The sequence below is a fragment of the Pezoporus occidentalis genome, unplaced genomic scaffold (genome assembly GCF_034315485.1).
Source record: "Pezoporus occidentalis ecotype Australia unplaced genomic scaffold, CSIRO_AGI_Poc_V1 ctg270, whole genome shotgun sequence".
Lineage (NCBI taxonomy): Eukaryota > Metazoa > Chordata > Aves > Psittaciformes > Psittacidae > Pezoporus > Pezoporus occidentalis.
This window is the reverse complement of record NW_026914612.1, coordinates 238-288,595: the sequence shown is the minus strand read 5'-3', so window position 1 is coordinate 288,595 and position 288,358 is coordinate 238. Positions and strand designations below refer to the sequence as shown.

Sequence of the window (288,358 nt, the reverse complement as noted above, 5' to 3'; positions counted from 1 at the left end):
AGCTGGTGGAAGTGAGAGCTGAGGTATTTCAGAACAAGGACAGTGTGATGCAAAAGAAAATGAAGGTACCATAGGATAGGCAAGAGGCTTTTGCTAAGTGAGCCTTATAGAAGATTGGACAAAAAGCTGGACTGACTGTGGATGAAGAAACTGCTAGAAAATACTTCATTAACCAGAACAATCACCCCTGAACAGATCCTGATTGATGCTCGATATATCTCGTACTTGACTAGTAATTCAGGAACAAAGAACCATGGGACACTTTTCTCATCATATTTTCTTGAGCTGGGGATAGCTTAGCACTGCTGTGCATACCCAGCAAAATAATCTTCTCAAGTTCCTCCTTTCTTGATATATGAGACAATTGCCACGTGGTGGTGTCAAAATATTGCCCTGTGTGTCTTTGGGGTATATACATACACATATATATGTCTTGGGTGGTCTCACTGGCTGTGGCAGACCAGCTGCGCCAGTCAGAAGGTTGGGACAGGGTGTCTATAACTCAGGAACTCAGTGTGTGACAACCCATCCTGCTGCAGCACTGGCCAAGCCAACTGTGTCTGGCCACAAGACCAGAGAAAACCTGGAGCAGAGATTAGGCCTGGCCAAGGCTGGAAAAGAGCAGTTAGAAGGCCCATCACACTAGCTCTGTCTTCAGCAAGTGAGAGATGGCAACATGGCAAATGTGCATGGCAGCCTGTTGAAAGGGACATCAACCAACTGAGTTTGGTAGCCTTCAGCCCACTGCTACTAGATGAGGTTCCCAGCCCAAATTCCCAGGGCTCAATATCCCCACAGACAGGAATGGTTGGAAAAGGAGCACTGGAGGGGACAACCACAGCTGAGGCAGAGCATTAGCTGGGGATGTTATTCAAGAAGCTGTTGCAAAGGAGAAGGAGACAGGCTGTGACAATGAGGCTCAGCAAACTCCATGGAGAGGGACAGATACTATAGAAAAATGATTTGAAGCACTTTTGGGAGGTTGTAAGCATCCTTTTGGCCATTGAGTGAGCTACAGGTGGCTGTACTTAAATGTTAACTGTCATGGTTATCTGACAAGTTAGATAGGAGTAGCATTTCTAGTTGAAAACTGGGTAGTGTAACCTTCCTTCTCTCAAAAAGAATTGCCACAACTGTTGGCACAAGCTGTTTAGTTACTGCGGTAAGGCTGCTGCTTCTATTCCTGGACTATGGCCCTTCTCCTGTTCAAGTGGAAAGATCCAAAGTTCATGCCTGTCAAGCAGTGGCTAAGCAATATTAACACAGCATCTGCCAGGCTGTTTTGAATAGCTGCTAATATCTATGCTGCTTTAAGCTAAAAGAAAAGGCTTTTCAAATGTTGCATACATTACCAGGAGCAGTAGGGAAGGATGTTAATAATTCATTCATGCTCTCACACTCTGAAGTGTGTTAGATCTTTCAACTCATAACAATAGACATCACCCTGCAGGCTGTCATGTCCTGCTTTGAACAACGGAAAAGAAAAGAGAGAGGGTGAAAAGGAGGAAGATTCCCTGGGTGGAAAATCTGAAGCTTGATGAAGAATTAAAGCCTGTTAAATGTCTACTTGAGCCAGCCATTGAGCAATAAAACCTATTTGCAATTGGTCGTTAGAAGAAAGAGTTGTGTGTGTAGGAAAAAGCATTCGTTGAGAAGATGCTGGCATTGCTTTCCACTGCTTGTGGAACATATCACTCCCCAAGGACTCCTCTTCAGTAAGTTTCTCTTATTCAGACATAGAACAGGAAGGAGTTACCCTGAGAAAACCTATGTGTATTGCCTTCATGTGACTGACACATCTATTGAGTATCTGAATAGCCTTCGGCTATAGCCTACCGCCATAAGATGTTTCCAGTGGATGTGATGGACTCCCACACACCTATTTCCAGCTCTATCAGAAAGAAAGGGAACCAGAAGTGACAAGTGTTGAGACGATTCCTTTGGGACATAGGGCAAAGCATGCAGGAAAGCAGCCACTGCTGAAGGCACAACCAGGATCTTTGTGCTGGTGACCATTGCTGAAGTGTGGCTGCCCCCAGCAGTAATCATTGTGCCTATCATACAGGGTCAGGGAGAGAAGCCACACAGTTCTTCAGGACTCATCCTAGGTCTGTATCACTTGCTGTCTTTCCATTCTCCTTTTGCTTCCAAGAATGGAACAACCAGGCCTATGCTTGTTCTATCACTCTCAAGGGGGTGAAATCCTACCTGTCATCTCGAAAACCCTTCACCAAGAGTCAAGGGGTGTCCTTGTCTTGCTGGAAAGACATTTATAAATAGAAAAAATCAGGTTCTTTTTATGGTGGGTACTAAACTACACCAAAAAATAATAAGGTCCCTCCAGCAAAGAATGGACCATCTGAATGAGCAAAAGAGGGAGGCAGAACTGAAATGTTTCCTTCCTGGGTAAGCAAGAGGTAAAGAAATAAAATTTAACCCCTCTGACACCCAACCAACCCCTATTTCTGTAGCCACATCAATAGTTTTGAGCCATTAAAAAAATTCCTCATGTGACTCCCCTCATTCTCCTTCAGAATTATCCCAAATTGCTTGACAAATGGAGAAGAGGACTTAAGCCCTTTCACCACTTCTAATGTCTTGATGAAAACCCTGGCTTTCATTGCATGTGCTGGCCCATTGGATACAGTATTTCAGTCCATGAAGTTCCCTTGTTGCTGTTTTCCAAGGAAGATTCCCCATGGACATTTTTCTGTACTTGAGAGAGGAGAAGAAAAACAAACTTTAATTGTTCCCTTGCACAAGGCTGCACATCAACCACAGAACAGTTTTCCTTTGGAAGGACAAGTTCCCATGTAGTAGAGTTGCAATTTGAGCACTGCTGCACACAAAGGTCAGTTGGAGATTTCAGGTGTGCATCACTGTTGTATTTCAAATTCAATACAGGCAGGTTCTGCTGAAAAGATCTTTACAGCTGTGTGCAAAGCCGCTGGGATCCTCTGAACAGGAGAGGGAATACTGATGCCTTGAAGAGAGAGCCAAGGGGAAAGCACTTCACAAGGCAGGGAGTGAGCATGGTGAGTCGTGTTATGTAAACAGCTTAGGGCAGAGGGGAGAAATGTCCAACAGAATTCTTCTGGTGCATTTCTTTTTTACAGACATGAGTGGAAAACCCACCCAGACAGCTAGCACCAAGCATGGTTGTAATCTGAGTTCTCCCTATGGTTGGGATTGAGTTAAGCTTTTGCTGTTCCCACTACTCTCAATGCTTTTTTATGTTTCCTGCTCAGACTGACACCCCTTTTAAGAGGGGCTGAAGCTGTTTTTCACCCAATATTTCATATCCATGGGAGACCTACCCTTCTACTCTGTCAGCTAATGAAGAGACCTCAGAAGGTAGGGGTAAAGGCTGCCAGGGTAAAGCAGCCTGCCAAAGATCACCCAAAAAGGGAATGGTAGGGTCAAGCTCACATCCATATGTCTGTATATGTACTAATGCTGTGAGGGGATGATCAGAGGAACTGTGCACCCTGTCTCCATCCCAGTTTTCCCCCATTTTCATGCCATTGTGCAGTAATGACATACAAGATATAGTGAGATACAAGTAACCACAGTTAGGAATTCAGATAAAGGGTTGTGATATAGCAGTTTGTGCATGACTGTGACCATAAGATAGCAGCTCAAAGGTGTCCTATATTTGCCCTGTCCCCTCTCCATCTTCTTCATGCTTCCAAAACCAGTTTTTTGCAACATGTCAACCTGCAGACATCCCTAAATTCAAAATCAAATGAGCCTTCTAAAAGCACAAGGCTTCTCAATGGGCACTGTTCTGCCGACTTCCATGGAAAAGGATTAATTTACACTGCTTGTGTGCCTGTGGTACAATCATTTTTGTTCGTGCTGCAAACAAAAGCTCTGTGAGAACAACACTACCAGCTGAGTTTATCCTGTAGTGAAGGCAGTCCATCAGCTGGCAGTTGCTACTGAGATCTTTCCAAGAGACACTGCTCACAGGGTTGGTTTACAGCCAGCGGTGAACTGTATCAGGAGTCCTCTATGAATCAGAGTGATTAATGTTTTGCTCAGTCTTCTCTGATAAGATGAAGGAAGGGGATTTTTACATGGGCAGGGTTGTACAACATACAAATAAGGTCTAATTTAAGGACATTGGAACATCTGAACTAAGACTAGCGCATGGCGAACTGTGACAAGCATAACTTTGAAATCTGAAAGGTGAGTTGTTAGTGATTCATACAATCATAGGATCCCAGACTGGTTTGGCTTGGAAGGGACCTTAAGCTCATCCAGTTCCAACCCCTGCCACAGGCAGGGACACCTTCCACTAGAGCAGCTTGCTCCAAGCCCCTGGCCTTGAACACTGCCAGGGATGGGGCAGCCACAGCTTCTCTGGGCACCCTGTGCCAGTGCCTCAGCACCCTCACAGGGAAGAGCTTCTGCCTTATACCTAACTGGAATCTCCCCTATTTAAGTTGTATGTCAGTTGTGCTGGGACCTCAGTTTGGCTGGAGTCATCAGCCTTATAAATATGTATTGAACACGGACTTCTGAGGGAGCTTTAAATCATTAAAATGGTTTGTGTTTAAATGGACCTAAAAGATTATCTAATTCCACACCTCTTCAGTACTTTTTTGACCCCTGTTGAGCAGTCCCCCAAACCCCTAAAACCTCTTCCATGGGGCAGAGGTCTTCTGAGGGAGAGGCAATCCTTGGGCCATTTTGAGCTCAATGAGGTGTCACTTTGTCTTCTGAGGACATGCTAGGGACCAAGTGATGGAGACAGCCTGAGGAGCTGGCCTGCCCTTTCACTCCCACAAGGAGTGGGCACACTTCAGGCTTTCCACAGCTCATCATCACCCCTCCCAGCATGGACATGGAGATCTCAGAGAAGGAGATAGATAGGCACTGCCATGCCTTCCCTGTCACCCTTTGGTGTCTCCTTGGCAGAGGTGCCAGTACGATGTGACAAGATTGCAAATAGCCTTGGCAACAAGAGTCCTGCTTTCTTTTTTCCTTCCCTCTGCAGGGACGTGCAGCCAAGAAAGTGTCAACTGCATAACTCTGCCCTGCAGACTCCCCCAGCCAAAGCAGCTGAATAGGAAATGTGATGGAGCTGGAAACTTGTCCTTGTCAGCTGGGTTCTCCATCCAAGAACTCATAAAAACCTGATGTGAAAGCAGCCAGAACCATTATAGCTTAGTCCTATCTGAGAAATGGCATTCAATTCCCTGGCTGTTTATTTAACTCTACACAACAGTTGTGTAATGTCGTGCTGCTCTGTCCTGATCTAATTCCACAGAGCAGCTTTTAAGCTAAGGAAATTCATGGGTCAAACCGCCAGACATTGGTGTTTTGCAGAGCAGTGATTTTAAAAGGAAAGCTCTCTAAACCAGGGCTTTGGAGACCTGAAAGAAATAAAAGCAGCTTCAGTTTGATCTTCATTTTAGATGCATTTTGATTAAACACTTACATTGAGCTTAACCACATAGAAACAAGCAGATGTAGTGCATTTTTTTACCAGTCCTCTTTGTTAAGGTCATTTTGGGACTGTTGAATCCTTGGACTGGGCTGTTCTCTTCCCCTCATCACACCTGTGTGGCTTGATTTCCTATTGAAATCACTCAGTTGAAGACAAGGAGGACAGCACAGCTGAGAACAAGCTGTGGTCTCCCACTGTTTAAACAGGACCTGGAGAACCAACGCTTCAAAACCTGGTCATCTCCAAAGCTGAAATCATGAAGAAGGGAGATGACTTGAATAAATTCCCCACCTGGTCAGTAAACAAAAAGGAGAAGTTTCATTGTCTACAAAGGGTGAAGAGATTTGTTTAGCATATTGTACTGGAACATATCGTGTGTGTGTGTGTGCATTTATCCTTATTTTCCAGTTTTGTCAAAATGTGAACATGGAAAATTTAGACCTAGGAAAACTCATAGAATCACAGAATGTTTTGGGCTAAAAAGGACCTTAAGATCATCCCGTTCCAACCCCCTGCCATGGGCAGGGACTCCTCACACTAGATGTCACCCAAGGCTCTGTCCAACCTGGCCTTGAACACTGCCAGGGATGGAGCATTTACCACTTCTCTGGGCACCCTGTGCCAGGGCCTCAGCACCCTCACAGTAAACAACTTCTTCCTTATATCTAACCTGAACTTCCCCTGTTTAAGTTTGACCCCATCAGCCCTTGTGTTATTACCACAAATTGTTTATATTGAGTTGCAAATACGTCAATGCAGAAATATCTGCTTATTACCTGGAAATTTACACTGTTGTGTTCCAATATCTTTTGTTTCAATTGTTTATTTTGTAGTCAGATGCTAACTTTTAGCAATAAACGCAAGAAGCACAGATGTAGGTTTGATAAAGCAGCTCTCATAGCCAGTGGGAATGATATTTGAATGTAATAATGTGATGAAGAAATGCAGAAAGTAAACGCATAGCATAGATTAAATAAGGTCTAAAGGCATATGTGAGGTTTCGTTTGGCATTTTCCCTGGTATAATGGGTTTGGAATTCATATAATTTTCTTACTGCCAAGCAGTACTTAGAAGAATATACCATATGATCACTGTCCAGACACTAACCCTACACCTTGATTTGTGCTTAGCTAAGCATGTAACTTTGTGCAGTAACTCTCACAGCCAGAAATGAACACACAAAACATTCAGGGGTTATCTATTTGTGTTGCAAACGAAATCATAAACTGATCTCAAGGAACAAGGATGACGGTCAGTGATTCTCTATCTGCTGCCCAAAGGAGAGACCAATACTTCCCTGGGCAGATGATTTCTTTGCTTTATCAGTCTTCTGATGGAAATTGCTACCCATTTCCCCAGTATTATGTGCAGGGAGTGAGCCACAACACACACTGTCTGGCCAACTCGGAGGCTGGCTCCAAACAGATCTGTCTTGTGGCTGCTCTCGCAGAGTGCGCTCAAAGAACAGCCTTCCACCCGCAGCCCTTTTCCCCACTGCACACATGGAGCAACAAATGGTACCTAAATATATGACAAGTGATGGATACAACAAGCAGATGGTGGGAGAACAAGGGCTCAGATCCATTAGCAGAAACCTGGATCAGCTCGCAGATGATTCACCAACCCAAATCAGGGGGTAAATACATAACAGGCGCTCCACGCCAGCCATTCCCCCAGGAGATGAAAGTCTTAAGAGACAGATCCAGGGCTCTCGCATCCTTGCATGTGTCTTTTTGCAGTTGTACACAGGAGGGCAGCAAACATTTACTCAGCGTTTGGCAACCCGTCTCTTGCAAACCCCCGACATAAATACATGCTGTTGGGATAGCGTAAACTGCCCGTCTGCACGGAGTGGCTGCCTGCTAAATAGCCCCATAAAAAAAAAAAAAAGCAACAACAAAATGACTGTAATTAGACAGAGTGCACATTTCCCTGTTACGACTAAGACAAAGGTTGTCTTGGTTTTTTACCTGCTGTTGGGCTAAATTCACCCCTCACCAGATTATCTCTGGGTATTCTTTTCTTCTCTCTGGTTCAGTTTTATACAGTGTTTGCTATCACTTTATCACTTGGGTAATTTTTTTTTGCAGTGATTTCCATTCCCCAGGGAAATTACACTTTCGTTCTTCCCATCGAGGTGCTGACACAGGCATTTCAGACATGCCTACTCCCCTTGTTTCCTGATAGGCAATATGCTGGGGATGGGGGAAGAGGAGAGTGTGTTAGGTATGTTCTCTAATTCCAGATAATGAGGCTTGCCAACGAATATGAAAATCATCGTTTAGGTTTTTTAAAGTAAAGGCCTGCAAGAGAGTGTTTCTCAGCAACAATTCTAAATGTTTTTAAGTGGGTATAATTAAAGCAATTGTCTTCAGCCTGCAAAAATACCCACTGCCTCCTTCCTGCTCTCAGCATCACTCCGCTCATTGCTTTGACTTCGGCTTCTTGGTAGCTTTGTCCATTCCAGCACATTTATGTTCATGCTGATTCACATTGAAGCCTTTTGGGTGGAGGAGTGTATTTTGCTTATGAATTTGCTCTGGCTGATCCCAAATTATTTTAGTGTGTCTGGATTCTCTTTCCTGCCTAAAAGGAGTTCTAAGATGGGATGAGATGAGCTACCCTCCACAGTCTCACTGACTACAAGGGGAGGCGATGGTCACTGCCCATCTCAAAAATACTGTTTCAGACATCTAAATTTAGGTAATATGAATTCGATCACAAAGACCCATTGTCTTTCCATTTAACTTTATGTACCAGGCTGAGGGTGCGTGTCTGGGATACAAAACACCTCTGCATATCAAAGAGACAAAAAGCTCTTGGGTAGTTTGCATGTCCTCTGAAAACAGCTGTTTTCTTCAGCAGTAGAGAGGGAACTTTGGAAATCACACCCTCAGGTAAATTTTACATTATTTTTGAACACTGAAATTAGTGGGATTTAGGAACCCAAGTGCTTAAAATAACCCTGGAGTTGATTCATCTGCCCACAGTCATGTCAGTAAATAATGTCAGTAATAGGAATTGAATATAGATCTGTGTCCTGGTCTAATCCACTAAGATTCAACAGCCTCACAGACACTGAGCAAGCCCATCACAAACAACATGCATGAAAAATCATTGGAGGGAAAAGACTGAAAAGTGTATGAAATACTAATGCTGCCTGTTGCTGTAGTCTTCAATACAGTAATGTCACTGGGGACTGGGATTATGAGCGATGCTGTATGGAATGAGCCTGTGTTTTATCACAGGGATCCACTAATACAAAATGTACAATAAGAAAAAGCCTGAACAAGCAAATCCCAGACATCACCCAGCTGTGATTTCATGGCAACAAATGTGATTGGGGATTTTGCTTACCTTAAAATTTTATCCTACTTTTGGCCATAGAAATACAGCCTAAACCATGAATGCTAATTTGGGGAGTTCACCTCCTGAAACAGAAATACGGAGTCTGGGGGTGCCAGGAATACAGGAACTGCCTCAGCACGTTAAAATGAAATCCCTGGCATGGTTTACTCTAGCGATTGTATTGGGAATATAATGTTAATTGCAGGACTAGGCTTTGGGCAGCTAATGAGTAAAGAATCCTCAATGGATTGGGGTCTTAATTACCTGATTTCCTTTAACCTGATTTCTTCTAACCCACCAGGTCAGTGGGACTAATCCCAGAACACGACACTATGCTGTGTGACATCTTCAAACAGGTCCGAGGATTTCCATAGATGAAAAAGAAAGTGGGAAAAGGTGCTAATCTCAGTGGAAATTAGGTACTTGAACCTAATATAATGATCTAGAAATAATCATTTGCTAACCACTTACCAGCCTGAAAACCCAAAGACACATCAGATATTTTCCCCCTACCCAATATACTTGGGTGCCTAGACTTCTGCTTTTACCCCCAGTCAAGCTAAAGAAGTGCTATGGGAGGCATTTTACCTGACTCCAGAGGCCTTCAGTGTCAGCACAACTCACATCCCCTTCCCAAAACTTATTTCTGTGATGTATAGCAAGTCCTATGATTTCCTGTTTCTCTCAGCTGAAAACAAAACAGGTTGTAAGTTAATAACTCTCCATCAGCATATAGAGCAAAGGCCTGTGTCTGGATAGACAAGTCAAGGCTTGGTAAAACCAGTGCTTGAGTTGACTGTGTGAGCTCTGAAGTTCTATCACTTCTTCTACCTGATGCTTGCCATTCTTTACACCTTAGGGGGCATAAAAATGACTTTTGCCCTGTGTGCAACTACTTTGAAGTGATTTGCCTAATTCTGCTGGGTTTTTTTTCTCACTCTAAGCCTCACTAGGTTATGCTCTGTGCCATGTCTATCCAGGCATGTATCTGGTCTTACTCTTCACTTATTCTTTAAGAAGTAGCATTGAATACCATTCAGTAGTGAAAATCAGGTTAGAATGAGGTGTCTGAACCAGTGAACAAAGTCCTTGTTGAGCTCTGTGATAAGGATGATAAACTTTGCCACCATCTAGAGAGGACACCCTTCCTCACCCTGTGTTATCACAGCAGCAGGTTGGTTAAAGGAATTTCCACTTGTCACTTAATATCAGAACCTGCAAGTATATACTGGCAGCTTCAATTAAATGAAATATTAATCTAAATTAGCACTGGTTTTGAGTTAAGGGGTTTTTATAGTTCTTTTTGTTTGGGCTTTAGCTTGTATTCTGTATTCCTCGTTTCCTGTCTTCAGCTCTTGTTTCAATTAAAAGGTAAGAGAAAAAGGACAGTAAGTGACAGAGGAGCAGCAGATTATCCATGAAAACTCTGAAGTAAAAATGAGTTGCAAATACTCTTCACTAAAATTCAGATCCATCTTACTTTCTTTAATGGTCTAAGAGTCAGGTTTTTAGTCTAGACTACCTCTATTGTTAGTAGACACAGACACAGGAAAGACACAGACTTCTTCAGAGGCTGCTATCAGAGATTTATCATTAATTGAATGGTCTCACTGGGCCATAAACTGACCGTGTGCTTGAAGTGACACATTTGCCTAAATGACTGTTCAGGAACTACAGTTCTTAGCAGTAGTTGGTATTCCTTGTCTTATGATACCACACAAAGCCTTTTCATGCTAGGGAATCTGAGTCAAGCTTCACTGCAGAAATCTGTGCCCACACATCTATAATAGAAAAAAGGTCTCTTCTAAAACTGGTCTTGAAAGCTGTTTACCTTACCAGTAGTGTAGAATCCATCACACATGGGGGTGACTTACTGTCATGCCTATGACAATTCTTTAGAAGGCTACTATTCTGAGCAGAGTACGTCAGAATCTTCCTCTTTCAGCAGAATATCTTACTTTTTTAACTGATGAAGACAATTACTTCCCATCTTTAAAGCCTAGAATAAACATTCTCATCAATTTGTTTGATCTCCTGCCAATAGCTGTCTATACCTCCCTATTCCTGAATTTAGCAGTCCAACGTAACGCATGCATTTCATAAGGACAACCAGCCTTGGATAACGTTGAAGAACTGAAACCCAACCAAGCTGCTGATTTATATGCTGGCTGTTTTATTTTTATTCTACAAATACAGACAATTTGAAAAGTGAATTTAAAATTGAGAAGTGCAGCCTTTCCACCCCTCCGGAATAGTGTAAACAAGATTGTTCCACTCTGTTGCTTCCCAGCTACTGATCTGCTGCTCTGACCTTGTAATCAGAGAGGACTGTGAACCCTGCGTTTGTCTTTGAAGACTGCTAATAATTAAATCCTATTGTTTCAATGAAACAGAACATGACTCTCACAATTTGTAACCAGAAGCAGCAGAGCTGCAAAGAACAATGCTGGATAAACATGCCCTTCAAAGATCAAAGGATGGAGGGATTTGTCAATTAAAAGAAAAATCAGCATAGCTAAACTGCTGCTCCTCAGCAACTTAGTGAGGGCACAGATCTGAGGCTGTACCAAAGCCTAAATTCCTTCGCTTTCATTTCACAGTCTCAAGGGCATCCTTATTCCCCAAAGTGCATGGGGAAGCTGGCACACCCACATGTGAGTTGTGAGTCTGTGGGCAGAGGGAGAGAGTACCCCCTTCATCACTAATTAAACATTTAAAGGTTTCATGATCTCTCCAAGCAGCCCGTCTTTTGACATTAAATCAGACTTGGCCTCAAAGAGAAAACATACACACGCGGTATGTTCAACATGGCAATGGGCAAGAGGATAATAGGAAGATGCAGCTTTGTAGTGACACTGTTTGCTTTAATATCTTCCCTGTGAGAGATCTTCTCTTCTCCAAGGATTTCCATCAGGGAGTTTGTCCTCCTTACGAGTCACAAGCTCACATTTGATGTCACTTAGGCCATGCAACTCCAAGAGGAGACAGTAGAAGCCACAGCTGCTTAAGGAGTTTAACTCTTCCTATGGATGGCCATATAACTTAGGACCATCAAAGCCTTCTTAAATTAATGTGACTCTCACTAGCTCTTTCCTGGTGGCCCAGGAAGGGGGCAAATTTATAGCAAAAGAATCACAGTTAAACCTTGGCATGTCTGTTCTGTATTTCACAGCTTTTCTTTTCTTTGTTTTCTCTGTTCTGGTTTGGGCTGGAATAGAGTTAATTATTGTCCTAACGAATGGAATTCATTCATTTTCTGTTTCATGGCCCTTCTGGAGGGAGCTGTGGGGTATAGGCTATTCATATACCCATCTTATAAACTTCTCAGGTGCCTCTTGTCCCAGTGCATCTGTGTGAGGACATGGGAGTAAAGACATACAGGTCTTTGGCTAAGGGGCTGAGACAACCCCTCTGGCAGCAGTGTAGAACTAGAACCATTCCCTTGTCTATGCGGAGGTCGAGGTGGATCATCTAGCTGTGGTTACGATTCACAAGAGAGAGCTTTCCTTGCAGAGAGAGAGGCTTGTTGAAGGTCAGAATGAGGTAGGAGCAGGTTGTATGAGATACAGAGGTGAAACTGAGCAGATCACAGTGAGGGCCTCGTCCACTCAATCTTATATCAGCACGTTCTAGAAGAGAATGAGAATATGGAGGACACTTAACACTACTTTCTCCCATCCATCCAAAGAGTGGTCAGACAGAAGCAGCCTTTTTGAAGAGGCTCAGCATGATGCAGGGTGAAATCTGCTTTCATGGGGTTTTCACACCCATAATCCATATATGTCCCTTCTGATTTCACTTCTCTTTGAGGAATCGGCTACCATGGATATCAGTCATGGTCCTTCACAGTCTCTCTCCCAGCATTAAGCTGAATTTCTGAAGCTGCCAGAGAGGGAAAAGATGAGAAAAGACCCATTAAGTCTTTAATGTATTAAGGCCCATCAAGACCATCTTATCCAGGGCAGAATCTTTCTCTGCTGTATTGTTCTCTGAACTCCCTGAGTAGTCTTGGTCTTTCTTGGCTAATAAGGTTAATGATATATCTTAATGCAAAAATTAATTTGACCTGTTTTCATTTTAGAGGAGGGGGAATTGAGGAAGATGTAAAACAGATTGGACAAAATCAAGCTGAAATCTCGCAGCAGAGCTTTCTGCTGTGGATCATGTCAACTCGGCTTCAGAGGGAATGAATAAGCTTCAGCTCTTTTTTTTTTAAATAGAGGAATTGGAGTTTATTAGTGGTTACTGCAATACAAAAGAAAAAAAATGACTGATTTTTCCAGTGACCAGGAAAAAAAGGAAATCATAACAACTCAAACACTTTCCTTTTCCCTATCATTAAGTTCTGGGGTGGAGATTCAGCTCACATCAAACTGTGGTGCTTCACTTTTCGTGACATTGGGTTAGCATCGAACATGCGACCAGATGTACAGAGGGCTACATGAGTGAGCTACTTCTTCAAATGTTCCCTTTCCATTGCAGCTGGGGAGCAAACGTCTGGTGGAAAGTGGAAATGGTCTCTTTTGAACTTAGATATGTCCATAAGGTTTTCATCTGAAGTAAGGGAGAAAAAAGCATTTTTATTCTGAGAATGAGGGTAATATTTGTTCCCCATACCTCTTGTCCTTCTGGACTCCAATACTTCTATTATGTGTGCCTGCACTTAGATTTATGAACACAATGAAAGGAATGTAAAGCATGAAATGCTGAACCTGTGTGGAAGAGAGCTATCTAACCCAGGATTCTGCTAAAGAATCATAGCTATTTGATATCTGTTTGCTATGTTTGTTGATAAAGCAGAGCTAGTCTGTTCTGTTTCTTGCTTTTACTGCATGTTTGTTCCCCAGTATTACCATTCTACTGTGGAGAATGTTTTACAGTTTCCTTGAAATAAATCTCTGTTTCCACCTTCCTGTCTATTAAAGACAAAATCTTATTTTTAGTGAGTTAAATTCTAATTCAGTTAAACTGAGGAAAGAACCTGGCCCATAAAGTTTGACAAATGAGGATCATTTTAGAAAAAAAGATGTACACTTTGTGTCTAAACACAATTGACCTCATTCCCCTTGGCTGTTCCCATGTTCAGCTGCTTGGAAAGTTTCCTCCAGGGGAAACCTTTATTAAATGATCTGTGCTTCTTTTACATTTTTTTCCAAGTTATCTTATCCTTCTTTCAATTTTTTTCTTTGGGCTGGCTGCTTGCTACAGCTAATTTGGTTGTCCTTGCTGGGACTACCATAAATACTCCTCCCCAGTAGTACTTTGTAAGCTGAATTAGTCAAGTGATCTTGGCTATAACATTGAAGAAAACAGTCAGTAAGATTAAAGACTGGGAAGAACTTTATGTTTGGAGACAAAGTTTTAAAGTCAGTCCATAAAGGTGCATGAGCAAAAAGCGCTGACAAAGACAAAACATTTCATAGATGCTAAAATTGTGCCCTTCAGCATTGTATTAAAAGGGATAATTGCTCACTCACTTGTCTCCCTACAATGACTGTATTAAAGCATGACACTCTCTTTGGAACTCTTTACAAGGACCATTCAACAAAAATAGATGAGATATTAAAAGCAAGGAGATAAAGCCTGACTACAAATTGAAAGACAGAGCACTGAAGCCTACATAAGCCTCCAGGTTTATTTGGTCCCCATCCTCCTCCTACTGAAGTAGAGGCTGACATCTTACCTGGGGTAAGTGGTACCACAGTCACCCATACAACAGAAAAGTTTTTCATCTCGACTTTTGCTCTCTGGGCTATAATTTCTCTTGACAGTTTCTAGAGCCTAAACCTGTGGCTATTGGATGGAAGTCATAGAGAAGTCTGTTGTTGACTTCAGGGTGGCACAGATTTACCACTACCCCCAGAATTAGGGGTGATCAGTATGGCACATGGTCTTGCACTGCTCCAGGCAGACTGGATCCATAGTTTCCCTCGCAATGGTCTCATGTCTTTCTCTCGCAAGGTCAAAGCTCTTGCTTTTATTTTAAAGCTGTATGAACACTTCATTCACTGACATCTAAACCTGGGGTAGCAGGGGTGACAACAGGGCTGGAATTATTAGCGACTGGGTGGAAATGATGAAGAAGTTTCTGTCAAAAATTCCCTTCTTGCATTTTTCCAGCCAAGCACCAGCTGGAACATTATATTTAAGCATTTTCAGAAGCAAATGTTCTTCTTTTTCAGACGTAAAATAATTGTTTTCAAGTCTGAAATTGCCAATACTTAATTTGAAATGGCTAAGAAAATAATTTAAAATGCTCCATCAGCCACAAAAAAATGTTTTTATTTGAAATATCTCTCTTTAATTAATTTAAAAAGAATACTACCTTCGGTTTTTCACCTTAAGTTGACCAATATACTTCTCCTCCCTTCATCCCCCCCAAAAAAGAGTTTGCAATAGCAATGCTTCTCACAGTTTGCTGAAACCTTTTGAGATGTAATGGTCAAAGCCACTTTCAAGTCAAGGCTGACTTTAGATAAAGAAGTTTTCTAATACTAAATTGAAAAGGCTCAGACTTTATTCTAACAATAAAGGTGAACTATTTTCAGTTTTATCCCTGAGTTACAATGAGAAAAGTATTAAAATATCAGTATTTCTTGTAGAATCAAAATCCCATTATTGCTTAACTCTCCTCTACACAGGAGTTAGGTAGGTCTATCTCCTATCTAGGATAGATAGGTCTTTATATTTACAAGAGCTTTCTTGCAGCTAAAAGCTAAGTCTAGTCATGTTGTAATAAACCTGGGAAATTCGAGGGTGCAAAAACACATAGCACAGTGTTAACATGATCTGGGACATTCTGGGTACAAGCAGCAATATCACTTCACTTGTAACAGATGACACGGTTTGAGGTTTGAACAAGACGTACCTGTTGCCTGCGCTGTAACATCGCCTGCAAATAGCTTCTTATTTGTGGCACTGATATAAAGGCTGTGCTTTATGGAGCTTACCCAGCCGGCTTTTCTATGTCAGGTTATCATAGATACATTTTTCTAATTCATTTTGAGACCAACTGCTGTTAAGAGGCTGTAACAAGGGAAGTAACTTGCTCCTTTCACTTCCATTCAGACAGTTTGAATAAACCCACATTTCAGCCTCTTATGGCTCCTTTAGTCATTATATGTATTTTATTTTTCTCCATGGGGATTGAGACACTTTATTTAGGTCACTTTCTGCAATATCATTTTAACCCACTAAAATGTCAGGCAGTTTATTGTCCCTACAGTCCACCCGCCTGTCCTTTTCCACTAAAAAGCACAGTCATTGCTGTAAGCTCTCCAGTCCCCCGCATGTTCAAAGGGGCTCATGGATCTCCTCACCTTCTCATTAAATCTCACTGAAGAACAGTTGCCTTGGAAACCAAGGAGCTGATCCAGAAAAGGAGCTGAGCATCTTCACCTTGCCTTCACTTTGGTGGAAGGTGAAGCCATCCAGCCCTTCCAAAAGGCCAGTTAGCACGAGGACAGAGGAGAAACAGTGAGGCACTGTTTTACTTGAGTTTCAGGATAATGGGATGCTGGTTCCTACATGCCCTCCTATTCTCCACATGAAGAACAGGAGCTAGAAAGAGGTTGAAACAGCTGATGCTTTTCTGGCATCTGTGAACTCTTTTGTAATTGCAGAGACTTTGGAAATGTAAATATATTCTAAATGTCATTCAAAAGAACAATCCTTTCCTTAATGTCTAAGATCCAGCTTTCTTTCCAGGTTATTTATAAGGTGTCAGTGCATTTGCAAGGGAACTATAAGGGTTGCTGATGTGGAGTAGGAAAGGAGTTTGGATTAAAAAGCAAAGAAAATCAAATAAACAGCACATCATAGATGTTCTTTGAGATAAGCAGCAGCATCCTTCCAAGGACTCAGCTAATGTAAGCACCAAATCTTAGCATTCCCAAGAAAAACACCCCAGGCTTTGGAAAATTACCAGTGAGGAAATGAAGTCTAGATTGTAGAGATAATCACAGCAGGAGATAACTTAAGTAGATAAACTGCACCCTAAGAACAGAGCTGGCTGTGCTCAGGCCAACTTGATCTGTCAGGTTGATTACTTCATGGCAGAGAGGCAGAGCCATGCAAACGCAGCAAGTTTGCTTCCAGTCCCAGCTCAGCAGAGGATCAGGTTATCTGCTTTCATGAGGCCTTCAGACCTCCCTCCCCACAAGTTATTCCTAGGCTCCTCTGGCTCCATACAGAGCCATTTCTTGGATCTGCACCTTGGTGTAAGTACCAGGAGCGTTGTTCCTCGTGCAGCTGAAGCAGCACTGGACAAGCTCTACAAAGGGACTTCAACCCAAAGCAGCTACATGCATTTCTGTGGGGTGGGAGTTAAGCAACTGTTCTCAAGTGGGGAGTCCTGACAACGAGCATGGTTACTGATATATTTCCATTCTTAGGCTATCTGAGTCCACTCTGGACCATGGAGAGCTGCAGGTCATAATGCTGCCTGGTCAAATCCAGGCATTATCCCTGAGAAAACTGCAGCTACCTATAGGACTCTCTTTGGCTATGTGACCATACTCATAATGAGTACATTAAACCTCCTCACTGCTCTCTTTATTGGCTTTCTATGGGCAATTTTAAGGTATTAGCACCTGGTTAATAAACTAAAGTGTGCATCCCTTTCCCATTCAGTCACAGTTTAAAAGTGGGAGGGAGCTGTGACTGTGCTTTACAGACAGCTCACCCCTGTTTTAGGTGGCCCTGACAACGTCTGTTGACTTTAGAGCAATTTCAAGGGCATGTAGAAGCAAAACATCTTGAACATCAGGAGCAGAGCATCTCTCAAGCTTAAGTAATCCTAGTGGAAAACAGAGCTTTGCAGGATCACAATTAATAAATCCTGTTCTGTCTCATTCCTAGCTGGGAGTCTCAAATGCTTCATTGGAGCTTGCTCCTGTTCCTTTATGTGCTGGCAGGAAGAGGACCATGTGGAAGGATGCTACCCTTCTCACTAAGGTCATAATGGGCTTTTCTCCTCTTCAAATGTAATGGAGCTTTTTAGCTCCAAAATAAGGTGTGCTCCTATGGGTTACAAAACTTTCTCTGGGCTGTCCCCACAAGAATATCACCACCTTCTCACCCAAACACAACATACAATGCTTGACTCGCATTCCTCGACGGCAACCTGGAGTGGTAAATGCTCAGATAACTTCTGCTGATCCCAAGTTGCTTCAGATATCAAGTTTGGTTAAGGTACATCTCCAGAGAACATCTCCAGGAATACTTTTTCAGCTCCTTATCTTGATGTTTTTGGTGTTCTTTCTTCAATAAGTTTCTATTTCTTTGTTTGTTCATTGTATGAAAGCAGAAAATAAATTCCTTAAGGTCAAAAGGATTTATTTGTGTTTTAGATGGAAAGGAATTTTTAAGCTTAAGGAGAAGCACCGGAGGCAAGTCTGAACTCAAAATCCATTTGAGAATTAGATCCTTCTATTACAAAAGTCCATCTGAAAGCTTTTCTATCTAAAAGCAGTTTCTTACAAAATATTGCACTACAAACAGACAGATCCTCCTACAGAAAGACACAAGGACAAAAAAGAAACATATTTTGGTCTAGAGGCACTAAATGACATTAAAGACCATTTCCAATGGGGACACAAGTTAGCAAAAAGGATTCAATATCTTGGTTTCCCCAAGTTCACCCAAAGCACAAGAAGTGACTCTCCCAGCATCACCTAGAAGCATCTGAGATAGAAAAGTATATTTGAATGACACAATGTGGGATGAACAAGAGCTTGTAGAATGGTTATTATAAAGTTGTTGATGTGCAACAACTGGTTCCTGTACAAGGAAACCTATGGGGATCTGAACATCTCTGAGAGCACAGAGTGGGATGGGAATTGGGCATGGGTAGGACAGTACTGATGGGCAGGAGAGCATGGCACTGTAGTCTTGATTTGGGGAAATGAGCTATGTTGAGCTACCTACCTTGAAACTGTCTTTTTTTCTGAAAATACATCCAGGACCATCAGAAAAAACAGACTTTTTAAGCTAAAATACACTATTCCCTACCTTACAGCATAAGTTGGTGCTAGATGTCTCTCTTCTCTGCCCTTTTCCCCATCATTTACATTGCAAGTTTTCTTTTGGAGACTGTTCCTTGGAAGAAAGCAGAGAGACATCTGTGAGGGTTGAAAGGATAAATAGTGGAGAGTAGCTTTCTAACACAACAAGGAGAGAATACAGTTGGGGCAGTCTCATCCAGAAAGAAGAAGTTGCTGTTACTGTCCAGCAGTGCAGCATCATACCTGGTGTTGACTTCATGCAATAACAGAGGACTTTCAGAATCATCCTAGCCCTTAAGGGTCATGGATCTGAATTCCTTCCTCTGTTGTACACTGGTTTTCTCCCCTATCTTGGGCAAGCTCATATTCATCCAAGTGCCTTGTCTCACCTTGAAACTAAGGGTAAATGCATTTCTGAAGTCCAAAGTGTTCGGAGAGCAGTCTGTTGCTTACTGTAGATGTCCTTGGGGAAGAGGCAGGTGAGAATCTCTATGTTGCAGGGATTTACACCTCCAAAAGGATCTTTTTGTACTGACAAATAATATGCTTCTAATTAAGGCTGCTGCTGTAAAATCTGTAATCTGATAACACATTGTGAAGGAAGCAAGGAGACATTTGTTCATGGGAACACATCAATATTAAGGTGGATTCTGAATGCAAAATTCTCCCTATGCTGTTTAATAATGCCACTGGCAGGAGAGATCTCCTGCATTAATATCTGGCAGCAAATGTTTCGCAATAGGAGTATGTATTCCATGGAGGATTTTGTGAACGTAAGATCTAATTTTCTGTGGCAAAGCATCCATCATGTGTGTGAACTTTTCATGGAAGATAATAATACCTTCCCATCAATCAAATCAAGTTGGTGGTTGAAATAAGACAAGCAGAGGCACAAAGAGCTTGGCCTCCACAATTACCATCTGTGGCCTCTGTTTGGGACCTACTAAATGGAAAGCATTAGAAGCTGGGTGAGACCATCAAAATAGCATCCTTTTTGTGCTTGTATCCCATCATACAGAGGCCTCGGAGTGTTCCCCAAGTGCTGTTAGCCTCATGCCATCGTTAACTGATGAGGGAGGATCAGAAGTGGGGGCTGAGATGCTGATAGCCAGAAGAATTACCCTGGACCTTGGAGAAGGGGAGAATATGGAATCAAATCAGGCAAAGGGATGTATCCATAACACAAGATAAAGGCAGAAACAGTCACTTTGGGAGGCACTTATAATAATTTACTGGGAAGGCAGAGAAATGCTTCTGCTGCTGAAGGAGAGTTTTTGTATGGAGGCAATCTGTGTGTTGGGGACAAGGTCCTAGTGCAATTGTAACGAGAGATGCCAATATGTGGCCCCATCAATTGGCCTGATGCACACACTTGTTCACACACTTGCACAAGGGTGTGCATCCTAACTCCCTTGATCAGGAGTGAGAGGAAGAGCGTACCTTGGGTAAGATGTTGGTCCCTTCAGCACACAGGTATGTTTTGGCCCTGTGGCCCTTTTATAGCATTTGAGGATCTCAATGTTATTTCTAAGGGAAATAGGATAATGCAAACATAACTTTTCCAGAACAGCATTTTCCAAACACTGACTTGGCAGTGTGTCTCCACCCCTAGTCAAGCATAAATCCTTGCAGTATTTCAGAGATATATATGCCTTCCCAAGTACTCTTTTATCCTCCAACAACTTGCTTCAATATTACAAGCCAGAATTAGTGTCTTTATATTTAACTGCCCTCAATGCCTTTTTCTTCCCTTTTTCCTGTTGCTTCTTTGAAGCCCATGTAAAGTTATGGCAACCACATTCTCCTGCAACAAAGTCCTGCACAACTTAGGTACAAATTGGGAAGAGTTACTCATTTCTGTCTCCAAGACTAGCATCTGCTAGTTCCATTTGCTGAAAGCTTGAGCCTTGCAGAGGTTTGCTGAAAGCCAGTGACACTGGCAATGCTCAGTAGCACCAGTGGATGGCAATCTCTTACTGACACCAGCCCTGTGCAACAGGCAGGTTCTTTTTGGATGTCATTTTGGGTTTGCTCCAAGTGCATTGCTAAGGGTACAGGGAGTCATTGGCTTTCTGTTAACTGCATTTTTCTATTAATTTGGTTTTCTTCTATTCAAATAGGAAAGCAGTTTCTGGTTTTAACACACACGTGTGTCGGTGACAGTGCCCAACCCCTAGAAATAGCTTTGTTGTTCACATCCCACCCCAGACCTGCTGGTTTTACCAGGAAAGGAAGAGGAAGTTTGACTAACCACACGTAAGAGGATAGAAATAACCCCCAGCTCACACTGAAGCAGAGGAGCCCTCAACAATCCAAGGCCATGCTGCTGACCCTGCACATTGATTGATGGCTTGGTTTGTGAACAAAGATTTGGAAAGGGCTTTACCCACACTTACTGCAAGTGCGATGATGACTAAAAAGGCAATGTGGGATAGGCAAATCCAGTTGGAAGAAAAGGCTGCTTGGTCATTCAGGATGTTGCTGAACAAGACTGTCATCTCCTGGGTCAATCTCGAGTTACGAATGTCCTGAACTGCCTGCATGCAGGGTTGGGTCTGTGGCTTCCAGTGCACCTTATCACCTGCCGTTTCATCCCTCTCCTGTCGCTACTTTGCAAGTGTGAATAAACCCTTTGTGTCTGTGCAGTGGATTTTTTAGGTGAGGCACAGGGTGTGCGGAACTGGCCCCATGAAGAAACAGGAACAGTGACTGATGTAGAAGACTTTTTACTTCTCCAGTGTATCTGCTCTAAAACAAAGATTGGACTAAACCAGAGTGAGAGACACAAAGAAATGCAGAGGGAGAGATTTTGTGGAGATGGTTCTTAGTGTAAGGCTGAATGACAAGAAGAGAGCTAGCAGCAGAAGAGATGAGTGTGCAGTAGTGCAGTAACACAGACTGAAGCAGCAGGATGTGTTTTCAGAGCAAGAAAACCCCATCTCTGAGGCTGTTTTAGAGCAGGAAAATCCATGTCAGAATTAAATATTTGCACTTTTCAGCCATCAGTTACACCAGGGGCAAGTTGCTGGATAAATCATGCAAATAAGGATCAAAACACACATCTTCAATCTTGTTTCCTCAGCCTTCTGAAATAGTAACCATAAGTGTATATATTGCCACTGAGATACCCAAAGGATTTCATGCATCTAGTTCCCAAACCACACTCCTATGTCAAGCATGGGACTAACAAGGAGCAGGGTGCTTCACAGCTGTTAAAGAAAGAACACATCTAATAAAACTCCTCTTTGTTCACTTGAGGCTCCAAACCAAGGGTTTGGATCCATGTAGGGCTCAGCATGGCTTAGAGAGCATCCCACACTGGCTAATCTGTGGTTACAGCCTGTGAAAAACAAGTAGTGACTTGATCTGGGATGTACTGATGCCATTAGGCAAAAAAGAAGTGGTATTAGCTCATGGGTTGGGGTCTTTAAGAAAGAATTCACGACAGAGGGGTTGGAACTGGATGTTCTTAAGGTCCTTTCCAACCCTAACTGTTCTATGGTTCTGTGATTCTATGGGCAATTTTCATGGCTAAGCTGCTCCGTAGCAACTTGTTAAACTGGTAGCTTGCTTGCAGCTCTGATGACAATGTGGTAGAGCAAGAAATGAGCTGAATGCAGTCAGGAGAGACATGGAAATAGAAGAGAGGAATTAAACCCTTAGGACTCGGTTCAAGAAACAACTGTGAATGACTTTACTCACTTGTCACTTCAGAATACCAGCAGAGCAGCTCAACGGGAGCAAGGACAGCTGGGCTTCAAATTCCCTCCAGCCCCATCTGATATCTATGGCTTGCATGAGTTTAAGAGTACTGTAAAAGCATTTTATTTTGGGACTGAAACAGGGTATTTTGGGACTGAAACAGGGTATTTTGGGACTGAAAGAGTGGATTTAGATTAGATATTAGGAAGAAATTCTATAAGGGTGGTGAGACATTGGCACAGGGTGCCCAGAGAAGCTGTGGCTGCCCCATCCCTGGCAGTGTTCAAGGCCAGGTTGGACACAGGGGCTTGGAGCAAGCTGCTCTAGTGGAAGGGGTCCCTGCCTGTGGCAGGGGTTGGACTGGATGAGATTTCAACCCGAACCATGCTACGATTCTATTGATTCTGTGACTGAGGGAGCTTTATGGCTGGTAATCGTGCAGCATTACATCATAGAGTGGGTACAGGCAGTACAGAATAGGGCGCAGCACACCACCAGGTGTGTTAGACAGCACTGGTTTCATCTGAAGTTTCCTTATTTCCATGTTTGGAGCAGAAGCCCAACTAAGATGCTCCAAATCATCCCCAGGAGATTCCTGCAGAATCTGTATGGATCCTATAGAGAAAATCTTTCCAGCAGAGGCACCCAAGCTGAATCGATAAAGCAAAATCTTCTTTTTTTTAAGGTTTCAAGCACACTTGTGGTAGGTTTGAAATCATCCTTGGAGCAATGCACACTTCCAGAATTTTTGATTCTGTTGAACCAGGATTTACTGCTCCAGAACCATACTGCAGAAAAAATCTTAGCTGGCTTTTTCCAGGGATCATGACCAGGCTCTTAAGCAATGACCAGCTTTAGGTTTTTAATTTATTTGGGATTTCCTAGCTTTTTCCATTCCCCTGCCTTTTAAAAGGAAACAAAAGGAGAAGCTCAACTGTAGGTTTCAAACTTAGCTGTTTTGTTATCAATGCCAGTGCTTGTTGGACCAAAACAGCCAACTCAAACCAAGTGCAGAGTCAGGCTAATAAAAATCAGGAGACTGATAAAACAATGGCATGGGTTTAAAGAGGAGGGAGAGGTTTCAGACTGCTTTTATTTGTCTTCTGGTTTCACCCAGGCCACCTTTTACATCTTTGCTTTGCAACTCTGGCACCAGATGTATCTTTTTCACCTGCTTGAGACCCTCAGTAATCTCAGGGGTACTTGAAAATCACCCCAGACGACTAGACTCCTAACACCCCAATGAAATTTAGCTGTGTCAAGGCAGAGTAGAGCTGTGTGTATTAATCAGTTAAAGAAAATCATCAGAAACTGGTTTTTGAAACAAAGAATTAGCTTTTTCCCTCATTAGCAAAACCTCATCACTGTTGCCTGTGGATTGCTCCCCTCATTTTCCTCTTGAATTGTTTGCATCGACTTTTTGGTACAAGAGTATGCCTTAATACTGATACAGTGCTAACAGCAATTAGTAGAACTGTAACAAATACTTCTTAGGGTCTGTGATATTGTATTATAGTTTTATATTATACAAATTGAAAAATGAATCTGTTGAAGGTGCATTTATATTGTCAGTTAAACTGAGGTCTAAGCTTGCTCTGAAGACCACACCTGCCCATTGCCCCTATTGTAAAGCCTTTGCTTTTGCTTGTAATTCAGTTTCTGGCCATGTCCTGTAGCTCTCTGGAAGGACAAAGAGCACCTTCTTGCCCATGTTGCCTGTAGAGGCTGAGTCAATGTGCTACAGCCTTTCCACCCATCTGCCAGTCTCCCTGTGTTTGAGACAAAGCTATGGGAGGGCAAATGGGTTTGGCCCGTTCTTAAACCTGTCTGCACCTTGCATTAAATATAATCATAGACCTGGACTGTCACATCCATCGACATAAGGCAGCGGATGCACAACTCGCTGAGATCAGCAGGAGTCTTTGCATTAACACCACTGAGATTTGCAGGGCTCAACCCCAGCAAAAAGAGCAGAACTAGCTCTGGTCTTTCCCAAAGAAATAGGGAAAGACCAGAGCTTTTTATTTTGTATAGCCAGAAATAGCCAGAAACCTTTCCTTCTACCTTTGCCCAGCTTTCTTGTTTCATGGCTTTTTATTATCCCCAAATGAGGCAAAAGTGGATGGTTTTTTATTAGCAAAAAGTTTCCGTGGAAAACAAGCTGCCCACTGTCACACCAAGAGCCCACGTGAGCGCAGCTGGGATCTCTAGCTGGTCACATCACATGTAAAATTCATGTGGCTTTATCTACATGTGAGGCACCTGCGTGACCCAGGCAGGGCTGGGAAGGGCACATACACACACACACACCTCGCAGAGCAGCTCTCCTGCAGCTTGCAAAAGGTTTCCTTCACTCCAAAGCCAGGCGAGACAGACAAAATCCCTGCTCCCCCAAATGCCTATCGCAACGAAGAGATTCGCTCCTCGGAGCCAAGAACACTGAACTCCTTTACTTTTCATTTTGATCGTTTCCATGGAAACCACAAAATTAAGCTATGCAGTTACTTCCTGCAATGTTACATAATCCACCAAGCGCTCGGGTGCTTTTCAACAAACGTGTTTGTCCTGGGCTGCTTTTGTTTTGTTCCTTTTCAACACTCTGATCAGCCTGATCTGTGCTGATCTGATTAAACAAGGAGCAGTGCTGTAAAATCAGATATTAAAATGCAACTTCTGTCAGGTCCAGGCTGCCTGCTTCTATGGCCAGTTTATAGCTGCAGTTAAGGTATTACAGCATTGCTTATCACCTGATCATATAGATGAGGTTACATTGATGATGCTCTGATCCCAAATCTGATCACAGGGACAACAAATATGTTCCAGTTCCACACTGCTTCAGGTAATTTGCATCCATGCAATTAGTATGCAAAAACTGTGGTCATACATAACAACCTATTGTTTAATTAAGGCAACAAAGCAGGGTAGAATGGACTGACTTGAGCTCAGTTTCCTACCTCAACCTCAGAGATCAGATCTCACCCAAATTATATCAGGCCAGCACTGTGCAATGTCATGCAATTTTTATTATGAAAGAAAAATCTCATTATAAAGCAATGCTAATATACATTTTTCCATGTTCCTGGCCCTCAGCCATTCCTGTTGGAGCTGGACCAGAGACAGTAACGATGTTTGGAATGAAGGAAGGTGCCGTACAATCACTCTTTTTTGATCACAACTTTTTTGGCCAAGCTCATTATTTTAAATAGAGCTCAACAAAGGCAGATAGGTCTTCTTTGTATTGCCCAGGACATACAGTCCTGCTACTCTAAAGAATAATGTCAAAATCTTCTCACCATTGGTGAGAATCAACTGTTCCTTTTGTAGCTGCAGAGGGCAAATGAAAGACCTCAGGTGGACCAGACACAGCTGGACCAGCAGATCTCAGGCTTGCACAGCAAATGCAAGGGGAAAAGGGAGGCCACAATACGTAAGGATATGTAGGCAGTGTCTTAGGAGGAGGGTATGAAAAGTATTACAAGTTGTGGCTCAGCACCTATTACCTTTCCAGTGCCAGACTAAGTGATTACTGGGATGCTCTAGTACAGTCTTGTTTCTGTGTTGAGTCTCCCATGATGCTGAAGGATATGCAGACATATCACAGAAGAGGCTAACCTATCTAGGGTACAGAAGAAGAGAGATAAGTGCCATGCTATTTTCCTAAGGGCCAGAATGGGCCCTAGCCCATTTTATTTGCTGGTAAGATGAGGTAGTAGTCTCAAAGATATTATCCGCTTGAGCATGGGCAGTGGAAATCAAAGCTCACACACAGATGCAGTCGCTTCTCTTCACAGCATCCTTTCATATCTCTCCAGTCAATTTATCCCTTTGGCAAAAAGCAAGTCTTCCTCAAGCACTGCTAAGCTTTGGCGCAGCACCTAAAAAGTCACCTTTCTGGGGTGACACCCTTTGGTTTTGAAATGTTGCTGAGAAACCCAAAACTAGCCAGGATTCCTCATCACACCACTGCTGTGTTTGCCATCAGATGACACCGCTAAACCACCACCCATATCCCTGAAAAATCTGCCTTTTCATGGGGTAATCTCACCCTGATCCAGCCACTTAGCCCTCACTGGGTTTGCCTTACATGTGAGGCAGTGATCTTAGCATGATATAAAGTTATAAAACTCCAAGTAACTGAAGCAGCTGCTGTGTATCATTTAAAGAGCACACATATCCAATAAAACAGGCAGTTAAAACGTCTATAAATAGCTGGAAATAGCAGATAACTAATTATTTGAGTGCCAAAAAAACCCTCAGACTAACTCAGTAGATGTAGATACATGTCATGGCTAATAACCTCCAGTCTGAGATGAGCTGAGGACAAAATCTGAAGGAACAGAAGGTTTCCTTGATTAGCCAAAATGGTCAGTCTATTTTTCCCATTTCAGTGCTAAATATTGGAGATATTTCTCTCATTGAATACTTCTATATTCTATTTTGAAGTCAAGAAGTTCAGCCAGAATAAATTGGCATCCCTAAAAAGAAACTGTTTAATGCCAACGGAAAGGGTGGTTCAGGAAGACAAGATAAGTGTTTCTTGTACCTTTTAAATTGTAAGAAAAGCTATATTAAAAGCTGTATTAAAAGCTATATATATATGTGCATCTACAGGGTCTAGTCTTTTGCATTTCCTAGTTTGCAGTTTCTATATATTGCTTAATGCAAAGAGTTTTCTGAATTTTAGATATTCATTTTCTACTACACCACAAGTAGCAATGCTAGATGAATAAACCATAGGATAGGAAAAGATTCACCATAATAAAGAATCACCATGAAGCACGAAGAAAATATCTAATGATGTACCTATTGGTGGTTTTCTACTGAAAACCCTAAACTGAGTTTTATTGAGCCTGCAGACAGACCTTCCTGTTAGCTTCCCTGTCCATGAAGTTGCAGCATCTGGACAAAAAACCTACAGGCTTATTTGTCTTCCAGATCTCTGTTATGTAGTTTAACTCATTTAATAAGCTGCTCAAGATTACTGCCTCCAAAGATCAAATGCAGTTGTTATCCCCTTGATTTTGTTTCTTTGTTTAGTTCTACAGATGACTGTTCAGAGACATTTCTCTGCTGCATCGATGTAGTTACTGTAGTTACTCCAGTTACTACCCCTGTTTCCTACCTGATGGATTATTCAAACCACAAGAACATGGAAAAAGGCTGGACATATGACACAACATGTTCAGAAACAGCATGAAGACATCTCCATTCTAGTATCTAATGGCAATTTGAAAGAAATAATCAACAAGCCATTAGCAGAACATGTTCTCCTAGTGTTTTAGGAAGGGTGAGACAAAAATAGATAAATAAATCAATAGGTGAGAGTAGTGAGGTACTGAAACTTCTGAGTGGAAATGAATGAAGTGGCACACAGCAGCCAGAAAGTCATCAAAAGAGTGAAAAATACTAGTTTTAAAACATCCATGACTATTAGTCCTGGAGCACTGAAGTGGCTTCTAGAAGCCCAAGTAGAGTTATACTAATATCTAGTAGAAGCCATGGTAGGTGGCTCTCAAAATGGAGGGAATAGAGCAAGGACAAGAAACCACTGCCTTAGTTATGACAAGGCAATGCACTATGAAAAATGGTCTGCCAGCGAGTACTGGAACAAACTAGGAGGGAGTAGGATTTGTCACTACAGATTCTAGCTTAGACAAACATATCGGGAATAGGTTTTGGTTTAGCTCATCCCTGAGACACTCTGCTCAGTATTGCAAAGAATGTCTGGGCTAAATCGAGGCCCCTGCTATGTTCTGATGCGTGTTCTAGCATCTTTTTCATAAATTACCCATTTACTATGAAAATGGGGACATGATGCAAGTCCTGTAAGTGTGAGAAGGGAGTTGTTGTAATCTGCTAGCATGGGCAACAACATCAAAAAAGTCCTGGAGACACAGCGGTCATCCAGCCTACCCGGGGTCATATGCAGGCATGTAACCACTGACCTTAGTGCTTCTGCCATAGCGGTTTCATTGTGATTAATACTTGAAATGTCTGGGTTAAGGCCTGTGTGGATATACCTCCTCACCTTGCAAGCAAAACACCAGACTGGCACATCCACCTCTACAGTCTGGTGCACCTGGAGACCTTGCATAGCTTCAGGCTCTGCCAGAGGTTAAGCTGAAGCCCAGTGCCTTCAGTTCATCCAGTAAAACCTCTAATATGGTCCCCCATGTTTGTGCAGACAAGTGATGTGTCAATTAGCTGCAGCTGCAAAGCAGTACAAATTCACTGCCTCTGCCTTCAGGACAACTAACATTCTACTTTCTCTGACCACACTGTGTCCTTAAAATACAATGAATCAATGGAGCGTGCCAAATTCCAGGATGTGGCTGAGCAAGCATCTTCTGATCATGCTGAGATTAACAGATAGCAATACTAATCTCACCCTGAATGGATCCTTTGAAAGAGGATAATGAAAAGCTTTGCAGCTTGAGGTCAAATCCAAGTTATCCACTTGGCCCATTTCTTTTGAGTTCCCATCTCAATGTTTCTTAGTGTGTGCTTGGTAAGTGGCTTGGGTAAAAACACGGCGGCATGTAAGGTCAAATTTGTAGGGAAAAAAAAGCCATCCTCCTTTTACTTTTGATGGATTTAAATCACTGGGTGACTTGGGCTGGACCCAGAGTTTTATCTAGGTAACATAAAGGATTTACCTGTTGTTAAAGCCCACATAACGTCCTAAGGCTTCTGAGGCAGCCACTGCCTTCTCCTTGAAGCAGCCATTCTCTTTACCTCTGGCAGGAGAAGCTCAAAGCTTCAGAGCAAGTGTTTCTGTGTTAGATCTGTGTTAATTAACCCAGCTGGAGGGATATGACAGGCACATGCTCAGTCTTAGTATTAGTATTAGTGGCTCCGTCACAAGGTGTGAAGATGTGTTACTGCTCTTACCTCTTGGGCAGTGTGGCAGGTGGGTGAGAAGGGTAATATTGATTATGAGACTGATTATCATTAAGTTGGGAGGGGAAAAAAACAACATTTAAGCTGTTATTTAAGGCTGATGTAGCAGCTGAAGATCTCCTGCTAAGGCCAGGTGGCTTAATTTCAGTTGGCTTTGCTTGGCTATGCAAATTAATGGCAACCTGGAAGGAAAAAAATCTCTTTAATAGTTAATTTCCATTGCCATGCTCTGCTGAGTGGGGCATTCTCCTGGTGTCTGCTTCTCTGGACTTTGAAACAACACATAGAAGAGACATAAGCACCACAAACCCCTCTTGTAAGTACAGGATGTAATCACAGCCACAATAATGTCCTCTCTCTATGTTCTCTGTAGATATTTACATTTCCATGAGTTTCTCTGTATCAATAGATGGATATAAAAGTCTTAAAAATGTGCCTATTTCTTGGCTGGTTGCTGTGGGTCTGAGGTGAAATCTCAAGTGTAGCTCTTTGGCACTGTTTTTGGATGATACTATGAGGAAAATGCTCCTCAAGGACTTGGGCAGTGTGCATATGCTCCAGAGAAGGTCCTGTAAATTCATCTCATCAGAGGCATATTAAATGCTTAAATTCAGCTAACATCCTTTGCCACTACTGTAATCTCTGTTTGCCTTAGTGGAAGTCAGTTCCATTTACTTCACTGTGCTGTGGATCACAGATACTTATGGTCATTAAAATTTACTTCTTTCATTTTTGCACATGACTACAAATTGGAATTTTTATGAAGTGATCAGAAATGAGTAGGTTTGATATCGCTGAACTTGGAGAAAACTCACCTGGGTCTATTGCCTAATTTGCAGAGATTTTCTTGGGTTTTTTGATTTACAGACTCCTGAAAATTTTCTTATTGAAAAAGCCCTGTCTAAACGAAATTCTTGCCATCTCACTATAGACTGATTGTCCTAATCACCTTTCAGAGGCTTTTTTCTATTGCAGACACACCAGAATAAGCCCATGGACCAGAGTACAATTCACTGGTTAAAAGGATAGCGCACAGACAATTGTTTTTACACATAAAACCCCAAGTGCCCAAGGGTAATGAAATTATCACAGATTTGGGTAATTGTTTCTTGGGAGATATTGGTTAAAAAAAAAAATCAAGAAAATTGATTGCTGTCACAGTAATGGTGTAGTTCTGCTGCCTGTGTATCCAATTCCCTGGTTTTAAATGGCTTTAACTTTAGAAGTATATGAAAAGGGTGAAGTTTCATCTGTCTAAGCCAAAGTGAATTTTTCATGGTGACTAATGACCTGGCAAAAGCAGGTGGTGAAGCTGTGCTTTTGGATATGTGTTTTAGAAGAGTTCTGGACCTTAGTGCCCTTATGATGCAGCTACCAAGGGCTGCATCTTGGAAGAGACTCTGAGAAAGAATCATAGAATGGTTTGGGCTGGAAAGGACCTTAAGCTCATCAGTTCCAACCCCCTGCCATGTCCAGGGACACCACACACTAAACCATGGCACCCAAGACTTTGTCCAACCTGGCCTTGACCACTGCCAGGGATGGAGCATTCACAACTTCTTTGGACAACCTGTTCCAGGGCCTCACTACCCTCATAATAAATAACTTCTTCCTTCTATCTAACCTGAACTTCCCCTGTTTCAGTTTTAAGCCATCACCCCTTGTCCTATCACTACAGTCCCTAATGAAGAGTCCTTCTCCAGCATCCTTGTAGGCCCCTTCAGGTACTAGAAGGCTGCTTGGAAGAAGCTTGCGTCAACAGAAGTTTTCAGCCAGAAAGAAACTCTTTGGTGTGTTTTCTGACGCAGTGATACCAGGTGGATATGCCACATCTATAGTTAAGCTTGCAGAACCTTGTGGTGTCAGCCTCAGCTTGGGGAGCACTAGAAACCTGGGAACTATTCTTCTTTATAGAAACTTTCTAAAGGAAACAAATCTTATTAGCTATTCTTTTAGAAAAGTCTTTGTACTGTGCAGGTTTAGGAGGAAAGAATTGCAATGGGAGAGTTTATCTTTCTCTATTCAACCTCAGAGATGTTTCTCTATAGGCATCAACTCAATACAAGTAATTTCTGCTAACAAGATCTTTTAATTGGGCTAAGTCAGAAATGTATTAAACCAAGACCCAGTTAAATCTCCCTTGGTATCAAAATCCATTGGTTTTGCACCCAGTGATCGAGAGTTTCTACCTCTTGGTGGTCCCAGTGGGAAGCTGGCTGGGCTGTCAAACTTTCCTAATCCATCAAAATATAAGGCTAAAATCTGAGGAACTGCTAAAAGGGCTTGAATCTTTCCTCCACCTCCCCCATGTAAAAAACCTCAGAGAAAATCAAATTGGGAAGCAGAAGAATCAAGCCCTAATTTCTACAAGGTTGCCTACATGTCATATGTATATGTAAGTATAGAAAGAGATGTATCTATATTATATAGAGATATGCTACTATAGATATATTGCTAGAGGTCTGAAATATAGGTGGTCTACATCATACATAGATATGTTGCTAGAGGTCTAAAATACAGGTGATTTAATACCCTGTGTGACACACACATTCATACATATATTGCATATATCTATTCAATTAGATAAACATATAACTAAATACACATATAAACAATTTTAAGGTGTGTGTCTGCATGGTTATGTATAATTTAAAGGTATAGAAACATTAGGCATTGATTTCTCCTGAGCTAATAGGATTTGTGATTGGATCCCCGCATCTCAGCAGGATGATTTAGAGAAAGGGATGGACTACTGTGCATGCCAATTTCCCCCCTGTTGGGAGGCATTAGCTCTCAGTTTGTTATGCCTTTTAAAATCACTGATGTCAAATGCATCATTCTGGGTAATGCTTGCTGTAGGTCATACAAAAAATGAGTCCTTTGCTATTGCACATTGTGAACACTCACTATACAAAGAAGTAACAAGTAGGGTGAATTAAAGATCCTGATTCAGCGTGAACCAAGCACTGCTCACTGGGAAGGATTTCACACTCACGCTGCTAGCTGTGCATAGAGTTTGACCACATCCATGACCAATACTACTCAATATAAGGTCATCTGTAGATGGTAGGCCACCCCTGGGCACTCTGAAGAATCATCACTGGGGAAATTTCACTGCTTTCCAACCCCTTTTTACTACATCTCCAATATAAACATGGCACTGAACCCTAAATCTGAATTACACTGCCAAGTGGCCAAAAATGATGTCAGCGCTTTTTGGTACCTAGAGTTGAATTGTTCTCCAAGGGAATCTCTTTATCTCTGCAGGATAGAGAGGGAGCGAAAGAAGTTTGGTACCATCAGGAAGCTTGATGAAGTAAAGGTGGTATGAAAAAAAGACTCCCTGGCAAAATACGTTATAGAATGCGTCCAGCTCTACCAGTCTTGTGATCTTTTGAGGGCTCACCTGAAGCTAAAAGCCCAAGTGATGTAAACATCCCAGTTGCCATCAGACCTCAGAGTAAATCAGCTGGCAAAGTCACCTAAGCCATCACTCAAAAAAGGCCTTTTCTTATGGTGTGTCCTGATTTACTAGGCTGGGACAAGGTAGCAGCCCCTAAATGCAAACTGCATTTATTACTTCTTGATGATTATTTCCAACAGCATTGCATAAGGAAAGTTTAAATAAAAAATCGTCAGAACAACCTCAATGAAGACAATTTCAAGAATTCATAAGTTAGAAGCTCACACCTGGCTCCCTGCTTTGCTCAGGAAGCAGCACTGCTCTTTGCCCTCTACAAGCAACACCGCTTACCAAAGAGAGATGTTTTCAGTGTTATTTTTATGCTTCTCAGCTTCTGTATCTGTCTGAAAAGCAGATGAGACTCTGTGCCTCTCCTCCCATGCAGGCTCTTCAGTTATGTATCAGAGACTCTTGTGTCTGGGATCTAACAACATTAAGGCTGACTTTCAAGCCTTGCTTCCTTACAGGTTTATTGTCCTCCTGGCTGCCACTCCAGGTACTCAGTGCCAGGTGCTCACGTAAATGATGCTTTCATGTTTTGAATGAAACCTTTGATAGATAGTTGTGTCTCCGACAGCAGAACAGCATAAAATGCTTGGTTTTCTTTCCCTCTGTCTACATCCATCTCTCTTTTCCGCCTGAACAACCTGGAGAAGAAAACATGGACAACTACTCAATGGACACCATAGATGTAATTGCATGAGGTTTCCATTACTCAGCCTGGTTGTAAGTGATAATAAAGGATTGATATTTACTACAACTTTGGTAACTCTCATCAAGATGTAGGTAATATCTAGAGAAATGGCACCTTCCAACACCCAGTACATCATGGCAAATAGTTTAAAGTGAACAAAATCACTTAACTTCTAAACAGCAATCAGGAGTAACTCCATTACATTTCAAGTTGTTACCTTGGCACAGAATGGCCGTGAAGGAGGATTTATGTAGAGTATCCGTCTGTATTTCAAAACTTTTTAATGAGATATAGAACATCTGAAGGAAGTCTGATTTTTCAACCAAACTGTCTTTACTTAGACCAAAGTTGTGGACTTCACGCAATGGGAGTCTGAGAAGTTACCAGCTCGAGTCTTTCTCTTCTGGAATATTTGCAAGTTTCATCTATTAACTAAGATAAAGACAATCTATGGTCTTCATCAAATACTAAAGATTTCCCTTATGTGTCTATCATTATCACTGTTACAGAACAGCCAGAGCCTGCTGCCTCTAAGTGGGCTACCAAAGAAAACACTTGACTTCTCATGGGTTAAGAGAGGATCACAGTAATTTACCTCAAGGAAAAAATCCTCATGTAACACAAGGCTTATGGACCTGGCCTGATTCATGACAGCTGTTTTTAGGCTCTCAGGCTCATTCAGGCCCTGAAGATGACTCTGAAGGCTTTATAGCACTTATCTCCCATTCAAATTGCTTTTTTTGTTACTGCCCCATGGAAATGCCATTCCTGATCCAGAACTTGCTCTACTGTCATCACCTCAGCATTCTAGTCCTGTTTCCCTAGCTGGGCATATCAAAAGGCCTTTCCCTTGCAACATACTAGCTCCTAGGGCTGGGACCCTGAGTGTTGTATGGGGCTACATTCCACCTTACAGACCCAAACCTTCGAGGTTCTTGGCCATGGACAAAGATGGAAATAACTCCTGTTTTTCATCTCTCAGAAGAGCACGCCTTCAGTATCTTTTACCCTAAACTTTCCCTAAATTTGCAGTCTTCACTGGCTTCCATGCTGTCTCACCTGGAATGCATTACTAGGAGCAGCTGATACAACATCCTTCCACTAACTTGCTTAGTTTGATTTGGTTGCTCACATTAGGCGTCTTTCATACACTGACCTAAAAGAAAACCACGGAACTGCTGGCCCTTGTTAGGTTTGGGACATTTGAAATCTGTAATGTGGCTGCTTCTTTGTCCCTCTTGGCCTCATGCAGAAACCGACAGTTTCTGTGCAATACCAAAAGGACCTGGCAACCATTACTGTACTCTACATAGTTTCCCTTTCACTTAGGCAAGATTTCTAACACTGTGAGTGTGAGTGACCTTTAAATCATGGGGATATTTCTGGTTTAAACCATCTCTGTTTAAATGAGTATTTCCCTCTCAGCAACAGAATTAAATTTGTCTCCATCTCCAAAAGAAGTTCAAAGCTGCTTCACTTACTAAGCTCTTGGAAAAACTGAAGTTCTGCTGAGAAACCACTAATATTTAGTGGTTTTTATTATAATGTAATATTTACAGCTTTCTTTCACAAGACATGTGGCATCTTGATTTCCTAGTGTTTTATGCAGTGGGTCTTTGCTGTTCCCATTACCTGGCCTAGGATTGCATTTCACAGCCCAGAGGACCCTGATTTCATGCAGTGGGAAGGTCACCTAACAGATCCTTTTTATATCCTCCTTCTGTAATTACTTGAGTTTACATGCAAAATGAAAGACCAGCTCCTTCTTTTGTGCTGCAATTTGCACTCTGCCACCAGCTTTTTTTCTGCATCAGGTCTAAAACAGCAAATAAAATCATCTCAGAATCAGTAAATGTGGGGAGGCAGCACAGAGCAGTTCATGTCCAGTAGACTAAACTCTCTTTTTCCCTAACACAGGTCTCATCCAGTTTGTGTCCCAAGAGTTTATGGCTCTGGGCATCTTCCCTGAAAGAAGCTGAAATCATGTGAAATATGCTGACAAACAGAAAGCACAGATTGTCAGAAGACAGATTCCATTTTACTTGCCAGTATAGATCTAACCTCTGTGTTTACAGGAACAGAAGTATCCACATAAGAGAGGGACAGGACAAGGAATGGGAAGGCTTTAGTATTACTCTTCGCTTGCAATCAACCTACTATAGTGAGATAACGCTGCTACCAGCCTAACCTAGTCTATGCTACAGCACATGGATTGTCAATGACCTCTACTTACCAAATTGTGGGTTTAAACAAGTCTGATAATATTGCCCTGAGCATCCCAGCCTGAGCCATCAAGGTCTTTTCAAAGAGTTAGGTTTCCTATTTCTGGCAAGGAAGAAGACAACCCATTTTAGAGTATAGTAATCTGAATGGAAAACTGCAATGGATCCATGTGTTATATTTTACTGGCAATTAAAGGGTGTTTCCTACCTATGGAAATAGTGACTTTTCAGAGCAGTCTGCAGTTGGTTTAAAGAGAGAATTGGATACTTTAAAGGAAAAGTTTAAATATCTGAGATGTATTTCCCTGCTATATTTTCCTACTACTATTTCTAAGGCCCAATGTGTCTTAGTCAGCCTTATGTTCTGCTGTAGAACCAGGCATCACTGCAAAGAGATGTCTCAGTCTTCCCATTGCTCATGGAGGCTAGCCTGTTCATGTGCAGAGCTCACAGATGGCTTGGGGCTAAATAAGTTCTGATGTTAATTTTGCATGTAAACTCAAAGAAGTAATTACAGAAGGAGGATATAGAAAGGATCTGTTGAGTGACCTTCCCACTGCATGAAATCAGGTTCAGTGCGAAGATCTTTGGGACACCATGCGAAAGTCATTTCGTCTCTGCCTTGCTGTTTGTGCAGAGCTGCCTGTTACAACTACATCCTGCTTGCCACAGGTACTCAGCTGGGTTAGGCATCGCTGTCTAAATCTCTCTCATATCTAGGACCAGCTGCCAGGTACATGATAAAGATGATTTTGATGAGGTAGCAAAAGGGCAGATGAAGCCCAAGTATGTGATTTCCCTACCAGACAGCTGTGTTTCTGAGAAAGCAAACTGAGAGGATGTATGGTATGGAGAGGAGGTAGAAAAAAACCCCACCTTGTTTACAAGAGCTTAGTGAGTCACATCATCTCAATAACTCAGAGATAGACATACCCAAGCACTTATGCAAATGCCAAACATCATGTTTGAACAAAAGGTTACTCAGAAACATAACCTGAAGCTTTTACTGCTAATGAAGCATTAACTTCCATCTCAATATGGAACTGTGAGTAGTTTAGGAGTTTTTATAGCTCAACTCACAATTGATTGAGTGATATAAAAATAACAATATCCTGTATCTTCTTTATCTGAGACAGGGGATTTAGTTTCTTGATTTAATTTCACCTGGAATTTCTAATTGACAGGAAAACCTAAAATCTTGATTTTTTTTCTTTTTTGTTTTTTTTTTCTTTTCATTGTGGGATGAGGCAGCTAGAGAGCAGTGACAGTATGAGATGCAGGTTGTACTGTGCAAAACCAGTACTAGCCTGTCTTACACCAGTGAAGAAGTTGGGACATTGGCAATTTTAGCCCTGCTTTTTCACAGATATGAATATTGTTTTCTAAATGACACACTGGAAAATGTAGAATAGGATAGAGTTGAAAATAACATAATATAGCATTTCAGTTGGAAGGGACCTACAACAATCAATTCGTCCAGCTGAGTTGTGGCCATCCACAACTGACCAAAAGTTAAAGCATCTTGTTAAGGCCATTGTCTAAATGCCTTTTAAACACTGACAAGCTTGGGGCACCAACCATCTTTCTAGGAGGACCCACTCTCTAGAGTGAGTACACTAGTCCAGGAGTAAATCTCATGTCACAAAAAAAGTATCTGGCTTTTTTTGGACCATGAGATTATACCTGGTATCAATCCATGTATTTGGACCACTGCTGCCATTACCTTCAACAGGGTTTGTCCTAAATTCATTTAAGTATTTGTCTTGGAGGTGAGCAGTAACCTGGGGATATTGGTTTTGGTTTAAAATAAATCTGGAAGGTAAGGTTTTTGGTATGCAACTGGCATTTAAAACAAGAGGAATTCAGTGAGTTTCACTGTCTCTAGGAAGCACCAGAGGGACTGGAGTGGAAATGAATCTTCCCTATTAACAAACCACCTCAAAATTAAGGATCAGCAGGTATGTCTTTCTCGCTCCAGGACCTTCCATTATTTAATTTTCTATTAAGGCTTTTTGGTCCCTGTTCATTGTCTTGATTTCAAACCCCAGGGAAATGTCATTTGACAGGGAAACTTTGGAACAGACAAATGTAGCTCTGCTTAGACTGTTATTTGGTTGGTTGTTTTCTGCTGCCTTTGCTCCTCATAGAAAATTTGCCCAATGGAGGGAAGATCATTCCACACAGAGGGGAAAAACCCATATATTTGGCGCTTGAAAACTTGAAAACTGCTGCTTTCTGCAAATGATGTTCCAAACAAGTGTTTGGGAACTACAGAAAAGGCTTTCACTGACTCTAATATTGTGTTACAAGTTACAACAGTGTTTTCTCTCATGTCCCTGCTCCAGAGCATGATCATTTTCTGTCTTTCACATGCCTTACAACATCCTGCACATTGAAAAGAGAATGAATTGGTTTCAGGCACATCCTCCATGAACCTTCATTCCTTGTGGAGTTTTTGTGGTCCTTGAATATAATGATCACTATAAAGCAGCAGTCACCCTAAATCCTCTCCGATGTTGCCTAAGTAACTACATAACATTACCTCTGTGCACACTGAGCTGTCTTTGCTCCCATGGCAGTTCTACCTACAGGAGGTTGCACAATGATACCCAGGTACACAAAGTGAGACCATGCAAGTGAGCAAACCCTCATCCCACTGGAAGAAAGTCTTTGGGGCTGGGTACTTGCAGTCACCTTTTGAGGACTAGGTGGATTTGCAACATGGAAGGTGTATTGACACAAGGGGTTCAGGCAGGGATGTATGCACAGGCAGCCACCAGCCTGGTAGGATGAACTGGGAGTCTCCTATAAGGTGTAGAATGTATTCAGACAGACTTTTTCAGCTGAACTAAAAAGCTTCAAGGCACAAGATATGTTCTTCAAGACTGCCAGCCCTGTCTCTCTGTGTAGTCGATAGGTCAGGTATTTCCAATGGGACATAACCACATCTCTGTCTGGTCCAAGAGGTGTTCTTCCTAGAAAAAGGTCACTGGGTGCAGATTTTAATAAGCTATTAAACAGTAATCATCCCTACATAGAAAACAAGTTTATGCGTTTATTTCTGCCTGCTAGCAAGCATTCCCTGTCATCTCCTGGAAAACAGGCAGGGATCTAGTTCAGGCATCCTATTAAAATGCTGTCAGCTGTGAGCTTTTTAACATTTTCTCTTCAGGGATTCATAAATATTCAGTGTTCTTGTCCTGAAGGGCAGTTATTTTAGACTTAATGATGTCTTGGCATCCTTAAAAGCTGAAGTCCACCAAAAGTACTGGTAAACTTGGTTGCTTGCAGATCCATATGGAGAACGGCAGGTCTTAAAAGCACAGGGTCCCCATTGCAGCAAACTGTTTTTCAGACTTAGCTGTGTAAGCAACAAGTAAAATCAGGAACAAAGAACTGCGTTTCATGGTCACATTTGGGGTGTGATTACAGGAATATCTGAGCTGCAGTGAAAAGGCAGGATCTTTCACACACTTTCTTCACATTTTCTCTTTCCTGCTGCCAGTTCTTCTGTCCTCTCCTCTTGCTCTACCTCTCCTTTGTATTGGTGCTGTTGCTTATCAGACTGCTCTCATCCTGCTTAGATTGAAGATTCAAAGGAAAATAGTCGTTATCTCTTATTTGGAACGAAAGATGAAAGGGAAGGATCATTTTCTTACAGGTTAGGGAGTTGTGCTGGCTCTCAGCATCATCCGATGAGTTGGTAAGTTACATACAACAATATATCATATAGTATCACATCATATCGTAGATGGGAAAAGAGAAAAACCTTGGTGTGTGAAATGGGAGTTCCCTTTCTGACAGCAGTGAGCCTTTAGATCATTTTATTTTGTCCCGTGCAACTTTATCTTTTGATATTGGGAACTTCTTCCCTTGGAAGTGTATTTACCATTATGTGGTTTCCTTGATTTGCACACAAGGGAGCCTTGAAGAGAAGGCAAGATCTTTGCTTTTGTTATCTACAAGATCCATTAAGAAAAGGCAGTTACCCTTAGAGCTGTAACTGGAACACATCTCCATGGAGAAGGTAACAGAGCCCACAGTAGGAGGACATTAATAAGTCTCCAATCTTCCTTTGCTTTAGGTCACTAACAAGCACCGATGAAGATATGGAGAATACCATCTTTCTGTGGAAAAAAAGAAGTGTCTTGGCTTGATGTTTCACACCAACCCAAAAAGATGCACCCATTTTATTTCTCTTTTTTTTTGATTGGATTGGTTTTGTCAATGCATCATCAGTTGTTTCAGAGTTTGGACTTTGGGTCCTGTCTGCAAGAAGGAGGTGGTGTTTGGATCTGAAAGGAAGCTAGAACCCATACAGTTCCTCTCAAGGGGCTGACCCAGACACCTCCCATATCTCTAAACACCACCCTTTTCAAAGCAAGCTGTAAAAGCTGATTCCTCCCACTCTCTAACCTTACATTTTTCTGTTTCCTTGTACGACACTGAGGACCTTGTCCTTCAATGCTTCATGGAGTTACACACAGGATACCCATCCTGGTAAACCAGGGAGACAAAGTCTTTACTCACCAAAGTTCATATGAAAGGAGAACTGGCTGGTTTCTCTGCAGAATCAGTCTGGTTTAAAGCTTTATTTTGATTTACATGTGCTGTGCCCAGACAATCCTTCCTGCAGAATGGGAAGTAAATTCAGGCCAGCCTGATACACCCTTCTTCCTCTTAGATTGGATACTCAGCCTAATGGGGAGAAAAGAACTGGCTTTAAAATTCAGCAGGTTGTTTCTCCTTTTAAATTGGTGATTTGGATTCTGGTTTGGAGCATAAGGAAGCATAAATTATAACACAAATGAGAATGTGGGAGACAGTGTAGGAAAATTCTGTATAAAATAGCAGAGAGGGAACAACATTTGGGGAATAAAAAGTAGGGCAGATTTTGAAATATTCTCAAAACCATTTAACACCATCTGTCAGGGGCTCGTGTTGCTAGGGATTTATCATCTCCTATCTACAAAATCCTCTGGCTAGTGAAAACAAATTTGGCAAAAGATGATTAAACTTCTCCTACCCTTCAACTCCTACGCCCACACTCCCACCAACTGACTCATCTTCCCACCTATGCTGAGAGGAGGAATCAGATGAATCCATGTGCAACTCTATGGAATGGCCAGAAATGAAAGAAAACCTTAATTAATAATTGTAATATAATTTCTTTTAGCTTGCCACAGTGTAGCCTTGATTTTGTAGTGCTTATACAACAAACCCTGAAACACAGATTGACAGCCCAAGGGCCAGCCAGGCTCTAAATGATAATGTCCCTGAGGCAGAAGATTGTCTTGCAGAAGGGAAACAAATGCAGAAACCCAAAAGCAGTGGATTCAGAAATCTCCCAGACAGTTCCTAGGGATTTGTTACTTCATGTCCTGGAAGCCTTTTATTCAACATATACCTTGCATGGTTTTAAATCCTATTGATCACACTTGGTCTAGAGGCTACCTTTACAAAAGGCTAATTAATAGTCTGTAGTGCTGTTCTCATTGTGTAACAACGATGTTATGAGAGTTGGAGATGAGTGTAAAGTGCTGAAATAAACTTCTTGGCTGGAGATGCTTAAACATTTGTATGAATATTTCAATACCATTTTTATTTCAAATAAGCAATCGAGTCAGTTCCTAATTGCTGCAACACTGCCAACACTGGGGGTGAACGAGAAAAACACAATTTTCTCCCATGCAGTAAGCTTCCTTGCTTTCCTATATGCCTCAGGATACAAGATGAGGTCTCCAGAAGAGCAGAGAGAGAACAACAGTTGGGGAATAAAAAGTATTCACCAGAGTCCTGGCCATAACAAGCTGCAGGAGATGTAACCCCCCCCCAGGTCTTCTTTATCCACAGAGAAGAATGTAAGAGACAGTTACACTAAATATCCCATAGGGCATTTCTACAGAATAATAATAAAAACAAATGCTGTGTATTTTTGCACATTGGTGTGCAATGGATGCTAATTATAAAAGTTAACTGGAGGTTACCTTTGTAAAAAGCTTATTTAAATAATCCATTTTTTAGAGAAAAGTATTTAAATGATTTTTTACAGTTTCCACCATTTAAGTTGTTCTAATAAAACAGCTATTTCATCTCCTGTTAAGTACCTAGTAGACTGCTATAGATGTCTTAGAAACATGCCTTTAGGTTGAATGTTGCTCTTGATGTTCTTCTTCCTTTCTGAAAGCAAGTTACAGAATGAAATCAAACAATCTGGGAAAATTTATAGTAAAAGTGTATTTGCTGAGACAATTGTGATTTTTTTTAGCAAGTGAGATTCTGAATGACAACTGAATGCTGGAAAGTACAATGAAGAGCAACCCTGACATGAATTATTCCACACAATGGGGAGATGGACCACAGATCGCCAAAGGATGTAAGTTGGTCTGATTTGTGTGACGAAACAAAGTCTGTGCGAGTAATAAACCCCACTCAAAGCAAGGAGCAGCAGACATTGAGGTGAGGGCAAGCTTTGCTAAGTTATCAAGGGTGGCCGTCGTTTGTTTCATTTCCTTTGGCTGAGGTTTGTTTGCAATCCAGCAATTTGATGTTTAGTCCCGCAGGTCTTCAAAGAGAGGGTAGGAGAAAGAGCGGAGTATCCCAGATCTCTAAAATAGCTCCTAATTCAGGTGTAGTTAAGCTGCTGTCACTGTTTGAGTGCCTGCAGGACTGGACACACCTTCAGAGAAGATGAATAGGAGGGTCCTGTTGCTACAGCTTGTATGTGCATGTCATTGTAGGTGCGCACACCCGCGCTGTCATGCTGGAACAGTTGCATGCTGGAGGATACGAGGAAATATCCCATGCACTTGAGTCCTTCATCCCTTCACCATGGGCCAGCTGCTCTGCTGTAAATGCCCATGTGATGCTGCTCTTACACATTGGCATTTGTGAAGGATCTGTGCCTTTCATGGCCATGAAGGAAGGATTAGTGCATGAGCAGTTCCCATGAAGCATCTCACATGTAAGAGGTGCTTGTGCAAAGTGGGAAGCTCCATGCTTTGCTCTGTGGTGACACCAGTCCCACCAGGACTTTTTTTTTAGGGTAAATAAGAATAAATGGTTAGGATGAGGAGAGCTCGTAGGTCAAATGGATCCTGATTTGAGGAAGCAGTGAGGATGGAAGTAGGAGACCACAGAAAGTAGGAGCAGCACGTGGTAGTGGAGGGCTGATTTAGGAAGAGGTGGATGTGGAGGTGGGTTTCCATTTCCACATAAATTAAGCACTCTGGCTCTAAACTTTGTTGGAGTTCTTCTCACTTAACTTGGACAAGACCTGTCTTCAGGACGTGTGGACGCATGAGTACACATGGGTATTTTTGGACATCCTGAGACCTTGGCATCCTATCTTGCAGCATGACCGATAGTGGTTTTCTCATACTTGGAATATGAATATATCATTCTTGGCCCAGCTGAGGTGCCATTTGGACACCAATCCAAAGGATGAAGTGGTGTGTGTTTGCTCGCCACAAGGCAGACACTCAGTGACTCATCTTCATTCATTCCATCATCAAAATAAAGCTGTGTGTGTATCTGCCAGACCTTCTCACTTGGATATTACTGACAAAGGACAGCTTCAATGCAGAAAGCTATTTGGTCTTTGGGTGTAGACAGATCCACAGGTATTGCATATCTTCCCATGATACTATTCTGGAGTCATATTATGGAATATAGAACTCCAGCCCTGGACTGGAAGAAGATTCATCATCTGTGTGGAGAAGAAATGTAACTGAAGCTTATCTGAAGTCCAAAAGTGAAGGTGTTTTTTTTTATTGATTTCAATGGCCTCACAACAAAATCATTATTTGTTATATATACATATACATACATACATATATATATATATCCTATGGCAGGGAGGTTGGAAGGAGATAATCCTTAAGGTCCCTTTCCAACCCAAACCATTCTATGATTCTATTCTTTCTTGGGTTAAATGTCAACCAAAGAAGCCAAACATTCCCTGGTGTTTTCAAGTTGCAGAGTCAACAGTGGGCAGCATTCACCTGGATTGCTGCAACCACCCCAAGTACACCCATCTCTTTCTGTATCCTGCAAAATGATCGGAGTGACATGGCAAAGAAAGATTTCTCATGTAGGTTACACTGGGACTGCATGTTCTGCATTGATTGGCCTGAAAAATCAACACAAGCCACTTCTACATGTGTCCGAGCAGAATTTGTCCAAAAAGTGAAGGCAGATGGAACAGCTTGTCCATTCTACTGTTTATGACTTGGGATGTTAATTCACAGAATCTAGGAATCTGATGAGCTCTAGGAAGCTGTGTAAACTCACAAGAAAATCACTAGGGATGTCATTCCAATCCTACTGATGCTGATGGCTCAATCATATTATCTCTAGTGGGGTTAGAATTTAGCCTTGAGTTCAAAAACCTGGAAGAGTACTAAGCAGATGGATAATGAACTGTTAGAGAGATCAGTGCCAAAATGGATATAAGTTGTTCTTGCAGTTCAAAACAGGCTTTATGATGAACATCCATGTTAGCAACCCTTCGCTCCCAGAAAGGGAAGATTTTGAACGCTGGCTTTTAATAATTCATGCAGTGACTCTTGCTGGATGCCATGTGGATGTGAATTTGTGTTTCTTCCTTATAAAGCTTACATTCAATTGGGAGAAAAGAGCTAATATTTACATGTGTGAAGATTAACTGATGATGGCATTTGTGAGGCGAGAAATCTTATTATTACCATAGAATGCATTTATGACATGGGCTTGACTGAGGATTTGAAGTTTCCCACAGCTAAGGGAACACTACAGTAGTCAGATGAATGTTATTCTCTGTGTATGCAAAGTAAGTCTGACTCATATTTAGAGCCCATAACCGCTTGGAATATGAATGCTTAGTGTGAGGTGTCCCTGCCCATGGCAGGGGGGTTGGAACTAGATGACCTTAAGGTCCTTTCCAACCCTACTATTCTATGATATTATATGTTTATTAAATGGGTCTTTCAAATCACTCTGCTCACCTTACTGAGATCCTCACTGAAGATGGACACACTTCAGTGTTCCTCTAACCCAGATGTGGCAGTGACAAATCAGTTTTCACAGTCAGTTAATGCCAGCTCTTGGTATTGGGCCACTTGAAGATAGACCAGCTGTGATATCTGTCATTCAGAGTTAATAACGTTTGTCCACTGAAAACCAGATCAATATCTTAAATTCCTTTCACTAAACATCATGAAATTTCAGTTACTATCAAGCTAGCAGGAGCTGCTGACTCCAATAGCAATCACTAAACACAGAGAAGAAAAAAGCCCTCCATAATTCAGTGGCTTACCCTATACATGAGGTCTGCCTTCAGACTCGGGTAAAATAAAATCATGAACAGAAAAAGACTCATTGCAATGAAAAAACTTCTGAAGTTTCCTTCTCATATGAAACCCACCTTTTGTTTTTCTCTCTCTGCAGAAGGAATATCAACAATTACATATATGAGAGGGACTCTTTATTAGGGACTGTAGGGATTGTACAAGGGGCAATGGGTTTAAACTGGAAGAGGGGAAGTTCAGGTTAGATATAAGGAAGAAGCTCTTGGACCAACCTGCAAATTAACACATTTGCCCTGAAAACCTTGAACTTTGCCTCTGCTAATGCAAATTTAACTTGAAAATAGCACAGAAGCCAAGCCCAGCTGGTGACTCAGTTTGCAGTGGGGACCTTTTGAATCTTTCCTCCCTACACTTTTAATGCCTGCATACCAAGAAAGAACTCAGAAGCCTGACTTCTTTCTGCCAACAGGAATAGTTTCAGTCTGAACTGAGGCATTTGATGCTAAGAGAGTTTTGAGAGGATCTAAGAGCTTCTGTGTCTACATATTCCTTAACCACCAAATTCTCACCCCAGGGCTGTGTGCACAAAAGTCAATGAAGACAAAAGACACATATATATCAGTAGCCTCCTGAGACCTTGAAGCATCTTCAGTCATTGGGTCAGACGCACACAATCATGGGTGCATTGCGTGCTACATGTCAGATGGAGCTTTCATGGCAGCAATCTTTTCTCTTGCTAATGCATACATATTTCCTCCTGGAAATAACTCTTCCCAGAAAGTCCACCTGGGTGGGAATTCTCACAGCTTGAACACTGATATTTTTTGTATCATCAGACACAGCATCATGTCTCTTGCTGCTAATCCACTTGTGCTTCTTGTCTATGGAGTTGGTGAGCTGATATAAACCAAAATGCGCACCTACACAACCAGCATAAGAGACTGATGCTAGCTGCGAGCAGTAGGTAATCATGAGACAACCTGTAGAAGCATAGAATAGTTAGAGTTGGAAAGTACCTTAAGATCATCCAGTTCCAACCCCCCTGCCATGGGCATGTACTTAATGAGAATGTATTTGTGTACTCAGTTACTTTCAGAAGTTTTTGTGAGATCAAGGCTTAGTATTGTACCCATGGCCTTTATATTCACTGCATGGTAGTGACAAAAAGACAATACTCTTTGTCCAAGTTGCAAGGTTTCTGCCAATATTTGTCATCTGGGATGCATTCTCTATCTTTCCCCTCGCCTTTCTGTCTGAAGTAGCATCATCTGAATAGCAAGACACATTGCAGTCACACATGCTTAGTGTTTGTTACTTGGCTTTTATTCAGACTCCATGAAGCAACACTCATAAAAAGTGTCCTGATCAAAGGACAATAGCAGCAAAACTTTGCAGATGTGTTAACACGATGTCTGGGGCTGGATGAACAGTTAAAATCGTGCCATTTGAAGGCAGAGTCTTTAATGGATCCAGCCTGCGTGGATGCTAGCTGAGATGAATCTGTCTCCAACAATACCACTTTAAGAGTTCAAATGATTAATCTTCCCCTTAGTGAAGCACTGTGAGATTATGTCTGCACACTTGTGTCAAACCTCATAAGAGATTTTCTTATGTTGAAGCTCTCTCCTTGGCACCAACTGCTCTGCAGTTCCTGACAATGCTCCTACAGCTTCATGGGGACCAGGAATTTAATCTAAGACAGTCTGAAAAATATTTTGATCTTAGATGTCAACATCTCTATCTATGTGAAAATTCAGCTGATTTCTTTTCCTGTTTTCTACCTATCTAGTGAGGTCCTTCTTCTTAGAGAAGAGGAACAAGTACAAAGAGAACACATACATTATAGCCCATTGCTATTTCCAGCACTGATGTTGCACTGCCATCCTGCATAAGTGCAAAGAGGTGCACCAGGGACATGATCAAGAAGCAGCAGGTTCTTCTGGTCCAGGATATCAGCACAGCAGGTGCCACTTAAAATCTGCATTGAACCCTCAGCAGTGAAAGGAATCAATGTGATTTGGAGCCAACCTGTACTGTGTAGAAGCTTCCCATAGCAAATCACAGCTGAAGTAATATTAAAATCGAATTATAAGAATTAATTTCAGTAACACTGAAATATCTAATTCCAACTGCAATTGTTTTGAATTTTATAGCACAGTTACCTCAAAATTATTATTTTAGGCAAATATTAGGTTAAAAAGAGGAAAAAAGTCTTTTTTTTTTGTTTAAAGACCTCATCAGACATCTGTTTCTTTTGGGTTCCTCCCTGTCAAATGGGGTTCTGTGGAAGCTGGCAGCTCCCTCTGGTTCATGTACATGCTGTTTCTTCAAGACAAAGAAGTGCCTTTAAAACCTTTCACCTAGGGATATGAAGTGTCCAACCAAGTAGCTGCATGTCCCATACAGAAGCAGCGTTGTCCACTGAAGTGCCCTTCACAGTTGTTACAGCAGTCAAACAGACTTACAGAGACAGACAGATACCATAGAATAGTTAGGGTTGGAAATGGCCTTAAGATCATCCAGTTCCAATCCCCCTGCCATGGGCAGGGACCATGTCTGTCCTCTAAGCCTTCTTACTTTTCTCTTCTATGTTAAAGACTCCTTTCCAGCTTCCAAGTCCTTCCTGACTACTGCTTCTGAATCCTACACTCATAAATTAAGTGGAAAACACCATAAACCCCTTAAAAGGTTCACTGATTGAATTTGGATGTTATTTGGGGGAGTGTAGAGGCTGAGTGTGGAAAGGGCTGATCCCTATGCAGTCACCATTATTTCTACCCTTTATGTGGGGAGAAGAGAAGGTAGAAAATGGCATCTCCAGTTGCCAGACCCTGTTCATGCCAGGTACACTGCATCTTTTCAAAAGCCATCTCATAGCAATTGATGGTCTTCTTGATGGCCTCGAGCAGCATTTCAGGAGCGATTCAAATGCTTGGGGATCTGTCTGAGGGAGAAGATATTCCTCTGGCCTCTGTTTAAATGAAGCCACTATTCATTCACTAACATTTCTAATTACCAGCACTGTAATTGAAATAGTGGAGTAATCTATCTGAAGAAGGGGAGCAGGGGGCAAAGTCATTTTATTAAAACATGGGTTGCAAGCTTGGTGCTAATGTCAGCTGAGCAAATGTAATTCATCTCGGAGGGATGCAAGCAGAGATGAAGAGAAGATAAAGAGATGGTGCAGCCATAGAATGGATGGAGATTTAACACAGTGCTTTTTATTCTCTCCCTTTCCAGCACGGAAGTCATTGCTGGTCCAGGCAAAAAATGATGTTTGTTCCCATGTCTTTCTATTAACTGGAGGATTCAAGACATGTCACTTCATGAACAAGGTACACGGCATTGCAAATGATATCAAGCACACCTGTATGGGCAATTTGAAACTTTACCATCTGCCAGGATGAGAGCCTAAATGTGTCTCATTGTTCACATACATTATTCCACGCTGCTTCTCTTACCTGGCTCTTAACCTTGAGAGAAGTTCAGTCATCTACATTCACTGAGGCTGAACCATGTGGCTGGAAAGATTTAGTTCTCAGAAAGACTTTGGGTGACTGTTGCCTATGCCAACTGCAGTAGGTGTTGTTAAAACAGACTGACATATGCTTTCTCAAAAAGCTTAGATGCAAACATATCAGGACAAGGGGCTACAGGCTGAGAAAAGAGTGCTATGAATGACAGACCTGTTGAAATGTCTTACAGGAATGCATTTTGACAGCTGATCCTGCTTATCCTTCCCCTGAGATGTGTCAAGCTGGTTCAATGAGAGGTTCTCAGGTGCATAGTTTATGTGGCACGGGTGAGACAGGAGTCACTTCACAGCAGCATGCTCCGAGGCCATGTCCTGACTGTGTACACTGGCAGGTTCTTCCCTAAACAGCCAGAAACACCTTCCATATCATCAGTGATACCTAAATAACTGTGTCCAAGTCCTAATCTTGACAACAGTCAACATGTCTGTGTGTCCATCCCCACAGCCTACCTCCAGGCCTGTACATGATCAAACTCATACTCGTGTCCAGCTCTAGAATTTAATAGTGCTTTAATGGTAAATGGCCACGAAAACAGCCAGGCCCCTCCTTTAGATAAGAGCCAGATGTGATGTCTGGATGCTGCTCCAAATTTCCCTGTAGTTTGGGGCTGTGCCAAAGCAGGGATGTGTTATGAGCTAATCACTCACAGAGGCTGCTCCGAAACGCAAGTGGTAGTTGTGCTGAATGCACAATATTAAGATCTTATCTTGCTTTACAAGCAGAATAAATCCAGAATGAATCAATTATGGGATTAGAATTAATCCAATAATCCTCTGTTCTGTGCCTAGAATCAGATGGTGCATCTGTGAAGACAGTGTTAGTTATGGCAAATGAGATCACCGCTTGTCCCATTTTATTAAAAGCCTTCCCCAAGTGTTAACAGCTCGGGTGAGAGGTTGAAATGAAATTAAATTGAAATCTCCTCTCTCTGACTGATTGCCATTGTGCACACAGCCTTGGACTCAGCTGCCCAGAGGGGACAGCCAACACAGGAAAGATGTAGATGTCCCTGTAACAATGGGGTCTGAAGTTCTGCTGAGGGATTTCCACCCCTGGATGTGGCACAGAGGAAGACAGAAAGCATTACTGACCTCCTTAAATTCCTCCTGCAAGCTCCTCTTCCAATGCTGCAGCCTGGTCTGAGGACAAAGAGTTGAAATGTGCCTCCCTGCCCATCAGCTGTGCCTCTCACCAACCAGGTCTTGCAGTACTTGTCCTGTCTCTCCTCTTCTACCTGATTTTTATGGTCCCATTTGTCCTGACCTAAATCTGGATAGTTGTTCTTTTCTGTATGAGACCAATTCTGTCATTTGCCTGGTTTTGTTAACATTTGTGCCTCAAACATGGTGCTTCAAATGCAGACTTTTACTTAATATTCCTTCTGCTTCAAATGCAGACTTTTACTTAATATTCCTGCTTCTTTATCCCTTTCTTTAAAGAGAAGGAATATCTAACAAAACACAACCTACATGCAGCTATAGCCACTTCTTATTTGGACCATCAGGGCTTCAAACTGAGAATTTCAGTGCTCATATAGCTCTGCCACCAGGTCCTAGACATGGGAACAGTTGAGCAGCACCCTTATCTCTACGTACACTCTCAAGGGAGTACAATCTGCGTACAACACGGATGCTGTTCACCTCAGAGCTCTTTGGGAAGCTCAGCCATGCCACAGAGCTGGAGAAAGGTGGGAATCAGACATCCAGAGGTGGTCTTGGCTATGGAGAAGGAACAGGTCCTAATGGCTAGGGCAGAAAGCTGAGCAGATTACTGAGCGTTAACAGAAACTGAAGATCACAGCTCCAGCTAATGTACATTTTAAGATGCACCCTTGCTCTAAAGCCCTTCTTTAACACAGTGGCTGGAAAAACAAATCACAGTCCCCCACAGCAAGGTATAAGCAACATCCGCATGAATATGTAAAGACCTTTCAGCTGGTATTTTAAAACAGCGTTCAGTAACCATTATGCCACGCTTAACTGACTTCACCAGGCTTGAAATCAGGAGTCTTTAATTACAGTTGTTTATATTTCCAAAGATAGACTATAACATATTTATAAACAATCTGTGCACTTGGTGAGTAAATGACACACGGCATGAATCATTAGCTAACAGTTCTTATATAACATTCAAAGTGGGCATGAATGTTTCATGAAGGTGCTTCCACTGCTGAACTTGGTAGGGAGCTGAGCTTTCTTCCTTTCCCATGCACGCTTTCTAGGCATCTACTTCCATCCATTTTCCTTCTGTGAAAGCTCTGAAAGACTCATAATTCCTAGCAGGAAGAAACACCTCTGGATTTGCCAGATTATGTCCAGTGTGGGACCAGTGCAACTAAGGTTTGGAGCACCTGTGGTAGGAATGAAGAGGGATATTCATGGTCCGAGGAATTACCTCTGGAGTAGAAAACCTCTCACGTCTCATGGATGTGGCACCAGTCCCTCACATGCCACAAGGAGACAGTGCCTTGCACATCTGAAATGTTCAACATCGTGTCTCAGATGTAAGAAAGGCAAAGGATAAGAGGTTGGGGTTTCTGCCACTTAAAGAGTTTAGAGGTTTGTCCTGTCCAGGGAAACACTGAGGTCATGTCTTTGAGATTTAACAGTCCCTTCAGTGCTGAGAAAGGACTGGACCTTGATCAGTCAATTCTAGACATGAACAAGCCTCCATGCAAATCCTAGCTCAGTGCTAACCATGGAGCTCTGGCCGTGAGGACTGATTGCCCAAGGGCATGGTGATAGCCTAAGATCTGAGTTCATTGGAGTGAAAATGGAGTTGTTCACACACAAGCAGAAACCCTTGGTCTTCTGTCAGACATTATTATCCTTCTCTTCATAAATCCTAGCCCAGCTGACTGGGTGGGCTTTGAGAGGTTTCCTGAGGTTAGCCCCAGGCTCTGCACTGGCATGTGGTACAGCACTGTGCACATCTGGGCACCTCTTTTTCTGTCCCTCTCTTGGAATATGTGTTGTGTTTGGTTAAAGGTGTTTCCATAGCACCACACACAATCATAGACTCATAGAATGGTTTGGGTTGGAAAGGGCCTTAAGATCATCCAGTTCCGACCCCCTGCCATGCCCAGGGACACACGACAGGGGTCCCTAGTGGTGCTTATCTTTCTGCTTTCTACAACTACCTGAAAAGAGGATGGAGCCAGGAAGTGGATGGTCTCTTCTCCCAAGTAACAAGTGATAGGACAAGAGGTAACAGCCTCAAGCTGCACCAGGGGAGGTTTATACTGGAGATTAGGAACAATTTCTTCACCAAAAGGATTGTCAGGCACTGGAACAGGTTGCCCAGGGCAGTGGTGGAGTCACCATTCTGGGTTGTATTTAAAAGACATGTAGATGTGATGCTTTCAAACACAGTTTAAGTGGTGGACTTGACAGTGTTAGGTTAAAGGTTGGACGCAATGATCTTAAAGGTCTTTACGAACCCAAATGATTCTGTCATTCTATAAGTAATCGTAAAAACAGCTTAGATGCTTTCTTCAGCTCAAGGCATCCCTAAACTGCTAGTGTGCCAGAAGCTGGGTCACTGTATCAGGTAAAATGGATGTTTTATTAAATGGGTATTTCCAATTGCATTACTTGTGTCTTGCTGATGGGCCAATGTCAGAGCAGAGGTGAATGTTTGGATTGACTCATATAGATGCTTTTATCTTGCAGCCCTTGGCCTCGTTAAACCCAAAGCAACGAGTCACCATATTAAAGGACTGCAGAAGAGGAGAAACCCAAGCTAGCCGCTGCCAAGTGCAAGTGGGGAGTTGGGGGTATAAACCTCCTGAGCTTTGGCAGGACATCATCAGGCATCTAGTGGTACAGCAGGGTGTATGTGAGTTTCTGCATGCATATGTGTGTGCCAGAAGGAAAAAGGGAACCCTTTTAGCTACCCCGTGTAATGGTGCTGCAGTTCTGAGCCTGTGCACACTGTGGTGCCAGGAGAGCATCTCACCTTTGGAAGAGGCAAGCAATAAAAGGCTTTATTATTGTTGCAGCTCATTGCTATCCTCGCTCAGCTCTTACAAGGCTTATCCAAACCTCGATGGTCTCAGTGACTGTTTCATTTATTTTATTATTCCTTGCTCCATTTGTGCAATTTCTATTTCCATTTATTGGAAAGGTCTTCAGCGAAAGGATGGAGGGCAAGTTTATACTCACATGCATTGCTCAAATCCATCTCTCGTGTTAAATCAGTTGTTGGCACACCTGCACAAAGCCGTCTTCTTGGCATAAGCAGGGATTTATGACCCTTTTCTGAGCTTCGTTAGCTCATACAGCAGTATGCAAGGTATGCAGTGCTTTCCAACCTGCATTTTGGCAATCTGCCTACAAAAGTTAAGGTGTTTTCTTCTGTTCTTGGTAGGTAAAATGAACAGAGTTTGCTGGTTTTCAGGCAACTCTTGTCATTTGTGTGTGAAACACAGAGGTATCTGGAGGCTCTGACTACCCTGCACCTCGGTGATCCTCATGCCAGATTAAGGCAGAAACAGGACTTGTAGTAGAATATGAAAAGTAAAAACTGAAATAAACCTCCTAATAAGAAATCCAGGAGTCCATTCTGAGATGGTTCCACCTTCTTTCTAGCTGTTACTAGAGATTTAAATGATCATGTTCTACATCCTCCCTCTTATTGTCCACCCAGTGTCATCAATACCTCTCCTTTCCTACCAGACATTTCTGACCACATTTGATAAAGGGGTACTTGAATCCATGCATTTAAGGTTTTTCTAATGTAAAAGTCAGCAGAGTGAAAACTAACCATGTAAGAGTTGTAGCTGTGGACTACTACAGGGCTGATGATTTTACTTGTCTGAAACGACCCCTCTGGAATGAACTGTAGGGCAAAACATCTGGGGAATAAAACAATAGTGAAGTTAAGCCTGGTAAGAAGGGAAGGGTGAGGGGAAGGTGTTTTAAGGTGCAGTTTTATTTCTTATTACTCTACTCTGATTTGATAGGCAACAAAATAAATTCATTTCCCCAAGTTGAGTCTGTTTTGCTCGTGGCAGTGATTGGTGTCCTTATCTTGAACCACAAATCTTTCATTACATTTTCTCTCTCCTGTCCAGTGAGGAGGGGAGTGATAGAGCAGCTTTAGTGGGACCTAGTGTCCACCACAGGTGAAGAGGAGTGAGGACATAGGACATGGCAAATTAGGCTCCATCATTTCCACACGTTATAGAAGAATCTAATTCACCTTCACCAAAGAAATTACATTTTCTTATAAAAAGTAGTAACTTGGGTTAAACGAAACACACAGCAAAATGAGCTCATGCTTTTAGTGACATTCCTAGAGAAAAAGTGATGAAACACCCCAGGGAAGCATCACGGAAAAGACTCCTCCAATTCATTTTGAAAGAAAGGAACACTTTGTTTGAAAAGGTGGGGGAAATAAAGAGCACCTATGCTGGTACTGAGTGAAGAGCTTGGTGGAGGGGACACACAGCAGTGTGCCTCCCAGTGGGACTGACGGTCTTGAGTTATGCAAGCTGCATGGAGCCCTTATCTGACAGCTCAGCACCTCCCAAAAACTTCTGTGAAGAAGAAAAAGGCAGTTACAGCAGCTTCATCATAGGTCTGAGGCAAGTACTATCTGTACTCTTTCTGTACAACACCTTGCACATGGGGAGCCCAGCTGCAGTGAGGGCTCAACTTTCTTCTTTTGTGTATTAAACTTCAAATTCCTTAGACCCCGATGGATGCTCACCTCACTGAACTACCCAGGCAGGATAATGTTTCTTTGTGTGGACAGCAGTGAGTATTTGTGTGAACAATCCTTTGTTAGGTGAGTGGCTTTACTGGTATATGACAGCTTGGGCAGCAGGAGTTATTTGAGCCTTCCTGTTCTGCTTTTGCCATTTTAATTTCCCTACAAGCCCCATGGGCCAAATGAAAATGGGAATGAATAAGTAAGAGAATGCCCATTTGCGATATGTCCACAATTGTCTTCCTCAGAGCCTTCCATATCTATAGCCAAGTGTACCAAAATTACACCAGACAAATACCACAGCCATCTATTCTTTCATCCCTTCCATTAAAACATGCTGTTTGTAGCAGCAATAAAGCATATCGGTTTTAAATGGACCTAGATTTGTATTTTATATAGGCTGCTCGGTAGTTGTTGTTGTAATAATAAATGACATGGAGACAATTTCAGATTGTTCTGACAAAAATCAGGACTCCTAAGGGGGAGTCTGCCTCATGCACATGAAGTTGTAGCTCTGGGCAACCAGCTAGGAAGATGCAATTAATTTCCCCCTCCTGAGTAAAGCCATTATATAAAATACCACAGTTGCCTTGAGGGCCAAATTGGAGGCACTGAATTATGCATTATCAAAACTGACTTTACAATGATGTCTTCATGGGCACTTCTGCAGCTTGTGAATGGGAAGGGAATGGCAGTTAGCTGCAAGGGTCTTATTTGCCTCTCACTCCCTGTAAACAATACACTGCTAATGTGAAGACCTTAATAAGGTGGAGTGACATTGCTCCTTCCCTTGAGGCAGTGGCACAGAAAGGAGAGGAAATCCTGGGAACTGCTTAATTGTATAGTGTATATTAATAGGTCATCCCAAGTCCACTGTCTTTGCTCAGGACCCAGAGACTTAGAGGTTTTCTAGCTTGTTTCTCTCCTGTTTGAACATGACTTCTACAAGACCTAAGCTGAGCTGCTACTTCCAAACTACTGGAGCCACTTTATGTCTGGGATGAAGGTCTGAAGCCTCAGCCTCCACTTTGGGTACCTTCTGCTCTGCACTATGGACAGAGAGCCTCCCCAGTAAAAACTGTGGAATTTCATGAAATAAGCATCTCCCTTCCATAGCTTCTGCACTGGCAAGTAATGTTGAGGTTTTCCTTGCGTCCCATGAGGAAAGGGAGGGAGGAACAGGGGATTAAGATCTTATTAATTCACTTCTGAGCCAGCAAAGAGCATATGTGATGAGCCAGATAGCAGGCATGAAGTCCAGCAGGTTAAACCAGATCAAAAGGGAGTTATTAAGGAGTATTTTCAGTTGGGCATTCACAAAATACATTTGTACATGGGAAAAATCTTTTACATCTCACAATTTCAAGCCAGTGAACCAACACCCTGTATGTGCTATTTATACTTAGCAAGCAGACACGAGGTAAGAGACAAAAAATTACAATGCCTGGAGCAAAACTGGATGTTTGCTCAGTGATAAGGGGGAAGTGGGTTTCATATTTTATGAGTGTTTTTCCCTTTTTGATAGCTTCTGATCTCAGGCATCACACTGATACTATGAGGCAGGTATTTACACAAAAGCAGCAACTGCTTAATTAAACTTTAGGTACTCTGAACTATTCAAACACATATGAAAAAGGGGTAAAATTACATAGTATTTTTGGTAAATGATTGTCACGCACTCTCTTGTGGTCCAGGGTTCATCAGTACCCCAGTGAGACAGGAGACATTTTGCTTATCCTATAAAAGATGAAAACTAAATCACAATTGCTTCTTTCCCTTCAGTCTCACATTGTGGCAAACTAAAAGCCCCCAGATGGCAGGAAAAGGAATCAATGTCCACTCCAGGAGAGGGAGCATCCCACAGGACAGACCTCTTCAAATGGGATAACTGAAGCTTTCCTGTCTGACTATGAACAACCATAAGACCTTTCCAAGCTGGAATTCGCCCTGAGAATCTCCCTTTAGATTATTTAAACCACATAGAACTCCTTGCTAAAAGCAGTAATTAGTCCTTAACAGTGGAAAAAAATTAAACCTTTCAGGCAAATATTTTCTGACTATGGAGATGAAGGATGCTGAGGACCAACCAAAAGGTTCACAGAGGCTGATCCCACCCCAGCCTTGCCCCTGTTCCATATGGAGCAGTGCAAATATAGGAAAAAATCTGAATATTCAACTCTCCCTGAGGGATTCCCATTTTATTTCCTTATTCAGATTGCCTGGGCCATTTGCCAACTCTCCTCTGTGCTGCAAAGGCAAACCCAGAGCTTATAGGCCCTTCTTCTGGTCTTGAGATGTTCCTGGAGCTGATGAAATCCCAGGCAGCAAAGCAGCCTACAGAGAGCAGGATGAGTGTGTATGTTGTGTACATGTGTGATAAGGAGGGTATGACCCAGTGGGTTTCCTGACACCTTCACATGGAGAACAAGAGCATGTCTTTTGGGTTAGAAAGAAATGTTCTGCCCTCTCCTTCATTAACCAGGCTGGGAAAATATAGTCCCTTACCATAAAACTGTTACATTCACCAGAACATCTGATGAGCAATGCAAAGCAATAAGCACTTTAAATGGTTTTATCTAAGTCTTTTGGATAAAATGTGTTTTATTTAGGACCAAAAGGATTTATTAGAGTCACAGAGATGGATTTCCCTGGCTGTTACTGAACTAAAACAGATGCCACTGTTCTCCAAAACAGTTTCCTGTGCTCAGCCCCGTGCTTAGTGTCCATTGTGATCTGCTCACACAACAGTTGGGCCACTTTTTATCCTTTGCCTAGTGAAATAGCACAAATTTGGTTTTACTCTTTAAATAAGAGGTTTTGTTCTAATCTTGGGCAAATGATTGATTGGTTGGAAGGAAGAAATGTTGGTTGGAAGGAGGCTCAGGATGTCTCTGGTCCCATCTCCTTCCTGAAGCAGGACTATCACCCACATTAGCTGTCTTGGTCTAGCCAACAAAAATCCAAAGTGAGTGTTTACTTACATAGTTATGTTGGAAGATTCAAACTTAGCAATAACTTGGGGAATGTGAAAATGAGCTTATTGCTGTCCTTAAATCTTATGTACACACTTATGAGTCCTGCTAAAACCAGAGTAAGTTCTTGGGAGAGCGACAGCCTCTGTGTTATGTCTGCACAGTGCCTTACCCTGCAGCATTTCAGGTCCTTTAGGCAGCTATATTAAAAGCGTTCTGTGTCATGACAGTTTTTTCTCAACCCAGAATCCATTCACAGGCAGTTCAGTTCCTCTTTTGGGAAGAAGAAAAGTAAAAAAGCAAACATCCTTCAGTTTGGATGACAAGGCAAAAGGCAAACATGTAATACACGTGCCTGTGAAGCGGATGCCTATTTACCAAACCAAAGAACTAGAAAGGGTAACCAGCAATTTCTTTATGTTCTAGGAGTGTCCTGTAGCCAGAATGGAGGATTTTATTAAATTCTTTGAGTTAGTGGGATTTTTTTCGTATGCAGTAGCCGTAATTCCCTTTTGAACAGTGGAGAATAAAAGCACAGTATGAATTAAACCCTAGTTCTCCTTACTATCAGATGGCTTTTGCTCCTAACACAAGAATGAGGTGGTTTGAAACACAGGAATGTCCTCTTCACTTTTCTGAAAATACAGAGTAATTTAAAACCTGAGTAGAACTTTGAGGCATTTCTATGATCCACAAACTAGATAGGGAAGTTTCATAACACAGAGAAGTTTCAGTGGGATCACAGCCTTATGTTTGAGCACATCCATCTCCAGCAGTTCATGACTCGATTCTGGAGGATGCTGTTCATGACTGAGAAGATGGCTGGTACCCCATGGGGTTGGTTTAGTGTGCAGATTGTCACTGGGCAGCTGCTGAGCTAGAATTGATGGAAAGGTATCAGATCCCAAGATTTACAACTGCTTTCTTGACAAATTCTGCAGGCTTACAGAAACTCTGCAGTCCTTAAACCCTGTCTTGCTGCCATATAAAGGCAGCAGCAGCATGAAACCAGGCCCTTGGGAAGAAAAAAAGTACCTATGTTTTTGAACCCTAGGTGTGAGCTTCATCTCATCTAATGGTGACTGTCTAAAAGCTAGATATTGCTACCCACGCGACTCATGACTCCCTTTGTAGTCATCTACACGGTGTGAGTCATCTCATCCTAATGTAGATGTTTAGATAGATTGCATGAATCACATTTATAGAAATATTTTCCTCTCTCTGATCACAATGTAGCTTAGACAACTAGCTCAGATGGGGCTGTCAGCACTGTGACTGCCTAAGGATATGGAAGGTAAATCTCACACTTTTGCTCCTTCTTTCAGCTCATAAGATGCAGGAGTGTGATCTGCAGGTAGGATTTGGATGCCGAAAAGCAACTTTGATTGACTTCACTGAAATGTCACTGTAACAGCCTCTGAAACTTTAGCTCTACTAGTTTGAAAGATCTGTACCAGTCATCTTAAACTGTTGGGCTCATTAAAACATGTAAAAGGTCCTTTCCAACCCTAGCCATTGATTGTATGTATGGTGTAAAAAAGCCAATAACTAAAACAGCACCAAAACCTGGTCCTACTGGTTGTTAAGGTTTTCTGTTTATTAATCATTCTTATTATATTTTATACTGGAAATATACTGAACTAAAGAGTGAATTTAGGCTGCATAAAAATTGTTAGCATGATACATTTCTCTCTGGATGACTGTTCATCAGTCTTAACCTTCTCAGATTCACTTTAGCTCGTTTTGGCGTCTTTCCTCTTAAACAAAAGGCCATATTTTGATTGCCTTCTTTGTTTTTCATGTCCCTTTACTCCTAAATCATCCTGTTGACTTCAATAAGATTATCCTAAGAGTGGTGTACTATGGGAGGGGAGGAGGCAGTCTGCCAGAGTGACTAATTTGGATTTTCAACTCCTTTCCTGAAGCTTCATTTGAATCTTTTTGTTTATTCCATTATTCACATCTCAGTCTGTAGCTGCTCCAAAGACTGCATTGTAGTTCCTGTCGCAGAGATGTATCTTTTGAGTGTAAGGGAGTCCTTTCTTGTTGATGCTGAACTGCCCTTTAGAGTTTTGCTATTCTTTGGTGATTTGCTGAACACAACCTCCTTTTGTTCCTCTTTACTTCCAACATGTGATCACTTGACAGCTGTGCATTTTCTGAATGTGTTAGCCTTTGCTGCTCACATACTGCTCCACAGATGTGGTGTCCTTGCACTTTCAGAGGCTGCTGTGTGTACATGGGCTCACTTGCTTCTTTTTTTTTTGGTTATGGCCACAAAATCCTCAAAATGATGAATTTCCAATTTCCTCTGTTCATTGGAGGATGGAAAGATACTCTTTCCACCAATGACCTCAACTTTGGGACACCCTGCAAGACACATGATGAACTCAATTTTCAGCAGCATGGAAGAGAATAAGATTAGATAGTGTTAAACATGTCAGCTTCCCTCTGAAAACCAAGTGTGCTCAGGCCAGCTCTGGCAGCAGGAGAGGTGGTCCTCAGAGGTAGATGCAACAGCGATCTCATGTAAGATCAGGAGGAGGTACTTGGAGCAATGGCCTGAGCAACTGCAACATTAGGAAGGTGCCTGAAGGTAAGCAAAGCAATCACAGAATCCCACTGGTTTGGGTTGGAAGGGAACTTAAAGCTCCTTCAGTTCCAACCCCTGCCATGGGCAGGGACCCCTTCCACTAGAGCAGCTTGCTCCAAGCCCCTGTGTCCAACCTGCCCTTGAACATTGCCAGGGATGGGGATAGGGTCTTCTGCAGCTTTCTCTTCTCCAGGCTGACCCAGCCCAGCTCTCTCAGCCTGGCTCCAGAGCAGAGCTGCTCCAGCCCTCACAGCCTCTCCATGGCCTCCTCTAGACTTGCTCCAACAGCTCCACGTCCCTCTTGTGTTGTTGCCCCAGAGCTGGATCAGAACTGCAGGGGGGGGTCTGCTCAGAGCACAGCAGAGGGGCAGAACCCTCTCCCTTGACCTGGTGTAGTTGTAAACCTAAGCAATGTATATCTGAAATCCTCTAGGCTCTTCTGCCTGTTTCCAAGGCAATGATCTCTCATTTAAACATCAGAGTTTACCACAGATGTTGGTCTTGACTTTGACATCACTGACTACAGAACTTAAAACTCCCATTGATTTCAATTAATCAACTTCAAATCAGTTATGCCATTAAAGTTAAATGGATTTCAGGAATTTGCTGGCTCATGGAGTTGCAGGGCTAGAGAGATATTCATAGGTCTTTTGGTCCATCCTCTGCCCCAGGTCTGGATAAGCTTTATCTACTTTTTTCCTGACATCTAATCTGTTTGCAGGGACTGATATGAGGACAGTTGAAATGGGAAAGGGAAAAAGATTACTTTGAAGGAGATGACAAAGGATTTAAAACAGCCTATATCAGTTTCAGCCAAGTCTTCCTTGGGTTTGTTGACAGACAGTCCCTACCAGTGTGTATCGCTATGCCTCTACCAGATAGAAAGAAGTGGTGGGGTCTCATCACTTTGAACTTCCCTCTATGGCTTTTTCATCTCAGATTTCAAAACCCATGAGATTGCACCATGGGGTTTTTTGACAACTCAGCAACTGTTAATGTCTTCAGAAAAAAGGCTGAAAAGAGTCACCGTTGCCTTCGACAGCAATGCACAATAATAGTAACACCCTTTCCTGAGCCTGCAGCTAACACAGAAACTGTCTGAAAGCCACAAAACATGCATTTCAATCTAACCCTTGTCATACCCTTCCTTCACAACCTCTGTTTGGAGGCTTCCTTCTCTTGTACCTGTCTAACACACATTTTTTTTGCACAGGGAAGAGAAGTTGATAATTTTGCTACAGAACAGAGAAGAAATAGCATCATTCTGTTTAACATGCAGAAAGCTCCTGATTGAATTGTCCTCTGTGTGCCATCACTTCAGCAGATGGGACTGAAAACCTGGTATCCAGGGAAACTGTTTTCTCCTCTTAAAATTGTGCAATCTGGTGTAATTCCAACCCCTGGGATTAATTGAAAGACTACACACCTCTGGAACGAGCTTGTTGCTGTGGCATTTGTTGGCCTTGCTAAGGCTTCATCTCAATCATGCTTGCATGAGAAGAAAGGAAATGGGTTTGCCAGTCAGATTTGCTGGAAGACATAACAGCAGTGGAAATAATGTGTTGTGTGAAATGATTTGTCTTTTTCAGGAAAACGAGAGAGTTTTTTCAGTGGTTGGGTCACAGAGTCACAGAATGGTTTGGGTTGGAAAGCACCTTGAGGTCATCGAGTTCCAAACTGCCTGCCATGAACAGGGATGCCTCACACTAGAGCATGTTGCCCGAGGCTCTGTTCAACCTGGCCTGGAACACTGCCAGGGATGGAGCATTTACCACTTCTTGTCAGTGCCTCAGTACCCTCACAGTAAAGAATTTCTTCCTATATATTACCTGAACTTCCCCTGTCAAAGTTTGAACCCATCAGCCCTTGTCCTGTCACTACAGTCCCTGATGAAGAGATCCTCTCCAGCATCCTTATAGGCCTCCTTCAGATACTAGATAAGGCAATAAAGACTGGCAGCTATTCATGTTTTGGACCCAAATGCCCTTGTCACATGCGATGGATATCTGAGCATTAGATGATAAGTATGTTTTGAGAAGATGTTAATAGATTGTGACTCTTCAGTCTCTCTGGATTTGTAAGGTCCTTTAAGAAGGGGTATAAAAGTAAACTAATTAATTTTTAAACACAGGTTACAGGAGGTCCATATTCACACTGGGGTGTGCATGTGTTGTGGGGTATGTGAGAAACACAGAATGTTGATGCAGTCAGTCTCAGACTGTTCTTTAGCCTCAACTCCACCACTTACAAGACAGAACAGTTGAATTTAAGTGTGTAATGCTGGGAAAAAAAGCTTATGCTTTCACAAATCTTACTTTCCTGATTTTCAAAGTGTGAGCAAGGTTAATAAACAGCCTATGATTAAATGAACGGTAGATTTGATAAAATATGAGACCTAAAGAAATGATCAAGAGTAATCTGACAAGATGAAAATTCTCAGTAGTTGCTGGTCACCTTGTTGTGTCATGCCAAAGGGGTTATGGGTTTGAAAGGAGCAATGGACTGCTAGCTGAGTAGGGCTTTGTAAGAATCCTTGATTCTCACATGAGAGTATATGCGTGCGGCCTCTTGACCACGGGATGAAGTCAGCCTGCGGCTTTCTCTCTTCATTTTAGCTTGATGTGTTAGAGCCAAACACACCAAAAGACTCCTCTCTACTGTTAATTCTTGTTTATTCTTGACCTCCTCAGATGGTCACCACTCTTCAAAAACACTGTATTACCGAGATTTTTTACCAAGAGTTATTATACTCCGTGAACAGAGTGAAACTTCGAGACATACTAACCCTGGTCGTATCTTCAGGGAGGATTTAGGTCAGTAGCAAACTTCAGCTGTAACTTTACCAAATTCCATAGAAAATTATGTCTGCAGTGAACAAATCATCATGTAAATACTGACTATTTTTCATTGTTTGCCATCAGTACTTCACAGTTTTTGATGGAACTGAAACCATTACAGCTGAGAATAGAGGCAATATTAGGGATTTAAACCTTTTGGAGAACTCCTTCTCAGATGAAAGATCATTCAGGTATCCTTGGTGACATCATGTCTCAAATGACAAGAAGGAAATAGTAGGTTTTGATACGAAAAGCATTAAAAAATATTTTAAAATGTTCTAGGTTAACGTTGGGTTTGTTGTTTTATTCATAGAAGTCTTAACAAGATCAGGCCTTTGCATTAAAATGAAGTAAAACTGATATTAACTTAAAAGCATTTAATAACTAAGGAAAATGGTTCATGGTTTAGCAGCTAGAATAGCCTGGGAATATGTCCAGATGCAGTAGGAATTGTTGCTTCTGCTGCTGTGGTCAAGGAGCACTGCTCAAAATAGTTCTTTAAAAATCAAGAAGATGAAGATGATGATGCCTGTTCACAAATGCAATGTAAATGCCATTGGGTCATTAATCACACTTAGTTTATCAAAATGGATTTTGCATGGGGTGAAAATGTCACCTAAAAAGCCAAAATATTTGCCCTGGGTTTTTTTTTAGGACGCAGTTTGCAGATTCAATTTTAGTAACAATGGGGATGACATTCCTAGGGGAAAGTGAAGTCCTGCACATTAGCTGCTCTTCTGGGCAGTTTCATCCACACATCTGACAACTTCAGAGTGTCCAGAAAGTTCACCTTCATATAAAATGTTCTTGAAGAAATGATCTGAAGGCTGCGTGGAGACCTCAGAGCAGCCTTAAAATATCTGAAGGATATCTACAAGGATGCTGCAGATGGACTCTTCATCAGGGACTGTAGGACAAGGGGCGATGGGTTCAAACTTTGACAGGGGAAGTTCAGGGTAGACATAAGGAAGAAGTTCTTTACTGTGAGGGTGGTGAGGCACTGGCACAGGGTGCCCAGGGATGTTGTGAATGCTCCACCCCGGCAGTGTTCAAGGCCAGGCTGGACAGAGCCTTGGGTGACATGGTCTGGTGTGAGGCATCCTTGCCCATCGTGGGGTGGTGGAACTGGATGATCTTAAGATCCTTTCCAACCCAAACCATTCTATGATTCTATTAAACCAAGCTGTCACTATCGGCTCTTCCTTTTATTTTTTTACCAGTTCCTCAGCATCGCCATGGAGCATCTCTCTATGCTAAAGAAGCTCCTGATCTACTGTCAGCTTTGGCAGAGGAGTGTCATCATTGAGACTGCCAGGGTGGAAGTCGAGAGACTATCTCTCAAAACAGTGGGCTGGGTCACAAACCAGACAGTGAATAATCACTAATTAATCAACCATCACACTAATAATGGCCCTTCAGTTTTGCCCATAAACCTCACAACTAAATCGCTCCCTCATTACCAATAACTACCAATTTAGAGGCTGTGTTATTGCACAAGTTTTATTAATGTCACATCCAGAAGGATACTGTAGCAATAAACCAGCATAAGGCTGTAAAAAGAAGGTTGCTGTACATATTAATAATGTATTTTATAGTGCAGTTTAATATTCTGAATCCAAGCTGCCTTTCTTTATAATCAGAAGAGTTAAAAAGCAAGCTGATCAATCATCCTTACCTCTTCTTGCAGCGGCTAGCTAACTAGTCATGGTGATGTATGTGGGGTTAATATCTTGTTACAGAAATCTTGTTATTAAGCTATGCTATTAGCTCTAATTTGTTAAAATGCCTCATAATAAGCTTAGTAATATGTTTCTAAATGATTTATAGGGTTTTCTTTTCTGAACAGGGAATGTCTGCAGTCACTCCAGATGTGCTTCATGGCTGATGAGGGAGCTGGGAGGGAGATGGGACACTGAGCAAAAGTATAGGACTCTTAGTCCAAGCCTGGACACAATCCTTCCTCCAGGTCTTCTCCATGTGGGAAAAACAGCATCCCGGATGATAAATTTCTAATGCCCTGTGATGAACAGTGGAGCAGACAGTAACCTATTGCTGGATTTCCCCTTAATGGCTCTGCCATAGAAGATTCTTACTTTCTCCTTGGATGACATATTTGAGTATCAATCTGGCAACATGTAGAAATCTGTATGATTTAGGAGTTTATGGGTTCAGGTATTTGTCCTCAGTCTGTAAACCAGACATATTTCATAGCATTTCTTTACAGAAAAATGGTGGTGAAGGAAGGTGAACTAACAGTTGCAGTAAGCTCAGATAATATGATGAGAGAGCCCAAAAACTTAGGAGGAAGTGACTTTGCCTTTGCTCCATAAATCCATTGCTGTCCCTGGCTCCATATTGAACATCATCATAGTTTAGCTGCTATTAAATGCACACACCTGGCTTTGTGACCTCTGTGAAGGAGGGATAAGAGCTCCTGGGAATGTTTTGGTTGCAAAAAGACTTGGTCAAATCATATAAATGGTACAACATGATCAGCTTGCTTGGATCAACCTTATTGCAGAACGGTTTGGGAGCTGTGGCAAGGACACCAAGGAATTAAGACATGCCTTCTGACCAAACATAATCAATCTAATGGCATAATGTAAGCAGCATCATCCTCTGGGTCATCCCTTTGCTCCACATTCAACACCTTATCATGGTGGGACCAGATGGCTTAACCAGTCCTGTTAATAGCTGATTGTGGAAGATCACATATGTGACTCTGCTCTTTCCCTTCTGGTCTTCCTAGCTTAGAAAAGGAAGATTTCTGATTCTTCTGATCAGTCACAGCTGCAATATCTCTTTCCCATGAAATAAATGGTAGATCGGAGTGACCTGACAGAAGGCAGTTGGCCCAGGCAGATGAGCCATCCAAACCAAGAATATTATCAGCCCTGAGGGATGTGTATGACTCCCCTTGCTGCTGGGAGCTTGGTTTCAGCTGGGGGATCAGACAGGTGAGGATGGGAGGGTGAGGCACAACCAAGCAAGCTGAATAGATAAGAGTGGGTTTGCACGTAAAACCTTGACACCCAGCCAAGGGATTTATTTTTCCCCGTCTCTAGATGATTGTGTGCCCTTTAAAAGATGGGCTTTTAACTGTAGCTGCAGACAGTAATTTAACACAAAGGACAGCACTTCAGTTGAAGGTACTGTTTGAGTCTAGTGACTGATTAGGGTCCCCACTTGCTGGTGATGAACAGGGTTCTTCCCCTTCCAACAAACTCAGGAACAAGGCCAGAAGGCTTCAGCATCGAGACAACTGTTAACATAGCATGGACTTGGTCTTCAAGTAAGTTAGCTTCTAACGAGAGATGTACAGGTGTAAAAGATGTCTGGAGTCAAGTTCAGGAACAGATTCTCACTTGCTGCAAATCAACGTTCTGTAACTTCCATTTGATGTTCTTTACAGTGCTCTATCCTGGTTAAGGACTGCTGAATGCCATATTTGACCAAGATAAAGTACAACTCAATTAACACTTGGCAAGTCCTTGACAAGTTTCTCATTGACCACACACACTGAAATATGTACAGAGGTCCTCTTAAATAGAGTTAATATTCTTTGTTATTACAGTGTTATTACTGTCCTGTTGCAATGGTACTTAAAAGAAGTTGGATAAAAAGATGGCAAAAATATCACTCTGGAGAAAAGTACCAGATAATCACCCTGTTAAATGTGTTTTCTGTATCATAGTTTAGGTACATTACCCATTAATTTTCTAAGCATCTCTTAACTGCATTGGATAATTCATTAAAATAACATTCTCAGTGGCTGCATAGATCACTTCTGTCAGGTTTACACACTATATCACTTTGCTGTTGACTAGAAGCTGTTCCCACTCAACTGGCTTGTTTTAACTGAATGGTTGAGGTTTCTCTTCCCTATGCTCACATTTCAGCAAAGCCCAGATTTCAACAGGGATGTCCTTCAAGGCTGTTGAAGATCCTGTGGAGGTGTGTGGGGCGAGACCAGGAAAAGGAATATGAACAGAAAGTAATTGGTTGTATGGAAATACCTCATCCTACCCGCTCTGTACAGGTAACTTTGCAGCTTCCCTGTCTGCCCCCCATGACCTGCAACTTGCTTGGGGCTGGGGTTTTGAGGCTTTATTTGCCCAATGAGTTCCTAAATCAGGGCACAGCAGAGTGCTACAAGGTGACTCTCCCATGGGAGGCAGATCTGTTCCCATTGGGACAGATCCTGGCTCCTTTGTGCCACCAGAAGTAAGTGAACCTGGATCAAAATCTAATTTAAAAAGGAAAAAGGTGAAGGCTGTGCTGTTATTACAGGCAAATCCCTGCAGATCTCTCAGGATATAGCTGCTGTCTAATGGAAGCAGCTAATAAACTGAAAAAGCCACGTAAAGGGAAACAATCCATTATTTATATGACAGGTAAACTGCATGAAGACTCCTTATCGTTAACATTCTGGGCCAGATACTTGCTCTTCTAATCTTCAGAAAAATCTAATAAATAGTCAAACAGAGGCTTTTTTAAATTTTATTCACTATTTCTATTAACTAGGTGGGCACCTGCTATTTCCCAAAGAGTTCTGCTCTGCATAATTTATACTACCTCTGGATTGCTTGGCAATATTCCTTCTCAAAGAGGCTACTGGCAATAAATCAGTGCTTTTCAGTGATTTAGACATTTTTATGTGTTTCTAATCTTCCCCCTCCCTCTTTCATTGTCAACAAATTCAATATTTGTTACACTGTCAAGGTTTCTGGTGCTTTTCTGTCTTTATTGTGTATTCTGTGTTTTGCTGGAGTGCTCAGTTGCTCCTCGTGTGACACACTAATAATACCTTTCTGCTAGATAAGGCATTTTCTGAAGATCTTAAAATATTTTGTAACTTTAATTAACTCCCTCATTACACTCCTGTAGTGTCACACTAGATCCTTCAGGCGTTTTTTTCCAACTGCTGCTGTGACATCTGCTCTCAGACTGAGGAATTTGGGTGAAATTCAGTTAAATATGTGTGAACTCAGGCCTTTGTGGGTGAATGGTCTTGTTAAGAAGGTACAAAATAGGACAATAAAAGACCTTCACAGGTCATTTAGTCCATTAGCACCTAAGAAGTCCACTGCATATAAACTAATTGTGGCAGACATTGGTCTAATCTGTTTGAAATTCTCAAGAGGCAGGGACTGTTCCCCAGACATTGTATGTTCCAGTGGTTTATGTTTATTCTGCTTTTACAGTAATAGTAATATTCAAAAGATAAATTTATTCTACACTTTCGAGTATTTAAGGATTGGTATCAGTCTCCCCTTCAGCTGTGTCTTCTATAGATCAAATAATGTTATTTTCCTCCTCTTCTTGAAAGCCACACTTCCTAGATCTTTCACCGTACTTCACCTTTGAAGTTGGTTAAGACCACCAGCGTGAAGCCCAAAATGTGCACAAGCGTCCAACAGAGGCCTGAGAGTCATTGAGTGAAGCAACAAGAGGTATGGTCACGTCCATGACCCTGTTTCCTACCTTGAGAACAAGTCCAGAGTAATCATGTGCATTTCTTGCTTAAAGAATCAGCTGGTGAAAGGCTCTCTCTTACCTCTTCTTTGTATAATGTCTATAGTAAGGAAACAATAACTTCTTGAAGTTGCTAAGTATTACAGATATACAAATAGAAGGACATTGGGACTGCAGAACTCATTTTGTGACATTGAGTCCTTTCTCTATAGTTACTGCAGGCCTTCTCTGTTCTGATGCTCAGCCAACTTCACCTAACCGTGGGCCTACACTTACTCATGGTCAGTGTGTAGGCAATTGTTTTTCTGCCAACTTTATCCATTATCTTGAATAGTTCTCAAACAGCTATGTAAGAGCATATACCAATGTTACTCCAGATTCCTCGATTAGCTTCTACAGCTTCTTATTGAATAGACCTGCCTAAAGTGAATTAGGCTTTGTACCCTAGACTGATCACCACTGAAGTGAAAATGCTATTGTTTTCTTATCTTGTAATAACTAAGATAAAATAATAAAATATGACCCCAAAAGATAACAAAAGCCAGGTTGGAGGGGGCTTGGAGCAATCTGGTCTAGTGGAAGGTGTCCATGCCTGTGGCAGGGGGTTGCAACTAGGAGATCTTTAACATCCCTTCCAACTCAAACCATTCTATGATTCTGTGTAAACAAGCATTCTTCCAAGATTCAGAGCTCTCAACAGACACTGAAGTCAGCAACAGTTGAGGGTGGTCAAAACAGCATGTAAAACTGTGGTCCCTGAGGTTGTCAGATGCTTTCAGAAGACATTCTAGATGGTTTAGATATTGTAAGAACTTATGACTCTATCTTTATAAAGGAAATAGAATATCCATTATTCTACAGTAAAAGACTGGTTTATGGTATAAGTGCTCTTCATTTGAGCATTTGAGCAATGGGGCCAGTGTGTCTGTCACGGCTCTGCTGTAAAAGAAGAGAAGCAAGTGTTCTAATGCCTGGGCCCATCTTCTCAACACTGGACTCTTGCCTTGTTTTCTGGATTAAAAAAAAAATAAAATTAAACCTTCCTCATCTTCAGTCTTAGAAATGGATTGATCAAAAAAGTAACTCTCTTTAGAGGAAGAATGAATCATGGAAAACTTATGCTTTGGTATTTCAACAATAGTGGGAAGTCTTTCTTACAAGAATAAAAAATACAAGTACACACAAACACGTGTATATCTTGCACATCTGCACATACAAACACCTACCTGCACACTTACCTCCATAAGCAGCAGAATTCGGTTGAAGAGCTTTATTAACATTTCTAGGTGAAGCACTCAAATGATGGGAGATTTCTTTTACACCTTTTCTCGAGGATCCTTCAGCACTCTTCATGTAGTCCTTTGTGGATTTGCTTTTTAATTACAGCTCATGAACACTTTTCTATTACTCAGTGAGCAAATAGAATAAGAACTATTATACTATGAACTGAACTGAGCTGAACTGAACTGAACAGAAAGAGCTGAGGTTTGTCACATAGGAATAAAAGATTGAGAAATACTATTTGATTTTTTTAAACTTCTTTTTAAGAGGATTTCCTTGATTCAAATAGGGTTAATTCTAATAATTTTGTGAGTTGCTCATGGGCTTTTACCTTGCAAGTTCACTCCTTAGATCTCAAAAAGGTTCATATCCTTCCCTCCATTAAATGGAGATGCAAACCAATGCACAGCACAAGCCAAGAGACTTGCACCAGATCACAGAGCAGATCCACAGAAGAAGCAGGTGTTGAACTAGCCTCCACTGACAACTGTTCAATAGAACAAATTTCATCCATGAACCAGGAAGAAGTGCTGCATTCATTCAGTTCTGCAAGCATGAAGCGTTCTCCATGGAATGCATTCTCTATTGGGAGATCTCAGGATGTCTTTGCTGGAACAACAGCCCTGATGCTTCATTACTCTGTCTACAAACCTCCTTTGAACCACCAGTCTTATAATCGAAGAATACCTCCATGTCTGCCAATACTCCACACAGGGCAGGGAGGAGGGGGGAAGAGGCAGATGTTTTCTGGTTTTGAAGTTGATCTAAAACATATTGGTAAATCTTAGTGTTTTACACTGGAAAGTTTGGTCTATAATGTAAGAATGTATATCTGTATTTCATATGGGACATGAAAAACACAGGCATCTGGTAAGAGTTTTAATGCTCCCTGGATGCTGCTTTGGAAGGGTATAGGTCCCACATATGTCCCATCTCAGCTCAAGCCTCATGTGGGCTCCTTGTACATCTTGTATGCTCCTAGGTACTCTGCTTACACGACTGAATTGAGCACTAGGAGAAAGCAGCAGCGATGCCACTGTGCCCCAGAAGAAGGTTTCCACTGGCTTTTAGGATCAGGATTTCGTGCAAAGCAACAGTGAGTCAACCTCAAATTTAATACTAGAAAACATGTTGTGTGTGGGCTGCTTTGCTTCTCCATGACACAAAGGTTGACACATCCCTAACCACTGTACCTGTAGCCAGGTGTTTTCAGAAGGAGTTCAGCTTGTGTCCTTGGAGGATGAGGAGGGAGGATGAGGAGCCTAAGGCTGCTTGAGGCTGAGGTGACTGGGAGGGACCATCCCCAGCAATAGCTGTGGTCTTCCCACCTTCAGTCCTTAACCCAGTGGCAGCAGTCAGATTCCATTATCCCACTGTGGCTTATGGCTACTCCGTTGTCTTGGCACCAATATCATGCAGGTTTGGTACAGGCCATAAAGACAACAGCAGAAATGGCTGGTATAATGAGAGCGCAACCAGAAATGGGGCTGGAGAATATCACCATCTACCAAAGGGCACTGTTTGGTCTCTTACCCGAATTATCTGTTAGTGACAGATCATTGCATTCACATGAGTCGGTGAAAGTCAACACAAGTCAATGTGGTGAGCAGGTTTTGGAGAGCAGATTATTTGCAGTCCATGGCCTAGAAACTGTCATTTACTGAGATGTGGCTGCAATTCTCAAGAGATGGTAGAGTGACTCTGATGGTGATATAAAAGTAATTTGGTCTTAGATCCCAGGTTCCCTGGGGACATCTGATTGAGTGAGAGTCCTGGATTACTTCTTATAACGGACAAGTTTGTATCTTGAGAAAAGAAATGGAAGAATGCGAGTGTTAGAAACCAAACAAAAAAAAAAGAGGCTAAATAAAAATACAATAATATTTAAAATGAAAAATATCATCACTTCTAAGCTATTAATGTAACTTAGGAGCTTATGACTTCTGAATACATTAAGAATAATAAATTCTCTTCAGTGATAGCAAAAATATTTTTCCCTAGCAAACATCCCTGGCTTAAAACACAGATTTATTTGTAAAGAGGTTTCATAGTAGCTCCAAAATACAAGGCTTTTTCTGATTAAGTCTATAAGCTTTGTATGATTTAATGCTGGTGGATGAGATCACAGTTTAATTAATTTTTTAAATCAGAAAATGCTAAATTCATAGAGACAAAAAAAGTTCTTCATTTAAGCTATTTAAGAATGAGTTGTTATTTCAACTAAAATACTAAAACTAAAGCAGAGGTATAAATGGTTTGGATTTTGGGTCCACAGCTAATTAAATCCTCTATGTTTAGTTGAGGACAAAAAGCACCAACAGCTTGATTTACATATAATTCCTCTTGCTGTAATGCAAAGAAATTGCTGCCAGAAGACCAATACCCATGAACAACATGGCAACAATTAACCAGTCTGCCCCATGCAAAGCACAGGACCTGAAAATGCCTCCAGGAAATGCTCTGATCTTCAGGTGCTCTGAACTAATTCAATCTGGACCAACTAATTTTCTATTCCTTCTAGAAACTGCAGATCTTTTCCTTACGTGTTGTCTAAACCCCATCAGGGGCTCAACAAAAATAACCCTGTTCACTGCCCAATACCTGTAACTCTAGAATATGTTCCAAGAATAATAAGCATCAAGTAACAGATTTCATTCCCATGTTGCTGAGAAATTAAACAGGAATGTAGGCAGGGGATGAAGGGGTGTGTGTGTCTACATATTTAACTAATCAAAACCCAATTACATTGTTACACTATTATGAGTTTCCTTATTTTACTCACAGGTCATTGTCATGATTTCAGCAGGGTAAACCCAGTTTTATACCATCGTAAATGACAGCAGAAATCTGGCCCCTGTGCTCATGTGTGTATATACACAAACATTTTCTTCATCTCTAGGTCTCTCTGCCTTCTCTCTTTCTCTCACACACACATTTTCCAGGTCTGTTTTGTATTTTCCTATGCAGCATTCTGACTGTGCTTGTGTTGCACCAATCCCACTATGGTGATTAAAACAGATGATATAAACATCAGACTACTATCTTACTAACATAGAATAAAAAGGTGTATTTACAGACTTACAGTCCTCACGATGCAAACATACCTATCACTACATGCAGCCATATGATGAAAACACAACATATGGTAGCTTGATCATAACAGTAAATAAGTTATTTTCTGTGTTGGTAGAAGAAGAGGAGCCAACCACATGTAATCTGTATTTGTCCATTGCATCATTTGTCTCTTTTAGCCCTTATGGTATGAGACAAATACAGGCTGATTACCTGCAACACATTGTTGATCAGAGTAGCTCTACTGGCTCCAGTAGACCTGTGACAGTTGGTATCTGCACTCACAAAGTAGCTTTTAGTAAAAAAATTAGGATTTCCAGGTCATAGTTTTCCCAGATAAACTCCATCTTCCAAGATACAGTTCAGCTGGCAGTGTGGCAAAGAATAGATAATGAGAGGAAAGGCACAGAGGGGAGCAAACCAAAAGCAGAGGTCCAAGATTGTTGACATTTGTATAGCTTAACATGCTGCCACCCTTAATGAGTTATTTCATTTTGCTTTTCCATGGACTTATGTGGAATTGAAGCAAAACTGATAACTATTCAGCAGCACATACAGGTATTGCAAAAGGAACATTTCTGGTCTAATGCGTTCAATCTCAGCTCATATTACAATATAATTGTTCATAAATCTAAAGAAGCATATCCAGTACCAACCAGACAGGAGCAGTATGGCAAGCAAACTCATTCTGGTGACGTGGAGGAGGTAATGGGAAGAGGATATGAAATTTTGCCTCTTTTACATGTTATTACCCTTCTTGAGTGCAGGAGCTATGCTCATCCCTCTTGCACATCCCTGGGCTCCAAGTGCCTACACAAACACTCCCACCTGATAAAGCCTTGTGTCCGTCCAGCACAAAATGTGGCTTTACATTGGACAAGAGGTTTTCAGAACCGTTGTTGATGTAGGTTGAAATCAGTCTAAGTTCAAAATTGCCACTTGTTGAGATGCCAGCCTTACGATACAATGGGGCAGCCCCTAAGTGCCCTGCTGAGATTCAGTACAGATACGTGCTGTAAGGCATTTTTGCATGTCATGACAGCTTATGCCATACATGAAGAACAGGCTGAGCCTTGTGTATGCTGCTCAGGTTTTGGAAGAGGCTTTTATCTCCACGTCTTTAGTGTCGAGCTCTTTTCAAACTCATATTGAAGTCAGAATGATCTCTGCCCAAAGTACTTTTTGCCTATTCTTCATCCATATCCTTTCCTAACTTTTAAGTGCCTGGCTTTGCAGCCTGAATAAGATTATTGCTTTGGCTGTACTTTTAGAAGGCTGTATAATATATATTAGGCTTTTGAGAACATGTTATGCATATAGAAATCAATGCAATAACACGCCCAGAAGGAAACCCTGGATCCACAGACCACTGGGTGTATGTTCCAGCCTGTTCATCTCCTTGAAAGACAGAGAAATCATTAAAAAAATATTACTTTTATCATATGGGTAATTTTCATTAAATCTTGGCCAGTTTCTGTGACAACACTGCAGTAGATTTTGTGTGCGACAGTAAAGGATCAAGGAGCTTTCACAGTGTTGACTTGGCTACGTCCACTTCTCAAGGTCCTGCTCCACAGCTGTGCTTTCAGGAAGCCCACCAGGGGCAACAGCAGTGAAGATCTGATTAACTCAAGTGTACCAGTTACCTGTCTAGACAGATTCACTGTCTAAGGCACTACAATACAATGGGGCAGCCTCTAAGTGCACTGCTGAGATTCAATGCACTGCTGAGTTCAGCTTAAACCATGACTTAAAGTCTAACCATTAGACTTCAAGGAAAAGTAAGCCGTCATCTTACATACCAGAAATCACAGTGCCTCACATGGAGCAGCAGTCCAAGCTGTGCTTCTGTCCCACCATGCTATTAAATATTTTGCTCCCAGATGAACACAGAATGCTTTCTCTCTCTCACTGTCTAAAAAAATCAGTGGCAAACTGTCCCTGCCCATAGCAGAAGGGTTGGAACTAGGTGATCTTTAAGGTCTCTTCCAACCCAACCTGTTCAATTATTCTAAGTTACATTTGGTGTCATTAAACTTATCTATGCTCACATGCAGAACCACTCAGAAAAACTCATCACCATCACCTGCTGACAGAAATCTGCCTAAAGATCCCAGAGCCACTTAAACACAAAGAAGAAATGTCTTCCCTGAAAGTCTCCAGACTTTGGTTGGGTAGGGTGCTGGGACATCTAGTCTAGATCATGCTTGGCTAACAAGATTGGAGCAGATGATCCTTCAGGTCCCTTCTAACCTGGGATTCTATAATTCCGGGCTTCTATGAGATGGATCCTCCCTAATGCCCAGGCTGCTGTGGCATTTTACTCTCTTTGTTAGCACTAGGAATCTGTGCAGACATAATCCATAGAGATAATAAAAAGATTAGGCTGCCTAAGTTTGCTTAGGCAGTCCCACCAAAGTCTTGTACAACTGGGCACAGTATAGAGCAGAGTAGGAGACAGTGCTGAAGGGTAAGTGAGAAATAACAGCAGCCTCTTCTCTTTTTGCAGAGGTCTCTGCACAACTCAACTTTCAGTAGAATGTAAGGGTTGAAGATCACTGGGAAGAGATGTTGAACTAGAAGGATGCTAATAGCATCTAGTTCCATGGCTGGCTTATTTTTTATTTAAGACTGTAAAACTCATTAGAGGAATACAGACTCTCATTCATCTTTGTAGGGCATAAACCCAGCTTCTAGAAGCCTGGAGTGAGGAAGAAGCTTTCTCTCCCATTTGTTTCCTGCTACTTCTGCATTCAGCCGTTGTCACAGAGAGTAGATGGACCCCACAGTACAGTGCAGTGGGGCTGCTAATCAGACACCTGCATCTCTTTATGTATTTTCCCTTCTTTCCCCTTCGTTCTGTTGCCGTCTCGCAAATCTTTTCCCTAACTGTGCTAGCAAATCCTCATACCTATCTATAGATGGCAGCAGCTTTCCAAATCAGTTGCAGATGCTGATGAATAGGGATGGTCTCTGACTTCCTACGGACAGAAGTATTTTGCAGCGTGGAACAGGTAGCAAACTATAAGCGGATTTAATGGTATGTACAAAGAAGTTCACTCCCCCTCTAAGGGAGAGGGATTTATGTGCTTCTGGAAAGGTTTTGGTTGACAGCAGAGACATGCATGGGGCTGGAGGAGGCAGCTGGGGGGAGCGGGTGGGCTTCTTTATACTGCTATTAGCTGCCAGCTCTGAAATATATACAAATACAATACGTACAGTACTCCCTGACTGTGACTGTTGCTGGCTCTTATCATATGTCAGGCTCTTATCATTCTATAGCAGCTGGCAAGCTCATGCAGAACCACCAGGCGGCCCAATGCGGCCAGTAATCAGTTAAGTACAGATGTCCAAATAGACGTAACTTCCATTAAACTTTAAATAAAGCTAATTTATGCCGAGTAAACACACGAGTGAGCACATTTGCCCAAATACAGATGGCACTACCTGATAGCAGTGCATTAGAAAGGTCATTAAACAGGGAGGTTCAATAACAGAGTACTCAAAGATGGTCTTCTGCAAGGAAAAAAGCAGCTGAGATCAGGGGTATAAAGACTACCTCTGCATTTATTTTTTTCTCCTTCTTTTTGAAGAGCGTGGCAGGTTTGGAGTCTTAATGGGGCAGAAAGAGAAACAGACTGTCTCCTGGAGGGACACCCTTGCACTTGTCCATGGAAAACAGAAATTAGAGAATTATAATCTGTTTTATTTGGAAACCAGGATAAGTGTGTTCACTTAGAGGCAAGTAGGAGATGTTTCTGAGGCTGATGGCCTTAATCCAAAGCCTGATGGCTTTAGGAAGGGACTTCCACTGCATGGGACGTTGTATCCCCCAGGGAAAGTATGGACTGTTGTCACACACACAGTGGCACAATTTTGCCCTGGAACAGGATTACATGCACATGTGCACAAGAGAAGTAATTCCTTCCTTCCTCTAACTGCACAGTAGGGATGTAAAGTTTTGCTGATGGCTTCAGTGCTAGCTCTTCTGTAAGGAGAGGGGATTAAAATGAGGCACCAGATGATGGGGTTTAGGTGGCAGATGCTGGGGTTTTGTTCTTCCTAAGATAGTTGGAAGCTTGGTGAGGAATGAAAAGGCCAGTTCATCTTTAGAAGGAGCAGAGCCATTGAAATCATGGGTTGCACCAGCATCCTAGATATCAGGAAGGCATCTCTTCCTGTGGTCATCTCAGATGAGCATCCAACTGGTCTACATGCTGCTGAATTCAGTGGCCAAGCACTGCAAAGGCACAGCAGGACTGGCTTCAGCTTGGGACAGCTACTGCCATCATCACCTACCTCTTAACCTTCTCTATTTGGATGGTCCCTCATGAAGCTTGGGGCATGACTGTAATAACGACAAGGCACGAGCAAGGTTTTTGATGGCCACTTCAGCAATGGAGTTAAGGACAGTTTTTGTCACCTGCAATGGCATTTAACTGATGTGCTGAATGAAGTGTCAGCACCCAGTAATGTATCTACATTTGTAGGTAACCAATGCCAGTTCTCAGCTGATCTATCCGTGACTTTATACTAGCAGTCACCTTTCTGACTTCCACCTATTCTGTAATAACTCTACATGTCTCATTGCCTGTGGTCAACAATAACCACCTTATTGCAGCTTTGGTCAGATCATGCAGTGGAACAATATTGCCCATGACCTTTTTTAACCATAGAAAGCAAGGATGGGGCTTTTCTTGACTGATTCCTGCCACTTAACAGGTGGATATCCATGCTAAGCTTGTTCTTTCTGCAGTTGGTGGAGCTTCCTGGACCAATCCGTGCCCTGTGAAGAGCTGTGATGAATTACCTCTGAAACTGCTTCTCTCTACTGACTATTGAGAGAGTCCAAATGCCTGCATGAGGCCTCATTTTCAGATTGCATTGGCCTAGGCTTGGCTTTGCTATTCTGCAGCATTAAGAAACAGCCTTAAATTCCCCATCCATATGAAAAATGATGGGTGGAAGGTTTACATCCTTGAAGGAAGAGCTAGTCCTGACTCCAGATAAGGTTAGATTAGGTTCTAAATTCTAACACCAGCACTGAGGAGAGGCCACCACAGGTACAGACATCACTGTACCCATCCTGGTTTCTCATACCCAGTGCTACCATCGCAAACATCTTGTACACTGCAATGGCTCCCAGCACCCAGACACTGCAGCAGCTGTTTAATTTGCCTCTGTGATGTGGTACTGGTGTGTGCTTCTGTTTCAATGCTGAGCTTTCATGCTGGTGTTTGATGCGTAGTTGTAAACAGCTTGATTCCAGGGAAGGAGTGGGAGGGAGGGGCACCCATACTCAGATTTTGGCTGGTCCAACGATAACAATGACTGAAAGGACTGCAGGGGTTTGATTCTCCCATGATCCAGTTCTTAAATCATAGAAGATTCATAGATTTGAAGGACAGAAGAGCTCATTACAATCACTCCATCTGACCTTTTGAAGAGGCCAGAGAATCACATACATGGTGGGACGTAGACTGAGCTCCAGACATCAAGTCTGAGTTAGAATCAGCCTTCCCTCCAAGGCTGATGTGTTTTCAGACCTTTGTATTCTTTTCTTAGCCCTTCTTCAAGCTGTGAAGTCTGGCTGTAGCTTTAGACTTTCCTTAGATACAGCATTAATTATTATCCCTGACAGGTATTATAGTCCTTTTGTCTACCATTAGCAGTAATTTTTTTCTACGTTTCTCCTTAAGGCCCATTTGTGTTAAACTTCATCAAAGTATCTCCTTTTTCCTCAAAAAAATATAAAAAGATGATGAGATAGCACTTTTTTTATGTGAGATAGCACAAGATGAGATGTATCCGTGTTCTGCAGCCAGTACTCACAGTCCCAACCGTTCCCATCAAGTGATCCACCTGCCAAATGTGACACCTTTTGACTACTGTGATCATTCTCCTTCAAAGAACAGCTGCTGAGCAGACAACTGACTCATTGCCTGCTCTTAGAAAAGTCCTAGACAGTTACACATGGAAGAGTAAATCACTGAGTTGCTCACAAACTGCCTCCAGTATTTGAAACCACAACTAATTGCCCTGTTGGAACTTTTGATGATCTTAAGGTCCTTTCCAACCCTAAGTATTCTATGATTCTATGACTGGGCATAGTGACCACCACCTCAGCTCTCTGAAGTGTGTGATGGTGGCTTGTGGAGCGGCTGCTCCTCCATTTGGTGTTTCTTACATGTGACAGCACGAATACAATCCTCAGCGCTGCTCTATGCAGCATGTCAGTCTAAGGTGACCTTTTAAAATGAACTTAGTTGAACTGGTGCACATGGCTATGGGGAAGACATTGATTTTGGTTGCAGTCAGGATTATTTCTATATTTAATCTGGTTGAAATACAAGCAAGTCTTTGGGGCTGTATTAATCAAAACAGTAGAAGAAGAAGCCAGGAGCAGTAAGAAGCAACCAACAGGTCAAGAAAAAAGCATGAAGGCAGCTCCATCTCAAGGATGCACTTGAATGCTCATGATTTTTTTTCCTATATTGGTCAGGCTCTAACTTACTGTTTCAGGCCAGAGGTTTAGGAGCTAAATATCCTATAGCAAAGAAAATACTCATCTTAATAGGGGTAGAGGATCATTTTACTTGTTCTGCCAGGATGAGAATCCTTCAATTCCATGGGCAAAATATAAACTTCAGTGTGACCAGATGCCTCAGACCATCTGACTGGTTTAAAATAAGAGCATCAGCTTTTCCAAGTAGTTCTTAGGTCAAATTGTCCTCTCTGTCATCCCACTCTCTGCAGCACATTGATACCACTGCTGCTGCTGGTAAGAAAATGTTGACTGACACCACATGTCAGAAAAAGAAAGGGTATAATGGGTTAAATATTTCAGGCTCTGATTTAATGACCATCTGAGTTAGCAGCAACTTACATATTGATGGCGAGAGACTCCGAGTGCTTGCGAAGCACAAGAAAAGGGGCTGATAGACCAGATCAGTCCAACCACAAAGCAAGCTTTAAATTGCACATATACACGGCAAGGTTATTCAGCTCCTTCCTTTGGGCAGAGTAATTGCCATGTGAAACGTTAGCGAATCAGCATGAATGTTTCATAAGTTTGAATTTATAAAATATTTCTGATTTTCCTGTACACATGCCTTTCAAAGAGAACTTTCAAGTGCTCGCTGTATTATGCATCGCACTTTTCAAGAGAACAGCATGATTTCCTTGAAGACAGATCCGTTTAGAGAGTTGCCATGGCAATTTGTTCCCACCCCCCAAAAATGCTTAAAACCACATTTTTTTTCCATTGTCTTCTGATTTCTGCAGATTACAATGTGCTTCGTTTTTCTCTCTTCCCTAGGGTGACTGAGGTGAGTGTACAGAAAAAGAGAAAGAAGAACCTTTTTGCCTTCATTTAAATTACTTTCTGATGGAAGCAGAAAGCTTCTTCCTCTAAAGTTTAGTGACAACCAAGGCAAAATGATCTTACTCCTTGAAACAATCATTTATTAGCATGATTTTCTTTTTATATCCCAGGAGAGCCCTGATAAAAATTGCCTGTGCAAACAGAAGCCATCTTTTTACATATGCAAGGTAATTATTAATCCAATTAACCATCTGCATACCAGCGTATTTAATTAGTGCTCTGAATTACTCTTTTCCTGCTGTAATTGAATGAACCACCTTGTGCAACCTGAAAATCTGACCCAAAATTGGGTTGAGCCTTTTTTAAAACTAAATTATAAGTTTTGGGGAAAATGGGATTAATACAAGAATTTTGCTTATTCCATCTTTTATTTTAGCTTTTAGACAAAAAGCACCTTCTGCTCCCAGTGAAAAACAACTAGAGTGATGAGGATTATGTTGTCAAATACTGGAAAATTAAGGGTTTATTTATGGAGGGGAAAAACAGAGGAGCAAAAAATGTTAATATAGTGATATTTTTATTCCCATTAACTTTATAATGACAAATACTCTCTTTGATCATTGCTAATTGCTTGGTCCCAGAGCATCATCAGGCAGTATTTTGACTACAGAACAGACCGCTTTGCTTGTAAACACTCCCCCTTTCCCTGTTTCTATTGTAAAATGAAATGAAAAACTAATAGTGCTTGACGAGTCCATTCCTGGTGCTGTTTTATGTCAGGGGTTGTGCTGTGGTTTTAAAATAATATTGCTTTTTCATGATTCATATTTTAATTGCTCTGCTGGGGGAATAGGTCAGCACAAAGTGTATGTCCTGATAGAATCATAGAATAGTTAGGGTTGGAAAGGACCTTAAGATCATCCAGTTCCAACCCTCCCAGTGTTCCTCCATTGTGAAGGTAACTCTCTGAGTCACTCCAGGGAACCAAAGCACATGAATGGCTTTAACCAGAGCAGCTCATAGAGACTGGAGCTCTTTCCACTGATACAAGGAAAACAAAATGATGTGAGAAAGGGGATACTAGATGGAAGCAGCACAGAGGGAAATATTGAAGACTCAAATCGTTTGCCTTGATACAGGCATCTGTCATCACTTGAGATGCCCTGGAGGCGTCTGAGTCATCCTCACAAGCCTGGTATGGAGACTGTGCGCTTCTGGGAACCAGGCTGGGTGCCGTAATAAATGGTTCTGGACAGAACCATGGTTCTGAGGAAATCTGGCCAGACAGACCTCTACAGACTACACTGGCATTTTGTCTGCCAGCCCAGGAGCTCCTAGGTGGGGGTGTCACCCATTAAGTGTCTTAGCAGTGACCTGAAGCACTCTTTTCCTTTTCTGTCTAATACTATGGTAACTGTGCTGCTGACCAAGTCACTGGAAGAGTGGAATTTTGACCATTCTGCATGGCCTCTCCATCCCATCCTGATTTGTTGCAGTCCATACACAATAGATACCTGTTCAATGAAGTCAGTTAACCAAGCCTTAGATGTTCTTCCTCTAAAGGAAGAGATGACGCTGGCTGGGCCACTGTACACAGACATAGTGGGAGTTCTTTATCTTGGTTGCACATGGACCTGGAAAACCCAATTCAGTTACCATAAAATCAGTGTGAATTTTGGTGCAGAATTTAGGAGGATCTAGCCCATGTATTAGGAATAGTGGCTAAAGCTCAGGTCCTGATGACATACCAAAGGTGCTACAATAGCTCAACAAGAATGGAAGACTCAAAGTGATTTTGGGCTCTCTGCAGCCTTTAGATTGTGACATTTATTTACTGCTTTCCTGTTCCTTTCCTGTTTGAGCAACTTAAACTATTCCTGCTTCACTAAAGCAGTTCCTGCTTGAATTTGCTATTATGTGTTCTGGAACAATGAACACAATAAGCAATTTCTGAATAGGATTTTGGCTGTGTGTTTGCAAATAAGCTTCCAAGCAGAAACGGGGGCTGGGAAATAAAGGAATTGCTATCTGCTCTCCCTCTATACATATATATGTACCCATAAATAAACAGAGCCATCTGATTCTTTGCTGTTTCCCTGGATGGGTTACAAAAGTACAAATTGGAGTCAGTGGGATTTTCTCTATTGCCTCTGAGATATATCTAGACTTTAATTACTTAATAATCTGACTACAAAGTTGATCTGAATGAACCAGACACAATGTTAATTCTAGCAATGCAATGTACATGCAAGTAGAGAGGAGTTCTGAATGCTGATGTCCTCTCTGCTTCCCTTGTGCCTCACTGCCATTTGAAAAGAAAAAGGCAGTTAGATTTGGATATAAATAAGGATCACCAAGATGGAATTAATTTAAAGCTAAGAAAAAAGTTATTTTAATGTGAAAGACAACTTTGTGCTGTGCCTAGCATTGTTCTGAGTGATGTTCTTCCTCTGTCGCTGACCTGTTGTCCTGTTTATCTGGTTTCATGGGGCTTCTTCCACTCATACCTACTCTGAGCTATCACATGTCTCTCATGGGTGTCTTGCACTAACAGTTGCAGTGATTGCAACATGGATAACAGCAGAAAGCTTTATGAATAAATATGGCACTGGACAGTGCAGACTCAGGAAAAGGTGGTGAAAGCAAAGGGTGACAAATCCCAAACTTTACTACCGAATGTTGCCATGAACTTGGGAGAGATGCATCAAAACCTCAGGAATTCAAAATTGCCATTAGTGGCATTAGATCAGTGCTGGGAAAATAGGGGGCTGGCAGCCTGCTTACATATGAAATTGAATAATGCTCTGTATCATGAACTAGCCCATCTTCTTCCTCTGGATTACATGGTAGGTGAGAGACAAGAACAGACCAGAGTGCGTGCACAGCTGCATTCGTCTTCTTATTTGACCTGAAGATGCCCTGGGAAATACACAATCCTTTCAATTCTCTCTCTTTGGAACAAGAAATAAGAGCAGAAGTAAACAACAAGTTTCCACTTCCCTGTGGATCCCAAAGGATATTTAGCTGAACTTTGCTGGAGCTCCCTGAAGATGCTGTCAAAGATCTTCTAACTCATACTGGTAGTTCCAAGTCATGATAATAAATCTACATGTGTTTTCCACTTTAATTCATCCTATTTTAGCTTCTTACCCTTGAGTGAAATCACTCAGAAGCTTATGCTGAACCAAGCCACTCTTCTGTCTAACAACAAGCCGTAAATATAGCAGTGCTAGGCACCTTAGACTGGTATGTGCTGATCCTCAATTCCTTGATTCCTCCAGCACTGGGTTTTTAGAGATGTTCTGAGCTGTCAGAGTAGCAGAAAACTAATAACCAGGCTGTATTACATCTTGATGATGTGACAATGGTACTGATGGTGCTTATTCTCAGAGACTGTAAGGCAACATTTCTTTGATTGCTTATGGGAACACTTTACAGCTGAAGAATAATTTCATTTATTAGAGGCAGACAGCTTATAAGAATGTGTGAAACACAACAGGTACCAAAAGGAAAAGCTTGAGAGACTAATGAAGCACAGGGCTCATACCTTTAAAGAAAACAAAGGTTTCTACAGATGAACGGCTGATGCAATTTGGTTTTCATAGACATAAATCAATCAGAACGTTCAAACTGTGTTATCCTGGAGAGTTGCAGCAAATACATTTCATTGAAAGTTATTGATGACTTTGCTTTTAAATAGAGGATAGGACCAAAAGGAAAGCAAGGAGAGAAAGGAAACCCTTCACATTCAAAGAAATATAGCTGGAGTGAAAACCAATTTAGCAGAAGGGTGAAAGGTACACAAACAAATAGTAGTAGTACTGCTACAAATTTCTACTCCTCAGAACTGTTTCCCATTCTATTCAAGCACTCAGGGACAGAATTAAAGTAAATTTGATGTAAACATCTCCAGTGTAGATCCAAAAGTGGGTGGGGGAACAGTGAGAAGGTTGGGATGGTTTAAGAGTGGCAAAACTTCCCCAGGCAGCCTGCAGAAAGGTTTACAGGTTGGTTACCCAGGTGGGGAGGAATGCCTTTGCTGAGTGGTGGCCATGGAATAAAGAGCAAATGAGGAATGTGTGTGGACCCCAAACACTTCAACGCTGAAACCACTGTTGAGAAAGTAGTTCAGATATCTATCATCTATCTATCTATCTATCTATCTATCTATCTATCTATCTATCTATCTATCATCTATCTATCTATCTATCTATCTATCATCTATCTATCTCTATCTCTATATATCTCTATATATTTATCTATATCTCTCTATTTCTGTATCTATACATCTATATATCTATCGATATCTATATATCTATATCATCTATCTATGTCATGGACTCAATGATCATAAATGTCTTATCCAACCTAAACGATTCTATATCTACACAACTGACTGCAGTGAGGCACTGACTGATCCTGCACATGCTATCTCACTTGGTTAGACAAGAGCCACCCTAGCACAGCCTGATGCCAAACAGTGTAGCTTCAGCGGGCAGTTCTGAGTATATATGTAATGTGATGCATATGGGAAAATACAGACTTCTAGAACATCAAACATTTAGTGTGTGACCTATAAAGGTCTTCTCCAGGCTATTCTAAGACTGGGGTCTGGGAAGATCTGTCCCAGCACAATCTGAGCCAGGACAGCAAAGATGAGTTAATGACTGCTTACACTGTCATTCCCAGGGACATGCATTGCTTGGGAACGTGTATCACTGATCACACAATCCATCCCCCATCAGCTTTTGTAACGAAGAGTTTGGGCTCCAACAAAGTCTTTCATGTATGTTAATATGTTAAGCTCCACAGAGCAGCTACAGAGCGTGGGGCTGGGCACAAGAGACCTCAATTATATTCCTCTTTCCTAGGCCTCTCAGAAGTCTTTAGGCAACTTAATCTCCCTTGATACCTCAATTTCATGACCTCTTAACTGGAACTGATATTACTGATATCACTGTAAAGAATCTTCAGACACACATGGACAGATTGCTGAGAGGAGATGCTGGTCTTTGGGTGAAAGGACTGGAGATGGAGACAGAAGCCCTTAGCCGCAGCCTGATAGTGTACAGCTTTGCCATCTCAGACTGGGAACGCGTGCTGTCATCTGCGATGCCACAGACACACTTCTGCCACAGATTAAACAACAGCTAGAAAAGCTTTATCTGAAAGTGCTAGCTCAGTGCTCTGTTGGCAATGAGCCTTTCTTCACATTGTTTTATGGGATATGCTCCGTAATTTAGGCTTTTTGTCCTGGGGGTCTACCGTACTACACACCCAGAGCCAGGTTTTCCAGCACTGTTTCTCAATACTTTTAGCTTTGGATTACAGTCGTAATTAATGTGTTGAGTTTTGCAGTCCCTGTTAAGAAAACACTCAAAGCATGTTTTGTGAGAGATGAGAACAAGGAGGCAAAATGTTTGATACCCTTCCCTGTCTCTACCACGACCTCATCTCTCTGATGAGGTTGTTTGTAATCCATCACACAGACATCATTTTTTATCTGAATTGTTTCCTGTTTTACTACACTCATGTAGAGGTCATGGAAGCAGTTCAATTCCAGTCACTTGGCTGTGTGGTTGTGGGTTTGGTGAAATACAAAAGGAAAGGGTTGGAAGCCTGGCAAAGCCCTGTTCTCTTTCATGTGAAAGCCATTTAGCACTCTTGGGGATGGAGCCTCAAGGGAGTAGTCACTACCATGTACTTTGAAGCCCTAATATGTTCTGAAGAATGAGAGACCTGTGTGCAAATGACAGTCGGGCCCATAGATGTGATGTGAAGCTGCTTTGAGTACCTAAGCTTTACCTCCCACAGAGACGCTACCACCCTACCATTGCACCTCAAGCCCCATCTCTTACATGAATTGAGCACATCAGCTAAGGAATGCTGTATTTGGATATAATGATGTTAAGTGGATGTCCTCCTTAGTTGTTAAAGGTAAACCTGAGTCACTCCCATGCCCAGACCCTCCTCACATTTTAAACACTCTTGCTCACACTGGCTGATCTCCTTAGCTCAAAGCCTCATGCTCTTCATGGGATGCCACAATCCATTTTGTGCCCTCAGGATGGGCTGTGTTACCCGCATTCTACCTTGACTACCCACAGTTGTCTGTAATTCAGCTCTTCCTAAAAGTAACATGGTTGCTTTCGTTATGAGCTACATGAAGACTGCACTAACAGACGAGGCTGAACTTGCTTTCCCCCTTACAATGCAATTTATGCCACGGAAAATAGAGCACATCCCTTAGAAAGCTGCCCCAGTGCTCAGGTACATTAACTCCAGGCTATCTCAGCTGATGCCAGCAAGAGTGAGGACTTCTGGGTAGGAAACAGTCTCCTCCATTCACTTCTTGCACACTCTTCTGCTGTGTAAGGGCAAGGAAAAGAAATTAGCTGACTTGGCAAGTCATTGCGACCTGGAACAGGTCACGTATTGTATTATACCCAAGGTGTAATCTCACTGCTAAGTGTTGTGCTCAAAGTGAATGCTTTGTTGCTTGTGTGCACTGGAGTCATAGCAGCGGAATAAATGTAATGCCAGGATGACCCTGCTTTTCTCTCCCTCCCTTCTCTCCAATGAATAATGAAGGGAAGGTAAAGGGAATGAAGAATATCGTTTGCTATTGTAGTCTGGCAGAGAGGGCTCGTTTGAACAACTGTCAGCCATGGAATTTCATCTGAGTTTCCCAGATAAAATCTCCAGTTTCAGGGACTATATTTACTCAGCGTGTTTAACGCGACAATGAAAACTCCACAAGCACTGATCTTTGAAATAATAATAAAAAAAAGCCCCAACAATGGAAATCTCACAGGCAGCCTAATAAGTGGAAAATTAATAAGTGCCAAAACCAGAAGATAAAATTCTACCCAGCAAAGCAGAAAGGGAGCCTTCCTATTTCTTACAACTGAAAGAAACTGCTACAACAAAGAAATCATTCTGCTGGTTTGCATTCACCTTGGATATTGAATATTACCATGTAGGTTCCCCTTTCCCACCTTCCTTTGGGCAGAGTGCCTTCAAAGAATGGAGTGCTGTTCTGTGCCTGGAAGATCTGGACCTCTTTAAAGGGTTTCAAGGTTGCCTTAACACCCAAGCAGGTACCATAGAATCATATAATGGTTTGGGTTGGAAAGGACCTTAATATCATCCAGTTCCAAACTGCCTGCCCTGAGCAGGGATGCCTCACACTAGACCATGTAACCCAAGGCTCTGTCCAATCTGCCCTTGAGCACTGCCAGGGATGGAGCATTTACCACTTCTTTGGGCAACTTCTGCCAGTACCTCACCACCCTCACAATAAAGACCTTCTGCCTTATATCTAAGCTGTATCTGTCAACTTCATCTCAGTTACTAAGAAATGTTTGTTGAAGAGGAGGAGGAAAGAAAGAATAAATAGGGAGAAAGGACCATGACAACAGCAAAGGGGCACAGTCTGTCTTGAGATGTTTCAAAGGGGTTTTCCAGGTAGATAGGAACCTGAACTGAAGTGACATGTAGCTAAGCTGATATAATGGACTCCATGGAGGCTACTGAAGTTTGTGTTTGGTGCCATCACATTACAGCTACATGGCTTTAGAGCTAAAGCAGAAGTAGAGTTTAGGGAAGCCCTTGAAGAAACAGCAGAACTGAATGTGGGGTCCTATCAGCTCTGCCTGTAACATTGAAGAACTCAGAGACTCTTTTCCCGCAAAGCAGTAAGGACACGACTGAATACACAAATAATTTGTTCAGAAATGCCAGATTGGTGGAGAAGAGAGGACTATGGTTGTCAGAAACATAAAAAAAAAAAGAAACAACAAAAAAACAGAAGTCTTGTTTTATGTGTACCCTGAATTACTGCTTACAAATAACAGTTCACAATCCTCCTGGGAGTCCCCTATTAAAACTAGAACATTTCAGACTGGCTAACAAACTGATCACAGGAGGAGTTATTGATTGTACCATTAAGGTCTTCCTCTGAAACATTATCAGGGTTAATTAAATGATTGAACGCTTCTCTCCAGCATCACCAGTGCTGGGTTTCTTTCCAGCTCCACTTTTAAAGTACAGCTCGGCTCACACTGGTCCCAAGAGGGACCAGGCTGCTGCCTGTCTTAGGATCAGGTTGGCTGCGCTGTAAAACAAGCCTATGGATGAGATACCAGCAGGGCATTAGCTGTGGAAGAAAATAGGAAAGTTACTATGTGCTGGTTCATTATGCAGTAATTTACTAATGAAGCCAGAGGCTGCAAATATGGGTCTATTTAACTCTGCATCTTCTAGTCAGTCAGCTGAGACAGCTGATGTGCTGTTTGCTCCCCTGCAATGCCGACTTCAACAGATAAGAATCTTTTGTCTTAGTTACACCAAGAGATCAAAACTCACCTAAACAGCAAGATCAAACAACAGCAACATCAGTCCTGGGTTGGGTTTTTATGTCTTTTTCAAGCTTTGCGGTATTTTTAACTCCTTCTCAGCACTGTAGGTAAAAAAAGAGCTTTATTGTTTGGAGGATGAGGGTGAAATAACTTACACTGTCCTGTTCTGGGAGCGGGAATACTCATCTTTTCCCACTTGATGGTCCTTTCTCTCTATTCACTCCTTGTGCACAGGTCCCCTCCACATCCCTACAAGGTGACACGCTCCCCACCAGCAGGCACAGGCAGAAGTGGTTTGGGGATGTTGTAGGCAGGGGTTTGGGTTCAATTCCAGCAGTCCATCACTCTCTTCCATAGCGAAGAGGTGATGCCGACTCTCCTGCTCTATGAATATGCCCATGAGAAATGAAGTGTCTCACGAATTTCAGTGTGAGAATTCAGCCTTTCAAACTGGTTTGTGCTTTGCCACCTTTTAACTTCTGTTATGTTCCTGTGAAGATCCACAAGAACCACAACTTGTTTACCTGTAACAATGCTTTTTCCACACTGACTGGCAGACTAATTCCTAAAAAGAAAAGAGTAAGGCTTCCTCTCACCGTGGTTATCTTAAGATCTTTAAGGTGTTCTTTAATAAAGTGTCGTAGTTTAAGCCCAGCCAGTAACTCAGAACCATACAACTGCTCACTCACTCCCCCCTCTTATTCCTCCTTCGGATCCCAGAGGGATGGGGAGGAGAATCAAAAGAATGTAACTCCCATGGGTTTGGATAAGAACAGCCCATGTTTAAAAAATCTCAGAAGTAATTGAATTCCAGTATCTGAAGGGGGGCTATAGGGGTGCTGGGGATGGACTCTTCATTAGGGACTGCAGTGACAGGACAAGGGGTAACGGGTTAAAACTTAAACGAGGGAAGTTTAGATTGGATATAAGGAGGAAATTCTTTCCTGTTAGGGTGGTGAGGCACTGGAATGGGTTGCCCAGGGAGGTTGTGAATGCTCCATCCCTGTTGGTGTTCAAGGCCAGGCTGGACAGAGCCTTGGGTGACATGGTTTAGTGTGAGGTGTCCCTGCCCATGGCAGGGGGGTTGGAACTGGGCAATTTTAAGGTCCTTTCCAATCCTAACTATTCTATGTTTCTATGATTCTCAAGGTCCCTTCCAACCTGACCTTCTATAATTCTGTGGTTGATTCACCCAAATGCCATGGCTCTGAGAAAACTCACACCCCTGCTTTATGTCACTTTTTCCCTTTCTGGACTAAAAATCTTTGCGAAAATTCAATTCCAGGCTTGGATGGCTGGAACTACAGAAAAATTCAACTTCAGAAATTGCCTAAGGGTCAATGGTGAATAAAAACTGATTATGAGAGAAAGCTGCTCTGCCTCACTGCACTGCAGCTGCAGAGAGATACAAACACCAGAAGGGACCACGAGCAAGCGAGGAAGGTGACATGAGAGAAGCAGAAAGTTTTACAGGTGTTTTTGCCCCTCAGTATGAATGAAACATCAGTATTTGGGCAGCTTTGTATAGAATTGGCATCACTAAGGGGACAAAGAATCACAGAATCATAGACTCATTAAAGTTGGAAAGGAGGGATGGCAGCAGTTAGTTCAAGTATCTTCTTTTGTTTTAAAGAAGAAACCCATAAAGTTAGTTTCTTGCTGACCTGTTCTTCAAGTCCTTCACTTTTGATTTCAATACATTTAACTTGCAAATGTCTTATTCTCAGTGGCTTTCTGCTGACTGCTCGCCTCTTGAGAATCAGAGCTCACAGGTCCCTCTGGGGTCTCTTCTCTGCTCTGGGAAAGGCAGCTGTCTACATCCACTTTTATCTCTGTAATTTCGTTATGCTCTGTAGCTTCTTTGGCTGCCACTTCATCCTCTCCAAGGTCACCTCTGGAACGAACACAGAATCCCAGGGCAGGATTCAGACTCTCACCTTGGGGGATTCAATCCAGTTGCCCAAGCACAGGTGCATAGTGAAACTGGGGGGGTCCTGTTTGGCCTCCAGCTGCTGTTCTAGGCAGTACAGGGCTCTTGTAGGTCCCAAACACATGCCAAGGATGCCTCAAGCATCATTTCATCTGCAACAAGGCTCCTACATATAGGCAAGTGGTTCAAACCCTTGTTGGATGCTCATACTTGGAGCAATCTGTGACAGCTTAAAAAGTATCAGTAATTGAGAGGGTATAAGCCAGTGCATTTACTCAACACTGGACCGTATGGCACACAATTTCATCCTGCTACTGAAACTGATGCAGGGAGATAAACCTTACCCCTAGCTTTTCATCAGTCAGTCAGCAACCTTTCAAGAAACAATATTTATAGTCTCAACTTTTCTGACTACATTCATTCTCCTACAGCTTTTCTTAATATATCTTCCCTTATTCACTCAGAAATGCTGTTCACACAAGCAGGGGGAAGAATGGAATTTCAGTATGTGCACAGGAATCTTGGATGTCTAGCAGCCCAGACAAAGCAGATCAACTAAAATTCTCTCTGCACATCCCAAAAGATTGATGTTGTCAAGGCAGTGCTTGCAGTGCTAGTGATCTGTGTCCTGCTGATTTTACAATGCAACAGATGCCTTTGATCTCTCCCCTTGGAAAGTATATACTGAGACCATACAAGCGCATGGGACTGCTTTTCTGGTCCAACTTGGGATGAGAATGATAATGTTTTTCTAAGGAAAAGAAATTCTTTGGAGGGATAAAAAACATTGGGAAATAAATTTCAGAGGTTGAAGCTTCATTTTTGGTTTTGAGCTGTCCAGAAACTCTTTGCTTTAAGCAGTTCAAAGTTAAACTCCATTTTTAGATATACCTGGGAATATTACCACAGGCATCTAGTTTTCCCACTCTCAGAGACTGGGCTTGCTTTGTCTTCTGGCTCATTGCAGGCAATTTTGTGTCCTTATGCCCTGGCAGGGGCGGTCACTTCAGCATCCTGTATTCCCAGTATCATATCTGGGATGGGACTTGCCTTCATGTAAGTATTTGCATTATAGATGTCTATGGTTGAGTGAGACACAAACCACTGCCTCTTTACTTTTGGCCTCCCCTAGACTTGTACAAAGGGGATGTCACTGCCCCACACATTTGTTATCAGGTACAAGGTGTTAAGGGACATGAGCAGCTCAAATACTATAAATACTTCAAGGTAAAAAGGACATATAAAAATCACAATCCTGTCCCAGTTTCTTCTTGTACTGCAGCTTACTGCGATGCTGTGGTTCTTACAGGTCTCTGCTAACACTATCCTTCCCTCCCTTCACGTAAAATCTGTGTTACCTGCTTAAGGACACAGCATTTGAGATTTAAAAACTCTGTTTTAAAACAGCTTTTTCACAGAACACCGATTGTCCTGGATTTGCCTGCCAAACCAGAGGCTTTGGAGAGAAAGTAAAGTTTCCAGAGAGAATATGAAGGGGGGGGGATGTACAGTGGAGGTGACAAAAGCAGGGAGGAAAGGCAATTTTAAGATGCAATATTTCTTTTTATGGTTCAAAAAGGGAGCTAGATCCTAAAGGAGAAGGGATTATTCCTTGAGAGAGCAACTGAGTTTTGCTCTTCTAGCAGAAGTCAATAGCTTAGCTCCAAGCAATTATGTTACCAGTCTAGTCTGCCTTTCCCTCTACTTTCTCTTCCTCTCTGTCTTTGTAAAGTTCTAAGTACTTTTCCATGAAGAAAGGAGAAACGTGATGTTAAGATGAGTTGGGGTTGTGCCTTGAGGCAGAAGCAATGCTCAGAAACTATGTTTTAATGAATACAAAACATCACACAGTAAAAATCGGTGTCTGTTGCTGCTGCCTTTTTTAAGGTATGTTAATTTATGTTGTTTTTAAATACTCCTGTTGCTGGGAAACCACCTCACACACTGCAATTGAAATTGGTTCTTCATATCTCATTTTGTCCCTGGCAGGTTTAAAGTGTTCTTAAAAGCTAAAACTCTGCTAAGACAAGGTATACCTGATAGCAGATCCCTTGGTGTTTCTTTGGGTAAAGGACACCATGAAATGCACTCTAAAAATGAAAGCATTAGGGTACAGTTTGCACTGAAACTGGTAGCAGGCTAAGGTGAATATATTGGGGTGTGAGGTAGTGAGTGAGAGGATCTGGAAGGGTTTTATCACAAGTGAAAAGGATATTTAATGTACTGTGGGAATTAGAGGACCTATTCCACACAAATCCATCTTGGGCTGAATCACTTTTGGCATCCAGCCTTTCCCTATTCAGGGGTTATAATTCTTGCTCCCAAATTCTTCAAGACTCTGGTACCCAGACACGTTGAAAACCAAATGTCACCTTCTTCCTCCCCTTACACTTTTTCCATCAATAACAAGTAGTGGTACACACGCATATCCCCCCCTCCAGCAAACAGAAGGGTTTGGTACGTTATCACAGTGTGTTTCAACCCTTTTAGTCAAAGACCAGTATGTGCTTTAGGAAAGCAGCAAACCAAACCCCATGTACATCATTCTAGGCAGGGCCACCAGATACCCTTTTCAGTTACAACTGAAAAAGATGTGACTGTGTATTTATTGGTTTCATTCTCCCTTTGCAGGTTAGTTTACTCCTGTTGGAGGAGTTATGATTTTGAAAGATACGTGTCTTTCTGTCTTATTTTTTTCCCAGTTACTTCCTTAACACCTTCGGTTATCTTGCAGGATTTGTGCTAGTAGTTGAGCAATGCGGCTTCAGAACAAAGATCACCATAAAACTTCACTGTATTTTAAGATGCTTAATATTCACTCTTGTACTAAATCATTGTGTCTCTGAGGTGAAAATACACTTGATGTTTCTCTGAAATAAATCCCTCTTTGCCTCTTTATCTGCTTTCTTTGGCTCCTCAGCTGAGTGAAACTTGGCCGTATCTGAGTACTGGGTCAACAGGGAGAGAGCTAAACAAGAAAACACTTAAATGGTATTAAAGACAAAGTTCTGGACGCTTCACCTACTTGATAACACTGTTTATAACTATTCCTTAAATAAGGAAAAAGAGGCTAAGAGAAACAAAGTCTCTGCTAAAGTTTATGGACTGAATTGCAGCAACACACATGTCCCGTTCCCTTTTCTATTGTCATCTGCTCCAGCTTTGCCTCTCCATTAGACTGTAAACTCCTTTGTTCACAGATCTGTTGTGCTCTAGTGCTATTCACATCTTTCATCCTACATAAATAACAATACATCACAGTAATAAAGCAGCTGTTGTGAGTTAATTCCAACCCAAGTGCAATCCACCCTCATGAAAAAAGATGTCTGCTCAATCACACTTGATAATAAGTCCTGGGAAATATTGTGCAATAATCTCAGTGCTTGATTAATTTTTATTTCATAACAAGTCATTATGAACTGGCCAGATGCTGATAGGTTTGCTCATGGCGAGGGCAACCTGAGAAGCGGCATTAAAAGGAAGGAAAGCAAGTGCAACTCAGCTAGAGCAAGCGTATTCCAGCGCACCACTGCCAGCATAAAGTAGTTAGCATGTTAAACAAAACAAGATCAGCTTTTAGAAGCAAGTACAATGACTTGCTGCCTCGAAGAGATAATGTTCCTCTTATAGTTTCCTGTGTCACGAAGCAAAAGAACAGTGAAAAGTTCCCAGAATATCTGTGCAGGGAGTTAACATTTCCAGGAAAAATAAGAGCCTTTACAAAAGGGTTTTTCTTTTTTTCAGAGAAAGGCTGTGTAAAAGAAAAGAGCTAGGAAAAAGTCTGGGCAAACCCAGAAGAAAAACATGAAGCCTTTTCAATGGGGATGAAAGCACAAAGGCAAGTCCCTGGTAAATGTCAATATTGACATGAGTCATGGTAAAACTGCTGGCCAAGGGAGGGAGCAGAGAAGGGTATATGACCTTCTGGGCACCACACACAAACTTCTCTTTTTGCACTGCAGGATGTAGGGTTAGCCATCAACAATAACTGGGACAAGAGCCACTGATGTAATGACAATCCTGCAGAGCTGAACCAAAACAAAACCCCACAGCTGAAAAGCCCCAGTCTCTTGAGTTGACTTGCAAAGCCAGCAGCTCTCCCAGGAGGGTAAAACAAGATAAACTGGGTGCAGGGTGTCCATAGCCAGGGGGTGAATGCCAAAACAAGTGCTAGGGTGGGCTTGGGGGAATGCAGTCTCCATTTGAATGAGGGAGTTGTGCAGCCATCACTGCGTCATATGAATAGGAACAGGACTCACCCCTAGGAGGGGGGAACTCAAAATGCCTTGGACAAGTAAACATGCCCATCCTGCCCTTAGCTAATCATAGAATCATAGAATGGTTTGGGTTGGAAAGGACCTGAAGATCATCCAGTTCCAGCCCCCTGCCATGGGCAGTAACACCTCACACTAGACCCTGTCACCCAATACTCTGTCTAACCTGCCAGGGATGGAGCATTTACCCCTTCTTTGAACAACCTGTGCCAGTGCTTCACCACCCTCACAGTAAAGAGCTTCTTCCTTATATCCAACCTGAACTATGCCTGTTACAGTTTAAACTCATTCCCCCTTGTCCTGTGGCTACAGTTCCCAACAAAGAGTCTCTCTCTAGCATCCCTGTAGCCTCCTTCAGATATTGGAAGGCTCCTATGTTGAATTTACCCTGGAAATGCTAAGGACCAGCTCGGTCCCTGAGAATTTTCATTGATCAACGTAGCTGAAATGGCCAGTCCCCTTCTCAGTCATGCTTCAGATATAATCAGCCTGACAAACCCAATCCATACTTCCTTCTGAAAATCATTAGTCATCACATTAAATCAGAGTGTTAACAAATTGCTTCCATCTTCATACTGTTCAAACAAGTAGCAGCTTTGGTTCATGAAAATGACTTGGCCTGAGCTGATAGCAAATTGTATGCACTAATTGAAATTCTAAGTTAACACCATGTAGCACAGTTTGACTTAATTGCTCTAAAAAGAGTTTTCCAGGGTTCAATCCTGTGGTTTCCAGTGTTACACTGCCAAAGCATCTCTAACTTCTGAAGACGGAGGAACCAGTTTAGGAAAGGCTCAAGTGTTCCCCTTGTCCGCATTGATTTTCCTATGTGTTTATTGTAATCTTTCTTCAGCTGTTACAGTTCTGCTGTGTGCATGGTCCCAGGAGCTTTTTCCTTCATGACCACAGATGCAGATATAATAGGATCTGCTAATAACTGCATGCTTTGTAGATCCAGCCAGGATCAGATCCTGAATGAGGTCTGAGTACTCTGGGAATTTCAGCGCTCTCATGAGCTTCACACAGGCAAGAGGAGCACAGGAAAAGAATATCACTGCTCTTTTTGCAAGAAAAGAGCTAGCAAAAGAGCTGTTTTCCTAATAATCTTAGCTTAACCCCAAACAATGGATGGATATGCAGTGCCACCTAAAATGCTATGGGGAATCAGAGGTGCCTGCATAAGATACAACTGCGATTTAGGGGAGATACTTGCACTCTTAGAAAGTTGCTGGTGGTAAGGAGGACACCCCGAAACACCAAAACCAACACCAGACTCCATGCTAAGGCAGCTGGATGTCATCACACATTACATTGACTGTCTTTTGAGTTTAGAGCCACAACTTGCACAGAAACACATAGATGGAGACACTGAAATTTAGAGATCTTAATCTGCAAGCTAAATCCCACACTGAAAGCTAGGTGAGATGAATCCTACCTCATTGAAACATCTCTAATGCCAGAAAGATGAGCTTGAAAAAGCATGAGCTGAGCTAGGCTCAGGTCTCCAGAGATTCATCTGCAAGTCTGTGTTCCTTAGAGCAAACAGGTCAGATTCCAGTTTGAACTTCACCTGTAGAAGTTTTAATATTAAATTAAGAGAAAATAGAAAAGCTTAGGGCCAAGAAACAAATTATCATGGGCATGTTTGTATTTGATTTGAATTTGAGCTGAAATGGTTTAAAACCTCTGTTTCTACCAGCTGTATTTCTGTGAGATGGTTCCAGAAACATCTGCTTTGCCCCAAACAAGAAAATTCAGAAAAGAAAACATTAAATCCCATCTTAAAGAAAACATCCAGATGGAAACAGGGGTTGTTTCCAAGGAACCACAGATGTAGGGCGATCTGGCTGTCCCTTTAGCTGAGCTATGGCTGCAGACTTTGCAGGCACTTCTAATCAGCACCTGCGCAAATTAAATCAGGTCAAAATAAATCACAGGTTCAGGATGGCAACTTAATCTGCTGCAGCAATCCCAGAAGCATGCATTTCAACAGGACACCAGTGGCTCACATACATCTCCTCTGCCACACACACAGACTAGTTGCTCAAGCTGCTTCTTTCCACATTTGGGCTAATAACATAGGGCAGGCAGGCAGGCAGGCAGCACTAAGGACATGTCCCACACTGATGCTTGTCTCCATGAAGCTGCTCCTCCTCTGTGTATGTTTGTCACTGCACTATCCCAGCACCCCAAATGGTTATTATTATATATGTTATTATATTATATATATATTTTATATATATTATATGGCTATTCAATGGCAACAGCTACATCCCACAACAGGTTTCTACCAGTAGAACTATAAGCCTGCCTTGGAGATGCTCTAAGAGCATGAGCCTGTTTGGTACAAGTACATGCATGTGGCAGTTGCATACCAGTGGTGGAATATGGTCTATTTTTAACATAGTATTCTTTGTGTATGGTGTATTTTCAGTTTTTCAACCTCTCAAATGCTCAGACTGAGAAACAGTCACGACCTGCAAAGCTGGAAGAGAGGTTTAGAATGTTTTTAAAGTTATTGTGCATTATGCCATGCCAGGAAAGGTATAAGAATAGAGTTCATTTATATTACTGTTTCCCTAGAGAAGATGCTGCCTTTGTGTTTCGATATGGTGCCTAACATAACTCTCTGAGTGTACATACACAAACCTGAACACATCTCAGAGCATAGATCCCCAAATAAAACCACAAAGGCTGAAATACTGTTTGCAGTGCTCTGTCATGGGGTAGAAATGACCCCAAGAGTGCTTTATAGGTCTCAATTACAGAAAACTACAGCTGAAGTATTCATCTTAGCCCATAGAAAGCAATGGGCATTTTCCAGACATGATTCATCTACTCTAATTCAGATTTATTTATCCCTAGAAGGCGTTATTTCTCTCTTCTGACTATAAAGGTAGAGATGGAGATATTTCCCTCTGATGTGCCTACATTTGATCACACAAATCCCATCAACTGTGGCAAAGACACTGGGTTCAGAATGAAATTAAATTTCCCAGGGACAAGGAAGTTATTTGCTGTTCTCTTCCCAAACACATCATGATGTACTACTGCAAGGGTGAATGGGCACATGGTGCCCGAGGTTCTCATTGCTGGTGGTGCACACTTCACAATCTGTATGAGAGACTGAAGGTGGCTGAAGAACTCCTGTATGCTGCAGGTGGCTCTTCTGTCCAGAAGTCTTTTTTACAACAAACAGAGCAAGACAAAAACTTCTGGAAAAGAAACACTGCTAGATTTAAGTGGAGTAAGGCAGATATTTGTGGCTATAAGAAATGCAATGACCTACTTTGGTGAGCAGATAAAGACACCGAGTATCAATGGTCTCCATTTTCACAGGGAAGTCTTCAAGGTGTTGAACTGAGTTAGTCAGGAGAGTGTTAAACTAAGAAGAAGGGAAAGCAGAAAGGGCGGGACGCATGAGCATTCATTTAGCATGAAATTAAGATGTCAAGAACAAAATTAATCAAGGCACCAAGGGATGTGAAGAGAAAAAATTCTTTAATTGCCTATACTCTAATGATGGGAGTCTGAGTAATAAACAAGAATTGGAATTGGAATAGCTCATTTATGAGTGCACATTAGACCTTGTTGGCATTATTGAAATCTTGGGGGAAGATTTGCATGATTGGAATATTAAAATCACTCATTATAATCTCTTTAGGAAGGCTAAAGTGGGCAAATGCAAAAGGGGAGTGGCACTCAACATCAAATGTGTTTCTGTGGGAATCAGGTGCCCAAGCTCTTCTTGTAAAGCTTTTCAAGCACTTCCGTACGTTTTCATCTGAAGACATGTAAAAAGGTGGATGTCAGGGGTTTGAAAGGTGGGATCTTTTGGAAAGTCAGCTTTTGGAAGGTGCTCAATGTTTGTTACCCTTGAAAGAGTGTATCTCCAAAAATCAGAGTCCTGTTGAACAAAAGAATATTATGGGCAAATTGTAGTTTCTTTTCCCTGTGCACAAAAACTCATGCTTGAAGACTACTGTTTGAATAGCATTACTGAATTTTGCCATAAATAAAATGAGACATAATAAGCTTGATCCTGTGCTCTGATTAAATACCACAGACATTTTGCACATAGAATTACAGAGACTAAGCCATTCAGGAAAGCATTAGTACGTAGTCTTGTTTGACCCTTCCTGGCATTACACACAGAAGAAATCTGGTCCTTTACATTCTTCAATGGCATAAATTATCACTGTGCTTTTGGAAGATGCAATATTGGCAGGTCTGCAGAATAAGAGAGGCTCTAATCATCACTCATTCTTCTGCTGTGATTTCCCTGACATCAGTTTAGATTCTCACCCTCACTATATATACACACATTTCATTTCCTAGGTAATTGTCATAATTCTCTCTACACTTTTTCAGATGAATGAGCAATCCCCTAAGTACAGAAAATTCTTTAAGCCATTATCTCCTGTGTCTTTAGGACTCACTTCTTTTTCCTTACTGTTACCCAACTCAATCCTTACATCCATACTGACTTTGGCAACAATTTAATTCACCCTCTTTGAAAACCCTACACAGGATCACAGAGCTCATACTGCCAAGCTAATTTCATGCCCTCATTATTGTTATCTTTGTTCTGCTTCACAATACAGAAGCCCCTCACCTCTCTGCATAATGCTATCAGAAAATATTCTAAAACCCCAAGTGCCAGGAGAGCCCCAAAGCAGTTTATTTCCCCTCAATATGCCAGGAATTATCTTTTTCCCCAAGAAGTTTAGAGCAAAACAATAGTGACTTGAACAAGTTTTGTTTACTCTCAACAGTGCTTTATGAGAACCATGTATGTGTGGTAGAGGGAGTAAACCAAAAAGGGAGGAGAAGATGTGCTGGACCAGAACAGCCCACCACAAAGTGGATGAGTCACTGCATTGAAACATGACATAAAGAACAGCTTCTAGATGGGGTGAACTCAGGTTACATTGGCCAGTCACAAGTCTCCTGGTTGTGAGTAGGTTTCTGTGTCTCAAAATACATGTGGGGTTTTTTGTGTAAAAAAGGGATACTTGTGCTTCCTCAGTGACTTACACAGTCTTTTCACAACAAAACAAACTGAAGACATGGCAGAGCATGAAAGAAAGACGTGATGCAGATTTCACTCCTGATTTTATGCTTGAACAGTATTCCTGAGTACAAAGTAACACCAGTCAGCCTCTTGTCAATGCAATGCTGGGATAAGTGAAGGTAAAACTGGGATTAACAACTGCACTTTCCTTTTCCTTTCCTTTTTCTTTCCTTTTCCTCTCCTTTTTCTTTCCTTTTCCTTTCCTTTCTCTTTCCTTTCTCCTTTCCTTCTTCCTTTCCCCTTTCCTTCTTCCTTTCCTTTCCTTTCCTTTCCTTTCCTTTCCTTTCCTTTCCTTTCCTTTCCTTTCCTTTCCTTTCCTTTCCTTTCCTTTCCTTTCTCTTTCCCCTTTTCCTTTCCATTCCCTTTCCCTTTTTCCTTTCCTTCCCTTCCCTTTTTCTTTTCCTTTCCCTTCCCTTTCCCTTTTCCCTTTCCTTTCCCTCCCAAATGAAGGTCAGTTTATATGCTAAATGCAGCCAATACAGTGCAAAGTCCTTCAGCCAATTAACTACTTAGTGCATGGTTTCCCAGTTCCATCTGAAGCTCAACTCAAGCTCTGCTCACTTTGCTGCAGCAGACACGTTTCCCCTCAAGACAGTATGAAATGCCCATGGCTCTGTTATGGCGCAGTGTGTGTCCAGTTGAATAGGCATTTATTCATATGGACATAGTTAGAGAAACGCTTCCTAGCATCTCTTGGGAAATCTTACTTGAAGCAAAACTCATTCAAATCAACTCAAGGGGAGGCATTGTCACAGCTGTGGGGCTGTAAACAAGAGGCAATGTTTGTCACCTAAGGCTGGAGTTAAAAGGAGATATCCTGGAGATGATGTTGGTCTCTACTCTGTTAATAATAAGGACTATAACCAAACCAAGAGGAGTAGCAGTAAAGAAGAGAAATAACAACAAGGGAAGGAAGAGGTTGGGAATATCAGCTGGAGATTCAGATGAAGAAAAAGAATATGAAACAGTGAAGGCAGAGGAGGAAATCTGGGACCACATAAGCAAGGTTTAATACTTCAGTGGGCATATGAATGGGGTGCAAGTAGGTGTCTAGCTTGGAACTGGAGTGGTGCCACAGGAGGCACAGGGGTATTGGGAATCATGGGCAACTATTTGCTTATTTGAAGCCCAACTAATACATTCTTACCACATTAAAAGTAGTTTAGCTGTAAGGAGCCTACCTGGAAAACTCACAGTTGCCTACTGAAAGGACCCTGGTCCATTCTAGGCTCTGAGCCTTGTGCTGCCAGCAGCTGCACTGTAGTGAATACTCAGACACAGCTGTAAACCTCACATCCATCTCCATCAGTGTTCAGCTAGTCATCCAGCTCCCACCTGCTGCCTGACGCCTGCTTTGGTAAGCAAAGCTCTTGGCAAAACACCAAATCATGCTCTTTAAATATTCGTGCACTGGTATATGGTCATGGACCGGACTCCAGCCACAACACCCCTCTCAGGATTGTCCATGGAGCTGATGTGTCATTTTCAGGCTGAATGCTGGATATATCATTTTCATGCTGGATTACTGAAAAGTATCCTCAGAGCAGCTTTCCAATATCTGAAGAGGGCTACAAGGATGCTGGAAAGGGACTCTTCATCAGGGGCTGTAGTGCCAAGAGAAGGGGTGATGGGCTTAAACTGAAGCAGGGGAAGTTCAGGTTGGATATAAGGAAGAAGTTCTTTACTGTGAGTGTAGTGAGGCACTGGCACAGGTTGTCCAAAGAAGTGGTAAATGCTCAATCTCTGGCAGTGTTCAAGGCCAGGTTGGACAGAGTCTTGGGCAACAAGGTCTAGTGTGAGGTGTCCTTGCTGTTGGCAGGGGGTTGGAACTGCATGATCTTAAGGTCCTTTCCAACCCAAACCAGTCCATTCTATGATCTATCCCAAAGCTGACAAGTGCACACATTGATGCAAAAAAGCAGAGATAAGGATGCAGGAGCTGGATGGTCCATCTTGCAGTGGAAAGGAGCAAGTGGAGTTTGGGAAAAACAACATGAGAAGAGTTGTGCCTCTAGAGGAGCAGAGTTAAAGGCTGAGACGTTCTCCATGCTGGACAGTAGTTGCAGAAGCCTGTGGTTATGGTTAGGGCTTGGAGCAACCTGGTCTAGGTGAAAGTATCCCTACCCATGGCAGGGTGCTGGAACTTTATAAGCTTTAAAGTCCCTTCCAACACAAACCATTCTGTGATTCTAATTCTGTTTTATTAGATGCTGCTTTAGGAGAGGGTAGCATGATCTCCAGAACCCCAAAGCTCCCATAGAGACTGTTCATCCACCACTGTATCTGCTTTGCCAACTTCCAGGACTGCCCAGAGCAAAGATACCTTCTTCCCTCACTCCTCTACTGCCCTCATGAGAGCTGAAGAAGCCCTTCAACAGAGCAGACACAAGCCAAAACCAATCCATCATCCAGCAAATAACTGCAGAGAGTCTCATTGTATTAACTAACCCACTTCAAAACGTGCTTCAGAAGTGATTCTTTTCCTCTTAACACTTTTAAGCCAGTTGTCATTATAATGAGCTACAACAGCAGCTCCTAAGAAAAAGAAAGAAAAGAAAAGAAAGGAAAAAAGGGATAACTGTATTCTCTACAATGGAACAACAATGATTTAGATTCAAACTGCTATGCTATTGCTGGTTTCACAAATTGTTTTCCTTTTTTTCCCCTTCTCTTTAGTATTTGTCTTCCTTTCACAGGGAAATTGATTGTTTGAAGGAACCAAGATTGATGCACTTAATATTTACAAACAGCAAACACTTCTGGACACTCCATTTTCTGGTGTAACCTAATAAGAAATTGATTTGTTAGTTGTTGGGTCTTTGCCTTGTTCAACACATTGTAAGATATTTATATATGTATATTAGTACTAATCGGCCTGGAAAATGATGAACAGGCTGGTTGGAATTTTAATAAACTGAGATCTTGGTCATACAATATCCAGTAAAAACAATCCATCTAAAATTTTTGTGTCATTTATACACATATCTAGCAAATATTTCTTAGTTAAGGCTGGCTTTTCTGGAATAAGCAAGAATTTGATCACTTTCTTCTGTGATCATCTGTTGTCAGCTCTGTATCCCTCAGGCTTTTGTGTTACTATTGTTTTGATTTATCATTTGATCTTCTTCATTTTGTCATCTTTGAACATGACTGAAACCCAGCAATGAGGAACATATGAAAAGAAATACATTTTTGCACACATTAAAAGCTGAAGGAATTTAATAACATGCTTTCCTCTCTGTCTCTCAGAAGGGAGGATTCATCTGATTCGTCTGGTGCTTCACGTGGGCCTGTGAAGTCCAGTGCAACCACACTCCTTATTGAGACAGCAATGAGGGCTGATGGAGTTCATAGTCCCAAAGTGAGTAGTCCTCACAGAAATAGTCTTCCAGAAGGATCAAGCTGAGGAAAAATGAAGGGTTGGGTACTTTTGAGATGCAATACTTGGATAGACTGATTATAGAAGTGGTTGTTGGGATCCTGAAAGATGGTAATAGGAATATACCCTAGGTTTATCATGTGTTTTCATGTAGCCTGGCTTTGGTCTTGTGGTTTATACATCAAGTTGCACAAGCATATGCTTTCCAAAAGGATAAGCAGCACATAACAGCCTATATGACAGAGAGCATGTCATGGGGTGTAGAAAGAGCCACTGCAACTCATGCAATGAAGTACCAAAGGACCAGCTGCAGTTGAGGATCCCAGCAGCATGAGCCCTCATGCCAGCTTGTCATAAACCTGCCAACATGCTGAATCCAGAGCAGGGTGATGTGTTCTCACAGTCTTTGCATGACATGGGCACACCTGTGACAGCTGAGAGCAGAAGCCAAAGGCTTGGATCTCATCAACAGGAGGTGCGATTTGACATGGTGTTATAGAAATACAGGAGAACTCAGGTAGAAGGGACCTCAGGAGGTCTCTGGTCCAAACTGCTGATCAAACGAAAATCAGATGTGGGATATGGCCATGTTAATGAGGGCTTTGTCCAACCAGGTCTTGGGAACCTCCAAGGATGGAGACATACAGCCTCACCAGGTCCCTAATTCAATGTTTGATTAACATCATGGGGAAGGGGGAGAGGTTTCAACTAGTCAGAATTTTCACTATTTCAGAACTAAGTTCTGTCCATTTTCTTGCCTACCCATGACATTGCTCCATGAAAAGCCTCACTGTGTCTCCTTCATGACCTCCTTGTGAGTACTGGAAGGTGGCAGTGAGATTCCCTTTGAACCCTTCTCTTCTCTATGCTGAACAAGCCTCCCTCCAGCCTCTCTGACCAAGGCAAGTACTCCAGCTCTGACCGCCATGGGACTGGCTTCTGTTTTAGCAGTGTCTTTCTTGACCATTACTAGAGGCACTAATCTAGATTGGATCTAACAAATTCCAAGTAAAAAGGGGAGATTATTTCCCATGACCTCCTGTTTATATTCATGTCAGCACAAGCCAGTATCCTACCTACACTTCAGGCTGCTGGGGTGACCATCTACCTGAGGTTCTTTCCATCAGAGCTGCTATGAAAAAGCATGTGAACATCCAGCTCATGGATTCTTTTTTGTCCCACACATTGAAAAACATCAGCCTAATCACTAAACCCACTTTTAGTGGGTTTTGGAGAGAGCACAGCTCCCATCTAAAGCCCTCAGCTAAGGCTTCACATCCTTGCCCCCAGGATAAATGGGCTCCTTTAAGAGCTCTCCCATTGCTTGGGTTTCTTGGGCTGGAGACTGCCTTACCTGAATCTGTCACTGCTGCTTTTGTTCACACACACACATCCACCCCCACCCCGTGTTTCTGTGATCACAGCACTGCAGTGAGTAAATGCTCTTCCTCAGCAGCCTTCCTGACAGGTGATTCCTTTACAATAAAGATTTAGGATAAAACAAAAGTTGAGTTCCCACCGACACCCTCCTTTTCGCCCTCCAGCATTTCAAGTCTGGGTTCATTATCACCTCTTTAATTGGGTAATTATAACAGAGCTGACAATCACTTGGTGCCATCCAAAGGCATGTTTGATCTCACCTTTTTTTATGCCTGTGTGTGTGTGTGTATGTATATTTAAAACAGAACAATTAAACTTCATCTCCTTTGTCACACCTTTTCCAAGAATATCACAGCCCAAACTAGATGTAAATGTGTGTGGAGCTAGGAAAATCCCAGTCCTCAGCCATTACCTAACCCAAGCAGCATCATCCCGCTCAGATACAGATTATCAATGCTAGAAAGTGTGGCAGGGGGACCCAAATTGGATAGTATATAACAAATGAAGAAAAGGATGGTCAGTTTATGACCAAGACCTGCCCTAATACAGGACTAGATACAGCTGCTTCCAGTATGACTGTGTTGAAAAAGGATGTGGTGGATCACTTCAGTGTCACCATGGGAGAAGGAAATGCAGCAAATGGAGAAAGCTCTTGCTAAGAGACTCATAGTCCCAGGAGTGAATAATATTAATAGGCTGCCTGCAATCTATTAGGAAAAGGAATTAATTAGTATCTTTAGATGAGTTTGTTTTGTGTTTGTTTAATTATGCAGACAGGGGAAAAAAAAAAAGCCATCTGCCCTTTTGAAAAAGAACAAAAATGCAATCACACAGGAGCAGATGCCCAGAGAAGGCAAGTGGAACTGCAGCACACAGCATATCTGATAGAAACAGAATCCTTAAGCATCACTCCATTTCCTGTAAGCACATTTTAAGTGGCCAAACCTTTCTTCTGCATCCCCTGAGAGATGGTATTTCAAGAGAATGTTTCCATGCTGCAGGAAGACTCTTCTGTCAATGCTAGAGAGCAGTCCATTTGGGATAAGTTCTGCATCCCTCATAATCACAGAATCATTGAGGTTGGAAGTGATCTCAGTCCACCTCCCCTCTTTGGAGCAGAGTCAGCTACCACACGTTTGCCTAGCACCAGGTTCAGTAGTTCTATGGATATCTCCAAGTATGGAGACTCCACAACTTCTCCAGACAACCCGTTCCAGTGTTCAATCACCCTCACAGTAAAGTTATTTTCTTATGCTTAAACAATTGAATGTGCTTCAGTCTGCTTCCCTTGCCTCTTATCCATTCACTGGGCAACTCTGAGGAAAGCCTAGTGCCGTCTTCCCCATCACGTATTTATAGACACTGTTAAGATCCCCTTGAGTTTTCTCTCCATGATGAACAGCTTCCACCTCTTGTACACCTCCTTTTTATGTCTTTTATTAAGAGAGCATTGTTCATCCATGAAGGCTTTGTGTCATCTTGCATGTGTGAAGTCCTAGTCCAGACTCAACTCTATATGAAAAACCTGACAAGCCTTGGCACTAAGGAGAAAGGAATCTTCTCTACAAGGTATAGGCACAAGTCATTTTCTCAGAGGAAAATCAGAAGAAAAGCCTCGAATTCCCATCTACCTGTCTGCATGTACATCTACATGATACCCTTGACTTTGCACAGCCTGCTTTGCAGTAACTGAGAACTCCTTTTGTAACTCCTTCCATCCAAGCTCTCTGGACTTCTGTAAAACCAATAAAAGTTAATTAAAGCTTTGGAATGTTTTTATGTTGAATACACATCCTTTCTCCTTATGGATCTCTTCCGGGTACTAATGCATCATTGGAGATGTCAGATAGTTTGGTAATAAAGAAACCATCCAGATTTAATCACATCCAGTCCATGATATTATGCACAGTGCACATGATAAAATCCTTTCATGTAATATATTTTCCAAGAGTGGAGGGGGAAAATGGAATTGAACTTTTCTTTTGGTATTACTAATTGAGCACAGTGGCCATATATAAAAGGCAGAGTCTATTGAATGATGAGCCTGTGATGGGTTCATGGGAGCCAGTAAATCAGCATGGTCCCTTGGCCATATTAACACCACTTGATACAGAAAAGGAAATTGCTGTGATCGTCATGCAATTCTGGATCACATGGGGAAAGGTGTTAATGTTTTTCAGTGACACCATATATTTTCTTAGACTTAGTCAGAGAAATCTGCCAGTGATACAGAGGAAGGATGTGAACTTTTATGCAACATCTCCTTCAGTTATCAGAAACAAGTGCCACAGCCTCATGGTAAGTGATCCGATTCATGAGAACTTCCCATTGGAGCCACTCAGCCTGTTGCATGAATGTAACTGTATAGAACAAGGATTACAGGTCTAGATAAGCAATTTTTACCAACCAGTGATCTGTTCCAGTTGCTAAAGAAAAACATGGAGGAAATCTAGGCGCAGTCAGAAAAAGGACTTTCCGTATTTAGAGTCCATTTTCCTTATCATCAGTTCTGGTAGGGTAGGTTACAGCCTGGAACAGTGGGTTTCAACCCTGTTGAAATCCGTGTTTGGCTTATAAATAAGAACTTTTTCCTCTAGAAAATGCACATCCATTTAGTTCCAGCTGAGAAACTTCAGCTCCAGCTTTGTTTCTCTTGTTTACCAGGGATCACCCTTTCTTGCAAGTCCCCAGGAAGGACAGAGTCATTTGGTGAATGAAATACCCGGTTTCAGAAAGAAGACAGTCCTCTCCCCAGACTGTTGTGAAGAAGGAGCATCACACCCAGCCTCCCATCTCCTGGGATTTAATTTGACTGGAGAACACAAAGTATCATTGAACGATTCCTGTGCTAAAAAAGCCCAAGGAAAAGTCAGCTCAAGCTTTCCTCCAAGCCATCAGGGATTCAACTGTTTCTTCCACAGGATGGTTCAGACCTTTGTCTCTCCATGGGCAACTTTAGGTGTAGGTGTAGGAATGGTGACACTATTTTAATTGAGTCTACAGTCAGAAACCACCAGGCACGGAGATTCATGTTTGTCTTCACTGCTATTTTAGATGGATTTTAGAATTAAGATACACATCACACAGGTATTTGCTATATATATATTTAATGTGTATTATTTATAAAAGGACAATTTCTCAAGGCTATATAGAGATATGCAAGAGAATGTTTTAGTATATATGGGTTTAACAGAAAAGAGCTGGAAGGTTTGAACTGAAGCAATCCATGCTCCAAAAATATCTATTTTAAACAATGAAACAATATCAGCAGCATTTATCTTTGTTTTAGGATCATACTGATTGGCTTAACTGTGCCAGATGGTTTGTTCATGTCTTATGAGTGGAAAGAAATGTCTGTGAGCTACCCAAACTTGAATTTCCTCATTGAGACACTTCTGACATGAAAATAATGAAGATGCTGAGATGAAAGGAACTTAAAGGACATTTATTCGATTTTGTACTAGATATACAAAGAATATACTAGACAATGTGTCACAGGAGATAGCAGCAAGGGAGAGAATAATAAGAAAGGAAATATATAATCTATGCAGGTGCTTCAGGAACATACAGAGTTATTTACTGCTGCATTCTGTGTGTAGAGACAAGGAAGCTCAAGGGTGCCCAGGCAAGATGCTCAGTGTCCCAGGATCACACAATGCTTTATCCCCTGCTCCTTACTGCATCCCCCTGCAGGGCTCAGCTTAGTATAAATTGTCTGCAGGTACCCAAAGAAAAAAGGGTATTTCAGTTCAGATGAAGCTTGCTTATAAAGAGCTAAGTGAAACTGAACAACATCCTTCCGTGGCAAATTCTTTGGCTATTTCTTTGTTTTGTGTTTTCCCCCACATCAGGACAATAGAAATGTGTGTTTTTCCTTTTACAGTATGGACAAGGGAGTGACAGAGAAATTCAATTTGGAAAGGTCAAAACACAACAGATGTCAAATGCTCTTTTTGACATTTTCAGCTGATGAGAAATGTTTTGACATGCCTGAAATCAAAACCTTTCCATTTGTTTCGCTGAAAGGTTTCATTTTGAATCATGTCAACATTCAACTTTGCTTTCTCACAGCAGCACGTGGTCTTACAGGAACTGTGGTTAAAACAGAAATACTCACACTTGTCTCACTCTCCTCGACCAGGCTTCCTGCTCATAGCAATTACATGCTAATCACAAGGTAAGGTAATGTCCAGGGTACACCACATTGCTTGGCAGGTGGGAATTCAGCATCACTCCTTAGTGAAAACACAATCTTCTCAGGAGATCATTACATTGGTGAAAACAGGGCTAAAAATACCAGTCCCATCAGACCATACACCACCAGGAACATGCAGTTTAATACTTTGCTGTTTCTAAAAGAAGCACATTCTGAGTAGTACAAAAAGAAAATGTATTTCTCAAAACTTTAAAAATATTTCCTTAAAAATTCCTACATATACAGAAAAACTTTTTGTCTGTAAAGACCTTGGTTAAATGTAATTAGAAATTATGAGCCCCATTCTGGTGAGCAACTGCTCAAATGGCATGCAGAATAAAGCTTAGTGTCTGCAGGAGAAAAAGTGTCTTACAGTGACAGAAAACAAAGACTAAAAAGGAAAACATGGAAAAATTTTACATGGCCACATAATGGAACATGTTATTTTACTAAACCTCAAACCACGGCAGAGCTGATTCCAGTCTGAATGACAATAATTATGATGTACATTTGTGTGGTGTCAGTCATCCGCACAAAACCCCAGGTGCTTCAGAAACTGTAAATAAAGAGATCCTTCTGCAGCTATTGGGGTGGAAGGTAACAGCCACTCTGCATCAGCAGTGATGCTCAATGGGTATTTTGGGATGGATTTTGCAGCTGACAGAATGGCGGGGGGGAGGGATGACGGATGATTTTATTTGCAAATATGATTACTACTGGAGGTCTCAAGCAGAAAGGACATGATCCAGGGATAAAATCCTTCAGTTAGAATCTAGGGTTAGACCCCCAGCTTTGGCACTATCATACCTTGGAAACATCTTCTGAGCTGCAACATGACCTTGAAGGCACCTAAACTCCTGAGGTGCCTCCATCTGTGATTTTACTGTTCCTGCATTTAATTCTGTGTCTTTTTGCACGTCCAGACTACCCAGACAGAGCGGTACATGAAGGATAAAGAAGCCTGGTATGGATCAGTGATCAGGTATTCCCTGATAAAGCTGTTGGTACATGGTCCCGAGAACAGGACTCAGATGCCCATAAAATGATTTTCAAACACCACTTAAACATAAAGTTCTTCTCCAAGATATAGAAGACTGATTCTCCTTGCAAAGTGGAGTGATCCAAAACCCTGTTTCCCCCCATCTCCTAGGACTTTCATTACCTGCGTTAAGCTCTTCTGGGAGGAAGACGGTACCCACTCCTCCTGAACAGAAAGGTCAGGTCCTCTTGATATCAAGGTCAAAAAGAAAATCAGTTAGATGAAGCAGTACCCTAGAGGCAAGAGCCCTTTCTTAGGAGGGAGTTCTTGTCTCTGTCTTAATCCATGCACCCTTTTTTAAGTCCCAAGTTTGGAAACAATGGGGACATTACAGTGCTTCTGGCCACCAAGCACCTAAGTGCTTCTGGACCAGCATGACAATGATGCTTCTTCCAGGCAATTTAAGCAAAGCAAATGATAACCTGGCAGTTGAAAACAGAGGGTGAGGTCCCACATGCAGCTGAGCTAACCTTGCTGCCAACAGTGAAATCTTGCTTGAGGAAAGCTCCCCTTTTCCCTGCTTCTCCTTCAGCATCTCTGCTCTTCTCACCCTTCCTTCTCTTTCTGAAACCTACGTGCTGTTAAGCTACTTCAATCCACCTGTGAAGCCATCAGAATAAGGGTCTGCATGAGGTAATGTGAGATACAGGGAATATAAAATCATGTCCAGATCAAACCTGCTGTACAAGGAGAAAACAGTCATCACCTTGATTGGGTTGGTGCTCTCCAAAGGGCAAGTAAATTTTTAACAAGGGAAAAGCATAGAAAAATAAGCAGAAAGGAAAAAGAAATTTATAAGACAAGGAAAAGACAAGGCATTTGACATGTATGGAGTTTATTTATTGTATTTATTTGTCCTCTATTTAATTGTATATGTAGAATAAATAGCAAACTAACAGAAGAGGACAGTTGAAAGAGCATGTGATGGTGTGAGCACACACACTTTCTAAGGTTCAGCTACTAATTTATAATAAAATCCTTTCAGTCAGTAATTTTCTGTGTTGTTATGAGCCTCTAAATTACTCTTTTGTAGGAAACTAAAGGACTGAAGAGAGACAGAGAAGTGATGACACCCTCTGAAAAGATAAACACATATTCTTTTTTTCTAGCGACTTTTATTTCACTTTAATAAGCAGAGGAATAAGACACTATAAAATTGTCTGTAATTACACGACTATTATGGTACATCTTCCATGGGTGAGCAGGGCAGCCATTGAGTCTCACGAGCCTCATCTCATCTCACTAACACACTTTGTTGTCTGGATCCTAACATGGTGAGAAAAAGCCCACTGGATATCCGATTACTCGCTATTAGGGATTCTACTCTGAACCATGTTGCCGATGGTGTAAAACCAGGGAGTTTTCACTGAAACTAGAGTAACTGTGTTGGTTGTCTCTAAATTTGGAGCAGAGTTGTCAAAACCACTTTTTCTAATCATAGTGCCTTATGATTTGAAGTGATTGCATGTTTTCTTTTAAGGTTTTTGTATTAGGTGCATTATAGTGTGGCCTCAGGTTCCAGTATTCACTCAGCACATTATGATTAATGTTACTAACATTAATTTTGCTTTCACATAGACTAAATGCTCTAATATGCCAAATATCAGTCTTTTATGTAGGCACTGTTTCCCCTCCATTTCTTTTTCATTCTATGGAGTTTCATATGCCTACAAGTAAATGTGTACTTAGAAGAATAATACTGCCACTATAGCAGGAGCTGTCTTGCACAAATTCATCGGTCAGAACCTCAAGTTTAGCCATGGTTTCCATGTCTCCATTTTGACACTGTCAACTATTGATTCTTGATTTGGGGTGCCTTGATTTTCGGATGACATGAACTGTCCACGTGCACTAAAAAACCGATTACAGTTTAAGGGATTAGAAGATTTATATCTGAAAGCTAGAATCACCAAGGATGGTATGGGATAGAGGGAAAGAAAGAGAAATACATCTCATATATCACAGAATATATGGCTTTCTACTGGCTGCTTATCTCTGATTTTATAATGGAGAAAGTCTAAGCAACACCCACATGTCTTCAGACTGTTGCCTGCTCAGTATTCCTAGCACTGGTACTCCTTCCAAAACATTGAATTCCAGGCTAAAAATCATCCTGGCTTTTGGGGGAAATGGGTGGCTTTGTTGATGATCAGGCTAAATGAAGGGAGCCTGGAGTAGCGTTTTCCTGGAGTCCAGGAAAGGCTTTTCCCTCTAACAACTCTTTCTAAGCAGTTCTGTGCAGCAGTTGGAGCTGTCATCTTGTCATGCGGAAGGGTTGCAAGTATGAACCCATGCAGAACAGCACAAGGCGTCTGCTGGCAGAGAAGGGGCTTTATGAATGTTAGCTCGCACAGCCTCGAGCAGAGGTGAAGCAATTTCATTCTTTCAGAGCCTTGGCTGTAACTGTTTCAAGTGGACTGTTTCTTTTCCAAAACACGAAATCAATTCCTTTTCACTGCCTTTTAGGATGATTCAGCCTTTCTTCAATTTATTTATTCTGTTAACCACTGAAAGATGTTAACTTTCAGGTGTTGTGCTTCAGGTTTTGGTTTGGTTTTATATAGAAATTCATCGCCTGTGTTCAAAAGTTCATTTTAAATAACAAGGAACAAATTGCGTGGGAAAATGGACTGTTGATGAATCAGCATTTTCTTTGTTAATCTGAAAAGACTGAATCATAGAATATTTAGGGTTGAAAAGGACCTTAAGATCATCCAGTTATAACCCCCCTGCCTTGGACACTTCACACTAAACCATCTCACCCAAGGCTCTGTCCAACCTGGCCTTGACCACCACCAGGGATGTAGTATTCTCAACCTCCCTGGGCAACCCATTCCAGGGCCTTACCACCCTATATCCAATCTAAACTTCCCCTGTTTAAGTTTTAACCCGTTACCCCTTGTCCTATCACTACAGTCCCTAATGAAGAGTCCCTCCCCAGCATCCCTATGGGCCCCCTTCACATATTGGAAGGCTGCTCTAAGGTCTCCACGCAGCCTTCTCTTCTCCAGGCTGAACAGCCCCAACTTCCTCAGCCTGTCTTCGTACAGGAGGTGCTCCAGTCCCTGATCATCCTCGTGGCCTCCTCTGGACTTGTTCCAACAGTTCCATGTCCTTTTTATGTTGAGGACACCAGAACTGCACACAATGCTCCAGGTGAGGTCTCACAAGAGCAGAGCAGAGGGGCAGGATCACCTCCTTCGCCCTGCTGGTCACGCTCCTTTGGATGCAGCCCAGGATACGGTTGGTTTCTGGGCTGCGAGCACACACTGAAGCTGGCTCATGTTCATTTTCTCATCAACCAACACCCCCAAGTCCTTCTCCTTGGGCTGCTCTGAATCTCTTCTCTGCCCAACCTGTAGCTGTGCCTGGGATTGCTCCGACCCAGGTGTAGGACCTTGCACTTGGCATGGTTAAACCTCATGAGGTTGGCATCAGCCCACCTCACAAGCGTGTCGAGGTCCCTCTGGATGGCATTCCTTCCCTCCAGCGGATCAACCGAACCACACAGCTCGGTGTCATCGGCAAACTTGCTGAGGGCGCACTCAATCCCACTGTCCATGGCAGCGACAAAGATGTTGAACAAGACCGGTCCCAACACCCCGATCCCTGAGGGACCCCACTCGTTACTGGTCTCCAGCCGGACACTGAGCCATTGACCACAACTCTTTGTGTGCGGCCATCCAGCCAGTTCTTTATCCACCGAGTGGTCCATCCATCAAATTGATGTCTCTCCAATGTAGAGACAAGGATGTCGTGTGGGACAGTGTCGAACGCTTTACACAAGTCCAGGTAGATGACATCAACTGCTCTACCCCTGTCCATCAGTTCTGCAGCCACATCAATGAAGGCCACCAAATTGGTCAGGCAGGATTTCCCCTTAGTGAAGCCATGCTGGCTGTCACCAAGCACCTTGTTGATTTTCATGTGCCTTAGCATGCCTTCCAGGAGAATCTGCTCCAAGATTTTGCCAGGCACAGAGGTGAAACTGACTGCTCTGTAATTCCCTGGGTCATCCATTTTCCCTGTCTTGAAAATGGGGGCTATATTTCCCTTTTTTTATCATGTTTGTTGATAGCAACATATGGAGAGATCAACTAAAGGAGAAATTACTGGTCCCTGTTGTTAGAGTGGGGGTGATATTAGTGCCAAGATGCTTCAGCTGATCCTTGGTAGATCCGTACCTTGGCACTGGTGAGTACAAATCTAATGTGGCTCAATACAAAGCAATTTAATTTACTGGTGGATAGAAGCAGCAAGTCACCTTAATTTTGGCATCTGCAATAGCAGTATATTCATGTGAAGTGGCCGTCTGAGTTCCTATTACAGTTTTGGGTATAAAGGTGGCAGAAAAGGACCTAGAACTCCTGCTGGATGCTCAAGTTGAGCATGAGCTAGCAATGTGTCATTGCAGTGAAGAAGGCAATCTCTGGTCATAACCAGGGTGACTCTTTCAGGTTTTTTGGCCAGGATGGACAATGAACTTTGTCTTGATTGTGGCTTTGGGGCATCTCCTTGCAATAGATATACTTTAAACGTCTGAGAAGCTAGTTCTCTGAAAGGAAAAGTAAACTGGAAAGCTTGATGAATGTTTGTGGAACTTCTTAAGAGAATGCAGCTGCAGCCAAATGAAGCCTTACTGAAACCAGACACAACTTCAAATGGAAAAGAACTGAGTGCTGCTACTGTCTTGTGTGCATGATGATAATGTCTTGTGCTAAATATGATATTAATACAGTGCAGCAAAGGCTAGGCAAGGTTATGTGACCAAATCATCACTGTGACAAAACAAAACATACCTCCAAGGACATACAGACTGCTCATAGAGTTGGCCAACTAACAAGAAAAAGCAGAGTCAGTAACAAGTTCTTAGAAGGGAATCTGCCTTGAAAGAGTTAATATGCCAGGGAAGAGCAATCACACCTTCTCTAGGAAGCCCTTTCTCTCCTTTCTAGAAAATACTAATGTAGATCCCTAACATGGGGTATTTTTTCCCAGATATTTTAAGCAATGAAGCAGTTGTTGATGTAGCCATTAGAATCTTTATCATGTTTATCTGAATACTCCTCAGGGAGTATTTTCTAAGTGGATCATGTTATGTTGCAGCCATCAGAGCAACGGAACAGGATGAACAGTTTCAAACCAAAGGAAGAAAACCACTGCACATGTACAGTACTGACCTAGTGACTCTCAAAAGTGTGAAGGGTGTTTTTTGGTTTAGATTGCAAGTAAAGGCTTAACTTACCCAACAGTAACTTGCCCAACAGCCTATCTTCCACTAAGAACATCACGTTCCTAATTTCAGTCAGTTCTTCTCCTCACATGACTTGCCTTTGTGATTGTAGTCAAATTACTGAGAAGTTTTTTAGGAGACAGAGATAAAACTTAGGGCTTCCCTCAAAATCTAACATATAGAAATATGCCTCTAGGGTGAGGAAATGAAACGACTGAGAAAAATAAACCCATAGTTACACTATTATAGCCTGCAGTATTTCTTCTTCCAGAACCACTTTGCACTAAACAGGTGAAGTCATGCAATAAAAACATGAAGATCCCAATCCAAAGTAATTGTAATGGACTTCAAATGTGATTCAAAAGCCCTTTTGTGGGGCTTAATTCAGTCTTATGATCCCAGGAAGAGTTCAAAGCTAAAACAATGCAAAGCTCCAAGGAAAATATGGAAAATACATAGAAAACCTTGTGGGGTTTGTATTCTTGTTTTTAAGAGGATTCGTTTATACTCTTACTTGACAGTCTACCTCCCAGCTTCATGCAGCCCCCACGTCCAACACCAACTCTGTACATCCCCACATCTCTCTTTAGTATCCCTACCTACCCAAAACTGGAGTCCTTTTCAGGCACATCAACACTTCCCTATTCACCCACCCCAGGTGCAGGGCTCCACTGCATCCAGGTGTCCTGGCATGGTCTGGATCCCACTGTGAAGCAAACTGAGGTATTGCAAGCTACTCCTTTGGACCTGGGGAGGGTTTGAAAGAGCCATGTGCTGGCACTTGCTCCAAACTACGTACCAGGTATAGGTTCACATAGGATTGGAAGTCTGTGTATGCATTTATGTCACTTATGTCCCACAAAGTTTGGATGGGGGAAGGAGTTTAGGGATTTCCAGGCACCATTTGTGCCTTGAAATGTAACAGTCTAAGGCTCTCTCCATTAGAGTCATCAGTCACATTGGGGTCCTCTTCTACCTAGTATCTACCTGAATAGGAGCAAGATGAAGTCAACCTTTAGTTCACTAAAAGTTCCAAGCCAGGCTTGTCAATGAAAACCCCATCTCAGCAAAATTGTCATGTCCCCAGCTGTGTCAAGGCTCCATGATCTACTCTGAGTAGTCAGCATCATATTAAAGCCTTGCCAACAGCAGTGCTCATAGCAGATGTTGCATCTTTTTCTTTCTCTACTTCTTCTGCTCAGAAACAAGGCTGCGAATTGGAAGTGCCACAATATGAGAGAACACAAAGTGAAAAGAGTTATTTGGGAAGCATTTATTGGGCTTTATTATGACGATTGCAAGACCACTTCTGATGAGCTCCTGCGAGCCATGCAAGCCCTGCACCATAAAATGGCAGCTTGATGGAGAGCTCCCATTATCAGGGCTAGCATTGGAAGTGGATCACTTTTCACCATCCGCTCAATCCAGGCCCAGGGACTGTGCTGTGAGCAGCTATTCTTCATGATATATTAGAGGGAATGACAACAAATGCCACAATGTCATCCTCCGACAGGGAGGACTGCCATGCATGCTGGGGCAAATGAAAATAGATGGGGTGTATGTTCGTATTCAAACAATAAATGCCGTGGAAGTAAATCATTTCTTACTGCTTCATATATCTTCTCCGGAGCTGCTTCCTATTTCTTAGCTAGCAAAGACTCCCTAGTAATGTTGATTTTTTTTTTTTTTTTATGCTATTTCAGATGTGTTAAAATCATTTTTCCAGCTGAAGCTGAGACAAAAATGCTGAACATTCCCCCTCCCTATGACACACGTCCACCTCCTCCCCATGGTTATTCCTCATTATGTATTTTCAAACTAAGAACAGGATTTTAGGGAAGGTGAGGGAGTTAAGGAGAGAAAGGGACACTATCCTCGCAACAGGAACTGAACAAAACCACATCTCAGCAGTACCCAGCCAAAGGCATTTTTCAGCAGCTGTCAATATTTGCTCTGGAATGTTGCATCACAGAAGTGGAAGTTGTTTTCCTTCATCCATTTGTTTCATGGAAGAGGTTGCTACCTCTGGTGTCACATTTTGAGTTTCACAATACTGGGAACATCACGCAAAGATTCTGTCCCCATTGTCCACGATTCTTTGTAGTTTAAAGCACTGCATGGTCACTGCATTATTAATAACAGCAATAGTAATAGTAATAATAATAATAATAACTCCTGATTTTCTACAGTGTATTTTTATGAGTGGATTCCCCTAGCACATTTCAAAGAGGTAACATGGTCCTCATTCCGTACGTGGGGAAACTGAGGCAGCGAATCACAATTTCTTGGTTGGACTATGGCAGAACTAAACTCCACATCTTTGAGGAGGGTTCAGATTTATAATCCACTAATTCCTGTACTGAAATATCCAGAGAAATATCTGTAACTGAGTGGTTTTGGCAGTGCCTTTGAGATGTAGACATGCATTCTCTAGGAAAGCTGATACACTTTAAATGAAGGTGCTAATCTGTACTGGCTTAAGCTATAACGTAAAGGACAAGTAAAAAGGAAAGAAAATGTGAATCTTTTTCTCACTGGAAGTCTCCCGTTCACAGAGGGCAGTGTATGTTGTAGTAAGTCATTTACTGTGAGGGTGGTGATGCCTTGGCACAGGCTGCCGAAAGAAGTGGTAAATGCTCCATCCCTGGCAGTGTTCAAGGCCAGGTTGGACAGAGCCTTGGGTGACATGGTCTAGGGTGAGGTGTCCCTGCCTATGGCAGTGGGTTCGATCTGGCTGAACTTAAGGTCCTTTCCAACCCAAACCATTCTGTGATTCTATGTGTGCAAGCTGCCTTGGAGAGCATCTATGTACCACACTTTGTACTGCATCTCGTTCAGATAACTAAGTATTAGTTGTTTCCAGATACGTCTTCTCACAGTTTCTTAATGAAGTGAAGCAGAATAACCATGTCCTGACATGCTTTATGGCCCTAAAAAATGTTTCTCTGCTTTCAGTTTCTTTCATATTACTTGGAAGCTGGCGGATGAAGAAACTCATATCCCATTTGCTAAGATGCTTACATTTGACACTTCAAATATTTAAGGCTATTTTATGGCCTGTGGTAAATGTAATGTAACCAGCAGTAGCTAGGAGGAAACTTGGATTTAGTGTCCCACTAAAGTCCCACTTAGTCCACCTTGCAGCTGCAGGGAATGGACTGCATGCTCCCCAGAATCTCCTTTACCCAGAGGGGAGGTTGTAGTCAGACGTTTCTTCAGGATGCCTTAAGATCTGGGCATGTAAAACCATAGTATCTCAGACTCAGGCAGTGGCAGTTTAGGGAATTTTTCAAGTTAAAACTCAGCACAAGTTATGGACTCTGAGGGTGCCTTGAATAATATGGAAAGGCCATTTTGAAGCTTTGGTTTGATTCATCCTTCCTGGTTCTTACCTCTGTATTGGCCAATTGAGAAGATTAGCAAGAGGAGTCATTGACTCCAGGGCCTTCTTAGAAAAGCCCTCCTTCTGACTTTGTTTCCACCCTATGACAGATCCCACTTTGCCTCCCCAGCTGGAGAACTGTCTTCTTAGAAGGGCAGCTACGTGACAATAGGATGCATGTGGTGATGAAGGGACCTACCTTAGTGAGGAGCACTGGGGAATGGATTAGGAGGAGGGTGCTGGGGCAGATGGGGATGAAGAAGTAAGAATTTGCTAAGGCAGGAGCCCACAACTATAATGATCAACAAAGACTTTAGGCTGTAAATAGATCAAAGTAGTGAGACAAAAATGTTTGCTTCACAGTTTAATATGGGGAGGAGTCAAGGGGGAAGAAGGTAATTTAGGTCTTGTCATTCTTTCAGGGCAATGAGTGATCCTGAAGGGATCACTCCCATTCCCCACCCCTTTTCTTATCTTTGGACTGCTGGCATTTATTTCCAGCCCTGTACAAGCCACTAGTGCCTAAATTTCATGCCTCAGGCGACAAATGCCTGTTACCCCTCACAACTGCTGTGGTTTTTCAGTGCAAAACTGGAATGAACTGCAGAGATTGCTCCTGCCAGAGCACAGAAGAAGGCACAACAAAAAGAGCTTGTTGCTTATGTATCATGTGTAGTATGGATATGGCCCAGTGGGTTTCACAGGGGTTGTGCATTGAAGAATGAGAGGCAAGACAGGGATCTCTGTGGGACTCACCTGGAAGTGCTCCTGCCTGGAGACAGGTTTTAGTTTCTTTTCCACCCGCTGAGATCAGACAGATGCTTCTCTGCCTCTTTAATGTGCCAGCCTGGATTTACACCCTTCCCACTTCTTCTTAATCCAGCCTGGATTTACACCCTTCTTGCTTCTTAATCAGAATACACTTCTGTACCCGTTAAAGACCTTGCAGACTCTGGCTCTATTGTATCACCATGGTTAACAATAGCGACCTGGTTTAGAAATAAAATGTTAAAAAAAGGTGATTTAGTCAGCGTTTTGAGAGCTGATAGCTGGGAACAGGAGCACACCTGCATTTTAACCACTAGATTGCACCAACCGTGAAGAAGCAACAAAATTTTATCTTTTTAAACTACCTGCACATAATCTGACCAATCCTGCTACATGCAAGAATCATGAAACAAACCCCATCCATGGCACAGAATATTTAATAGGGTGCAGGAGGAAGGAAGAGGAAAGAAAAAGGAGGGGGACAGAGGGAGGGAGGAATGGGAGGAAGAAGAAAGGGATTACATAAATCCTCTTAGTGTTAAGTAGCTGGAAGCTGATACCCCACCATACTAGGGGCCAGTCTCTCTCTCTATCACTTTTGGATGATGCTGACTCTCTGTCCCACTGATGCTCATGGCCTCCAGCTGAGCTGCCAGAGCCAAATACCTGCACCACCTCAGCTGCTCCATTACATGCATTGGCTCAAACTTCTCATGAAGGTGAATTTCTCTTAGGGCACTGGACTGTGAACAAGCACTGCTGGGACATGAACATATGTTTCCTCCAGCTGCCTCTGCTAAGGGAGCATGACCTGTGCTGAGAAAGATACAGCAAGCATCTGGGAGGAGCAGACAGTGTCATGGCTGTTTGCTTAGTGAATGTCAGTCAAATTTCCAGGATAATCAATGACGAGAACTGATTGTGATGCCCATTCCTCTGGACATTCAGCAGGCTGATGCATTTGTACCTCTGTATGACAGGTCTGTGTTTTCCTGTCCTTCCCTTTGCAAGTCAGTGCTGGCTCTGGTCTCCCAGTATACCTACAGGCACAGACTCACCTGGAAGTCATAGACATTCCAGGTGCTTGAGGGTCCTGGGGCTGGTTTTGATGCTGAAAGTATTGACATTGCTTAAACTCATTAGTCGCTTCTCTTATCCACAACTTCTTTTTGATTTTAATTCTTTATACTGTCATTTTTGCCCCTTCGCCGAGACATTCCACACTCCAGTTCTTTGGAGACAGACCATGGTTAAACTGATACCTTTAGCTCAGCAGTCTGTAACACGCCTGTTGCTCAATCAGGCTGCAAACATCATGTTAATCCTTTTGGTTCTTCACCATCTTTCAGAATGCCTGGACCATAGCTGTCAGGATCCCTGACTGCCCAGAGCGACTCTGTACAGGGAGACATTTGGTATGCAGTGATTTCAGTTACTCGGAATGCATAAATGGTGCAAAGGCAAATTTCTCCCACCTCATCATAAAATCTATTCTGTTTAAATCTGACTGGGTGTGTTTAGAGTACATGGGCTGTGTCATGTAGCGAAGGGGGGCAGAATCCAGTTAACCAGCCTAACTGCCTTTCTGTTCTAAATAAAGCCACAAATACACCCATAGAAAGTAGGAGAGGCATTATTAGAAATCTTATGTTTTTATGGATAGGAATGAATTTTTATGGAGCTGATAATGCAGATAGAACACACAATTGGTCTAGTCAAAATGAAAGATGAATACAAATTGCAAATCAGCTCTGGAGCTATAAAATTGGTGTAACCTTCTCAGCAATAACTGATTGTTTAGGAGGCTCAAATAGAGTCACAGCGATGTTTCTTCTAGCCTTATTAAGCATCATAGTTGTCATGTTAAACCAATGATGTATGAGTAGTTGCTTATTGTAATGAATTCTGGAGACTGTAGCTGGAGCAGTGATACAAAAGAGCTAGGTTGAAGATTTTGGATATCTTTTTTTCTCTCTCCCTATGGGAAATATTTCTCTTTTATTTCATTTACATCAAAGGCTGTCTCAAGCCCTTATACAGGCAGAACTTCTCCTGAATCTCTAGGATCTAATGCCCCTTCCCCCTCAACTGGCTGCAAATATAACTCTGGATGTAACTGATGTTCTGTATTTTAATTTCCCTGGAAGCAATGGGAAATAATTACTGTTTTGTATATGCTAGGCTGAGGATCTAAAATGTCTCTGAAAGCTTTAGCAAAACTCTTGGGAAATGTGTTTGGAGGTGTTAATAGCCATATTGTTAGGAGGTCAGATTCTTGCAGCAGTATGAGCTTTGGAGGACTTCAGAGAAGACAGCAACATGCTGATAAGATGCTCTGATGTGCTCATAATCAAACAGAAGGTTTCTTGTGGCTGTGGCAGAAGATCCTGTAATGATATTTAGCATCAATCAACTACATTCCAGCCTATGGCTCTGTTAAAGGGAGCTAGGATGTGAGGTACACTGAACTTCCCCCCATCTTGTGCTTGAATTAATGGTTGGAGAATAAAAATCCCTAATAATTTCTTAATGAAATTTAAGGCCATCATTTCTTGTTCTACCATCCAGGGACACATAATAAAACTTCTCCTTTGCAACAGCCTTGTTAAAGCTTTCCCCTTAAGTCTTTTCTCCCTTGGCTAAGCAACTCTCACTCCTTCACTAGTTCTTACAAACCACATACATCACACTGATGATCATTATCATTACTTTCCCCTGGGAATGCTCCCATTGGCCCTAACATCTTTCTTGAATGGTGATATTAAAACCAGACATGGGAAGCCACCAGAGACAGACAGGAGAATGACTTCCACTGTCTTGCAGGCTATAGTCCAGCTGTTTGAAACAGCAGGAACATATATATGCTCAGCTTGTTCACCCTGTATTGTAAAGCTGTTTGCTTGTTCCACTTTGGGAAGGAAGTTGAAGTCAAATTGAATTATCAGCAGTTCCTTGTTTCTCCCCTTTTTCTCTTTAATAGTCAGGCACTTCTCATTCTTCTCCAGACTTCTGGATTTGCACCATTAGAGGGGATATTTAAGCCCCATTTCACTCCCAAGACAAATCCCCTTTGCCTCAAAATGTATTCCACCTGCACAGGGGCAGAAAAGAGAAGATAATTCAAGCTGTATTTGCAAACATAATCTGGCCTTCCCTTTCCACTGCTGTCTTGGCAACTAAAAATGATTTTATAGATCTGTCACATGTCATTATTAGAAGAGTTGCAGCCATGAGCTGAATTGAAGGTTTGCAAAGCTGGTAGTCTCTTCCATATCTTTTGCAGATGGGGTCTTTGTCCTCAGGGAGATAAGTGATTGTGAGGATTACGTAGGCTTCATCTACATGGTATCTGGGACTTGTCCAAGAGACAGACCCTGGTCCTTGGGCCATGTGGTGGAAGCTGTTTTATATCTGTTCAAGACTTTGGAGCTCAAGGGGTGTTCTTGCAGGATACTTTCAGAGTACTTCCTGCTGGTTTTCACCCTAGAGAACACACAGCTGCTCCCAGCCCATTGGGGAAAGCCTGACAATTGCTGGAATAGCCTCAGAAGGCAAAAATGGCCTGAGGAAGTAAGGTATTGTGGAACTTGAGTGCACACTGAACATGAAATGTGGAGTCCAACATGAGAAATTTACTAGTCTGTGTCAACGTTATCAACCAGGAAAGGACTCATTTCATACTGGAGCCGACACTGGCTTGAGCTGACATGTATGCAGTTATTATGCTAAATAAGGCAATATTCATAGTGGATTAAATATGATAATGAGTCTAATATTGAGTGGTACACTTTTGCCTTCTCAATTTTTTCTAGATCCTACGGGTATTTTAGAGGTTTCTGGAGAAAAGAAACTTGTCACAGTATAATAGTGGCCTTGTTCATAGATGAGTGCCAAGACAGGCACTGCCAGGATGTAAAGGAGTTATTAATGGAGGTTTACAAGTCGCGTTCTGAAGTCTCCCTCAGTTAAGTATTAATGTGAGCAGCAGTTGAGGGAGGGGATTCTCCCCCTCTCTTGCGCTCTGGGGACACCCCCCCTGCAGTCCTGGTTTAGCCCTGGGGCAGCAGCACAAGAGGGATGTGGAGCTCTTGAAGCAAGTGCAGAGGAGGCCATGGAGATGCTGCGAGGGCTGGAGCAGCTTTGCTCTGGAGCCAGGCTGAGAGAGCTGGGCTGGGTCAGCCTGGAGAAGAGAAGGCTCCTGAAGGGGAGACCTGAGAGCAGCTCCAGTGCCTGAAGGGGCTGCAGGAAACCTGGAGAGGGGCTTGGGACAAGGGCCTGTAGGGACAGGCCAAGGGGAATGGCTTTAACCTGCCAGAGGGGAGACTGAGCTGAGCTCTTAGGCAGAAGCTCTTCCCTGTGAGGGTGCTGAGGCGCTGGCACAGGGTGCCCAGAGAAGCTGTGGCTGCCCCATCCCTGGCAGTGTTCAAGGCCAGGTTGGACACAGGGGCTTGGAGCAAGCTGCTCTAGTGGAAGGGGTCCCTGCCCGTGGCAGGGGTTGGAGCTGGAGGAGCTTTAAGGTCCCTTCCAACACAAACCATCCCACAATCCTGTGATTCAATGTGCATCTTGACGTGACAGCCCCCATACACTTACACATGACAAGCAAAATGGGCTCTGTTTTGTTTATCATACATTTCAGATTTCCTTACTGTTGGCATTTCAGGTATCGTAACGGACTTCCCGAGTGGTTGCTATATATTGCTGGATCAGAATGGGAGGGAGATGGAAGAACTTTTTATCAGCGTGCAGCACAACGCAGGGTTTGCCGTGTTTTACTTTTGAAGTGGTTGTCATAGAAACATAGTGTCACAGGCTGGTTTGGGTTGGAAATGACCTGAAGATCATCCTGTTCCAACACCCTGCCATGGGCAAGGATGCCTCACGCTAGACCATGTTGCCTGAGGCTCTGTCTAACCTGACCCTGAACACTACCCACACAATACAATCCTATTTGTGTACTTCTTACAGTATAGTTTCCATGCAAGATATTATAAAACAGGTTAAAGATAATATGAACTTGCAACTGAGTTTCAGACCCCTTGCTTGAGTTTATATCATATGTTGTTTCCATGACTCATAGCACTGATGAGTAAAAGTGTAAAAATATCAGCAAGTTCCTAGAATAATATTGGGGCTCAATAACTGTGTGATTTAAAAGTAATGAAATGCAAGATTTATTCCTGTACGTTTGCAGCAAGATGCCTTAGGTTTCCTTTTCCCAGCTCTTTTCCATAGCAAGAAGGAATGCAAGGAAGACAGAAAAAGAGAAGGCACAAATCAACTCTGATATGATTGTAGCAATTGAAGGCTTATGAAAAAAACCCTCTCACCAAATGCTGTGCTACTGCCATATACCCCTGGGAGCTGACAACATTATGTCAGACATGCAGAACAGAGTGCTTTTGCTGTCATCATCCCCGGTAATTACTGATTTAAAAAACAAGTTGCATCTTTTTGAGGGCGCAGATACATGCAAGTTGGATTATTTGGACAGTTAACAGAGGTGTTATATTAAAAACACAGTCACCATCTGCTCCTGTAGTCATTAGAGGGAAGGGGAGCCTATGAGGAGCAGTTAAACCTCTGAAACCCAAGGGATGATGTTGCTTTCTGGTCATTTCAGAATAGGGGTTTCAAATTCTTCAATTTTCAGAGCCTGTAGACACCTTACATTGGAGATAAAGATCCTGAGGAGCAAATTTCCACCTATTGACTATAAGCTAGCTCATCTTAGGTATCTTTTGGGTTCACTTAGAGACTCTTCGAGGTGTCAAGCTCCTGCTTGACAGGGTGTCTAGGATAATTAGCTATTCATTAAATGCTGCAGAGTTAGAGGGGTTGAATCCAGAGTTGATTGCTCTCAAAAGGATGCTCACTCTGACTGGCAGAAAAACATGGTTTTATACTATTGGTTTTGTCTGTTAGTTTCAATTTCTAAGGTGTGTTATCAAAACGGACTGAGATCACTTTGAATGACCAATAAATGTTAATACTTACCGATTTTGCTAGATTCATCTCTAACCAATCAGATTAACACTGGCATGAATATCCTTCCTTATTAAAATGAAGGAAGTCTTTATACCAAGCTAAATGGTGCAGCAAGTACGGAGGAGGAAGCCATAAGGATGATCAGGGGCTGGAGCACCTCTTGTATGAAGAAAGGCTGAGGAAGTTGGGGCTGTTCAGCCTGGGGAAGAGAAGCTGTGTGAGAGCAGCTCAGAGCAGCTTCCAGTGTCTGAAGGGGGCCTACAAGGATGCTGGGGAGGGACTCTTCATCAGGGACTGTAGTGATAGGACAAGGGGTGATAGGTTCAAACTGAAACAGGGGAAGTTCAGGTTGGAGATAAGGCAGAAGCTCTTCCCTGTGAGGGTGGTGAGGTTTTGGAACAGGTTGCCCAGAGAAGTGGTAAATGTTCCATCCCTGGCAGTGTTCAAGGCCAGGATGGACAGAGCCTTGGGTGACATGGTCTAGTGCAAGGTGCCCCTGCCCATGGCAGGGGGAGTTGGAACTGGATGATCTTCAGGTCCTTTCCAACCCAAGCCATTCTATGATTCTATGTGAGTAGCAGATTGTAATTCTACGAATGTCACAGCCTCTCTTTTCTGGCATAACAGGATGTCTATGAGAGATAGAAACTCTTATCCTCAAAAAGGTGTCAACGAACTGTTCTAGGAATAGGTCTCTCAGAACCTAAAAAATACAAGTGACATCTTCATATATATTTCACAGTAATCTGGGTTATTTTATTTCCTTGATTATGCATCAGTTCGTTGTCATTATCAGCACTTGGGAGCAGTATCATCTGATCTGGGATGATTTGGTATCTATAGCCTCCACTGAAGCTCACCATTGTTGTTTTCTCAGGATGCAACTAATCTCTAAGAAAACAGCTAACAGAAGTGAGGTGCATTTTGCCCTGGAAATGTCTAATCTTCTCCATTAGGCATCTAGAATTAATTGACTCTCATCTTGTGTATCCAACCATAGAATTGAACATTCTTTATGATAGACACACATCAGGAAGACACCAGTGTACTTGACCTTCTGATGTACAAAAGGGTTGTTTAAGAATACGGAGGCTTTACATAGGAAAGTTTATACACTTTTTGGGTGCTTGGGAAGGGAAGGGAAGGGGAAGGGGAAAGGGGCAAAAGGGAAAGGGAAAAAAAAACTAGTTCAGTTCTATTCATAACCATGGAAAAACCTTAATACCATTGCCTCCTTAGAGGCTGGCTTTGAAAGAGATGAAGTCTCTTCAGTGTTGGTGAGATGTTTCCCTGAGCAATGCCTGAGTAGCAGCTGAAGCGCTCTCTGCAAGGATCTCCAGTAACAATGGACTGAGGATTACAGTGGTCTGGAGGCCAGGAGCAGTATTTCCACCCTCAGACCTTGTGGAATGCAGCTCCTCTAAATACAGCAAGTCCATGGAAGGCAAAGAAAGCAAGAATCTGAGTCATGTACGTTCCTTTTGCAAACCAGGGCTAAAAAGGTACTAGGACCCTGTAAGGAAAGACATGAGATGTGACAGCTTAATTCTTGCCATAGCTGGAAATGCAGTTTTTCTTAGGCAATCAGTACAAAAATGCTTATAGACACTAAGATGCCTTATCCTTGTTTTACTACCTTGGCAACAAGACGAAAGATTGCTTCAAAGTTCTTTGCAGCTAATGAGAATCTTCCTTTTTCACTCACAAGGTCCCAAACAGCCTTTTAATTCATATTGAACAGGATCTGGCCTGCCTAAAATAAAAGCTCAGGGATCTTGAAACTTGGTTTAGGCTCTTCAGAGCAGATGAAATATGCATGCTGGTTGTCTTATGAGAATACCCTAAGAAATATTACATCTGTCCATTTTATACTGCTTTTGTGGCATTTCTTTTTCTCTCCCATATCTAAAGCAAAAGCAACAATGAAAGATTCATAGCATAGAGGATCCAGGGAACAGATAGCATGAAGCCAGCTCTCTTCAGTTCAATAGTGTAATGGTCTGAACATATTTGGTCCAGTTTTGGTCCCTGGACTCTTCAGGTTCACTTCACCCAAGAAATCCTATGAGTTCCTCTCTGTTCTGCGAATAAGCCCAGTCAGAGGTGATTTGAATCAAACCTGATATTTGAAAGCCATAGAGGAAAAAGCAACCAGGAGATGGACTAATTTGGGGGTTTTATCAGGTGATACCTGCAAAACTTTTGTTGTTATAGATACCTTAGTATGAGAGTCAGATTTCTCTATTGGCTTTTATATTGGCTATTGGGTTGATACTTATATGGGCTTGTGTATGTACGAACAGGGTTTTTCTTCAACAGTGCCATTCATTTTGTTTTTAAGTGGAGGGAGCTCTTTATTGAGAAGGAAGAATTCTTTCTTAGGTGGACAAGAGGAATTGTCTAGATTGGAGCAGTGTATACCTTGACATAGACTCACACTTCTCTAGCTGGAGCAGCAGTGGCACCCTGTTTGTATTGCACCACCTCCCAGTTTCCAGTCTGTTCAATTGCTCTTGGAGTTTACAGCATACGGATTAAAATAGAAGTTAGGGAGAAGTGGCTCTGTAAAGCAAAAACACTTCAGCCAGCCACATGTGCCTTGCTCTGGGGCACACTTGGGGATGGAGAGGAAGGCAGGGAAAAGCCAGCTGGATCTGAGGCCCTGGCAATGAGAGGAAATAAACTGTTTGACTTTAAGGCATTTAGCTATTCCTTTTACCATCTTTTCCCCAGAAGCATGAAGCTTTCTATGGCAGAAATCCTTCGCTTTTTGTGTTCCATCTGCAGTAGCACACAGTGTTTTTGTATCACCTCCAAGGATCTGCAGTCTAAGTGTACATTCATCGGTGAGAGCAGCACAATGGAGCAGGGTTATAAAACCTGTACAAACTCTTCTGCAATTACTTGCATTTGAAAAAATACACATGAACTGAATTGGTTATCCAAGGCAGCCACAGTGCGTGCTTAACATGTGCAGGGGTTTTGAACAGAAACCCCGCACTGAAATCCATTGATGTTTCTTTATCCTGTTCCAAAATCTGTTCCTTTTCCTTGTACTTGTTTGCTGAGTGGGCTTGCTGGAGTGAAGAGGAAGCTCCCATGTAACAGCATCTGACTTCCCTCCAGCAAAGCCTATGGCTCGCACAGCTCAGCGTTTGAGGAGAGGCAGCTGGAGGTTGTGCTTTGATTTGCAAACTCTTGCATGCAGCATTTGATTTAATAGTTTAATAATTAATTATTAAATTAATTAATTTAATTAAATTATTAAAGGGAGGGAAGAAATAAGGTATTTACAAAGGGCTGGTAGGAAATTGATGGCTGGGAAAGCACACCGCTGTTCAGGGAGAGCAGATTGGGCTTAGAAATACAAACCTTGTATATGTAGAAAGAATGAAAGTATCCAGTCTCAGTTAGGAAAGGGCTATGGCTTTTTACCTTTGCAAGGAGAAGTGAATGAAAACCTTTCTGGCTTTGTGAGGTGAAAAGTGGAGGCCATTTGGTTCTTTAGTGCCCTGCCAGCTAGTGATAAAGGGGAGGCATGGCCAAGGTGTTCCTCTCCCATGACTTTCTCATCCTCCTTTTTGTGCTTGGTGTCCTCATAGACTGTTCTTTCCCAGGGATCCCATAAAGCAGGCTTCTTTAGAAGAGAAGGAAGACATATTCAGTATCTTCAGAAAAAGGGTTATATAGAATCATAGAATAGTTAGGGTTGGAAAGGACCTTAAGATCATCCAGTTACAACCCCCTGTCATGGGCAGGGGTGCCTTACATTAAATGATGTTGCCCAAGGCTCTGTCCAACCTGGCCTTACTGCCTGTTTGTGCACAAACCACAATCAAACCTCTCTAAACTAAATCTTTGCACAATTTGGAGAAGAAATTATTAACAAATGTAATTTAAAAAGATTACCCACAAACACAAAGGAAATGGCTTTATAATGCGCTCTGGCTTCTTTGCACAGAGAAAATGTGTTTATCTGACTCATTTGAGCATCTTCAGCTGCCTCTTGGGGTGAAAAAAAAAAATGATATTGATTGTGGTTATGTAATTTTATCTATTTATTTTGCAGGCTTTCCTTCTAGTGGCACTTTTTGGGGTTAAACAGCAGCCAATGAACAGAACACAAGAAGCAGTTCCCTGGATTCACCATCATTCGAATAAGACACCCAGCAGTCCACAGGCAAAAAAAGCAAGCACCAAATTGTTAATTGATTTTTAAAGGAGAATTATGATGCTTTTAACAAGACACTTATCTTGCTAAGCATTGTTAGGGTAGTAGTGTATGTTCCACTGAAATGGCTGTTCCACAATGTGAGTCCCTAATTGCTTATAAAGCACACTGTTTATTGAGTATTAGCTCTGGCATAGTTGTTTATTACAGGAGTGTATTGCTTAATGCTTGCAAAAAGCCATCTAGCTTAAACATGCTCTGCCTTGTCTCTTACCCTCCGATTCTCTCGTGAGCACACGCTCTCCATCGCTAAGTTTGAAGAGAGGAAAAGTATTAGCAGCACCGTGCAGAGCTGGAGGAGGTTGCCTGGTAACTGTGAAGAAAGGAATCCGCCTTGAGAGTGTATTGACTATATATTATCTCCTGCTCTCTGCCTACAATTAATAGGTCAGTGACCCAATGAAGCATTTCAGATGAAGTCAAACTATTAGCTGGACAAATGTGTCTCAAGTACCGCTGTATGCTGGTTCCATATGATTACAATACATTATGTGCTGGCAAAGTAAGCATGAATCATTAATACACTCAGCTGAGCCCAATGCATCCTGCAGCAAAACAGTCTTTCTGGTCCTGAGTGATGTGCTGCGTTATCCTCATAAGACATGAAGCCTTCAGTTAGTGTGATCTACAGGGCAGTTAGTTTGCAGCAGGGATGCATTCACTTTTCTCTTTCATGGGCATTTGTCATTCCTCTTAGTGAGATAGGTTGGATTTTTTCTAGGGGAGGGAAGGAAATACTGGGAGAGGGAAGACAAGGGGACAGATATACTGATATCTGTTTGGTTATAGCTCCTGTTTTAGAGGAGGAATGACTTCTCTAATATGCTACTCTTGTGAGGAGTGAGTAGGTAGATTTACCACCCCTTAGTTTCTCCTATACAACTGAAGCAGGCAGGTAGGAGGATGACCAAGTATGACACTCAGCTTCTGATTTCTCCTTTCCCATAAAGTTAGAAAAAAACTTTTCTTATCAAAAGAACTGCCTGAGCTGTAGGAGCAGCTAAAGAAGTGTTTTCTGGGTTCAACTGAGATTAATAAATGGTGGTGTGGAATTTGCAGTGTGAGAACTCCGCAACATGTCTCAATTTGAAACCAAGTCATAACTCTTGCAATCATATCTTGCTGCACCACTTGATTGGTTTTCCTGAACTCCAGAATCAACTTGCATTGTGTTTGTGGTGTTCCCTACCAATGACTATGTTCCAAAGCTCTTCACAAAGGGATGTGATCAGTCCCTAGTTGTATCAGATAGAGAGTGTCTTGCAGCACTCGATGAAAGAATGGGCAGTCGAGACAGATCCTTTCCTATGATGATCTTGATGGAACAGGAAACATCTCTAGAGTGAAATGGAATTGATTTGCCAGTGCACAATCATGCTAAGTATTTTCTCACTGGAAATAATAAAAGCAATAGAGAAGGGATATCTTAATTTTAAAATCTGGTTGCTCTAAGGTCAAACAGAAATGCTGAAATGCTGCTAACCTACCAGTGACTTGAACTCGGGAGTTTGGCATACGAATTTTGCACCTTAGCATGAGCTATATGCTTCTTGGAAATACAGTTTCTCAATTCTTCTGTCCAATGAAGCTATTATACTACTTTGTTGGGAAAGAGAATGTGAGAATGGTGTATCACATTCAGATTTAGAGGCATGAAAGTGGGGTTTGTAGCAGAGATTTCTGCTGTTGGAGATCTAGTCAGATCTTTGTTGATGAGCTGGATAAATTCTTAATCTATCACCTCTCTTGTTGACATATTCTAATGCAAGATTTCCCTCTATGCTTAATCTCTCCAGCACTTTATTTATTTAGCAGCAGAAAGTAATATCATGTTCCTTCACAGTAGTCTCAAGGGCTTTGTGAATCCTCTAAAAGATCTTTAAAATTAGAAATTACCAGCAAACCTCATACCACCAAAGATGTGTAACAGCCAGTTCCTGCCTGTCTGAAATTAAATACCATTGCCCCACTTATTGCAGTGATTTGGGTAAGTTGATTTCCAATGGAGCTCAGGAAGCTGCAGCAACTTACTTCTAAGTAAAAGTCATTTTGATGGAGACAATTTGGGATTTCAAATGGCCTTAAATGGAAAAATCCAAATCACAGTAAAACTAAACAGGAAAGTCTCTGGAGATCACGTGTTTCAGTGAGCTTCACTCAATAAGCTTGTTAATAAGAATATCTGCAAATATGACACTAAAAGGTCCACAGTGTATTTCTGCTGGTATCAAAAATTCTACAGTCCGAGACTACATGCTCTATATTTGTATCAACTGTTAATTAAATTACACAGTATTAATTTAACTCACTGGGAAAGCTTTTCCTTTGGTATTAATATTTGAATTAAACTCTATGACTGCACCATAGAAGAAGCCAGATTGCATCATTTATAAATACACAGATATATACTTAGCTTTAGGTATATATAATATTTTACACTGCTATGAGTGTGCTAGCTCAATAAGCTGTGTTAAACTAAATGTCATCTTGCAGATAGATACCAATTCTTGATGCTGAAATATTAGCAGCATAATTTCAAGCACTTTATAAACCAAAACCCAAAGTATTTGATAAGAACATGTACTCCCCAAACCCTATGTTTCATACTTAATAGTATTTATTTACACCTTTGCAATTTAAAGTTGTTAAGTGTCTTTTCATTGATGTGAAAGGCTTTGCAAGTTAGGCTGAATATGCAATCAGCCTGGAGTGGACACATCTGCCTCAATCAAGATGCTTCTTCCAGTATCTGCAACCAAACTAGTTGTCCAGACTACCCTTATAAGTCATGGGAGGAAATAAACACTTTCAGAACACCTCATTGTAAAATAATTGCTTAAAATCAGTCACTTTAATTCTATACTAAAAATGTCAATTTATCTCTATTGACCTAAATGGGAGCAGAAGGTTAACAGCTCAAATGGTAAGTATTGCTATCTATAGGTGGAAGTTATGGAACCCTTACGCAACCCACTTGGCTTGTATATCTGATCAGATAAACTCAAATCTATACCAGCTGTAGCCACTAAAAAACAATGGCCTTTTTCACAGACAATCAAGTCACCATCTGCTGATGCAATTGCAGGTTGTTGCCTTGGAGGTTTAGGTCTGAAAGAGGAAAAGTAACATAAGAAAGTGGTGAGTTATCTTATTGCTTGTCTTTTTTGTGTACTCTGGCCCTTATGCAACTGATGCCTGCATCTGTGATGACAGAATCACCAAAGGCTTCTGAAGTGCAACTTAGATAAGCTTAAGAAGCTGTATAGTTGAAAGCATGTAGCTACAAGCCTATTTATTTGTCATTAGTTAAGATTTTCTGTGATTAGATCAATTCCCCAGCTGCAAAGATATAAACAGCTACTAAAATACCTGGCTTTGCAGGCTATTGTCTGTGTTTTCTGAGTAGCATTCTGCATTATTCCCAATGTCAAATACCTCCAGAATAACTTATCCTCATTACTTCTGCCATCCCCACCTCTTGTCCCCAGCTCCTTTTTCTGGACAAACCTTTTCTTGGGCCCTGCAGTCATGTGTTGCTCTGAAGAAGTAAACTGTCCCTGACTAGAACCTGCAATGAGATTACAAGTTAGGAAGGAAAAGGACATTTTAGGCGGTTTTGCTTGCATTTAACCCAGTAGAATTGATCTATCATTCTGTTTTGCGTAAGGGTGAGCTGAGGGAAAGAGGTCAAGAAATACATTTTCTGTGGATTATCTCAGATCAAGAAACACTCCAACTAGGTTTGTGTAACATTGATAACATTAGTGCAATTACCCTTGCATACACAATCAGAATCAGATGAGCAGACAATTACTGGCAAAAAAAATTACTGAATTACATAGATTTCTTTGAGATATGGTCATAATGAACACTGCTGTGTGATATGATTAAAAAAAACACATAACCTTAACAATGAATTGGGATGGGCTACAGATGCCTACAGACAAAATAGGTTGAAATTCTCATCTTCTCTCTGGATCTCACAACTGCAGAGTACCTGCAGCTTCTCAGTGGAGCCCTCAAAGTTACTATAAATGTTAGGAGCCCATGAAGTTTCTTGGTAAGCAAAAGAACATCTTTGGATGACATAAATATAATGGCAAGCTCAGAGGTAGGTACCATTTCATCTGTATGTTCATGTTTTATTTCAGTGCATGGCAATACTATAACATAATACATTTCTAGTACCATCAGGCTCCAAACAACCTCTTCTCAAACAAATTCCTCTGTTCCGCAAGGTCTTCATGCACTGGGGCCTCCAACCAAGCCTTTCCTTCTTATGTCTCATAACAAGTTGATAAAATAACTTGTTTAGCAAGTCTGTTGTCAAAATTGTGCTTTGATCTGTGTTTTACTCTGCAGAGTTTGTATGGATGTAATCAATTTGTAAGAAGGTAATCATACTGCTTTCGTTCTTTTCCTAAGGCTACAGTAGATCAACATATTCATACTTTGTGATAACAATCTTGGAACTGTTTCTAATATAGTATTAACTCTCCCACTGACCCCTTAGTAGTATTATTTGTAGTTTTCAAAGGGAGATGTTGAAGCCCAAATTACTATTACTTTCAGAAATGGCTGCCTAAATCCAGGCAGGCACATCACTGAGAAGACCATGAGATGGTCAGTGGAGTTGGTCACAGCATGAGAAGGAATGAACACAGTGAAAGATGACACGTATGCAGGAAAAATAAACCAAAAACCCCCCAAACCACAACCCCACGCACACCCAATACATGGGCATTTTTGGATGCCCTCAGAACAAGTGGTAGGAAGGAAAGGAGGCCTCCTGAACAGATCACCAGCTCGCAAAATATGGTAGAGCCATCCTGAAGCAGCTGACACCATCTGAAATGTCCCCATGCACTCATTTGGGTTTAAAGCCAGAAGAAAACTTCCTATTTACAAATAACAACTTTTGCAAACACACTTCTCCAGTGACGGCTATTTTATTGTCTGACTGATGCGCTGTGGGCAACGCAGTTCCAAGATTTCCTGCAGGGTACGTTTTTATGTTGCAGTCAGATGTCACAATGAAATTGTGTAAGAAGAAATGATACAAATAAGACACTAGAGTGAGAAAAAATAATCAGCTCAGGGAGGAGGAAAACACATTTCAGCCCCCAAAACATCAGCAGAAACTCTTACACTTCCATTATGAAAATAGATGACATTCTTAATGTAACGGCATCTCTGATATACTCTGATATTATATTGTCCTGTATATAGTTATTTTGTGAGAAAGCTGTATTCTAAATATTCTCCTTCTAAATCTTTCCTACTATAAACTTATAAATACCTGGGATCTATTTGCAACTCAGTAGCTGTTTTGCTTAGCACTTCGATGCATTTGGAGGAAAAGTACCAGAAGAGTTCTTCATTCTCCATCATATTTGAGGGGTGACTTTTAAGTGTTCACCACATATTTTGATAAAGGGAAATGCAGCCAAATTACTGAAAATCAAAGGAACTGCTGACCCACAGCATTAGGAAGGTGGAGTGCTTTTGGCTTACCATGTGATACTTAAACTACTTAAGTCCTAACAACGAGACATTAGCACTACCAAGTTATTAATCTTGACATTTACTTTGATTTCCACGTATTCTATGAAGACATTAATGCTAACTATTGAAAAGTGTGGGAAAAACATCACACCTAAATATGACATAATTTGCCTGAAAGTGTACAGGGGCAGAAGAAGACAACAGGTTTTCTGAAGTCTCATCTCCATTTCACCAGGAGAAAAACATTGCCCAACAGAAGCCTCCAAGAGCTACAGGAGGAACAAAGCAAGGCATAGGCTGCAAACTGAATACTGTTTGTGTGACAATAGAAATTGCTGAACTGTTTCAAAGGAAACATGGTTTCACCCCAGAGACCTTTGCAAAGCCAACACGATGGCACCTATTTGCTTGTGTTCCAGCAGCCAGGTGGTAGACCAACATTCAATATCCTTGAACTGCAGGGATTTGAAATCACATTCTTTGTCTCTTAATGAAAAGGATGACAAGTAACACAGGGAAGAGTGTTGGTCTCTCCTCTTGGAGCCCTACCACATGTGTGAATTTCTTCGCTTTAAATTTGCTCAAGGGAAGAAAATTACACATCTTGATAAGTAGCGTTTTGGAGCTGTGAACCTTGTGCCACCGTGCAAAGCAAGTCTTGTGTTTCAGCAATACTTGTGTGCTCCCACAGGCAAAGCAAGCCTGTGAGAGGGAACTACTGGAGGACGTACTGTCCCTTGGTGCTCAGGAGTCACTGCTCTCAATACCATGTCTCTAGCCCCTCTCTAATGCATGTTTGAGCATTATAGACAAAGCAGAGAGATGCAAGTAGGAGAGACTGAGAAAAAGCAGATGCAGAACATAATCAAGTGTTTGCATCCTCCCAAGCAGAGACAAGCAGTGGGCAGCACCCAAGACTTTTGTAGTCTCCAAAACCTGAGCATATTTACACTGAGCTGGTCCCCTTCCTCCATGTATGAAGGACATATATTTCCTATTGTTACAAATTACAATGTTATAAATAAACCCCTTTGAGTGAAGCATTTCTGACAATGCATAGCAAAGTTTTGTTAGGTGCCCTCCAACCCTCTGGGGTTTATTTTTGCTACGAAATAGATAAATTATTTCCATCTTGAGTCAAGTTGAGCTCGATGTTTGTATTATCTTTAATTCTGAGGGTGGACAAGGGGTCAGCCCCCAGGCAGTTACTCATTCATTACAGTTATTCAGTAACAGGCACCTGGCATGAGTTTATAAACCAAAACAGTGGAGGCAGGTTATTGCGAGCTCTGCATGAAAACCTGCTCTGAAAGAGAAAACAAACATTCTACTCAATAAAAGAATAATAAAGTGTCGGGTAGGAAATAAATATTGAAATGAATTTTCCACCATGGAAATCTCTTTGCAGTAACTAATTTAGATGGAGAATAAAACAAAAAGGCCCTATATCTCAACCTGGCAATAACCTGTCACTTCTTGTCTGTGCTCAAACCGGGTGCCTGGATATGAGAAGAAGAGGTGACAGCTGCCTTGCTGTTTCCTTTATAAATGAAATCAAAGAAACCATGCATAAAAAGAGTTTCTTGCAAAGTAATAACAGTGCATTAGGGTTGCCTGGACATTCTTGAACAGCAAAGAAAAGAAGTTAACACAAGATTCCTCCTCAAAATGCTGTCAGTAAATTGCATGAGATACTACTGCAAGTGAAGAGGTTGCTTTGGTATTTCATCAAGAACTCAAAATGCTGTCATGGTGAAGACAGAGTCTTTCCATTGCTGGTGGGGGGGTTCTTCTTTAAACTTCTCTGAAGAGTAAAACCTCTAGCACTGTATGAGCCCTCCTAGGATCCCCGAGATGACCAACATGATGCTGATGGCACAGATAGGAGACATTCACTTTTGAAGCAATAGTCAAGAGGCTAGGAAGGATACAGTGGGGAATCATTGATAGTGATTGGCACATGTTTATATGCTTGAATATTGTGTTGACTATATTTTCTTTAAGATATTACCAAAAATATTCATATGCAAGTAACATAAAGATATTAATGTGCTTATAAAATAGCTTCTTGCAGATGATGCATGCCTAGGTTTCCACAGACAAAGAACAAAGCATATCCATCCAATTTGAGATAATTTATCTCTCTACAGCCTGAAATACAATTACAGAAAGTCAGGGTGCTCTGGAAGGGGAGGAAAGCAATTCTACTGTGCAGCATGCACCAGCCCAGAAACACCTATGAATGTACGTGGAAACACCTACACTGGAGCGAGTCATCCAGGGAGCAATTCCACCACCTTGGAGTCCTGTGCCCCAGTGAACAGCCCTTTAAATGCTTGAACAAGCCACACATGGTTGATAGCTATGCCATCAGCAACCATGGGCAATGGGAATTAGAGCATAATACATCTCATTGATTTTAAACTTCTGAACTAAAGCAGGATAAATCATTCCATTGGAATGGCTGCATCTCTCCAGTGATGTTAAAGGAGTACAAATATCCCTACCAAGAAGGACATGTCCTGGTCACTCACAACTTCCTGAAGTCTAAGAGGTAATGCATGGCAAAACCAGTTCTCACTACCCTTGTTACACCTGGAGTGTGAGATTCATTCATCACATGTTTGTCTTGTTCTGGCATCTCATCAATATCTCAACCTACAGGTACCCAGCATAAGGAAACTTGTCTTCCTGCTACACCTGTAGACCAACATGTAATTTTATGTAAATCGTGTATTAAAATAAATAACTGTACGTTTCTATGTCTAAAGGTCTCAAGTCCAGAATATAAATCACCCATCTCACTTTACAGCTGTAACACTGGCACCTTGAAGAAGTAGTTCATTAATGAGTGAAGGAGGATGCAGAACGGGGGAAATCCAATTTCTAGCTTGCAGTATTTTGCTAAAAATGTTGATAACAACTTCTGCTGTTAGTCTCTGTCAGAAATGCCAGAGTCGTTGCTGGAACAGTGTGGCCAGAGGGCACCCTGCACCACAGCTCACTGCAGAGGCTGAAACCACTGAATAAACATTATAAAGCACAGCAAAACTGTATTTAAAAGTTTATGAGTAATTAAAGTAGTGCCCAGCTCTGTTGGCAGCTGACAGTCAAGCTAAAAGGAAATCTCACCTTCTGTTTACTGTCTCCTAGCTAAGCAGGGTGTTAAGGTTGCTGTCCAGCCTGTACCTATTCAGGCTTTGGTAAGGTTGGATGAGCATGCATTTGAGTGTCTGACACAAGCCTCAAACTGCATCCACACAGGGGATCCCTTGGAGCACACTGCTAGGACCCATGCTTTGCATTGGGGTGGGAATTCAACAAGCATTTTTCCCCCCTCCTTCCTGTAATTACTTTTCTTGTGCCAGGTGCACATCATGTGGGAGAGCTGAGTTCAGCTGTACACCACCTTGTCCATCAGAAGACTGAGATGTGAAGACAGAAGAGAGCTTGTAGAGCAAGAAGAGAGGCATCCACAGAGATGCCAATCAAGACATGCATTTCACAAAGCACAGTGATTGTAACTTGCCAGTGGCTGCCTGTGTGCCTTCATCAGGACCGCATTCCTGAGAAGAAAAGGCTAAAAACATCCCCAAATGTGCTCCCACTATTTATAAGCTAATGGGGAGGTTTGATTTTTGTGTGGTTTAAAACCCTAGAGCTCACATTCCCCAAGGTTTCCCATAGGAGCTGGGTACTGAAAGGACATTGTAAATCTGTGTTTACCACTGGCCTTCCTGAACATAGAGGTATCCGTCAGCTGCAACATCCAAGGAGCTTAGGACCTTTACTTCTGACTCTTCTCTGTACAAGTGAAGTAATGATTCACCTTTTGGCTTACTGAGAGCATTAGTTAATGTTTGGGGAGCATTTTAATGATATGAAGTGTAGTAAAAATGCTAAGTATTATTATTGTTCCACTTTGTCTTCCACTTAAATATAAAGGGGGATTATAAAACTACTTCCCAAGTGTCTCCCAAGGGTGTTTCTAAAGCAATTATGTTGGCTGAAACTGTCGAGCTTCAGAAAATGGAAATGATTCAGAGGCTGACCAATCAGCCCCTTTACCAGCAGATGAATCTGATGACTTCAAAGCTATTCATTAAGCAGTACTATGAATTGATTACATAAATTAGCATGCTGCTGACAAGGCAGGGAAGGGAAGAGAAGATGGGAGAGGAGGCCGACATAACACATCCCTCACTTGGCAAAGACAGTGGTTATTAGGAGCCCACAGCTAATGAAAGACATCTATTAGGCAAGTGCCGGTGTGTGGTATTGATTACTCCCCCCCCCAAAAAAAAAGGCTGCTCCTCTTGTTACTGGGAGAGTATATTTGTTCTACCTTGTTGATCCAGGGGTAACTCTGCCACATTTAACAACAAATTAGAGTTTGTAGAGAGAGAAAAGGCAGATGTTTCTGTGATAAACTTGCTTCAAAGCCAGTATTGAAATCTGCTAAGCCCAAGCAGTGTAAGGCAGATTGGTTCACTGTTACAAGGCAAGATGTGAGAGGATGATTTTCTGTCCAAGGCAGTTATATTTGGGAGAATTGCAACCAGAACTACTGGAAACAGGAAGTTTTTCAATGGAAAGTTTGAATGACAAAATCTGACAGACTCACTTGAAGCCTGCCTCCAATGAAAACTGCCTGTCTAGGACAACCACGATGCTAAGTCTCACTACAGGCTCCCTTGAGCTTAGCAAACCTGGATCGGAGCTGAGAGGATCAGATCATCTCATGGAAAACCTCATCAAAACTCAGCGAGCCGCAGTCAGACCCCATCTGTCCATGCTATTGTTTGGAGCTTGCTTTCCCCTCTGCAGTAACTGCTATGTTGTCCCTACCTCGAGTCCCAGCACACTGTAAGATCCTTCACTCATGTTTGGATCCATTTTAATTTCAGGTGGGTCAGCCTTGAGCTGTCAACATCATCTCTCCAGGCAATGCAAACATCCTTTCACAGTGCAACTTCCTTTCATGCTAGCCAGAGGGGAATTGAATAAAATGGTTTGATTTCAACATTGTCTGTATACAGCATCACTTTTTCATTCAGTACTCTCTGGATAGTCCTGCCAGCTCCTCCTTGTCTAGCTTAGCCCAGAATATGCCTGAGTAACACTAAGTATAGACAAATCGCTTGGGTTTTTTGTTAGAAACAGGTTTTCCACCCATTTGAGTTGCTTCTGGCCCTGCATTAGGGAAAAAGGAGTTAAGTCACCTTTCGTTGTATTGCAGCATAATTTGAGTTATTTCTAATTAGAGGTGCATAAGTGTGTTGCTCTGTTCAGCCCTTCAGGCCCTTAAGTATATGCTTAAATTAAGCATATGCTGAGTGCTCTTCTGAATCATGAGCCTGAACAAGCTTGAGTTGAGTTTTCTGCTGTATTTCGAAATGGCTGTAATCCATTACTCCAAGTGCAGCTCGGGCTCTAAAACTGAACAAAACCTCTTGGAAAAAGAAGCTTTAAAGGAAAAAGCACACTTAATTCAGTCACATTTTACGGACACTATCTGTTTAGTGACTTTGGTGCTGTTGTTTGTCTAGCAAAGGTTTGCACGTTGCACCACACAACACTGTTGTCCTTTTGTGATTGACCTTAGTTAACAAAAGATAATGCACTCTTTAAAGAAAGAATCGATCTTTTACTCTGCAGTTTTATTGTCAAAGGGGCAGGAATCCTAAATCTGATATCCATCTGGATTCCTTCCAAAGTTGCAGGAAAAGTGTTTGGATTTAAAGTGGAAATCAATCACAAGCTGGTGAGCGTGGCGCAGAGAGCAGACCTCCCCACTGCCTCTGATGGCTTGCTGGTTTCCACTGGAGAAAAAGCTGGGTTTGATGAATCACCAGGAAAATCCGTTATGGCAAATGAATGCTGATGGCAGCTGCACAGATTTAGAACAACTGACTTTTCATGTTGAAATACAAATTCAGCAAGACTGGAAACTACCAGAGCATCATTAAATGTGGGTATCATTAAACAATAGAGCAGCTTTGTGTGCAACAACTGAACTTCAGAGAGGTTTCTTCTATCCCTCACAAGTAAATTAGTGGATTTGTTACCAACCAAGATAAAACAACCAGGATAGAGTGTCTTGTTAACTCAAGCCACCTAGGGATTACACAGAGCTTGCTGCATTATGCAGTTGCTCCTTTGCATATTTCATTGACACAGGGGGAAGTATCAAGATTTGGAATTTCCATATTGCCAGATTATCATGCCCTCCCCACTGATTGTTCTCTGTATGTTTTATAACCTGTCAATTTCCACACTATTTTAAAAGACAATTTGACTGCCTTAATGCCAGAAAAGTCTCATAGGGTATTTTCATTTCCTTTTCTTTTTCCTCAGCATAGGAAAGATTATGACTAGAAACCAATCATTGCCATTCACTGAGCACCTTCCCTTGCCATTGGAGATAAAACCTTGAGTTTCACAGGTTTTAGCCTTGAAAACAAAACATAATCAAATTTCAAATCAGCTCTCAGGAAGTCTCTGGTAAATATCACATCACCATGGAGTGCCACGTTCATTGAAAGTGTGAAATACAAGAGTGAAGCTTATAATATACCTATACCCTGTACTTTCATATGTCACAATATTTAGTTGTCCACAACTAAAGTACTCACAAGACTGTTAAAAATCAGTAAGCAACATTTTGCACAGACAGAGACATGGAAAGATACACAAAGTAGAGGCACTGGCTGGCAGGATCTAGGGCAGCCCCTCAAGTACACCTTTTGGTACTGATCTGCCATCTTCCGATCCCACACACATCCCAGTGCCTCCAGATATGGTTAAAATCAGGATTAATAAAGCTGGATAAGATAAAAGGCTTAATAAGAGAAGATGCAAGGCTTGTCAGACACACATGTGACATTTCTCCACAATACCTAATGATGGAAATTAAAAGTGGATTTGTTAGTTCCTTTTTTAAGCCTCAGCATCAATACTTGCTTCAAATGAAGTGCCCTTAAATTTATTTACACAAGGAGCTACTATTGCAGGGACACAACAACAATGGGTGTCCTGAAGCACTTATTACAGTAGATTCTGCCCATTAGACATCACTTTCCAGTTCTCTACAAGCTTGTGACTGATCTGAGCAGGTGTGGGATAACAAAAGCAATCACTTTTGTTACCTACTGTGCAAGGTGCAGAGGCTTTCTGCAGGTCAGATAATCCCCAGCTAACCTGACAAAGCCACTCTCCTGAGAGCAGGGGCTTTCAAGGATGGCTGTAGAAGAAATGGGTCTCAAGACACACTTCTACAGTGCTGCTGTCAAAAGACAAAAGGAAAACACAAAGCATGCACTCCTAGAGAATAAATGGGATAAGCAGCGTGGATAAGAGACCAAATAATAGCAAAATACTCATCATGGTTTGGAAGTCAAAACCTCTTCACAGTGATGTGCTCCTCTGGCATGGTTGAAGCCACGTGACAAGGCTAGATGGTCTGAGCATCCTTCTAAATAAATGTCAGTGGAAAACTTACCCCTCTTCTGCCATAGAGGGAAAAAAGATTCAGAGCCAAGAAATTATGTGCCCATTCAAGCTCTTTTAAGTTTTCATTAGTTCCTAAGGAAGGCTTTGCAGATGGAGGAGGCAGCAATTAACAATTAGCAGTAATTAACAATTATTCCTTCTGCTTGCTTCCTGCTGAGAAAGGGAGACAATTAAAGTCTCTTATCCTGCCTCTACTCTTCTTCCTCTCTACCTTGGGAATTTTGTTTAGCAAAGTACTTGCTTTTGCTTGCAGCAAATAGTCACTGCCTTAGGGTCAGGTTTTCAGAGATGCCTGAAGATAGAGTGAAGGAATTCCTTCTGAAAACTCACAAGGTGCTTTTCTGTGTACATAAATGTGTGAATAGTTGGTCTGATGTACGAGATAAGAAAGAACAGGGCACAAAAATGGATTAAGGCATGCCAGAGGGGAATTAAGATTGAGTGCCAAAGAAATAGGGAAGGAATGGATTGAACTTGTAGCTATACCCTTAAAACCAAGTTTTACTGTCAAGACTAAGTAAGTCCATCCAGTACTTTACAGTCGGAGCTTCCAGGTATGTGTCTGGGATGTGGTTCTCTTTGATCTGTGTATTAGTGCTAAAGCAATGTGCTACCCTGGGAGATGAACCCCACCTTGCAGAAAGGCTTCTGAGGCTGGTCAAGCACTGCCTTGAAAGAGCTCTTCTCTGTGCAGCTCTTGCTGAGGATCTAAGACACAGCTGCTTGTGAACCTTGATCATATAGACATAAGCTAAATAAACAGATCTTGGAGTTTAACATAAGGAGTTGGGGGAATGGAACGGATCAAAAAAGAGCAACAGATCCCCGATGGGACAATAAAGGAAATCTGTTTCTGCTAGGCATAAATCTGTGATGCAGAGAAGTTAACAGCTGTCCAAGAATGAATTGAATGGAGAAGAGAGAGTTACATGCGTAGGCTGTAAGGAGAATTAAGATAATGTAGCATGACTGGCAGGGAACCAACTTGAACTGTAATCCTTATGGAACAGATGATAGGACAAGTTCTCTAGAGATGGTGCTGAGACTGTGATGAATTGCTGTGTCTGGACTTGCCTGTGGGCAGAAGCTCTTCTTAAAGGAAAAAATATCTCTGTGAAAGGGATTAACATGGGAAACCACATCCTAGGTGCAGACTGGGAGATGAAATACTACTTTGAGTATATCCCAAGTATCTTTGATGTGATGGTCACTTGGCAGAAAGTAGTGAGGCTGCTTAGGAAGGAAGAGCAAATTTAGGAAGAGCTTGTGGTAAAAAACTAGCCTGCATTAAGTTGATTGTTTCTGTTAAGCAGAAGGGTACATCAGAACTGGACTCCAGTGAAGTTTCTTGATTTCAAAGTGCCCAGAGTTTCCTTATGTCAGATATGTAAAAACTACTTGGAATGGAACTTGGTGGAAAATATTAAGACTCCAAAGTCAACTAAATCAATTTTTATCCTCAAAGTAATTTTGTGGTAACATTTCTTTGACTTCAGGTTCCCAAAATTTAGATATGTTGACTGTCTTAGCTGTCCTCTGGAGACATCTGTCTCCCTTTGCTACAAAAACCAATTCATCCTGTCCTAGGTAATGGTCTCAAATAGGTGAGATAAACTGCCCTCTGGAGGTGCTTGTCTCCTCTCTTTGCTACAGAAGGAATTTAGATGTGGTCTGTATGCCTGAAAAGCTAAAATTAAGAGATTTTGATATACTATGGTGGGAAGAAATGATAAACCCTTTGGGAGGGGAATGTAAAGCATCAATTAGCAAAGAAAACATCTCATGGTTATGAGAATTTAGAACACAGTAAGAATGGCTACATTTCAGGTAAAATATATCAAGTGAAGTATCTATCTTTATTTTACATATCTCACCAGAAACTGCAGCCACCAATAAAACATCTTTTTAACACAATTGCTAATATCAGATACATTTGAAAGTATTTCCCACCACCCTGAAGAAAACACCTCAAAACTCCTTCCAGTAGTTCAGAGTTCAGAACTGTTTGTGTTTGTGTGACTGGATGGTTACAGAGCTGTGCTGATGAACCTCAGGGTTTTGGGGAGAGGGAAATGGCATTTTAAAATGGTCAAGATTCTTTTTTGATGAACAAAAAACATAGTAAGCCAAGCTTTCATCCAACTGAAAAGCGTGGATAACTGCTGGCAAAACTGAAGCGAGGTCAGTAGAGAAAGACTGGTTAGGTTTTACAGAGACAATATGGGCATGTCAGCAGAATGTTTTAGATTGAAATAATCTAAATCAACCTGGCCAAGCACAGAGTTACTTGCTTAGGTCTCAGAAATGTCTTCTACATGTTTCTGAACACAAATTCTTTAGCTCAGCTTTTCAGTTCACCACCTCTGTGTGGTTTCTTTGCATTGCTTCTCTATGTCTTTGAGGCATAGCTTTCAATTATGTAGTGAAATCTCTCATCTACAACAGAGATCTGGGTTTGGATTGGTGGCGCTTAGCTCAGCCTGTGGATGCTTGCGTGCAAGGTGAGCTGTGTGAGACACAACAGTTCTCCTGTTCTCCATGTGATACAAAGAAGTGTCTGCCCTTGTCTCTAAGATTATAGCAACTCCCGTACCTGATTTTACTGTAAACCCATATGCAACTGAAAGAGGTGATCCTCTTCTCCTTTCCCACCTTGCTCCTAAACATCCCAAAATACAGGTGGGATTGCTCATGCATCCAGGCAGACAGACGGACAGGAAAAATGAGCCATCTGAGAGGTAAGTTGTCTTTTTAATGTGGGTTACTCTTTAGCCACATGAATTTCCCAACTGCCAAAATACTGATTCCAGCACAAGTGAGAAAGCAGAAATGACACCGGGAAGGGATGGGACCAATCACTGAAGCAGAAGGAGCACTAACACTAAGGTGATAGCATGACCTTGGCTTGTGGGGTAAGTACATTAAGTTGCTTCATGTTTACTGTGGACCACAAACCTGTATGTATGCACTTCTGACAAATAGGTAAAGCACAAGAGTTCATACTAGCTCTTTCTCTCCTATAACTTCTTCAGACCTCTCTGCTCAGAAACTATGAACCTCGCTATATCCAGAACAGACTGGGTGACTCAGGATGAGATATCGTTGAATAATACTGTGTCTCACTTACACTGATCAGTGAATATAAGAGATATTCTGCAATTAATCCTTTAGAAACAGGCAATTAATACTCCAAAGACTATAATTTATTCAGCTTCTGTCAACTTTGTCATCCAGATCAGAGGATAAAAGATAGGGGTTGCAAGGATCTGAGAAGGAAGCAGCCCACAGATCTTCACTGCAAGCTCAGCAGTGAGAAAGCTAGCATTAAACTGCTCATCAGTTTTAGAGGAGCTGCCTGGACAAGTGTAGTTATCATGCCATGCATGATAAGCAACAGAAGAAGCGTGGACCTTGGTTGCACCACTAAGGCTAATGGAAGCCTACATGCGGGTGTGTGCAAACATACCAGTGTCTATGATGTGCTATGATCTGATATAGTCAGTGGAGCCATAAAAGCAGATATCCACGTGGGACATGAAAGAGTTGACCCAACATCGATGTCTACCACTGTTTGGGAGACCCCAAAATGCCATTTTTAGCTGCTGCTCTAAAAGGGTTTGATGTTTTCCTTGGTTTTGCAATCCAATTCATGTCTTGGATGCCCTGGGGTGATCAGGAGCTCCAGCCCTGGCTGGAGTCAGGCAAAATGCCCTCTATCCAGGCACCTGAAAATCAAATAACACTTACCCAGTGATGCCCTGCTCTGTCCTCAGTGGCTGCAAGCCTCAGCCTGCAGGTTGCCTCATTGCCCCAGACTTCCCTGTTTCCATCTCCTATAAGACAAGCCAGATCTGACTCTTCTCTGGAGTCAGAAGGGATGAGATTTCTCCCATGATGCTGGATCCTCCAGACTTTTTCTCTACAGTCCCGTCATCCAGACTTTGCCTGCTCTTCCCTGCTCTTCATCACATCTTAAAACCAGTATAGTCCTCACAGTGCAATATCTAAGGGAGGATATCACTGAGCTGAGATGTGTACTTTGAACACTAAGATTTCCACCAGTACCAGTCTGCAGTGAAAGGCGGTGTCTAGGAAATGATTTATAACCATTTCTTCCCAGCTCTGAATTCTCTGAAAAGTCACCAAATTTCATCTTTATTTCAAAACCTAAAGCCCTTCTTTCCACTTGCAAATATTCAGCACTGGATTATCTGAACCAAACCTGTCTTCACATGCCAGTCAATAGTACTAATGCATAAAAAAATGCAGCAAATGCTTCTTTGCCTCGTATCTCTAATGCTCTATCAGTAAGAATTAAAGATAGATTTGTCTGAAATAAGTTACAATTTAGAATGTCTTTTCCTATTCTACATTAAGGGGCTCATCTTCAAAGCAATCTGCACAAATCCCATTAACAGCAATAACAGAATTTGTGCGAGTAACTCCCTAAACACCACTTTGAACATTAAGCCCTTTACTTAATTCAATATCAGATAAAAAAATGATCTAAGGAAATGTAAAGACTTGATATCCTGGTTTGTGTTTCACAGTGGACTGGAGGCTCTCACGCACAGAGAAAAATGCACGCACATAGATACTGCAGCCTAACAACTGTAAATGGAAACAGAAAAGCTGATTCTTATTAAAGCAATTAGAAAGAAAAGGAAAAAAAAAGGAAAAATAAAGAAAGAAAAAGCCCCTGAAAGCAACTCCAAATTCCTGTGCAATAGCAACTCCACTCCCAGAAGAGAAAAAAACCTTGAAACACATTTCTGAACATGTTGTATTGGGTTTCAGAGGAATCATGGCAGAAAACAATATCCCTTAACATTGGGTGCCTCATTCCCCAGTTAGATTTCAGGCCTCTTGTCCACTTTCCATCATCTCTCCTTCCTTTCCTATTGCCTGTCCCATCCTCGCTTCCTGCTTCTTTTAACTCAAAGGAAAGATTGTCTTGACTAGATCTGAACCAGATGCTTCCATCACATGCATCTCAAGCTGTGGTCATTGCTGCATCTGTGCCTCTTGGGGAGGACCTTCTTTGAGACCTGTGGGCACAATCTTTTCCTCCACTCACCTCATTATCAACAAATATTGGGGCTTGGATCAGTTTCTTTCTGCCCTCCCACAAGTCACAGTGTCCTCTTACAGAAATCCAGATTTCAGCCAGAAATGCCATGACCAAGGCACCATCCCAACTGTCTTCCTAGGGACGCAGTGTTCCCAGCCACCTGAAAGAGATGGAATGCTTTACACTGGCATTTGAGGTGTATGGGAGACCCTTGAGCAGGGAGAATGGGGAAAAGGATTCCCACTTTTTCACTGCCATGCTGTGTGCTGTGCAGGAGCATCCTAGTCTGCCCCAGGGATTAATGTGCTAAGAGAGGACAACAGGACTTTCCCACAGGAAAGAGGTGTATGAATTTATTCCAAGTGCTTGGTGGAAGATATTTTCATTACTTACTGGAGATGCACATTCAGGTTTTATCCCTTAAAAGGATGATAGATGATACTTTAGGGCTTTAATTCAGCCTACAGTAGGTCCTTGGACAAAGAGCATCCTCAAGTTGTTTCCCAGCTCTTCTTTCGTGCTTGCCTCTATGATCTTCAAGATAGAGCAGGAAAATGAAGTGCCAATGGCCTGGCACTCAGAAGCACAGCATTGAGCAGTTGTAATTGGGGACCTGCTGGGCTGAAGCCTTCCTTGGCTAGGTAAATTTCCACTGTGGAGGCTGTAATGTAGAAAGCTGCCTTGGTAAAATGCAATTAAGGTCAACCATACATTCAGGAGCTCAGCAGAGTTTGCAGGTTTCCTGTGCAGAATCAAGATTAAAGCTTGGATGTTCAAGGGTCCTTCCAACTAGGAACAAAAGTGAACTTCAGAGCAATGATTGCATCTTGATGTGGTGATCTCCCCAGCACGCTCTTCCCTAGAGATATGTGTGATCTCACCTTAAACCAGTGAGAACAAGCTTCCTGACTGCTGCAGGGTCTCCAGGTCTCAATGACAAGTCCGTGAAAGTGATAATAACACTTTCCCCGCTTTAAAAGGTCCTCACCTTTCTCTAGGTTTCATCACAAGAGACTGCAAATGCCTTGGCAGGGAATATTTCCTGAGTTTTCCGAGTGTGTGTGGGGGGGTTTATGGAGACAGGCTGTTCCTTCTATACATCCAGCTGATACAGATGGAAAGAGTGGGCTTTCCTACATGTGGGCATGTTTCACATCTGAAATAGCAGCAGCAAAGCCCAGACTAAGCACACACCAACAGTAGTTGCTCTATATTTGACTTAGTTATGTCAATCAGCTGGAAAAACTGCACAGAAATGAGTAAGTGCTGTGTGGGTAATGTAAGCAAGAGGAACAGAGTGATGTTCTTTTGTGTGAGGGGAAGGAGAGTCATACATAACAGAGCAACAGGACTTTAACCTGTTATCTACAGTAGTCCAAGTATGATAAAGCCCATCTACTCCTTTTAATAGCAAACAGCTCTTTCCTGGCTCACCAACTCACAGATAGGCATGGTCAAACCCTGCTGTTTAGTCCTCACAGCTTTGGATCTGACCTTCTTCAGCCAGCATGAATGTGGGTCACTGAGCCACTGAGCTGCCAGGACACAAGCTGGAAACTCAGTATTACAAAGATTTATCGCCAGAGGTGACTTATGCAGAGACACATGTACAACGATTGCAGCGAAGTTAACTAGTACCAACATCTGCTGCCACTTTCAGATCATATGCTCTACCTCCCCAGCTAAGGCCTTATGATGGAAATTACTATCACAGTTGCTTACGTGAAATCTAATCCATCTTAACTGTGATTTTTCTGGTTTTACTTTAATTGCCACAGCAATCAATAGTCATATTGAGCTTTTAAAAATGAAATTGCCATTCAATGGCCACATCAGCTCAGTGGTTTTGCCTGGGAATATTACAGTTCATCATCCAAATGCCATCACTTATTTTTATATGCTGTAGAAGTGCTGGGGAATCACTTGTTGCTGGAGGTCTTATTTTGACACCCATCTGAAGGTCAGGTTAAACAAATGCCAAATAGGAATAAGATTTGTCTGACTGGTCCTGCTTTGCAGAGGGGAAGCACTCAACACCTCAAGGTGTCCTGCAGCATAATATTTCTCTGCATTTAGGATTTTATGACTTATTAGAGAAGACAGTGTAATTACAACTTCAGCTGAGATGCAGTTATAAAATCAACTTCTGGTAATTGAGTACAGACACTATAGCAAGAGGTGTATCATTCTTAGGTAAATACTGTAGCAGGAGGGGACTGGGAGAACCATTAAACTTCACTGAAAGGTATGAATCTGGAAATTAGAAATGCAATAACAATGCTGACAAAAGTAGCAGTACCAGCAACAATATGGTTATTAAAAACAGTAATTATTTGTATTGAATGGCTGTCTAAAAACGTTAGGAAAGAAATATAACTACCTACTTTTTATTGTTCATTCTGTATGCAGAAAAGAAAGATGGTGTTTCCTCAGAGACCTGAAAACCCAACCTCATTTTTGTAGGTGTTTTTCTGGGGTAGTTGACTCCATGCTGGTGCTCATACTAGTGCTTACATGAGTGCTTGGTTGTGCCTGCAGATCAGGCGAAGCACCTAGAAATCTTTCCCAAATGGATCAGCATGAAAAACTGCAACACTAAAAATGGAGACGTCTTCAAAACCTTGGCCGGTGATGTCAGAAGCAAGGCTGGTAGACCTTCATTTCCCTGAGGAAATTCTATATTTCAACTATATTTCATGTGCTGATCATTAATTTCAAGGAGCTCAGTTGGAATACCTTGCCAGCATGTGACTAAAATCACTTTGTATTACATTCCTGAAAAATCAGCTCTTTGCAGACGTCTGGATATGTTTCCCCTGAGCAGGGGCAGAAGTCTAAAAACCAGTGTCTGACCTCTGCGTTACTTTTAAATGACTGTGTAATAAGCTGCAGGGAGATACATGGATTTATTTTCACCTCTGGCTTCTGAAGAATATCATTAAACATTCAAGCTTTCCCTCTTTTAGTTGTATGTCGCCTTCAGACTTAGCTCAGAATTATTTCATTGTATAAATCTTTCCCATTCTCTACATCACCTTTCAGTGAGGACTTCTGTGATCTAGCAAGTCATACGTCAACGCACATCACTATATTGGGCTGATGCTTTATTTCTAAGGCTCTTTGGACAGGTCACTTGTCTGACAATCTCCGCTTTTGTCCTTCCCAAAATGTTGGCTGTGGTTACAGTGTCATAATGAATAACACAGGAAAATTTCCATCCTAAGACTTTGTTGACACTGTAAAGAGAAATCTTCCCAGTGATTTGATCCTTTATGTAAAATCGCCCTAAACCCATTTGCTTGTCCATGCTTGTATTTTTGCCTACTAAAGAATAGCCAGTCTTGATGTACTAAGAGAAATAGTGGGCCATGGAAAAAACAATTTTGTTTCTCAGCTTTTGCTGTATCATAAAGACACATCTGAATGGGATTGATGGAGCAAAAAGAAGAAAGAACCCAAGGGTCATATGAGTTCTTGTTAGCTAATTCCGTAGACTCTGTGCTCACTTTCTCCCACGCACACATCAGTGGATGCAATAGTGCTGTCTCAGAATGCACTAACCCCCTTTCATTTGGGCAGAAGGGATGGGTAAGGAGACCAGCAGCAAGTGCCCAGTACCCAAGCAAGCCCAACAAATAGAAACTTTCTGAGCAGGGCTCATTAAGAGGTCTGAAAGGTAGAATAACTCACTTGCAACGCTGGAATTTATGCTAAATACAGCCTGTTAACTGCAGAGAAATGTTGTATGTGGTGTTCCTCAGGGGCTGGTATTGAGACTGGCACTGTTTAATATCTTTGTCAGTCACAGGGACAGTGGGATCAAGTGCACACCAAGCTGCGTGGTGCATTCGACACTGGAGGGAAGGGATTTCATCCAGAGGAGCTTGAACGGGCTTGAGAGGTGGGGCTGTGCAAACCTCATGAAGTTCAACAAGGCAAGTGCAAGGTCTTGCACTGGGGTTGGGGCAATCACAAGCACACAGGCTGGACATACATATACTGGCATCTATATAGAGGGTGAACACCAAGGAGGCTGTGTTGTGCCTCCCTGGAGGCTTGGGGACCTGTGGTCCAGGCAGCTTGGACACATTCATCAGGGCTGGGGTGTGGAGCACATATATGTGAAGAAACACCTCTGCTTGGACTGCCTGGAAGGCATACCATTGTGTGTCTATTATGCTCTGAGGGATCCAACCACAGCTAATGTCCATCTATGCCCAACCATTTAGACTGGCTACTGGCTCAGCTTCACCCTCTCTTTAGTATTGACCTAAATGAAGAGTTCACCTTTTCTAGATGTCCTCCAAAGGCACCGAGTGATTCAATTTGGCCAACCTAAAGCTTTCTGCAGGTGCTTCTATCTAGGGACACAAAGGGAGCCTCCAGAGATCCCTCTGTAAGTGTCTTACACTGCAAGAGATAAATAAAGACTGGCCTGTCTTAGAATATACATGAGGTCACTCAAGATGGAGGTAAGTTGGTATGTGCAGTAAAGCCAAGCTGATGGCTTTCCCACCTTACCTCCTTAGGGATAAGCCAAATCAAAACAGAACCCTCACTGCCCAGCCAAGCAAAAAACTACCTTGGAGACAGATATGACTTATTGTTACTTTATTAACAATGTGGCTTACAATTGTTTGAAGTAGAAAGGGGATTTATTTCATTTTGAATAAAAATTAAAATATAACTCTGAATATAGATTTTCATTTATTTACATGAAAACATATATACAGAATAGAATCTTACAGCAAACTAACAACATGCCCTTTGCCCTGTGAACTTTAAAAAGTAAAAACACCAGCATTGATTGATTTATATGTATATATATACACGTACATATACACACACACATATATACATATATATACACACATACATATTTGTAACACACCAAAGGGATTATATACACAGAGTTTGAAGAAAATCTTCAGTACAAACTGGAATGCAATCAATTCAAAGGTTTCCAACGTGCATCACCACGAACGGACCATAACTGCTGGTTATGCGGAGCTAATTTCTGTTGTTCATAAGAGACAGAAGGGTTTAAGTGATTGCCTTGTCCCACATGGTACATCCTGTTCAAGGTTTGGTGGAACTGAGATTGGGCAATTTGATGCACTAATTTATAAGCAGATACAAGGTCCATAATCTCCCATGAGACTGAGCAACAACACGCAGGTGGGGTGACTTGGGGATGATCGTTTTCTTCCTGTCGCATCAGAACACAGAGTGTTTTGTAGACCTACAACCTGAACTCAGAACAATGTTACTTTTTCTATGGGAGAGAGCTCAGGTTTTACCCCCTGACATTTCCTATGGAGGTCTGAAAGGTGCAAGAGGAGGTTCTTCAGCCCCTCCAAAGCCAGAAAATGCACAGGAGTTTGATACAAGGAAAAGACTTATTTTCCCTACTATTCAGCCAAGTATAGACCCACCTGAGCTAAACCTCTGTATCTCCACCAGGGAAACAAAATACAAACCTTTCAGCATTGTATCTCTCAAGCATATTGCCAGCTTCTTTCCTTCATCTCATCTGGCCCTCTTGGGATTCAAACCATCTTTGCTCTGAAAGATACTCAAGAGAAGCCTTCAGGAATGATGCTTATGGACCATAGCTGTGCATTCTGTCGGGAGAGGCCTTTCCCTATAAAGGTATCTCAAGCCCTCCTTCCTTCCCTGAAATCCTCCCTCCCTTCTCCCACATCCTTGGCAGACATCAAGATCAGGAATATCTGTGGGTAGGTAGCACACAGCTTACTTGGGCTATGTGACCTATTCAGCAATAGCATCACTGGAAACATTTGTCCCTCCACAGTGAACTGTGGGGAACATCTGCCTTTCAGGATGCATAGACAGCTTCTTCAAGAAGGTGTGAAGCAAGATCTCTTTGTCTCACCTGATCTAACTACTTGTCAACAACCATCTCATCTATAGTGTGATGATGGATAATAATGTATTTTGCTGGTGTGCTCTGTCATGGGCCATTACAGAGGCTGGAGTTTTACATTAGAAACATGAGACATTTTTCAGGGTAAGAATTAACATGAAAGACCAAAACAAGAGAAAGGCCATGAGAATTTAAAACTCTGACCCATGTTGGTTTTGTGCTGTTCACGCGTCATCTTCTACAAGAGAATTCCAGTGCGTGGCATGAAATCACTGCAAAACCACTCTTCTTCTACAGCACAGCTGACATTTAAATGACTACTGGGCTGTAAACCTCTCATCTTTGATAACTGGCTAATATTCTAAATGCAGCCATTAAGATCATTTACACTTCTTGCTGGACTATTGTACCAAAGAATAAATGAGAATATTAAATGCTTCTGCTGTTTTATTGGGATTTCATGAGCACCTAAGGACACAAGCCCTCTCTTGTTAAGTTTGGCAGATTTCAGATAGATTTCTGCCTGCTAGGAGAAGGAATCTGTCAGGGCCTTTCCACTAACCTCAGTTACTGCTGGATCCAATCCTGAGTAATAGATTCCTTTAGTTCTGGGTCAGTGGATGTGATGAAGGATATTACTGAGGGGAAAATATACATGCAACCCCATTTTGAAAGAGTTTTTACATAAATATACTGTATAAAACATCTCCTAAACTCCCATGATTGGGGGTTGGTGTATTTGTTGAGCGTATCTGAGTAAAAAAAATCTACAGGCACAAAAAAGGAAATAAATCATAATGCTTAAGATGTTGCAGATCATAGAAAATATTTCCTGGAGTAAAGAATCAGCTTTGTAATCCCAAGCAATGGAAAATACAGCGTTGACATATCTTAGCACCAAAATGGAGCCCTTGAGACTATATTTATCTACATATAATAAAGCTGGTTTTAATGGAATTCAGTTGCAGCATGTTCTTCTCTTTTGGCACTTGAATTTGGAAATGGGAAGACAAGTCCAAGTTCACTGATTTCCAGACACACTGCACCAGAAAAGCAAAAAGTATCTGAAGTGCCCTGATGGTACTGAGCTTGTAAAACACTGCGATGGCTCTGCAGCTCTGCCAAACCCAATTCTGTGCCCTGAAAAGAGCAAAGGAGGCTTTTTATATGACCAAATGTTGATTATGGCAGCCCAGCAGTGCCTGGTTTGCCTTCAAAGAGCTGAGGTGGTGTTTGCTCCACACCACAGGACTGGGGACTGCTAAAGATTGAAGGTTAAAGCCAACGAATGGTGACTTCCCAGTTTAAGGCAAATTAGATGTTTACCCAGAGTGAAATATTGATGGGTTTTAGGTGTCCAACTTAGTGAGGAACTTTGTGAATCCCACCAGACATCTGAATACCTCTGGCAGTGTGGGTCAGGCCATCTCAGCTAGGACATGCCTCAGTTGATGCTTCACTAAGGACAGGGTGTGTAACCATCTACTGACTCCAGTGGTCACTGAGGGCACACTGCATTTCTAGGAGGTGTTCTGCACCCTGCAGGACCTTTCAAGAGCTATTGCATTTGGTTAACACGGTGGAGCTGGAGACCACGAAATCCTTCTCAGAGCTGAGAGGCCATCGCACCTCTGACAGGTAGAAAATGTCAGGGTTTGGTGATCCTGGTGCTGAAAACAAGATGGGAATGTGGATGGGAGCTGTGTTTTCAAGCTGGAAAGGGAAGAAAAGCTCTGAAGTCAAAAGACAACATTTTTCTTCAAGGTGGGAGAGAAGCATCCATGACAGCAGGAGGAAGGCAGGACAGCCACACAGGGAATCATGGACATTCCTCTAAGTTAATGCTTTAATCCAATTTTGCAGACTGGCACCGTGGGCTTGCAGAGTGGGAATTGGCTGATACTGCCAAGGTAAGTGCTGAGGGGTTTGGGAAGGTAGCAGGGACTTGTGCATGGGTCTGTTCAACCTGACTGAGAGCAAGCTCAAAAGGAGCAGATGAAGATGGGCAAGTACCATACACTCTTCAACACCCTCCTTCTGCTCCAGAAATGCCCACCCTTGGCCCTATGCCTGAACAGGGGCCAGTAACAGCTGCCTGCATCCTCTTGTGGGAGCAAAGTGGTCCCTATGAATGTGCTGAAGTTCAGCATCCAACAGCCCAAAAGCAACATCAAGGTTGCTCCTCAGCCCTGTGCAATGGTCTTGGAAAACCATGAGTTCAGCACTTCACAGTGATCACCTTTTGTAGCTGATAACACAACAAACTTCAGGCCTGGGTGCCAAATTCAGAACAGGGGTGGGGAGAAGAAGTGGCATCACCAATGTCATCGGTGTATGTGAAGTTGCACCAGCTCTGAATTTAACTAAGACCAGAAAAGCCTTCCAGTGGCTTGTATTTCTACATTGCAAAGTAAAGTGACCCTTACCCTAGCAAGATCAGATTTCCAACATCTCCTTTGAAGCACATTATTCCAAAGCCTTTCTAATGTTCCAAAATTGAAATGAAGTCCAGGCAAGAGTAAACAGTTCCTTCTGATCTCTGCTCAAGCTGTAAGTGGCAATTCAAGCATACCATTCATTTTCCACTTGCTTAAGAAATTGTCTAAGAAGTTCAGCTCCAGCTTTTCTGGAAGGCATTCAGTGCAACAGACAACAGGAGCCCAGTCCCCTATTTCTTCCCAACCTGCAGACTAAAAGAAATAATAAAGCATTTACCACCCAAGGCAATTTTAGGACACAGATTCCAGTCTATCATCTTCTCTGGAAGATCAGAGAGTAATAAATGAGACCAAACTGAAGAACAATAAATTGCAAGACAAATGGTGAGGAGAAAGAAACCTGAGAAAATAAAAAAGCAGGCGCAAGGTAAAATTAAAACTCTTTTTTTTTGTTGTTTAATAGGTGAGTTTTAAATATGATTTAATTTCCCTGAACAAACAGTAAAGATTCCCATGTGCTTGGGTCTATGCTTCACCCATCCTTTGTCTGGCCACCATCAGAGCTGGTTGCTCTCAGAGTCTGTGGCTGTCTGCTCCCCAGCCGTAGCTCCATGAGTAGTTAGCTGCCATAAGAGTATCTACAGGTACAAGGTTGATGAAGAAAATAATGATGGTTTCATCCCAGGAAGTGTTAAATGTCTCTGACAAATCCCAGAGGCTGGAAACTCCAAGTACATCAGAGCAGCAAAGGAAGCTCAGAAGAAGGTGGATGTGCTAAGTAAAGAATCAGTGCTGGAATGTTGGTTAGAGAACAGCCATTCTGCTTCACTTTCTTGAATGTCCTCATATGCCACTTCTCCTGGCAGCAGTCTTTTGGGAGCTATCTCCTGCTGACAGATGTTGTACCAGCCATTGGAAGGACTGTGCTCTCATTTTGCTGGGCACAATCCTTTTGTCTTCAGAGACAAATCAAGGAGCAACAACTTTAAGGGACCCTAAGATTGAGCCAAACGACTTGTCAAACCAGTTGCATGGACACAGTCCACTGCTACCATCAGTAGGAAATCCAGTCTAAAACCCAGTGTCTGAATGTCTGTACCACTACTGAAAACTTCTGGATTTCTGAGAAACAAAAAAAAACATGCGATACAGAGGTGACTACTTTTCTGTTCAGCTGATTCAAACTTGAACAACAGGATCTTCAGTACGAGACAACATCAGGAACAGACCCAGTCCTGCTGATCTCTCATGTCAGGAAGTTTCTAACGAAGTCTCAGGAGTTGGCAGGATCTGGCCCAGCCCGCAGCAGTTGCACCCATCACATTCCTCAGTGGAAAATAGGGAAACTCAATGAAAGACTGAAATTCCCCAGTGATGCATGGCAAATGGAGTCAGTAATTCTTGCTTAACACATGCTCTAGGGTGAATTCAGATGAAATCCAGCATATTTATTTCTGAGGCTTTCCCCCTTTAATCCCAGGAATTTAAGAAGGAAACTGATGAAGGAGAAAGCAGCAGCTATAGCCTGGTGTTAGTCAATAAGTTCTGAGCACACAGAGGTCAGCAGCATTATCTGATCCAAGTCTGTTGTCACCATATTGCATGTGCTTGAGGTGGGAGTTATCTGGCCAGAAGGAGTGTCTTCAGATTTAGAGCTAGAAATGAGATTTCTTTTTTAAGAGGTCTTCACTGAGTGGGCTTTGGCATCACAGCATCAGAACAGAGCTGTGTACAACTTCCAAGCTGAGTTTCCTGAGCCCAGGGAACAAGGGTCTGTTTACAGTTTGAGAACAACAAACGTCTGCCAAAGTCAGTGCTTTCTTATGAAATCAGGCTAAAACTCAGCACAAACCATCCAGTTCACTTCTGAGGGAGGGATTCACTTCCACCTTAGAGCAAAATTCATACTTGGTCCCAGTTTGGTTCTTGCTTTAGGGAGAATTTTACATCACTGTGATGCCACCAACCTCTGCTGAGGTACAGCAAATCCAGGCTCAACACGTGGGACTAACAGGGTCATATACCCCTGCAAAGAAAATTGGAAATATTTCTCCTATAAACACAACTGAGGCCAACCCAAGGTGCCCAACCCATTTATTCACCCTCTCTGGTGCTTAGCCTGCTTGGCATGAAGCAAGTCCCCTGTTTTGCTATCTAGGGTAGCACTTGGGACAGCCTGGCTTTATATAGACTGTGCTGGGCTGTATCCTCAGTTTGTCGAAAGCACCATGGTGTAAAAAGCCTGAAAAGACTGATGCTTTTTATTCCCACCTAGCAACCAGATTCATGAAGGTGCAAATGAAACCAGCATTCACCCAGTCTCATCATAAAATCTGAATAGCCTTTTCTTTCACACCCTATGGAGCTCAAAGTCAGGTCTTTCAAGCAACTTGGATTTAAAGAGGATGGGCTTGACTATGGAAGCTTTCATGCATATTCCTGTACAAGAATGCAGTACTGTACAGATCCCATCACAGACATTCAGCTTATTGTGCACAGCCAGCGTGGCTCAGGATGCGTTACACACACTAGGTTTTGTTGCACCCCAGTCAGTTCACTGTAGCTTTGTTTGGTACCGTACAAAGACTGTGGGTCGAGTCCTCTTTGATAAATCACTCGGGAATAACAAATAGCATATGACTGGTATAACTCTTTTTCCTTTTGTAAGACTGGAGAGGCAGGAGGAAAAAAGCCCATTGATCACTAAGATCAAATTTGCAGTAAGACCCAGGTAAGGCTACAAATGATCACTTACATTTCAATATGAAAGAAGTGTGTCAGAGTTGGCTAAAAGAAACGTTCATGTCCAGAAACTGGCCTAGGCAAACTATCATCATCTGGAAATGTCTGACCCTTCTCCTTGGGAATGCATTTGTCACTGGTAGCTTTGTTTTAATGAATGACAAACCATCAGTCTTAGATTGGATATAAGGAAGAAGTTCTTTACTCTGAGGGTGGTGAGGCACTGGAATGGGTTGTCCAGGGAGGTTGTGAATGCTCCATCCCTGGCAGTGTTCAAGGCCAGGTTGGACAAAGCCTTGGGTGGCATGGTTTAGTGTGAGGTGTCCCTACACATGGCAGGGGGGTTGGAACTGGATGATCTTAAGGTCCTTTCCAACCATAACTATTCTATGATTCTATGATCTGATCTGTGCTGGCCTTGCACCACTGATAGGCTGGCGAGGCCCTTGAGGAGAGATGCCAGCAGTCTTTTAGTGTGCTTTACAAGTACAGAAAAATTAGTCCAATTTGTTGCTAGTTTTCTCTTGCAGATTATTGGGTTTTTTCTTCCCTCCAGATAAATTCCCAGTGCTTCCAATTCCACATGTTCTTGGAAAAGAAAAAGGGAAAAAAACCAACCTTGAGCAAGTTGAAATGTTAAAAAAGAGAGGGAACAAGAAGGAGAACAGAAAAAAACGGGGAAGTGCAGTCAGTTGGCGTATTGTGCATAGAAAGCAACTTTTACTCGCTCGATCTGGTGACACAGTTTGATGGCTGGACCAAGCTTCAGCTCCATGCATTCCTGCACAGTGGGCAGTGTCAGCAACAGAAGGGCTTGGCCATCGATGTCCTGGGGTAGAAAAACACAGTGAAAATGGTTTTATTTGTGGACTCTGGAGGGCAGAAAGCATAAGCAAGAAGGGAAGTTTGCCCCCAAAGTTAAAGGCGGTTTTGTCCTCTGCCTTTTTCTCCTGTTCTGATGCTTCTCTCATCTAGTTTCTTTGGAATACCTCATGCTTTTTCAGAAGTTGTCTAGCATGTCTCCATAGGCCCACAGTTTGGCAAAAGCCTCCCAGCTAATGAAATGCAGGATCAGCTCCTAAAGAAACTCTGCAGGGCCCACAGAGGTCTGATTAGTCCCATTTTATGAGAGAGGAACCAAAACAGGGCAGACCATGAGATACAGGAGGGAGCTGAATAGGGAAACTGATGCTGGTCTCTGCCAACTCACACCCTTCCACCATGTCTTTTGGCCCATGATTTGCTCAGCACAGGTTTATGTCTGCCTTGCTCCATGCCATGTTCCCCGGTCCACCCAGGACCTGCCTTGCTCCACTTGAGCTGCTGAATAACCAAGACAGAGGGTCCTGGACCACCCAGAGCTATTGAACTCCCTAATGTCCCAGAAGCACAGAATGGTGTAGGGTGGGATGGACATCTGGAGGTCACATCCTTCCCTCAGTCATATCTATACACCAAACTCCATGAGCTAGCACCCAGACAAAAGCAATTTTATTTGGGATTTCTGTTGGTTTTATGATCCTCCTCTTAATTCAGAGCTCAAGTCCTCTTTATTCTTTAATGGACTGAGAAGCAGACAACTACAAAACTCCTTTCTACCCCTTAGGAAGGATGAGAATGTAAGCACAGAAAAAGCACTGTAACTCACAGGCAACATAAACTCCCCAGGACAGCCCTGGTTAGGCAGCATTAAGCACAAGGAGGCTTTGGACACCTTATGTATGCTTTGATTAGGAATATCCACTGCCCAGGTTCTCCCTCCACTGAATCCTGATGGCTTGACCCATTGCACCAGAGCTTCCTTGCAAATCATAAGGAAAAGCTCCAGTCATCTGTGTTTGATTAAAGTTCCCATAAAACCCTTTGGCAAAGGAGAGACAGGGTTGGCTTTCAGGCCCTGGAGTTACTCCAGGCTGATTAACAAATGGTTGGAGCACGCTGTGACATAGAGACTACAGCATCTCACTATAGAGTGTTTCAGCCTTGCTCTAGACTTCAACTTCTCCCAGTTCAAGCAGCTTTACTCAAGTACAGAGTCACTCATGGTGAAGAATCAAAAGTAGTTCAATGTGCAGTTCGCCATACCAGTGACTGCCACTGGCTATGGCCTAATTAAGCACTCTTGCTTCATTCTAACTGTGATTTCTTAGCATTTCCCTTTACTTTCACAGTGGCTGTCACTCATTAACCAAAGAATGGCTGTTTCTACATAAATATTACATGTTCCCACTGATTTGAGATGAAGAACATTGGCTCCTGCTCCTGAAAATCTATCTGCTTACTGGGGAGATGCCTGGCATCTCCTAAAACTAGGTCACCCAAGGGCCTGACTGCCACATCTTCAGGGGGATGTGGATGGGAAGCAGGCATCTACATCCTCAAATTATTTAGGTGTTAGTGACAAAACTCAGGCAGCCAGTTGTGGCTTCAAGTAGAAGTTTTCTGCTGCCCAGGCTGATGTTTTTACAGAGGGTGGAATCTATGAGGACAGGGGAGACAGCTTGCTATGTACCAGATACCCACTAACTGCTTCTACACTGAGATGCCCACCTATGTGACACCAGGATGGCACTATGGACCTTGGCATGAACTAGAAAGGTCTAAACCTTCTGCTTTTCACAAGGAATCAAGCTATGGGGTTTTTGGTCTGAGTATCAGGCAAGGCTCTGACTCAAGCTTCTAATGGTTTCCATGCCTTGCCAACTTGGCCTGATGGGATCTAAAGTCTGCTCATAATCTCTTTGTCAAAGCCCCAAGCCCAGCTACCAAAGTGGTACATGATGCTCTGTTTTTGTGATGGGAATAGACACCACAAAGAGGTGAGTTATGAAGACTTCTACCTGCTCCTGAAATATTTTGGCAAGGGGTGCACAGTCCGTCAGTTTAATAAACCTCACGACATCAGTCACAGTCCACTCCAATGGATTACTGTCCAGGATGAGCTTCTCCTCCTCTTCTTGCTTAATTTCCTATAAAGAAAATCAAAAGGCCTCATAAAGAAAACTACCTTGTGTAGTACCAGGGCAAGGATGCCCTCCTCAGATGAGGAAGGCTTGGCACTGAAGATTGATTTAGGAAGAACGCTGCTATTGCGAGTGAAAGCCTATGGACATACTCACTTCCTTGACCTGAGTACACTTCTCTGCCTCACTGTAGGAATGGGGTTGTGGTCTCCGGCTCCGTCGGGCTCTCTCCATGGGAGGAGGTCTGTCTGACTCAGTACTGCTCCTTAAGGTGACTGCTCGCCTGGGTCTGGTGGAGGGGACCTCAGCGGAGGAGGTATCTGTCTGGTCATCCCGGAGCTCTGAGCTGGTTTCCTCACTTCCTGTCTCATCCTCCATCACATCTGGCTCGTCATCTTCACTCTCCTGCACAAGAACCATCAGAGAAACAGGATCCAGGCTCAGAGATTAATGCAGCAGCAAATCAAAAGGCACTAGGTCAAACTGCATGTCCATCCCCATGCTGGTCCAGGGTAACATTTATTTTAACTGAATTAACTTATTTTCATTGCAGTGCTAAGTAGGTTAGCCCTCAATTTAGATTTGTAGAAGAAAAAAAATGCATGATGGGCAAATCATTCATCTGTTTCTAACAAAAGGTCAACAGCAATAACTCATCTGGCATCAACTGTTCCTACATTGGGCTGGTATCTCAAATTGTGGCACTGAAGATGGGCATGAAAAGGGGAAATGGAAAATACTAAAAGGATAAAATGAAACTCAGGATGCTTGAGATTATGTAAAATCAGAAATAAGCTTGAATTTAAACCTCCACCTTGCTTCAGGTGTCATGGGTGTCACTGGTACAGGAAGGCAAGAAATCTGGGCGCCTTTTAAAAATATCTAAGATGTACAAGTGCATATTTGTCCTTGACTCCTTATCTGGCATTTCTGTGAAGAGGATTTCACCTAGATTTCCCTACTTTCAGCCCAACACTTAACTGCTGAAGGTTAAGCACAAATTTAAATCTAAGGGATATTGTACTAGATTCTTGTTATTTCTGTCACACAGAGCCTGCAAGCACACACCAACCAATGGAAACTGCATATTTGAACTTTGTATACATATATTTGAAATTTATATTTATGTGTATACATATGTATATATATAATTGTTCAAATGGTTTCAACAGCTTAGCTCTAATCAAAGCATAAGCATGTATCCAAGCCATATCCTTAGGTCTTAAGTGGAAAAGCAACTGTAGACAAAGTTATTTTGGCTGAAAGGTTGAAAAACTTGGCTAATGGTTGATTTAGGCTTAACATGAGTTAAAAATCTTTTGAAGCAGATATAATCTAAGGAAATCAAGCAGAACTACACCTAAATGCGGATCAAGTCATGAAGATGCAAGCAATCAACTGAAAACTAACTAAAATATTCCCCTCCAGCTGAAGTAGAGGGAATTTAAGTAAATCAGTTTTATTTCACATTGCACAAAGCAGCCATCACTGGCACTCAGCTGAGGAAGGGAAACCACACATAAATGTTGTCATTACTATCATGGGAAAATCACTCAGGAACTGTACACATAGAACTAGGTCTGCTCCATGCTGTATCTGGACACAAATCACTGCTGAAGCTAGGACATACCACACAGCATACTGGAAAGACTGAGGCCTCAATTACTATGTATTTGGGACACAAACTATTTGCTTGTGTTCTAAAGCTTCTCAAACATCTACTGGTTGATGTTGTGAGTCAAAAATACCATGAATGGTTAATGAATAAAATAAAAGCCCTTGAAACCACGAGTTATTATTATTTATTATAATCCTTAGAGATCTTGGACATGGATCACAGACGTTCGCTCTGTGCACAGCACAGGCTCATCTGCCTGCCTACAGGCTTACAAGCAAGGAAAAGAAAACAAAGATATAATATTAGGCAGCATGTTAGCTAGTGAGCCTTATGAAGGTGGGAGCAAAGCCTCTAATTGCTAACTCTAGCGTGGACAAGGGTAAAAGTCCCCAAAATGTCCCAATAAAAGAAGACTGGCTTTAGAAGAACAGAACAGCAAGGAAGGATTCAAATGTGAACTGAAAGTGTTAAGGTTTGCTAAGAAGCTCCCCAAAAGCAGGATGCAGATGGGGAGACAAAAAAGCACTAAGGGTCTATTGTTGATTTATCCCAGTGCAATACATACTTCTGCAGAGCCCACAGCATTCAAATCAACAGCTGACGACCTCCTTTTCTTCTGCACAAAGATGGATTTCCGCCTTTTCCTGCGTCTGGCTGGCTTGACGTGTCCGCTTTTCATGTTGTTATTTTCTCCTATTGGTGGCTTAATGATTCTTTTCCTCTTCCCATAGTAATAAGCTGGAGAGATGGAGCACAATACCCATTAAAAACTTTAACACCAAGAGAAGGAAACTTCAGCTTGCTTCTTGCTACTGATTCAGTACTGCACTTCTAGGAGCGCTTTTACAAGGGACTTTAAAAGACACTGATTTGGAAAAAATATCCAGTTTAAATATGTCATCTTGGACTAGCACAGACAGCTACAGCTCTTGTGTGTACAGATTTATTGATAATGAGTTGTTCAGAGTTCAACAATAGGTACTTAGGCAAAGCTTCCATTAAGCCGAGCAGTGATCTGGAGGGAGAGAGGCCAACATGCTTCAGATTTGATCCAATGTACTTCTGCATGAGTTATATGCTACATACACTTTCAGTTGCTAATGTTTTCAGCAGAGAGTGGATCGTATTAGTTTCTTGCAACCTTTGTGGAAGAAAGACAGCACTTACACAACTTTCTTGACCTGTTTTGGAATCAATAATACCAGTAACATTGACAACAAAAAGCTGTTGAACACATGCCTAGCTTCAGCCTTCCTGAATAGGCAGGAATATGTTTAAATATTACAGACCCTGAGAAGAGAGTCAGTGCTTCCAAATCCCTTCCAGCACCTCAGCATCATGATACTGGCTTGTGCTGCTGTGTATGCCAGAAATTATTCACTGAGTAGGACAGGATTCATCTCACCTAACAAAGCTGTCTCAGAGGTAGTTTAAATCTCAGCTGCAGCTTCCTTTTATGTGCTCCTTATATTAACTTTACATGTGAAGAAAAGGCAAAACTTCCAAAAATAATTACTTTCAAACAGATGTATTAGGATGAAGTGAGATGGAGATGCCTATTTCTTTGTACATAATATTAAGGGAGCTTATGGTGGCCTGGTCAGGATTAAGTAACTGCTCTTAGACGAGATGAATCCTACTCAGTATTAATGTTATTACACAAATCCTGTTCTCCATCACTATCTGGTGCAGAGTCTTCCACTGCTCTAACTCCCAGGTAGCAATGGGAAGCCTTTTGGCCAATACTCACTGTACTTAGTTTTAGTATGAATGGAGCAGTTCTCTGGGCAGACTTCAGCCACCAGCATAGGACTGAACAAATTGGGGCAGCACTCCAACTTTGCACAGACTCTTCTGCAGAAATCTGCCACCTGATCCGACGTCCTCACAATCTTAACAGTTGCCCTGTATGTCTTCCCTCTGTACCTAGAAAAGAGTACAAGACAGCCTCATGTCACCAACCAAGTGATGTCCTTCGATGCTACGGACCAGACTCCTCTGTTAGGGAGATACCTTTCCTAATGATGTTTGGAGTGCCTCCCCTAGGAAGGCAGGATAGGTCCAATTGTTTTAGTGGCTCCATTTCAGATGGACTTGAGGAAGGAAACGCAGGGTGAAATGAATCAGACGTGTGGACATGATTTGTTAAGGAATGCATACGCAGATTGAATATATCTGTAGATGGGATGGAAAAAAAAACACAGTAGGCTTGGTGAGGACACTACACAGGACAGCAAGTCTATATTATGAAAGGATGTTAAGTTTTACAGAGAGACATGTAGTCTCTCTTCATATAATGACTTGTGATGAGAAGCTTATATGCCTTGCAGAGCCCTCTGGTCACCACCCTGTGGGCAGGCTGCAACTGAAGACCCCTTCTATAAGCCCCCGATACACCTCTATCCTTCTCCATTGCCATCTTTCTTGAGGCAGCTCTCACTTCACATTCCAGCTCACAACAAGCCCCCACTTTCATTGTGCCAACTGTGGTTACTGGGATACATACAATGGGAAGAAGTATCTGAGTGAAACTGCACTGTCTGCCATACTGGGACCAGATGGCTTCACCAGTATGTGATGTGGGCATTACAGAACCCGAGGAACCTACCAGGAGTCTCTTGGTTAGCTGGCTGCAGCAACAGGCCCTAAAAACTGATTCCTACAGGGAGTGCTTAGAGCAGAAACTGCACTGAAATGTTTGCCTTAAATTTGTTATCCATGTGCTACTAAAACATTTATTTCACTGTTTTATATGAAGTGTTTCTGAGCAATAAATGGCTAAGAAAGACACAGTTACATTCCTGCTGGAATACGTTGTAGATGTGAACTCTGAAAAACCAATTATCCCTATAATTTATTAAACAGCAGCACCAAGCTATTGTAAACAGTGAGATAAGGTTGTTAAAACATCTCTTACACATCTTAGGGAACATAACACAAGAGGCAGTCATGCAAGAGCCTGGTACTAAGGCATTATAAATGTGCTTAGGTGAGAGAAAAGTAACAGACACAAAAGAGGAAGAGACAGTGGAAGAAAGATTACTGGATGGGAGGCAATGAAAGACAAAGATCCCTTCATGACAGTCATCAGGAACAATGAGTAAAAGCATTTGTAAGTGTATTAAGACATTTCCCTAGCAGGGAATCAGCTGCTGATAGTCAGATATGGAAGAGGAAGAGGAGAAGGTGGAACAAAGGAGATGTGGCTGAAGAACTAAAATACTCGGTATATGTCCGGACCCTATTCCCTCTCTGGAAGTTTTAATGAGCACAAAGCAACTGAGAAACCACATTTTGCTGCATTCCCTCCCAAAAGCTCTTTCCTGGTGTACAGGGAAAGGGTTTCCAATGGCGGTATATGAAGTGTTATGAAGTGTTATGAAGGGGTATCCAAATGGAACTTGGGTCTGAGGAGAGCCTAGATCAATCATTCTCAAGTCACAAAAGACTTGATCCAAACTGTTACCTCAACACAAAACTCTTTCATAACCTAAACCAGCATTTCTGCAAGGCACCAGGCTCTAACAGCCCATGCGGTGCACAACCAAGGACCCCAGGTCATGGAGACAATGCTGGATTCATTCACCTGAATGAATGAATAACTTAATAAGCCAACACTTCATGCACCCCAACAGACCTGGACAGATGATGTAAAATGGAAAAAGTGTTCCTTCCACGTACAGAGAACTGTTATCCCAGCTTCCCTACAAAATAACTTCATAGGCAAACTAGCTAAAGAGGGTTTGGCAATATACCTAATATCAAAAGAACAAATTCCGTGGGCATTTAAATATATACTTCTAAACTTTTTATATTTCTTTTCAGTGTGTTTGAAGAGATTCCTGCCCTTATTACTTCTACAGGAGCCATTAAATTTAATGACAGCCTAGATCATTAGGTCAGTAAGTCTGACTCCTGTGACAGGCTGCAGTTTCAGTGTCTTACCTTCACCTGAACCCCAACAACACATTGGTTGGACTAAAGCATCACTTCCTCCCCTTGAGGGTCTCCACACTGGAAGAATCTTGGCAGCAGGAGCACCTGTACCTCTACCTCATGAGCCTGGGCCTCATTTTATGCCTGGATGTGTCTGTATTTAAGTTATTTATTTGTCCTTGTTCTGACTTTCACCACCAGGATGAAAAGACTGCATCTGGTTGTTTCCCTGCAAAAGTGCTGTATTCAGCTCCTCTCTTGATCTTCCTTCTTATAAGCTAAGAAGCTGCCTGATGGGTATTATTCAAGGATGACTGACTTTTTCTGTGTGCTTCCTATTGTGTTGGCTGCCCAGAAAGGACCCACTGAACTAAACTTCCTGGTGAAAGAAAAAGATGAAACGAGAAAAATTAATAACTGACTGATTTCAGCCTGGTTTGAACGTAACACACATTGTAATTAACAGAATGAACGTCAAAATGGGAATCAACATGACTGTAGCAATCAGTCTCAATAAACCAAGGTGTTAGTACTGGCTGCAGTAATATTTTTCACATGGTTTTGGCCTTGGCAGCACCTCTTTCAACAATAAACCAGGTTCTAGTAATATTTTCCATATTCCTCACATACTAAAGATTTTTAATACAAACACCACCAACTGTAATCTGAGGGGTTCTAGGACAGCCATGTGGCAAGAGCTCCTTTGGATATAATCAGAAAACCCTATTTCATTAGCATCGCTCAAAGAATTACCAATTACTGACACTCCTATTGATGCTTTCTATCTTCCCAACCACTTGTGAGCATTCACAGCATGGCAGCATAACATTTCCAGATTTCTTAGAAATCACTGTTCTTTTAACAAAGATTTTCCAGCTGAAGCAAAAGAAATATTTCTTTCCTCTCCACTTCCTTCCCCTCAGATACCCAAAACTGAGGAAACCCTTATGGCTGAAACTATTTCCATGAGAAACATCCTCAGAATATTGCTGATCCATGAGCAACAATATTAAGCTAATAGTACTTAGCTGGCAATATCATTCTTCTGTTGAAGCTCCCTTTGGTAATAAAAGAGATTGTGAGAACAAAATGCCTTCTAGGAAGGCTCTATTTAGGGATTGTGTGATGACAGCCTAAAATCTTGTGCTGAAGACACTTCAAACAGCAAGAACATTGAGACTACCCTCATTTTAAAAGTCTCCTCATAAGGATACAGCCCACAGTTCTGATAATCTTTAAGACTAGTTTCAGCTCAGTAGCTAAAAACCCTGAATTTCCTTCTGGGGAACCAAAACTTCTATATATTCTTGTGCAAGAAATTTCTGGTTTGTCTTATTAGCCTGAAGTCTGCCAAACATGAGAAATTATCTTCCTCCAAATCATCCAGTGACATTCTGTGCTTTTGAAGACAGGACTCAGAAAGAGACCTAGAATTGTTCTGGTTGTAAGGACAAGTCTCCTGCTGACTATGGAAAAAAAAAGGGTTTAAGTCATTCCACAAGGTTATAATGACTTCTATCTCCAGTATTTGGCACAGAAGACCACCAGTCCACACTACTTCATCTCTGCAGTGCCTCAAGAAGTACGTGGCAGAGCTGATGTGGAATAAAAACCAGATCAGGAGGAGCACCATTTTTATCTGGCTGCCACCTGGACTTCATATCATTTGGGTTCAATTGTCCAGTCAAGTTTTGCATCACCACATATGTTCAATCCACATATCCACAGCTTGGTTATAATGACTTACGGGAGACAGTGTCAAAAGCATTGCCAAAGTCAGCATAAATAACTTCCATGGTTTCTCCTTCAACCACCAAACCAGTTATCACAGTTAACACCAGGCACAACTTGCCCTTCATAAATCCACGCTGATTTTTGCCAGTCATATATTGGTCCTGCATGTTCCTGGAAATGTCTTCCAGGAGGATTTGCCTCATAAACTTTCCAGGAACATTAGGCTGACAGCTTGTAGTAACTTTGATTCTCCTTCTTGCCCTTCTTGAGATGAAGGTGTGATTTTTGCCTTTTTCCAGACATCAGGAAACTTCCCTGATTATCAACAACTTTCAAACATGACAGCCTTGCAATGACACTGGGCAGTTCTCTCAATGGGAGCTGGCTGCATCCCATCTGGTTCCACACTTGTGCATATCCAGTTTGCTTATAGTGTTTGTAGTTTCTTTTCCATTTACTGTGGGTAACACTTCACTCCCTCAAACAGTAACAGGGACCTGGGAGTCCTGAGAGCAACCACTGATAGCAAAGAACACTTTGAACACCTCAGCATCATCTATCGTAAGTGAAAGGCTTCTAAAGCATCCACAGTGAACAGACTTTCTTTGATATGCAGCCTCATAAATAAGCAATAGTGTCTGTGATGGGGTGGTAAACAGTCCTAGAGTTCAGATACTTGACTTAGAATTAGGCAACTCTCAAGATTTCACCTAATGAAGGAGTGCAGGAATACTCATCTTTCTTAATTTGATCAAACGGGCTTTATAGAAGACCCAGAAGGTAAGTCTCTGCACACACCAGTCCTGCTCATGTCCAAAGTCCTGCAAAAACAGGTAAGTTCAAATAGCCCACTTACAGCCCTCAGAAACTAAAATCCTTAATAAAGTCCCTCAGGCACTTCATGTAAAATTGGGAAGCAAAATCTAGATGTAGGCACTTAAAGCATCAAAACTATAACGGTTGAATGCCTACAGCTGCGGTTGACCCTCATGAGAATTCAGAGGATCGGGCCCGACATTTCTAACTCATCATCACCAATAAATCAGGTTTGACTACTTTCACAGAGCACCAGCAGCACTGATGGGAAGCGACTGCCATCACACATTGAAGAAAAATCTCTTCAGACAATCTAAATTGTTTGTCTTCTTTGCAAGGCTAGCATAACTGGTTCTGCGCTGGTCACTCCTGAGAGCAGAGTAAACTAAGTGCAGGTTGCCCTAGGACGGAGGTAATGCATTCCTGGCACTGCATACTTTGGCGTTTGGGCTGATGGGAAAACCAGCCTTCTCTTCACCATCCTCCTCCCTCTCCTTTTTGCTCTACCCTCCTGCTGCCATCACCGCAAACAAACAACAACATTGTCAAGATCCAAAGAGTTGTCAGTTTACATCAGAAGGAAGGCGGCGACACGACATGTCACATTACAGCACAGACGCTCCAGCTGGCTGTAGAGCTGTCATCATTAGCAGCAAGACACCATTGGGAGATGGTGTAGTTGCAAGTCGGTGTAGACAGGCGTTTGCTCATTACAGGTCTCTGATTGAGATTCCGGAGCACGACTGACTGTCATACCTGATGTAACGTGTCAGGTGTCATTTGTGCATCTCATTTCACGACCATGTTTTCTTTTCTGCTTCTGTGCAACTAAATGCAATTAAACCTCTCATATGCTTCTTGATGAAGCAACTCAAGCAAACTCGGGAAGGAAAAAAGAAGAAAGTCCAAGGGTAGTCAGACAGTCTTAGAGCATGTCAACCCTCTGTTACCCACTCTTTAAAGTGCTCAAACTACCCATAGGCAAGCTGGTATGACCACCAAGCTCTGTCCCAGCTCGGAGCCTGTGATGATTTATTCCATGGTTTGATGAAGTTGAAAGATGCTGCTTGATGAAGTTGAAAGATCCTGCTTGATTCACTAAAGAGCTGAGGTTGTTACCTCCTGGGGCAGCCATCATACAGCAACACCTACACAACATGAGACTGAACAACATAAAACACAAAACCTCCTTGCTAGAAAGCAATAACACGCTTTCACTTGGCAGGCTATATAGATCTAAGTTATATCCCAGCAGGCTGGCTGCCCTGTTAAATAGATGGGAGGAGGAAACAGATACAAGAAGCATCCTGGAAGGAAGTAACAGAGATGGAGGTGCTCATTAGTATGATTAGCACAGCAAGAAACAGTGAGGGAGGGCAAGAAACGATGTGATACAAATAAGTGACAGTCTCTAGGAGCGCACGTGCTCATAACTAAGTTGGTCTTCCTTGCGTAAGCACACCCAGAGTCAACAGGCTGCCTAGGATTGCAGTAGATTGGGTTGTAGACATAGCAGACTATCAAGGACAAGACACCCCTGCACCTGAAGGTCAGTTAAACGTTTTCATTAGAAACAAGGATTAAAGCAGCCTTAAGAATCAGACTGCTGCTTTCGCACAAGGCAGATCCCCACACTCAAATGAGAAATCCCAACAAAGTCCTATTGTGGATACTGCTAACAGAAAAACTGCCCATACGCTCAATTCTTTGCAAGATAGGCTATCAAGATGGGGCACTACAACTTGGTTTCACAGCTGCTAAGTACCTGTAGGAGTGCATTATCTGACGTTTGCTAGTACAAGGTGTGGAATCAATGAAAATGAGGTCACAGACTATGATATTTAATGTGTCACAGACACATTAAAAATGAATGTTTCATTTTTAGAATGAAAATCTGCATGTGCAAGGATGACTTTCAGGTTTCCATCCGCACAATTCCAATTGACAAACACAAAACCAGGACTCTCCACATGGGTGAAAGCAGCAAATTAAAACCAGGATTTTCTAGCAGCTTTTCATTTCTATTTGCAATCCTCCTTTAGAAAAGCAGTTTTGAGTACACAGAACAAAAGGTTCTCAATTCTCTCCCTCAACCACAGCACACATGAACCTTCTGCAATATCTGCATGGCCAAGAGCACGTACAATAGCAATCAACAGTGCCATATTTGACAGCCAATCATTTCCAATAACTAAAGAGAAAATTGCTTTTCTTTGAAAAGGAGTATCAGAGTTCAGTACAAAGGGTGAGATTCACTGCATTTAACTACAGTACTCAGAAAGTCAATGTGACCAAGTCAGTCAAAGAAGATAGCTGTCTTCAAAGAACTGTTTGTTGACATCCATCTCGGAAGTGGGAAGAATTGCTCTTTGGAGGGACTTTTGAGAGTGCTTAGGTGAGACTCCCCTTTCAGAGAGACAATGGCTGTTGAAATACATCCTAAGTGTAGTGCCCATTACATAAAGGGGGAGATTTTAAAGTTGGAAGGGGAAATTGAGTATTTTATGGATACACAGGTTTTTAAGGTGCTGTTTAGATGAGAATTGAAGCATATATTCTGGAAAGGCCCCAGATTTTGACATGAAACTCAGATCTCTTCTTATTTTGTCCTAACACTCTCCTGCTCAAAAACGTGTCCTTGCTGTTTTGTTTGCACTTATTTTTGTTCTCACCAGGTTTCTGTGCATTAAAATGACAGGTTCTTTATGAAAAGAAGTAATACTCCTACATTTAGAAAGCCAGGAATTGAGTTAATTCAATAGTAGCCAAGCTTATAGGAACAGCTTATAAAATTCAGGACTCCACTGAAGGAAAATGACATTTTCCATCAAAATCTGGATGGCTGCTTGGAGAAAGACAAGAAAACTGAACCATTCAGGTGAGTATTTCATTGAAGTTGCTAGAGAATGAGCCAAATAATTCAATGAAGCAAAATGATAATTAGAAAAGTAGAAATCTGACAATAGGAAAAAAAAAATCTCTTTCTCTCCCAAATAAAAGAGCACACACTGAAGACTTACTTTGCTTTAAGTGTTTCCTCTTGGAAATTCCACTGAGGGTCTTCCACTAGCTGCAGTTCTCGTAAAACACTCCCTGGCTTGTAAGCTGCATTGATCACCATGCTGAGAACCTATTAAAGAGACAAAACAGACAACGCTGATGGGTTTAAAAGGAGTCCCTGACCACAGTGAATAGGAAACCAGGTGCTGCACAGGCAGGAGCAGCTTACAGGTGCCTATTTTGGTCCAAGACTGCACAGGGTAAGTTTCAGATGCAATTACAGGAGGTCCCAGATTCGATGAATGTACCAAGCCTATTGTAGATGACACATTGGCCTGGTATGGTGACTGTATTAAATGCTGCTACCCAACTCCCAAAGTGTCATGTTAATCAATTTTTCTTTGAGACAGACCCTCACACTCAAAGGAGATTCCATTCACTGTGTCCACAGTTGCTCAATTTAATAGAAAATGAAAATACTTCTGATGGCTCAACCAGCTACAGTCGTGTACCATTACACACGGAACGCCAAAAGGGGAATTCACATACTTGAGGCCAGCAATATGTGTCTTAAGTGTCTGAGTGCTGCGTGCCTTGACTGTATTAGCAGAATATTAATGAAGTCTGCACAAAAAGAGTTTGCAGGAGGTGTGCCTGAAACCCAGTGTGGGTCCACTCTTTACAACAAAACACATGTGCCAATCCATTTAATCCAAAGACTCTGAGAATAAAACCAATTCCTGCTGTTGGCTAAGGGAATCCAAGCTTTAGCAGTCTACACTTGGCCTACGGAGATAAATACAAGAAAAACAAATCTCTTAACAGCACCAGACCATGTGTTTGAACACTCTGCATTGTATGCACATGAATGACCCCACAGTGAGTCTGAATTGGTTTTGACATAATTTAGCTCTTTACCTAACGCCTGTTCTTAATTCTCTGTGGGCCTGCAAATGATTCCAGCATGATGAGTGTTCAGTTTCCCCAGCACCCATGAATATGGTTCATCAGAGATTAAAAACTAACTAGGTCATACTGCAAAATGCAATGTGCTTTGAGTGGGTTCTGCTTGTTGTTGGGGTTTTGGGGGAGTTTTAGGTTTGGGCTTTTTTAATGCTTTTTCTTTCCTGAGTTGTTGGTTTTGGGGTTTTTGTTCTGTTTTTAAATCCAGCAACCTGAGGATTCACTCACATTTTGAAAACCTTGGATAATTAATCATTTTCAGGCAAAGGCTTCACGTAATGCTGCACAGTACCATGGAAAACAGCAGTGGCTTGAGTTGTTTAGCTAGGTTATTTATTAGAAGCAAATTTTGACTTATCATTGGGCCCTTGAAAACATTACTCAAACCATGCTTCAAAAAAGTACAATTAGAGACACCTAAAGCAACGGCCAATAATAGCACCAATGTCTTATGCAGCTCTGATCATCTGTACATCTCAGAGCATTGTAAGAGGAATGGCAGGAGCACACTCCCTGTCTCACATATGGGGAACCTACCACGCAGATTTACCCACAGCTTTCCAGCTGGTTCCCATCTCCTCACACAACTAGTTACTAAGTCATACAGATTCCCAAGAGAACAAAAGAAAGCTGAGTGAGCCCATCCAGTTGCTAATCTGCATATTTTCTTGCCAGCCTCTCACCATAAAAACTGATGGACACTGGCTTCTGACACAGAGACCCTGAGACTCAATGTAAGGAAGCCAAAGGTGGGTTTTCAAAACACAAGTGCCTGGGTAGCTCCCACATGCATTCACAACTTATCAGATGTGTTCCCCTCTTGACCAGCAAATCCAGGGAGTTATTTAATGCCTATGTAGGAGCTTGCTGGGAAAGGTCTCCTTAAGCATGCTTCTAAAACCGCCCTACTTGCTGGTGGGGAAGCTGTTTGTTTCCCACCAACAGTGCTGTCCTGCTCCTTTATCAGGGTGATGGCGTTTGTAGTCGTCAGAACAGTTGGGAAATGAGCAAGAAAATAAAACCCAACCCTGTAAATAACTGCGTGACCACGTCTGGATGTTATCCCAGACACCTAATCAACTCCAGGCCTGGACACTAACAATACTAGGACTTTTCTCCAAGCTGGCTTGCCATCAGCAGGACTCTGTAAACTTCGAATCCAAGTTTTAAAGAGTGTTTTGTAAGAGTAAACATTTCCCTTTTAGGGAAAATAAATTAATTTTTTTTTAAAACCTCTGGTTTTTACTCTTCTTGCATCTCAAACAAGTCATTGGACTTGGCATTTTAACCCACAGCAGAAGTCCATCAACATCTTAACACTGTTGCCTTTAAAGATTATCACTTTATATTTCACACTATTAAACACTAGGGAGAAAAAAGAACACTGGTTCTTGTGGGAAAATTACCTTGATTAAAGCAAAACCAGTGAAGAAACCTAGACTGGTTTCCAACTTCCTCTGGAGATGGGAAGTTACTTCACCAGATCAGGCTGGTCGTATTATGATCTGACTCACAGAGTTCCTTTCATCTGGAGTGTGACCAGCCTGAGATTTTGGCAGTTTATTTCATCCCTCTCAATCAAGAGTGGTTTGGGTGCATCCAGCAGTGCCCTGGAGCAGGGGGGTGAATTAGATTACACCAGTCTTTGCTGTTATGCATCTGTGAAGTTTTATTTTGATGCTGCTGAGTTCATAGGTTGGAGTCATAAGCATGATCACACAGCACCACTACAAGCCTCCACCCAACCATACAGGCCCCCTGACATCTTAACTATGAAGTTTTCCACATCACAGATTCACAAATGCCCTTTTCTGAGCATGTCTAAATGTGCCTGATCCATTGGGCAGTTCACCACCTTTCTTCTCATCATAGCTTCTTGGTATTCACCCATTTCCCATCCTTCCACCCTTCTTCATTAATAGTCCCAACCTTGGATGAAGCTTTTTCAGGAGGTATAACTGAGAATACGCAGTTCAAAATACTAACATAGAATCACAGAATGGTTTGGGTTAGAAAAGACCTTAAGATCATCCAGTTCCAACCCCCTGCCATGGGCAGGGACACCTCACATTACACCATGTCACCCAAAGCTCTGTCCAGCCTGGCCTTGAACACTGCCAGGGATGGAGCATTTACCACTTCTTCGGGTAACCTGTGCCAGTGCCTCACCACCCTCACAGTAAAGAACTACTTCCTTGTATCTCCTCCTGTTCAGGAGCCCAATGATCAGTATCTTCATGAGGAGAAACTCAATTTTCCTCCTATATCTGAGATATGAGCCCACATTTCCTACCTAGCAGGAGAAACCCTAACTAGCCTCAAGCAGGAGAGTAAACAAATTATTTTACTTGGAATAACGACACATCTGTGGGACAGAAAGAGAAGGGAAAAGAGTTCTTTGGGATTCTTGCATTAAATGATTCACGATCTAAAAGTGAGCTTTTATCACAGTCAAGGTTGTAGCGCTTAACTCTTGACGTGCTTATGACAGTCCATGGCACTTCAAAAACACATATGTCCAGATGTAAGTTGGAGGAACTACTACAGATGAGCTGAAGTCCACAGAGCAGTCTAGGGGAGGATTTTAATGAGCCCTCTTGCTGAAATGCAGTTTATCTCTCCAGACAGTAGAGGTTTCTGCCATTCCAACACCATATCTGATCACTAATGATCAGCCCGGCTCAGACACCTAAAGCTTCATGCAAGCTACTTAATTTTCTGAGCACCATGATTTAATTATGCCAATTTCTCCGAAGAAGTCCTGCTGTGCCCCAAAAAATTCCAGCTGCCGATTGCAATAGCTCCTTGACAAATGCTGGCTGATTTCTCCTCTTTGCATCAGCTGGATAGTCACATTACCTCTAAGTCCATTTTCTCTTTAAAAAGAGAAAGAGAAAAGTGTCTTAAAAATAGTAAGAGCAATAGGCAATGAGGTTAATTAATCTTGACAGCACATTTCCCCAAGATCTAGTGGGTTATAAATCATCTGAAGTCTCAAAAAGACATCTCATTTTGTTTTACAATGTTGCCGTGGTAAGTTGTTGGCATAGACTGAAGAACTGCTCACAAGTACTTTGTAGATATTCTGACCAAAGAACTAAATCTAAAGCTGACAATCTGTTCATTTTAATTCAACTTAAAGCTAGCATTACTTACATAACTACTACAGGGTCACTATTTTTCAGCCTAGATGCAGCTTTTGGATGGCAATATTTGATGTCTCCACTCTATCTGGCTGCAAGTTTCAACTTCTGTTCCAAACAAGCACCTCAGGAATGAGATAAACTTTGCAGCTGATGTTAAACAAGAGGCATTACCATCTCACTTGCCTCCTGGGGTGAAAGAAACCATAATAAGCCACTGGTCCCAGCAGAAACTTGGGTTGGCACCAGGAATAATGAACAGCTAGGCTTTAAAAAGAAGTTTGGCACTAGATAGCGGAAGAGTTACTTGTCACTTGCCTAAAGCTTGGCATGGATGCAAGGATTCAAACACACAGAACCAAAATCAGTATTCTTGATCATACTTCTAAATAAGTTGCAATTGCTCTCAAGATTTTGCTTGGAGTCTTGCTCAAGGGCTGCTCTTCCTGAAGGTACCCTAGCAGCTTCCCCCTGCAGAGCTCATAACCTCTGAATCCAACACTCAGACAAAGCAATGGGGCAGAAATCAGGGGGATGCAGTAACAATGCAGAACTCAAGTGCCTGTTCAGTTGGAAAGGAGGTGCTGCACAAAAGCAAACCCATCTGTGTAGTCTCCCTCCCGATACCCCAGGTGAGAACAGCCCACACTACTCAAATGGAAGGTGGTGCTCCTACTCCACACTACAATGGTATCTCCAGAAGCAAGCAGTACTGATCCACAGCTATCTCACTATTAGCATGCAGGTGAGTAGCATCAGTTTATGAGGAGCTGGATCCAGAATGATGCTTCACTGCATCAATGATGGAGGTAAGGAAGGACAAGACGCTGGGGGAAAAGAGGGCTGAGGAGCATCATGAACCACAGTTGCACTGCACTTTTTGATACAACCCCCATGGTCGAGTGTGGAGGAAGGCAGAGGATGCACCCAGACCCCCTCAATCTAGACAGCAGCAAGGTCTCCCATCACCTGGTGCTAGCGGGGAGATGACATATCCTCTTGTTTTAGGTAATCCAGGCTGGGGAATGGGGCAGGAGTTGGTTGTTCCAGCTGGTTTTAGTCTGGGGCTTCCGTAAGAGCCAAACACAGCAGCATCTCCATCACAGAGATTGCTGCTCACTGTGAACTGGCTGCTGACTGGCAGAGATTTTTAACTAGAGCATCTCTAAAGGCAGTGAGTTATGGCTGGAGACCATAATTTGAAAGGGTGATTTAAAACCGGGTGATTTAAAAAGCTCTCACTGAACGCTATTGACTCCACTCTTCCTTCATAGTTGTTTTGTCTTTCTAACCCTCCCCTGTGTGTTGTCAAGGGAAAGCCCATGTATAATTTATCTATTCCATAAAAGTTATGCTGATGTATGATTTACAATGACCTGCAATTCTATACAGTGAGAGAGCGATCATTATAATGCATTTGCATTCCTGGGGCCACATCAACAGTGGGTGTAAAGCAAGACAAAGGCATCAAGCTCAGCACCAAGACTCATTTGGAGGGATGGAGACCCTTGTGAGCCCTTCAGCCATGTAAAGCCTTGTGGCTGTGGTCTTGGGCTGGAGGAGATATCTCCTGCACTATTCTCACCACACACCTTTGCAGTGCTTTTGGGTGCTCTGGCAGATGCTAAAGATCACCATCTCAGTGTAGGGATGTCTTCTCTGCCTCTTCTTGCCTCTTTCACATGCTAGGTACCCTTATCCTCTCTGAGCTGCTGACACCTCTCATTTTGGCAATAGCAGATAGAAACCACATGTATCTTCCCTACAGCAACATCCCGAATGTCTTCTCTTCACCTTTTTTAGAACTTGGACTTGGTCCCCATGGCCAGGATGAGCTTGAATTCATCTTTAAAACAGCACTGACCAATGCTGGGCCACTGCCATTGTCCTGCTCCTTGGGAAGTCATTCACGTCTCCAAAAGCAAGATGCCCATGTCTCGTTGACACTATTGCTCCTTCAGTAAGCAATTCTGTAAGGAGGCACAGCATGAGAAAATAGGATTTCTGCAGGAAACTCAGACTGGTTTCCACAGTTGTTCCCATTCTTAAGGAATCTGGAGAAGTCGGTGCTATCCTACGAAGCACAGCACTAAGATTCTAGGGGAGAACCTGGCACTGCTTATGTTTTCACAACCCAAATTCCAGGAAGAAAGGAGGAAGAAACATTAGCATAAGTATTGACTGTGCAAGCCTCCTGTTTCCCCCATGTTGCTTCTTCATTGCCTGTTTTTCAAGGAGCAGCAGATTGCTAATGCTCCCCATCAGCAAGCTGCTATGGACTTGCTTTCAAATTTGGCAGCTATCAACTTCTGTTCTGCAATCATTTTATCCTGCTTTCTGCTGAGGGCTATTTTTGACTTGTTTCTTTGAGACCCAAGTGTCCCACCTGCACAAGCAGCTGGATTAGGCTCTCTCCATGGCCCAGCTTTCAACTATGTGAGACAGCCAGCAGTGCTGTTGTATAAAGCAGTGCATGCAGGTGATGAGAAGGGAATGGGGACACAGGCGTCACTACAGGACAGAGGCGTTTTCCAAAGTGGGGAGTGATTTGGGAGGAATCTCAGCTTTCAGGTGTTTCTGTTAAGGGCTGGGATTTGTCTCCTTTCAGACAACTGAGGACATCCGGAGCTGGGCACTGAGGGTCTTGCAAATACATAAGATTCGTAAAAATCACAGAATGTTTTGGGTTGGAAGGACCTTAAAGCTCATTCAGTTCCAAACCTGCCACAGGCAGGGACACCTTCCACTAGAGCAGCTTGCTCCAAGCCCCTGTGTCCAACCTGGCCTTGAACACTGCGAGGGATGGGGCAGCCACAGCTTCTCTGGGCAACTTCTTCCAGGGCCTCACCACCCTCAAATAGACACCTAGAAATTCCTGTGCTTTTCCACCAAGGGTAGATGGAGCTCAACTATGCTCCTGCATGCACATCAAGTGAAGTTCATATAGGTACAGACCTGGAAGTTGAAAGTTCTACATTTCTAGAAGACCCAAGTCAAACTGCAATGGTGTCCAAGGCACCAACGGCACCCTGCTTATTCAACAGTACCACACTGCTGTCCTCTGCCACCTGCAGTCACCTTGGCTTGCATTTGTACAGGAACTGTAATCTTTGTGGAAAACATTTATTCATTTTTTTCAAAGAAGTTAGCTTTATTCTAAGGCCACAGCAAGTGCTCAACACTCTGGCTTCATCCCAAAGCAAGCACTGATTGGGTCAGGACGAAGAGAAGAGACGGTGGTACTCTGCCATCCCTGCTGTGTGGAATTAACCTATCCATATTAAGCAAAAGCTGGGCACACCACAGCTTCCACTCATCACAACACACACACCTCTGCTTGGCTTTCTGTCCTGATCTCAATGGTTTGGGCCCCACCAGACCACTTTCATATATACAGAGGTGTCATCCACACTGGATCTGCTGGCCCAACAGCATCATGGATGGCAACAACCACAGAGGTCAGCTTTAGGGACAGCTCCAACAGAACATGAATTCTCTTGCACACAGTTAGACAAAACTTGCTCCCAACCAACAGAACTCCCCATGTCTCAAAAAATGTCACCTCTCCCATTAAAAGTCACAATGCACGTATGACCCTCTTGCAGTTTTGAGTTACGGAAACCACTACAGAGCTCTGGGACAATTTTAGGTGCATTGCTCTCAAATTCTGGGGCTGGCAACCCATGCTTTCCCCCTGAAATCCCCCCAAAAGAGAGCTGAGCCATACCTCTTTGAGGACCAGCACACACTTGCCAGGCCCGACAGACTGAGGTAGCTCTGCTATTCTGCCTTTGTTTAAATATGGACCTGAGAAGCAGCGGTGGTTGATGTAGAGCTGGGGGCAGCAGTATCTCCCATTGATGGTGCCTGCAAGGAGAAAGTAGCATTGATGTGCATGTAGCACTTCTGTACAATATATCAAGGGCCCTTCTTCTTCCTCCTAGATGTGGTAAGGAGGAAAGAAGAGTAAAGGAGGCACAAAATGTCTTCCTTGAGATAGAAGGTAGAGAAGCCTCTGCTCCTTGAATCCATCCAACACAGCAAAGTCAAGTGCTTTTAATAGCAAACGATTTGGCTGCACACCCTACTGAAAGGAGACTCAGGAAAGGATTTAATTCATAACATGACCCGAGGCTCTTTCATAACTCACGCTGCAGATGGGTGTGAGCGACTCAGTTGCAACTTGCCAGAAAGGGAATGTATTAACTTCTTCTCACAGATACAGAATCAACTCAGGGAGAAAATTCAAGTGGAGAGTTCTACAAACCCCTCTTCAGCTACTGTCCAACACAGTGAGCACTGTGGTGCCCTTCCGTGACCCTACATGAGGTCTACAGAACAGTTTTCTTTGTCTGGGCTAATTACTCTAGGCTCCTTTATAGCCCATGGAGGGAAGTGGGTACATCTCAATGCAGCTCATCTACCATCCAAGTGGTTATCCACTTTTTGGTTATCATACCCAAAAAGAGCCCATTTCTCCCCATTTGGTTGTAATGGGGCCCTGGGATGTTGGCTCAGATGTCAATGTGTGTCCTGCAGTCTGCTGGAATAAAGTGAGTTAAGTCCTGATGAGTCTAAGCAATTAAATAGATGAACACTGCACTCCCAGAGCCTCCTGCCATTGCTAAAAGGGAGAGAAATCTGCCTTTAGCAAAAGGACCAGCCACGCCACAGTGTCTTGATGCTAACACAGGGACCCATTAAGTCCTGGTGTAAGCATTTTCATTGATGCCAATTAAAAAAGCACATCCATCTCCACCAGGGCTTCATTAGCCTGGCCTTAACATCATTAGGTGAAATGGGTAAGCTGCAGGGGAACTCAGCCCCAGCAAGACACAGCATTCACATGTGGAGGACAACACCCTCACATGCTGTATGTCAGAGACTCCTTGCAGTGTTGGTGGGTCCACACCACTCCTACACCCCTGAGGATGTGGTTCCACCTCCAAACCCATATGACACAGTCACTCCCTTTTTGGGGTCATCCGCCCCCCATAGAAGCAATAGGTCCTTGAAATAAAGATCTTGCCAGTGCTGAGCAGCCTTACCTGTGGTGTCTGGCTGGGGAACCGGGCAGAGGTCATGAGGTATTTTCTCAACAGGCACTGTGGATGGTAACCTGTCAAACAGCAGTTTGGTGTATTTAATAGTAGCAGACAAGACAAAGGGGCAGAACCAGTATTCAAGGCTGGACAGAGATGCAACAGCACCTGCCTGGGCTGAGGAATGGAGATACCACAAATACAACCTCATTTCCACATGTTTTATCATAGCCCAGAGCCTGCATATTACAAAAGAAAGAGCCAGATCCACACCTCCTCCAAAGGTATACTCTGGTCTGTAAGCTTTAGCCCAAATATTCACACTTAATTCCCTTAAATTCTTGTTTCTAGCAAGTGCAAGGGCTAGATAGGGAAATGCCTTCCTGGTACATGTCCGTCTTCCATAAGCATCCCTTACTGGCCATCAGACACTGGCTATGCAGTTCCAACTGGTAACAAACACCTATTATAAAGACTTTCTAATATGCTCACAAATATTTCAAAGTATCCTCTTGTCGATTCTGCTGCAGTATCAGGGCAGTAGTTACCAAAGTCACTCTATGTATTACCTCCCCTGGAAGACCTGACGCATCCCTGTAGAAATATCACCTTAAATAACAAAAACTTACTGCTTTTCTGGTTGCACAACTGCAATTCTTCTCTTCCTTCTCACTGCAAAAATGAAGCAAGGAAGAAAAAAAAGCACACATTTTTACCCTTCTGTCCTATAAAGTGTACCCATAACACATAAAAAGTTGTATTAATGCACTGACTATAAAATGACTTGTAACACAATGAAATGGTACTTAATTACTATAGCCATCTTTTCTTGGTATTTTTTTAAGTCACTACATCATTAAAACCTACTTTAAAGATCTAATAATACATTTAATCCTTCCTCTGGAATGCTAATATTGTGCTTTATGGGATCAGTGTAGAAAAAAAAAATTAAGATAAAAACACAAATATCTTTTCCTACAGAAACACATATGGGTAAGATTACATTTTACAAGCATGATTACCTCCAGCATCATTTATCCCTAGCTATAAATTGCGATAAGGCTGCATAATGTTGCCATAGCAGTATTCTCCCAAATTAGGCCGCGGCTGCTGATTTTTAACTTAAGCATATTTAACTCTTCAAAAGGGTTGACACATTTTAAAATTTGCCTTTCAGATGTTAATTAATATAAACAGTGAGGGTAATTTTTCATCTGGTGGCTTGAGACTGGAGTTGGATAACTTCTGTGAGGAGAAGAACAGCACCAAGCTACTGAGCGCACAAGAACAGCCTTCAAATGCAAATGGAAAGGGAAGAAATTCATCTTAATATACACTGAAGGCAGGACAAAACACTACAAGGCTTAATTATGCTGGGAGAGATGTAAATTGAATACTAAGGAAATCTCTGAGCTGATAAGGGCACTGAAATAACTGGGTAGATACCCTGAGCAGGAGCAGAAACTCCCCTGCAGGAGGTCAGCAAACATCTCTCAATTTAGATGGAGCAGATCCCGTTTTGGAGAGGAAGCAACTGGATGGTCTCTTTATGTCCATTCCACCCTATAGTTCATGGGGGTTTTCCCAATTTGAGGTTCTATGTCCCTAATTCACTCAGCTACACAAGCGAACTTGGGTCAGCACAACAAAACCTGGTTTCACTCTGACAAATCCATCACAAACCCACAACCCGCAATCTCAATTCACATAACAGTGCAATCTCAAACCACGTAACAGCCTTTCCTGGTGCAAACAACCCCATCTTTTAGAGGAACTGATCACACAGACAAGTACAAATCACATAATACCAGTGCTGCAGAGCCTAGCCACTAATTAGATTTATTGCTCTTTACTTACAGCCTGGTTACTAGTATGCTTGTTAGGTGGGTAGTTCTGAGAATGGGATGACGGACATAAGACAAACTCCCTGATATATATGTTGATGTAATACCTATGCTGCTTGAGGTTTCCATGTACTTACAAACAGCTTTGTGTGGTGGAGTTAGGTTATAAGCATTCGCTTCACACCAGCCAACGGGGAAAATGTCCATAGACTCTACATCAACTATGTACTCTGGAGAGGGCATCTGTAAACCTATAAACACAGATTTATAATGGAACTTAGACATGGAATACCAAGCTCAGAGCCACTGGAGCATTCATCATGAAACAAGCGAAGTAAATGATGGAACACGTGAAAATAAATCTGCATCCCTGCATCAAAATCAGGCTCCATTTCATCTTTAATTCTGCAGAGACAGCAATGACAAGGCTGCTGCATTTACAGTGCAATGTGATTCCAGAGAAAAGTCCCATGAAGAGCACTCTAAGAGTATGCAGCAAAGCAGCCAAAAGCCAATGAGGTAAAACATGTGTGATTTTCCCCAGCAAGACGGGCTGATAGATCCTTGGGGTTGTTGTAGAGTTCACAAGTTAAATTAGCCAAAGTTGTTGGGTGCTTGCTCTTAAAGATGTACAAAAGACAAAGTGATGATAGGCCTTTATGCCCCAGTGCCCCTCCCCTGAAGCATTTTTGTGTGGTTCTGCCCTTAAGTCACTGTTTTTAAGGGTGGGAGATGGCCATTCTTCTGCCTAGAAGTGCCATGAATTCCCCTAGGGCTCCTCACTGCACATGAAACATGAACTGATCGCTCAACAGTGGAGAGGCAATATAAAAGTCCCAAGTGGGACACACGCACTAAGATCTTTTTGCCATAATACTAAATCCAAAATCCCACCGAAAATCTCTGCTTAAAGCAAATACAGTTTGGTCATTATGTCTCCTTTAGAAGACATTCTCCTGTCTTGGTTTATGTGGATCATACTCAAAAGCCCATTGCAGCAAATGGAAATATTCCTGCTGGCTTTGAGTTATTCTGAAAGCAACTCTGGCTCCTGAGCCAAGACACCGTTTAATTACTCCAATTCAAGTCCTCTTGCACTGGCACAGCCTGGCCAGCAACTTCACCCCCCTCTGCCATTCCCACCCTAGGACCTACAGCTCCAGCATCAGTGTGAGATGATCTCCTAATAAAAAGAGACCAAAGGATCAGCAGCTTCCCCTACAGCATTCTTGCCTTCGCATCTGTTACAGCATCTTTGCCTCCTGCTTCAGGCAGCAGTGTTTGACTGTGCACAGCTAGATAGCTACCAGGAGCTCCCCAGTAATGAATGTTCACCAAGGGCTTGCAGTGTAATTGAAACAGTAATTGAACTTTGTGAGGGGAATGGTGTTGAGACCAAGATGCAGCATTTGGATCAATCTTTTCTCTAGTAATAAACTTGGTGCACTTTGAGAGGGGCTGCATGAAAACCCAAAGGAAGGAGGAAAATAGGTGCTGGTGCTCACAATGCTGAAGGAAGTAATTAAAAAAAGAAATCATATGTCTGCATAGATTCATGGGTGTCTTCATGGTATTTTTCTGAGCCCTGCACCATGGTTACACTACGCATTATACACTGAAGAAAGAGTTTCTATTCCACTGGAATGTGGGGAAGGGAAAAGGATGGGATGAAGGCACAAGATACAGAACACAACCAATGCAAGGTCTCAACAGCTGGCATGCTCTGCAAAACCATTTCCCTCCAAGAGATCTCTGCTCAGTTTGAACCTGATGAAAGCTGCACCCTCCAATGGGCAAAACATTTTCACCTAACACCACAAATCCAGCCAAGGAACTGACGTGAGAGCTACTGAAGTCAGTAGCAAGACATGCACCAAGTGAGCAAGGCATGGATCAAGCCCTAAACAGCAAGAGATCAACACATTCCCCACTGAGATTTCACCAGATCAGGGAAAATCCACTCTTTTCATTACTGTAACTGTTCTGTGGTGTTATTCTGACCAAATAAAGAGACTGAATGCACTTTCCTGCTTGCAAGCAACTATGGATGTGACATGAACATTCTGGTTTTGAAGTTTACAGCTGCAGCCACCCTGATGAGCAAGGAAGCACCATAATGTCTCTTCAGCTGTAACACCACTATTCCTCTTGTATGATATCCTCAAAGCTTCTCTGTCCTCCTTGGCACTGCTTCTTCCCCCCTTCCTTCCACTCCCAACATCTTACTGCTTTGTTTGGCCTCACTCATGTAAGTGGAAAACAGCTTGTTTGAGACTCATTAGTTTCAAATTCTGCTTTTTATGCTTCCATCTTCTCAGACTAATAAATATCCATAAGGCTTGAGAGGTTAAATAGAAGAGAACAGGGAGACTGAGAACAGAGGGAAGAAAACTTTCATGCTGCTATGAATCTTACAGGATGGGCAGAATAGAGCAGCAACTCTCAAAGGGAAAATTATGGAAAACCTCGCTGGAGAAGTGATTAACAAAAGGGTTTTCCTCAAATTCCTTGGCTCTGCAGAGAGTGAACATTATTACTTGTATAAATTCACACCAGAAAGCTTCAGCTTTAAAATCTAAAATGAACCAGTAAAAATTAACAATGCAGATGATCAGTAATAAAGCAGCAGAAAGTGATGGGATGCGCACAGCATCGGATCAGCCCTATGCTTCTTTTCCAGCGTGGGGTAACTCAACTGCTGCTCATTAAATGCTCACTCTGAAGTTTACAGAGTTTTGCTACTGTACAAAGCATGATTTATTAAGGAATGTTCCCTCGTGTCCAACTCGATGCTGCTTAACTACTGCGTACTGGTTTATGGCTGCAGTTTGGGCTGTTAAACAGGGCAACAATGAAAGCTTCAGATGCTCCCATGATAAATGGTGGGACCCGAGGCCTTCAGCGATGGGCTCCTATGGTAGCTGGGGAGTCTTGCTGCTACCAGAGTATAAATAATCAGTTAGAAACAATAGCGTATTAATGGAGTAAAAAAGAAACCCATGCCACAGTTCAAGCCACATTTATTTTACAACTCTGCAAGCAGGGTTTGGGTTTTTTTTAATGCCTGGCTTTAGCATAACACTGTGCATACTGAAGTCATACATTGCACCAGCAGCAAAGATTCCTCTTTATTTTTTACAGTCTTTTGCATCTTTCCCTTTCACTACAGTTCTATTCCTGGCATCGAGATACAAAACAAGAGCATAAAGCATCTATGTATCAGGACTCAAAAGACAAGGAGATGCCCACAGCTATTTTTATGACAAGTTGTAAAGTCACCCTTTAACAAATTAGAAGTATAAAAGGCAGGGAGAAAAAGATGAGGGAGGGGAGCAAGGTCAGAGCATGAGGCCCTCTTCCTGCTTCTATCCAGGGTCTTGGAGGACTAGTTGATTTAAAGACCTAAGAAACAGCACTTCCTATTTACTATAACAGGCAAAAGTTTAATGAACACCAATTCTCTTTGAAAGCATTACAGCTTGGGGGCCAGAAGGAAGAAGGATTCAAAACCCCACAAAATCTGTATATAGAAGTGAAGGCACCTGGCCATTTAAGAAGGGAAGTTGCCAAAATGGGTCTGATTCCTTGATCAGATATTCAACAATATCCTTACTAAGAACTGAATCTGCAGTAAGCGTTGATTCCAGCTCTTTACCAAACACAACTGCTCCGTGTCCAGACCAGGCTGCAGATAAGCTCTTTCTACCTCGAGTCAGAAGGCAACCAATTATCTCTGATGAAAAAGACAAAACCTGCTACTGCACACAGCTCTGCTAAAAGCAAAGATGCAAAGCTGTAGCTGCTCTTCACACTGGAGATAACCACGAAGGAGACAAACTGCCCAGGGTGACAGCTCTATGTCAGGGATGGAGAAGGATGACAACCCAGCTCTCCTACATCCCAAACCACCTCTCCTGCATTCAGGCACATGTCTGCAGCTCTGCTGTTACCACCTCTCAGCCAGTCCAAACCATGAGGCTCAGCAGCAAAGACACAAGAGGCATGAATGATTTGGCCTGCCAATCTTTAGGTCAGGAGGAATTTCTCCTTTGGTAGGCACTGAGTCATAAATCTGAAAATGGGATTTATCATGGAGGTGTCAGGAAGCCTTGTCTACCATATAAAGCTACTTCATAGAGCCAAACACCACTGAACATCTACCTTTTTTACATACAGAACAAGCTGCTGGCACCAATGAGGTACTTTGGGTTATGTGACAACGTTTTTACTAAATTTAAGGGCTTTTGACTAGAGACCTTTTTCTCGGGAGGGAAGGAGAGAGAAAAGGAAGGAATTACAGGGGTCAGGTGATCCCATGAGAGCACATTGGGAATAACAGTGGAAGTCTCAGCCACACAAGTGAGGCAAACATCCATTCCCAGGATGCAGTTCTAGCATGTTGGCAGAGAGGAGGTTTCTATCATCAACAGAGATCACACTGACAGAGTGTTGATGGGGGCATGGAAGATCTTTGTGTCTCCCTTAGGGAAAGATAATTCTTTATACCATATTATTGGTCAACGTGTATATAATGGAAAGGATGGAGAAAGCAGTTTTGTGCAGAGGATGAAGGACGAAATTAAGAGAGCGCTGGAGTGAACCGCACAAACACAAGAAGCCTTTACAGCACATACCTTCAAGGTGAAGCCACATTAACCGTCCTTTAACTGAGGTGACAGAAGCAACACATATCTCTGCAGGGTTCCTGGGGTTCACCGCCTCCAGCTTCATGTTCTTAGTAAAGCCACGGCTGAAGGATGTCTGAAAGAGTCAAGAGCCAACATGAAACATGGAAGTGCAGCACTGTGTGACTGGGAAGCGTAAGTTTAGCATGGTTTGATTTTCACTGGAAACGCAGGATACGCTGATGAACACAAAGACATTCAGATTCAAAATGGAGCTGCCCTGACCATCTGCATTGGGGTTTGGTAGTGGGGAATGCTACAGGGGTGGTTTCTGTGAGAAGCTGCTAGAAGCTTCCCACATGTTTGATAGAGCAAACACCAGCAGCTCCAAGACAAACCCACCACTGGCCAAAGCTGAGCCCAGCAGTGATGGTGGGAGAGCCTCTAGGATAACATAGTTAAGAAGCGGAACAGCTGATGCACAAAAGCAACTGTAGCTGGGGAGAGGAGTGAGAATATGTGAGAGCAACAGCCCTGAAGACCCCAAGGCCAGTGAGGAAGGAAGGAAGAGGTGCTCCAGGCACCAGAGCAGAGAGTCCACTGCAGCCTCTGGTGCAGACCATGGTGGATTAGATATCCACCATGGAGGTCCATGTGGAACAGACAACCACCTGCAGCCCATGGAAGATGACATGTTGGAGCAGAGGGATGCCTGAAGCAGGCTGTGACCTTCATCCTTACCTTCTGTCCCTTCCAGTATCCCCTCTCCTTTCACTTAGTCTCGGTCCCTTCCCCATATCACCACCACGACTATCCCATAAAACACACTAACACACTAGGGCCATGCCATGGCTTCCTTTCCTTTCATTTTCCTCCTCTGTCCCACCTGTTTTGCAACACATCAGCTCCAAGTGCTTGCATCACTCTATTTGCACACAGTAGCATGACAAAATTCCCTCTCTTGGCTGAGATTTTGGCTAATAATAATTAGGATGGGTAGTAACTGTCACTGGCTCAAAATGACACCAATCTGTCATCCAGCAACCCCACGTGAACAACTGGAAGCCAGACTCCAATTCAAGCCTTCTGCTATGCATACAGCACCTCAGACCATGGGCACTTCACTAGGAGCTCTTTATGAGATGAAAAACTTCTGAATTTGATCTGCTGTTCGTAACGAGGCCTTCCAAGAATGTGCTGCTTGTCTCAGACATTGCTGGGACTGTTGCAAGTCTCGCTCAGCACACAGATCAGCTTCACCCTATAAAAGCTGCCAGTGGCTAGGACTGCATAAAAGCAGGCCAAGTTTGTTTAAATGCCTTTCATGTTGCCTAACAAGGAAACATCATTTATCATCACATGGGCTCCTTTCATTGCAATTCAGTGCTGGAGGCTATTTATACCGAATCAATGGCAAAACAGTTAGCTGGGAGTTTATTTTACTAAGCATTTGGTCATGTCAATCCATTTCATAACTGCTTCTCCTTGTTAAATATCCACCCCCCTGGGGGAAACAGTTACAGCACATCCACTTCTAGCACCACATCTAGGTGGAAGATGTGCCTGCAATACAGCTTCTATCAAAGAGCCTCTAACGGCCATGCAACAAATGAACCGACCTGCCAGGGAGGTTGGACAAGCAACCTGCGAGAGATTACATCTCTCTGCAGAGAACTGTTATTGAGGGTGAAAGAATAACAGACACATGTTCATCTGATGAACCTTTCCTTACAAAAAATGAAGTAGGAGTGCTTAGATCTGATTTAATCTTTGGATGCTGTTACACAGAGACTCCTCTCAAGGCTGAGAGCGTAGATCCATTACCTGACAAAATGAAAAGAGATAAAAAGAAAAGGGAGAGGAGCCTGCAGGAGAGATGTGATAATTGTCCCACTCCGTTGGTGTGATGCAGCATTGTCCAGCTTCCCAAAGTGCTTTCAGGAATCTTTGCTTAAAGTGCACTGAGGCATAGCATGGCACAATAAATGGAGCAAAGAAATCCCAACTCTGATTTGATTCCCAAGCCAAACTCTGTTGATGATACAGGTCTTCTGAATTCAAAAAGTGTCCAAATTCATCAATTCACCATCAAAGGTCTGTTCAAGGCTGCTCTTGAGCCACCACCGATGAGGAAGGCCATGCAAAAACACGCCTGGTGTCTTGTGAGCCTGTCTCCATCCTGATTTTCATACACACCCCGTCTCTCAGTCTTCTAAGTAAAGTGAAAGGCTATGTAATGCCTGAAGAACCTGCTTGCCCCTCATTCACACACCAATAGATTTTGCCCTTTTTAGGTACCACCACACTGTCAGCTCCTGATGGGATCTCAACTTCCATCAGTTGATGGGAGCATGAAGAGCAGCACCTGGTTACTGGAAAAGGCAGAAGGTTACATCTCTTTTTCACTGAGTGATTAACACATGTCAGATCAAGCCATCTTGGACTGCCATTCCCAGAAAACAGCCTGCAAAAGACTATTGCCAAAGCTCTGAATCTTGATGGCCTCCAGCGTAAAGGTGTTGCTCATGCTCACATCCCTGTTGCTGTATCAAGGAAGCACATGAACTGCTGGAAAGATGAGAGCGCCCATTCAGGTTAATCACCCCTCTCTTACTCTGAATTAACAGTTTCAACCTTAGCTTTTAAATGCATTTGGTTTGGTTAAATGTATGCCTCTGGGAAGAAGAGAGAAATGGGAAAAGGGCCAGATGATATCATGCAATTTTTTACCTAGTTTATTGTTTCTTAATAGCATTTGAATTACTTGTAATGAGATCCTTCTTGTGCTAAGTGATCAGAGAAGAGATGAGGACCATGAAATCTAAATGAATCAGAAAAAGACAAGAGTAAGATACTTTCTCTTCTCTTTTAGGGATGGAGACCTGAAACACTTCTCCAGCTTTCTTTCTGTCAGACTCATAGGAGAGTGGGAGAACCTCTCAAAGCTTTGCTGCCTGTCGCTTTCCTGTGCAAGCTGTTTTGTTTCACATGGATCAACAGGAGTGACACAAAGGCAAAAGGATAACTTACGTTTCTAAAGCACAGGTGAGGTGCAGCCTCAGCTCCACACTGCTTCTGGTAGTCTGCCCAGTCAAAGTCCTGGCCAGAGTAACCTGCAGTGTGACAGAACAGAAAGTGCCATCAGCCACCTCTTCACACCAGAGAGAGAGCACAAAATGAGCCCCAAGCAGACAAACACTTGTGTTCTAGCATCCCACCTCAGTGAGCTGTGCAGTGCCAGCAGGCAGGTTCTATGGATGCCAGTTCATACACCATGAGAGCCAATGCCAATGCTTCTCAAGCCCTCACTCACACACCTTCTGTATTTTACTTTGAAAACTTCAGGTCTGTGTTAAAAGTAATAAATCATGTTTATTTTCCCTATTTTCCCTTTCCTGTCAGCATCTCCCAGGCTTTAATAAACCCATAACTAGTGAGATGTGTGTCTGTCCCAGTTTCCAGGTGGGACTGACCCAGGACTTCTTTCTCCTTCCTTTAGCTATCTAAAAGATGGGGTTATGGAGCTGGACATCAAGGATCCCAACAGCAGTGAACAGGGAGAGGATTAGCACAATCAGAAGCTGATCCATCCTCTCTTTCAAAGCATGAGATAAATTCTCTCTCTTCATGGATATGGATGTACCCTCTAAGGCTGACTTTCCAGCAGCTCCGCATACATGAGCTGAATCCCATCATAGTAAGCATGGTCTCCAAGGCTGTATAGAAATCTGAAGCAGAACAGGAAAATGAATGCAGATTTCCAAGACTAAAGCCTCATCAAGTAGAAGATCCCTTCAGCCTCTGCTTCTAGGAATTAAAATGAGAAGCAACATTGATTTCTGTGAGCATCTCTCAAACAGTCTCATCACAGCAGAAAGACAAAACAGAACTCTGCTCATCCACTCTTTTTACCTGGGTATTTAGGAAAAAACAATCTTGGAAGAAAAAGGGTTTTCTTATTTTCTTTTGGGTTGTTGTTTTTTGGTTTGTTTTTTTTTTTCTTTTGGTCTGCCTCTTAGTCTATATTTTTATACTGCTTGAAACCAAAGCGTGCTAATCCTGTCCAGGGCCCTGTGATGACACTGTCAATACTAACATTATTGCAGATCTACTCTCAGTGAAGTCTCAGGACTCACCTAAAGGCCTCAGCCTCTCTGTGTGGCATCTCAGCTTGGCCTCATTTAACAGAACATCCCTTAATACCTTTTTCATTGATAGTCAAAAAGGGACACTCGAGATCAGATGGGAATTAATCATTTATCACAATGAAAATGATGACATTTTTGTAGGCAAGGACTGGAATACTGACTGGAGTCACCTCACAGTCACCCAGAACCAAAACAGGAGGTAAAAATGCTGAAAAGAAAGTCTCAAGCATCCTGCTACCATGCAAGTGTGTGGGATAAGATGAACTTCTAATGAGTGCCTGACAAACAAACTAATGAGATAAAGCCTTGAGCCAAGATGCCTGTCTCTGTGGGGCATGAAAATGCATAACAATTGGAAAGCTAGAAGTAAACATGCACAGGACAGTAAAAACAGGGCAGTTACTTATAGAGAATGTTCATTTTTCATACAAAAATATATACCCTTGCATTGTTTTTTAACAACCAATTTCTGGAACAGTGTTTTCATCCCGCTTCTTCTTCCATCCCCTTTTTTCTTTCCAGTTATTTGTTTGCCAGATACTTTTCAGCTTCATAAAATGAAATGGAAAAAAGGAGGTGAAGTGCACATCCCATCAGAAGGGGATTCATCTGATCACATACAGATCATCTGATCGCATACAGATGTTTGCAGTGGGAATGCCTGTAGTTTTGCCTGTCCCCCTGCGTCCCCTAAAGAGTCAACAGGGAAACAGGCAGGTCTGGAGGTGATCTGTCTGTCCTCCTGCAGAAGGAGCCTTCTGTAAGTCCCTCTTGCTCCCTATTGACTCCAGAAGAAGCCAGGGTGATGGGCTCAGTTGTCTACATAACAACTATGTAAGTCGTAGCACAGTTGTCTACATTAAAACATATGGGGTCGTCCACAGCTGCCAGGGTACATTGTCTTCAGGGACCCAAAAATCTGCCCACAGCCTGCATGTCCTCTCATCTCTGATTTAAATGCCCAATGGACAGGTTTTGAATCTTTACTGCAAGCAACACAAAATCTTGGCTGAGTGGATGGAAAAGGCACATTGACATGGTTTCAGTGAGGTATAAACACTTGACTGTGCTGTCACCACACAACCAACCATTGGCTTGGCCTGGAACCACTGAGATTGCTGGAAGACCCTTTGCTGTAGACTTCAGCAGGATCAAAACCTGGGAGGGCAAATAGAGTTTGCCATAACTCACTTCAGAAGCCCAACGAGGATGAATCCAAGATGAGCATACTCAAGAACTGGCTTCAAACAAGTCTGGACTTGTATATGGCCTTTTCATGGAGCATCATGATATAAGCTGCCTCCCTTAGCACACAGGGAGGTGCTATGTGCCCAGCACCTCCATTAGCACATGATACTCACATACTGTTATCCTTTACTGCTCAGCTCAAGTAATAATGTTTAAAACTTTGCATGATTCAACTGTGCTCCTCAATCATGTCATTCCTCATCGTGTTTGCTCTCGGCATGGAAAAGCCCAGTAGTCTAATCAGAAGCAAATATAACGCCACAAATACACTGGAAGTTTTGGAAGTGGCATTTCCTTGCTTAGCCTTATAGCTAGGAGCACCACCAATATGTTTTTCCCCCTCTTAATAGCTCATTAAAAAGGAACAATAGGTGTTACTTTAAAGGGAAGTGGTCTATAAATTCAGCTCTAATAAATATAAACAGTGCTTGTTCAGTGTTTATACAGCAGCAGTAAATGGGTATTCATTTTTGGCACTGTACAGGAAAATACTGCTCTCTATTTCTAGTAGCAAATGTTTGCACCTCCTGTTCATGACTCATCTAGTAAATGTTTGGCTTCAACAAAGGCCTGATAGGGGAAAAAAAGGCAAGAGAATAGGATATCAGACAAATAAAGGACTTTGAACCCAAATACCACAACCTGGCACACTGTTCTGATGAAATCAAACCAGTTAATTTTAAAATCAGAAAACTTCCTTGCCAATCATAAATTAACCAAAAAACCCCAAGTCCAGAATACAGCAAACAAATCCTTCCAAAGAAAAAGTTCTTCTTCCATCGCCATCTTTTTCTCCATGGGAACTTCCTGCCTTTCAAAAGCGAGAACCATTTGGGCAATGCTAAGTGCTGTCAGGATACTCTCTGTTAAGGGTGATGCTGGTTGGGAACGTGTTGAGTGCTGGGGAAGCAGGAGCCTGGTCAAATCTGGTCTGAGAAGGGCAACTCTGAGTACCCAGGTAGAGCTGCCCAGTGATTTGGGTGGAAGTGGTGGGATTTCCTCCTCCTGCAGATCTGCTCTTTAGCTGCCATCTCACACCACAGCCTTCAGCACTCCCACAGCATTGCAGCCCTCTCCTATCAGTCCTGGTTATTTCTTTCTTCAAAGCTGGTATTATTCTGCTCAGAGAAGACTGGCTACCTCAGTGCGGGCTCGGATGATTTCCCTGTGCTTTCTTTTTTTGGTGGTTTATGTTTTTTTGTTGTTGTTTTCTAAAACAAAGAAATCATTCTAACAACTGATTATATTTTAGTGACTCAAAGAGCATGTCTGCCAACGGAAGAGGGTTTTGACACCAAAGGTGCTAAAATGCAGTTTGGGCGCCCAGCCCTCTTGCGTAGTAAGAAATACAGGAATATACAACATGTATCTATCTGCCACTTGCTTTATGCCTTTTTAATAGCTTCCCCCCAGTATTTCTGATCTGACAGCAGAAACCAAAGTTATTTCATCAGGGAATGAGGGGAGACTTCCTATATTTTCTGAGGAGCTCACGTGGACCCCAATCCCCAGGCACCACACCAGATAACTACTTCTCCTTTAGACATCACTGGCCAAGTTGAGAAATATCCATACAACAGATGCTACAGATACTTCTAAAAATGTTGGCATTTAAAGGAGAGTTCAGATGCACCTGGCCCACAAAACACCATCTCAGACAGGCTTTGGATCAGCATGGACTGGAAAATACTGGGCCACGACCATGTAAAGAGAAATGTCTGGCCTACGTTCAAGACCAGGTTGGACAGAGCCTTGGGCAACACAGTCAAGGGTGAGGCATCCCTGCCCATGGCAGGGTGCTGAAACTGGATGATCTTAAGGTCCTTTCCAACCCAAACCATTCTATGATTCGATGTTCTATTTTAGTTAATTAGCTGGTATGGGAGAAGCTGCATGTGAATTTCGGGTGGCAAAACCAACACATTCCACTGACTTTCATTTGTAGGAACTTTTCTAGCCAAGTATCAGCGAGCAGTTAGACAGGAATTATCCTTCCAATTGGATTCAAGCAGGAGAGAGTCTGCATCCAGACAGCACATTTATGTCAGTAAAAGCAACAGGGTAATCACGGATGCACCGTATGCAGATGCACGCACAGGACTCCAGGACATTGTTGGGAATTTCAAATCCTGTGTGCTGAAGAGATACGCTGGATACACATAAGAGGACTCTGAATCTGGTAGGGAATAACCCTTCGCTTCCATGGGCTTGGCAGCAGCATGTTTTTTCCAAAATTAAGACAAATCTGTGTGTACAAAACTTAAGTGTTTGGGGTTTTCTGGAAGGGGGGGCTTGAGGAATTTTAGGGAGATGCCTGGTTTGCCTCTAGTATGATATGATTTTTAATGCTCCTTTTGCTCTCTACACACACAAAGCATCACTAACAGGCATTTCATGGGAATACACTAGGTTTCAATGCAGCCTGATTCAGACTGCATTCTAAAGCAGGCTGCACACGGACATCAATCCACCAGCAAGACTTGCTTGCAAAGATGTTCATGGGCTGGTATGAACCAGAACAGCTGCAATGACTCAATAGAGCTACTCTGGTTTCAGGTACTTATGGCGATGGTCTGCAATGAACGCATCATGGTTTTAAAGGCAATAATAACAAGCAAGCTTCCTTCAGAGGAAATCAGCAAGAAGGAATACAAACCCTTGGGAGGTGTGAGATTGACTCCGTTTTTAAGGCACCACTGTATTGGCAAGATCCCTAAGGAATCCGCATGGCAAAGCATTGAGATTTTGCTGGGTTCAGGCCTCAAATCATCAATGGTCACTTGTAAATAATGATTGTTAAAAACCTAAGGGGTGAAAAAGAAGAAAACAAGACCAGAAGTTAAATTCTTTGTAACTTTAAGGAATGTGGACAGCCAGGCCCTGGAATCAAATCATTCATGGAAATAACCCACTCTAACCTAACACTTCACATTAAAGTGTTTCCACCAAAGAAATCAAAGCCTGAGTTTTAGACGTGGGTAAACTGAGGCAAGGGGAAGCGCTGGGGTTTATGGTCACTCCGTGTGCCCATAGCTGAGCAGGGACTGGAGGCAATCCTATACACCCCACAGCCTCTCTCTCTTCTCCTTGAAAGTGTGGATCCAGCTAAAGTGTCCATCCACCTGCTTTATTTCAAAAGGCTTCCCAGATGTGCACAGAAAACACATATACATGGAGGGGAGATTGGGATAAAAGAGGGATCCTTTTGTTTGCATGGATGTGGTAGATGGACATGCCCATCCCCACTGGATTTATGTGCACATAATTAGCTGGTGATGATTGTGGGAACGAATTAATTCATTAATTGGGAACATCCATGGATTTTTAATGTCAGCTGTTTTCATCCCTCTTTTCTGGGAACTCACCTTGGTCACTGATGCAGGACAGATATGAAATGGCTCCCTTATATTCACCGCCTCCAGCTTCATCCCCACGGTGAAGAAGTGGTTTCGCAAATCAGCATGGTCCTGCAGGAAGAGATGGGAAGAGAAGCACATGGTATGCCTGTGCCATCCTCAAAGAAGAGGTCAGCATATCTATTTGAAATGCATCCATGTGGATTTTGTCACTTAGCTGATTAGGAGATTGACTCCCAACTGGCTGCTCCTGGTCCTGTGCTCTTTTCATGCCAACCCAACCACACAGAGGGAGCAGCCTCACTCCTAGAGGACAGATCTGCAGTACCAAGCCCATCATATTTAAAACATAATGTGCATCCATCTTGTCAACAGCGTCTAACCTGAACTTGGTCAACAAGGAGATCCTGTCACCAAAATGAGGACCTGTCTGAGAAATGAGACTGGTTTGGGTTGGAAGGGACCTTAAGGAACATCCAGTTCCAACCCCCTGCCACAGGCAGGGACACCTTCACTACAGCGGGTTGTTCCAAGCTCCTGTGTCCAACCTCGCCTTGAACACTGCCAGGGATGGGGCAGCCACAGCTTCTCTGGGCACCTTCTTCCAGGCCCTCACTACCCCACAGGGAAGAACACGTTCCTAAGATCTGACATCCCCTGTGGTAATGCACAACATGGATGCAAACAGCTCAGGGTGGCCCTTATTTACCCTGATGAATGTCCAGCTCCTGCAGGGCACCAAAAGAATGACCTGGGCTGGTTTCCATGCGCTGCAAAATGGAAAGATCTTCTCTTCACCCAGGAGACTAAAGGTGGAGTAGGGCGCAGACAATGAACTTGGACCCAAAATGTGGGCAATCATAGAACATGTCGGTGAGACACGCAGCTGTGCTCAAGTACATGCCCACCACAACATTTTTACCCAGGATCAAACCTGGCTGCACCCAGAAAACTGCACAACGAGGGCTTCACCCCACAGCTTTGAGGTGGCAGCGGGATACAGATGTGAAATGCAGAAACAACTGAGTTTTAATTCCCTGATTTGCCACCAGTTTGGCATTTAACATCCAGCAAATCACTCCATCCCTCATGACCCCTGTCTAAGACGCAGACAAGTTGGCATCCTAATTCCAGAGTAATTATCATATTTTGTGTTCATTCAATAAAACTGTCCTGCAGTATTTCTAAACCATCTGTGCATTAGCCAATACAAGCATAAAAAGAGATGATGTTATATTTAACACACACATACAGGCGACTCCAAAATGCATGCAGAAAGCTTGCTCTCTACTATGTGGTTAGCAATATCGTTCCTATCTACATTCATTGCTACATGTTGTATTCTTGTTCTAAAATGATTTTCTATTGATCCAAAGTTGTATGTCATTGTGCTTTCTTTTCCCAAGAACTGTCTTCATTTGTACACTTAACAACTTCTATTTTGGGATCCTACATCACTGGTGCCAGTAGAGATAAGGATTTTTACAAGCTCCAAGCATGATTAAATGAACCGCTATTTTCATCTCACCAACCTGCAGCATTAGGGAGCCTTTTCTGTGGGAACCAAAAAGCAGCCAAAAAAAAAAATCATAATGGATTTAGTCTCACAGAACAAGCACAAACTCATGGGGAAACTGAGGAAGATGGAGTGAAAATGGCCCAGAGCCCAGTGAATGGCTGAGGAAGGAGCCATTCAGCAGTCTGAGCATCCTGCAGTGTAGCATAACCATCAGCCATACCTGTGCTTGCTGGCAATCCCTTCCACACCACTAAAGCCCCAAAGAGACCAGAGACCCATTTCTAGCAGCTTTGCACAGTTTCATTGAATAGAAGCAGGAACTAGGGAAGAAAATCTGTCTCCTTGTACACAGAGATTGCCTAGCACCAGGGATGCATCAAATGGACAGGTCACCAATTGTCATCTTGGGAAAAGGCAATGGCTGCAAAATTCAGACCTCACCAGCTCTGAACTTCAAATTTCCAAAGGTAAGAAGCATCTGTGCCGGAGTGCTGCCTCCTCCTGCATGAGACACTCGATATCTCTTAATCCTTAAGGTGAGGTGCCAAAGAAAAGGCAGCTTTGCAAAATATACATGTGGAAGCAAGCTCACCATGCAGCATCTTCCCACCAAGAAGTTCCAGTATAACCCAAGATCCACCAAAGTACTTAACAGTGTTTGTATTTAAACATGCAAGTAGTTTTATCAACTTTTGAAGTGATTTGTTGATTGAGACCAAAATATATCGAGACCAAACCATATTACTTCTCATTTTTATTTGAATCTTTTTTTTTGGTTCATCTCCTGGTATTTGTTTTGGCCTTTTTCAAAGGACAAAAATAAACAGGTTGAGAAGAAAAAAAAAAAAAAAGAAAGCTAATAACATTTAAAGCTATTTTACTTCAACAGCATACCCCTTTTCTCCACACACTATGTACCTTAGGATCAAGTCTCCCTTCTCATTCAGCATAGCACATAAAAGTGATCTCTCATTCAGCATTCCCCATTAAATTAACAGCAAGAGTGAACTCACAAGGGGAGTTCATGGGATCTCAGGTACATCCTGACCCTCTTTTGAGGGTCAAACCCCTCTTTGAAGCAGGAACGTACATTTGTTTGGTGAGGTGCTGTAGAAGTAAAAAGCCTGTTTGTGTTAAATGTCATTTTTGAGATGGAAAAGCTTTCATGGAGAAAACGCCTTTGTACCGCATCTGGTCAGAGCCTGGATGTTTGATCTCTCTCATATATTTGCTAAAGAGAAGCATCAAAATTTACCAAAGTAGCCACAAAAGGAAAAGAAGATCCAGAAGATAATACTACCAGTATTCACCAATTCCAGTGCTGGAGTTGCCTCAGCCAGCAGGGAATTACTTAGGATTTGGCATATGCTCCTCTTCAGAAGTCCAATTAATTTACATAATTCCTAAGAATAGACTCCACAGAAGTGATGGTAAAGCTTTTAATTAGTATTAGGCTCAAAGTGATACACTGAATAATGAACTGCTCTCTCCCCCCTTTATTCACATGGACAGGGAAGGCGCCTGTTTAATAAAAGCAGCTACAAGAAGAGGAATTGAGGGGTGAGACTTTCCCCTGGTCCCCACCAGGCTCTGCAGCCAAGCAAAAGAAATGCCTAAGGTGATTATGGGTGACAGAATCCAGTCCTTTATCACTATTTCATGGCATTCAAAGCCACCTAAGAGGGTGTCACTAGCCATTATTTTCTATCAACATCTTCAAGTAAGCTTCAATTTCCATTGAAATGGAGATGAATTTGATCAGTTGGAGCATTTTATAGCCTTGTGCACGGTGAACCTTTACTCCTACTGGCAACCAATGCTTCCCAGGAGCAGCCCCACTAACCACAAGGATTTACACCAGCAGATTGCCTGTCCTGGGCTTCACAAGCCCTGTGTGGGTGACAGAAATGCCCTCTGAGCACTGAGGAGCAGTCAGGTAAGCTGGATCGACTATCAAGGATGCAGAAGAGTCCCTCAGAGCCAAGTGAAGAATCATGCCACAGAAAGCACAACGAATTAACATGGCATGAGCACTGCAAATGATCATTCAAAGGGTCACAATCTCTAATGTGATGGATCACAGCCTACCATGATGCTCATGGGGAACAAATGGAAAAGTGTATAACCCTCCACTGAGCTACTATCACTTGCAGCCCAAACCTGCTGTGAAAAGCCAGGGCTGTTGCAGCTCTCACTACGAAGCAATTAAACCCAGCCCCACACTCACAGTTTTAGAGCAGTATGCATTTGTAAACATGCCAGCGTGCACAGGCTGTGACCCTCCAGGCCACCTGAAAGAGCCCTCTGCACCATCGTCTCTAACCTCCATATGGCGACCCTCCTGCAAAAACACTGATGAGCTTTGCAGCAGCCCACTGCATCCAGCATCACCTGCAGGGCTAAAGGCTGAACATCAAATAACAAGTCAGCAATGGTGCTGGGAGGAGAACCAGGCTCCTAATTCCCAGCCCTCTTTTTTAGGTACTGAGATAGCCACTTGAGTTTCTCCTTCACAGCTAACAGGCCACTAGCAGTGCAAGTTTCAAAACTGATGCAGGTTTCAGGTGACTTGGGAGCCTAAATTTCATTCCAAAAGAGATCCACAAACAGACTTACAACAGCATTCAGACTCTTTAAGGATGCAGATAGGCTTTAAGAAAGTACCTGTGTGTGTGACATATTTAAGTCCTAATAATAAGGTCACTAAGCAGTGGCTTTAGGTTTTGGGCTCAAAAAGATGTACTTTAATATCATGATAGTCATTTGTTCTTTCTGGTACCTAAATATCTCGCTGAATCTGGCTTCTAAGTATTTCCATTCAACAAAGGTCATTTAAGTGTAAATAAACTCAGATCTGTGCATGTCATAAGAGTCAAGCTCAGGTAATTTTACAGTGCAGTGGGTAAGGCAGATAGAGCAGGGGGACTTGGCTAAGCTCCTTTTGCCCATGACATTTAGGAAGCTGTAGTATAGGCTGGTTGCTCTAGCTATGTCCACAAACCCAATGAAGGCCATCACCTGCAGATTGTGAAAAGCTCATTTTAAGCCCATTCTGCTCAAGGTAGAACATTGGAGTCGTCTCATTTTAAACCCAGCAGCTTACACAGAGTATAGATAAGAGGAAAAGGCTCTAATGTGAACTCTGGTTTCCAAACACCCTAAAAGTCAGGGGTCTTTTGGTCCAGGATAGTCAGATTCACACCAGTTATAAGACTGCAACTCCGTGCAAAATTCAGAACTAAGCCTGAATGCTGAAAAGCTGCAAAGTTGAGAGGCTGATGAGAAACACTGAGCACTTAATAAATGACTGAACTGAGCCTCCTTTAATCCGCACCAACTGTAACAGTGTGAAACGCTATTGCCTTCAGTCACATCTCTCCTGGTTTACCCTACTAAAAGACACAAAAGAAGTAGGCCCCATCTCCTATGATTGGAAACATATTACTTGATTCAGTTTTTGTTTTCAAAGAGAATCGCTTCCCCCCCTGTTTTTTTTTCTAATTCTCTCAAGAAACTGGCTGTTTCTAATAGTCTAATTTTAATCACAAAGCTCATGTGTGGTAACCAGTCACAAACACAGTAATAGCAGTGGTTAAACTGCCTCTACAGGAATGTGACATTGGCTTTTTAATTGAGCAATAAATAAATAAATAAATAAATAAATAAACCCTCTCAAATGCAATCCTCTGCATTATTTGCAGATGAATCAGTCTTGTTTCTGATTCAACTTCCTTGGCTAAACACGGAGTGATTTACCCTGAAGGCACATACGTTCTCTGCAGGGAGACAGAAATCCCCTGGTAACACACAACATGAGCAAATTGTCTCTTGGTTTGACAAGTGCAGTCACAAGAAAAGCAAAACGCAGAGATACGGGGTGGGAAGTAAAGGAAAGGGTGCTGGGAGGGAGGCTTTAGAGATACAGTGGCCCTGAAGTAATGAGCACAAGAGCCAGCTACAAACTGCACCTACTGAAGAGCCCCTTAAAAACTGCAGATTCTTCTGCCTAGCATCAAATTTAGCCCTACAGATTGTAAGCTCCCCTTGTTGAATAAAAAATAGTTGCCATAGAAACAGCAACATTGCAGAGTAGCCAGTCTAAATCCAAATACACCTGCTCCGTATGGCTTGGCCCAACGCAGATGGCATTAGAGCAAAGATCCCCTCCTACACAGTGCCTGCTTAGACTCGCCTAGGCACTGGAAGCACATGCAGCAGAGGTAAAAGAGACAGATACGCATTCACCTGGGGTTTTTAGAGGGGTTTGGGTTGGGTTTCTTAATGTCTTAGAGCATTCAGGACTGCCACACCACTGCACAGGCGTTCACTAATAAATCCTGGTTAGTAGTCACAGGATACTAGGATCATTAAGTATCCGGAGCATGAGGAAAAGCAGAGGGAGCTGGGTTTGTTGAGCCTAGAGAAGAGAAGGCTCAGGGCAGACCTGATCAATGTACATATGTATCTGAAAGGAGGGTGTCAAGAGGATGAGGCCAGACTCTTCTTATTGGTGCATAGCGACAGGACAAGAGGATAAACTAAACAACTGGAATAAACTAAACCACAGGAAGTCCCACCTGAACATGAGAAAGAACTTACTATGAAGGTGACTGAGCATTGGAATAGGTTGTCTGGAGAGGTTGTGGAGTCTCCTGCCCTGGAGATACTCAAGAGCTTCCTGGATGCAATCATAAGCAATACGCTCTAGATGACCCTGCTTAAGCAGGGAGGTTGGATAACATGACACCAGTGGTCCCTTCCAAACTCAACCATTCTGCACAGATGCTATTTCACAGGTGGGACAGTCAAGTGGAAAGGAAAACACACAGGTGGGAACACCTACCTGAGTGGTCCACAGAGGTATCACCAGATTCCATGTCACCCGAGTGGCACATTTGACAGCGGAGACATCCTTGCTTCCAAGAGCCATGAAGGCTCTTTACATCTCAAGGACCTTTGGGGTATACACCTAACGATGGTCTTACAAAGATAAATGGCTTTAATGATCTGAGACAGGAGTAGGTCAAAAGGCAGATGAACAACAGAGGGATCAGGATGCCATGCATGTCACCCAGCCAGGCAAACAGCAGTCAGGGAGATGGGCTGGCGAGTGCTATGGACAGGGAAGAACAGATGGAGTATAAATAACCTGGCAGCCTGCAAACAACAAGGCTACTCACAGGTTATTAAAGCACAGTGGGCAGAGCAAGGGCCAGGCAAGCCGTCAGTGCATGAAAGGGCTGGTGGGATTCGGCTTCCAAGCGAAAGCAAAAGCACATTCACTTTAAGCTACTGCATTGGCATGTGCACATCTAGTGGGGGTTGAAGACAGAAAAACCCCGATGGACTTCAAGTCTATTCATATAAGCCAGGTGAGGATTGCCTCTGAGCAGAAAGGAATCCTTGGGTTGCTGTATCTTAAGCTCCTCCAGAATACCAAATAATGGAAGAAGACACCCTAAAACACCCAAAGGGTTTATTAACTTTGAAGAGGTGTTGTCCTCCTTTTAAAATAAAACAATCAGAGGCTTGGAGCAATCGTCTGTCTTACTCTTTGCACAATTAATCTGATGGGAAAATTGTATGTTAGAAAGGGGGAGGAGTCCTGTTTAATATCATACTTCAGAGTGTAGAACTAGAATCATCACTCTGTCCTCAATTTCAGGAGGCAGTTCTTGCCTGGGTGATAGGTGGTCCCTCTACCACTCTCCTTAGGAGAGAGATGTCCCAACAGATTCCTTCCATGTCCTTATTTTTACCATTAATTAATAAAATTACTGGTAACAGGAAGCAACCAAAAAGCTCAAATTAGAAATAGAGCACAATGGGCTGGGCATAGCATAGAGCTTTTTTGACAGAGAAAGAACTATTCTGAGCTGGACAAAAACAATGACACCTTTGGGAAAGGAGGACCAGAGAGTGGAGACAAGAGGAATGGGTCCAAAGGCTATCCTCAGGAATTGCTACCTATCTTAGATAACACCTCTCCCTCCTAAGCATCTGTGCTCTTCAATCTGTTTATCAGAGTTTGGGTTAGGGATGTGGCTGGTGACAGCTCCATCCAAATTAGTCATCAGGACCCACTTTATAGCAATCGGAGGGAACTGGGGATAAGATGCCCATATGCAACATCTACAGAAAGATGGTGAGCATCCAAAATCCTGTCTAGAACTCAGTTGCCCAAACAGAGGTGTCTGAGGCGAGCTGAAAAACACCTGAAGATCCATGACATCTGCATGGGACCCACAGACAAGGCACAGGAGACCAGGGGAAGCAGAATGGGAGGTCAGAGAAGACCCCTAGGACATTATCTGCCTCTCTAGGAAACTAAATCCCATGACCTGGGCTTTAAACAACCCGGTCTACTGGAAGGTGTTCCTGCCCATGGCAGGAGGTTGGAACTAGAAGAGTTTTAACGTTCATTCCAACCCCAAAATTCTGTGATTCTATGTGTCTAGCATTCTTCTTACACAAGCTACAGAGCTTTAACTCTAAAAAAAAATGCATTAATTCATAAATACTAGGGCTAGAATGTGCTGTGTTTGGAGTCTGGCTTCCTGATGCAAGGCTTAGAAAGTACCAGTAATGCCATTGCTGAAGCAAACCAATGAAATTGTCACACTTAACTTGAAATCAGGCCCCAGTAATAGTTTCAACATCTTTATTAAGCTCTGGCTGGTTTTTTAGGTGTCCTCTGAATCCTAAGCCATTTATGACCAGTACCAAGCATGGGGGATCTCTACAGCATGCTGAAATCAGAGCAGAAACAGCAAAAGACACATCTTCTTGGGTTGTAGCCTTTCAGGTGGTTTTGTGCTCCTAAACCATTCAAACACCCTTGAAAATCCTGCCTGCATTTTGCTTTCTTTAAGGCTCAAGATGTTTTCTGAATAGAACAGGTTGACAAAATAGCAGGTGTGCTGCAAAAAAGCTTTTGTGAAGAAAAAACTTATTCCAAGATGTGCAGTTTGCAAAACATTATGTTTAGTAGCTATATAATAGCAGCCTTTTCTGGCAGTTGAACATCACATTCCTTCTCAAAAGATCCTAAAGCATTTTACAAACACTTTCAACATATGGCCAACTGTAAAATAGCACCAGAATAAAAGCAAGATCCTCTTTGCAGCCTTCCCCCTGTTTGCAACGAGGCTGGAGCCTCTCCTTGAATGCCAAGTAGGTATCAAGGCATTTCTACAAAGGATTTTACATCTGCTGCCAAAGACCACCACACACAAGTCCATCTCCTTGTTGGTAATTCAGGCTCAAACCCATGTCTCACAAGGTCTCAGGTGGAACCCAATCCTGTTACACCAAAGCCAAAGAGCATCATCACCAATGCCAACAATGGGGTGACAGACCCGTAAGAGGAACCACTTCTTGCAGTACAACTGCAGATCTGCTTTCCCAGGAAGAGCAGCTAGGACCACTTTGATGGCACATTAGTGACAATGCCCAGCCGTGCACAGCTCAAAGGACAACAGCAATTTAAGTCATAATCCAGCTGAATGTACAGGTGCTCACCCAGGGACTGCTCTTGTCTGTGGAGCAAGCACACATTGTCACTAGCTACTCGGTGATGAATTTCTGTAGGAAATGGGGAATATGCAGACTACAACTTGGTGTGCAGTTTACCATGTCCAACAAAGTAAACATTTCCAGCTTTCCAGAAGATTTTTAACAGTTGCCAGCTGTCAAACCCTGTGTTTTACATCTCATCTAACACATGACAGTTACAGTAGCATAAAGCCCCAGGCACCATGTAGAAACATTACTTCTGTGCTGGGTTTGCAAAAACCAATAAAGATTAATAAAAGTGATTTAAAAAAGAGAAAAATTATAAACTGATGCCTTGGATTCAACACTTTTCAGTGGGACCTGGGATTCTCCTTGAAGGTCCCACACATAAATATTGGCTTATCTTGTAGGTCAGACACCTGTACTCTCGTAGTCTCCTACAGCCTTTCTGTAATTCATGTTTAAGTCACCACCAGAGGAAGACATGCTCAAAGGCATGGACAAGCTCTCATATTTTCCCTTTAATCGAGAGGCATAAGATAGGGTTGATTCACCCTAAATGGGCAGAATATTTGTGTGTGATGTCCACACATAAATGATTTATTCAGCCTCCTGCCTTCCCAGCACCAGAACTTAGGGGCTTGAGGTAAAACTAGACACTGAATTCAGCTCACCTTGTGCTCAGCTTTCACACTGCAAATAAAGAAGCCCTATTGACATAATCCTGTCTTTTTGTCACATTTGGCCCCAAAGCAACTCTCCTCTTGGGCCAGTGTTTTGCATTGTCTTCTAAGAAGAACATGTTTGCAAGCTCCAACTACATGGCAATGGCAACTGGGATTTGCTGAATTTAATTTATGACCCTCATGCAATAATTAAAGTAAGTGGGTATAAGTCTGTCATGCTGAGAAGAGGCAGCAGAACAGCTGTTAGTTATAAACCTTAAAAAAAGAAGGATGCTTTATGAGACTCATCAGAAACATTCTTCACTCTTTCATATTTGCAGCAATAAAATTTACACATTAGGCATTCCCTATTGTGATTTCATCCCTGCCCCACACAATGCTGTTTTGATCTCCAAACTTTTGCAAAAGCAAACTTTAATAGAGTTGGCAGATAGATGTGTTACGAAATACATGGCAGAGAGTCAAAACTCTCTGCGCATCACTCCCATCACAGCACAAGGCTGCTCAAACCCACGTCTGTGCAGAAAGCCAACACACAAATCTTCCCACTTCTCCCAGCCCAGCATAGCTTTCACACTGCAAGCAAATAAGCCACTGACTGGGCCATTAGCAAATTAATGCATTCCCAAATTAATGTTGCTAATTCAAGTGCATCTCAGCTGGGTGAGGAGCCTGGATTCTTCATAGGAAGCTGTTGGCATGTCCCTGCAGAAAGGGTGAAGGTGGCACCAGGGTTTTGAGGCATGCCAGGATGGGACACGATGACTGCCTTCTTCCAGTTATAGGATGATAGGTTGGAAAAGACCTTTAAGATCAAGTCCAGCTGTAAACCTAACACTGCCAGGTCCACCTCTAAACCATGGCCCTAAGCATCATACTGTATCAGTGTTTTGGGGTGTTCCAGGGCCATGATGCTTAAGGGCAGAGAAGGAACCTAGAGGCTCCCCAGGCTGGATGAGCCAGGAATGGTGGTGGGGATGGTACTGTGATCCCCCAGGTACCCAAGCCAGAGGTGACACCAGAGACAGCACAGCACCATGCCCTTTAACACACCTCCCTGAGCATCCTCTCGCTCATCACAGCAAGGATGTAACAGTCAGAAACCAGGCAGGCGCAGCTGAAGCCGTCATGATTAACAGCAGTGCATATCTGGATGGGAAATTAAAACTGGTGCCTCAGGGCTGAAGCACATCTCTAACTATTAGAAACCAAAGTGAGAAGAGGGAAAAAAAGAGGTGGGGAGATGTCAAAATTATCTCCCACTTCCATTACAGATTCCTGAAGGAAGTTTCTCTGCCTTGTGGCTTGTGATCACATGAAAATTTAGGTTCAAGGGTCACAGAAATCTGTCCATAGAAATATGTCAACTTTCATATTTGTAGCTTTACAATTTCACTGTTGAATACAACACCTTTGCACAGGTCTAACAGAGTAAGACACATTGAAAATTATGTTGGAGCAATCAGTGCTCACCACCAGCCCCTAGAAAACACTGACTGCAAGAAATCAGTTCTCAGCATGGAAAATTCACATAGAAAACTGCGTTTTATACCAACATCTCATTTGTGACCTTTCATGGTTACATATAAGAGCAACGGCCCTTCCTGCAAAAGTTTAAAATAAGTCACAAAATACTCTGTGATATTTACACATCATGGGTTCTGTAAGCCAAGGAAAAACAGGTTTCTTTTACCTTGAACACTTCCATTGGAAGAGGAAAATTTGCTGCATCATTAAGGGATTTTTCCAGAGCGCATTTCCATTCAGATATTGTCTTCAAGGAACAGATATCTAAAGTAACAACAACAACAAAACACAACAAAACCAAGAGGTGACTGTTTGGGAATCAAACATTTTTGAAAGACTTAGGTTTTTACGTCCTAAAAATGGATAATACAAGTGAAATGAATAGTGTGTATATTCCAAGCTGTACAGCGCGGATAAATTCAACACAAAAGCAACCAGCAGGGGCACATTTAAGGAAGATTGTATTTTATATCCTGGAGTAAAACCCAGGAAAATGCACATCCTTCATTTTCTGCTGAAAAAAAACAAGAAGCATAACATCTTATTACCTGAAAATAACAAAACTCGCCTTTGATTTTCAATTCTCAAAACAGCTGATGTTTTCCAGTTTGAGGAACCTCAAGTCTTCAGCCAGTATTAGTTACATTTGAACAAAACCAGAGAAACCTTTACCAAGCCTTCTGTTCATTGGGAAGTCTTTTCTTATCATATTGCAGGCTTGGAGGGGTTTTGAGATGGGTTGAGGGTAGGTGTGGGAAGGAACATTTCGACCCAGCCCCATTTATTAGTACCACCCTCAAACCAGAGCATCACACCACTTCAAAGACTTACACTTATGAATTTTCATCATAATACTTCTAGGCAACATCTTTGTGCAAATTCACATTGCTTTCAGCGAGTTTCTTTAAATAGGTTTAATATTATTAAATCATTATATTAGCAAGCCCTTTATGGTTCAGTGCAGCAAAATGCCTATGAATCATCAAAGGAAACAATGTAGGAAACAATACTATGATGAAGAACATTATACTGGATTTACTTCTGCCCTAGAAAACACATTGTTACCCTGCACATAACAAGTTATTCATATCAAGGTCTTAAGGAGACAAGATAGGTAGATAGATTGCAACAATTATTAAAATGAAAATGAACATTTCCTCAGTAATAAACTTGAGCCTCGATAAGCAGTGAACAGTGTGAAGCTTTCCTTTTGTCAGTTTGGCTTCACACACTTATATCGGTTCAGTTTAGCACAATTTGCATTTCAATTCTTTACATCTATTAACTATATATATTTACTAGCTACCAGAGATTTACCACTGTAGCTTACAATTGGGAAGGAGGAAATAAAACATATGTATAAAAAAAATGGAATTGGCAAGCACTGTTTTCACCTAGCACCAACAGTACAAGAGAATTTTATGCTCTGATTTCAACAGATTTAAGACCTTATCAAAATAGGATTTGCAGGATCACTCACTGGAAGTGGATGTACTTATACTTCCACTATATCAAACCTCCCTACTTCAGAACAGACATCAAGGATATGCATATGAATTTAAACACAGTTAAAGGGAAACGTTAACCTTTCACTTTCAATTACTTAACTGTCTGGTTATTAATGGGAATACACATTTCAAGTCTCTGTTTACAGCATAGGCAGCAATCAAAAGTGTTAAGAAGTGCACTCTTTACCTAACTGTTCATTATTTTATAGCTTTGTGACTCCAGTTCTCCCTTACTTTCAGGAGCTCTGATCAGCTCCAAGAGCAGGGAAGGGAACAACCCACCTTGTTGCTTCCTCTTTGGTTTAAATGATGCCAAACAAGGAAATAGTCAATAGGACATGATTTTGCCCCAAAAGTTGCAGCCACCCTGTTGTTTCAACTAACAAAAAGTGTGAGTTTTGGGAAAGGCTGTTGGATGCCTCCCTGCTCCCTGGAGACAGTAAGCTGAAAACAGACCCTCATTTTCTACCATGATGGCAGTAGGGAAAGAATAACGTGGCATTTTTGGTGACTTTGTCCCAAATCAGTGACAAGCAGCAGCAATTTCTTTGGGCAATGTCAACAAACTCCAAGAGATAAAGACAACTCCAACGGTTTTAATAACCAGCAAGCAGTATCATACACACATTTAATTAGCAGCAGCTCGCTTATGCTGGGGAGTATATGGACACTAAATTGCATGGTTAAACACAGTGCTTTATGCTCTTTTAAGTGATAGGGTTGCAGGTAATTGAACAAAGTGAACTGTGTCAATTTTTATTTAGGTTAACAAGGAGTGAGCAATTAAAATGACTGCCAATTTGTCTTTAAATAGCAAGTAACATAAAAGGAGGCAATCTCTTCCTGCATAAACAGTCAAGGCAAGACCATCAGTGGCTCTGTGTCAAGCAGCCTGTGCCAATTTGCAGTAGCGAGAAGGCTTATTGGATTCAGATACACCTCTGAGGGGAAAAATAAGCTATGAGCCCTTGGCCTCAATTGAAAGGGCTCGTAAGACAAAGTCCCTGAAAGTTGCCACTTGAATACAGCCAGGATGCTATTTCCTAAGGACCCTCTTGCACATTCTTGAACATCAAGCAGGTGCTAGGATATGGATGGCTTTAGAAAAGAGATCTCTCCACCCAAAATACTGCAGACATTTGAATCCATGGGTCTCCTTTATATGAGGTGCTCTGCATCTAGAAAGACTGACCTCAAACTGCTATCCAAGGTGAAACCCATCCCAGCAAGTCCCAGAGGTGGATCAACACAGTAAGATCACAGCCCAGACACACAAGGAAATAAGTAAGTTGAAGGGTCACATGCAGAATCCAAGTCAAGGGTAGGCAAAGCACTTCCACAACCTACCAAACTGATGTGTAACTCAACATCCTCATCTGACAACAGTTGAACATGCAGCCTTATCTGGGAGGAGCTGCCTGTGCTCAGCACCTCTTCAGAGGAGATTCATAACAGTTTTTACATAAAGTCCAAGGCTGTTCCTGTTAACAGTCAAGGAGTTGCCTTAACTGGCTTCAGATGTTCAAAAATTAAACAACCAGGCATGTGCTCATTAGTTTCAACCCACCTGAGTGGAAAAAATAACAGGCTTATGAAGATGTCACTTCATCCGAACTATGTTAGACATGTCTTAGGCATCCTGCAACCATAAAGATACAGCAACAGCTCATGCTGAACTGTCTTTCCTATGCTTGCAGGTGAATCTAATCTCTGATGTGTAAAGAAACAAGATACTGCCCACTGAGTCTCCTTCCTAAGAAGGTCCATGCTAGGTCTTTCACACAATAAATGTCTTTCTAGTATAATCCTATATATTACATAAGTCACCAGGAAGCATGTAAGCATACCCTGCTCACTCTCCTGGCCAGGGGTCCTTAGGAAACTGAATCCTTTGACAATTGTGGTTTAGCAGCTTCATCCCTGAGCTTTTTTTAGAGCTCTCTGCTGCCAGCATCTCATCCTGACAACATTCCTGTCCACTCCCTCAAAGATTTCTTTTGCAGACTCGAACTTGAAACACATCCCATAAGATCAGCCACTTTCTGTCATCCTCCTCTGGATTAATGTCTCATATGCTTTATTCATCCATTGTGCTTTATGAACATTATGACATTAGGTGGACATCAAATGATTAGACAGATAGTCCCCTATGTCAGAAGTGGAACAAACAGCATTCATGCCTCCAGAAACTGTGTTTCTGCAACTGCAAAAACTCCAACCAACATTCCTGCCTCATCAGATTCCCCTTTCTGACTGGCTACTCCCTGGAGACCAGAAGGGAGAAGAAAAGAAAGACCTCTGGGGGCAACGTTCAGGAGAAGACTTGTGAGAAAATGAAAGGGTTCAAAACCAAAGGGTTTTTTCTCAGCAAACTCCTGTGAGACACAACTTTAGGAGATGTAAAGGAATGACCACCTATTTAAGTCAATGGAAGTCAGGAAAAAGAAGTGAGCATTGAATTCATTAATACCAATGTTCATTAAAAAGTGACCAGAGAAATGCTGAGGAGAGGTAAACGGGTATCAGATGAAAACAAATGAGAAGAATGAGGTCTTCATCCCTGGCAGTGCTCAAGGCCAGGCTGGACAGGGCTTGGAGCAACCTGGTCTAGGGGAAGGTGTCCCTGCCCATGGGATTGGAACTAGATGAGCTTTAAGCTCCCTTCCAACACAAACCACTCTATGATTCTAAGAGAAAGAAATTTTAAAAGCAGTTAAATCAAGGAGATGGGAGAAGAAACATAAAAAGCTTGCAAATAAAGCATCCAACAACAAGTTTAGAGAACCCACAGAGAAAGAAGCACAACTGGATAAAAGGAGGAAAGAGCAGAAAGAGAATGAAAGAAACAAAGAGGAAGCACAAATCTCATTTGGGCCATTTCTGTACCGATCCACCAAACCTATACAGGCCAGGAGAGTTCAGAGACAGTCAATGAAGAAGTGTTTCTCTGGAACATAAATACTTTCTAAAGTAACAGACTGAGTCATATTCATGCTCTCCAGCATTCGCATCTAATTTAGAAGCGATGGGGAACATTGATTCCTACTGATTAGTGAAGAAAAACACATGCTTCCAAAAGCATCCAAGACCCCACGTTAGACCCAAGACCCAGACAGACTTGTGAACACAATTGCGTATATCACAGTAACCACTCTGAATGGGGTGCAATGGACAGAACCCATATCAGAAACATTTACCCAAAGGAGGGCTACCTTTCTGCTATCATTTGACATTAATGGAAAAAATTCACCCATACCACAAGGAAAATGAAGCACAGACCTGAAGAAGTTGTTCATTTGCTCCCGAAAAGGTGGAACAGACCTGCTAGGCCTGCACATTAACAAAGGAAGCACCTTATATCTCAATGTAAACTGAGGCATCCAGATTGGAGGTAGAAATGGGGACCATGCTCCACGAGACATGGCCAACAGCTTTGTTGCCCCAAGTATAAGCCACAGCTTAATGAAACACACAGATGGTACACACTTTCTGCCCCAAATAAGACCATGCATGCAACAGTCTAAGCTGTCATGTTTAACCAGACCCCTAACTCCAAGAGAAATCGAGTCAAACAACTTGACAACCAACTCAGCCAACTCCAGTCCTACCAAAACAGAGCCAAACTCCCTAAGTAGAGAGAAATCCAATTGCCCAGAAACTTCCACAAAGCTTTTACCACTATTATTGGGTAGTGGAGAAGATCCATCATCCCAGTCATTCCCCACTGTAATTGGGATATAGCCTGGATGCAAGCGTATCTCGAAAGCCAGCTCCAGAACCTGCCAGCGAATGCCTTTGCATGCATTTCCCCAGGAAGTTTCAAGCAGCCCTGTGTCCCTACTGTGTGCTGTGGTTCCTACACCATATCTCTTGCTTGCTAAACCTTAGTAATGCTTAGCTTTCCCCTACACCCAGCCTGGCCATCATTCTTGCCCTGCCAAACCCAGTCCTTCTGGAATGTGATTCCAGCAGACTCTGCTCTTGCCTAGCCTCCTGTCTCAGCTTGCTTCTGCCTGACTCTTAAACTTGCCTCCTGTCACTTGAACTTCTCTTACCCCTGGATTTGTGACTTCCAATTTATGCCCCCAGACTGGCTCAGCTGCAGTCCCTATCTCTCTCCATCCAAGGTGGTTCAAACACTAAATTCAGCTTCTCCAAACTGCAACCTCCTGATGTTGAATATGGTCTGACATACTGCAAAGACTTCACCTCCTTGGAGAAAACACAGGACAAAATCTGTGATCTTTTGAAATCTGGAAGACCCCATCTACACTTACTCAAAGGAGTATTTTCTTCTAGCAACAGACACCCCAAAAGCCCTCACTGGGTAGGGCTGACGTGGACAGGCAGACCAACCCAGCACCCTCACCACACTTTCAGTCTGGTTACATACAAGGCAGGTCTCAGCTGGTAGATGTACAGCAGTGTTACAGCAGAATACGGAAAACTTGTGTTAAGAGGGACTATGAGCATCCCAAAACACTTTATCCACCCCTGGGAAATTTCACAGATGTCTACTGCTACTCAAAAGAAATGCGTGTAGTCATGGAAAGACAAAGGCAGAAGAGGTCTTTGGTTGAAGGGAAAGCAAAAGGAGTCTAGTATATGCTGAGAGGTGTCACCTAGGACTTCATTCTATGAGTTGGACAGCAGAAGACTGGCTCCCTGTGAGGCTTCCACCAAGATGCCTACAGCATGGCCAGAAAAACCTGGCCACTAACACACCACTAAAAAGGGCTGGGCAAGCAGGCACATCCTTGAGCTCTGCTTCTGGGCAGAAAACTGCACAAAACTGCTTTTATTGGACACTGCTTCCTTCCACGAATAGGCTAAGCTAAACAGAATTTATTAAATATATAACAGAGTTTACCTGACTCATTTTGAAGGCACCTTAGATGGCTTTCACATGGCACCTGTGTTATAGCTAGAAACTACTGTCAAAGCAATGTGAATGCTGGAGAAGAAGAAATGGGTTGCACAAGTATCTCAAAACATCAGTAAATGCCATAAAGGGTTAGTAATTTTAGGAGGCTCTTTACCTGCAGGTGGGTCCATTCTGTATTTATTCTCTTGACACCAACCGACTGGTCGAAGTCTGCAATCCAAGTAAAACAACCACTGGTCATAGGATTCAGTCTCCTCCAATCCCACATAGCGAAGGCGTAATCTTCCTCCAACATTTTCAACCACACTAACTATCCAGTACTGAAAGGGATTCTGGGAATCCTGCAGCTCTATTAAGGAATCAACTGTAATGAGGTCTACAGGGTTTTTTCCTCGCAGAGGCTGTTTGAATAGAAGCAAAACTCCTTATTTTAAACTTTATTTGAAGACTTCTCAAGGAAACAGATGACAGCAGAAGATTATTTTTGTTTTTCACACCATCATCCAAGCGATCAGCAAACAGTCTGTTCTTCTTCTATTTTACCCAATGTCTTCCAAGTGCAAATTCAGAAGTAAAACAGAAAACAACAGTTGTGCTAATTTCTCAACCGACATCATCAACAACAACAAAGAAAGAATAATAAAAGGTGGAACAGCTCATAAGGCACATTCACTTCAAGATGCTCCTGAACACCTCAAAGCCCAGTTATAGGGAGGATTTAAAACCAAATTCTCATTGATTGCAGCTACAAGAACCAATCACAGGGCTGGACAACTAAAAGGTGACTTCTTTGGGCATGACCCTGAAATTGCCCTCTATGTGCTGATGTTTCACATCAAAGGCTTTGCCTCATTCCTATTGGCAAATAGGAATATATTTGCTACAGGCTCTGTTCCTATAAAGCAAATTATTCCCCATGGACAAGAGTCCATGGTGCTTAATCCAAAGCCCAAAACCAATGGCAGGCTCCCACCAGGTTAAATGGTCTTGGGATCAAAGCACACAGGGTTTGTTGGGTCAAGCCACCATGCCCAAGAAATCCCAGTGACTGAGGCTATTTGCTTGCACATAGTGCTTTCTGTGATCCCAGTTTTGCAACCATTTACACATGTGCTTAACTTTACACCTGCAAAGCTGCCAACCGCAGGCATTAAAAAAAACATGAGATGCTTTGCAGAACGATAGCGCTGGGGCTCAGCGGGTTTATTTTGCAGTTAGTTTTCTTCTTTTTTCTTATATACAAGTTCCAACCCTTATGCAATTTCTTCATTCCAGGGCTTCAAGAGCAGGACTAAAGAACATCACAAGAGCTGGGAGCACTGGTCCCAAAGGAGATGCTAAGCATAGGCAGAATATGTTTAAAACAAGGTTTTCCATCCATAACTATTCTATGACTCCATGATTTTTTTTTTCCTTAGTGTTTGTCCCATTTCTACTTAATTGATAAAACCTCTCACAGCATATTTTTAAATATGAATTCTGTAAATCAGAGTCAGTCCAGGATGGCTCTTTTTAGGGGTGGGTAGAAAAAAAAGAGAACACAGGGCTTTTCCTGTTGATTTTTGAAAGCATTCAAAATCTTGAAATGCAAATAATTTTCACATCTGCAGCTACACAGTGAGAATTTGGTAAAAAATGTACTTAAAATTAATTAAAACCTTATCATGTATACAGTTTTAACCAGCTCTATGATTAATAGATATTTCTCAGAACAATATATTTGCCATTATAAACCACTCCTCTACAGTGTAAGCTACAAGCACCTGCAGTATTCAAGGACTATTTCATGGCAAAACACAGTGTCAGAATTTAATTATATAATAGAAATCTGCTTTAATGGTTTTTCTCCTCTCATACAACTGCTTCATGGCAACAAAACATTCATTAATAGGAAATGATGGCGCAATGATTTAACTTCTTATAATAAATCCCTGGCTGTATAAAAGCACCTATTGCTTCTCTGATTTGTGTACTAAATTTTAAGCCAATGGGTTTGTCATTTACCCCCGAGAACTGAATGGCTAAGATTAATTAATGGCTTGCATGAAATATTAACATTTACCATGCAAGAACTCTCTAGATGCATGGCTAGCATGGAAAACTAGATAAATAGAAGTACCACTACGTATTGATTTAGCACTATGAAACAATCTGCAGCACTCAGGAACAGCAAATCTGCCAACAGGGGGTCACATTGCACATTGCACAACACAGACAGCACTAAGCACATATATTACACCAAACACCAGAAAAGGGACAGAAACTGTTTCAAGCCAATGTAATGTTTTCTCTCTCTCTGTATTTCTGCCTGGGGCTGCCCTTTTTTCCCTCTGCCTGTGGAAAGGGAATGGAGAGGTTTGCGATGGCACTGGCATACAAGAGATGGGTGCTGGACACCACCAGCTTTCTGCATATGCCACCTGGGAGTGGTTCATGAATGAGGATGTGACAGACCTGAGGACGTGCATTACTTTACATGTGTGAGGGCTGTTCAGATAACAGACTGGGGGAAAAGAATCCCTGATGGCACACTATTCATTCTCCCTGTCGTGCAGCTTGCACTGCACAGGCATGTGGAAAAAGGATGCAGCTGTGGCTGTCCCTCTAACCAGGGACAAAATGATCAAAACTAGTGCCTGCATGTGTGCTTGCTCCCAAAAAGCCAACATGGGCTTTTTGGAAGCAAGCTTACACGGAGTAACAAAGGGCTTACACAAAGGTAAACCACCTCTGTGCTTTCACTCTCAGCCTAAATATAGAGGGCCAGGGGGGATTATCTCCTGCAGGATAGACTGTCTCCTCCCCAAACACCCACAGAGCATCTACATTAAATAGGGCAGGTCCCTATGAAGAAGGTGCCCTGCTCCTGTGGTTTCAAGGTGAATATGCAGGATTTTTTGTCTGAGATCTCAAGGCATGCTGAGGCTGCACCTGGTGCAAGTCACCCTGTGAATATGATGCACAGACTGGGCTCTTGGCCATATGGATGCATCTAAAAAAACAGACCCTTCTCTCCTGCATACTGACTGAGGTCATCTCACCCCACTTCCCTGCTATATCTGTTGTGTTTAGGTGGCAGGAATGCCCTAGGGGGAGCTATTTCCATGTATACATAAACCCGATGAACCTATTGAGTCCCCTCTCCAATCTGTGTCATGTCTTGAAAGCTCAGGTCACCATTTTGGTGGATCTAACTGGGCACCGAAGGGCTGTGTCTTCTTCCCTACAGACTCCCTCCATGCTCTTCTTCCCCACCCAGCCTTTTTTGAACACCCAACTTTCTAAGCACCACCTTCCAGCCTAAAGGCAAACCAAATTCCCCATCACTGCGTCAGGAGTAGAAACCAGCAGTCAAGACAATCTTGCCACCAACATTTTGGCCAGCACTGGATCATTTTGCCTGCTTCTGGCACACAGATGCTGTAAGCACACAGCCCTGCACGTTGGGAACACTGCTGCAGCATGCACACTGTAACACCATATTGGATAGAAACTGCAATCTAATACATACGCCTTCCAGTAAGTTTGCAGGTGCAGTCCGGGCGCCAGTCAAATCGTGTATGAGAAACTCCGTCCAGTCCATGTATTTCTCTTTGATTGCTGGAGAGGGGGAGGAAAGAAAAGCAATACTGAGCACAGCAGACTGCAATGGACTTGCACATGTATCCCAGAAACATCTCCTTAGGGTTTGCCAGCCCTGCAGCTTCAGATACAATTGTATTCCAGACTATGAGAAAAGCTGGTTTGTTGTTCAGTTCTCTTAGGCAACCCATTACATCCCAAAATAAAGGGAGGTGTTGCTCCACTGGAGTCACCGGCAGTGATTTACAACAGCGTTGACTTATCATCTCCATCTCTCCCATTCAAAATTGGCCACCGCTTGTGTAACAGCTCGTTTCCTGCTTATCACATAGGCTCAGATGTGATTTATAAAGTCCCTTTGTACGTTCAATAATGAACTCTGAGAAAAAATAAAGCTGTGCAAACTTTTAGTTCCTGGACAGGACAACAGAAACTGCAGGTGCTTTCCACCACAAAGCAAAGCAAAAATCAACCCTGAGGACATCATATGTCAGCTGCTGAGTCAATACACTTGCAAGAAGAAAGACTTACAGAATTTACTGGGAACATCTATTTCATTTCAAAACAGTTTGATTTATTTCTGAGCTAAACACTGGAAGCCTGTGTTACTTCATGATCTTTATCGACACAGTTTCCAAGATTTAAACTGAAAAATATACATGCTGTCTCCAGGATTCAAATTCTGTTGAAATAGGAAAAGTCATCAGGCACCAAAAGGCAATTCAGCAAATTTCAGCTTCAGAGATACAGACGATTCTTCGAATACATCGTGCATGTGCAACCAGAAACCCAGCCACCAGATTTTGATTCCACCTGCCTGTAAATGGCAATTAAATAACACCAGAAACATTTTTCTCTCCCCCAAAACTCTTATGTGTGGGATAGCCAACAGTGATATACTAACACCGCTAACACAGCAACACCCTTAGAAGGGAAAAATCACATGCATTTGAAAACTAAAATATTTCCTCTGAACAAACAACTGGATAGAATCATAGAATCATAGGATGGTTTGGGTTGCACAGGACCTTAACATCATCCAGTTCCAACTCCCTGCCACGGGCAGGGACACCTCACACCAGACCATGTCACCCAAGGCTCTGTCCAACCTGGCCTTGAACACTGCCAGGGATGGAGCATTCACCACTCCTCTGGGCAACCTGTGCCAGCACCTCAGCACCCTCACAGGGAAGAACTTCTTCCTTCTATCTAACCTGAACTTCCTCTGTTTCAGCTTGAGCCCATCACCCCTTGTCCTGTCGCTACAGTCCCCAATGAAGGGTCCCTTCACCGCATCCTTGTAGGCCCTTTCAGACACTGGATGCTTTAGAGACCATCACCCCACAGGGCAGTCCAAGAAGGGCTGCAATTAATCAGCATAGGTCCCTAATAATTAAATGATAGCAGCCCTCATGGTTTGCTCAAAGGAAGCAGAGTCCTTTGCTCCATGCTTCAGGGAAACACCGCATCAGCCAACCAAGAGCAATCCATTCACTTTCACACACATCAGGGTGGGATTTCTAAATGTTTTCAAAGCTCAGTGACTGTGACTTCTCAGTCCTTCCCAGAGATGGGTTTCAGCCACTGCACTGCCCCAGCAATGCAGAACCTGACGCTGTGAACCTCTAAGAAGGTGCCATCTCAGTGGCTAGAGCAGGAGGACTTCAGACTGCAAACGCAACAGCAGTGTGGGCACAAATATTGCTACCGTTACCAAACCTGAGCCTTCTCACAACGCATCCTCAAGCCATCTGCTGCCAAACACTGAACTAAAGAAATGCAAAGAGGGAGCGCTGCGTTTGCCCAAGGACAGTTATGCGACTTTGCCATATAAACTGGCACAACAGCACTGGGCTTCTATCCAGCACAGGCACTTAGCACACTTGGACACTGGCCCATGATAAATTTCTATCCTAATTACCTTACGCAATCCATACATTTGGCCATGAACACACACAGAAGCTGTGCCCAGCAGATCTTGCATCAGACTTCATTGCTGAGTTATGCTCCTTCCCAAAAGCCAGTTCTCTCAACGTCATTGAACTATACATCCAGTTTATAGACCTAAATGACTTTAAAAGTACATATAAATGTATTTAAAATTAGAAAACCCTAAAAGTGATGGACCCAAGCCTCTAAGTCTTTTGCAGCACTGATTTTTGCAAGATTTCCAGGAGGATTATGAGCTTTACATTATTTAAGATGACAGAGCAGCCTGAGAAGAAATGGTTTATACATGACACTTTCTCTCTCAACATTCCTGTTGCATACACCTCATCAGGTCTGTCCACTTACATTAGGATAAAGAAAACAAGCTTGATTTTGGCAACAGTGAGAAGACAGTAATTGCTGTAATGAAGGCGGCTACAGTCCCTCTAGTTCAGACTTCTGCCTCTCGCTGCGAACAGCACTTGGTGCATCAGAGAAAGGTGCAAGTTGAACTTCATTTTGGCTCCTACCCAAAAAGTTGTCAGCCAAATTCTGAATGCCAGAGCTTCATTACTAAAGAATGACAAATGTGATAAAAAGAACACGGTTCGAACTTTCAAAGCTGGCAGGAGAGTGGGGGAAATGGGATTTTCAGAGCTGACAACAGATTTCAGGGGGCTTCATTTCCAGATGCCTGATTTGAGATGTCTTAACGGTGCCCAATTCACAGATCTTCCTGTCAGTCAGTTCCCCCTCTAACGCCTCACACAAAAAAAAACACAAAAAAAAACTTTCCCTTTTTAAAAGGCTTGCACCTCACCATTTTGACACCCAAACAAGATGGCTCCTCTCCCACATTCAAATCTGGATTACAGGCTTCCAGAGTCCAAAATTGCCACAGTGACCTTTATTTTGGTCTTCTTTTGCAGTGTAGATAAAGGGACTCCGAAAACCTCCAGGAGAGAACAGATTGCATTGGAAGTTTTAGGAACAGGGATCTGCACCTTCTCTTGTGTCTGTAAAATGCAACCGTCCTTCTTAGTACTACAGTTTAAGTCACTGCAATGCAAATGTTAATTTTCAGCAGTAATGAAGTGAATCTGGATCATCACAGTATCTGCAAAAGCCTTCAAGGACCAAGCAAAATGTTAAACAAGAATATTCAAACTAAGGAAAACCTGCTGGGTAAATCAGAATAGTGTAATGCATGGGTGCCCAACCTAAGCATTCGCTGGTGAATCTGGAGTATCAGGCTCAGTACCTGCAAACTGAAGCACTGATTTTCAATGGCCAGTTCACATGGTTAGCTACAGGAAAAGACCCAACTGAACCTCTTCTACTGCACAGAGGCTGGAAGAGCTCTGCTTTCAGAGCCCACCTGCAGCTGGCTGGCCGACTGGTGGTATGGGAAGGTGGACAGCTCAACTAGTATTGTCACTTTCAAAACAATTTTTCCTTCCTTAAATAACCTCAGTGTGTCACCAGTGGTCCATAGGGCTCTAGATATCCATAGACAGATATCGTAGGTATCACAGATATCCATGTTTTCTCCACTTTTCAATGGCTCTATCTTCCCAGAAAACCTCTGTAAACTCTCCTTATCTACAACCTGTCAAGCTGAATGCACATCCAGGATCTCAGTTAACTCAGTTAACGTCCGCAGCGCCATAACAGGAAAGGGGAAATGCACAAGAATTAAAGGAAAAGAAACCTCCTCATCAAATCCTTTCAAAGAGAACCATGCAGGGAGGTAGGTCCTCCTACAAAAGCCACAGAGGCCCTTCAAACCTTCAAGTGCAAATACTCTGACAAAGCCCCTTCAAACACAAAAGGTATGATGAGCACAAGCAGTAATTTACATGCACAAGATTAATGTCACCTAATTTATGCCACCCCAACTCTTACTGAACTGCACAGACTCAAAAGGTAGCAAGAAATATTCTTAATAAGAGAGCCCCTGGTACTTCTGCCTGGTTGGCATAGGAGGAAACATCCCTCATTCTTTGTAATGGGACCATCGGCCACACTACAGCAGGACTTCAAATAAGCCAAATGACAAAAAAGCATTTTAAATATCCTAGTTACATTGAAGCTACTTTGGAAATTATATCCTAAGCAGTGATGGCAGGCTTCACCAAGACAACAGTAACATCATCACACTGACTGGTGCTCTAGAGCATGAGGCTTAGATGCTCTTTGAGGACAGAGCTTGAGCTAGAGTACCAGTATTGCTATGTGCAACACACCCATCTTAGCACCAGTCCCACAGTCCTGCATAGGGTCCACTGTGCACAGTGGACTGATCTAAGATTGTGCAATGGTCTGAGACCCTGGGAGCCAACCACCATCCAACTTATCACAGCGAGAGGAAATAAGAGAAGCAGAGACATGGTACCAGAAAAAAAGACTCAGTTTAGTGATCCTACTGATGCAAAGGCCTGAACTGAATGATTAAACACTTGGTAATCAAGAGAAGAAACAGGTATTAGCAACACTCACACCATGGAAAAAGTACTGGTCAGAGCCTGTACCAGATTAGACACAGTACAGCCCAAACATAAGGCAGGCATCACACAAAGCAATGCTCCCAGCACACCAATGCTCTGATAAGTGGTTTTCTTTCCAGGTTTAGCAGGCAACACCACAGCCCCATTTGGAGCTGCAGCATGTGTACGCAGATGTGCCCGTTTCCTTTGGATCAGGCTCAGTTCATCTTGGAGCCAGCATGGGTGGGCTGTTTTCACACCTCTGCAGCTTCAAGGCCAAAGGCTTTAAAGCATCTTCCTGCCATAAAAGTGCCACAGAACCACCTGCCTCAGAGAAAAGCATCCCAAAACAGAGGCCAGATATGCACACTTCTGGGCCGACGTGTATCCATATCAGAGCCAATAGCTCTGCTGCAGATTGCACTCATGCAGGAGCAACTGCACAGAGAGGAAAATCCATCTGGACCTACAGAAAGACCTGAGAAAGATCCCACATTTCTCTCCCCAGTTCCTGAGGAGCAGTTGTAGTGCAGCAAACCCCAGACTTAGCACAAGGTGGGTTGAGGCTGAGCAAAGTAAAAACCAAGTATCCTCATTCTGCTGCAATCTCTGCAGCACACTACCTTTGTCTCCTGAAAGAAAATGCGAAGCCCTCCTACCTCATTTAATGAAAGGTATTTATTTCAGAGAGCACCTTCTAGTTGGGCAGGTATTACAGAAGATTCTTAATTTAGAATCATAGAAATAAAAAGGCCTTTCCAAATTAAGACTATTTATTTCCACAGAAGTCATGGTAAAGGTTATAAAGCTGAGCTCTCCTTTCCCAGGCCTGAACTCCATCAAAAAGTGGATCACACCCCAAATAATAATAACTCTTCTCACTTCTTTCTCTACTCAATTCACCCTGTCCCCAGTCCCTCTGACTCTCATTCCTCTCTCCCATTTCGACTCCCTGCCATTTACTCACTTTTACTCATTCATCTCATTTTTCCCAAGCAAACAACTCCAGGCTGTGGCTGAACTCGATTGTTCCAAACCCAGGCACCATGACAGCCGCTCTGGTCCAGGCACTGCTGCAACCAGATGCAGGATGCGCAAAGTGCCATTAGCATCACTCACAGCGCGCCAGGTTTTCACCATCAGCTCCTCAAAACCAGCCCTTTCCCTTTGCACTGTGCATGCTACCATGACACCATGCAAACAGCAGCTGAAAAAGGTGACAGCGCTGCACATCCTGCATCACCGTGTCCCCGTAATCCCAATAACCACATGCCTGAGAGCCAGGACAGTGGCTTCATTCCCAGCACACACTCCCAGGCTGCCCCCGCGATCCTGTAAATCTCTGTGCTCTTCCTCAGCCACAGCACCTAATGGGTTCAGATTTATCTGCCTCTCTAGAGAAATAAGAGATTAGAAAAACATTTACAGTCCCATGAAAGCACTGAGTCACAGGCGCTCCGTTCAATGACTATGAGATACTATTATCACACATTCTTTTTATCTAGTCTCCCAGTAGTTGCTGTTTTTCTTAAAGCCACTTCTCCCAGGTCATGGATTTAGATGAAAATCCTCATTTTCTTTCTTTTTCCCCTTTTCTTGCAAGAACAGCACACTACAAAGCACAGGAAAACCTCTGAAATAGGAAAGACTGTGAAGACAATGGAAAGAAAATGCACTGGTTGGGGGTTTTGCCTTTTATGATTGTGGGTTTTTTTCCCCAAAACCACTCGACTGACAAGAGCCAGACTCAGAAATCTGAACTGTTGTATTCAGTAAAACAAACCAATAGTAGCACAACTACCTTACTGGCATACAGCACCTAAACAAGCTACTTCTCAGAAACACCTTTACACACCCCATGGATATCCTTGCCCTTCACAGCCATAAGGGAAGGCATAAGATGAGCAATGCTTCTAGCCATCAGGGACCAACAAGCAAGTAGTGTGCCATTCAAAGCCAGGTTGAATTGGGCTGGAGCAACACAGTCTAGTGTGAGGTGTCCCTGCCCGTGGTAGGGCATTGGAACTGGATGATCTTCATGTCCTTTCCAATTCAAACCATTCTATGATTTTATGATTACTTTAAAATAATGCATGATAATACAAAATAATACACAATCCGTGACTGAACACTTATGCCCATCTATCTACCTACCATTTGAGAGTACTGAGTACAAGCTTATAAGCAGAAGGACAACCTAAACTAGTCCGTCTGAGAGGACCTGAGCTGCTGCCACCAGTAAAAGGGTCAAAGACAATAATATCAAATTCTGCTCTTTTTTGTACTTGCAAAAATATAGCAAAAAATCCTTTTCATGTTGGGTTGCTGTTAATAATGCAGGATCACCAGCAACCTGTCGACACCTCTACTGGAGAATCCCCACTGGACCCCATCAACCTCTAAAAAACAGAGTTTCAATTTTCTCATATGTGAAGAACAACATCTTAAACAGCTTTCTAAATGGATTTTAAATCTTTGGGGTAAGTCTGGTAAGTGACAACACTACTTTTGGCAACTATCATTATTACAAATTTAACTCCTTCCTAGGACTGCAATGAACAAAAACAGTTAACAAGAGAATTCACAGCTGGAAAGAACCTGAGCAGTTCTTGTCACTCTATTATGAAATAAACTAAAGTATCAAGATCTCAGAAAAAAATAACTTTTCTAAATAGCGATTCAGGATGTTCATAAGTCTATATACAGCTGTTAAGATATTTAAGATATACTAAGTTAAAGTTGCTGGAGATAGGAACCTCAATCCATCCCACTTCTACCAGTTCAATGCCACTGCCAGCAAGAGATGCTTAAAGCCTGGAGGGGACCAGCCAATCTAGCCAGTGAGTTAGCTTCACTGGGGAGAAGAGGGGAGGGAGATGGGGGCAACCTAAATGCTTTTATGTAAACACATGTAGCATGGGGAATAAACAAGACGAGTTAGAGACATGCACATGCCTGTATGGCTATGATCTTACTGGCATCATCTGGATGTGGTAAGATGGCTCCGATGACTGGAGTGTTGGAATAGAGGGATATAGGCTCTTCAAGAAGGATGGGCACAGGAGATGAGGATGGGATGGCACCCTCCATAACCTGCGGATGGATGAGGAGCTGACCAGTGGTTATAGCAGCTCTGCTCTGGGGCCGGGCTGAGAGAGCTGGGCTGGGGCAGCCTGGAGAAGAGAAGGCTGCAGAAGGGGAGACCTTAGAGCAGCTCCAGTGCCTAAAGGGGCTGCAGGAAACCTGGGGAGGGGCTTTGGACAAGGGCCTGTAGGGACAGGCCAAGGGGAATGGCTTTAACCTGCCAGAGGGGAGACTGAGATGAGCTCTTAGGCAGAAGCTCTTCCCTGTGAGGGTGCTGAGGCGCTGGCCCAGGGTGCCCAGAGAAGCTGTGGCTGCCCCATCCCTGGCAGTGTTCAAGGCCAGGTTGGACACAGGGGCTTGGAGCAAGCTGCTCTAGTGGAAGGTGTCCCTGCCCATGGCAAGGGGCTGGAACTGGATAAGCTTTAAGGTCCCTTCTAACCCAAATGAGTCTGTCGTAATATGATAAGATATACAGTTTCTGAGAAGGTAAACAGCATACTGAAAAAATACAGAAATTTGTAATACTGGTAATTTTTTTTTTTATTTTAAAGCTGTCACATATTTAATGCAATATTTATGTGTTATAAAAGTCTCAATGAATAAATGTTATAACTATGTTATAAAGGTCTCAATGATAGAGTCAAAATGAGATGTCTTTATATCAAAATAACATAGAATGCTAAAACAATTTGTTTAGACTTCACCCATCAAAACAATTTGTCAAAACTGACATATCCTCACAAAATATTTCCATTTTGATAAAACAGTATTTTGACAGAAAATGTTTGAATCCAAACACTTCATTCAGCTTGCTGAACTACATACGTCCTTGTGAACCAGACTGGATGTGAAAGCAGGATGGGGATGTGAGTGTTGCCCCTGCTCCCATGCCCCTAAGCAAACGGCTCAGGCTGTGTCTCTGCTGCTTTTGAACCCTCCCCAAGTCCTTCAGGGCAGGAAGCATCCTCTGTTGCATACACTACAAAACCAGACCCTCCACTAGGCATTTCCAAAGTAAAATAAATGAAAAATTCATTGTTAAAAAGCGATTTAACTGCATTTTCTATACAAATGACTCTTTGGTTTGGATTCTTTTGTGGCTCCCTGGAAAAAGCCAAATGGGGCTGGAGGCATCTTCAAACAACCTTCTTACTTAATGCTTCAAACAGTTTTCTGTTCTCATACCAGCAGAGTTCTGCGACTTGAATCGGATCACAAAATAATGCAAATGCAGTTAAAAAGGAACAAAAATGTGCATCAAAAGCTGTTCATACGATTTCCTAACAATGCAGCCATAAATATCAAGAGATACCAACTTCACAGCTCCGGCATCACCTTCTATACACTTGTCTCAAATATGAAATCCTTCAAATTAAATATTATATATAGGAGATTTTCAGGGAAAACAGAAGTTATAAGCAATAGTCCATCAAAGAATACATGTCCTCAGAATACACTCCTGGAGTCAGCACACAGAATCATAGAACAGCTAGGGTTGTAAAGCACCTTAAGATCATCTAGTTCCAAACCCCCTGCCATGGGCAGGCACACCTATAAATATTATGTATAACATGACCCAATAGATATTAATGTACAAGAGGCTAATAAACAGATATTAGAGGAAGTATTAGAGTAGCCCTTGTACACTGCTACATGCTGCTTTAAGCAATCGATTATGTACTTGCTCTTATAACTATTATTCAATACTTTTTAGTAAATAAAACTGAAAATGCTTAATCTTCAAATTAATGTTATTTGTTTAACCCACAGGAGTTTCTTCATAAAATAACAATATTCTGCATCATTTCTTAATTGTCTTCAAAGTACTTGGGGCACTCTGTTTTGTCAGGCTACCCCAAAACACCCTGATCCTATTTCTAAGAAAAGACAACTGGTTCTGCACTTTTTATGGCATTGACCCAATGCATACAATTTAATCCTTGCATACCCAATTCTGCATGCAAGATTTAGGAGAAACCTTGATTAGAAAATGTAGAGAGAAGTAAAAACAAAGATATGAGTTGGGTTCTCACCTTAAGAATTCCCTTCTATGCAATTACACTGAATTTCAGTATAATGTGACTGTTACCCTTCCTGCTGCCATTCAAGGTTTACAGAAGTGATCCATTTCTATTCTCTTGGTCAAAATACACAAGTTTACATGCAAACAATTGTCCCACTGTCCACAGGAGACTTGATTTCCTAACATCCTTTGAGCCCTTCACATTATTCCCCTCAGGTTTCTCTAGTTCTTAATTAACTGTTATCTTTCAATAGTAAAAAAGTAGCAGGTGGTTTGGGAGTTGCTTTTACTTTCCTGAAGCTTGCTCTGGGCCTATGCAATGTCTTCAACCCAGCTGTGGGAACTATGGATGGAGGAAGAAAAGGACACGGATGTGGGATGCTGTGCCTGCTCAGTGTGTGCAGGCAGGGTGAGTCGATGTTATTCCATTAAAGTTATTGCTTTGAATCATAGAATCATAGGCTGGTTTGGGTTGGAAAGGACCTTAAGATCATCCAGCTCCAACCTCGTGCCATGGGAGGGATACCTCACACTAGACCATGTCACTGCAGGCTCTGTCCAACCTGGCCTTGAACACTGCCAGGGATGGAGCATTTAGCACTTCCCTGGGCACCCTGCGCCAGTGCCTCACCACCCTCACAGTAAAGAACTTCTTCCTTATATCTAACCTGAACTTCCCCTGTTTAAGTTTGAACCCATCACCCCTTGTCTTATCGCTACAGCCCCTAAATCATGCTGGATCTTGCATTAATTCTCTCCATTAACTCACTGCAGCTCAGGAGACCTTGCAAGTCACTTTGCCTAGCAAGAAGTAACTGGCAGGAAGGTCACCATGGTATTTCCATGTAGCAGGTTCAGGTGTCTTCACCCCAAACACAACATTATGGACACAAACCCACTACTCTTCCTGACAGCCCACTGCTACAGCCTTCTGCTTACAAGTTAAACTGCTCAAGATCAGAAGAGAAATTTGCCTAACAAATCCCAACAGCATGATGACCTGTGTGCTATTAACTTGGATCAGCCTGCCTTGGCTGACTGAGTACAACGGCCTCTGGTACCCATCCTGCATGCAAGCTGCAGTAAATAATGTACTCATAAGTACTGTGATTAATTAGCTCCCTTCAGTTAATGTCAATACTCTACTTCCACTGGGTTATTTAAAAAAGGGGATAAAAAGGAGAGGTGTGTTGATAATGGGAAGCAGCTCTGCTCTGTCTCGGTGGTGTTATCTCTCAATTGCAATCAGATTATGTAGATAAAGAACAGCAGCAAATTTATCGGCTCTATTTGCACTTGTCACATCTGTTTGCTGCAGGAAGACGGCATGCAAGCACAAGCAGCACCACAGAGCCAGGGACCGCCAAGATGCAGCTCTGCTCTCCCTTGGGAGCATGAAAACAGGGGAGGAGGGAGAGCAAGACACAGGGGGTAGATGGAGAGAGGTGAGAGGAACTCATCTCTTTCTACCCTCAGCCTTCCAGGGTTATCATTCACCCAGTCCCTTGGCATCACAAAGTCACCTGCAGCCCTCCAGCCTCAACAGGGTGGTATTCAAGGGTGAAGCATCCAACTTTTTAGAGAGCATACCCTGCAAAACCCTATTTATCTATTTTTTTACATTAACTTCTCCTGGAACATAACTCTGAAACCTTGTCATGCAGAGCAGGTACCAAACAATAGAAACACCCCCATTACACCACCCTGAATTTGGAAAAGCAGCTGCCTGGCAACTTACTCGGAAATGCAAGAGATCCTGCAGATCCAAACATTTTTAACTGGGTCAGTCATGTGTTCTCATATCTGCAGGCATCAATGAAGGCTGATTATCTGGAGAGGGGCTTTTACAAGAGCTTGTAGTGACAGGACAAGGGGAAATGGCTTTAAACTGAAAGAAGGGAGACTGAGATGAGCTCTTAGGCAGAAGCTCTTCCCTGGGAGGGTGCTGAGGCGCTGGCACAGGGTGCCCAGAGAAGCTGTGGCTGCCCCATCCCTGGCAGTGTTCAAGGCCAGGTTGGACACGGGGGCTTGGAGCAAGCTGCTCTAGTGGAAGGTGTCCCTGCCCATGGCAGGGGGGATGGAACTGGGTGAGCTTCAAGGTCCCTTCCAATCCAAACCACCCTGCGGTTCTATGATTACTCTGCTTTTTGTTAGAGCGTCCAAAATAGTAAAAAAGGGCCCATTTTATTCTGTTTTCTATACATTAAATTAGGAGTAAACCTGATGCATAACTACAAAGGTCACGGTGTTTTACTCAGAGCAAGTGGTTTCTGCTTCTCCAAGATTTCTTACCTAAACAGAAATTGTACGCTCTTCACGCAGTGCAGTAACACTGCTCACTGCCCAATTCAATCCTAGGTGTGAGGTAACTAACCTTTATTGTTATCAACAGCAGCCTTAGAAATTAAGCAGGAATGGCTGAATTAAATGGTCTCAGACATGTGCACACACAGAGCTCCTGAAAGGTATTTCTGAAAGCCAGGCGATGCCCAGCGTCTGAAAGCTCTGAACAAACCATAAAACCATAGGGGTTCCTCCATCATTAGTATCAATGTCCATTAGGGTGACAGCTCACTGTGAAAATGAGCATCCAAACTCCATCTCCCACCACTTAACCCCAAGCCTCCCTGTATGTGCCTTGATTATTTTTACCTCAGCTTGCATTAAGCACCATGCTCAGTGCTCAGAGGAGATGCATCATGAGCGATGAGAGCTCCAGCTCCTGATCTTCAGACCCTAGATTCTTAATGAACACTTTGTCAAATCAGCAGTTCAGGATCATTCAGGGAGGGGGGAAACCTGCTATTTTGATTGTACTTCTAAATCCATTTTTATCCTATAAAGATAAAAGAAATAAATGAATAAAATTGGAAGGACTCTGTTATCCAGGCAAAATCAGCATCTTAATCAAGGTGTGCAGGTCACAGACCTCAGACTGCGACTGCAGGAGACGGGTTATGAGTGCACCTATACAAGACGCTGGTACATACCCCAGGTTACCTGTACAAAATTGCACTTAGAGGCAGTTGCTTCCAAACTATAACACATTCAGATGAAAATCAAGAAAGCATTTAGTCATGCCTGCAGGTACAGAGAACTGCTGTTGCAGGTAGGAAGAGATGCACAGACCCTTTGTTAATTCTTGATTTAAAAGTTTCAAAAGACATAAGGAAGAATGTATGTGTGCTGCTTGCCCATCATCCACCCTGGTAAAGCCTACATATAGCAACTACATATGCTCCCTGCATCCCGGAGATGCAGAAAGAGGAGAAAGGTATGTCTCAAAAGCAAAATGCAAAATCCTGGATAAATCCCCATCCAAGTTAGCATTCACAACCATAGCCAGAACTACTGCAATACAGAATCATAGAATTATTTAGGTTGGAAAAGACTTTTAAGATCATCAAGTCCAAGTATTAAATTAACGCTGCCAGGTCCATCACTAAACCATGTCCCTAAGCACGACATCTCAGCTTGCTTCATAGCCTGAATTAGTAGCTCTGACTACTGTTGGGCACTCACTTGGACCATGCCAATAGTTGTTATGAATTACTATAGGGGTCTTTCACATAATAGTGCACCACACCAGATCTCTCCTGTGCTCAAAAGTGAAGTTACTGGAGGAAGGGAGGTCTGGAGGTTACTTGATTCTGACCGAAATGCCAAACGCTCTCACTTTTGCAAGTAGAAACAAGAGGCATTTTTATGCTGTATCTTCGGGATCTCATAGGCCAGTCCCAAATGGATTCTGTGGCATAACAACATCTAAAACTTATGTGCTGTTCTGTAAGGGGATGTCACTGCAGTATAAATACTGTGCCCAAGGATCTGACCTCACACCTCCAAACACTATCCAATTATCTCACACACTAAGTGCCTTTCTCACTTCTAAATCCTACGGTCCCTTTCTGAAGGCTATTCTTTGGAGACAGCTCTGTAAAATGCAACAAATTCACTGCAGCACAATGTTCTTACATAAAGCATAAAACAGTTCACTGCACAATTACCTTTCTTAACTGGCAATGCTGTCTACAGCAAATACCCACTATGAACAAAAGGATCAAAACATCCAAGATACATAGAGGGACCTGATACCTACTAGATGATCTTAAGGTCCTTTCCAACCCTAACTATTCTATGATTCTATGATTATAAATACATTCTGGATTTGTTGGTTTTTTCATTTTCCATCTTCTACAGAAGGATCAGAATTAGTGGGGACGATGTTGGCAGTTTATTCTATGCATTATATTGTTTAATACACTACAGAAGGATCATTAAGACAGCTCTTTCTTAGCTCTGGTGAGAAGCACCAATTAAAAATACAAAAAGGATGGAAGCTTTGGTCAATGCTTAAAGTTTTATTTTCCTGCTATCAAATTCAGACATACATGAACAGAGAATAGCCAAAATCACAGTTTCTTACTTTTTCTGCCTTTGGCTGATGCTATAAGTCTAGATTCATCTTACCCAACAGCTACACCCGTTTATAAAATGTATGCATCTAGTCTCACATTATCTGAAATTATTGGTGCCATGGCAGGTAAAACTGGAAGTCTCAAACCGTGCCTTCTTTTGAAGACAGAAGCAGTGATTTGAAAGAAAAAGCAGGCCATTACTCATTTCAGCCTGAAAACCCAACACAAAGGCAAAGAAGCATCTCAGAAACAAGAGACAGAGGGAGACCATGTCGGACAGGACACTGGTGCCATGATGGCCAAGTTGGTGAGGAACAGTGCTGCAAGGGACAGACAGTAAAGCAGGATGCACTAGGTCTAATTTAAGGATTGGCCAATGGCTGTCCCTAAATCTCACTGCTCACATGCAGAGCATGGAACAGAACTGGCAATCTAATCATCCCCATGACCCAAGAGTGAGCCAGCACAACCCCAAATTACCACGGAAAGAGCCACAAAGCCTCATTCACCAGGACTTCACCTTCTGACAGCCCACGAAGCAGAAACGTGTTTAAGAAAGAATAAATAAAAGCAAACAAACTAATTTCACACTTTGCAGTGCAGTCTGTAATTAATCAGAATTGCAGTGCCAGCTTCTAATGATCAAATCCCATTTAATCACTTTGGAGCCTCTCGGCTGTGTGATGCTAGCACCACAAATCAGAACCTAGAGGGCCTTATGAACATTCATCATGCATTCTTCCCAAAATTAATGGTACAGTCTAAGCACAGCCAAGCCCCATGAGGTGCTTAACCTCCTATGCACAAGGTGTAAATTCATAATCATCATCATTGCGACACCATCAAAGAAATACTCCATCAAGGCTCATTTTGCACTTGTTAAACGTGTTTTCTTCACTTGAAACTAGAAAAGGGCTTGAACTATAAATCCCAGGATCAAAACCAGCCCCCAGACTTTGAAGAGTTTAGATTTGAATCAGAGATCAACGTGGAACATTATGCAAAGGATCATCTGCAATGAGAATAACAGAGTGTTACAGGACTTGAAATGCCAGCAGCTTTTCCACAGTGCTGCAAACCTCCTTTGAATTCTAAAACTTCAACTCCTCCATCACTCCGCATCAAGTTGACTGGAGATGATGATGCTGTGATGGAACCCAAACGCCTTCACTTAGAAATTAAAGGCTCCCAAATCTTAGTGCAGAGCCATGGTTCATTCAGCTGGTTTGTGACCAATTAATCTCATCCTCATCACAATGTTTCCCCCAAGTTTTTTGTGTTTCTAAAAAAATTCTGTAGATGTTCTACAGAAAGAGGCTTTCCAAGTGGAGCCACCCACTGAGGTCCAGGCTCAAGAACAGCAGCAGAATGGCTAAAAGCAAAGCAAGACCCTGTAGAACAGGTAGTAGTCAAATGCTCATAGTGTAGATACTTCACATGCGCAGGGACTCTTCAGTGACCTTCCTAGGGTTGTTCAGCATGGGAGGATTATAGCATTTCCCCTTCTATAGGCTCTATACTCCTCATAGAATCACATAATAGTTTGGCTTGGAAAGGACTTCAGGTCACCCAGTTCCAACCCCCTGCCATGGGCAGGGATGCCTCACACTAGACCATGGCAGAGCTTCTTCAGTAAATGTGCAGCATACATAGCAGGATGGCTTCCGGAGTTTGGCAAAGTTTTCCATGGATGCATGCTCTAGATTAACTCCAGCACTTTAGGAAGTAGCTGCGTTTTTACAGCACAACCTTAAAGTTCTGACTTTCCTCTCATTTCTTTATCCATTCCCAACAGCGAGAGAGTTGGAAAAATCTTTTTTCTTTTTGCTACAAATGCAGGAGATGGATGCCCTGCCTCACAACACAAAATAAACCATCAATCAGGAAGGGTTTCAACATGTCCTTAAGCCTATATGCTTGTTGGTTTCTTGGTTTCATTTTTTCTTTTGTGACCAAAATCAAACAGAAATGAGAGAGCACACAAACAGATCCGGAAACAAATCATGTGGGAATTCAGAGCTAAAGCTTTCCAATGTCATGTAAAAGGGCCAGAACTGACCCATAATTTGGAATATGGGTTACAGGAATTGGGATTTAACTATTATCAGGAAAATGCTTTATAAGAGCATTACTTAAACCTCTACACTGCGTAACAGCTACGTCCGTGGGCTCCAGGAGCATATGGTCTGCCTCAGGAAGCAAACCCTTCCATAGTGACTGGGAGCCCACATTATCATGTGTAATGAGGGAAAAATCCAGTGCAAGTCACAGCTGGCTCGGGATCATGCTGGTGCTTGCATCTGCCACTAGCAGCTTCCTGAGTCTGCTATATACATGCTCTTCACAAGCAAAATCTGAGGTGCCCCTAGGTGTATCTAAAGGAATGCTCTGCTGGAGACACGACATTAGATATCCTGGCTTGTCCTTGGCCCAAAAGAGCACAGAAAATCCTCTCAGTTCTAATAGATATGATTTAGTCTGATCAAAAAAGGTCCACTGAAGAAATGTGGACACCAACTTCAGCATGTGATGGATGAAGTCCCTTGTGCTATTTACCCTTCTATTTACCTTCCCAGCTCTTACACCAATGCACAGAAAGTCACCTCCTTCTTTGATACAAAGACCCAAAACTGTGCCTAACTTGGAATATGAACGGTAGGGTTTTTTTTAAGTCTCCACAGATGTCCCCAGTGACGATTATTTAAGTCAGTCAATGTTTTACTTATTATATCACCACATATATTAACTACCTAGGCCTAGTCTTCTAACTGAGATGGCATTTCTGTTCTAAAACTCCTTGGGGGGAAATTATGGGAGACTGGGGAAGGGAAATTATGCGTAATTACCACAAATAGCTACTTAAAATCTCTCAAACTGATCATTTTAAAGAACATTTTATTAAAAAACTCATTCAGCAGGACATTAGTCAAGTTGACTATGTCAGAAAAAGGGTGGTTTGCATACACTGTTATGCTTTCAGGGTCAAGGCACTCATTTTCCTATGGCTTCTGGGCCTTCCACTTCTTCAGAGCACATGTTCCATGCGGTGGTGTGAGTGTGGAAGAACAACTCTGGATGGTCACTGCTGGATATTCAAGGTGCAGATCTCCAGAATCATGAGGGAGGTGAACACTTCAGGGGTATTTCCTTGAATAATCCTTGTCGTCTCCTCAATGGCTACAAGTCTACAAATGGGGCTGTAATTACTCTGCTTGACAGTTGAACAGATTCTCAACTGTTCTGCATTTTGTTCTGTTCACATGGTCTCCATTAAATAGATAGCTGATGTTAAATGGTTGCTCAACACAGCAAAAGTGCCAGTTCTTCCATGTTACTGACTCCTCAATCACATTTTTTTATTAGGAGCCTCACTGGGACTTTAATTGTACAGTAACTTACATCTTTCCCTCCCTTAGCACTTAAATGTCTTGGGAATCAGATTCTGCTGTTCTGTGCAATGGACGGAAGGCGGGTTTTGCAACAATCATCACCTGTAACGGTCTCCAAGGTACCTTCTGAAAATCCACCCTGTTTCACCTACTCCTAAAGAGCAACTTGTACTAAGCGTCAGGTCCGAAACCAATGGTTTAGTCACAGCAGTGTCTGCAGGGTTATCCTGCAGGCTGTGATCAGAATTGCAAGCAGCAGAAGGCAAAGTCGTGGGGTCTCAACTGCTCATCTTTAGCCCTTCGAGCATCCTTAACGGAGCTTAAGTCCCACTGAAATGTTCTTTCCTTGCAGAACTTCGGGCTGATCAGTCAACTATTGAAGCTCAGCACTACTGCAAGGAGTTTTGCTTCATCATTCTTCACCAATGTTGAACCTTTTTGCTGTGCAAAGGGCTTGGGCTTTCATCTACACAGACACAATCTCACACATTGCCTTATAACACTAAAAAATAAATTAAATATAGGTCTACATGGGTTTGGGCAAACCAAGTTTCCTCAGTTTCTAACACAACCCCTCTTTTTTTGCCACTGCCACACGGTGACACAAACTCCATGGTGATGTACTTCATTCAGCCAAGAGGGATAAATTCCAGTTCCCAAAGCTGACCACTGCACAAACTACTGGCTCCAGATCAATGACTGAAGTGGGAAAAAAAAGATACAACTAAAGAATAGGAAGTACTTCTACTCCTTTTCATGGCAAACGAAGATGAGACATGCCCCATTCCATGCACTTGGTCCCAACCCCACCACCCCTGCACAAAGGTGTATCAGTATCCAAGTTTGGGCTGATCCTAGCTCATTGAGCAGCCCTGCCTTCAGTAGATGCTTTCCCAAAGTTAGCTCTACCTCTCTGATCAACCTTGCTTTTACCTCCCTACTGTGCTTTATTTGCTCCTCACGTGCATGGTCCAGCTGTGAAAGAATCAACTGGATTCAGCCCTGCTGTTCCCAAGGAAAAATCAGGTCTCTCAGGACTTCTTTTTAAAGTATTGCAAAGACATGGAGCACAGAGCTAATACACATCCTGGCCATTTGTTATCACAGACAGCCATTAAGCAACAGCACCAGCACACCCGAGCTCCAGCTTTGCCAATAGCCTCAGCTTGAGGAACATTTTAATCTCTCTGTATAAATCTCTGCAATCCAGTGCGTAAGTGTGCAAGCACCTCTGCCCACATGGGGCCAGACTCCATGGCACTTCTCACTTCTGGCTAGTTCTAGTCCTTCAAGCAGTACCAAACTGGGTACTGAAGTCTTCCAAAACCCAAAAGATGCCTATTAGTTTACATTCAGAAATGACCCACATGCTCAAGTGATCTCCCTGCCGGATAATGCAAACCTCAGCTGGGGTCCCGTAACACCTACAGCTATGATGGTAAAGGATGGCTGGCTCCTCAAGCTGCTGGATAAGGAGGAAATCTGTGCTCTGTGCCTTGAAACAGCAGATGCACACCACAGAAGAAGGATGAAACAAATCATTCCTTGATATTCAAGCACCTTCTATACAGGAGAACAGGTATCAGGAGAAAACAAACAGATCCAAGTACACAGCTATGTACAGAAATGAACTAATATCAAGCTTGACTGAAAAAGTTGATTAAATTAGTTTAATTTAAAAGCCCAAACAAACCCTGAAGGAGGTTCTTTGTTTATTGCTTTCTACCGACAGCACACGTTCCTGAAGAAGCACCATGTGGGCATGAAATATTTATTTATTCATTAAAGCTTTCATAAAGCTCCACACTATTGGTTTCACTCAGGATATATTTATAACTCATCAAAGTCCACAAAAATCACTGCTTTTCTTTTCCACACCTCCACTCCCCCTCCAGATTGTTTGTAAAAGGATAAGGCTTTCAGTTTTCATTGCAATAAGCCTGAATCCACTGTTGCTTGTACACAAGGTGCTGCTGCTTTAACCATAACAGATTCATAGTTCAGCTTTCCCTGTACCGCGCAAAAGGGACCGTGACAGTACTGCAAACCATACTGCTGCCTTATAGCATTCCTGATAGCAACATCATTCATTTATGGAGGAAGGCACCACGTACCAGTCACAATACATGAAAAAAGAAGTCAGGACACAGTCCACCCAAGCAAGGGAAAGGCAGTCAGAAAGCACATTCATTTCAGTATTGGTATGTCCAAGTTATTTGTTATCAAACTTCAACCCGTCACTGAAACCCCTTCTTGAACCCTTCCTTGGCCATCAGCCAACCTACAGATTAAACCCATGCTCCAAGTTGAGCTAATAACACACTAGCGTAAACAGTGCTATATTATCCTCAGTGTTTATTGTAAAACTCTGTAAGACTGTTTTACTAGGTTTAATGACTACATAGCTCAGTCCAGTACAGGAACAAGGATAGGTTACACTTATAAAAGCAAGTACTTTCCAACCATAAGTGAAAAAAATCCAGGACTTGCATTAGGAGTGTGCAGGTACAATTGCATCAGTGAAACTGTCCCCTCTCTATGAAGTTGCACTGATACTTAACCCTGGTGTGAGCTAAATCTGCTTTACCCACCTAATTCTAAACAATTAAAAACACCCTAAAACACATGCTGAACAGGCACTTTGGGTGCATTGCAGGGTGCCTCATCACTGAGTTCATCCCTGTCTCGTTGGACCACCGCTGTCTGGTCAGGCCTGTTCCTGTTTCCCTTATTCCATTTGCTTGTGAGAATAAATAAATAAATATAAATACAGCACAAGCAGATGTTGCTGTCCCTGGAAATGGCTTGCCGGCTGCTTTTCTGCTGAAACAGCTTCTTACTGGAAAATTAGGTTTTGATTAAAGTGTGTTCTTTTCTTGCTTTTAATAAACAGAGCCTACTTCATGTGCAAGCTTTGGGGTTGTTTTTTTACTGGAAACCTCAACCATCCTGTACAGCTTTGGCTTTTCCAAATGCCTGATCCTCAGCAACGGCTGGGTTCCCCAGGCACAAGAAGTCTTCATGGAAGACATCTCAGGATGACTCCACAAGGAAAGACCAGATCCCTCATGAGAGAAAGTCTAACCCACCCAAAGGGACCAGAACCCACATATGAATCCTATAAGGCACCGGTGCAACTCAAGTCAACGTTTTGAGTATTTAATCCCAGAAACAACTGTCCTGACAGTTGTTTTCTTTTGAGGGGAAAAAACAAACTAGTTTTTGCCAAATGAAAATACTGAAGAGAACAAAGCAGAGAGACTTTGCATTTATGATTTCTGTGAAGGGGAAGAACACTCTTTCTAAGACAGTTCCACCAAAAACTCGAGAAGCACAAGGAGTGACCCAAACTGATGAGGCTTCACCCTAGGGGAAATCTTCCCCTTAGCAGAAAGCCCAATAGTACCCCATGGCCATGGATCACTGCAGAGCCAAGGCTGTGAGCCTCAGGATAGGTACGTTCCCTAAGGACCACCTCCACCACATTCCCAATAATTGTGAAACAAAAGGATCTATGTTTAAACAAACATTGATTTTTTCCCTTGATAGCCTTCATCACTTATGGCAGGGGAAGTTCTGGTTAGATATAAGGAAGTTCTCTACTGTGAGGGTGGTGAGGCACTGGCACAGGGTGCCCAGAGAAGTGGTAAATGCTCTATCCCTGGCATCCCTGACATGGTCTAGTGTGAGGTGTCCCTGCCCATGGCAGAGGGTTGGAACTGGATAATCTTAAGGTCCTTTCCAATCCAAATCATTCTATGATTCTATGACATGGCTCCTACTAGGGCAAAATTCAGCCCAAACACCCCCCAGCTCTTCACCCAAAGCTGGAGTTATTTTTACCTCCCCTCCTCTCCTCTCTGCTGCCATCATTAGGAGAGCAAAGCAAAAAAAAAATGTTATTTTTAATATGCTCATTAAGTGTAATCTGCTAAATGTTCTATGCCAATGCATGAAGCTGCCTACTATGTTAATAGAATATTTAATTGACATTTATTGCTGACTAGTTACTTATGCTAACGTCACCCCTGCATAATTAATGGCCTGCTAAAGTCAACTTGAAAAGCGCACATAAAACTCTGCACTACGAGTCATTTACAGTACTTAAAGAAATCCTGCAGTTTATTTACATTAGCTTAGTCTAAGCTTGGTATTGATGGAATAAGAGGATAAAAACCAGGCACAGAACGTTAAAAAAAACACAAACTATACACTACTTTAGAAATACCCACAGTCTTTGAGAGTACAACCTGCCAAAGATGATTTCCGAGTTTCATTTTAGCTGGCTTAAGAGCCTAGTTCTTAGCTGATGTAAAACAGCATAAGCTCTGTGAACACCAACTGATTTTCTCCAGCCTCAAGCTCTTAGGAAGTAATATTTCAGGTGAGCCTTCAGTGAAAGAGCTACACAGGGGCCAGATCTGCTCTCAGTTACACCAGTAGTTGGGCTCATCTCAGGTAACTTGGTGGAGGAGAGCCAACTCTTCACAAAGACGAAAGAAGAAGTCCACCCTGCCCATCTGATCCCTCTACCAGCACTGTCATTACAGCCCTGCAGGTATAGCTTAAGCGTTATTTCCTCTGGCAACAGATACCAGGAGAAAGTTGGCTTTGGTTAATTAAACCATTCCATGATCCCATTTTCTGAGAGAGAAGCTCCGGAAGCCCTCATCCGTTTTCAGAAACGTTATCTCTGTGTTACTGAAGAACCTGTGGACAAACTCTGTGGACACAAGTAACCCCAAAAATGATGCTGAAAGGCAAGTGTATGAGGTGTGCCCCTTAAGAAAGCCTTCTGTGCACCTAGGGAGTCTTGAATGACACTAAATCCACACCTGCAGCAGGAAGTGACTGCTCAAGGCTTCCTCTTCTCTTTGATCCTGTATCACCATCTCACCTTACTGTTCCTGCTCCCCAGTCTCTCTCAATCCCACTACTTTCTGCTGTAGCCCAGCGCCAGCATCTGTTCTAACCACTACACCCATCAGTAATTCCACCTGAGCATTAAAAAAAAAAAAACAAAGGAAAACTTGGCTCAAAGTTAACATTTCTTCAATCTACCTATTCATCTATCTGACCTCTTGCACACCAATCTGCTGTGCAACACAGCAGACCATCTTTTGACTATGCAGAATCCACTGAGTCCTGATGCTGTTAAGTTTTGACATGGTCAATGAGATCTACATCTCTCCTCTCTTACACCTCAAAAACCAGGATAGATTCAGATAACGATATTTAATAATAATAATAGTGATAACAACAACAACAATAATAATAATAATAAAAGCAACAAGTTGTCATCTGAAGGCAACCCGGTTTGCATGGCACGAGTTTCATCTTCTTTTTCATCCATACCCTCCCCACAATCAGATCTAGCACTGAGAATCTGACACTTCCCTCCTCTGGCCTGATCTAGGGTAAAAGTTAATCTGACCTGAGATACACATGAAAACCTATTTCAAATAATGACCAAATGATGTCTGCCTTCATGGGAAGCCTGGGCAGGAAAAATGCTTTAAGTCCACCACTCTTAATGGCATATTTGATGCTGAAGCTTGATAAAGCTCAGCACTATGCAAAAGAGAGTCATTTCACCCCAGGATCAAGATTTGAAGCTTTAGTTCTCCTTGTATCAGTGTAACAAGAGAAGTAAAACCTGCCTTCCTACACATAATCACAGTGTGATTGATCATCCTGATCTCCAAATCCAAGTATACATGGTGTTCAGAGGTTTTCCCGTCTGTACCAGACCATTATAAAGTCAAAATATAAACCTGGTTCTCTCCCTGCTATATTTCTTCACATCTCCGGTCTCCTCCATCTCCTGGTTTACACAGCAAGCAGACCACACAGATCTGCACGCAGAAATGCCCTATCTGAATTTCCATCTGTCAATAACATTAAAGCAGAACCACCACAGCAATTACAAGTGTACACAATAGTCTTGTCACCCAGTGTCTTTAGCGCATCCCAGAATGCATTAAGATAGTGCCAGGAGAGATTCAGCTCTGTTGGCTCAGCTGTAAATCTGCAATCTGTACAAAAACACCCAAGTGTCAATCAAAAGGCGTTCCTGCTCTCCGCGTGGTTCACAATGCATAATTTAGCTGCTACGCTTGTCAGGTTCTCCACGCTGCTCTTCTACCCGATGGTAAACGTGTTCATGAACCCAACTGTCATCAACAAAGGAAAACAGCACATGGAAATACTAGGCTGAAGGAGGCAAGAGGCCTCTTTTCCTTTCACCGTTAAAGGAATTGCTAGTAAGAGAAAGTTTAGTTAGACTTAAATTTTTAATGCTCAGTGCATAAAACACCCCGAGGGATGGAGGATGTTGGAAAACAACCACATTGGCTCTGCGCTGAGGAGGAGGACAGTGTTTGGGTAAGCCACAGGAGGAAATAAATACTGTTGCTGTATCCGTGCAGAATAATACAATAGGGAAATTTTACTAACTGATGGAAAATCTGTTATATCTCATCCCCACAGTGCAGAAAACAAAGCTTGCTACACCACCACAGTCTTGTCACTGTCAATGAACTTTGAAGCAGGTTGTCCTTCCTCATATGAATTACAATTGCTTCTCAGAAAGGATGAAAATCTCACACTCAGCTACTGATGGTTTACACCACAGTTAATACGTAATGAAAAAGAAACCTCTGTCCCAGGACATTACTTTAGAGCTGACCAGAGGCAAAGCTACAGACCATAAGGACAGCTTCACACTTGCCTCAGCTACTTCATGAATAAACATCCAATTCATTCAAATGAGTTCTATATTAACTAATTTAAATAATTTTCATTTTGCTTTGAATGGTAAACAGATCTATTCTGCCAGGATAGCTGAGTTTGCAATTCAAATTGCACACCGATTTGTAATGAGAAAAATATAATTAATGGCAAAGCTTGAAGTAACTACAATTTTACTCCTTTGATTTCCTGCAGGGAGGGAGGGGATGGAGGGTGAAGCTCATAGGCACACACACACCATCCCTTGATAAGCCAATACATTTTATTGGAAACTCAAGTATTTGGCTTGAGCACTCCTATCCTATTGCACTGCACCATAACGACATGGGAGGACATAACATGACTTGACATTTTCCTCGCAGGCCACTGGCACCATGATGCAATACTAATGTCACCCAATAAATAACCATGCAACAGTCCATAAATTAAATGACTTCCTTCTATTGGGATCATAAACAATAATTATTTGGCAGCTGCCCCTTAAAAGCTCTGTGTGTGCATTAAATCAAGCTCTATTGATTTGCTAAACTGAACCAGTCTATTTTCTTGCATCTCTTTCCCATCTAATGAAATCCTTCATCCTGTCACTATGTACCATTCTTGTCTGGCATCGCATTTATAAGATGAGCACTGATCAGTCCAATCTGATTCGCAAGCAGAAACAGAGCATTGTCTCAGTGTTGGTATTTTGCCCATTAAACAAGCTCTTCTTGGCAGATCTGCTTTTTAACCAAAGCCTTCAACTCCTGATTAAAATCAAACCCTAATGACAGATAGCTGGCCCTGGCCATTCTGCTTGCATGGTCTTGCCAACAGAAATGCTCCTTGTAATCAAGAAGTGCAGAATCAGGCCCTCGTAAAACGGGTCCATGCAATCTGAAGCTGTCTTTCCTTTCTCCCAAAGGTTTGACAACAAAATAATGTGCAATGCTAAAAAGGCAAAAAACCTCCATGGAGTTCACAGAGAACAGCAGCTTCTCTTTTACCAATGCAAGACTTGATCCTGCAGGCTTCACCAGACAGAACTCCCAGCACTGCAGTGAAGTTTGGCTCATTAAGATACATCCACTGACCAGCAACACAATTAAGCACAGGACAAACTCCAGACATTTGTGTAAAATAAGTCTAGTACTCACAAGCTACTTATAAACCCTGGTCAGAGCCCAGTTCTCCTTACAGAAAACAAGGGGCGCTCCTGAAAACTCAGCTTCTACCTTGTGGTGTCCCAGCGGGAGACACAAACCCACCTTTGACCACAGGCAAACCCTGTTGGGCAAATACCCAGTGGAGCTCTGCAATTTACGAACACATTTAGGACCTCTCTTTTTGGCAAGTGAGAGGAGTCCTGAAGCCTCAAATCCTCCTGGGCATTTTAGAGGCCTCATTGCAAAATACACCTGAAGCTCTTAAATGTTTAAATCTCTTTTGAAATTATAATGTACACATCTATTATTTCTGAGAACTATACTAAGACATATTCAATAGAGTTAATTCGGTGAGAATGGGAGTGGGAAAACCAAAACAAAACAGGGCAGCTGCCCAAATTTAAACTCCTGGTATACAGTTACAGCACCCAGCCAGAGGAGAAAGGAGGTTTGACCTACTGCACATTTGCAGTCATTCAAGCAAGACAATTCACACAAAGTAGCCACAACCCAAAGAGCAGATTCCAACACTGCCATGAAAAGCAGTTGCCTCCCGTTAGAAGACAATCGTTATTTTCTGTCACAGCTGTCAATAGGATCTCTTACTCCTTGATCCTCACATTTTGAGATTTAGTTTACAGCTCTCTACACCCTTCTGGTAACACTTGTTATAATCCATGTAATAAAAGATAGTTCAAGAGACCAATAAAAGAAAATACCTAACCCCTCTCACATCAGCTTGATTTACTAGCAATAAGCCAACAGATTTCTCACCCATATTTGTCTTCAAGACTTCTCATTTTTAAGCAATCAATCCTCTGTTTATTCAAAACACATAGACCAGAACAAAAAGCTCAGAGTTTAGCTCAGAGTTCACCAGGCACAAAGCAGGAACATCAGCTCTGATTCACAGACCATGTCTACAGCACGCTCAGTGGGAAGCCAGGCAAGCCCTACACCAGGAGAAATCACACATGGCCCACAACTGGCACATATGCTTTTTTCAATGATCACATAAAATAGAAAGTAAAAGAATAACTTCAGCAGCAGAACCCATAAATGAGATTTTTCCAATGCTTTTTTCAATGATCACATAAAATAGAAAGTAAAAGAATAACTTCAGCAGCAGAACCCATAAATGAGACTTTTTTAAAAGCATGCATAAGTTAGAGGCTAAATATTCATCTCTTTTTCCCTTGATCCAGAATAAATGGGATATAGGGGAGGAAAATGCATGAGTAAGAGTGACAAGTAGCCCTCTGCTTGGAGCTATGTAGTGGTAAGGATACACTGTTGTTCTGCTGATGTACATAGCAAAAAACCCAATATTTTTCAAACACACTGGGAATCAAATTCTGTTACTAAGAAACTGTCCCACATGGGCCATTTAGTAATGTACAGCTCTTGCATTCAGCTTTTGTGCACCTAAAAGCTGATAATCACGACATGCTCTAACCTATGATGACCAAATTTTGCTATCATTAATCATGTGTATCTACTGTTGGAGTTAAAAGCTGCAAGAATCTGGCAATGGAAGGGTCTAAACTTTCAGGGCACAACATTTGAGTGCACAGCCAACTTCCGATTTTGGCTACACCCAAACTGATCTTGCTTATTTTGGTCTGTTCTCACTTTGGATGTCACCCTGCAAGAACAGGGCAATTTTCTCCCCTAACTGAAAATCACAGCTTTGCATTTCAACAGCGTTTCCTTGTTAAGACAACTTCTTACAGAAGTGCCTTCTGTTGTTAACCAACTAGGGTAAAAATGCTTTTGCTAGAGACTGGCTGGCAAACTGAATCACCCATTGACCTGTGGGAACCTGACCCTGTCTGCATCACCCAACCCCAACTGATGATGTGAAGCACCCATTCCAGATCATCTAGACATCTGGAGATGAACCACCAGTCCAATATTGGAGCATGACCCTAACAAAACACATAGAACTCACCATCTGGAGGCATCAGGACCTTGTTATTCTGTGTACACCAGCCAACAGGGTGAAGATCTGCTGTCATCACATCACACCAGAAATCTGCCCTGCGGTCATCTCCATAGCCACAGTAACGAAGCAGTAAGAGCTGTCCACACGTTGTAATGATGGTAGCCACCCAATATGTGTCTGGATTGCTCTTGTTGGCCACTTCTAATTTCATCCCTGGTTGGAAACTGCTTTGAAGGCTGATTTCAACCTTACAAAATTAGAAAGGCATGGTGTTACCTTTTCTTCTTTGCAGGGAGAGCCCCCTTCCCAGCTAAGCAAGATGATGCTGTTCTTAAAGAGCAGCTCTGAGGTAGGACATGAGTTGATTGTGCACCTTAATCCAACCACCTCCTTCACAGTCTGTCTGGGCAGGACCATTCCTATCTCACTGGCATATACCCCATCATGCAACATCCCACATGCTCCAAAGAGGCTCTCCAGCAGTGGTAACCTCAGCTGCACTACACCTGAGGGAATGTGACTGGTACCCACCTTCACATCATAAATCTCACTAACGCTTGGGAGAAAGGCGGTATAACTCAAATGAGGTTTCATTTCCCACTGTCCAGCTCTGTCAGGCAGATCACAGGACACATGCGAGGTAGAAAGTCAACTAAGCACCTCTAGGAGTTTAGCCCAACTATAATAATTAGTCATATAACAACACTGAAGCACCTCTTGAGGTTAGACAAGCATCAAGGGCTGAATGCTGTGCCAGGCAGACTAAGGAGAGTGCTTTCACTAAATCCCTCCCCAGCAGCTCAAGCCTCAACCAGCTGCCTCTCCCAGCACCTTTGTATATAAGATATGACCCAGTGCTGAAAAGCAAATGGCTGGGGTCACTGTCCTGCCATCTGACAGAGGTATCACTTCCATTTACCTTACCAGTGACACGTTACATGTAACTTGCCTTAAGACAATGGAGATGCCAGCGCATCTCTTCTAGGACACTGAAGGGACTACTGTTAAACACTAGGGCCTGCTCTTGGCACATGATAAAGTATCTTCCAAGGCCAATGGCATGTCTCTAGCTGATGTTGATAAAGAGGAGGTAGATGCCAGTCCACTGGTTCAGGTGTCAGCCTTGTCTTCAGAAAACTACCCAAAACGTAGCCTATTACTCCTTAGGGGATGCTTAAGGCACTAAAAAGCCTGTAAGAACCTGTCCTTATCTCCTACTGAAACCAGAGAGATTATAGTCTGGTTTAAGCGTATCTCTGATTAAATTCTCATTTAAACACCAGGTTTAAATGCATTCTGTTCACAAACATAAATGTAGTATCAATCATCAGCATCAATGCCTGGAGTCAGGGTATAGTTGAATTGAGGATGGAAGAGATCTTTGCAGATCATCAAAGACTGAAGAAGGTCCGTGACATCTGCTACTTTAGCCATAAGATACGATCTTAGCTCTTGTGATGCTAAGGGTCCTCATGAATAATCCAGGATTCACATTCATTTGTAGCTTTACTCCTTGCACTCACTGTAAGTAAAGACCAATGTGGTATCCTGGAGGCAAGGGACTTGTGACTGGAAATCCCATGAAGAATGGAATCAGACAGCCAGATAATACAATCTTTAACAACTTTCAGGTTCCTGGCCAAGCCATGTTTTTGTTAAGGATCATGTTTCAAATTGTGAAGAACAGTCACTAAGGAGTATTCCCAACACTGAGTTGTCTCACACTGGAATTTCCAGGACTGAGGTGCAGTGAGACACCACAGTCAGAAGGATTATCACGATGAGGTGGGCATCTCCACACTCCTAAAGACACCATTAGGGCCTCCATGAAGCATAAAACTTTCATCTGATTATGGTATTTGGGTTCAGAACTGAGACAAGATGCTCTCTACAGACAGCTATGGAGCAAGGATAAACTCTACAATAACCATTGCTCTGTAATTCTGCAGTATAGGGAATTATTGTCCTTCATCCTGCAATAATCCATTGTTGTTAAAATGGAAGCAAAATAGGGAATGGAAGATTGTATTGTTTTTTTCATCTGTAGATGGAAGAGAGGATTTTTCATCACTGCAGCTCCTTGTCCCTTCAAAACAAGCCAAGAAATCACTTGGAGACAAAGCTGGTTTAATGGCATGACAGCAGCCATCCAAATAAAGACTCCTCTTTAAGTAGCAACCGGTTCTTCAGGAAGCTTCCCTCTCACTGAAGCACAGCTACGCTGCTCCCAAAGGATATCTACACCAGCAAGCAGGCTCAGTGTAAGGCAATCCAGAGCATCACAGCTAAAACCGTGCTCTTTCTGCTGAAGATGTCCACATCCTCCAGAGCTCGCAGACCAGCCAAGTGAAGCTGGGAGAAGAGCCAGCATGACTGACGGGCAGCTGTAACAGAGCAGGCTGCTGCCTACATCTGATGGGTCTGGTAGGAGGATGAGCAGCATTATCCTCATGGGAACTGCAGCTGAGGACAGAGAATCATGACTTGCCATGGCTTAACTCAGCTGAAGGCATTGCAACTTCCGAGTAGGTCAGCAGAGTCTTGCAGTTGAATGACAAAGATGTCCTGCAAAAATCTAACCTGCACACCCTTGACTGTGATGAAGAGCTCATACATCAGCTTCATTGCTGTCCCATGGCCTCATGTGACATCACATGGAGATTAATAGAAGACATTAAGCAACTGGTGTTGGGTGAAGATGGTTCCAAACAACATCCTTGACTGTGACAGGCACTGCTGAGAGACAGGATCCTTTCTTCAAAGTGTGCTATGATAGTCTTCATCAATGAAGATTTCAGACTTTGAACGCTAGCTGCACTAACACGGACCAGAGCAGCAGACCGTGCTGTAACTATCACAGCTGTCTATATGATGTATGTTCACCCAAGAAAAGCATCACCTAGACATGTACTTGGTTCTCATGCTTCTGAGACAGCGTTTCCAGGCAGGAGGCTTCCTATGGTTTCCTAGGATGGTTTCCTATGGGGCATGCTGGACACTAGTGCTGAGTGACCCGGCTAGCCAGCAAATCATGTATTAAGAGCACAGCTTTGGAGAAGTTAGACACTCCTGTGAGATGAATCTCTACAGGTTGGGATGGACAACAAGGAAGAAATAAGAAGGGAAAATAGATGACAAGAGAAAAGGGAGTGCATATAAACAAAAGGAAAGCAATAAAAGCCCTCAAAAAATGAAAATTTGAACCAATGGCAGAGGACAAGGAAATAGCATAGACACAATGCTCTGAGCTGTGATCACAAACACACTAAGTTCCCCTAACACCAGCTGGGAGGCAAATCCCATGCAGGTTGTCACATGCACGGAGGGATGATTTCTCCCCAGACCACACTTCAGTTCTCCAGGACCCACATGAAATCCACACAAGGGAACACTCACAACACCCACGAGGCTCAGACAAAGCACGTACGTGTTTGAAGGAGGTGTGGGGAGCAGCGCTGGCTCCTGTTTCCTCCAGGAACTCATCCCAGTTGAAGTCTGTGTCCTCAGTGCTGGAACCCTCATCTGTTGAAAAGCAAAGAAAGAAAAGCAGCCTGAAACACAGCCAAAGAAGGGAAAAGTTGTGGCAAAGCGTTCAGGGTGAGTACAGCCACCAGTATAAACATCGACACAATGGGAAAGAGAAAGCTTGTTTTAAAGAGCTGTGATTAACTGTTTTGACCAGCTCTTGCTATGCTTTCAGCAGACTTAGGGACTTCAGCAGTCAACACTTTGAGACCAGAAATCCCTCTGCTTTCATGGCAATAGGGGAACAAATGCATCACACTGCAAAAAGCACTTGTGCTCTTTCATTTCGTACTTGATGACTCTCTTGCTGTCTGTCCACTATCACAAGGGAGCAGTGGCCCTACTCATGTCCCAAAAATGGTCATGCAGCACTGTTAATTACAGCAGTGTCCTAGTGATAATATTACAAGTTGATTACATTGGCTGAGCAATGTGTAAAGCAAACACCCCAAACCTTGGGGCTGGGGAGACCCATTTGCAGTCCTGACACCCTTTCCTTTCCTTTCCTTCCTCATCATCCTTCCACCCAGAAATCTCAGCTGAGGCTGCCACATCTCTCTCTTCCCTAAAGACTACCAAAATCCCCCAGAACCTCTCACCAGACCGCTATTGTCTTCTTGGTTCCTGTGTTTGTTCTTGCCCCACTTCAGATTCAAGGCTCTGCATCCTGCCTCCCCCATGCACACCACTGCCCCACTCAATCCTTCCCCACGGTGAAGGACCTGACATTACTCCCCTTTCTTTTCTCTTCTGAGTAAAGCAGAGCTGAGGCCTCAAACCATCGCTGAAACACACACAGCAATAACTAAAAATAATTCTTCTCTCACTTATAGAAAATCAGCCAAATCTGATTGTTTTCATTTTGTTCCCAGGCAATCTTGCAAACCCAGTTCCATCCCCAGAGCACGAATATTTACAGTCAAGCAATGAGCTCGTTGCAATAAGCATTTATCAGGCAAACTCTACGAGACCCTCACCTGCCCAAACATTCATCAGCGTGGTCACGATGGAATTAAAGTGACTCATGACAAACTGAATTAAGAAACCTCCCCAGACGGTTTTATGAAGAAAACAGCAGGTTAATTTATTGCAATTATTGCTACAGGTCTCCAGTTTTCAGGACTAGAAAATTATGGTGTGCAATGGGAATCTCTCATTATTTGCTGCCTATGGAGCCAGACCCACATAGGAGAGGGGGGAAAAAGTAGATGAGAAGAGGGGTTTTGAGGCAGGGGCGGTGGAGGGTGAAGATCTATCTGGGAGTTCAAAGAGGAGCACTGAGCTGTCTGCCCTGTTAAACACTTGCTGCATCAAGTCTAAGTCTAATTCCCTGCCTTATACTCCAATAACCCGCTTAAATATGAAGCTGTAAATCAACATTTGTTCCCATGATAAAGTGACTACCAGTTCACTTTTCAGCTCAGCAAGACAACAAATAACCCAACCCCATGACTGCAACCTGAAAACAGACAAATTCAATGTAGAATAAGGAATGGACTTTCTTTTGCAACCAATGTAAAAAACAACCAGGCAGAGAAGCTGGCTCTACTTGAGATACTTGACCCAAAATCAGAGGTTCGTTCATTTCTTACTGAAAAATGACAGCTTAACCACAAGGTAGAAGCTTGGTGCAAAAATTGCTGTTTCCCTCATCTATACCATGCAACTCAGATGATCAGGGAAATTTTCAGCCTTAATATCTGCAACTCTGTGGAGTTAATCCAGAGATTTCCCTGTCTGAGCCTCTAAAACAGAGTCTGTGAGCAGATGGGCAGATATGGTTAACCATTCCAGGTTAAAATTACTCCAATGCTTAAGCAACTTTTTACCCTGATCACAAACAACCCCCATCCCACTAAAAGGCAGAAGCATCTGACACAAAACACTAGAAGTGTATCCCCTCTGCCTCCTTGCTTCCTGCTTTTGCTTCCATCTGGGCTGGTGGTGTTGGGATGGGCTGCTCCACAACCTCAAGGACTTCTTCACCCCAGGACATCTGATATGGTCAGGACATTTCCAGGTCAGCCATCGACTCTCTTCTTGTCTACTCAGATATTTCCATTTTAGATCATGACATACTTCCCTCTACCCATGAGGCTCTCTATATATTCTCAGATTTTATTCCTGCTTTTTGCTCTCACCTGCTCGGTGAGTCCAGGCACATACCTCCTTTTCTCCAGCCTTCCTTGGTACTCTTCTGGGAAGGAATCATTCCACAGAGCCAGTGGAAGCTGAGATTTTTAGGCAGCTCAGTCTAAAACCTTCATCCCTTATAGGCAGCAATGTCTCCAGGGTGGCAAATTATTCTCCAGAATTTGCCAACAGCACTTTAATTATATTAGCATTGCAGATGCTAGTTATGGATGCAACAAGCCCTCCTGTACCTCATAATCTTATTACCCATGACCTTACTCTGCCACGTGCCAACACAGAGAGACTCACTGCCTCCACTGTTCCCACAGCCCCAGTGGAAGGTTCATTCACATGTAGCGCTGGAAACCTCACAACAGCATCTGTTAAACAAAATATCACCCAGATCTCTCCTTTCTAAACCCAAACAAGACAGGCTTCAAGACCCCGCTATGAGGGAGGCAGCGTTAGAGCTGCAGCCTTCCCTCCCTGTCAGCTCATTTCTCCCTGACGCATCACAGGTCTGACTGCTCCACTGTGTTTTATCTGCAGACTTTATCAGGAAATTACTTTTACAAGGCCTGTAAAAATAATGTCAGAGTACTCATTTATCACAGCTCCAGCCTTTTATTTTGCTTCGTTTTATCACAAAGGATTCTGAAGGGACTGGACATTTCCAAAATACCTTTTTTAATGGACTTTGTTCCCTTCTAGAACATCCAGAGCAGAGACAGTGTGGTGCAGGGATGAGATCAGCCCAAGGAACCCAACCCCATCCATGCACATAATGGGACTGTGCACAACTCACCTCATCCATCAGATCCCTACTGCTGAGGAGCAGAGGACACCTCTTCCCAACCTCCCTCAACTGCCTGGAGACCCCCCAAATTAAAAGGTAGACAGAGAAATGCGACATCTCTCCATACATGACAAGGAAGATTGTGTCTGCCTGAGAAGCAGTTATCCCAAAGCTGATCTCTTTGTCATGCCTCAAGCCACGCGCTCCAAGAACAAAGCCCTGGCTATGCTGGAGAGCTGCAAAATCCCAGATGCCAACATTTCACAGAGCACCCCCTGAGATGATAAATGTGGCATCGGGCCTATTTTATGCATCCTTTCCAATTACTGGTACTCAGGCCCACTGCTCTTCCCTAATGAAAGAGTCAAGGCTGGCCAGCCTGCAATACGGTGATGTATAAAGAAGCCCAGGATGGCAAATAAAATCAACAAGTCATTATTTGTGAGCCTCTCCATGGCTTTAGAGTGCTCATGCATGGACACTATAAAAATGCAACTGTTCCAGCTGTTAACAGCCTCCTGGGGGGCTTTGGCTATGGGAAATAAAGGCAATAAAAGAGCTAAAATCTGTGGCTCCAGTAACATGGACTTTTCCAAGGCTTCACTGAAGAAGAACCTATTTGTGGCAGATGATTTAGCCATCTTAGTGATAGCACATACATACATTCAAGACTTTCTGAGATTCACCACTGCTGAGGGCATCTATTTCCATGGAAGTAGATTTCAGGTAGCCCTTCAGAAGCACAGACCTTCACTGGCCATTTATACCTCAGGATCCTTTTGTTAAGAACAGCTCTTACAGAAATGCAAGCAAAAGCATTCAAGTACCTGAGCACCAACACAATGTACCACAATGCAAAGAGGAAAGCTCTTGTACACATTAACTGACTGGCAGCTCAGTGCTGTTCTCCACAAGTCCATCAATTTAGCTCTTCCATGCAAACACAGAGCAAGGATGAAGTTGCAAGTTATAGCTGAGCCACATTAAGCAGTTCACTACCACTGGGAGAAATCCCATTCCCACCAGCAAGTGCTCTTCCTCCAGCCAGTTCAACCCACAAAGCTGGCAGAAAATGATTCACTTGTCTTTTTTCTGCATTACCTTTCTGCTGGGTTACTGAGTTGACTGATTCAGCCCAGGCTATGATAGGCAGCAGAGGTAATGCCAGAGAAGAGACGGGATAGAGAGAGGTCTCTCATTTTGTCATCAGAAAGTAGATTGGGCCTAGCCATAATGTGCAACTTCACCAGACAATAGAGCCTCCTCTGTCAGAGCTAGATAGGGGAAATTAAAGCACCTAATTCCAGCAGAAATCACCAGAAGCTAGCACTTATTTTTCTGTATCTACCACAGTGATGCCCAAACCTAGCACAATGAATGCTCACCTTAAGGTGCCCATCCTAGAGCATTACAGAGCATCCAATCACACTCATCAGCACAAGGACAACATGGAACCAGCTCTCCACTGGCTGGTCTAATATTTGTGAAGCACTCTCACCTGAAGCCCTCAGAAAAGTTGTGAAGGAGATGAGGGTGAAGGTCAAAACAAAGGAGAAATGCTGTAATTCCTGAATGTTCATCTCTCCTCTCTAACCACAAAACTTCATTAGAATAAAAAAGGGTGGGGAAACTGGAAGAACATGGTATGATGTCCCAGGAAAGGCTTTCCATTGGTTTTTGTTTAAATTCTGAATAGTTGCTATGCATTGTAGAAGATACGCAGAAGAAGAAAAGCTCAGATTTCCTAACCCATCAACCATGGAACACTATCCAACCCATAAGACTCACAAAGGGCCTTCAAGCTGTACAACCATTCCCAGTGCTCCCATGGTAACATGTTCCCACCTCTACCAGCCACCAGTTGAAGGGCTGTAACAGTGAAGACAACCTATGGGGGTGAATGAGAGCTCACCTGAATCAAACTGTTCCCCGTTGCCGTTGGCCGGGCTCTGACCCTTCTCTGGGGAGGGATGCTGGGTCTCTCGCATGGTGGCAATGAAAGATGCCCTTGTCTCCATGGTATAGAGGAAGAGGCTTTGCCTTCCTAATTCATCCTGCAGCAGGGAGTGCCTAGAGGACGAGCTAGAAGAAGGAGAGAAAAACAATGAGTGATTTGTTCTATCCACATCAATCCATTCCCTCATCCTTTCCTAACAGTTTTCGAGTTATTCCATGTTGATTGTAAACCTCCGATCCTGGTCTCTCTTCTATGGTGAAGCCACAGTTGGATAAGGAGACGCAACAAAGGGCCTTAGTGGCAATAACATCATTATCAGCAACAACAATAATAACAACAGAAACAATAGTGAGGTAAGAAACAGCATCCACAGGATTCACATCTCAAAGTTCAGCCCAGATCCTTGTACCACCAACAGAAGGGGAAGGATCAACCCATAAGGTGGCACAATCCATGCCAGAAAGAAAAAGGCCAATTCAACCATCCTGCAGCAAGTCCAGCCCTTGCCTTCCACCTTGTTGCTGGTTAATACTGTATGTGTTAGCCAGCACATATAGTTTGAAATAGATCTCACTCCATAAAGATTCAAGCTTCCAAAGGAGGCAATTCTGAAAACGAAACAGAGGAAGCACTGAAGGGAACATAATTGGGAGAGCATGAAATAACTAGAAAATAAAGTTCAGCATGCAAAATGCAGACACCCTAATGAAACAGTGCTGGCTACAACCGGTTTTTGAATGAAGACCGACCTAAGGTAACTGCAGCAGTTAGTGCCACGTACAGTAGCAAATATTAACTCAGGTGTAGACTGGGTTATGGTGGCAGAGGAGATTCTTCTAGAAGGAATGACCATAGTAAATACAAAGTGGAATAAAACCATGCAGAGATGAAAAGTGGTATGAGACGGGAAATACAGACTGACTAGATCTTGAGTCAGACACAGGACTAAATGAGCACTATATTTCTAGCTATAGTAAGCCACCAGACAAGCAATATCCAGAGATACACCTTCAGGAGTAGATTAAAAAGAACTCCAAAGTGAGCTTTTTGTAAAACTCTGAGATGGTGATGAATTACAAGCTGTCAAAGGAGGACTGAAAAAGAGAAACCAAGAGCTTGGGTTATGGGCACAGAGGGAACCAGCTATTCACACAAGATATGCTAAAGCAAAGACAGATAGCGGGGAAAGTGTGTGTCCAGAATATAGGATGTGCAAGACTGGTCTTGCTTATTAGTGGATGCCTCCAAGATGGGCATGAGAGAGAGGACTATGCTGGCAGCAACACCACCGAATGCTCTGCAAGAAGCATGACTAAGAGCAGGAACAAAGTTTACTGCCAGAGTCCAGGCAAAGCAGAAGGTAATAAGATTGTAAAAATATTATGGGATTTTTTCAACTTTTACTACCCAGAAGACATATTCAGAAAGACCAGATATAGTGGTTATAAAACAGAAAGAGAGAGTGTTCTGTCGTAGATTCTTCATTCCCAGTTTTTAAGGCTGTTTCAATGAAAACTGCAAGGAAGAAATGCACGTGTGTGAGCAGTTTCAAGATGAATTGCAAACAATGAGGAGCATGTCCAGTGCAAGTGTGATATCCATTAACTGAACCACGGTGGGGCAGTCTCGCTGGAGTGATCACAACAGCACTCGGGTGGCTGCAATTAAACCATGCTAAAATCACGGGTGTTTCACTGGTAGTGAAACCAAGGCAGATGATACAACCCCCAACCAAAGGTTGTTGGGCAAAGTTAGACCCATCAACAGTGTGTGTTCCCCACCCTAAAGGCACCTGATAATGAAAGGAAAAAAACACTTTTAAACAAGAAGACCATAAACCAATTCTCTCTGTGGAGTCCTTAGTATCCTTTGAGCACTCCATAAATACTAACAATCGCTTCTCCACTGCGATAGCCACTACAGCTTTCCATCTTTATTCCTTCTTGACATCAGACTTGCTAATGAATTAAGTGTATTATATACTATGAGTATTTCAAATGTAGTTAACCTCAGAACATATGTATCACAAGGCCAGGTTGGACAGGGCTTGGAACAACCTGGTCTAGTGGAAAGTGTTCCCTGCCCATGGCAGAGGGGCTGGGACTGGATGAGCTTTAAGGTCCCTTCCAACCCAAACCATTCTGCGATTCTATGACCACTCATCCCCAGTGTATATTAAGTTTCAATTATGAAACTAGAAGCAATCAGTCTACTGAAAATCAAAAAGCACTTCTCCTTTGGTGGGGAATACTTCTGTAAATATCATTAATAATAAATTGGTTAAGTATCAGGATTTTACATCAAGCTTGTTAAACGTGAGAGGAAGGGAGGTGTCAGCTGAAGCTAAATCTTGGGTGGATTCAGCTGTTTCCTTTTTTGCCTAGGACTAGACAATGATGGAAGGCAACCTGGGTCTATTAGAAAATGACAGAGAGATCAATTTAAACACAACAAATCAATCATCTTAAACAGAACTCAGGGGTAACAATATAAATACCAAGAAGAAAGATATGCTCATGGTAATGTACTTAAATCTTGTGATGCTCCTATGAGGCTGATAAGACAAAGTTATGAGCTGATAAAAAACTGAAGGTGTCTTATCAGATGATGACAGCATTTGCAGTCAAGCTCCAAATCTGACACCAGACCCATAGGAAAGGCCCATTACACTGCACCAGGGAATTTCCCATCAGAAATGGAAAATGGAAGGGAAAACCTGCAGAAACCTGCTTAAGGTGTCTGCAACATGGCTGGGATCCATCCTCAGTGGCTACATCTGGGGCTGGGCTCGTTCAGTTGTGCTCAATTCAATTAAAAGGGGGCAGTGCAGAACGTCTCATCCAAATTCAGCAAAGTCATCAACATCTCGTTTGCATGAGCTATGGAGAACTCACTGGTTATGAAATGTCATGCACATTTCATCCACATCCCAAGAAACCTGGATGGGTCAGAGGCTAAAGCTTATCTTCTTATTTTGGGAATAACTAGGTTACCATTTATTATAAGAGAGCATTTAAGTATCTTCCCCATACAACATGGCAAGACCAAACTCTTATACAAACATAAGCTTCAAGCTACCTCTGAGCCTTGGTGTTGATATAACTAACTAGTAAAGAAAGCTGACACAGGGTATTAATTTTTCACTTCTTATTAATTGCTGCTAATTAACACTTCAAACAGAGTCCCCAGCCATGCTGTTAACAGTAGCATACTGACTGGCCTGCAATCATCAACATGAAACAAGCAGCACACATCAATGTACTCTGATTTCTCTGCCAGTCCAAAGAAACCAGCTTAAGGACCACAAGCCACATTGCCAGCCTCTAAAGCAGGGGATGGGAAATAACAGCAGAAGAGGCTCAAGGTGACACTGCACTAGGCAGGAACACAAAGGGAAATATTATGACATGCGTTTGAAAGAGCAGGGAGGGGGGAAATTCCCTGGTTTCATATCCCTTGTTCATTGTTTCTGCACAGTGGTGGTTCAAACTGACCCGATTCTTACCCCAAGCAGCTCCCATTCCCCTGGTATTTAAATTCAGATCCAGACTCTTAATTTACAGGCAGAAAAAGACAGACAATATAAAATATAAAAAAAGGAATCTCTTTTATTTCCTTCTTCCCACAGCTGTCACTCTCAGCCACACCAGTATCTCAAACACGCTGCCTTGTCATCTGTACCAATACTGGCTTTGTAGAAGTGCTGGTGTTGGCTTCCATTTTACAGTTCTCATCTCCTGTCTTGGTTTTCTCTCCTTCGGAGTAAGCCCTGTAAAGGGAGGTCCCTTACCCCCCACACACAAATCCAGCACCCTAAGGCTCTCCCTTAAGACTTATTCCTCTAACGTATGCTTGGTTAACTGGGATTGACAAAAAAGTCAGGCTAGTGGAACAGAAGATGTAAAAAAACCCTGCATCCTTGAAACCTCCTTCCTGGATCAGTTGTGCTGATGTACCGCTGAGTCCTGAAGGGTGGAGAGGCAGAAATCCCACTGCTTTCCCAACAATCCATGCCCTGCCTCCAAAATCCTGTGATGTTCATTGACTTCTGACAGTCCCACCTCTCAGAATGGAGCCACTTGATGAGTACAGCAAAGCCACAGTTGTACTGTATGGCCCTCGGTCCTTGGTAAAGAGCTCCTACCAGGGATGATGACAGAGGAAGGGTGGGTCCACGGACCCACTGAATTCCCAATGCTTGACCCTACATATGTTGGTCTGTAAGCAATCCATGTCTTTATCAAGCCAAGTTGGAAGGAAGCCCCAGCACGCTTTCCTGGTGAATTCACCTTCTGATTTCAAGCAGTCACCTTAAAGCTGGGTGTTACCACAAGCAATGTAGCCTTCACTATCTTCAAGCCTTCTGCAGGAGCAGAAAAGCCACTGCAAAGTGATTAAGGAAACCGTTTTGGAAAAGTGAGAAGATCCACATGCCTGAGCAGTCACGAAACTGAAGCAATTGGTGCTGATGCTCTCAGGAAGCAGCATAGGCCTGCCCTACCTCAACACAATTCCAGAACTGAGATGCTCACTCCAGTTTCCTCCTTTTGCATCCTATTTTCAGAACACATCAATTTTTAATGTCCTCACTAATGTTGCCCACCTGGTCAAACGGCTTTAGATTGGTAAAAAGGAGGCACCTGGGCCTGAGCAGATGGAGCAAAAGCCTAAGTAAGGCATAGGTGATACTGGACCACATCTTGGCTTCATGGTTCACTTCATCTTGAGGTTTTCCAGCACAGCAAATCCCCATTAAACAGCACTACAAAAAACAAAGCCCACCCATCCTACCCACCTCAGGTGGGATATCCTTCACCTGGTCAGCCATTTGCAGCTAATCAAGAGAAAGCATCTCCAAAGGGCAATTTGTGGGTTCCAAGTCAGACACCCAAAACTTGGGTGAGATTAACTTCTGCCCAAGAAAGCTGTGAATGCTTCACCCCTGGCAGTGTTCAAGGCCAGGCTGGAGCAAGGTGCTCTAGTGGAAGGTGTCCCTGCCCATGGAAGGAGGCTGGAACTGGATGGGCTTTAAGGTCCTTTCCAACCCAAACCATTCTGCGATTCTATGAACAACCCTCAGAGGGTGCCTGTGCTTGTTAAGACTTTAGACACCCAAATTTTCCAGCAAACAAACTGAAGAAGAGAGATGCTCAGATGCCATACGGTGCCGGCCCTGTATGTGGAGCAGGGTGAAGGTGGACTCAGCCCTGTGGGACTACATCTAGGATGCACTGCAAGTGGCAGCCTGCCACAATATTTACACCCTCTGAGCATCTGCACAATGCAAATGGAGGCTCCTTTGGAAGGGCTGCTGAACACATCAAGGAACAGCTTTCACCTCGTAGAAAAAGAGCCTGCCTCTCTTCTCACACAAAGCACCAGCTGGAAACCTTTAAAGGACCCCTTCTTCCAAATTCCTGCCCTTCTTTTTTATTATTACTTATTTGAGAGCTTTCCTTCGTCAAACGTTTTCACTTGTATCAAGTGACAATTTCTCTTTCATACTGCACACCCCATGACTGTGTTGGTTCAGATGTAGTCTAGGGTGGAAGAAGCAAATCCCATCTTATCTGGAGAACTAGGAATGTTCACAATATTCAAATATATAAAAAACAGCTGAATAGAAAGCGTATAATGTTTTCCCTATTCCTGATGCATCGAAGAGGAAGGGTTGGGTTTAAACTGCAGGAGGGGACATTTGATTTGGGCATACGAAGAAATAGCTGATAATGAATATGGTAGGATAAACTTCAAGAAGAGCCTTGCTTTTGGAGGGGCTAGGATGCTGATCTGTCCAGAAACAGATCTTGGTACAGCTAATCCTGCCCTGGGATAAGAGATGGTCAGTGTAAGCCATGGAGGTCCCTTCCAGCCTCCTGCTCCAGCCACTCAGTAGGGCTGAACCTTCTGCTCTTGAAGTCAAGCATCAACATCATTTGTGCAGTGGCACAGAACATAAATTACTAAGCCTGGAGAGAAAACATGCAAAAGTGGGAAAACATCACATCAGGGACAGTCTGGACTGTCCATCCCAAAGGGGAAGGACAAGAACCAAACTCCTCTGAGGACACGCGGTGGAGAAGCGGCTGTGTGAGGTGGTGACAGTCCTCCGTAACTCAGCAGGTCGTTGTTCTCCTCCTCTCTTGCACCAGGGCTGAATAACTTATCCTTTATGCCAACAGACACAAGCCTGTTTCACAAAGCAATTTACTCATCCTCCCTACCTGGAACACCCGGAGTCCAGCATACACACAGTGATAAAGAACAGTAAGATAAGGTAACAGAAAGTCAAATAAACCTAATTAGAGAAACTGACTTGTTTACAGCAGAAAGCCCTGCAATGTTAGGCAAATATATATATATATATATATATATACAGACAGGTACACAGACTTAGGTGTGCATCCCACTCTTAGCTTGCCAACAGCAAAGTCCAGCCCCAAACCACCCTGTAGTGCTGTCACAAACAGCCAGGCAAGGTGAGTGGGTGCCTCTCTCTTGCCCTGTGTTGCATTACTGATGCTCATGTCAAGCAGCTCTAAACACCCCTCCTGTCACAGCACTGACATTTTACATCCTCTTTCCATAGATACAAATGTCAACATCAGGTGTCAGGCCAGGGAAAGGGAGGTCGCCATGTATTAAATAATCTCGTTTCTATCTGCTACTAGGTGTCTGTCACCACCTCCATGATTCAACAGACAATTCCCATGATGTAGCCCCACAACTGGTACCTCTACCCATGCTAAGGACTCAGCACACACAGACGACATTGGGAATACAGCATATTGAAGATCAGGCATCTTCTAAAGCTCTCAGCTGAATCAGGAACATGAAGAAGACCTAATCAACAGCCCCCATACCCTTTACAACAGGCAAAGGAACCACAGGGAAGAAGCACAGCGGCAGCATCAACCATCTACAGAGCCCTTCTCTTGCCTCTGTTTGAAATGGAACTGAAACGAGGAAGACTTTTAGATGGGTAACTGGAACACAACTTCTTATCATCCTGAAGTATCTCATCTCAAAACACCAGCCAGACCCCCTGAATGGGACCGATGAGATGAGCAATAGAAGTCACCCAGCAGGAAACACAAACCACTGTTTTCATGGACTTCATTTCGGGCCCAATTCACAAGTCCCTCATCAGCCAAAACTCCCATTGCCCGGGGCAAAGAGTTCTGCAGCAGTCAGAGCCTTTCTCCAAAAATAATGTGAGATGCAAACCAGAACCCAGGAAACATCTACCTGTGATTCCAACGGTTTTTAGGAAAAATGCCATTTTAGGTCTTGGCACCATTTGGTTCATTTGAACAGCACAGCAGATCAGAGTCTGGGCTTAGTCCTACACGCGCTCACATCCCCTTCAGCACTTCACATCTAGAAGCAGCTTCACTCACTGGTAGGATCAGCCAAAGAAAAAGATGCAGCCCTTGCAGCCACCTCCTGCTACCCCTTGGTACAGCAGCAGGATGAGGAGGACTCAAGTGCATGTGAGGGCAGCCAGCAGACCCCCGTCAAGGTCTATCCAGGACCACATCCCACAAGATACTGTAACTTAAAGAGTCCAGCAAGTCACATTTACTGGGCTCATTCCACTCCACTTCTCTAAGGAAAGACAAACTGGATTGATTCCCTTTTATTCCACAAGTGGCTTCTAAGAGATGCCATGGTGAACAAGGTGAGCTGCTCCAGGACATCCAGATTTAATGCTCCACCATCACCCATACAATGGTGCATTGTGGAATCTGGTCTTACACCTGCACTGAGCTCCCACCCTGGACCTTGCTCAAAACACCTTCCAAGAAACAGTTAAATACTATTTTGTCTTGACCTTTCTTTAAAGGGATGTTTAGTGCATCCAGGAAAGCTACTGCTTTCCAACCAAGTGACTTAGAGCTCCTTACAGCTTAAGGATCCATGGTCATCTTGTCTCACCACCTACACTGCAGGGGCAAGATAATGTCACCGCCTGGATCTCAGCAGAGGGACTTCCTTGCCAAGCAGATGAACACAAAGCTTCCCGATACTATTCAAACTGGATCTCAGGACCTTACCCAAGCAAACAGGACCTCCTTGCACACCCCACCCCAGTGATGTGAAGAGTATTAATCATGAAAGCAAGAATCATGACCGAGAGTAAAAATAGCAGGGATTCGGCACGTACCTTTTTGTAAGCCTCACACCTACTCAGACCCGATCTCTCGGTCAGCTCTCAAGAACTGATTGGTTTTTTTTTCCTTCCTTTCTTTCTATTACTCTTTAATTTTAGAGCAACCATTTCTCATGTATGAAAATGGAGTCACTGTGACCACATTTTCCAAAGCAGAACGCTCTGGTTGCATCTTGCAAAAGGCCAACCTCAAAATAAACTTGTTCAGGAGTTCTTTTAAATGTCAGTGAGAGCTATTGCTCCTGTTTCTGCATCCCCTGTTTTGCAACCCAAACATGTTTCATCGGTGTAGGAGTCATACCTGAGACACAGACAATAAATATAGAAAAAAACCCATAGGATGGGTTTGGTTTCATCAGAGAAGGTTGCCATGCAAAGATCAACAGGTTCAAATGATGACTTTTAAACACTGACAAAGTACCTTAGGCTTCTCTAATCCTAAAACAAACCTGCTCCTGGGAACCAGCACATTACAAACTCTGTATTTGCAAATAGCATCACTATGAACAACAGCATGACCACTGAGGACACTGTAGCACCAGCTCATATACTCTGTATGTTACTATTTGTAGTAAGAAAATACCTCTGACACCTCCATAGCCTTCAGGTCATCTAAAATGTGGGCCCTGTGGTCACCACATTGATTGTCTCTTTGGGGTCACCACACTGATTGTCTCTTTGCACCTTCAGAAACATGCCTTTTTCTCCTCTGCTTCAGGTTTTGGCTCCTTGTCCCAGGTTTTGGAGCTTTCCACAACTCCTTTACTTTGTCACTTGGACACAGGAAGGGACCAGCACCTCCTTCAAGCACCATCACCACCCCTGAAAACCTGCCTGGCCACTCTCCATACCTTCCCTTACTCCACACCAACATGACTTTAGCCAGCAAAAAGTCCTTGAAGAAACACAACGGCATCTTCTCTACCGTGCCTTGCCCTTCAGCAAGTAACATCACATCCCCTCGTTGATGCATCCCCAAACAGTGACTCAAAATACATACATGCATTTCATGGGTCAACAGCATGCTCAGCACAAGCCAAGGGTGGGGGAAAAGGATCCCCAGCCTAAAGAGTTGATGGCTGTGGTGTTTATTCTATTTCTAGTAACACTGCCATGAAGCTTTAACAAATGCTTCATTAAAACATCAACTGTCTGTCCAGACAGTTAGTTACCAGTTATAATCACAGCTATATAGCTATATACTGTCTTCTACAGATGTTCTTACATCTGTGTGAAACACACTCTCCACCTCTGCACCGTCCTTGTAACATCTGCTAAGTATCTGTAAATGTTTTCTCAATATAGAAATGAAATGATACTGCCTTGCTTATAATGCACGTCGTGTTCCACTGCCCAGTGTGCCCCTTAAATCATTAAAAAGGTATTTCCTCGTTGTTTACAATGCACTACTCTCTCTATAGCTCTGTATCTAGCTCTATAGCTCTGTATCTATTTAAATGGCTTTTAGATTTGCACTTAGTAACAGATTACACCAAGCCTCCATCTTATCACAGGAGTTATTAGGACCTAATCCTTTTTAAGCACTAAAGTTATTAGACCTGTGAGAGTATTTTCTTCCCTTCCATAAATAACTTGCTGGAGGTACAAAGAACAGAGGGGGGGAAAAGCTACTTGTATCCCTGCTCACCCAAGCAACAGTCCCAGCCCCAGAGAGAAAACCTGCCTGCTCCTCCTTTGCCCCTAAGCAAAGGAGATCAAATTTGCCTGCACCTAAAGGCTTCCTGCAAGGAAAAGCAAAGAGCACCAAATCCTGGCCCTCACCCCTCTGCCATTGATGGAGAAAAGAAGGTTTGCTTGGTGGGACCAGAGCTAACCCTAATGCAGCCTCACTGGTGCTGACGGAGGGGTGTGCAGCAGCTTTGCGCATCAACAGGTCCCCCTTTGAGGGAGACAGAAGATAGGGGGAGAAAAGTGGTCCCATCAATACAGCCTCTTTGGGTGATGTGGATGCCCCACATCAGGGATACGGCTGACGAGGCTGCACATTAGGCTGCTTTTCCCATCTTTAAGCAGATTCCTCCAAGGCAAAGTAATAAAAGAGAAGCAAGGGAAGAGGGGGGAACATCCCTCCAGGTACAGAGGGATCCCCAGAGACCTTCACAACCCCTCTCCAGTCCCCACAGCCACAGCACACAACTAGGCAAAGCTGCTTCTCTGCTCAGACACCAGGTCACTCTTCAACACCACTTTCTTTGCCAGAGCACCAGGGGCACAAACTGATGTTAAAAGTAGTTCTGTTCATGGGGCAGCAAATTTAGGGATGGAGAAATGCAAGGGGGAGAGGAGGAAGACAGATTCCCATTTTGCAATGGCTTCCATCCCTTTCTACCCCACAGGCTGACACCACTCCACTGCAGCTCTTGGATTTTGTCACCAAGTTCCGCTGCCTTCCAAGCCGCTTTGCTTATAATTAATGCTGTTTTCTGCTATTTTGATAAGAAATCCCAATCCTCCCCTACCTGGTCTTCTCCTTTGTGCCCCTCCCCACCACGATGCTCTGCAACACAAGTTTGCAAAGCCTGGTCCTGGCAGAGGCTGGGATCTGGAGAAAGGCAAGGGGAAAATGGGGTAGGAACATGGAGCAGAGCCCTTTCGGAAGCAGAAACCTCAACGTGTGTGACAAGGTGTGCAAACAGCATCTCAAACTGCTCCTGCTAAATAAAAGCATGGTGGGTTTCTGGAGAGCACCTCTAAGAGGTACAGGCAAATAGGCAGGCAGCTCTCTCCCCCTACATCCAGCATCCTTCCTGGCTCCTCCATCCCCATTCAGGCACAGCTTGTGATGCTGAAGCATCCCATCGCCTCCCACAGCTATGAACCACAGATGCTTCAAAGTTAACATCTTGCAACCACGGTGAAACAATCCCAGAGCAGCAGCAATGAAGTACTCCCTGCGCAAGAACAAGGAAGTTTCTCTGCTTCTGAGGCAGCCTCACTCCTCCTCTCTCCTGGAAAACACATTTGCAAGAGGCAGCTGAGAAGGGCACAAACAACTCCCTGAAAACTCCTCTCCAACTCGCTTTGCAAGAGCTGTCTTTCACCTCCCATCGTGGGCTTTTTTAGGGTCTCTCTGCAAAGAACAGAGCTGCAGCACTCGCTGCAGCAGGAACTGGGAAAGTCACTTGTCTGGCAGCCAAAACTTCCGTGTGCAGCTATTTCAGAGCAGTTTGCTAAAGAACAGAGGGAAAAAAAACCAAACCCAAACCAAACCCACATCCCCAGCTGACTGCACCGAGGCAAGCAGGGAAAGCATGACAGCTCCAACAGGACATCTCGTCCCACGACATGTCTGCTGCTGAAATCACTGCTGTGTCTCTCTCGGCATACTACTACTACTACTACTACTATTATTATTATTAAATGATTATTACCATGGCAAGTCTCCAATCCAAAGGCAAACCACCCAAACTCTCACCTCCACACGTCCACATCTCAGGGTTTCTTCCCAACACACACAAACACCCCCCTTCACTTTTCCCACCACTGAGTCCTGCGGGAGGGGGGAGACACCCCGAGAGGACGGATCCCATCCTCTCCCCTCCTCACCAACGCACCACTCCGAGCAACAAGCGGGTTGAGCCCAACGTGTGGCACCGCGTTTCTTTTTGCCTTCTCTCAAACTGTTTGTTTTACAGTTTTTAAAGACACCTTAACCCGCCATGTTGAGCTGACAAGCTTTATAAATATTCATTTACCGCAGTTCGGGGAGCGCTACGGGGAAAACACGTAGAGATCGGGGCTGCACATTTTGGCACAGCTGATGGCTTGCTTTTCTACTCTTTCTTCCCTTTCAGCCGGATTTTTCTTCCTCTTTCCCTTCTCCTTGCAGATTGAGAAGAAACGCACCCGCACACCCAAAATAACTCTTTTTGAGACGTGGATCGGCGTAGGAAATGGGAAAAGAGGTTGCGCACTCCTTTGAAAGGACAGGGAATACTTTGAATACATAAAAAGAGAGAAATAAAGAAGGAAAAAGAGGTGGGGGGCGAAGGAAAGACATCTAAAATGCGATACAATGAGGTAAAAAGAAACCCCCCGCACGGCTGGGATTAAACGCCGAAACACTGCGAGCCCTGCCCGTGGTAACTCCGGCGAGCCCAGCCCCAGATACCGGTCCCGGCCGGGCATCAGCCCGAGCCGCCGCCCGCCAGTACTTCCCGGCAACTCCATCGCCGCTTTTCCTCCCCTTCGGATAAGGGGCGGGGGGGAGACGAAAACCCACACCAGCTTCCCCGCTTTAGAAACATAATAATTAACCCTTTAAAATATTTAGGAACGCGGAAAACGACCCAAAAAGGGCAAAACCTGATATATAAAATAAAGGGAAATACCCGCTGGAAGGGTGTTCTTTGGGGGGCGCGGTACCTTACCTGGGTCAGTTTGGGGGGATTTTTTTGAGGGGAAGGGTGTTTTTTCTTGTTTTCGCTTATTTTTTCCGCGGCTGAGCAGCGAGCCCCCGCGGTGCGCGGAGCGATGCGCGCAGCCCGGAGCCGAGCCGAGCCGAGCCGAGCCGAGCCGTCCCTCCGCCCGCACCCGCGGCGGACTCATTCCAATATGGCATCCGCGCAGTGCGCATGCCTGCCGCTCTTTTTAAGGCTTTTTTTCCCCCCCTTTCTCTCCATTTAGCAGCCAACTCCTTGTGTGACCTTTTTCAGCAGTTTTTTTAAGGAACAAAATAAATAAAAAAAGCGAAGAAAGAGAAAAATCTCGCACAAATTCCAACCCCCATCGCCCCGCTGCGCGCCCGCGCAGCCTCCTCGCCCCGGGGCCGTGGGAAACGCGCCGCAATAAGCCAAGGGAGGGTTTGAAAATCACCCGTGAAAGAGATGCCGCGGTTCCGCGGGGCGCGCAGCGGTAACGCCGGTGTCGCGCTCGACGCGATCAAACACCGTCTGCAGCGTTTTCTACCGGCGGCTCCGCATCCGATCGTCCCCTCCCCACCGCGACCCTTTCATTTCGGGGTTTTTCCCCCTTATTTTGGGTAGGGGAAAAAGCTTCCAGGGAGGGAGATGGGGAAAGAAAGGCACGATAAAATGCCCCCGCGGCCCCTCCCGTCCCCTCCACTTCGCCAGGCTCCTGCGTTACCTGATTATTCCCTGGTGCAGCAAATAAATCCGAAATAAATAGAATTAGGAGGGGGAAAAGCAGGCGAAGGCACAAGGCAAGATGCGAAATCAACTGGTGCAGGCACGGGAGCAACTTTCTATCGCTCGCTCGTTGGGTTATTTTATGGTTATCTCTTTCTTTAGCGGCTGCAGGGGGTGTGCGCGGCTGTGATTGGGGGGTGGGGGTTGCACGTACAGCCACACTGCGGGATTTTCCGAGGTTTTTTCCTGATTTTCTTTTTCCTTTCACGGAAAACAGCCTCGGTGCAAGGGTTGGACCATTGCCTGTGCCCCCCACCCCCTGGTCCTGCTCCTGAGGGCGCCAGGAACGTCCTCAGCGGTGGGATGGGGCTAAACCTGCTGCCAGGATTATTTGGGATGCTTCGGCTGGTGGTACCCGGGGCTTTGCTTGCCCGAGTATGCTCGCAGCGAGGCTGTGGGTGTATTCTGCAGGGATTTCACTCCCTCTCTTCCCTGCCCAAGAACCATAATGCTTCTCAGTGGGGGAATTTTGTAGCCCTAACTCCCTTCTCCTCCCAGGCAGGCAACAGCGGCATCCCTGGTAGGGCTGAGGTTGCAAGAGGATGTTCTTGAAGCATCCTCTGGGATGACACTTATCCAACAGGTCTGGAGGAGAGCAAAGGGAAGGGGTATCACAGCAGCGAGTCCTGGACTTTGTGCTGTCCACCCTGCAGTTCACCCCAAAAGCTGGTTGTGTCTGCCCCACACCCGGGCTGTCGAACTTGCATCTCACCCCACAGGCTCAAATGCAGTCGTTGTCTCCGCTTGCTTTTCTCCTGTCATTTCTGAGCTGAGGTTTGAAGTTTACAGGTAATCTCGTGAGCATCCCTTCTTGCAGGAGCAATGGGGTGCTGCGGGGAGGGAGTCTCACACCATGGAACACGGCAGTGATTTCCACATGTGGCCCCAGCTTTCTTCTACCCTGCTGCAGTCACCAGCCCCCTTTACACTGGTTCTTGATAGGGATTCATTGCTGAACCTCCCCATCCCCTTTCTCCTCCGCTCTCCCCATCCCCTTTCTTCTCTACCAGCCTCTCACAGACACATTAGCACAACACTTTTGTGCAAGAAGACAAGCGAGGAGTGCAATAAAGATGAAGAAAGGTGTCGGTTTTCTTTCATGGAGAAGATACTGAAGACTGGAGGAAAGAGCAGATATGGCAGGCAGTGGATTTCTTCACCACTATCCACGTTCTTGCCATTCAAAGCCCATCTCTGAAAGGCCACGGAGACAGCTTCAACCCCTCCTGTTCCAGCAGAGAAAACATACAAATCAAGCAGTTTGTGTTTTCCAGTCTTTGGGTTGGATGGGATTTCAAAGGGAATACTGTCAAAGCTTCAAAATGGGACCAAAAACCCAGTAGATGCCAGGAGAGCATTGAGGCCCCGTTCTTCTAGATGATCTTGAAAGCGGTTGGCATTTTCAGCATGGTGACATTTCAGCTTTTCAACATACTTTTGAAGGAAAGATGCTCTGCAAACTCGGTGTCTGTGTTCTTTCTTCTTCTAACCTGTTCTATATTAGGTTACACTGAGATTCCCCTCACTGCAGCATATCTTGATACAAAGCTGGTGGTGGGCAACACTTCCACCATCCAGCTCAGGGGCACAACCACCATAGCTCCCACAGTGTGTCAGATGTTTCTCCATCTCCTTTGCATTAACACCAGGTGTTTTAATGCTTTACTTCCATTCACACTTCAGCGCTCTTTGCAGGAGCTTTGGTCCCACTGACCTCTCTGGAGCTTCTTCCCTCTTGGCCTTGTTTTTCTCTGCCCTGGCCTCTATTATTTAGAGGCTATTTCTGAAGCACTGACAGTGCAATTGTCCCTGTGTGTAAAGATGTAGAAGAAAGCATTATCCTTGTCCAAAGAGTTTGTGATCTAAATTAGCTCCGTGGATGGTGTCCAAAGAGGTGGATTCAAAAGAAATTAAAATAATCAAAGCTGAGGAAGAAAGACCCTTTGGAATGTCTTCTAAGTGGCTGCTACAACAAGACTTTCATGTCTGAATGAAAAGGTGCAGATCTATATCAGGTCTGATCTGAAGATGACTGTAACGGGTCCTGTTGGCAGCAAAGACTTTGGATCTTGCTCACAGCTGAGAATACAAATTGGTTTAGTGGACATGAAATGCAGTAATAGCTGGGAGATTTTGTTTTAATGCTACCTTTTAGAGCATCACTGGGAAAAAGAAAGCACTTTGAGATATACTGAAGTGTCCTGGTGTAGTATCTCATGATACAAAATGGATTTAATCCCTGGTGAAAAGAACACACTGCTTTAGCTGCAGTGTTCTGTGTTCTCAGGGATGTATCTTCCACTGATCAAAAGCAACTTGGCTACATTATCACTGCTATCTGTGCTGTTGAATGCCTCATCTGTTGGCAGCTACATGATGCCCAAACTTATATTTCAAGTTGGCAACAGAAGTTTCACATCTGAAATTTCTCGTTGTTAGGTTTAACAAAAAAAAACTACTTTTATGCAAATAGCACTGACAACGGAAGAGATTTACCTGAGTACCAAGTACCCAAGCTGCAGTGGTCATCCATCTGTCCTTGCCTCTGATGATCACCCCCAAAGGATATAACTGTTCACACCCCAAGTTTGCCATAGGTGAACAAGAGAAACATGTACAACCCAGTGACATTCAGAGAGTGCCATTACCTTAGATCAGATATCAGCAGTTCCTGACCTCTGGGATAGATTATCAGTACACAAAACCTTTCCTATTTTGCAGGCTGTCATCTTCAGGAGGAGAGGTGGGGATGTAAAAAGGTCCCCTACACAAAGAGACAGAAGCATGCACACACACAGATGTTACAGCATTAACACTCCCAATTTCTCCCTTTTTTCCTGGCATCAGAAGAGAAATGTCCTGGGGGGCATTATAGGATTTGCAGATGGATGTGAATTTCTGGCTTTGGGATCCCTGCAAAAAGGAGCAAAGCTGTGCAGCTGCACCAGTGTATTTTGGGATTTAGAGATATCCAGCGTATGAGCTGAAGCAGGGACACTGTCTAACAGGAACTTGGTGTCAGAGAAGACACCCACAGACACCCATCATCTGGGGCTACCTCCATCGCCAAATGCAGCTCCTATTACTTGTCCCTCTGTGGAATTGCTCCTGGAGTCACAGTGAAGCTATTCTGCATTTTCTCCCCTCCATACAACAAACTAGGGCCTTTATCTTCTAAGTCTTCCAGTATTCAACCCACCCTACAAACAATCCTTACAAGATGAAAAGACACCATAGAGCATTTACTTCATGCCGGTCCCGGGACCAGGGCTCTCACCTACTTTTCTCTTCTTTTTATTCATCAGCCCTAACTCAGGGAGAAGTAGGTGGCTGGAAGCTGGCATTAGGATGCAGAAAGACTAGTTTCACAGTGCCATCTCCTGGAGAGGGATATCACATTTAAACTGCATTTTGCAGGTACCTTCTTAGGTCCGATTTACCATCGAGTGCTGGGCATTTTGAAGGCAAGTGATTACAGCATGATCTAAAGACGAGTTTAGCACAAGTGAAGTTAATCCAAGGTTTAAACTCCCTCATTACGCTTCTCAGTAGAAGTCCTGCTTCTTAAATGCTGTGAACTTCGAATTGGGATTCATAAAAGGGTTATAGACACTGCTTTACACCTCTTCCCTGCATGCAGTGATTGCAGAGGTATCCTGCAGGGATACACAAGGGATACCATGGCAAAGGAATCATCACCTCTTAAATGGGAAGTATCAGGGCCAAGCATCCCTGCGGCCTCCAGCTGACCTGCAGATCCCTGCCCAGCATGTGGAGACCCACACGTCAAGTTTTCACTGCAGCTTACTTGCCAACTTTTCTTCTGATTAGAAATCACTGTGCAGGGGTTGTGACTGTTCAGCAGATGGGCAATGACTGGGTTTAACATCAACCAGAAAATCTGAGCCAATGCATCGTCTCTGCAGCTAAAGAATGCCTAGAAAGCGTGGTCTCAGTGCTAAACAATGGCTCTTTCACCTTAGCAGTAAATGGAAAGGAAGCACATGTTATATCCAATAAATCAGAGCGCTGAGGTTCAATACTGAGGCTCGTGGGTATGAGTCTTATCGATCATGCCTGCACTATGGAAGAGATCCACTCTCCTATCAAGAATTTGCTTACTTCCACCATTGATGAACAACTTCCTTATTTATTTTGAGTGTTTACTGTCAGGAAAACACCTCCTGGTTAATGTATCCAGCTCCTACAGGCTGGTGTTGGGAAGGGAGGCTGGGGAAACTGAGGCAGGAGGAGCTGTGAGACCTTGCACACAGATGTGCAGTCCCACATAAAGGCTGTAGTAATGGAAATGGATTTAGACCTCAGATCTGGGGTAGCATGGTGCTGTGGTTATAGATTTCACTTCGCACTGGTGTTTCTGCCCAACTCTGTGATGCTGAACAAGTAATTTCTCCATTTCCCTTCCCTTTTATGCAGGAATCTCCATAATGGCCAGACAAGACCAAAACCTCTGATGGACAAGGATGACCAGGAGCTCACTTCATGTTAAGAGCTGTAAATTGTGCCTCACGTCTGCATTACTCATCATCACTTCAGCACCCTGATGGGAGATCAGAGCAGTTAGTGCGCTTTGAGTGAATTCTGTATCATAGTCCTTCTTCATCAGGGACTGTAGCGATAGGTCAAGGGGTGATGGGTTCAAACTGAAACAGGGGAAGATTAGGTTAGATAGAAGGAAGAAGATCTTCCCTGTGAGGGTGCTGAGGTGCTGGCACAGAGTGCCCAGGGAAGTGGTGAATGCTCCATTCCTGGCAGTGTTCAAGGTGACAAGGTCTAGTGTGAGGCATCCCTGCTCATGGGAGTAAGATAATTCCTATGGGAATAAGTATATAAGCAATTTATTTTATTTAAAAACCAAAGATTAAAATCATGCATTTGGAAGCATCTCTGTGAAACTGACTCTGAAATGGGCTTGTGAATGGCTTTTTCTCTTTAATGGCTTCTTCTGTATTAAGGAGGAAGATTAAGAATGAAATACCACTAATTGCACATAAGGGCCCCGGCTTCCACAACAGTGTAACTGTACATTGTATTCAGCTCAATCTCCATCTGCCCCTAAGAGCATAATTGAGTCTTTATTTTAATTTGAAGGAGCTGACACTTCTATTTCTTCACTGCTGCGTTGCTAAGCATATTTAATAAGAGGGGGTATGAGTGGAGGAGTCTACAATATGCCATTAAAGGTAATAGGTAACATATTTAAGGTTATAATGAGCTCAGGACTGAGTAACTCAGGGATGAGGATGGAAGGTGTATAAATACTTTCCTTACCAGGACTCTGTTGAGTAAGACATAGCTGTGGGTTAATAAATAAAGAAGTAAATAGAGGGGGTTTGTTTTCATGAAGTGGGTTTTCTGATCTCATTTCAGACCATGCCCCTTTGGTCCTGCCTACAGGTGACTGGTTTTACTCTACATTGGCTGACCTCTGACAAGTGGCAGCCTCTGTGCCTCAGTTTCCCCATCTCCACAATGGAGAGAGGAGTAGTAAACTTTGTAAACTGCTTGAAGAATTCACTGATGCAAATGCCAGTATCCTGTCCCTTATAACTGAGCCTTGCCAACCCAATGAGCCTTTTCTCGAAAGCAAACCCTGTGGCTCCTCTCCTCTTCCATCCCTTTTCTCCACTCTCCAGTGATACAGCTATGCAGGATCTATTCCCTCCTGAGATAAATATTCCTAAAGACACATCTCTTTTAAAAGCATCAGGTGCTCATAGGTCTTAGCTGCACCTCTGATAACCCACAAGCCTTGAGAATATAGGTTCTTGACAAGAAATACCTTAAAAACTAATATTCCTGGCCAGCTTGCGTGCACAGACAATGCTCAGCTGCAGCACAGTTTGTTCTGCTCTCCTGCTCTTCCTCTTCCTCAGTCTTGCTGCTGGGCAGCTCATTGAGGTGTGCAGGGTGTGGAGGTCAGTGAGGATGAGGAAGATCGCAGTTATGGTGACCCATGTCAGCATTCAGCCCTTATAGACAGGGGAGGATTAACAGAAAATAAAGTACATCCCTGTGAAGTGAGATGTTTTCTCATTTGAATCTGGAGGGTACACAGCAGAATGGATGGCATCCATTGCAGGTCTCTACTCAGAATTAGCAGTTTGGGATTTCCCTTTCGTCATGCCCTGGAGCTCTCTCTGGACTGCTGGGGAATCAAACCACACGGATATAGTTTTAGTGACAAATACAGTAAAAGATACATGCAGCAAGAGTCTGATTCTGCTCTGGAGCTGTTTGGATCCAAAGACCCAAAGGAAGGAGTAATCCCTGCTTCCCTGAGATCTTGCCTATAGAAAGGAAGCAGCTTGTTCCTGCCACAGTTACACCACGAATATTGACCAGCCACACACCATAAATACTCATTTTCTCCCAGGTTTTCTTTTGGATTGAACCAACCAGCTCCCTGTGAGATGAAACCTGGGTGCATTCAGGGGTCACTTGCAGGATTTCCCTTTGTAGGCAGCGTGACCCATGATAGATTTACCTCCCTCTGTCCTATATGGCTCTCCAACACCATCCCAGTAAACCTCAATCTCAAGTACCCTTAGGAGATTCTGCCAGGATCCCATGGGAAGGATGTGCCACATAAATGCCACTCAGGGACTGCATTTTCTGTTATTTTGCAGTGAAAATTAACTCTTTCCTTAGAGCCAGAGAGATTCCTCGTTAATCCCAGAAGAGACAATGGTCAAGTACCAACGCAAGGTGAACACGGCAAGGTGAACAAGGTGAACATGAGCTGAATGGAAGTGACTTGGCCTGGAGGATGCAGAGCTCCTCTTACAGCAAACAACACGAGCAGGGTAGATGCAGTCAATATGTCCCTGGCACTGGGCAGGTTTTAGGGGGTCTTCTCTAGGGAAGGTGTGCTACCAACAGCTATGATATTTTAACATGAAAAATCTCTCCTCCTTCCTTTCCCTGCTTTTGGACCACCTCACATCATACGTGTGAGGTATAAATGCAAAACCTTCTTGGCATGATGTCTTTGAGAATAGAGTAGGTTGTAGTACTCTGAAAAAAGCTTTTGTCTATAGGAACATGGCTATGCACAGGGTGAATCACAGTTTTATTTGCTCAGCTAAAACAGCTAAAACAACTCATGCTTTCTTGTTCACATCTACAGTTCCATATTGAAAAATAAAAGAAGGATTTATCCAATTTTTCTTAGCCCTTATCTCAATGTTCCTTAATTTACCTCTTTACAATCAAAAGGATGTTGCCCAGTCCTGTCAAGAAAACTACTTGCTGAAAAGCATTGCATTTACAGTAGTGTTTAGGTAACCAAATCACGATCCAGACTAGTATTAATTGATTATGTTACTGTCTGTGAAATATCCTATTTATCTAGGATCCACAAAAGGCAGCTCATTACATTAGCATAAACAAAGAGTGCAAAGCAGGAGCCATGGCAAAGGGGGGTCTATGGAAGAGATGCCACCAAGACAGGACCAGGGCAAATATTCTCTGTTTGGAAAGCAAGAAGTTAGAAATGTCAGGGATGAAAGCTCGTGTGACAATGTCTTTGCTTAAACTAGCAAGTGTAATGTCACTGCTGCATAATCGGGACGTGTCAATGGTTGTGCTTGAAAGGTTTATTCAGGTGGGTTGCACCTCCCTGCATCAGTACAACACAGGCTTCACAGCCAGTGCTCTTGACTCCTATTTGGCTTTGGAAGAAGCATACCTACAAAACCCTGCCAGTGTTTGTAATGATGCCTTTTCACAAGGTTTCTCCAAGCATAATTCTGTGATAACCATAAAACAAGTTTCACCTATTTATAACCAGGGGATAAGTGGTTTTTCTGTTACCATGACCAGCCCAAACTGGCCTAGGAAAACCTGGAGAGCAAGGCAGAGCATACAAGGAGGAAAAGGGGGAGATGCTGGCTGTGGGCAGGTCATTCTGCATTGCCTGTCTGCATCCATGGACTGTCTACAGAGTCTGGACCATCAGCCTGATGAAGTGCCTGGGATGCAGCTCCAGCTTAGCATCAATAGGTTTCATCAATCTGGGCATCTCCATGTGGCTCAAGAGATTGATTGAAATGCCTAAGTAGTTGTGGTCTTTGGTCTCTGACAACTTATGTTCTTCTATTATAAAATGGCTTGGGCCTTGCCCAATAGAAAGATGGGAGTAGTGAGCTATGTCCATGAAGACAGATCCTGATCTGATCAGTGTGACAGCACAAGGCAGAGAATTCATGTTCCTCCTCTGCTAAGTGACAACAGGAGCCAAGGTAGGGAAGGAATTTGGTTTTCCTCATGACAAGCTTTTAAATAGACTGGATTTTAAGCTCAATTTTCAAGAACCTGACCCTCTAGAAGTAGCTTTCCAGGCATGGAATTAACTTTCCGGGCATGGATGGACCATGCTTCCTGACAGAACAGGCTCCAAAGGCACTTCTCCAGCTATTTCAGAGCACGCTGCTACAGCAGAAAGTCAGACAACAGAGCATGAAAACTTGTTCAAAAGTGTTTGCACAGCAAAAGGAAAACTTCAAAAGGAGCCAGTGCAAATTCAGACCCGGTGGGAAAGGGGCAACATTTCACTTGGGCTGCTTGGGAAATCATCCCTGTGTGCCCTTGTGAGGGCAACCTATGTGCCTACAGAACAGCTTTGGGAAGGATTAGCACCAGTGCTTGCAGGTTGGAGGTACAGAAAGGTGACTTTCTATGTGAGTGGTCACAGCCCAGCAATCCATCATTAGGCTTTTCTGCCTCCCCATTCTTCATTTCACCAGGTAGTTTGAATGCTAATCTGCTTAAATGCCTTTTTATAGCTGGTAGCTGGAGGCTAGTTGAGTTGAAAAACCATACAGCCGTTTACAGGTCTGCTTTAAGACACGGCATATATTATGTATGAAGCTTTATAACAACCATCCATATCAGAGCTGATGGGGAACATGAAAGCAATACAGCAGCACTCCTTCCTGCAGCACTTTGTTACAGGTGACAAGAGATAGGAGATCCAAAGGCTGAACAAAACCAGTAGCAGGAAATTATTTTCCTAAGAGACTCCTACAGAATGTAATGATAAATAAGACTTTTAAAGTTACTGTGAAACAAAGGGACCCTTTAATTAAAAAGAGCCTGATCCCTTAAATGTTGAAGGTTGTATTCATCTGTCTCAATTAGGATATATTGAGATAACTGCATCTGAAATATTAATCCTCTTTGTAACTGGTGGAGCAAATCACCACAGGGACATGCATAGGAAACTCATATCACTCCACGGTAAATAACAAATGTTGGTACTGTGCTTGGGAATTCTAATTCCCACATTTGAGTATCTGTTCCACTCATGCCCTGCCTCAGCGCAAGGAAAACTGGCTCCCAGGACCAAAGCAGCTGTGAGGCCCCAAGGTCTGGAGCTTCAGGTGGAAAGAGCCCTATATCCAACTCAAATCCAAGAATAAATCCTGGCCCTTAGGATTCCCCATAGGGTCACTATTCATATGACAAAATTACTACATGCACGTAGGGGTTTCGCTGCACTGGATCTGCACTGCTTTGAGCACCTTTGAATTCAACCCTAAATGAGTGCTATAACTTGGAGAAGTTTTCCTTACAAAAGACAGACTCAAAACTACCTTAAACTCACTATTGCTGTAATCTTTCCCTATGCACACAGAAATCCTAATCATCCTCCTCCTATCCCAAATCAAAGCTATCAACTCCCATCTTCATGTTTCAATGCTAATTGGAAACAGAAAGTCACGGTTCTCCTGGAGTTTAAACAGTTTTGCTTTCGTGCCAAAGAGGAGCACAAAAGTTGAGTTTCGCTCTCAGTGGTTTCAGCTTTTTCTTTTCTGGAGAGCTCAAGAGCCAGCTCTTGTGAATTAAAACCAATTCCCATCACTAAAGGCTTCTCATTTACACCCGCAGAGCACTTGGGCCAGCTGTTCCATTCGTGTTCTCACTCCTTACCATGGTGGTCTACCTCCAGGTAAAGCAAAACTTGTATAAACGCATTATTAGAAGCTCATGAGAAAGACACGTGGGTGTAATGAGGCTGAATGAAAATACATGTAATGAAAGCTTGGAGGGAAAACATTCTCTCTCAGAAGAGTGTGATCACATTAGCGCTGGTTATGGAAAACTAATGTCCACTTTAAGTGGTATCAAGAGCTGGAGCGATTGAAAGACAATAAGAAGACAATGAGTAATGAATCAATTTTATTGTGTGCTGTTGAGCAGTCCTGGCTGGAAGAGAATGCGTTGGTACGGCTCAATAAAGGGGATGGATGGGAACTGACAGCAGCAGGGACAAGCACTCCCACACTTTCTGAAGAAAGAAATGATTTTTGAAATTATTTTTGCCTTAGCCAATAGGATTCTGCTGAAAAAAATGGGATGTTTTGTTCTGGAGTTCAGCAGACACAGCAGGTGAGCACCATGCTCTTTATTTATGCAGAGAGAAAATACCAGCTTTATTGGAGAGACAAACTCACTTTGCACCTTTCCTGAAGCTGGCTCTGCTGGCGTCCCCAGGAAAGGTTTTGCGTCGCTCAGATCTCTTTATGGGACTTGTCTCTGCTGCCATATCTCCCTTTTTCATACACTACATCCCTAAGCCACCACACTCCATTTCACCTCCTAGGTTTGGTACAGGTTCCTAATTCACACTCGCATCCTGATGCACGCACACCTATCCAGAAGCATAGAACACACTAGCACTGACCTATCTAAGGCTGCTGAAACACATTCCCTGTTGAAAACAGGGTAAAATGAGCCCACAGACACATTTATTACTACTACAGCAAGGCTGATTCCTGCAACCAAGCAAGATCGGGTGTCCTTACTCTAGGCTGAATGGTAGCAACTGTTGTCTTCCGAAATGACAGTGATGTAGAGACTCTCTGATTATTTGGGACCATTTCACACACAGGCTTACATCCCCAAGTCACTGCTGCAGTCTTCCACTAGTATATAGTTCGCCAATTTAGGCTGCCCAGATGGTCATTATGTTTAAAAAGGCACCTCCAGAGGGTGATCCCGAGCACTTCTAGATATCAGTCCCACACAGAAGGACTTGCAGGCTGGAGAACTGCATGTCGTTTCCTGGAAGAGCAGTCCAGGCAACAGGCTTAAGATAGATGCCCAGTTTCTCCTGGCTGACTCTCATCAAGAGTCCCCAGATGTCCTTGCAGTGCTTATATGGTGAGTTTTGTCTTGGGAGTGGACTCAAGACCACCATCCCCGTGCTGTAATACTTGGTCAGAGAAGAAAAGCCAATGCTATTTCATTTCCACCACAATGAACAACTTCCTTTTCTTACTGCTTCTTATGTTTCTATGTTTTTCATCCCTGTTTAATTCTTCATCAAGGAACAATTTAATTTCATAATCTCACTGACCAATATTATTTCTCCCCTGTGTTAAGCTGCAAACATCTCTGATAGCAAGCAGATACCATCTGGCCTTTGGGAATCCCTGGACATTCAGAAGTTTGTGTTTCAGTTGTAACATCCAGGAGAGAGGAGGCAAGAGAACAAAAATGTACATCCTACATCAGCATTAAGCTATCAGGTCAACTGTTACAACAGCGACAGCACGGGTGAAAAAAGAAGAAACAGTAGAAAAAAGTAGAAACACCACTTAGGGTGAGTCTGAAATAAGCATTGAATTCAAGAATAAATCCTTATTGAATGGTATATAATAACAGACCTACTCCTCCCAGGCAAAGAGGAAAAATGTCAGTTTTGGGACCTCACCTTGAGCTGTGTCAAAGGCTAAGATCTCCAGAGAGGTCATGTGGGAACAGATAGAAAAACTCACTAGGCACAGATCTCCTTGCAAAAAATTAGGTTCCCAGCCTGTAGAGTTACTGTTCAGGTGAAATGAGTAAAATTTAAGTCAGTTAAGCCTTGTTTTCAACTGCATGTACCACAGGAAGGTGGTTCTAAAACTTCACACCTTCACTAGTGCAACATCATGAGAAAAACTTCGAAGAGTAGACCTGGTCTCAGGCACATGCAGTGATTTGTAAATCATTCTGACAAATACCTATTTTCTATCACTTTTTGTTACAAGAAGAACTTTTTGCTATGTTATATTATGAAGAAACACATTCAGGTTTTTCCTTCTGAACCATCTGTAGGAAAAATCACCTTGCGGATGCTACTTGAGTAGTTTACAAAAAGCCTGCGGGCATCTTTCCATGGGTACGCTTGTGTATGCTCACCTAATTATGTTCCTGAATGAACCACTCCAGCAATAAAGCTTGATTCACCTACAGACGCTTTCCAACTTCCAGGAGCCATATGTCAAATCAGTCCCTAAATAGAATAACCTTTGCTCAGCTTCCCCAGGGAGCAAACACTGGATCAGAAAATCAATGTCTATTTGTCACCAACTGGCTGAGTCCAGAAGTGCTTGCTGGGGAGCTGTGAGTGTGGGGACAGAACTGCTCACCTATTGTATGGTTGTCTTCAAGCAAAGGTCCCTGGTAGCTTTGATAGGACATTAAGGTGAGAATACTACATCTTCCTTGTCCAAATAGCAGGCAAATAAGTCAATAAAAGATATTCCCATTAGAAAAAGACATTCCCATTAGGAACACCTTGTTATGTTGTAAAATAAGCCTATCAGCTCATGAGAGGGAAGCTTGGTTTTGCTCTTCTACCACAATGAAGGGAAAGACACCCTCTGCCTCAGAGTTTTAACCATCCTTTCTAGCTTTGGAGAACTTATCTATTCCTGGGAGTCACGCACAGCTTGATATGTACGTGTATGACCAAGGCTCCCTCCAAAGTGTAGAGGAGGCCACCGTCCCTGCTCTGAAAGCATTGCTGTTTCCCACACTGAGATAGTGGCCATCTGATACTAGGCACCTCATTGTAGCAGAAAATGAAAAGCTATAGGTGGAAGAGGAAGCAGATGAGATGCATGTGTCAGCTGCAGCAACAGTACAAGCTGAAGCTGCAAAGCTGTTTAAGACCTGCTCCTCATAGGCCAACCCTGTCAAAATACATTGTGGGGAGGTCTTCAATGCAAACAAATAGGCAGCTGCTAGAAGGGGACAGATGGGATTTCCAGCCAAAGAAAAAGCAGGCACAGGCTGTGGTTCTTCTCAACTGACTGTGGATGTTTAGGATTAAGGTGTTCAGGTGCCATGAAGGGAGATTGCACTGTTGGAGAGCAATTAATCTCATTATTTCAGACAGCAGTATAAAGAGGATTCTAAGGAGATGTATTCTGTGATTCTAAGAGGAGCTATAGAGAACTCCGTTTCCCTCTGCCGGCTCTGGAGGCAGCTCAGACAGGTAACAGACTAATGGTCTAACTTTGGACAGCTAAAATTGACTGAGATGAATTCCACCCCACTGATATTTGGGTCTGAGTGACAAGAGTACTGCCATACTTTATATACAAAAACCCTGACCCAGGGTGCTGCAGCATCCTTAAGGGCAACAAGAGCTTATAACCATTATCCTTCTTTCTTAGAACTGACACCACCTTAGTGCTCTCTCCTTTTTTAATTGCATGTTGTCAGCTTTGCTCTCTCATCTGATTTTTCAGCAGAATCAACATTTTTTTAATCAGGATATATTCTTGGTGATAATATTCTTTTCAAAGGGAAATTTGTCTTTCGTTAGCTACTTCTGTACTTGGAGTTTAACTTTAGGTAGATGTTACCTGCATCCCTCTGCCTTTATATTGTATTTATGTATGAGTTTGGATTAGATGACCAAAGACAGGTCACCGTCTTGCCCATTGCTGCAGGCTAGTGCTCAGAAGTAAACCCAGTTTTAGATTGCATCAAGACACAGAGGTGTTTCTTTTACAGCCTGAGCCATTGACCACAGTTCAAGATAGTCACAGATGGACCTGCTACCCTTGCCTCACTAATGAGGGAGCAAGCTTGGTTCTGTTTGTTCTGGAAACCTTCGCAGGAAAGGTCCTTGCAGACACTATTGAGAAAATAATGATCATAGATAATAACAGAAATCAAGGGTTTGAACCATAATGAAATCTGCAACTAACTCTGGAAAGTATTTCAGGCAGTTACGGAAAGCAAGAACAGAGCTGCAGGGTGGGATGGGTATGTATAATCATCTGCAGTGGCTGCTGTCCTGCTCCTCCAAATAGTTTTCTCCTGCTAAAGATGGAAATGCAGTAAAAACCCCATGACTCCTCTGGGATACAGCTTCCCTGGGCAGCTGCCAGGCATTTCAGATAGCTTTGCATCTGCACAGTGCAGGGCTTTGGAACAGAGAAAAGAATACAGCCTGGTCTGTGAGCTGTGCTCTGGGGCTCCCCTGTAATCAGATTCAAAGCTCCTTTTGTCTATCCCAGATGTTAAATTCAGGCATGGGGTGAAAAGACACAAGTTGAGAAAGCCTAGAAAGCCACCTTTGACTGTATGTCTGCATCTCAGACACCTTACACTGGTCAAAACGCAATATACCCAATGTCCTGCAGTTTCCCCCCCAAGGCCCAAAGGAGATGGTGGGCTCAGTATGTGTCTGTATTTATACGATAATGTTTCTGCCCTAAGTTGCATGTTGGCTGTTTGTGGCATGGGTCCAGTGTTTGGGAACTGAAATGTGAAAACATATCTGTAATGATGGACTCAACTGAGGTTGTTTTGTATCAGATCTCATCTAAAGAGTGTTTTACAGATCTGAGCTAACACCAACTGGGGCCAGGAAGAAGATTCCCCTTGAACCCCCCAAAAAAACAGAACTAACCTAAGTAACCTCATCACTGTGTTCATTGCTTTGGAAAACCCCTGGATATCATCATAAGTGAAAAATAACAACAGTAAAGTTATTATTTTAAACAAAAGGTGTATTTTAGAGCAGCTTGTCAGGTCTCCTGCCACAGGAGAAATGAGCAGTTCCCCCCCACCTTGATATTGTCTTTGTGACTTGTTTCCTGCTTAAACAGAGGATTGAACCCAAAATAGAGATCCCAGCACTCAGTCCTCCACAAAGAACTGATTTGGGCTATTCAGTTCATCTGCCTCGTGCACCATTTGCCTTCTCCAGCACAAAAACAATGTTTGTTGGATGATGTACTGGGATGAGACTCACACTGGCTTTTTTCCTGGATAGGATCCTAAGTATCCCAAGAAAAACAACATAGGTCTCATTGCTTTTATTGCTCCCTCTCATTTAATGTTCAGTATGATCATTACAGACTCTCTTGTGCTTCTCGTACAGCCATCAAGAACTTGGCAATCTCTGCACTTGACTTTTATCCTGAAGAAAGGGTGCGCCTGTTTCTCATCAGAAACCAGCTAGAAGAGGAACAAACAACAGTTTTAAGACAGCTGATGGGTTTTTAGTAATCCCTTGAAAGAAACACAGGGGCAAATTTTACTACGTTTGTAGGCTGAAGTCAGGCTTCTTCCTGAACCTTAAAAAGGCTTATTTGCACAATATTCATTGCATCATTTCTAAACCTAGCACCTTTAACACCCCTTTTCCTGCGCACCCAGATGTTTCTCTGGAAGGAAATACCCCTTTTAATCCAAAGAGTGAAATTTAGCCAGAGGGTCTCTTCTGAAAGGTGTTTTGTACCCATACGGTTACGTCGTGCTCCTAACCTGTAGCTCTGCAGCTGAGATTGCACCATATATGCAGACCAGAGTGCTCGAGGAGGGTATTAGCTTCAAGTTAGGCAGCATTTGCTGGTTTGGAAATACCTCCGGAGAGGTAACTGAGGTCTCTTTCAGGATGACTGTGTGCAGCCTGAATCAAAATATCATCTCTCCTGCAGCTGTGAAAAATGCATGAAAGGAGGTAGAAACGATGCCTTAGCTGTAACATTTATAAAACATCAAGGACGACTTGTGAAGGAACCTGTGGTTTTCAAGTGCTAATGGAAGAAAGCCTTGGGAGCAGGGAATACTCACCAGGTCTTGGAAAATGAGCATTTGATTTCAAGACTCTTGATGAGCGACAGAACCCAGGGGGAAAGAATCAAGGTCCTCTCTGGTTCATGCTACATGGATTTTGTGCATATTTAACACTTTGTCACTTGGGTAGGTCTCCATTTCCTCATAAATAGTTACCCAGGCAGTCAGATCCCAACATCCAGTAAAAGATCTGACAGGACTCATCCAAACCCACAACCGTGTAGAGAAAAAGGCTTCCTTTTCCCTGGGGAAATTTCAGGTCTGCCAGAGAAATGGAAGAGATGTAAAGAATAAAACTGTATTTGATTTGATTTTTCTCTCTTTACCCTTTTTTTGTTGCCTGAAAAGAAGTCTGATCCCCCCTAAGTGGAAGGGTGTAAGACAGGGAGATGGGCAAGTGCTGCCGCCTCAACACGATCCCTGCCTGCAATAAGCCCATGTCGTGTCTGCCGTCCAACCTGCCCTTGAACACTGCCAGGGATGGGGCAGCCACAGCTTCTCTGGGCACCCTGTGCCAGCGCCTCAGCACCCTCACAGGGAAGAGCTTCTGCCTAAGAGCTCAGCTCAGTCTCCCCTCTGGCAGGTTAAAGCCATTCCCCTTGGCCTGTCCCTACAGGCCCTTGTCCCAAGCCCCTCTCCAGCTTTCCTGCAGCCCCTTCAGGCACTGGAGCTGCTCTCAGGTCTCCCCTTCAGGAGCCTTCTCTTCTCCAGGCTGACCCAGCCCAGCTCTCTCAGCCTGGCTCCAGAGCAGAGCTGCTCCAGCCCTTGCAGCATCTCCGTGGCCTCCTCTAACTCAACCCATCCACCCTCCCAACTCAAGCAGCAGTTACCTAGCTGTCCCTGAGATAGGATTATCTAAAATAGATGGAAGTTCTTAAAACCCTCAAGCAGCAGAATTTCTCCCTCTGCCCCCAACAACTTCCTGCATCTCTTAACTAGTTTTATTCTTAAAAAGATGTCTTGATGCCAATCCAAACCCGCTTTGCTGCAGTTCAAATCCCAGAGCATTCTGCCCATGTTGCAATGGCTGTAAATTCAAACATCATCTCAGGCTTGAAGGAACTTGTATCTGGCTTGATGGGACCCAGCCATGAATTGGAATGTAGTACACTCCCAAAATTCAGCCCCATACCAGGGGGGTACAGAGAGCAAGCTGAAATTGCCCTGTTATTTCTGGATTATGGTTTGAGAAGAAAGTTTAGTTTTCAAGAAAGAAATTGATCTGAAAATCAAATTTTGAGCCTTTCAAACAGTTCTATTCGTATCTAAATAGTCACAAGTTCCAGGATCATCTTACCATCACAAACACCACATTCTAGTCCTAAAGTTCTGGTGTGATGCACTTGCACGGCACCCACGAGGAACTCTGGTCTCAGGCAATGTTTCGTGGCATTGCAGTATTACTGCAATAATAATTAGATGTCCTACCAAAAATGAATTCACTCAAGAAATCTAGAGTTGCCTCTGGGTGTGCTTAGGTGGGTGCCTGTACTCCCGTTAGACACTGCTTGGTTTTGTCCTGTCATCTGTTAAGATACAGGTATACAGGTTACTTTCATTTCAGTGGCAAAGTTGATTTAAGAACTCCCTGCCTCTTGCCCCAGCTCTGCAGTTCACCAGCCTCATAGACAGTGCCAGGTTAAACTTTATCGGAGTTTCCCTATACACAAAGTGATCTGAGATAAGGGAGAACCAAATCATGTTGGTAATTACTTGCAGGGCTGCTGCCCCTTCTGGGCTGCCTCCAAGCTATTGCATTGGAGAATAAAATAAGGCCATGCAAACCGTTTGCTCTGGTTGATCAAATAAACTCATCTCGCTTTCTACTGTGATGGAATAATTGTGGTCCACAGAAAGCGTCCTCAAGATGTAAAGAATGGAAAGAACTGCAGTTGTCCTCCAGTTTACTCAGAGGAAGAGGAAAACCCAGAATGATTTACCAACTGGCCCAAGATAATGTACAAATACGGTAGCAAAGCCAGCCACTGAAACTGGAGTTCCAGTCCAAACCCTTGACCATTAAGTCATCATCCATCAAGCTGGAGTCCTACTAACAGTACGTTAACTATCTGGTCCAAGATGGGCTCTGCGCTCCAGGGGTAGAGTAGAAAGGTAGAAAGGGGATTTCTCAGCTGTCATGAGCTCTGTGCAGAACTGAGGAGTGGGGTCTGGCCTCCAATTCCTAGCACCAGTAATGATTTCCCACCATCACTGAAGTCCATAGCCACTGAGATGGTGTAGGACCATCATCTCTGTAGGGATGTAGGGTGATATCTGAGCTTGAGAGGGTCAACCCTGATGCAAACCCATCATCCCAATAGGGATGGTGGGACCTGTGAGAGGTTCCTCTGTGCTTCTGTAGGTGTTTTGCCTCCTGAAGCAGGTGATGAGATGGCCATGTAGGACCAGTGGGATGTTCTTAAAGGGGTGATTTGCACAGCTGAGGTGCTCTGAATGAATGAAAGGAGAAAAGGAGATTGAAACCTGTCTCTTTCCACAGATCAACACAGCCCAGACCTGAAAACCACTGTTACCTTCCCTTCTGGCTTACACAGCCACAGGTGAACAGGGCAAATGATGTTTGAGAGCCTCATCTCCAAGCCAAACACAGCATGTGAACAACACCACAGGCCCTGTAAAGACTGAAATCATTCCCATTCATTCAGAGCAAGACACTGAACATCTGAAAACCCAGCTAAAGCACTTACTGGCAGTGCACAAGAATTACCTTGACAATTACTCCTTGGAGTATTCTGCAATACGAAGTTTTGGCTGATAAAAGAAATTGGTGTTGGCCTCTTGTTTATGAATATAACCTAGAACTAATTGTTAAATGTGTCAGGCCTTCTAAAACATGTAATTCAGCAAGAATGAGGTCTATCCACTATTTAATCAGCAGGGATCATTGCTGCTGGCAGCATGAATAAAGCCTCTTCCAACTATCAGTCAAAGGAGGTTTTCTCAAGAGACCTTGTTTTCAGAGGCAATTTCTCCATCAGATGAGAAATAAAAGCAGATTAATGACTTACATGAGTGTCATCCTGGAAAGGGCAGTTTGCTGTGCCCCCCTCCAATTCACCATAATAACCATCAGCAGACCTCCTCATCCCTACCATCACACTGGGGACTTTGGGGGTACAAAACACCTGAGTGCTTATGGGGCAAGTGAGTTGAAGAAAAAGATCTTGTGCTATAAGAAACCAGCACTCATGATTCTGTGACTCTTTTCTGATGCATGGGGCCACCACTGAACTGCCTGTAGATGGAGCAGGCTTAGTTCATCTGAGAGCTGACCAGAATGGTCAGAGGAAGATGTCCTTCAAGAGGGTATTTCTCTCCTGTGGTTGTGAAAGGAGCCAAAAAACATCTCAACAGGGGACACAAAGCCAGGTGAGGGGGATCTCACCCAAAGGTAGATTGTACAGAGCAGTGACCAGTGGGACTTTGGACATGGAAAAGAATCATAGAATGGTTTAGGGTGGAAAGGACCTTAAGGTCATCCAGTTCCAACCCCCTGCCATGGGCAGGGACACCTCACACTAGACCATGTCACCCAAGGCTCTGTCCAGCCTGGCCTTGAACACTGCCAGGGATGGAGCATTCACCACTGCTTTGGGCAACCTGTGCCAGTGCCTCACCACCCTAACAGTAAACAACTGGGAAGGGGTGACGTGCAGACAGTTGTCATTAGCCATTGCAATGGGCTGGATGATTCCCAGTGCTCCAAAACACCCATTTTTAGTAATAAAATTGGTTTTGAAGGAAGAACAAAAGAAAACAAACCTCCAAAGCATTTTGTCCTCAAGGAATACAGGCAGCCCTTTGCAATGGAAGATAAATACTGAACATGGGAAGATGATGAATGAGGTCTCAACACTTATGGGGTATAAGATAGAGCAGGATTACTGGAAAAAACACACTCTAACCTAGCTCAGCACCATACATGTATTGTACATGTTTCCTGACAACTGCCACTGCTGATTAATCAGACCTGTCCCAAAATGCTTGCATTGATCCATGCTGCTACTCTTGTGTGCTGAGCCCACATCACACTCGCACAACATGGGAATGACACAGAAGATGTCCTGTTATCCCAGTTGTGATGTCCCCAGTCAAGGTTAGGTTATAACATGTAACAGGATGTCTTTTTCTGCCCTGACTCAAGTGCTGATGGGCTCTACCACTGCTATAACTCAAGCAAATGAAAAAGCTCTCTTTGGGCCCAAAATGAACATCTGATTTGCTCGGTCACTGTCTTATCAGCCAGAAAGGAATCATGAACAGCTCATAATGGTGCTGTTCTTTTCAGAAACAATCAGGGAGATGTAAAGAACAATTCTTATAACTTTAATGACTTCTCCTAATAATTTTCTCTGTACTGGAATAATTTTGCCACAAGTTTCTCCAATGACACCTATTACTCCTGCAGGTTTTCCTGGAGTAAAAAAAAAATCCCCATTTCTTTCCCAATTCCTATTTTCTCAAATGTTTTCTATCCCTCTTGCCCTTCTCCAGACTCCAGCATGGATCTGTCTTTGTATGATGGCAAAACTGGGCTGGACACAGCACCTACCCCAAGTTTTGTGTACAACACTCCAGACAACCTCCCAGAACAGGATGTGCTTCCCTCACAACACCTATTTGTATTGACTCACACCTTGTCTGTCGGCCATTTACATCTCTTGATCCCCTTTCCAGCCAGGTCTGCCTTCCTTTCATAGGAGCCATCCCACCATGTTTCTGTGATGCCTGTTACATCATACCCCTGTAGACGTGCACACATCTCTAATTCCTCTTGTTTGTTCCCCATACTACAGGCATTTGTATAGAGGCATCTGAGCCGAGCTCCAAATGCAGCCGGCTCATTGCCTGGAGTGGCTGGGATATCTCTACATTGCTCTGAGCATTTATTATAGGTGCTGGCAACTGACTGGGTTGGAGTGAGTATTGGGATGGAATGATGCCCCCCTCCCCCAGTACATCTAATTTAAAGCATCCTTGACCAGCCTGGCAAGCCTCCTACCAGAACAGCTCTTCCCCTTCGTTGTCAGACCAGCTCCACCAGCCCCAGTACAGCTGGCCTCCCAAAGAGGAGTCTTATAAATGATAAGTCTTATAAATGGATTCTTTGCTAATTTTTAATAGCATCTTCCTGGCTGCTGGAATAAAGCTGCTGGTCTCTGGTTCCACAGATTCTCATTTGCCTTCTCACACTATTTGCCCTTCTCCAGTCCTCTGAAACCTCCTCACCAAGTCCCCTGTGATAACCAACCCCTGAGGAGCCAGGCTTTACTCTGCCCGCTTCACAGCTACTCTCACAGCGGTTTCATCCGGCCCTTGAATACACTAGACTTGCTTCCTCTTGTCTTTTAACCTGTTCTTGTCCTGCACTGTTTCTGCTCCTACTGTTTTAAATCTGTTTTGCTTCTAATCCTTTTTTTAAGGGTTAAAAATATTTTGAAGTATTTTCTGTGGTTTCCACTGTTTGTTTTTCTCTATCTGAGAATTCATGGATTCATTCCATCTTTCATTTTCCTCTGGCTTTCTTGCATGTACAGAATTGCCTGGATTGACTTTTTGCGCCCCTTGTTACTTGAAACCACTTTGGTGTCTTGGCTTTTCT

The 288,358-nt window shown here is 42.9% G+C and overlaps 1 protein-coding gene and 1 long non-coding RNA gene across 5 annotated transcripts; one reads left to right on the top strand and one right to left on the bottom strand.

Moving 5' to 3' along the window:
• Positions 1-158,583: 158,583 nt before the first annotated feature.
• On the bottom strand, positions 158,584-266,155 carry SFMBT2 (Scm like with four mbt domains 2). 4 transcript variants are annotated; one of them, XM_062624748.1, is made up of 21 exons: positions 257,648-257,759; positions 253,459-253,628; positions 248,520-248,614; positions 245,099-245,339; positions 217,853-217,941; positions 214,496-214,742; positions 208,115-208,212; positions 196,711-196,812; positions 196,002-196,149; positions 190,980-191,062; positions 187,959-188,085; positions 183,462-183,575; positions 182,110-182,152; positions 181,487-181,557; positions 180,166-180,305; positions 172,353-172,462; positions 164,597-164,772; positions 163,412-163,584; positions 161,385-161,633; positions 161,106-161,234; positions 158,584-159,094 (listed from the first exon to the last, which is right to left on the bottom strand). In XM_062624748.1, exons 1-21 carry the CDS (start codon positions 257,734-257,736, stop codon positions 158,954-158,956), a joined length of 2,835 nt encoding a protein of 944 aa, XP_062480732.1. In that variant the 5' UTR covers positions 257,737-257,759; the 3' UTR covers positions 158,584-158,953. The 4 variants fall into 4 exon arrangements, with proteins under 4 accessions (XP_062480732.1, XP_062480734.1, XP_062480733.1 ...); XM_062624750.1 differs by lacking the exon at positions 257,648-257,759 and adding an exon at positions 266,068-266,155 and having other exon boundaries at positions 158,586-159,094; positions 253,459-253,616; XM_062624749.1 differs by lacking the exon at positions 257,648-257,759 and adding an exon at positions 266,068-266,087 and having other exon boundaries at positions 158,586-159,094.
• A 3,900-nt stretch (positions 266,156-270,055) lies between these two features.
• LOC134166788 (uncharacterized) lies at positions 270,056-283,046 on the top strand. Its single transcript, XR_009965998.1, has 4 exons — positions 270,056-271,359; positions 272,236-273,596; positions 276,757-276,817; positions 282,888-283,046. It is a non-coding gene; the product is annotated as an uncharacterized LOC134166788 (long non-coding RNA).
• The last annotated feature ends 5,312 nt before the right edge of the window (positions 283,047-288,358 follow it).

Excerpts from the sequence above, each read along its gene's own strand:
- SFMBT2 (XM_062624748.1), bottom strand. The coding sequence starts at position 257,736 with ATGGATTGCTTACAGACCAACATATGTAGGGTCAAGCATTGGGAATTC. Across the intron at positions 181,558-182,109 it reads GTTGTGCAACCAGAAAAGCA|GTTACCATCCACAGTGCCTG; the intron begins GTAAGTTTTTGT and ends GCTGTTTGACAG. Across the intron at positions 161,634-163,411 it reads ATGCTGTGGGCTCTGCAGAA|GAGAGTGAAGATGACGAGCC; the intron begins GTATGTATTGCA and ends GTTCTTGTGCAG.